Source organism: Aulonocara sp. 'chitande type north' Nkhata Bay, linkage group LG15, assembly GCF_057382095.1.
Source record: "Aulonocara sp. 'chitande type north' Nkhata Bay isolate Kocher_YH1m ecotype deep benthic linkage group LG15, A_spYH_male_GT1.1, whole genome shotgun sequence".
In the NCBI taxonomy this organism is placed as follows: domain Eukaryota; kingdom Metazoa; phylum Chordata; class Actinopteri; order Cichliformes; family Cichlidae; genus Aulonocara; species Aulonocara sp. 'chitande type north' Nkhata Bay.
Genome location: NC_141358.1, coordinates 13296798 through 13585155, shown reverse-complemented (window position 1 = coordinate 13585155; position 288358 = coordinate 13296798). Strand labels below are relative to the sequence as shown.

General features: G+C 40.1%; 11 protein-coding genes, 1 long non-coding RNA gene and 1 other non-coding gene across 29 annotated transcripts in view; 9 read left to right on the top strand and 4 right to left on the bottom strand.

Annotated features, from left to right (window-relative positions):
- The window catches only part of LOC147312730 (ubiquitin carboxyl-terminal hydrolase 46-like), a 5097-nt gene extending 4742 nt beyond the window's left edge, over positions 1 to 355 (top strand). The window contains exons 15-16 of the mRNA XM_086264322.1: positions 1 to 15; positions 177 to 355. The exon at positions 1 to 15 is cut by the window's left edge and continues 43 nt beyond it. Of these exons, the coding sequence (XP_086120448.1) occupies positions 1 to 15; positions 177 to 355 (194 nt within the window). The remainder of the gene's footprint in view (positions 16 to 176) is intronic.
- A 4911-nt stretch (positions 356 to 5266) lies between these two features.
- On the top strand, positions 5267 to 9868 carry LOC147312729 (ubiquitin carboxyl-terminal hydrolase 46-like). Its single transcript, XM_086264321.1, has 16 exons — positions 5267 to 5621; positions 5980 to 6035; positions 6360 to 6459; positions 6569 to 6652; positions 6769 to 6824; positions 7395 to 7544; positions 7689 to 7829; positions 7953 to 8018; positions 8116 to 8247; positions 8340 to 8463; positions 8547 to 8698; positions 8804 to 8903; positions 9015 to 9091; positions 9266 to 9374; positions 9471 to 9528; positions 9690 to 9868. The coding sequence occupies exons 1-16, from the start codon at positions 5595 to 5597 to the stop codon at positions 9866 to 9868; spliced, it is 1611 nt and encodes a 536-aa protein (XP_086120447.1). The 5' UTR covers positions 5267 to 5594.
- Positions 9869 to 15063: 5195 nt separating this feature from the next.
- LOC147312728 (ubiquitin carboxyl-terminal hydrolase 46-like) lies at positions 15064 to 20353 on the top strand. The gene is made up of 16 exons (XM_086264411.1): positions 15064 to 15407; positions 15766 to 15821; positions 16146 to 16245; positions 16355 to 16438; positions 16555 to 16610; positions 17880 to 18029; positions 18174 to 18314; positions 18438 to 18503; positions 18601 to 18732; positions 18825 to 18948; positions 19032 to 19183; positions 19289 to 19388; positions 19500 to 19576; positions 19751 to 19859; positions 19956 to 20013; positions 20175 to 20353. Exons 1-16 carry the CDS (start codon positions 15381 to 15383, stop codon positions 20351 to 20353), a joined length of 1611 nt encoding a protein of 536 aa, XP_086120537.1. The 5' UTR covers positions 15064 to 15380.
- Positions 20354 to 33320: 12967 nt separating this feature from the next.
- Positions 33321 to 94415, top strand: LOC147312727 (pleckstrin homology domain-containing family G member 1). Of its 3 annotated transcripts, none has more exons than XM_086264314.1 (17): positions 33321 to 33519; positions 70101 to 70666; positions 75003 to 75103; positions 77281 to 77350; positions 82292 to 82338; positions 84475 to 84625; positions 85056 to 85187; positions 85903 to 86085; positions 86188 to 86283; positions 86651 to 86737; positions 87525 to 87558; positions 87711 to 87803; positions 87938 to 87999; positions 88090 to 88281; positions 88433 to 88552; positions 88665 to 90471; positions 91139 to 94415. In XM_086264314.1, exons 1-17 carry the CDS (start codon positions 33345 to 33347, stop codon positions 92116 to 92118), a joined length of 4896 nt encoding a protein of 1631 aa, XP_086120440.1. In that variant the 5' UTR covers positions 33321 to 33344; the 3' UTR covers positions 92119 to 94415. The 3 variants fall into 3 exon arrangements, with proteins under 3 accessions (XP_086120440.1, XP_086120442.1, XP_086120441.1); XM_086264316.1 differs by lacking the exon at positions 33321 to 33519 and adding an exon at positions 52878 to 53104 and having other exon boundaries at positions 91139 to 94412; XM_086264315.1 differs by lacking the exon at positions 33321 to 33519 and adding an exon at positions 60511 to 60996 and having other exon boundaries at positions 91139 to 94413.
- Positions 94416 to 95462: 1047 nt separating this feature from the next.
- Positions 95463 to 101435, top strand: tcp1 (t-complex 1). Its single transcript, XM_086264317.1, has 12 exons — positions 95463 to 95763; positions 96244 to 96329; positions 96786 to 96914; positions 97243 to 97340; positions 97432 to 97542; positions 97655 to 97836; positions 98155 to 98281; positions 98598 to 98773; positions 98927 to 99050; positions 100245 to 100437; positions 100536 to 100699; positions 101011 to 101435. The coding sequence occupies exons 1-12, from the start codon at positions 95691 to 95693 to the stop codon at positions 101222 to 101224; spliced, it is 1677 nt and encodes a 558-aa protein (XP_086120443.1). The 5' UTR covers positions 95463 to 95690; the 3' UTR covers positions 101225 to 101435.
- Positions 96005 to 96142, top strand: LOC147312726 (small nucleolar RNA SNORA29). The gene has a single exon (XR_015125236.1). It is a non-coding gene; the product is annotated as a small nucleolar RNA SNORA29 (small nucleolar RNA).
- A 38-nt stretch (positions 101436 to 101473) lies between the features above and the next one.
- Positions 101474 to 105559, bottom strand: acat2 (acetyl-CoA acetyltransferase 2). 2 transcript variants are annotated; one of them, XM_086264319.1, is made up of 9 exons: positions 105409 to 105559; positions 104462 to 104596; positions 104138 to 104319; positions 103651 to 103768; positions 103415 to 103558; positions 103216 to 103338; positions 102958 to 103112; positions 102762 to 102872; positions 101474 to 102376 (listed from the first exon to the last, which is right to left on the bottom strand). In XM_086264319.1, the coding sequence occupies exons 1-9, from the start codon at positions 105455 to 105457 to the stop codon at positions 102206 to 102208; spliced, it is 1188 nt and encodes a 395-aa protein (XP_086120445.1). In that variant the 5' UTR covers positions 105458 to 105559; the 3' UTR covers positions 101474 to 102205. The 2 variants fall into 2 exon arrangements, with proteins under 2 accessions (XP_086120445.1, XP_086120444.1); XM_086264318.1 differs by lacking the exon at positions 101474 to 102376 and having other exon boundaries at positions 102519 to 102872.
- A 545-nt stretch (positions 105560 to 106104) lies between these two features.
- Positions 106105 to 112517, bottom strand: wtap (WT1 associated protein). The gene is made up of 8 exons (XM_086264310.1): positions 112334 to 112517; positions 111722 to 111759; positions 111539 to 111594; positions 111381 to 111439; positions 111100 to 111227; positions 109932 to 110110; positions 107454 to 107608; positions 106105 to 107321 (listed from the first exon to the last, which is right to left on the bottom strand). Exons 2-8 carry the CDS (start codon positions 111749 to 111751, stop codon positions 106663 to 106665), a joined length of 1266 nt encoding a protein of 421 aa, XP_086120436.1. The 5' UTR covers positions 111752 to 111759; positions 112334 to 112517; the 3' UTR covers positions 106105 to 106662.
- A 1089-nt stretch (positions 112518 to 113606) lies between these two features.
- sod2 (superoxide dismutase 2, mitochondrial) lies at positions 113607 to 116451 on the top strand. The gene is made up of 5 exons (XM_086264311.1): positions 113607 to 113758; positions 114400 to 114605; positions 114812 to 114928; positions 115545 to 115724; positions 115864 to 116451. The coding sequence occupies exons 1-5, from the start codon at positions 113730 to 113732 to the stop codon at positions 116007 to 116009; spliced, it is 678 nt and encodes a 225-aa protein (XP_086120437.1). The 5' UTR covers positions 113607 to 113729; the 3' UTR covers positions 116010 to 116451.
- A 19188-nt stretch (positions 116452 to 135639) lies between these two features.
- LOC147312721 (uncharacterized) lies at positions 135640 to 139958 on the top strand. Of its 2 annotated transcripts, XR_015125063.1 has the most exons (5): positions 135640 to 135752; positions 135889 to 135945; positions 136367 to 136486; positions 137828 to 137948; positions 138829 to 139958. It is a non-coding gene; the product is annotated as an uncharacterized LOC147312721 (long non-coding RNA). The 2 variants fall into 2 exon arrangements; XR_015125062.1 differs by lacking the exon at positions 138829 to 139958 and having other exon boundaries at positions 137828 to 138706.
- A 4594-nt stretch (positions 139959 to 144552) lies between these two features.
- Positions 144553 to 187799, bottom strand: fndc1 (fibronectin type III domain containing 1). 4 transcript variants are annotated; one of them, XM_086264306.1, is made up of 22 exons: positions 187492 to 187799; positions 181358 to 181552; positions 180061 to 180129; positions 174373 to 174618; positions 172919 to 173017; positions 172612 to 172729; positions 172285 to 172472; positions 171593 to 171700; positions 171074 to 171262; positions 167691 to 170354; positions 167462 to 167577; positions 164616 to 164727; positions 163169 to 163513; positions 162369 to 162443; positions 161256 to 161417; positions 155719 to 155955; positions 152712 to 152820; positions 149456 to 149535; positions 149132 to 149161; positions 148474 to 148635; positions 147778 to 147900; positions 144553 to 146468 (listed from the first exon to the last, which is right to left on the bottom strand). In XM_086264306.1, exons 1-22 carry the CDS (start codon positions 187562 to 187564, stop codon positions 146353 to 146355), a joined length of 5616 nt encoding a protein of 1871 aa, XP_086120432.1. In that variant the 5' UTR covers positions 187565 to 187799; the 3' UTR covers positions 144553 to 146352. The 4 variants fall into 4 exon arrangements, with proteins under 4 accessions (XP_086120432.1, XP_086120434.1, XP_086120433.1 ...); XM_086264308.1 differs by having other exon boundaries at positions 174373 to 174615; XM_086264307.1 differs by having other exon boundaries at positions 181358 to 181549.
- A 3587-nt stretch (positions 187800 to 191386) lies between these two features.
- otofa (otoferlin a) lies at positions 191387 to 279686 on the top strand. Of its 9 annotated transcripts, none has more exons than XM_086264301.1 (48): positions 191387 to 191732; positions 196497 to 196555; positions 215638 to 215726; positions 224836 to 224935; positions 229536 to 229735; positions 247854 to 247924; positions 248182 to 248308; positions 249883 to 249937; positions 251099 to 251230; positions 252570 to 252632; positions 252976 to 253060; positions 253224 to 253383; positions 253593 to 253779; positions 255284 to 255470; positions 255980 to 256203; positions 256771 to 256879; positions 256976 to 257159; positions 257366 to 257486; positions 258068 to 258168; positions 260170 to 260260; positions 261270 to 261386; positions 261496 to 261648; positions 261762 to 261954; positions 262399 to 262523; positions 262621 to 262755; positions 263312 to 263473; positions 263787 to 263858; positions 264121 to 264240; positions 264327 to 264488; positions 264610 to 264772; positions 265215 to 265381; positions 265582 to 265611; positions 265731 to 265868; positions 265983 to 266058; positions 267019 to 267164; positions 267258 to 267392; positions 267482 to 267619; positions 267720 to 267847; positions 268131 to 268301; positions 269132 to 269292; positions 269503 to 269645; positions 269727 to 269815; positions 270053 to 270151; positions 270368 to 270466; positions 272662 to 272903; positions 273828 to 274006; positions 274460 to 274560; positions 276712 to 279686. In XM_086264301.1, exons 1-48 carry the CDS (start codon positions 191651 to 191653, stop codon positions 276890 to 276892), a joined length of 6252 nt encoding a protein of 2083 aa, XP_086120427.1. In that variant the 5' UTR covers positions 191387 to 191650; the 3' UTR covers positions 276893 to 279686. The 9 variants fall into 9 exon arrangements, with proteins under 9 accessions (XP_086120427.1, XP_086120425.1, XP_086120422.1 ...); XM_086264299.1 differs by lacking the exon at positions 270368 to 270466 and adding an exon at positions 275031 to 275218 and having other exon boundaries at positions 267049 to 267164; positions 276712 to 276852; XM_086264296.1 differs by lacking the exon at positions 270053 to 270151 and adding an exon at positions 275031 to 275218 and having other exon boundaries at positions 276712 to 276852.
- A 966-nt stretch (positions 279687 to 280652) lies between these two features.
- Positions 280653 to 288070, bottom strand: drc1 (dynein regulatory complex subunit 1 homolog (Chlamydomonas)). Of its 2 annotated transcripts, none has more exons than XM_086264303.1 (16): positions 287876 to 288070; positions 287337 to 287430; positions 285417 to 285529; positions 285124 to 285307; positions 284880 to 285017; positions 284210 to 284296; positions 283986 to 284108; positions 283690 to 283817; positions 283477 to 283611; positions 282992 to 283361; positions 282318 to 282407; positions 282154 to 282237; positions 281930 to 282051; positions 281694 to 281837; positions 281520 to 281617; positions 280653 to 281244 (listed from the first exon to the last, which is right to left on the bottom strand). In XM_086264303.1, the coding sequence occupies exons 1-16, from the start codon at positions 287950 to 287952 to the stop codon at positions 281225 to 281227; spliced, it is 2007 nt and encodes a 668-aa protein (XP_086120429.1). In that variant the 5' UTR covers positions 287953 to 288070; the 3' UTR covers positions 280653 to 281224. The 2 variants fall into 2 exon arrangements, with proteins under 2 accessions (XP_086120429.1, XP_086120428.1); XM_086264302.1 differs by having other exon boundaries at positions 280654 to 280986.
- Between the last annotated feature and the right edge of the window lie 288 nt (positions 288071 to 288358).

Genomic DNA, 288358 nt, shown 5'->3' with positions numbered 1-288358 from the left:
GAGGCACAGAATCAGGTAAAACAACTGACTTGTTACAAACAGAAAATGCTACTTTTGAGTGAAGGACTCACACACAAAAGCTTTTGATGTTTTAAGAAGCACTAAGTCCAAACCACTGTTTGCTTGAATCAGTTGACTTTTAGAAGTTGGATTCATTTGTCTTAATGTGATCTTAGGACACTACATCTGTCATTCTGTGCATCCTGAGGAGAGCCCACAGTCTACATCAGATCATTGGCTCACCTATAATGATGCACGGGTGCTCCACACAACTGGATCGGCAGTTTTTGAGGAACAGCAGCAGTCTGCCTACATCCTGTTTTACAAGAGAAACGTAAGAAGACACAGCAGCTGAGAGAATTTTGAAATGTCCTATTACCTTGTTAATCATTTTTCTCTTCATTCTAAAACAGGGTGTGGAAGCAAGTTAGAGCCATCATCGTGCTGAGAAGGAACAACCGTCGTCTCAGACCGCTGGTAAGTATTGCCCTTAGGAGGAAGGGTCCTCCCAGAGAGCCTGGTTCCTCCCAAGATTTCTTCCTCCAGGAGGGAGTTTTTTCTTGCCACCGTCGCCCCACATTCACCGGTCATTCACTAGTAGTGCACCACTACTAGAGATAGTCAGGACCAGTGTTTGGCTTGCTCTCTGGGAACAACAAATAAATTAATAATAAAATAAAATAAAGATATTATTGTCACGGGCTGAAAGCAGGGACTCAAGCGCAGAGCAGGTTGATGTCTCAAAACACAATTTATTTACACACCCGTGCAATAATATATACAGTGACGGGAAATTCAGGGTTCCAGGGGATTAGGGGAAGGCTCTCTCTCTCTCACGCTCGCTCACGTCCTCACACACGTTCGTACCGCGGGGAGGTCACAGGTCCGGGAAGATAAGCTGGAACAGGGAAAGGGAGATATCACTCACAAATCACGAAGGCATAAAGGTGTAAGACCACGGGAGCTGGAAAGGTAGACTAACGTCAGTAGCGCAATCATCCCGCGATGAGAGGATCTGTGACCCAGCCTCAAATAGAAGACGGATAATCAGCTGATCGCCAACAGCTGTGAGAGCCAAGGGCGGGAGCCAGCTGTGAGCTCCGCCCAGGCAGAGAGATAGGGGGAGAAAGAGAAAAAAAACACAAGTGTAGCCTTGTGAGGCCGGCTGGGCAGGCACGGGGACCATGACAATTATTTACTTATTTATTTATTTTTTATTAAAATTAACGTAACAACAAAAACAAAAATAACTAATAAAAACTAATTAACTAAGTATTCAACTGTGTTTTGTGAAATTTGTAATGAGTCTCAGTTAAGTTGATGTCACAGAAGTTTCTGAATCAACCATTTAGATTGTTCAACAAACAGATTTACTCAGGTAAAGATGGTAAGCTGGAGCACTGGTACCCTTCTAGTTCAGTTTAAGTTTTTAGACAAATATTCCCTCATTCAGTTGCAGTTTCTGCTTACATTATACATTATTTAGCTGCAAATGTTTAGCTGCAAGTAGCAAAGTCCAAAAGTGACAACATTTCCACTGCACTCTCTCCAGAAATGGCATATAGAACTTTTGATCAAATTAGACATTTATCCTTGAAAAATCCATGAAAATCTTTAATTGTACCTTTTATAACATTGTGGTGGGGCGTGGTCTGCGGTGCCGTGCAGGGAGGGCGGACGCACCTGCACGGCATCCTTAATCACGCCCGCCTAGTTAAAAACACGGGGACTCAGGGGTTTGGGGATTGTTGTGGTGAGATGTAAATAAAGATGGCTCCGAATGATACTCTGTGGTCCCGCCGTGCCTTATTCTCGCCACATTGGTGCCGAAACCCAGGAGGCAGCACGGCGGGTCCGTATCGGAGCCAGGGAATGGAGGAGCTGGCCCAGATGGTGGCCGAAATGGCGGCCGCCCAGCGGGAGCAGGCGGCGGCGGAGGGAGTAGTAGTGACGGAGGAGTCGCGCGATGGGCTGCTCCAGCGGGGAGCGACGGCAGTGACGGATGGACCGCGCAAGGAGCTGGAGGTCCCCGTGCCAGGGGAGCCTGCTCGAGTGGAACTGGCGAGCGAGGCGTGTGCCACGCTTGAGATCGCCGTGCTCACCAGATCGGCCTCACCACCACCAGAGGCCAGTACACGCCACACCTCTGCCCAGCCACCTGTGAGCTGGGGCTCACGACTGTGCCGGCCGCGCCGGGTGCACACGCCACGCGTCCGACTTCCGAACCAGCTTGGCCTGCACCGCTGGATTCGCGGGCGGCCACCTGAACTCGCACCTCCCCGTCGCTTGGCCGGGGCCTGGGGGCGCCAGCTGTCCGGGCTGATTCCCTCTCCCACTGGCGGTGGGGGAGTAGGTTCGGCCGGATGGCTCCCCAGCCTCAATCAGGCGATGGGGGTATGTGGTGGGGCGTGGTCTGCGGTGCCGTGCAGGGAGGGCGGACGCACCTGCACGGCATCCTTAATCACGCCCGCCTAGTTAAAAACACGGGGACTCGGGGGTTTGGGGATTGTTGTGGTGAGATGTAAATAAAGATGGCTCCGAATGATACTCCGTGGTCCCGCCGTGCCTTATTCTCGCCACAAACATTTTAACAAGTTACTGTCTCCTGCTGCATGTTTCTTGTTTTGGCTTAACTTCATCAGCTCAAAAAACACACCGTGCTGTGGTTTACTGAAAGAACTCATGTACAGGACACACTGAAAGCAGGTTTACAATGTTTAATTAACAAAGTCAAGATCAGTTAACAACAGCTGAACGAAAGATTTACTTTTTCTCGTCGATAAAATGGTCAGATGAGGTCCATGCCAATGTGCTCAAATGGTACCTCCATTAAGGGCAGTAAGGGCATAAAGGCACTTTTGGAATGGCCAGCTGGTTCACCAGCTGACACCACTGGACGCACAACATCAGCGCACATCCAAACAGATTCTTGGCCAGTAAAATCGGTCAATTTTTGGGTCCAGAGTCTTATCTTATTCCAGGTGACCAGCCATCGAGTTGTAACGAGCCACCTAAAAAAATCATTTCTCAGTGGCTCTTCTGCGACCAACAAGTAGATGTGTTCTTCCATTTTACAAGTGTCACGACACGCTCAACATGGTCTGTCGTTACAAAATGTGGAAATGTCAGGGCGCACTATTTGACTATCAGCTCTCATCATTTGATCAAAGGGCGAATTGCATAGTGCCATTATCTTCTGTGTAGCGAATTGCTGGAACCGGCAAGCTGAACGCGGCCCAAACGCCACGTGTCCCTATTGGCTGTGTGTGCAGCCCAGCATACTGCCCTATTGAGCTACCAAACCCCAACCAATCAGTTTTGAGATTTAAGGGGTATGCTAGCCGCCAGCTAACCGCAGCCGTTACTCTATGCATTTCCCCCCGATCTTTCATTTCCACCAGTACTATGGGGTATTTGTGAATATCCATGACTGAGCCGGACAGGTCGCCAGCTGGTCTTTGGCCAGGGTGATGGCAGTTTCGAGGTTCACCGGCTAGTGATAGCAGACTCACTTCACTGTCCTGGCCGGTAGCCCCCCCCCCACAAATTTCTCTAGCACTACCATTTTCAGCAATCCAGCCTTTCTAAGTGTGGGGCCAGGCTGCAGCCACCTGGTTTAGGCAGAGGACTGGTCCTCCAGCCCCATTTGCCCCATGAAAGTTGCTGTGATGGTCTTCTGGAGAGACTGATGGCAGCCACTTGCAACAACCGGAGGGCACGTTCCTTCCCTGGCCACCAACACACATAATGTCACATAAACAGAAGCAGAAACTGCTGGTAAGTCATCAAATACACTCATGGCTGAACACCAACACAACTGAGTGAAGTAAAACATTAACTTACGGTCTTATGAACGCACACACTGTCCGTTGTTTGGCTGCCGTTTGTCTCTGAACTAAAGTTGCGGACATGCACCCCGATCGTGCATTCAGGGGGCATAGGAAATCCCATACACAACCCTAACCCTTTTGTACAATAGGTGCAATTACTAGTAGGCTGAAGGGTTGCGCTAGGGGCCATCTGTAGAGATGTAGGGTCAACAACCTGTCTGTGAACGTGGACAAAACAAAAGAGATGATTGTTGACTTCAGGAGAGCACAGAGAGCTCACTTCCCACTTAACATCACTGGATCCTCTTTGGAGGTCGTCAAGAGCACCAAATTCCTTGATGTCCACCTGGCGGAGAACCTTTTCTGGTCCCTTAACCCAAGCTCCATAACTAAGGAGGCCCAACAGCATCTCTACTTCTTGCGGAAGCTGAGGAAAGCCCATCTCTCACCATCCATTCTCACCACCTTCTACAGAGGGATTATCGAGAGCGTCCTGAGCAGCTGCATCACTATCTAGTATGGTAACTGCACCGTATCAGATCGCAGTACCCTACAACTAATAGTGAGAGCAGCTGAGAAGATCATTGGAGCCCCTCTCCCCTCCATCATGGACACTTTTAGCACCCGCTCCATCCGCAAAGCCACCAGCATTATGGAGGACCTCACACACTCTTCACCCTGCTGCCTTCTCGAAAGAGGTACCAGCAAGCCGTCAGACTCCTGAACACTCAGTGACTGGACTGATACACACACACACACACCTTCACACATCGCTACCAAGCACTTATCTGCAGTATCTCACACACACACACACACACACACACACACACACACACACACACACACATAGGGCTGGGCTATATCATACCGTTCACGGTAATACCGGTGTAATTTTGGGCAACGATAGGAAAATGAAATATCGTGATAGAATATGGGTAAAACGCGCATGCGCAGTGCCTATGTTTACATACGCACATGGCGGCGACACAGAATGAGAAGAGCGAAAGTGGAGTATTACGGCTATATTAGGCAGGCGCCTCGCGGAGTGATACGTACTGTGCTTCAACATAATATTACTGTATTGTGTGTGTATAACCTCTTTTTAAGTTTAGTGGATATTATACATTGTTATGCTCAGGATATGTCGGCCAATTTCCACTGGAAATGCCTTTTGGTTAAACTGTCAGCAAGGAATTTGCATTGTTACATTTTTATATAACTTTAATGCACATAAAAACAGCTGCTTGTTTAAGTGAAAATACATTGATGGTTTTTTTGCACTAATAAAGTTGTGTAGTTGTAAAGTATTTTGTCTAGTGTCAGTTATATCGTCAGTTATATCGTTATCGCAAATTTTCAAATGTATATCGTGATAAATATTTTTGGTCATATCGCCCTGCTCCACACACACACACACACACACACACACACACACACACACACACCAAGTTACTTTTGCACAATACTCAGCATTTTGCACATATCCATTGCACTGTCTTGTCTTGTTTATTTTTGCAATTTTTTGCACATTGCACTGTACATTTCAAGCATGTACAGTGGGGTTGCTTGGAGACGAGTACCACACAGTTCCAATGAGCATACATTCCAAAATATGCAAACTAGCCCCATACATTATGATGACACATGTTCAGGGTATGAACATTCTATGCTGAAAGCTTATAAATATACAACTATTGAACTTGTTTTCAGTTGAACTTTTGCATAGCACAGAAGATTTTCACTGCGATCAAATTAGGTTCAAAGATGTTCAAACGCTTTTTTCTCAGAAAGGTAAGTTTGACGAGACTTGTAGCACATTTCTCTGTATATTTTCTTACAGTAAATAAGCATTTTGAAGCTTTTAATGGAGCTTCATAGATGATTTTTGTAAAAACTGAATTTTGAACCAAATGAAGTATTTTGTATTTCATACCATAAACTTTAAAACTCAAATTGAGGCATGAATAAATTGTTTTTAATTTATTTAAACATATTCATATCGGTCCACTTCATGAGTCGATAGCTCACTAAATTGATAAATAATCTAAAATAATACCAAATTTTCTAACTGGACACTTTTCATGTAGAGCCTCCCTTGGAATGTTTGTTTTATGCCATTACTGATGTTGGTTTTCTTCTTTCTAAACAGAGATCAAAAAACCAAAACGTGGCAGAGAAGGAAATTCCTTCTACGTCTCAACAGAGGTAAAGAAATGTGACTCTTTAATCCAATGTTGCCGGAGATATTTATAGCAGTGGTTTAGTGTGAGCTGTTTTATTTCCCTTTTATTGTTGTTTTTCTTCCGCCTTGTGTGTTTATATCGTTTTTACTACTTCTAGTTTTGTCTATTATTTATATCGATTCAGAGATTAGTTGAAAATATAGAGTGTAAATGTACAAAATACATGATTTTGTTCATTTTGGTATTTCATAACAGTTATTATTTTTTATTTGCAATATCCAGGATGCGCTCCTTGTTAAAAATTTCCACTTTGAAAAATAACATTTACACTTTTGTCCTCGATCAGCGTCCCGGATGCTTCTGTTGCTGCCACAACACCTAACCATGAAAATGGTATAAAGAAGAAGAAGAAAATAAAATGGAGACACTTCTTCTGCTGTTTCTCGGTTTGCTTTTACAGAAGACATATGAAATGCATATTTTCCTTAAAATGTATTTGTTAATTTTAAGTGACTTTTCTTTTTTAATAACATTATGTTTGTTCGTTCTCTACAGGAAACTGACAGCGATACAGAGGCAGAGACCCCCACTGTAAAGCCACAGAAAAAGTCCCGCTGGTCTATTTTCAAATTCTGGAAGGTATGTTTTATGGAAAGAGTCACTATCATCAAGCATTTATTCATCACAATGAAATGGGAGCAATTAAGAGCAATGAAGCACACAGCTATGTCCTGTCTTTTGGTTTCTTTCTACAGAGAAGAAACCAGGTTGCTCCAGAAACAACAGGGGAACTTGATAAAAAGAGTGACAAGTAAGGGAAACTTTAATCTTCTCACTTTAAAGAAAAAATCTTTTGGGATCCTTCTGGTTGCAGATTTGATACTTAATCTTCTATATATTTGTATATTTTTGCAGATTAAAGAACCTGCAGCAGGACTGTACACCTGCCGAGGCAGCACCACCAAAAGAAGACTGCCTAGAAACAAAAGGTCGAGAACTGGTTGCTTCAGAAACAACAGGGGAACCTGATAAAAAGAGTGACAAGTAAGGGAAACTTTAATCTTCTCACTTTAAAGAAAAATTCTTTTGGGATCCTTCTGGTTGCAGATTTGATACTTAATCTTCTATATATTTGTATATTTTTGCAGATTAAAGAACATGCAGCAGGACTGTACACCTGCCGAGGCAGCACCACCAAAAGAAGACTGCCTAGAAACAAAAGGTCGAGAACTGGTTGCTCCAGAAACAACAGGGGAACCTGATAAAAAGAGTGACAAGTAAGGGAAACTTTAATCTTCTCACTTTAAAGAAAAATTCTTTTGGGATCCTTCTGGTTGCAGATTTGATACTTAATCTTCTATATATTTGTATATTTTTGCAGATTAAAGAACATGCAGCAGGACTGTACACTTGCTGAGGCAGCACCACCAAAAGAAGACTGCCTAGAAACAAAAGGCCAAGAACTGGACATCAAGCCTCCACTGAACAGTTCAGAGGACCTAGTACAGGTCATAACTACAGACAATCCCAGGTAAGTGCTTTTAATATTTTGGCCGATTGCTGATCACAATAAGAATTAGATGTTTGAATGCTTTTCTCCAGAGAGACAATGTTTGTTTGTTGTCCTGTTGTGCTTGCTATGCATCCCTGACTCCTTTCTTCTTTCTGCATGCAGCAGCACCCATAAGGAATGTGGTGAAAGTTCCAACCAGGTTAGAAACACCACTGAACATAGTGAGCCATCAGACCTGAGTTGGGACACTTTGCTTATGGAGTTTCTGGCACAAGAGGATGGATTGGAGCAGGTGCTTGACATGTAAGAGAAAAACGTCCTCCAAAATGTTTAAACTTCAAAGCTCATGCATACATGCACATACACTGCTTAGCTTCTTGACATCTTTCCTAATTGTGTGTTTGTGTTTTTACCTTTTTGCAATAGTTTAGGGAAAAATTTGAAGGATAGAAAAAAAAAGAAAAATAAAGTTCAGACTGTGGACCGCTTCGGGTGAGTACACGTGGTGCACGAGGACCAAAGCTCTCTTTGTCAAAGTGGAAATGAGTTATTTTACACTGATAGTGTAAACTTTGTGTATGTGTGGCAGGTTTCCAAACATTGTAAACAGCTGCTACATGAACTCCTGCCTGCAGAGCCTCTTCAACAATGAGGAGTTCATTAGAGATGTCAGCCGTCAGGAGACTTTGTGGAGAGCAGTCCCAGAAGCTCGGCTCTTAAGGTGCGCTACGTCAACCTTCTACTTTCTTCAGAAACCTGAAGAACAAAGATATCTAACACCAGAAATGTCTGTTTACCCTTTCCTTTTTACAGAAGGCTCATGAACATCAGGAACTGTCATGAATCAAGAGATTATGACCTTAAAAAACGCCACCTAATGTCTTTTAAGAAGGCATTCAGCCAACAGGTTCCTGAATACGAAGGCAGTGCACAGAAAGTGCGTCAGCTATTTGGACATTTTGTTTTTTGCTTTACCTTCTAATGTTTATGTTCTAAATCTCCTCTGTGTTTTTCTTTCAGGACGCTCATGAATTCCTAACCTTTTTCCTCAATGAGGTGAAAAGCCTCTCACCTCACCTGAAGAGGGAAGCAGCTCTCCTGGGCCGAAGTTATACCTGCCCAGTAGAAGACCATCATGTTTTCAAAATGGAAAACATGAGGACATGCAAGAGGTAAGCCAGTCTTTCAGAAACACAGGGCTGATTGCAACATTTTCATATACCTCTTTTCCACCTACTTGATCGTTACTTTAACTACGTTACTCCTTAAATGTGTAGCTGCGGTCACCAGTCATCACAACAGGAGGAATTTACAAGCTTGTCCCTTGACCTGGTTCCAGAGGGGTCTGTTGAGGACATGTTAGGGACATACTTGAAGGTAAGATCACAAATTCCAGTAGAGATGTAGTATCACTGATCTTGTGTGTGCGCATAGGTTGTGATTTTTTTTTTCTACCATAAAGCCTGTTTTCTCTTTGCCGTTGTTTAGGAACAAAAAATCGAATTTACCTGTGACTGTGGAGGGACGACCTCGGAAGTGAAGCAGTCTTTTGATACACTGCCAAGGTGAGTAAGGTCACATCAGAATTGATCGACTGACCTGATTTCCAAACTGTGGCGCACTAAACATCAGAGTTTTTAAGACAACACTTGAGCAGTCATTTTCTCCCATCTTCGGTTTGTGTTTGACACTCATTCTTCTTATTTTGTACCTTGGGTTTTTTTTTTCTTTTCTGCCAGAGTTCTCATCTTTCACCTGAAGAGGTTTGGCTTTACAAAAACCCACAAGCTTCAGAAGGTGAATGACCCCGTCAGGCTGCAGAGGGACTTGGTGGTGTCATCCAAACAGGTAAAAACAGACTGCAGAACATCTCAGAGAATCAGCTTAATTATCGCACTGATGTGAGACTTTATGAAACTGATCTTTGGATTTGTTCCTTCTCAGGGTGATGGCCGTTATGAACTCATAAGCATCATTAGTCACTATGGAGGCACAGAATCAGGTAAAACAACTGACTTGTTACAAACAGAAAATGCTACTTTTGAGTGAAGGACTCACACACAAAAGCTTTTGATGTTTTAAGAAGCACTAAGTCCAAACCACTGTTTGCTTGAATCAGTTGACTTTTAGAAGTTGGATTCATTTGTCTTAATGTGATCTTAGGACACTACATCTGTCATTCTGTGCATCCTGAGGAGAGCCCACAGTCTACATCAGATCATTGGCTCACCTATAATGATGCACGGGTGCTCCACACAACTGGATCGGCAGTTTTTGAGGAACAGCAGCAGTCTGCCTACATCCTGTTTTACAAGAGAAACGTAAGAAGACACAGCAGCTGAGAGAATTTTGAAATGTCCTATTACCTTGTTAATCATTTTTCTCTTCATTCTAAAACAGGGTGTGGAAGCAAGTTAGAGCCATCATCGTGCTGAGAAGGAACAACCGTCGTCTCAGACCGCTGGTAAGTATTGCCCTTAGGAGGAAGGGTCCTCCCAGAGAGCCTGGTTCCTCCCAAGATTTCTTCCTCCAGGAGGGAGTTTTTTCTTGCCACCGTCGCCCCACATTCACCGGTCATTCACTAGTAGTGCACCACTACTAGAGATAGTCAGGACCAGTGTTTGGCTTGCTCTCTGGGAACAACAAATAAATTAATAATAAAATAAAATAAAGATATTATTGTCACGGGCTGAAAGCAGGGACTCAAGCGCAGAGCAGGTTGATGTCTCAAAACACAATTTATTTACACACCCGTGCAATAATATATACAGTGACGGGAAATTCAGGGTTCCAGGGGATTAGGGGAAGGCTCTCTCTCTCTCACGCTCGCTCACGTCCTCACACACGTTCGTACCGCGGGGAGGTCACAGGTCCGGGAAGATAAGCTGGAACAGGGAAAGGGAGATATCACTCACAAATCACGAAGGCATAAAGGTGTAAGACCACGGGAGCTGGAAAGGTAGACTAACGTCAGTAGCGCAATCATCCCGCGATGAGAGGATCTGTGACCCAGCCTCAAATAGAAGACGGATAATCAGCTGATCGCCAACAGCTGTGAGAGCCAAGGGCGGGAGCCAGCTGTGAGCTCCGCCCAGGCAGAGAGATAGGGGGAGAAAGAGAAAAAAAACACAAGTGTAGCCTTGTGAGGCCGGCTGGGCAGGCACGGGGACCATGACAATTATTTACTTATTTATTTATTTTTTATTAAAATTAACGTAACAACAAAAACAAAAATAACTAATAAAAACTAATTAACTAAGTATTCAACTGTGTTTTGTGAAATTTGTAATGAGTCTCAGTTAAGTTGATGTCACAGAAGTTTCTGAATCAACCATTTAGATTGTTCAACAAACAGATTTACTCAGGTAAAGATGGTAAGCTGGAGCACTGGTACCCTTCTAGTTCAGTTTAAGTTTTTAGACAAATATTCCCTCATTCAGTTGCAGTTTCTGCTTACATTATACATTATTTAGCTGCAAATGTTTAGCTGCAAGTAGCAAAGTCCAAAAGTGACAACATTTCCACTGCACTCTCTCCAGAAATGGCATATAGAACTTTTGATCAAATTAGACATTTATCCTTGAAAAATCCATGAAAATCTTTAATTGTACCTTTTATAACATTGTGGTGGGGCGTGGTCTGCGGTGCCGTGCAGGGAGGGCGGACGCACCTGCACGGCATCCTTAATCACGCCCGCCTAGTTAAAAACACGGGGACTCAGGGGTTTGGGGATTGTTGTGGTGAGATGTAAATAAAGATGGCTCCGAATGATACTCCGTGGTCCCGCCGTGCCTTATTCTCGCCACATTGGTGCCGAAACCCAGGAGGCAGCACGGCGGGTCCGTATCGGAGCCAGGGAATGGAGGAGCTGGCCCAGATGGTGGCCGAAATGGCGGCCGCCCAGCGGGAGCAGGCGGCGGCGGAGGGAGTAGTAGTGACGGAGGAGTCGCGCGATGGGCTGCTCCAGCGGGGAGCGACGGCAGTGACGGATGGACCGCGCAAGGAGCTGGAGGTCCCCGTGCCAGGGGAGCCTGCTCGAGTGGAACTGGCGAGCGAGGCGTGTGCCACGCTTGAGATCGCCGTGCTCACCAGATCGGCCTCACCACCACCAGAGGCCAGTACACGCCACACCTCTGCCCAGCCACCTGTGAGCTGGGGCTCACGACTGTGCCGGCCGCGCCGGGTGCACACGCCACGCGTCCGACTTCCGAACCAGCTTGGCCTGCACCGCTGGATTCGCGGGCGGCCACCTGAACTCGCACCTCCCCGTCGCTTGGCCGGGGCCTGGGGGCGCCAGCTGTCCGGGCTGATTCCCTCTCCCACTGGCGGTGGGGGAGTAGGTTCGGCCGGATGGCTCCCCAGCCTCAATCAGGCGATGGGGGTATGTGGTGGGGCGTGGTCTGCGGTGCCGTGCAGGGAGGGCGGACGCACCTGCACGGCATCCTTAATCACGCCCGCCTAGTTAAAAACACGGGGACTCGGGGGTTTGGGGATTGTTGTGGTGAGATGTAAATAAAGATGGCTCCGAATGATACTCCGTGGTCCCGCCGTGCCTTATTCTCGCCACAAACATTTTAACAAGTTACTGTCTCCTGCTGCATGTTTCTTGTTTTGGCTTAACTTCATCAGCTCAAAAAACACACCGTGCTGTGGTTTACTGAAAGAACTCATGTACAGGACACACTGAAAGCAGGTTTACAACGTTTAATTAACAAAGTCAAGATCAGTTAACAACAGCTGAACGAAAGATTTACTTTTTCTCGTCGATAAAATGGTCAGATGAGGTCCATGCCAATGTGCTCAAATGGTACCTCCATTAAGGGCAGTAAGGGCATAAAGGCACTTTTGGAATGGCCAGCTGGTTCACCAGCTGACACCACTGGACGCACAACATCAGCGCACATCCAAACAGATTCTTGGCCAGTAAAATCGGTCAATTTTTGGGTCCAGAGTCTTATCTTATTCCAGGTGACCAGCCATCGAGTTGTAACGAGCCACCTAAAAAAATCATTTCTCAGTGGCTCTTCTGCGACCAACAAGTAGATGTGTTCTTCCATTTTACAAGTGTCACGACACGCTCAACATGGTCTGTCGTTACAAAATGTGGAAATGTCAGGGCGCACTATTTGACTATCAGCTCTCATCATTTGATCAAAGGGCGAATTGCATAGTGCCATTATCTTCATAAGGCACACGGGATTATAAGGGGCACTGTCGATTTTTAGAAAAATCAAAGGATTGATTTTAAGTGTGCCGTATTTTCCAAAAAACACGGTAATAACGACGGCCTGCTAGCATGCTCTACCAAAAATGTGCTTTGTTGTGTATCTGATGGACGAAAGCTAAACCAGTTCCACACCACTGAGGTTGCAGCATTTTTACAAACCAATTCTGGTTCATCCGTTTCATTCAGCGATCCACTTTCGCCCTTCTCATTCTCCGTCGCCAGCACGCTTTTTCCACCATGTGCGTATGAAAACAAAGGTACCGCACATGCGCGTTTTACCCATATTCTATCGCGATTAGGGATGGGTATCGTTTAGGTTTTATCTGATACCGGTGCCAAATCGGTACTTTTGAAACGGTGCCGGTGCTCAAACGGTGCTCAAACCGGTGCTTAAAGAATGGAGAACACAAAATTGGTCCAAAAACCTCTCATATTCAGCTGGTTTTTTGTAAAAAGATAACAATGTTAGCCTTTTCTGCAGCTATGGGGCATATATGGTATCACTCTTAGCTGGAAGCAGTGCTTAAACAATGGAAAAAATACAAACCTTGTCCAAAAACCTCTCATGTTTAGCTGTTTCCCACTTTTTCTTTGGTCATTTTAGCCTTTTTGGCCAGGGTGAAGGGAGTATCTGCCATCAACCAAGAAGACAGCCGCATGTAGCTATGATGATGTTTGCTAGTTCACCTTACATGCATTAATGTAATAACGTGGTTAGCCTACTCAACGTAAATTACACACAAACAACATTAAGCTACTCACGCAGAGAAGAACGGCTGCTGCTGCCATCAAATACGGCGCATTTCTCGGCTTTTAAAAAAAAAACGCTACGCGTCGCCAGGTGTTTCATCGGATTCGAGGTGTTACTTCCTTTGACAGTATCACAGTATCAGCTTAAAGCACTTGTTGCAGGCTGCTGAGTTTGCATATTTTGCTATGAAGTACAGCCAGACTTTTGACCGCTTCGCCTTGGACATTTTTAATCTGTAGCTCTGCATAAAAGAACGTACGTACCTGGCCCCGCCTACTATCCTCGGAAACGTAAAATGATTGGCTAGAAGTGTATCACAGCTCAGGAAAAAAAAGCACCGAAATAAAGCACCGAAATGTGCACTGCTTTTCGGTCTGGTTACTACCGTTTATGTCAGAACACCGGTACCCATCCCTAATCGCGATATTTCATTTTCTTGTTGTTGCCCAACATCATACCAGTATTACTGTGAACGGTATGATATGCCCTAGCCCTAGCCAGAGTTAACAAAAACTTTTAAAGCCAGTGTAGCTTCTGTTTTGAACACATTTATTGATGATGATTTTACATAAATAAGCAGTGTATTATACTGTAATCAGATGTGGATTCTCACTAACCGCTTTACTAGTAATTGTCACAAATACTGTTTATTTGCCGTATTTACAGATAGTGAAATAAAATGGAAAATAATTCTTTCATAATTGTATACTCAGCTTGGTCAAGATAATAACTCCAGAACAAGAGGCATAGGATTTTGAATTAATACCAATGGTGCATCTACTGATATTCAGTTTGAATATCAGTGACCTTGACCTCAAGGTCAAAGGTCAAGTTTTCTGAAAATCTTGTGAATGTTACAACTTGGTGACAGGAAGGAAGTCACCTAGTTTGCTCAAATTTGTACCATAGGTGTTCAGAAGGGTTAAAGAAATCTGAGCTGGCAGCAATCACTTCAGAGTGTCGGGTCAGGACACTTGCAAATGTTCAGATGTGAGAGGAACAAACAGGCAGAGTCCAGGAATAAAGTTGTCATTCTTTGTATTTTCAATTGAGAATGTGCCCGCAGCTGGGCGAGATAGAGTGTGTGTGTGTGTGTATGTGTGGTTTCTGCAGACAAAGCATAATAATACAATCAATTAGGAATCAGATTACATAATAAACATAAAGATACAACTGAGGTGTACTCAAGTACAGTATATAGCTAAATAAGCTGACATTATACTTCAGCCTGGTTACATAAACTTAAAGTCAGACATTATGCATTAACACACCGCATACAACTATGCACTGAAGGCAACTGTACATTGGTTTATCATCTGTTACACGGAGCACAGAATCAACAACACGATAACAACGAATCTCTCTCCTAGAAGCTAATTAGTAAACAAATCTGTTATGCTAGCGAACTACCACTTGTACATAATGTCACATAAACAGAAGCAGAAACTGCTGGTAAGTCATCAAATACACTCATGGCTGAACACCAACACAACTGAGTGAAGTAAAACATTAACTAAACTAACCAAAACACACACACACACACACACACACACACACCAAGTTACTTTTGCACAATACTCAGCATTTTGCACATATCCATTGCACTGTCTTGTCTTGTTTATTTTTGCAATTTTTTGCACATTGCACTGTACATTTCAAGCATGTACAGTGGGGTTGCTTGGAGACGAGTACCACACAGTTCCAATGAGCATACATTCCAAAATATGCAAACTAGCCCCATACATTATGATGACATATGTTCAGGGTATGAACATTCTATGCTGAAAGCTTATAAATATACAACTATTGAACTTGTTTTCAGTTGAACTTTTGCATAGCACAGAAGATTTTCACTGCGATCAAATTAGGTTCAAAGATGTTCAAACGCTTTTTTCTCAGAAAGGTAAGTTTGACGAGACTTGTAGCACATTTCTCTGTATATTTTCTTACAGTAAATAAGCATTTTGAAGCTTTTAATGGAGCTTCATAGATGATTTTTGTAAAAACTGAATTTTGAACCAAATGAAGTATTTTGTATTTCATACCATAAACTTTAAAACTCAAATTGAGGCATGAATAAATTGTTTTTAATTTATTTAAACATATTCATATCGGTCCACTTCATGAGTCGATAGCTCACTAAATTGATAAATAATCTAAAATAATACCAAATTTTCTAACTGGACACTTTTCATGTAGAGCCTCCCTTGGAATGTTTGTTTTATGCCATTACTGATGTTGGTTTTCTTCTTTCTAAACAGAGATCAAAAAACCAAAACGTGGCAGAGAAGGAAATTCCTTCTACGTCTCAACAGAGGTAAAGAAATGTGACTCTTTAATCCAATGTTGCCGGAGATATTTATAGCAGTGGTTTAGTGTGAGCTGTTTTATTTCCCTTTTATTGTTGTTTTTCTTCCGCCTTGTGTGTTTATATCGTTTTTACTACTTCTAGTTTTGTCTATTATTTATATCGATTCAGAGATTAGTTGAAAATATAGAGTGTAAATGTACAAAATACATGATTTTGTTCATTTTGGTATTTCATAACAGTTATTATTTTTTATTTGCAATATCCAGGATGCGCTCCTTGTTAAAAATTTCCACTTTGAAAAATAACATTTACACTTTTGTCCTCGATCAGCGTCCCGGATGCTTCTGTTGCTGCCACAACACCTAACCATGAAAATGGTATAAAGAAGAAGAAGAAAATAAAATGGAGACACTTCTTCTGCTGTTTCTCGGTTTGCTTTTACAGAAGACATATGAAATGCATATTTTCCTTAAAATGTATTTGTTAATTTTAAGTGACTTTTCTTTTTTAATAACATTATGTTTGTTCGTTCTCTACAGGAAACTGACAGCGATACAGAGGCAGAGACCCCCACTGTAAAGCCACAGAAAAAGTCCCGCTGGTCTATTTTCAAATTCTGGAAGGTATGTTTTATGGAAAGAGTCACTATCATCAAGCATTTATTCATCACAATGAAATGGGAGCAATTAAGAGCAATGAAGCACACAGCTATGTCCTGTCTTTTGGTTTCTTTCTACAGAGAAGAAACCAGGTTGCTCCAGAAACAACAGGGGAACCTGATAAAAAGAGTGACAAGTAAGGGAAACTTTAATCTTCTCACTTTAAAGAAAAAATCTTTTGGGATCCTTCTGGTTGCAGATTTGATACTTAATCTTCTATATATTTGTATATTTTTGCAGATTAAAGAACATGCAGCAGGACTGTACACCTGCCGAGGCAGCACCACCAAAAGAAGACTGCCTAGAAACAAAAGGTCGAGAACTGGTTGCTTCAGAAACAACAGGGGAACCTGATAAAAAGAGTGACAAGTAAGGGAAACTTTAATCTTCTCACTTTAAAGAAAAAATCTTTTGGGATCCTTCTGGTTGCAGATTTGATACTTAATCTTCTATATATTTGTATATTTTTGCAGATTAAAGAACATGCAGCAGGACTGTACACCTGCCGAGGCAGCACCACCAAAAGAAGACTGCCTAGAAACAAAAGGTCGAGAACTGGTTGCTTCAGAAACAACAGGGGAACCTGATAAAAAGAGTGACAAGTAAGGGAAACTTTAATCTTCTCACTTTAAAGAAAAAATCTTTTGGGATCCTTCTGGTTGCAGATTTGATACTTAATCTTCTATATATTTGTATATTTTTGCAGATTAAAGAACCTGCAGCAGGACTGTACACCTGCCGAGGCAGCACCACCAAAAGAAGACTGCCTAGAAACAAAAGGTCGAGAACTGGTTGCTCCAGAAACAACAGGGGAACCTGATAAAAAGAGTGACAAGTAAGGGAAACTTTAATCTTCTCACTTTAAAGAAAAATTCTTTTGGGATCCTTCTGGTTGCAGATTTGATACTTAATCTTCTATATATTTGTATATTTTTGCAGATTAAAGAACCTGCAGCAGGACTGTACACTTGCTGAGGCAGCACCACCAAAAGAAGACTGCCTAGAAACAAAAGGTCGAGAACTGGTTGCTCCAGAAACAACAGGGGAACCTGATAAAAAGAGTGACAAGTAAGGGAAACTTTAATCTTCTCACTTTAAAGAAAAATTCTTTTGGGATCCTTCTGGTTGCAGATTTGATACTTAATCTTCTATATATTTGTATATTTTTGCAGATTAAAGAACATGCAGCAGGACTGTACACCTGCCGAGGCAGCACCACCAAAAGAAGACTGCCTAGAAACAAAAGGTCGAGAACTGGTTGCTCCAGAAACAACAGGGGAACCTGATAAAAAGAGTGACAAGTAAGGGAAACTTTAATCTTCTCACTTTAAAGAAAAATTCTTTTGGGATCCTTCTGGTTGCAGATTTGATACTTAATCTTCTATATATTTGTATATTTTTGCAGATTAAAGAACCTGCAGCAGGACTGTACACTTGCTGAGGCAGCACCACCAAAAGAAGACTGCCTAGAAACAAAAGGCCAAGAACTGGACATCAAGCCTCCACTGAACAGTTCAGAGGACCTAGTACAGGTCATAATTACAGACAATCCCAGGTAAGTGCTTTTAATATTTTGGCCGATTGCTGATCACAATAAGAATTAGATGTTTGAATGCTTTTCTCCAGAGAGACAATGTTTGTTTGTTGTCCTGTTGTGCTTGCTATGCATCCCTGACTCCTTTCTTCTTTCTGCATGCAGCAGCACCCATAAGGAATGTGGTGAAAGTTCCAACCAGGTTAGAAACACCACTGAACATAGTGAGCCATCAGACCTGAGTTGGGACACTTTGCTTATGGAGTTTCTGGCACAAGAGGATGGATTGGAGCAGGTGTTTGACATGTAAGAGAAAAACGTCCTCCAAAATGTTTAAACTTCAAAGCTCATGCATACATGCACATACACTGCTTAGCTTCTTGACATCTTTCCTAATTGTGTGTTTGTGTTTTTACCTTTTTGCAATAGTTTAGGGAAAAATTTGAAGGATAGAAAAAAAAAGAAAAATAAAGTTCAGACTGTGGACCGCTTCGGGTGAGTACACGTGGTGCACGAGGACCAAAGCTCTCTTTGTCAAAGTGGAAATGAGTTATTTTACACTGATAGTGTAAACTTTGTGTATGTGTGGCAGGTTTCCAAACATTGTAAACAGCTGCTACATGAACTCCTGCCTGCAGAGCCTCTTCAACAATGAGGAGTTCATTAGAGATGTCAGCCGTCAGGAGACTTTGTGGAGAGCAGTCCCAGAAGCTCGGCTCTTAAGGTGCGCTACGTCAACCTTCTACTTTCTTCAGAAACCTGAAGAACAAAGATATCTAACACCAGAAATGTCTGTTTACCCTTTCCTTTTTACAGAAGGCTCATGAACATCAGGAACTGTCATGAATCAAGAGATTATGACCTTAAAAAACGCCACCTAATGTCTTTTAAGAAGGCATTCAGCCAACAGGTTCCTGAATACGAAGGCAGTGCACAGAAAGTGCGTCAGCTATTTGGACATTTTGTTTTTTGCTTTACCTTCTAATGTTTATGTTCTAAATCTCCTCTGTGTTTTTCTTTCAGGACGCTCATGAATTCCTAACCTTTTTCCTCAATGAGGTGAAAAGCCTCTCACCTCACCTGAAGAGGGAAGCAGCTCTCCTGGGCCGAAGTTATACCTGCCCAGTAGAAGACCATCATGTTTTCAAAATGGAAAACATGAGGACATGCAAGAGGTAAGCCAGTCTTTCAGAAACACAGGGCTGATTGCAACATTTTCATATACCTCTTTTCCACCTACTTGATCGTTACTTTAACTACGTTACTCCTTAAATGTGTAGCTGCGGTCACCAGTCATCACAACAGGAGGAATTTACAAGCTTGTCCCTTGACCTGGTTCCAGAGGGGTCTGTTGAGGACATGTTAGGGACATACTTGAAGGTAAGATCACAAATTCCAGTAGAGATGTAGTATCACTGATCTTGTGTGTGCGCATAGGTTGTGATTTTTTTTTTCTACCATAAAGCCTGTTTTCTCTTTGCCGTTGTTTAGGAACAAAAAATCGAATTTACCTGTGACTGTGGAGGGACGACCTCGGAAGTGAAGCAGTCTTTTGATACACTGCCAAGGTGAGTAAGGTCACATCAGAATTGATCGACTGACCTGATTTCCAAACTGTGGCGCACTAAACATCAGAGTTTTTAAGACAACACTTGAGCAGTCATTTTCTCCCATCTTCGGTTTGTGTTTGACACTCATTCTTCTTATTTTGTACCTTGGGTTTTTTTTTTCTTTTCTGCCAGAGTTCTCATCTTTCACCTGAAGAGGTTTGGCTTTACAAAAACCCACAAGCTTCAGAAGGTGAATGACCCCGTCAGGCTGCAGAGGGACTTGGTGGTGTCATCCAAACAGGTAAAAACAGACTGCAGAACATCTCAGAGAATCAGCTTAATTATCGCACTGATGTGAGACTTTATGAAACTGATCTTTGGATTTGTTCCTTCTCAGGGTGATGGCCGTTATGAACTCATAAGCATCATTAGTCACTATGGAGGCACAGAATCAGGTAAAACAACTGACTTGTTACAAACAGAAAATGCTACTTTTGAGTGAAGGACTCACACACAAAAGCTTTTGATGTTTTAAGAAGCACTAAGTCCAAACCACTGTTTGCTTGAATCAGTTGACTTTTAGAAGTTGGATTCATTTGTCTTAATGTGATCTTAGGACACTACATCTGTCATTCTGTGCATCCTGAGGAGAGCCCACAGTCTACATCAGATCATTGGCTCACCTATAATGATGCACGGGTGCTCCACACAACTGGATCGGCAGTTTTTGAGGAACAGCAGCAGTCTGCCTACATCCTGTTTTACAAGAGAAACGTAAGAAGACACAGCAGCTGAGAGAATTTTGAAATGTCCTATTACCTTGTTAATCATTTTTCTCTTCATTCTAAAACAGGGTGTGGAAGCAAGTTAGAGCCATCATCGTGCTGAGAAGGAACAACCGTCGTCTCAGACCGCTGGTAAGTATTGCCCTTAGGAGGAAGGGTCCTCCCAGAGAGCCTGGTTCCTCCCAAGATTTCTTCCTCCAGGAGGGAGTTTTTTCTTGCCACCGTCGCCCCACATTCACCGGTCATTCACTAGTAGTGCACCACTACTAGAGATAGTCAGGACCAGTGTTTGGCTTGCTCTCTGGGAACAACAAATAAATTAATAATAAAATAAAATAAAGATATTATTGTCACGGGCTGAAAGCAGGGACTCAAGCGCAGAGCAGGTTGATGTCTCAAAACACAATTTATTTACACACCCGTGCAATAATATATACAGTGACGGGAAATTCAGGGTTCCAGGGGATTAGGGGAAGGCTCTCTCTCTCTCACGCTCGCTCACGTCCTCACACACGTTCGTACCGCGGGGAGGTCACAGGTCCGGGAAGATAAGCTGGAACAGGGAAAGGGAGATATCACTCACAAATCACGAAGGCATAAAGGTGTAAGACCACGGGAGCTGGAAAGGTAGACTAACGTCAGTAGCGCAATCATCCCGCGATGAGAGGATCTGTGACCCAGCCTCAAATAGAAGACGGATAATCAGCTGATCGCCAACAGCTGTGAGAGCCAAGGGCGGGAGCCAGCTGTGAGCTCCGCCCAGGCAGAGAGATAGGGGGAGAAAGAGAAAAAAAACACAAGTGTAGCCTTGTGAGGCCGGCTGGGCAGGCACGGGGACCATGACAATTATTTACTTATTTATTTATTTTTTATTAAAATTAACGTAACAACAAAAACAAAAATAACTAATAAAAACTAATTAACTAAGTATTCAACTGTGTTTTGTGAAATTTGTAATGAGTCTCAGTTAAGTTGATGTCACAGAAGTTTCTGAATCAACCATTTAGATTGTTCAACAAACAGATTTACTCAGGTAAAGATGGTAAGCTGGAGCACTGGTACCCTTCTAGTTCAGTTTAAGTTTTTAGACAAATATTCCCTCATTCAGTTGCAGTTTCTGCTTACATTATACATTATTTAGCTGCAAATGTTTAGCTGCAAGTAGCAAAGTCCAAAAGTGACAACATTTCCACTGCACTCTCTCCAGAAATGGCATATAGAACTTTTGATCAAATTAGACATTTATCCTTGAAAAATCCATGAAAATCTTTAATTGTACCTTTTATAACATTGTGGTGGGGCGTGGTCTGCGGTGCCGTGCAGGGAGGGCGGACGCACCTGCACGGCATCCTTAATCACGCCCGCCTAGTTAAAAACACGGGGACTCAGGGGTTTGGGGATTGTTGTGGTGAGATGTAAATAAAGATGGCTCCGAATGATACTCCGTGGTCCCGCCGTGCCTTATTCTCGCCACATTGGTGCCGAAACCCAGGAGGCAGCACGGCGGGTCCGTATCGGAGCCAGGGAATGGAGGAGCTGGCCCAGATGGTGGCCGAAATGGCGGCCGCCCAGCGGGAGCAGGCGGCGGCGGAGGGAGTAGTAGTGACGGAGGAGTCGCGCGATGGGCTGCTCCAGCGGGGAGCGACGGCAGTGACGGATGGACCGCGCAAGGAGCTGGAGGTCCCCGTGCCAGGGGAGCCTGCTCGAGTGGAACTGGCGAGCGAGGCGTGTGCCACGCTTGAGATCGCCGTGCTCACCAGATCGGCCTCACCACCACCAGAGGCCAGTACACGCCACACCTCTGCCCAGCCACCTGTGAGCTGGGGCTCACGACTGTGCCGGCCGCGCCGGGTGCACACGCCACGCGTCCGACTTCCGAACCAGCTTGGCCTGCACCGCTGGATTCGCGGGCGGCCACCTGAACTCGCACCTCCCCGTCGCTTGGCCGGGGCCTGGGGGCGCCAGCTGTCTGGGCTGATTCCCTCTCCCACTGGCGGTGGGGGAGTAGGTTCGGCCGGATGGCTCCCCAGCCTCAATCAGGCGATGGGGGTATGTGGTGGGGCGTGGTCTGCGGTGCCGTGCAGGGAGGGCGGACGCACCTGCACGGCATCCTTAATCACGCCCGCCTAGTTAAAAACACGGGGACTCGGGGGTTTGGGGATTGTTGTGGTGAGATGTAAATAAAGATGGCTCCGAATGATACTCCGTGGTCCCGCCGTGCCTTATTCTCGCCACAAACATTTTAACAAGTTACTGTCTCCTGCTGCATGTTTCTTGTTTTGGCTTAACTTCATCAGCTCAAAAAACACACCGTGCTGTGGTTTACTGAAAGAACTCATGTACAGGACACACTGAAAGCAGGTTTACTACGTTTAATTAACAAAGTCAAGATCAGTTAACAACAGCTGAACGAAAGATTTACTTTTTCTCGTCGATAAAATGGTCAGATGAGGTCCATGCCAATGTGCTCAAATGGTACCTCCATTAAGGGCAGTAAGGGCATAAAGGCACTTTTGGAATGGCCAGCTGGTTCACCAGCTGACACCACTGGACGCACAACATCAGCGCACATCCAAACAGATTCTTGGCCAGTAAAATCGGTCAATTTTTGGGTCCAGAGTCTTATCTTATTCCAGGTGACCAGCCATCGAGTTGTAACGAGCCACCTAAAAAAATCATTTCTCAGTGGCTCTTCTGCGACCAACAAGTAGATGTGTTCTTCCATTTTACAAGTGTCACGACACGCTCAACATGGTCTGTCGTTACAAAATGTGGAAATGTCAGGGCGCACTATTTGACTATCAGCTCTCATCATTTGATCAAAGGGCGAATTGCATAGTGCCATTATCTTCTGTGTAGCGAATTGCTGGAACCGGCAAGCTGAACGCGGCCCAAACGCCACGTGTCCCTATTGGCTGTGTGTGCAGCCCTGCATACTGCCCTATTGAGCTACCAAACCCCAACCAATCAGTTTTGAGATTTAAGGGGTATGCTAGCCGCCAGCTAACCGCAGCCGTTACTCTATGCATTTCCCCCCGATCTTTCATTTCCACCAGTACTATGGGGTATTTGTGAATATCCATGACTGAGCCGGACAGGTCGCCAGCTGGTCTTTGGCCAGGGTGATGGCAGTTTCGAGGTTCACCGGCTAGTGATAGCAGACTCACTTCACTGTCCTGGCCGGTAGCCCCCCCCCCACAAATTTCTCTAGCACTACCATTTTCAGCAATCCAGCCTTTCTAAGTGTGGGGCCAGGCTGCAGCCACCTGGTTTAGGCAGAGGACTGGTCCTCCAGCCCCATTTGCCCCATGAAAGTTGCTGTGATGGTCTTCTGGAGAGACTGATGGCAGCCACTTGCAACAACCGGAGGGCACGTTCCTTCCCTGGCCACCAACACACCTCCGCCAAGCGTTGGAAAACTTCCAGGAAAAGCTTGCTGTTGATTTAAGTCAAAATATATTTGCTGATGTTGAGTGTGTGGATATTCAGAAGGACACCCGTTCCATAATACATCATTTCCATAAGTGTAAAATCACCAATTATGTTGTCATTAATGTCCAAAAACAACTTGGAGTTTATCACAGATGCGCTTCTTACTACAGTCAGTATATTTAGCATGAAATGGAGTTGAGGAAAATGGTAGAATACTTAATATCAATGTTTTGAAGACTATGACATTAGGGACATTAGGGGATGTATTGGTTGGCACCATCACCTCACAGTGTGAAGGTCCTGGATTTAAAAAAATCCAGGCATGGTCTGTTCTGAGTGCAGTTTAGATGTTCTCACTGTGTACTCTGTCTTTGTCCTGGAGTCCAAAGACATGAATGTTAAATTAACCCATGATTTTAAAATGTCAATAGGTATGAATGGTTATCTTTTGTTCTGTGTTAGTCCTGCAGTAGACTTGTGATATGTTCAGGGTGTGCTCCACCTTCTGCCTGATGACAGCTGGGATATGATTAATTCCCTCCACAATCCTGAATTGCATAATTGAATGGATTTATTGCATTCAGATGATAGCACATATCTTAAAGATGTTTCAGAAAGTTGTACAAATAAAAGTATGTCAGCATGGCTAAACACCAGTAGACGTAAGTAAGGAAATTGTGGGGAAGGGGAATTTTTTTTTTTAACTTATCAGTATTTCAGTTCTTGAATTCGTTACAGTTTGTGGCTTTTTCATTTAGCTGTGCGGGCATGTTATAGCATTTGCAACTCACAAGTTTGTATAAAGAAGGCAAATCCAAAAAGCACTTCCGTCTGCCAGTAAATCTTAGATGGAAAAGTTTCAGATTGTGATAATAATGGTCCTTGTTTGAGGCTTTAAACACTGCTCCCTTTCTGGCAGACAAAAGCAAAGTTTGTCTGAGGTGAACCAGAAGCTCTTGAGATTTGATGACCTAGACTTCCCCTAATCTCTTTCTCAAGGTTAAGGCTGATGAAGAAAACAGGCTCCCTTTTCCAACGGCCTCCCCATCTTCCACCTTTTTTTTTTCAACAGTCAAGAGGATTGTGACAGCCAGAGTGTCTGCAATGAAGTTAAATGGGCAGATAGAGTTGCTCTCCTCTGCCCGATATGTGATATGTAAGGCAACTAAAATGCAAGAGACAGTGGAGAGAAAGAAAGATGGAGCAAGATTAGGAGGAATGTATGTTTGTACGTATTCGTAGTAGATCGGGTTTCTGGGAAATTGAGTAGAAAGTTATATGGGGTTGTCACACTGAAAGAGTTCAGTACAGGTAGACTGAGTCTCAGTTTCTGATTAAAGTGAACTTGTCAAGTTCATGTAGAGAAAAAAAAAGAGGCACTTGGCTAAAATGTCCACATCTGCTGCTAAATGAGCAGCTTTTTAAAAAGAGCTATGGCTGATATCAGAGATCAAAGGTTTTTGTCCTGCAGACCGATCACAATGAAAAACTTAACTCAAATCTTCTGTTTGTTTCAAAGCAAAGTGGAACCTTATTTAAAGATCGGCTATGCTGACAGCTCGATAACTTTGGAAACCTCACCTTTATACTTGGCCAGCCCATTTGTGTTATTAACATCCAGATTTATGTGGTGTTTTATTGTTTAAAACTTCTGGCTGTTGACAACATTTACTGATTCATGAATGGATTAAAGAGAGATATTCAAAATCCCCTCCGAAGAACACCGAAAGGAACTCCGAGGATTAAATTTGCAATTGTTAGTAGCGGTTTTTGTTTGACCCCAGACAACGAGCAAGGGAAGCCAATGTTAACTAAACAAATATAAGGGATATAAGAGATAAGGGATGTGAGAGGTAAGCATAGAAAGGAAGGGGAAATAAAGAAGTCTTTGTAATTTGGTCTTCAGTCACATACGGTGCTTAAAACATTTTTTAAGCCACCACCCAATGTAAGGCTAATGCTACCGCTCCTCTAATTTATAATACTGGTAATTAACAAAATGATGTTTTATGTTTCTGTAATTGTTAATCTACCTGCACTCCCACATTTAAAATGCATTTTTTTGGAGGGGGGTTGTTTTGCTTTTTACAAATTGTCACTATCCTTACCCATTAACCCCTGTGTGCAACTTTGGACAATTTGTGAGAAGGTAAATGTACATATACTGGCATTAGTATAGTGCAATAAATCTCACTAAGCACCTCAAGTGTTTGTTTTTTTGTTTGTTTTTTTACCGTGCATTGGGTTTTTTGTTTTTACGTATATCCATATAGCACAGTGCATTATTTCTATACACTATAATCTGCGCCATACCCAAAGTCACTTTAAAATCATTCATTAACCTAACGTGTATGTGTTTGGACTATGGGAGAAAGCTGGAGTATGTGGAGAGAGCCCACGCAGGAATAATAAATAAAAATAAAGAATAAGAAAAGAGAGGCGACAAAGAGTGATTCATTTTCTTCCCATGAATCAACAGCAGTCTGCAGAAAAGTTCTCTCTTGAATGTCAGACACTAATGGATTGCGGGGCTGCAGGTGTGTCTGTGCTCCTCTCACGCTGATGGTTTTTACGTAACAGCACAAGTCAGGAATCATTTCTGCAATCATTCTCCATTGTTGGTCACAGAACAAGTGTGGGCAACACATCTCCGGTTATATATGAGATGGAAACTTCTGGCTGGTACGGAAGGACAAACTGGTCACAGACATTTCATAAAAACATGTTCTGGAAATTATCTCATCAACATCCTGGTATCATAACTACAGCCTTTATAATGTGAGATGCGGTTTATGCTGGGACCTCAGGGCCACCCGCTTCTACATCCAGCCTTTCACGGTTGGTTTAACAGAAAGAAAAGAGTTTTGCTGTTTCATCGTTAATCGGTGAATTCAGCAGAATGGTAAAACTGTAAACTCAGAGTATTTCATGGGATTTCGATGAGGTTAAAGATGGTGATGACAGACCACCTGCAGTTATTTAGATTAGATAGCAGCTTGTTCATTCTCTTTTTTCACTGTTGACATGGTTGGGTTCAGCCACTGATTAGCAGCTTTTGCACAGCTCAACCCACCTCAAATCCCAGAGAAATCCATTTAAATCAACTTAGTTTTCAATGACTTCTTTTATGCATTATTCATACTTTTTCGTCTGATCTGGCTTCCTGTTTACCTCCTGATGATGAACCTTTAAGTCAAGGGAAAAATATAATCAGCTTAAATAAAAATGCCTACTGTACAGATATATTCCTCTCATCTTTTATCTTTTCTACAGTTGTGGCCAAAAGTTTGGGTTTTATTTATTTGGCAATAAAAGTTTTTGAAATTATTTAGATTGTTCTTCATATGTCATAGAAACATACAAAAATCATCTAAATAAAAAGTGAACAGCCAAAGTGCATGGAAATTCTGTTTGTCTTACAGGTGGGACTTTGACTTGAACAAAAATCCAAAAACTGCTCTGGAGACATGTCAAAATATAATAGGTGTATAATTAGTGATATGGTACTATGCAAAAGTCTTGACGCCCCTCATTTCTTTGTGTTTTGCTTCCAAGGAGCTAGAATTATTAGTGAAACATGTTAGCTGAAAACTTTACATCTAGTGGCATTGTGTGTATTCTGTCCTTAAAAGATTGAGGAAACTGTGTGGAGGACAGATAAGCAAAATTAAAACAACAACCAAGTTTTTCTATAACGAATGAAAATTTTCTGACAGTCATGTCCTTAAGAAATAAGGTGGAAAATCCAGCAAAGACATGACACAGGAGCTGAAAGATGCATCTGACCCATCAGTTGATACTATTCACTGAAGCCTCATCAGAAATAGTCTCAGTGTCAAGAAGCCATTCTTAAGAAAGGGCATCAAAGAGAAGATATAGTGGCCCGCTAGAGACAAAGCAAGTACAAACTCCAAAACACGTACAAACTCCGAAGCACGTACAAATTCCAAAACACAACGGAAGTGCTCCAGGACGCTAGGATCAGTGTTGAGCTCGATTTGCAAAATAAACAGCAAGTTTGTTGCAAACACTGGTGGAAAACACCTGCAAGGATAGAACAACCACACTCATATATATTCAAATAATTAATTGTGTAGCCACTATAGGTAACAAAAGCTCAACACTGACCCTAGCGTCCTGAAGCACTTCCGTTGTGTTTTGGAGTTTGCACGTGCTTTGTCTCTGGGCGCCACTGTACAAAAACACTGCCAGTGCATGAAAAGCACACCTGGATAGAAAAGACACAATGGAACATCAGTAGTCATGGACTGGCCTCCCCAGATCCCAGACCTCATCATTAAATGAAGCAGTGTGGGATCATCTTGACAGAGAACAGAACAAGAGGCAGCCAATATTCAAAGAGCTTTTCAATGTCCTTCAAACCTTGAGAACTATTCCTGAAGACAAGAAATAACAAGAAAGCTTGCCTAAGAGATGTCATGCTCGCTCTGGCCAAATTTCCCATTTTCACAGCAACAGATAAATAAACCAGGGGTCGAGTTTTACACAGTAAACTATTTTTGTTTTTTATTACTTAGTGTAAAATGTAGATAGTTACATTTTCTTACATGAGGATATTTTATTTATAATTTAAGGAAGTTCCTCAGTTTTAAATTGAACTTCAAACTGGTAACAGACATGCAGAATCTAATTTTCAAAACTGCCATTCATTAATAAAAAAGTAACCAATCCATCTGATTCATCCTCACAGTTAATTACGTTATTGTTACTCTGGCACTCATTGTGATACTATTTTTCTTATTGCAATCACTTTCTTTCTAAAGCATCTCAGAGGTTGTTTTTTTTAAACATAATTAGCACTCCCACTCATGTGCTACTGTAAGTACAAAAGCCACCAGTATTTTCCCACTGCATCAGCATACATAATGCGGGTGCCACACGGACAGTGATCAGAGTTGGCATTACACACCCTCTGAGGCATTTCCTGTGGCGTTTCCTGCTTTCTTCATGGCTTCATGTGCTAATGTCCATTAATCCTGGCACACTCGACAGCTTTTTCTGTCCCAGCGTCTGATAACACAAAGGCGCTCTCTCTCTCACTTTCTGTCTCACAGTCGTTGCTCTGGACTGAAAGCAGCAGAGCGGGTCGCCCAGTATTTCTCAGCTGATGGTGGAGATAAGCTTTCCCTTGTGTGTGTCTCCCATGACTTGTGTGTACACATATGAGGGGAAAAAACACTGTATACAGTTCTGCCCTCGGGGAAAAAAGTGTCTGGGAATTGTGAAACTCATGCCAAAGTGTTTTACACTGGAAATATCCGTATTAGTCAAACAGGAAGGGCTAAGATTAAAACTATCGGCTTTGAGCGTTTGATCCTGAAATGCATTTTTCTGTAGTGTTGTGTCTGCAAGGCTTAATGATTATTCCAAACGTACATTGTTTGTATATGCTCTCTAATCCTAAATGGGATGATGACATCTCAGTCAGGTCTATAATGATGTTTGTTATGGCTGCCCTCATCTTGCCTTCATTTATTGCCTTTGTCTATATGAGCGCAAACTCACCTAGTCTATTTTTGGCATCTCATCTGTCACACTGCCCTTTGACACTACAAACACCAGACACCATTTATCTCCTATTGCGTGACTCAGATCAACAGCACTCTTGCCCATGTCTCCTCCACAGTCTGCCACAGATAAGCATTCAATTAACCATTTCACTGGACTATTATGCAATTCACTCACTAATACAGGGACCGGCACTCTGAAAATGATGTATACTCGCAATTCTGTTTCAAGGACAATCAGAATCAGAATACTTTAATAATCCCTAAGGAAATTATGTAAATTATTATGTGGGTTAAATAATACAATATGTTGCAAACTTTACAAATTTAAGAAATGGCACTAATCTATACAAGGTGAGAATATTAGAGAGGTGATATATTTGACTCTAACCTGTGAACTTTGTCATCTGTTATTTTACTGTAGAATATGTGCAAAAGGGTGTAACTATTGCAGTGTTTACAGTGTATTAAATGCAGGAGTTGTACAGGGAGATGGCCTCACTGAGCGTGCTCCTGTGACTGGCCAGCACGTCATGGAGTGGGCGGAGGTATTATCCAACATTGTCCTTATCTTGGACAACATCCGCCTCTCATACACCACCCTAAGGGGTGGGCTCCATCCCCACAACATTACTGGCCTTGCGGATCAGTTTATTCAGTCTGTTGGCATCAGGGACCCTCAACCTGATGCTCCAGCATGCAACAGCATAGAGGCTAGCACTGGCCACAACAGACTCGCAAAAAATCCTGAGCATTGTCCAACAATGTTGAAAGACTTCAGCCACCTCAGAAAATAGAGTCGACTCTGGCCCTTCCTGTAGAGTGCAGTGGTGTTTTTAGCCCAGTTCAGTTTATTGTCTATGTGTACTGCAAGGTATTTATAGTCCTCTACAATGTCCACATTGACCTCTCTGGATTGAAACGGGGGTGAAGGTTTTCCTGGTCCTCCTAAAAAGTCCACAATCAGTTCCTTGGTCTTTTGCCACGTTGAGCTGCAGAAGGCTCTGCTCGTACCACAGGTACAAGGAGACCATGCAAACTCAATGCAGAAGGGCCTCGGGCAGCAGGTCCTGGGTTCAAATCCAGTGACTGGCCAAGGCCTTTGTGTATGGAGCTTGTTTGTTCACTCTGTGCCTGTGTGGGTTCTCTCTGTGTACTCCAGCTTCTTGACAAAAGCAACAGGCTTTTGTCAAGAAAGCTCTCCAGGGTGTACCCTGCATCCTGCCTTGTGACAAACTCCTCATATCAGATAGCATCATAGTATCACCAGTGAGTACAGGACAGCTCATCAGTGGCAACAAGACCAGAATTGGCCTGATGAAGACTCCAATTAGGACTTTTAACTGTATTTACATTTTACAGCTTTTCCTACTGATAAAGACACCCCACCCCACCCTAACACAACAAAGTAATTAAGTTATAAATAAACAATTAAATGACAGAAAAGTTCCTTTTTCTGTTTGTTTGTTCAAATGGATCCACAGTGAGAAAAAATGACATTTTTCTGTGAATAAACAAAATCTTTCTGTTTTATAATTATATGGTATTCAGGCCAATGCGTTACCAGAACCTTTCTCTGTAATTTAACTTTTTAAGATTTAATGGTTACAGCTGCAATGTTAAAAAACATTTGCGTGAGGAATGATGTAAAATAGTGAAAGAAAAAATGTTTAAAAGACAACTGGTAAAAATAGATGGCCGGACAGCGAAAATAAAACAACATCTGTATGTATGCACATAATTAAAACGCATAAACAATGTTAAATGCAGGAAATCTTTATCAGGTCGTCAGGAAGTCGTTTTGAGTGTCCTAGAGTCATCTGAGATAAATTTCTGTTTTGAACAGCACATAATTTTCTCGTGTCACAGAATGTCACATAACACATCAGTCGCTTTGAAGCATGTAATGTGAAACGAGATTAAACACATTTTTATCAGATGCTGTTTTAATATTTCGGTGCTTAAAAGTGGCGTTCACTCTGAAAATGATAAAATCATGTTGTCAAATCAAAAGCTGAGCAGCATCAGTGCGTGTATACTTTCAAAATGAAACCAAAGGAACAGATTTTATCTGTCACCATCAGCATAGTAGGAATTGTTCTCAATCTGCCCTATAGCTAGGTGCATGTCTGTTTCCACGGACTAAGGGATTTCCACGCTAAAAATGATCAGGCATGTCTCTACATGTACAGGGAAAAACAGCAATTAACAAGCTATATTTTCTTCCACTGAAAACTAGACACTGACATACTAGAAGGACAGCAATGTAAATAGACAGCTTTGGCATTGTTTGTCAGCTTTTACCTGAGGGAAAATCCTCCTCACTCTCAGGACTCCAGCAGTTTCAGTTGACAATGAAGTCATCTTATTCTGAGAAAGCTGATATCACAGAGAAAAGCTCAGTGGCTAAGCCTGTCCTCTGTGGAATAATCATTCAGGCCATGACCTCCCCAGTGACAAAGATAATACTCACCAGAGAGCATGACACCTATAAATCAAAATGAAAAAAGAATTATCAAAACTGTACAGACAAAAGAATATTGTTCAGTGAGTCACATAAAAGCTACAGATGTAAAACTATCGTCTGTCTGTCAGCAAGGTAAGCAGTAAGGAAAGGCAGGAATGTGAGAAATAACCACAACGCTGTTAGAGATATGTCCTATCCCGCATTCTGTTTTATGCCCAACAATAGACAGTGGGAAGATAAGAGGTTAGTTTTGGTTTTCCCAGTACAAAATACAAAGACAGTCACTATAAATAATGTATAAGAGATTTAAAATAAAGTGTTTTGAAGTCATCAAACTACTGGTTGCTTAATGTTTTTCATTAAAAGGGCCAATAAAAGGACAATTAGAGAAAGACTGAAGAAATAATGTACAGCACGGTGACTGGAGAAATCCAAGCGCAGCATGCCACCATTAACACCTTACATCCATTGTCAAGCAGTGGAGGAGGGGTGATGGTTTGGGCCTGTTTTACAACCACAGGACTTGGGCATCTTGCAATTATTGACTCAACTACAAACTCCTCTGTAAACCAAAGGAGTCTAGATTAAAGTCTGAATGCTAAACCTTAGATAAAAAAGGATCACGCAACATAACAATGATCCCAAACAGCAGCAGATCTACAGCAGAATGGTTGAAAAAGAAAATAATCCAAGTGTTGCAATGACTGTGTCATTGCAACACTTAGCACCAATGCTGTGGTGGAACCTATAAGTGAGCTGTGCATAAACAAACGCCCACAAAGCCTCAATGAACTGAAGCAACATCATAAAAAGACTGTATCAGAATCCCTGCACAACGATGTCAGAGACTGATAAATACATAGAGAAAATTATTGCTTCAAATTATTGTTGCTGAAGGTGGTTGCACATGCATCTTAGTGCCTAGTTTTTGATAGGAGTGTAAAAAATTTTATTTTTCAAATGACTGTACAACTACAGAAAAATGCCAACAGTATTTTCATTTTAATGAAATAGAGCAACTGTAGGTCTCTATAATATTTGACGTGCAGATTAAAAAAATAAAACGATTGTCTCCCAAGAAGTCAAACCCGAGACCTCTCCTGAAGTAGAACGATGCGACTTCTAGGAAGTTGAAACCTACATAGATGGCCTGTTTTCCTTCTTACTAACAGTAAATCCTATTTCATAGCAGAAACTGTCAAATGGGGGCTGTGACTTTAAACATTATCCGATCACGTTGGTAAGCAATGAACATGTTCATTGATGTAGAGTTATATGAATAAGAAAGACAAAATTACACAAACAAATACATAACTAATGAAAAAAAATTCACAAAAATCTTAAATAATTTTTTTTTAAATTATAAATATATTTCTTCACCTTTACATCTAAACAGCTCATTTTATTTATTATTTATTTTAATTAAGTCCAAAAAAGTTTAACTGTTGAGTATCGACGCTGATAAAGTGAGCCGGAAAATGACGCCACGCAAAGGTAACGTCACTGAGGTTTTACGACCAGGTAAACGAGGGCGCTGGCAAAGTGAACAGGTGAGCCAGCGTGGCTGCGATTTAATGAAGTGTCGAGGAGGGTTTTCAGCGCTCCAATTCAAGGTTGACATGTCTCCGGTGGCTGCAGGAGGACGAGGATTTGCTCATGTGCCCTCTGCAAAGACACCCGCAACAGAAAACAGCGAGCGGAAACTGCCTCGGTGCACTTTTCGAGCAGGTCCCCCATCAATCCCTTCCCGTGAGTCTAACGAATTGCCCTAAGGTGAAGTTGAAACACGGATCCCGCGCTGTTATCAGCGGAGTGATTTCAGAAACAGGTGTGCTGCGCAGAGGAGTTACTGTGCGTGTGAACAGCCTGCAGGTCAGATCGCAGGACTGGAAGATAATTGCTGGCAGATGAACGCTGATAGGAGATAAGGAAGAGACTGCTGGCGGAACAGGTTGCATGAGAATGACTATGAATCAATAACACCGGTTATGTAATGACATGTAGCTAGTGGTAAGCTATGTGTCTGGTGAAGTTCTGCTTTTAACAATGTTTGGGTCTTTGATCTTTAAAAAAATCATCTTACAAAGAATCGGTTTTGCTAAAAACTGATGCTCTCTGTACTAAGAAAGAGCTGACAGTTCTGGACACACTCCAGGCTCTTATGAAACGCCAGCAGATGGCTGAAGGAAGTCAAATTTCACCACAGTGTTTTTCTCTCTTTTTGCCACTCACAGGTGACTTTCACACTGAATCACTTTAATCTTTATAAATAATGATTAATGCAGAACATCACCACAAATAACATATTAAGCTTTTGCAGCTTTGACTGACAAGGCACTGTTGTCATCACTGTGACTGTTCCTGCTGTTGTATGCTGGATTAAAGGGATAGTTTAGGTTTTGGGGATGTTTGCTCACTTGTTGAGGGTTAGATGAAAGGTTTGATACCGCTGCTGCTTATGTGCGGGTTGAGGGAAATGAGGGAAGTGGCTAGTTTTGTTCCAGCTGCCAGGAAACCAACATGTTACTGATGCAACACGTTGCCCCCATGGATGCATTATTGAAAAATGGATACAGGACTTAAAGATGGCACCTGCGCGTTTGAATTAATGGTCTTTGTCTCCCTGGTGTTGTTCTGTACCCTCACCTCCAGTATGAGGGGGAGGGAAGGGGATGGACCAGCCACCCGTTAGTATTTGTCTACAAAGAAAGCAGCAGGTATCTGCACATCTCTGAAAAGCAGTTGTGTTTACCCAAGTAACACTAAATCGTCGTTGCAGAGAATCAGTCATTTATGATGTTAGTTTATTTACCTGTAATAATTTTGTACTTTAAAATGTGGCTATCAAATCTTGCAGTTTTTTCTAATAAGTTCATAGCTTGCTATGTTTGACTGTGATAGAGCGGGATGTATACCAAGTGGAAGGTCGGTGGGTCGATCCCCGATTTATCCATTTGTTTCATTTGTTTCTCAGGCACAAATGAAAACGAGCGCAAGATAAACAAAAAAATCAGGTATCAGCAAAACTGATATTTTGATCACAGATATAATCTTTTACAGAAATGCACATCCCTTATTAATATCATAACAGCAAAATTGAGTCACGTAGAAATATTCAGTTAAGCCGTCCGTGTTGCCTTCTTTCGTCACAGTCAGAGGAGGACGGCAGGTGCTGTGCTATTCTAAATCTCGTGAGAATGTAACCTGAGATTTAGTGACCTTAGCACCTTCACCCCCCGTGTAATGTTAAACCCAGGAAAGACAGGACCTCATATCCTGTAATCTAGTCCTGCTGATTTACTGTCTTCTGCTTGTCTAATAACACTGTGGCCCTAAGATTACGTATTACGCCGCCATAGGGATCTATGTTAGCGTAGACCGAAGGATGAAAATGCTAATCAGACTGTAAAATGTGTAGGCTTATGTAGCTCATCTTATCTTTGAGTTTAGGATGAGCTGCACCTGTCAAGTAGCTTTCTCTCTGAGTGATGTTTTTACCAAAGTACCTTCAGACAGATGGCTCCAGAGAATGCCTTCGGTCCCACGCTGTATCCAGTTTCTTTCTCACAAAGTTGATCATAAATCACCCCACATTTAAACTAAGGTCCAGGTGATGTGCGCTCGAAATATGCATGATGGTTTATAGGAAAGATTGAATGTGTGGCGACTGTGTGCGTACACATGGCTGCGTTTAAGGATAATATTCATACCTTCCTGATGTCCACTGTAATCCAACACTTTTATCTCTGTTCTGCCTGAAGCAGATCCAGATAGCATGTGGAGTTCAAACGCGCTCCAGGCGGAAAGGACTCAGTTGTGCTTCCATAGGAGCCTTGGCACATATGTGATGTATTCTTGATGAGAAGAGCTGCTACTGTGCATTCTGGGAGACCGATACAGAAGCAGAGCTGATTAAAAACACAAACAGGAAATGACCTATTTTGTCCACTGTTGTTTTCATCTCCACTCCTTTTGTTTCATTTTAAACAACCTCAAGTATAGATGCAATTTCACAGCAGTTCGATTTTAGGACTTGTTGAATCTCCATTCCCTGCTTAAGGCTACTGTTGTTGGTATTTTGTAATTGTTCCTGGTAAATTGTCAGTGTTGAGAGATGTGATAGGCTGCTGTTTTTCCAGTCTCTGCTGAAGCCGAGGAAGAGGGCAGCGAGTCTTTGTGTTGGGGGTCGTGATCTTTCACCTGCTGCTGGCGACCTTCCCTGCTGGGAGGTCACATGTAGGAGCTGAGGCGTGAAGGAGTTGACAAAGGGGATTCAAAGGAAGATGTGAAGAGAAGAGGTTGAAAAATATGAGGCAAAAAGTTTACCCGTCAGCTGTTTGACCTTTCAATAACTTTCTTCACTGTTGTTTATAGATCATTTTTACCCTCGAACTCGAAGCAGCAATGGCTTCTGTATATAGTATGCATGAAGATTGCTACAACAGTGAGCGGATGAAAACTGGTGAAATAAGCAACAAAAGGCCTCCAGCTTCCATCATCACCTGACTTTGTCTTAATCAGGCAACGTGGGCTTCAGCTGCACAGCTGAATGACCTTTCTTGCTTGTCATACAGGAAAAGGAAATGAGCTTTGCTAACAGCACATCCAGCTCTAATTTAAACTTCTTTGTAGAGACATACAAAGTGCACACTCTTAAAATCTTTAAATTTAGCATAAATTATAGGCAGTATTGTCAACCTTTTACTAAAAAACATGAAAAGCTTTACCACCACTTTTCCATCAAAAGGTGCTCATCTGTGAAGTGTTTAATAACAACAACCGAGAACAAATGCCTGTCATTTTTACTCTTCCTGCCGTGAGTGGAGATGCAAACAGTGGTGTTGGCCTTGTCTGAAATGCAAAGCATGTCCTTTCACATGCAAAGCTGCGTAAGGAGAAGGGCGCACATGAATGTTTGGTTTATTTGGACAAGTTCTGATCGCCCCCGCGCATGTTTGTGTGTTTTTAAAAATGTCGTCCCGTTGCTTTGATGGATGAACTTGTGCTGCTCTGACTGCAGCTTCCTGTTATAATTTCCAAAATGCCTGTGATTGTCTGTATGTCTGTGTGCGTGAATGTCAGTCCACAAAAAGGTTGATGGATATCACCATGTGCTTCCTATTTTATAGGAAGGTGTGTGTGTGTGTCTCCACGTCCAACCCCTGACAAGAGCTGTTGGACATGCAGAGACCTGCTTTGTGTTGAACCGGGATATTTTTGGACTGTTGTTACTGCAAGACAGAGAACTTTTAAACTTCCTTTTCAAAACCAAAATATACTTTTTTTTAAATTATTATTATTATTCCTCTGGTCTGGGTTACTGGATTGTCTGTTTACCACCAGACTTCCATCTTTCTATTCATAGTGTAGAGCTTTGCATAAAGTGTTTTTGTAGTAGGTGCTGACAGTGGAAAAAGCGACCAGGTGGTTTCATGGAAACACCTGCAGGAAAATAGTTCACTGTACTCTTGAGATTTGAGGATGAAAGATTCTCTTGAAGTTAAAAAGGATACTGTCCGCTGTCAGGACTTTCTCTAGCTATAAAACTGGGCTAACCTCCTTATCTGAGTGCTAAATACCAGACATGCAAAACTTTGAGCTGATTGATTGATGATGGTGAATGTCGTTTGAACAGACAAGACCAAAGAGCTGTTTGGCCATAAGTACCATGTGTGACATTTGTTCAACAGCTAAAACTTGTCCAAAATTGATCATGCAATTGATCTCATTAATGGAGATAGTTTGTTTTTGTTTTTTTCATTAAATTTTGAATTAAAGGATATTGAACTATTAAAAAGGAATTAAATTAATGATGTATACACAGTAAAACAGTCGTGTTCACTGTCAGACTGTGCAATATAGACAGACTGGTATGGCATCTAAATAGCTTAGTATTATTTAGATCTTTTAGTTTAGATGTTTATGAGACTGCGTGTGTCCGTCTTTGTTACACAGAGGAAAAGAGACACTGGGATTACAAACTGCATCATTTTACCTGAGCAGTCTAAGGAGCACATATAGAAATGATGCCCCCTTTGCACACTTCATGCATCTACTTCACATGTTAAATGAAGCGTGGCTGGGATTATTTGTGTAAATTCGCTGTGTGTCACAAACCATTCTGTGCATCTGATAACAGAGATGGGTTTCTGTATTTGCTCAGCAGGCAAAGACATTCCAGGAGACATACCTGTAGTCTGTGATTTAAGTGCGTGTGTCTGCTCAAGCTTTTTCTATACTACTAACCACTACTTAAAGTACTTAGAGATATGCTGTAAAAACATGTTTTACCTAATTACAAGGTTTGCGACGGGGAGAGGGAAAGTTTGGCCCACTGACTTTAGTATTTGGCATGAGGTGCAAGTATGAAAATACTTTAAGTGTGGCTTCACAGCAACTTTAAGACCCACCTAGTTGAATAAGAAGTGTTAAGAGAAAGATTACCATGAATGAAGGTAGACATATAGTAAAATAGCCGATGACCCCAATATGTAATTTAATTTTAAATGTTTAAAAATTCATATTGGTTGGTATAGAACAGAAGTATAGTATATAAAGTTCTGTACAAAAGTGTTGTGCCACCCTTATTTCTTTATATTTAGAAATTTGGGACATGTGTGCAGCAATTTATTGAAACATGTGCAAACATACATGGAAATACAGCACATAAGCAAACACAGTTTCATAGTGAGTGAAAGCAAGTTTTCACAATTTAATTAAATTGAAAGTTGATATTTGGTCTGACCGTCTTTTTTGGGTTTGGGTTCCTTGTCATGCTGAAGAATGACCAATCAGCTTTCCCGATTGCATTTCATGGTACTTTTCTGCATTTATAATGTCATCAGTTTCATAAGATCTCTAACACCACTGGCTCAAATGCAGCCTCACATCTAAGAGCCTCTGTCATGTTTTGCAGATTTTTAGATTTGATGAAAGAAATAGAAACAAATTGTTTTTCTGACACATTGCTAGTAACAAAGTTTACAGATACAAATGCTTTGTTACTGTACTTAAGTAGAATTTTCAGGTATCTGTACTTGAGTATTTTTGTCTGAAAACTTTTTACTTTTACTCCCTACATTTTTATACAGTGTGCAGTTTGTCACACAGTGTGATGCTACCTAAAACTCCAGCTGCTGTACTTCAAAGGGTTCTGCCTGACTGAGAGCTAACTTCACTGAGAGATGGAGTAAGAAAACAAAGATAAGACAGGAGATAATCAGGTTAGTCTGCAGTACTGTGGTGAATACACAGTAAAGCAATATATTGGACTGCTGAACAGTGGCTGTGATGCTCATGGTTAGATTTAGGTTAGAGGTTATATCAAGCATAGCAGAGATGAATTTCCATTTAAGGTGAATATGCTTATTTTAATTAACTGAATTCCAAATTTATATTGTGTAGTGTAAAAACAGTATAGTGTCAGTGTAGGGAATGGTCATCGGCAATGACAGCTTGTCAAACATCTGTTGTTGGGTTCCCCACCTGCTAAATCCCACTGTGACTCCTGATTACTGTTTAGGTGTGGAGGGAAAGTCACACAGTCAAAAAGGTTAGCTTGAATCTGAATTTCAAGGAGCTACTTTTTACTTTCTTATTTTGATTACAATTCTGAGCCTGTACTTTTTCACTTTTACTTGAGTACAAAAGTTGCTTCGGTACTTCAACTTTTACTGGAGTGTAGTTTCACGCTGGTATCTGTACTTCTACTTAAGTAAAGGAAGTCTGTACTTTTGCCAGCTTTGCTTATATGTAGAAACATCACTGGTTTGTTTCTTGGGTTATTTTCCTTTTTCATGCTTGAATGATCTATAGGTCAGTGTTAAGTGACTTCACACAAACATGAAAAATGTCTTCTATATACAGCTAGACTGAAATTGAAAGTGAAAAAGTCTTGCAGTACTGTTGCTCAAGACCAAAATTTAAATAAAAATACAATAAAATCTGGCTCCTTGGAAGCAAAATATGAAGTTATTATATGTGTAAAGCTACACACACTTTCATGCACCGGTTTCCAAAGACCTTTGAGCTTTCTGAAGCTTGAGTAGTACTTAAAATATTCAGTACAAACAACTCACCGGATGCACTTACACCACATCTTAAATATGAAAGAATTACTATTTGAATTTACTGACAGCAACTGTACACTTGTGTCCACTGCGCCGGCTTTTCAAAGGATCCGCCTATGCACTTGCACGTCCCAGTCCATTGCTCCCTGCTGATTGTACCGTGTAAACCAAAGGCTAAAAGGTTGGAGGTCAGGGCCAGGGTGAGACTGAAATACTTGCTGAAATGCTGCTCCAAATGAAGGAGTCTAATTACAGGTTGTAAGAAAGTAATCCTGATTGAAGTCCATATATGGGAATGGAGCTCCATCCATATACTCACTTATTGTACATTGACACTATCACTGCATGCTAAGGGTGTGTATACATTATCAGGGGTTGACTGTTTTGGTTTGCATTTCTTACTAAGTGCGTCTCAAGTCCCATCTGTGTCCTGGTCTGCACTCAGTGTGTGGCAGTAGAGAGCTAATTCACTATAATAAGGGCATGTAAACATACATGCTTATCAAGTGGGTAATTATGGCACTTTGTCCTTTGTGGTGTGTGCAAGTGTGTGTGTGTGTGTGCCTACTTCACCCCATTGGTGGTTCAAGGTTCAGTTTATTCATCCATTAAAAACACAGCAATCACAGCACTCCCATCCAATCAACCAATAATTATTTACATAAGATATCTTTAAAAATGCAAGGTTTATTCTACAGCTAGGTGTTTATACATATTTGCCTAACACATATTTGTATTTTGATGTTTTTATCGTCTCGCCACATGTGTAGTTTATCCAGTTTTGGCCATGCCATACTGCTCAGCGGAGTGACGAAAGAAAGGCCTGCAAGTTGAAATTATAAGTGTAGGATGTGAGGTGATGTTCAGTAAAAGCAAACCTTTGAGTGGGTGAGGCAGTTTTAGAGTAGCTGTTTGCTTTCTAACTGGTGAAGTCTTAGTGCAGGATTAAGCCAAGCTCCCACACTCAGCCCTGAGAACAAACCCCCATGAGGCGTTTTCTTCAAACTTTATCATGTTCATCTGTATTTAAAAAGAAGGCGGGCATATTCTTGCTAAGTTTATCAGTTTGGAACTCTTATTGGGAAACTATGCAGAGATAAATGCTGTGGTAGAAAATGAATTCCTCTGGTTACATTTAAATACCCATTAGAAATGTTTCCCATCCTTAAGAATGGCATCATTTTTTGTAGATTCGGCTAAAGAAATGGGAACAAATTGTTTTTGTGACACACTCCACACAAGTTCATAAAGGTATCTTTGCCAAGTTGTTTATTATGTGTAACACAATAACACTGGTTCATCCCATTGAGTTGGGTTCCTTTTTATGCTTGAATGATTCAAAGGTCAGTATCTGTGTGTGTACCTGTGTGCCAACTTTCTGAACTGGTCATGTACGAGGATTTTGCCAGGATTTGGTGTGTTATAATAAAACGTGTCACCCCGATTTTACATTTCAAATGGTTTGTAAGTGTTTGAGTTTTTTTTTTTAATACATTAATGGTCTTTATTCAATATCTCACTTAATCAATGTGATTGTGACGGCACCTTTCAAAATATTGGTGCATTCCCCTAATTTTCCTGGGCATTATGTCTGTCAATGTTTTACTAAAAAAAACCTGAGATTTCATCAGGTATGAATAAGAGAGATTAAAGTCTGATGACTGAGGTTAAAGCTATGCAAGTGACAAGGGTGGTTTTGTTGGGAGATTATACTTTCTATTTCAATGGCTCAGTGAATAAAACATTTTGAATGTTTGGTTGTGTTGTGTTGTGTCATGTGCCGCACTAGTTGCATTTCTCATCAAGTTTTTCACGATTACCCGTTTATTTTTCTGCTTCCCATCTTAGAAGAAAGCTTGTCTGTATTTCAAAAAACAAACAAGAAAGACTAATTATCAATAGTTGAAATGATAAAATTGACAGAATTTAAATAAAAACGTAATTTGACTCATTTCTGTTTGATCATCACAAACGCTGTCGTGTGGGCTGGAAGAGCAACCGCCAACCCTGTGATAAGTAGATGTGGTACCTCAGAGTCTATAGACATACCCAACAATGTGATAATAAGGCTATTTTAAGGAAGTGGGAGAAAGGATAAGGCAAATAACATGACTACTTATTTTCTACTTGGTGTAAATTTATACTAGAAAATAAAGGCAGAGTTTGAGTAGTCGGTGTGCTATCAATCCAAGCAATTAGTCGGCCTTCTGTTGTTTAGAGAATAAATCCTTTTGCACATTAGCTTTAGACTTTAGCACTTTTTTATATTAACATCCTATCAGAATTTTATTCTGTGTGGTGTGTCGCACTTAACAACTACAGAATGACACCCAGCTAAAGCAGAAAATGAATGTGTGCCATTGTTGGGCTGAGTGCCTCCCTCCCTTCTCCTCATGTCCCCTTCTGTGTGGCCTGGCTTCTTTCCCTGCTGATTTTGTTGTCTTCAGTCGCACCCCAAAAATACCCTGCGCTATTTCTGGCACGTATTCATTTTAATGTACATGTGAAAAGTACTGCCAGCTGACTAAGGCGGAGAGCAAAAGAAAAAGAGTGCGTCTGTTTAAAAAATGCTGAGGAAAAAAATGGAAAGCTGTGGAAAGGAAGTTGGCAAATTGAAACTAACAAACCTTTTTTAAGCTTATGGGCCAAATTATAGACTAACCAGCTTCCTTTTATTTGGCCAAAATATCCCAAATACGTTTTGTTTTGGGGCTACACTTGCAAATCTGAAAGTTTTCATTTGCTTACTTGTGTTTTTACGGGAGGTTAAGTGAAGTGAATGGTTATATTCGGATGTTCCCAGTGGCTGTATTAACTTGAACATCAGGTGTGTGACCTATGGATCGAACCAGGTGATCCAGAAGGGTGTGTAAAGTGTGCAACTCACATATTTGTGCCTCATTGTTTTGTCTTCAAAACATTCGAGTAGCTAACAGCAGGCTGTCAAATGGACTTTGAAAATGAGGTTATGTTGTGTTGCTGAATATATATATAAAGTACTAAAACAATCGGAGTGCATTATGCTGTAAATTTATGAGAACATTTCTAAGAATTGCCCTTTGACATCAACATGTGTCTGCTGTCATAAAGACAACTATTCTGAGAGCAACACAACTCTTTCCATGTAGTGTTGGAAAAGGATTAAAGACATTTATAATTTTTTTGAGAGCAGTGTTTAAGTTAGCGGTGTGTCTCAGTCTTCCACATGAATACCAGAATATAAGGTTTCTCTTGTTGCATTCTAACAGCGTAATCAGGCCTGACGTAGTCAGTGATCACTTTATTGTGCAGGAAGAGAGTTCAGGGTACCTCAAGCCAACATTGTCACGTGTAGTTGTAAACAATTCGGTTTGTGAATGTGCAGCTTCTGCTGAATTTGATGAGCTTCGTGGTGTTTCAGTATGCTGTTTACTTGTCTGGCCTACAATGGCAAATGAAAGTAACAAAAGAATGTTGGGGGGAAAAAAACAGAAACAAAAAAACCAAGAATTACTATCTGTCCAGCTGACTGTACTTTTCTGACTTTTACATTTTTTTCCCAGGGCATTGTATCAAACAACGCGTGAGTGTTTCATGAGTCTTATCACATCGTTGCCTCCAGATCACCACTAGTTGTCAGAAATTACAACTGGTACACTGGACAAAAAGTACCAAGTACCAGTACATTGCACATAGAAACCCATGCAATGAAGCTCCTGGCGCACAGTTTTTATGCTGATGTTACTCTAATGATACAGTTGATGGTGGACTATCTGGACAAGAAGTAATTTCACAAACTGAGTTGTTGCAGTTGTGGCATCCTTTTGCATTTTCACAGTCAAATTAATTGATTACTTTTTAATAGACCTGTTCTTTCATAAATGTCTCTAATTTCTGCATGATTAGGTGCATGAGTTTATACACTTATATAAAACAGGTCCGAAAACACCTGAATTCAACAGCAGAATCAATGTTTTTCATCTGTCAGTTGTTTTAATCTTGTGATTGGTCACTTTAGGTGGCAGTAGCAAAAACAGATGAGCGTCACGGAGCTGAGTTGTCTGGCCTACAAGAGAAGAATGAAGATGGGCAAAACAATTTTGGGGGAAAAACACCATGGTTATTGCAAATAACTGTAGTGTATGTTTAATTATTAGCTCCAGATATTAAACCTTGATATAAGAGAAGGGCAAAGGTTCAATCCTGGCGAGTAAAAGTTTGTCACACAGACACAGTTGGTCTCTAGCTCTTGACTTAACAGCAGTTCCTAGTTTTCATCTCCATTCCTGTATTTAGCTGATCTTTCAGCACTCAGCAACTTCAACCACAGAGTGACACACTGACTGTAATATGGAAAATTCCTCACACAGAGGTATAGGACTATCTGTAAAGTGCAAAAAAAAGAGTATGTGCATGACAAGATGGCAGATGTGGACTTTCCACACTAATCCAATATTCTGGAGAGAATAGTGTGGCTATGAGCTACATCTTTTGTAAATTTGCGAATGCTTAAAGAGAACAGAGGTGGCCCATAAAGTGAAGCAAGGGGGGTCTATTCCTAACGATAGCTTAGCCTGAACAGGCTGCAAATATAAAAGTAATTTATTTCACTGACATAGAAAAGAGAGAAGCCCCCCCTCCCTTCCTCCAGCTTTCTTTTTTTTTTCTCCTATGCTCCCCCCTCATCCAGCTCTCCCACTCAGCAGCTGTTCCTCTCACTTTCCGCCCTCCCTCCACCCCACCCCGCATCCCTGCATGCCCACCCTGCTCCCCCTCCTCCTCCTCTGGCCCCAGTGCGATGGCTTTGTTTTATTGTTGCGCAGCGTTTGGCAGGGAAACCCCCGTCTGGAGTGGGGCAGGAGTCCGACTCCCTCTGAGCACTGGGGTGTAGCATTGTGGATGCCCAAATAAGCAAAGGATTAGTGGAGCCAGTTGGGCATTTGGTTTCTAAATGAGCTTTATGATGAGTTTAAGTGGTTAGTTTTGGACATTTTTCAACACTTAGCACTTGTTGTGAAAATGTAGTCCACTCATTTTTTTTATCTATTTATTTTTTGTAACTGAGTCAAATGAACCTGTGATTAATGTGAGTGAGGAAAAACATCTCTTGAGCCTAAATTGCAACCCTTGTTGCTGACTCTGTATGTTTTACTTTCTCTGTAAATAAAAGGCTCAGTCCCATATTTTTCTGGTTTGCTTGGCTTAGGAAAAACATGTATCACATGTCAGCACACACAGACAGACAGCAGATCAAGATCTGTAAAGCTGGTCCAAAAAAGGAGGAAAAAGAAATCCCCCGTCCAAGACAGGAAACAAACAACAATTTATTTGTGGTGTTGACAAACGACTGTTTCCTGTACCGAGGAGAAAATATGTAGAGGGAGGGGGAATCGGGAGCAGCTTTCATTCCAACAGTGCCAGCCAAAAAGTACAAGTACAGCCCCCAAATGAAAACTTAAGGATGTGTGTTTATCCTCTAACCACCTTCCTGTGGTGTGTATGCGTGCATGTTTGTTTCTTGCTATGGCAGATTCTTTTTGGCACTTGATGGTACTGTTGAGCTCGAGTTGGATGTCTCTTCCCATAGGTCTTACTCTGTTTTTAAATGCAGAATTATTCTATTTTATTTAGCAAATCACTAGATTTCAACTGGTGTTCTTCTACATTTTGGAAGCCAGGTTAGAAAATCACATTATAGGTCATGTGTTTATGTGGCTGATGTCAATTTATGAGTCATATTTTTAACTACTTTAATTTATATTATTGTCTACCTGGATCTGATTTATGGGTTTCTGTGGTGAGGATGGTGGGTTAGTGGCTTGAAAATGAAGCCGTACCGGTTTCCTGTTCCCCTACTCTGTCCTACCACTGTAGCCCTGTGGCTTGCTGGTGGAGGGTTGGGAAGATAATGGTCTAAGCTGTTTACACTGGAGAGGCCTTTTTGAGCAGTTCTTGTGCTCATAGGAAGTAACTTGCTGAAAGGGCTGAGGTATTATAGTATTTGGGGAATCAGAGTTTATTGCACATGCATTTCGTTTATTTTGTTTAGGAGCAGCTGTGTTAGGCCCTACAAAGACGTGGGGCCTAACACAGCTGCTGGAGAATGAAGGGCTCTATTGTGTCACGAGATGACATCTTCAGCACTTAACCCGGTGTCCAGTTATGCCAGGAGAAGTCAGCAGAACAGCAAGTCTGTGCTGATTTGCATGCAGGCATATATGAATTAATTTGGGTTTGGTATCCGGGAGTATGGCTTTGTGCACGCGTATAGAGTGCTAGTGCAAGAATGTCATTCTGTGTAACAGGTGGCATCGGCTTTTTTTTCTTATTTGGATCCTGAACAAGGCCTGTCAATATTTCTTGTGTGTGTGTGTGTGTGTGTGTGTGTGTGTGTGTGTGTGTGTGTGTGTGTGTTACATATATGGATTGGCCATTGTGCCCTTGGTCCTCAGCAGATGTGGTCTGAACAATGAGCTGGGTGAATAAAAGGAAGTGGTGTATAAATAGCCTCTTACGTCTGCATGAGTGGACTCCGTGTGTTTGTGAGATCCTGTTTGATGTGACTGAAATGTACGATAGGAAGTTGCACTGTCGAGCGCTCCACAGGTGCCGTTTGGTGGACTTTTATATACATTCCCAGAACATCAGTATTTTGTATGGCTTTGATTTCATGCCCGGTGTGTCTGTTTTTGGAGAGTTTTTCTCTTCTTTTGAGTGATTCTCACCTGAGAACACACAGTAAGTACTAAAAGGCTCATCAGTGCTGTGTAAAAACTTTGCAGGTCCTTATAAGCCCCTACAGACAGCTCATAATGAGCTGTGAAGCTCAGAAACTCGTCTCTAAATCACATCCTGGTGATAAGTGCACATGGGGACCGGTGCTAAAAATAAACAAGCCTACTCCCTCTTCTATCTAGCTTTCCCTTCGTCTCTCTTGTAGCCTCTCAACAGACAGACTTGCACCTTTCTGTGGTTCATTTCACATCACAAGCACATTCATGCAGAGTTTGTTTTCATTCTCATTCATTTGTCCTTTTTGGTCAGGATTATCACAGCCAGCACCCATGCCCTCATGAAGGATGTAGTGCAGGGGGGTCTTGAGTGTAGTCTTCTGCTGCTGTAACTCATCTTCTTCAAGGTTTGATTTATTTTGAATGCAGAAATGCTCTTCTGCATACCTTTGTTTTTTACAAGTGGTTATGTGCTGAGCCTGTGCACATTGCAGCCTCAGTTTCTTGTTCTTAACTGACAGGAGTGGTATTTTAGAAATATTCACCTGCTGCCAACAAACATGGCACGTTCAGAGGCATTTAAATCACCTTGCTCTCCCATTCTAATACTCCATTTCAGCTTCAACAGGCTGGTTTGACCATGTCTAGCTGCCACATCCATTAAGTTGCTGTCATATAATTAGCTGATTAGATATTTGCATTAAACAACCATACCTAATAAAGTGGAGAATGAGAGTGCAGTAGAATAGTTGGGTATAATATCTGAAATTTGGAGCAGTTAGAAGCAGAATTGTTACACATTACCTTACGTCCTATTATGATGCACTGTTGTTATTTTATGGCTTGAGTCATTAATCTATGAAGTGAACAAAAGGATACAAGAATAATCATCTTTGTTCCCTTTGTTAATAGAGAAAAACAAACGGTTCCAAACAACCTACTGTAATCTGCGCTGTTTAAGATGAGTCACCGATTAGTAAGATTAACTGTATTGACTCTATTAGTGTATTATCTTGCATAAATGATTATGTAAATAGTAAATCTCCTTTTGATGGTTTCAGTTTTAAGCTGTTTTCTATCTAATGTTATCTCTCTCACTCTCCTCTCTGTCATGTCCTAGATCCTGAGTTCTGTTACAGCTCCATGGGGAAGTGTGTGCGCGTGCTTGCGTGTGCATTTGCATTGCAGGTTTAGGGTCTGGCCCGGGCTCGGGCGGCTGGGTGTTGTCATTGAAGTCCTGGCCTATATTAACAGCACACTTCGCTGAAACATTATACAGGTGGCAAATACTGCAGCGAGCCTCACAGCAGATAACAAGAGAAAGAGGGTAGGAGATAATTAAAGGTAGAATTACAGTGACGATGTGAGATAAAATAGAATAAAATCTAGTGGAGTATCTCCAGGTTAACGCCTTTTGGCTCGTGCCTGAATTTCACTCTTATCTTTCCATATGTTGGGAGCTGGATAGTTTATAACTTTAAATGCAACACAAACATGCATTCTGTCAGCATATAGAGAATAGCTGCTGATTTTGGAGCTTGTGATAAGATTTTCTTAATCTAACTCCGTAGAGATTGTAGAATGATTGCACATGTAGACGAATACTGTAGACGGTAAACTGCTAACATCTTTCTGTTGTGCAGTCACTTCTATCAGATAGTCTGTGTGCACTCTCTGCAGATAACCCAAATAATAAACTTCTCCATGGCAACTTTAATTACCAAACCTGAAAGGATAATGAGTGTTATTCACGTCACTATTTGCACAATGTTAGGTTGAGACTTTAGCTGTTTTTGCACATTGGCTTCTTCATTTTTGTTTTTTCCTTCAGTGCTGTGTCAGGATATTTTTGGGTGCTGCCATGTTTTTGGGGCCCTCTCCGTCACATCTGTGTCAAGTTAGGACCTGTCAGTAACATCTGTGCTTACAGTAAACACAAGGGCAGAAACTTTTCTTGTTCCACATCCTTTTGAAAATGTTCTTTGGTCAGACTGTCACATATTTCTAGTCTTGTTCTCTAGCTGTTATTAAGTAGCACGTGACCTCAGCACTTTTTTTTTTTTTCTTCTGTCAGCACAACCGGCAGTAACACTGAGCCAGTAACTGGACCACAGTTTACTCTTCATACAGTAGCTTCCAATCAACAAGTTGAAACAGGAGTCGGCTGCCCAGTCGATACCACAACAGATTTGAGGATAATGCTGCTAAGCAACATTAGAAACCAGCCATGCAAATAACAGAAATGAATATCTCTCTGATCTCTTCTCCCACGCATGAGCAGGACTCGCACTCAATGTGTATTACTCATCTGTACTGTGTAACTTTAAGTTAAATGGGGATAGTGTGAAGATGGTCTAGTGCCAGTTTACCAGTATTATTTGAAGACTGTAGTTTAAATCTGCGGTAACTCGTATTGTATGTTCTGTTCAGGGTTGTCTTTTTCTTAAATTTACCTATATGATAAAACAGAAAGTGGGGGAGCAGCTCCCTCGGTGCAGAACAGAGCAAACATTTATGACAACAGATTGATGAAAGAGATTGAATCAGACATAGGAGGGTTGCAAAGTGGCTTGCAGATGTATTGCCTATGCTTTATATGAGATTTCCCATTTGGGTGTTTGGGGGATGAAGATGAAGCAAGCGTTGTGGGATGAGATCCATCTAAAGTCACACATTCAGCAAATGCCTGTTGCTAGGGGAAAATTTTTTGTATTTGTATTGTCTCCTGTTCCAGACAAGAGAGACCTGTTCCAGACAGGTCTCTCTTGTAAATGAGACATTATACATTTGCATAGAAGAAAACTAAGATACTCCAAGTATATTTGGTCTGTTATTAATGTTTTTTTTAATAGTATCAAAGCATTTTTATTTGTTACACACTTCAAAGGAAGCATTTGTTTAGTTTAGATGGGATACGGCTCATTTAATGCATTCAGTGGCATGAAAAGACCCAGCTGCTTTTGAAATTTGTAATTTGCCTAATCTGCAATTGTTGTTAGTTTCAAATGATTTGTGAAGTTTAGAAAAGTGAAGCTGTTATGGAAAGCTTTTACTTATTTATTTATTTTTTTTAAGCAAACTTCACCAAGTGGAGTTTCTTCTCTTTAGAGGGATTTATATGATCAGGAAGGATTTTTCTGTTGGCTTTGAATGGCTCAGTGAAGATTGGCAAAGCTTCAGTTTGGGGCTTACGCCTAATTTTGGGCTTACTGGCTGCAAAACCCACAATTTACTTTATTATGTTATGAGACAGAGGGCTATAAAGAGAGAGAGGGCTGATTGAAGGAAAAGAGGAGGAAGACAGAGAAGACTTAAAGAGAAATGAAGGGACTGGAAAAGGGCAAAAAAAAGGGAAGCATTACAAGGAGACAGACGGCTGACGCTTGTGGCGGAGGGGGGGTAGCGTTTGACAGAGAAGCGATTTTTCTTTTGGTACTGTAAATAATAGCCCCTGCTTGAGTTGGACGGCTTTCATGGCTCCTTTTGTGTGCAGTGACATCTTAGGTTCCCTAAGAGAGAAGAGGGCCGGAGAGGGCTCGGCTTCCAGGGTTTTCACTGGCACTGCGTATTAGCCCAATATGAATATGAGGGAAAATAAAGCCTCCACAGGTCAAAGCGATCCAGCCAATACACACTCATGGCTCTTTATCCTTCACAAACCCGCATGCCTGAACAGATGCAGGCAGACGCACAGATTGTGGCGCCTGCACACACATCAGCATTTCACCATCAGCTGTAGTCAGATGCAGACAGCTTTCCTCACCCCTCCTTTATCTTCGTCCGAGCAGTCGTGTTTTGGCTCGTACTTCTGACGAGAGCAGCCCAGCGGCTGACTTGTGGCCTCTGCTCGGTTTCGAACTGTAATTTAAAGCTTTTAATCTTAATCCCAAACACATGTACTTGCTAAGATGTCCCATTCATATTTATAGCAGGGGGCCTAGTATCAGTTTCTCGTAGTGAAAGTCCCGCAAAAAAACTTTACTCTAACTTTGTGTATTTTACAGCTGCCCATGTAAAGTGGTGATGACTTAACAAATTGGTTACTTTCATTCTTAGTATGAGTAGTTTTCACGGTTTTGTGAATACAGAATAATAATACAGAAGAAATGACGTGTCTGAAATGACGTGTCTGTCTCGAAAGTAACATTGAGACATACTCAGAGTGAGATCAGAATAGGAAGGCCACCAAACAAACAAAATGAAAAGATGATGATCTCATTAACATGTACTTTCCTTCACTTACATGACCGGAGGAAATCCCTGGAAAAGCTGCATGAGTGTGAATCACCTGCATAATGACATCACATCCTGTTTAATTTGTTCATTTGTAAACAAGAAGCTTAAGATAAGCAGGAAATGGTAGCGGGAAAGGAGGGGAGGGACATTCCTGCTGTTGCAGTTGTCCCTGCATCTCAGAATATCCACTCAACAACACCTAATAATCTCTTACTAGCCCCTCCAGACCAAAATATATTGACCTCTTAACGTTGTCCACAAGAAACATAAATTTAATGTAGTGTTCCTGGCTTGTGGACAGGCATGCCCAGTATTGGGGAGTGGGATATGACTTATTTCCTTTGAATAATCACACGGCTGAATAACACCCACGACTTCACACAGGATACATAGTTTAACTGGACCTACTTTTTTTGGTCCGTCATTATTAGCATATTAGCATCGCGTTAGACAAATTTAGCTTTTTTATTGTTTCTTTTATTGTTGTAATTTTAATGTTTGTCTGGAACAGGTCTCTCTTGTAAATGAGACATTATACATTTGCATAGAAGAAAACTAAGATACTCCAAGTATATTTGGTCTGTTATTAATGTTTTTTGTTAATAGTATCAAAGTAAAATGCATATAAGCAAGCATTACTTTAACTATTAAGTACTGTTTTGACCATTAATCCCAGATTTTAATTATTAGTTTACTGACTTCAGTTATTTTAGTCTACTTTTCTGGGTTTGAGAAGCTGCCCAACACTTCAGCCATCGAAGTAGAATTAAAAGCTTTAAAAGCTCGAACGTGTCATTGTCTCTTCAGGTTTTAAAGTGCAAGGTGTGGTGTTCAGTTGCAAGGGCTTAGCACAGTGTCTGTGTGTTTTCCTGGTTGGAATAATGGCAGCCAGTTAAGTGACTCACATCAGTCCTGTTTGTGTGGTCATTGCTACAGTAGGTCACAGATAAGGGTTAAAACAATTGCTTGGGTTGTTTGATGTATGCTAGTAGTTTCTGCACATTCCAGTGTTCACTCAAATGTATTTTTCAGAAGATTAAGGTCATTAGAGTTGTGTTTTTAGTTGGTTTCTTATCAAAGGTCAGTGTTTACCACCATATGCGACTGCCGTAGCACCACGTGCAGTTTTGTTTTTCCTGGAAAATCTCAGAGCAGTAAAAAAGAAAAATGTGGAAGTAAGAAAGTGTGTGTGCTGGTTGGAGCTGCTTTATCAATCCCAGGAAGCCTCGCTACCAGGAGGCAGGAACAACAGTCACTGGCTTCCAGAAAAGGGACTTTCCTCCATCCTGCTCTGTTAGGATGCAGAACAATAACCAAATGACTTACGCACACACCATGACCACTGGCTTGGATATTTGTTGTGTGTGCTCATACAGACCTGTTCGCAGCAGGTTGCACTTCAAGCTCTAAACCATGAAATATATTTTCTTGACCTTTTTTTTTTTTTTTTTTTTTTTTTTAAGTAGTTTTACCTTTTTTGTGCCCTGACCTTGACCTCGAGCATCCCATAAACTGCACCGTTGAAAGTAACTCCAAGGAGTAAAGAACAACAAGGGGGCAGAACACGAGGCTCCAGAGTGCTGCTGTATGCGACGTGACCCACTTGTTGGTGTGTTTTTTGGGGTTAGATGAGGCAGCTCATCCTTGGGCTGCCCTCTTTTCTTTTCTTCCCTCTCTCCCTGAGCATCGGATCATGTCGCCCACCCACACTCCCGATTGTTATTTCACATTGCCCAGTCACCTCATCACCATTGCTTCTGTTCGGTCTCTAGGCATGTTGTCACAGTTTCACTGACGGCACCGCTCGCTTTTTTCCAATTTCTGTCACATGTGTCGCCTGCAGCGCTGGCAGCTCTCCAGTTCTTGCGGCGATTCCACACCGCAAAGTGAGAGAGGGGGCAGAGCGAGGGCCCGGCTGGAAAGAGGGAGAGCGACCAGTCTTGCAGCAGTAATTGGTCAGGAAGTGGGCTGCTTGGATCTACGAGCTCTTCTCTCCCAGTCTCCCCCCCACTCCCTCCCGACTCCCTCCCCTCCCAGTGGGCAGTCAGTTCCGTTGCGTTTTGCTTCCATCTGTCCCCCCCCCCTCCACACCCGCCCTCGCTCTCCCTCTTCACACTCGGTGTCTATCTTTCTCTCTGAACTGACCTCATACTGTAGAAGTGTGGACCACGGACTGGGCCGCCTTGATGCGAAGCCTTACCTACCTCGTGTCAGCGTTTCTAAGAAGGTGTGAAACTTTCTAAATGGATCTAACCTGTGAAAGGATACTGGGATACCAGCAGCTCAGGAAAGGCTAATCGTAGAAATGGTCTGTCTGAGGTGAGTGACAGGTTATCATAGCCTCTTTGTGGATCAGTAAACTGACAAGGCATAGAGTTTGGCCTCTGGTTTTGGCTGCGTGAACTGCTTTGATAATTACTGTAAATAAGGTTATGCCTCAGTGTGTCTGCTCTCAGACATTACAGAACACCACGTTTTGTGTCGTTTCCTCCTTTTTAAAAGCCCAGGTCTTTATTTAATCATAATTGCAGACGTTACTCCTCCAAACCCAGTCTGGCCAGCAATTATACATCCCAAAGTTTCAATTTAGCATGACTCTAATAGCACGTTTTGCCAACTTGTCTAATTAGACTGCATGGCAGCCCGCTGTAGTTAGTTTCTGTTTCAGCTTGAGGGATGCTGACCATTATTTTTGTGTTTTTTTTAAATCTGCGATCCTGAATTTGCTGTATTATTCTCCCCTATCTTCTAAATGCCACTAGATCCAATTATAATAGATTTGTCATCATTTTCACAGCAGTTTGATTAGAAATGAGTTTTTAAAAAGATGTGGACACAGTGAGTGTTTGACAGTCAGCTTTAAATACAACATAAATCACATTTTACAGCTTGTAAGTGAAACATTGTTACTTTATATTGCGATGCAATAACACAGACACGCCACAGTGTTTGGTGTATGTGGGTGTGCGTGTCTATCTGAGCATATACTCGTGTGTTCTCCTTTGTGGTTTGTCCTCATTTGAGGTGCCCTAACTGGAGCACCCAGCTTCTGATGGGCACAGATTTAGACTTATATTTTTGCTTTCCCCCAGAAGAAAGTGAACTGACCCAATAAAGTTACAGTTAAAATCTCTGGCATGTGTAGCATGACTTTAAATATTGTTTAAATCTGTTTAGCAGTAGAGTACCTCTAGGATCATTTTTGATAGTTCAACAATAATACATTAACTTCTATTTAAATTTGTATATGTGGATCGCTTGTATATATGTGTATATTATTAGGCTTGTGTCATGCGTTTCCCTAATGTGAGAAAAATCCCCCTGTCTGGTCTCCTTTCCTGAGGCAGGACCCCCAGGTCCTGCATTTTAATCTGAGGCCAAACACCGCTTCCTCCTGATATCCGCCACACATGCTCTCATACTAGCTTAACGCACAATAACTCTGTGTATATACATGTAACACACACGCACTGTGGCCCTGCACATTACTCTCTCTTCTGTTTCAGAGCTTTATACTTTGTCACATTTTTAAGTATAATTTTCCTGTGAAAGATCGCTCAACAAATCTTGCTTCTTTTCATTTATCTGCCTTTTCTTGATGAAAATCCAAACATACTGAAAATCCCTCCTATCATAAATACTTTTCCAGAGTTTTGCTCAAGCCCCTGGTGCCACCCAGCTCTATCATTAGCTGCGGCTGTTGCTGTTGACGTTGTTGTTCTTGACGTAAATGCTTGAGTTATTTCTGTGTCGCTGTTGTTGTTGTTTTGTCTGCTGGAATGGCGAAGACACTCCTTTGCTTTCCTGGACGCTCCTTCTCTGGCCAACTTTGAGGGATTCCTACTCTTATATAAGCTGTATCTGCTGCTTAAGTCAGATTTCTGGCTGGGATGAGGCAGAAATTCCTGAACTTGTTCTGGCACCGAGAATGGACTGCTGCAGCCTGAGGGAATACCATCCGAGAATCAGAAAGACTTATAAATCAGGAAGTGGGGGGGAAAATCACCGCATCACTTTAGATAATCGGGATCGCAGATTCTGCTTTCCTGTTTCACAAAATTAGTCCTAACACAACAAATGCTAGAATTTCCATACATCTGTTCATGATTTATAGACCGTAGGCAGTAACAGGACAACAACTTCTCACATCACAGGTGGTGTGTTAAGAACAGTCAGTCTGTGTCACTTCAAAATACTTAACTGGGATGCATGTGGGTCAGTTGTTGCAAAATCATGCAGTTCAGCTAAGCTTGGTTCAAATTGTCACAACTTTATTTTGTATACCTTTCAATTATAGTTCACATGTGTGAGAACGTTCAGTAATTTTCAGTAACGTTCAGTAATCTCTTCCCCATGTTGATGTTGCAGGGGACAACATCAAGCCTTCTATCTGCTTTTAGTCCACTTGTATGTAATATTGACCGTGTAGGTAGCATGCAGGCAAACAGTCCAGGTCGATACCAAAAGAGTTACTGCATTTGCCAGAAAAGCAGCAACAGAAAACTGGCAACACACATGGATCAGATGGCTGTAGCTGTGTACAAGCTGCTGAATGTTGACTGAGATGAATCTGATATCCCTGTGTCAGTGGTGTTCCTGCATCATCATCATCATCAACCTGCAACATCATAATGTTGGTCCAGGATCAACATTGCAGCTGACCAATCATCTTGTTGTGATGTCATAGCTTTGCAATGCGGGGAAACGAGAAACAAAAGCTCTTGTTTATATAAAACGCTGTTCAAGGACAAATACTCTGCATTTTGAGTGTTTTTCTTTTTTATGTGATTTGTGCAACTTCATAAATATATTCTCAAGTTAGGTTTGCTTTAACCTAAATTTAGTTTGGCTCACTGGTGGTAGTTTTTAATATCATTAGCCAGCTTCTTGGCTAATGCTAATATGATTGTTGCAATGGTGATCCTGGACCAACATCACTTTGATGCTGTAGGAACAGGAACAACACCGACACCGGCGATATCATGCGTTGACTGTTAAGTTCAACTGTAATGTAACCACTTTGAGTTCCTGTTTGTTGTTTCTTAACATTAAGCATACACTAGTGTGGAGGAGCTGGCACTGTAGGTGGATTTGGCTTGTTATCTTGATTTAAGGCGGGTTCTGCTGTTTCTGGTGTCTTTGCTGAGCTAAACTAATCATCTGCTGGGTGCAGCTTTATTTTTCATGATTATATTGGAAGGGATCTTATTGTTACTGAGCTACATTAGATTTCCAAGATTGCCCCCTTAAGGTCTGTTAAAACAGAATTTCCCAATATAGTATTTGTTGCCTACATATCTACTCCTTGATAGATACTGACGCTTCTTGGAGCCATTACTTTAACTTCCCTGTGAACATTAAATTATCCTCGCTACTGATTGCTTAGGTCCACTTCCAACAAGTTTTTGCTTCACAACTCTATATGCTTATTGGACCTATTGAACAGCTGCTATTACATGGAGAGGTTAAACAAGATTTGAATCAATATAAACATTAACATAACATCTGGAACAACTTAAAACAGCGAACAAAGGCATCAGATGTTTTGCAAATGCCTCCAAATTACCTTTGTTTACATTCATGTGACAAAGCCCCCGAACAGCAAAGGGAAGTCAGGAGAGCTCAACCAACTTTTGGACACACGTTGCCCATTTCCTTTATTTCCAGCTGTGAGTAAACATTTTTCAATCCATGGAAATGATATTTCCCTTACTTTGACCACATGGTTTGTTATTTGAACTGTGATGACAAAGGTCTCCTATGAAGTCGTGTTTTAAGTGATAGTGATGCTGCTTCTGTTGGATATTAATTTCGAAGATATGTTGGATACAAAATAGATGATGAGAGACAGAAGATTTTTTTTTTTTTCATCCTTTCGGGTGAAAAGGGACAACGCTGTCTTTTTAAAGGGTTAATGAATAGCTCTGGCGGCAAGAACAAAGGCTTTAAGTGTTTATGACAGAGTCTGTGAGTGGAAGAAAAGACTGTGTATATGTGTCTGCTGATGATCCATCTCAGTAATGACAAAGACAGACGGGGTCACACAGGGAGGGGGAAACTGTATATGAATGACCTCTCCACCCACTAACTCCTGTCATTAATCACGGTCGTTCCCGTCCTCTGAATCTGTTTCCCGCTGTATTCTCACTTTACATTTCCTCGTTACCACAGAAACATTCCCCCCCCCCCCCCCCCCCCCCCCCCCCCCCGACTTTAAAATGTGAACAGCTGAGAAAATGAAGAAGCTGTCAGGCTATCAGAGTTGGAGATTGGACCTGGTTTCACACACATGCAAGCACAAATTCAGTCACCCACTGCCCACTGAAATAACAGCCATCAAATTAGTTGTCCGCCTCTCTCCGCCTGCAGTCCTTCCTCCTCCCTCCAGGACATGCAAAAGAGGTTCCTTTTGGCAAACTTAAACCTATTTTATCACATTTCTCTAAACCTTTGCGGCCGTTTTATATACCAAAATAGTGTTTCTCCCCCTCCAACTTCTCACTGGTGGTTCAGATCATCAGACTGAATCCCACCGCCGTGGATCAGAAAAAAACAAAACAAAAAAAAACAAAACACCGGCCCAGACCCGAATTCACGTCCTGGGGCTCTCTCCTCGTCTAATAGGGCTGTCGACAGACTTCGGTGCTGGCTTCGCACGGCGTCAGGAATCAGTGCTGGATCTTGGAACAGAGTCACAGATAACAGTTCTGATGTTTTCTGATTCGGCTACGGCCAAATAATGTAAAGAGATGTACTCTAAAACGCTTCTTCAGTAGAGAATCAGAGAAGAGAAACACACAGAATTTCTTGCTAGCAAGGGCAGCCTCCAGAACTGAGACTCGCCCTGAGGACTGCCCTGGTCCTTTATTTATATGCTTCAGTGAGCATTTGTTCCATACATTGAAGTGTGTGTGTGTGTGTGTGTGTGTGTGTGTGTGTGTGGCAGTAAAAGCTGATAAGAGTGTGCACGAACCTTGTGCCCTCCTCCAGTGTTTGCACTGCCCAAGTGTTATGAGGAATGGAACGGTTTATTGACAATAAGCATTTTCTTCCCTCGTTTCCTCCCCCTTTCTTGCTCTCTCACTGTCTTTCCACATGCCGCTCAACCATGGAGATGGATACCTCGAGGTTGCCATAGTGACCACTACAGCACAATGGCTCGAATTATCTTGGCAACCCCAAAAACTTTAATACTTACATCTCCTCTTAAAAGCGATGTCTACATTCCAGTGATAATCACACTTATTATAAAAGTTATACTGTTATTTTTTTAGTTAACATTACGCAAGGGAGGAGCATAAAGGGGGGCATCAGATAAGGAACAATGCGGCTGTAGGTTTCTGTCATCAGCAAGTCGTGCTTAGCTGAACTGAGGAGTTTCGAAGTTCCTGCTGCATGTTTGCCAAGCTGGAAGTGCTCGTCATGGACTGTGTGTGTGAGGGGTGAAAGGTAGCAGAGAGGGGGAGTGGCAGGTGGATAGTTTTGGATTTAGAGTGGAGCTTCAGGGGCTTCGTGGGTCAACGATCCCTCAAGTCATTAGAGAGAGGGGTCGTGCTTCTTTAGGTCTGGCCCTTGTGTGTTTGTGTTTGCGTGTGAGAATGAGAAGCAGAGAGAGAGAAAAGTCCAAGGGGGTCTCTATTCTAGTATTTGTGACGAGATGAGGTTGGCCGTTAGCAGGACCCCATGCTGCTTGGACCAGTCCTTATCATTTAAGAGGGACAACAAATAGGCAACATATTTGCTTTAGTGTGTGAAACTGATGGTCCATTGTCTCACGTGTGCCATCCTGATGGGACACACGGCATGTCCTGATTTATAAGCGTCCTGTGAACTTCCCAAGCTAAGTGTTGTGACATCCACAAGGGTTGCATGATGAATCTGTGGGATCCTAAGGAGGCAAGAAAAAGGACTAAATTCTGCTTTTAAAAAGTTGTTTGTTATGCAAAGCCTTTATTAAATTTAAGATTAAAGATCTTTTAAAAGTAGATGATGGGGAAAACAAATCAGTTCCCATAAGACATTAAATCTGCTGGTCACAACCTCTAACACAAATGTGTATGGAAACATTCTTACACAGAGCAAAAAAACCAAAGTTTGTAAATTATTGTCAGACTTACGAAACGTGTGCAGCAGCCTGTTTAGCTCTTCTTAACATGCCTATGTTAACAAATCAGAATCATTCCAAACGAACAGGCTTTGCAGTCTGTGTACAATACCTACTATCTGAATACTGCTGAACCCAATTTCCTTACCTACATAAGAAAACATGTTCCCGTTCAGACGAGGTGGAGAAAGTGGTCACAATGTTGCAGGAGAGAAAGCTACAAAAATGTAAGGCAGGAAAACGGGAGAAAAAGCTAACCAAACAAACTGAAACTATTGTGTCCATGTGGAAAACAGCTTGAAGCCCTGACAGAAACGACAAAGCAGTTCACAGTCGTGCACCAACTGTGCGCTGGATGGAGCAGGCTGTTGGAGATTAACCAATTGGATGTGTACAAGGATATCGACAGAGCCATAAGTAAGGAGATCAACCGATTCTCAGTTTGCAGCCGACTCTGACTTGGTGGTGTGCCTAAACTAACACTATGTTCCTTTTAGATACGGCTGTGTATTAAGCCTCAACACTTGTCATCTAATGATTAATGAGGTTTTAATAGTCTGAAGCAGGATTTACTCTCAATTTTTCACGTGTGTTTCTTGGAGTGTCCCTCTAAATTAGATGAGAGAATGATAAATGTTTAAGTTCCTGGAAGGAAGGGGGTTATTTTCACTTCACAAAAACATTTGTGTATGTCCACAGAAACACAACTCCAGCTTTTATCCTTAACCAAATATTCCAGCATTTTGAAATAGATTTTTATTAAAAACATCCTTTTTCAGCCATTGTGTTAAAGCAACATTAAAAGGATATTCCAGCCATTAAAAATGACAATGCTATACAGTTGAGGAGACTTAATGTGAATGATTAAAATTAATGATATCATTTGCTTTAGCCCCTAATCATTACTCAGTCCAAAAAAAGTCTAAGATCCAAAAGATTTTTTTTTTTTTTAAAGAAGACCCTCCCACCTACTAACTACTACACACCTGCAGTTTGATATGAAGGCTTTCTGTTATACCCAAAACATATTCATCCTAACGATCTTAAAGTTTTAGAAACTTTTTAGAAACTTTAGACTGCTTCACAGCCCGCAGACGACATGATAGAGTGGAAAAGTATAAAATCAAGTTTAACATGGCATCCACTGTCCACATCCTTCCTCTTCTGAGATTTTGTGTTCTCGTTCCCTCCAGCCTTTCTCTAATCTGGGCACAATGAGCCGTGCGGTGGACGAGGAGCTTTTGTCTGAGCCGGCTCGCAGCCTATTGATCAGTCGTAACCCCCTCCCCCCTCCTTGTAACGTGCGTATATGAGTGTGATCTGTGGAGCTGTGCACTAACAACAGCAGTTCAGCTGCCCGCTGAGCGTGATGGACACGCGCGCACACACACAAAAAGGGTGCCGCCTGGCCTACAATGCATTGCGGACCATGCTAAAAGTTTTATTTTGCAGTACAAGTGTAAAAGAACGGGGAGAAATAAAGTAGGGGAAAAGATAAAAGAAGGAAAAGGGGAGAGGAGGCACTTAATGTGGAACTCCCAGCTCCTTATAATTTGCTGCAGGAGAGAGAAAGCAAGGGAGAGGAGGAGTCAGGGGGAGGGGAATACCCAGCGGGGAGGGAGCAGGAGAGCAGAGGCCATTCACTCCGACACACACACACAGACTCTCTCATATGCAGGCACACACATGAACTCTTATAGACACACACATGAACAAAATAGATGCATTGCCACAGAATAGAGGGAGGGAGAGAGGCATTCAGAAGGGCAGGCAGAGATCCTCGGCCAGCTGAACTAGAAGAAAGAAAAGAAAGAACATCAGCCTGAGGAGTGTGTTCAGGAGAAAATCCAACCTCAGTGTTTGTACCTCTGTGTGTTTTAGTGGAGCGGACTGCATGTTGGATCCCTGGAAAAAGATTCACAATGACTGGGAAAAATTTGGAAAACTAGGAGATTAAAAAAAAAAAATCCAGACTGTGCTGGGAATACTGTTGGAATAATCTGAATATGTGACTCTTGTTGGAAATCCTTCTTTCATTTCTGAACCCATTTGTCAACTCATTCACTTGCATTTTGTTAAAGGGAGCGCTAAATCAAAATGCCTACTGGTAAGCAGCAGCTCTTTTTTTATTATTCATGTCTAATCTATTCTAAGTCAACTTAAACACATTTCCCAAGAGTTTATCTATTTTATTATTTTATTTATGAAGTGATGGGACTGGATTTTGCATGGGATTTTCACATCTGCACATCTCTTGACGGGAATTAAAACCATGTTCTTGTTGAAGAATATCTGGGTTATGTTTCCATTTGGTGAAATGAAATCTGTGGTGAACATTTGTTTGGTCAGCAAACTCAAAAAGTATAACAGCAGCCCTTTTCAAGTGGCAACTGGTCAAACATCAGACAGCGAGATATGATTACAAGGTATGCTTACTGGCCTCTGAAGGCTTGCTTGTTTATGCTCTTGGGTCTTTTGCTGGGTGTGTGTAATATTTGTCCACAGCTGACAGCGCTGCGTGAAGTGTATTTGGAGCGTTGGTCTCTTGTCAGCGCTGTTCAGTTAACGCCGTCTTCTGCTTGTTGTCCTCACCTCTGGCTTTGAGTGAAGCATGTTTGTTTTCTCGCAGACGTGTTGAGTTAAACTTCTTGTGATGCTGAGGTGATGGTGCGCACACACACACACAGCCTTTGGTGTTCTTTTACAGTGGTTAGAAATTGTATTTACTTGTTGGCAATTACAAATAGAGATCTGCTGCTGCAGAACATTACAAAACTTTGTGTGTTTATTTACCAAAGTAGATTTTCACCGGTAGCTACATTCAAAGCATCAGTTCAAATCCACATGTAAACTACCTTTTAAATCATTTTCTACTTTGCTTGTATATCCTCATGTCTCTGAAAGCCAACACATGTCTCAGTGTCCTCTGACCCCGGGTGTAGGTTGGACTGAGTGTTGAGATGCCATTCTACAGCCTGTGACCCAAATTAGAGCCTTGAAGACAGCAGTTGGGGGTGAGGCTACAAATGGGCAAAAGGAAGAGGAGGGGGAATAATTACTGTTTAGAGCAAACTCTTTGGTTTAGAGGTGCAGGAGACAATGGACCCCTCCGTCGTCCTCCTTGCACCCTGCTTGTCCAGTCATCTGGTCAGACATCTGCCCCCATCCAATCATGAGCACTTGGCACAAGGCGCTAGAGGCACACAGCGGCTGGACGGGTGGAGGTTCGGGGCAATTTAAACAAATGAGATCTCACGGTTCATGTAGAAAGAGATTGAGAACTGATGAATCTTTGCAGAAAGCAGGCTGAAATCCAGCTAGGTCAGAGAATGAGGCTAGTGTGTCACTCTCATAGGGAGTTGAAGGGCGTGTGCGGCAAAGGGTCACGTGAGTGTCCCAGGAGTGGGTGCGACACTGAGTGTCTGAAAATAGGGATGGGTTGTTGGTGAATGCTTTTCCCACAGCTAAACACCGGTGCTGTCAACTAAAAGCACACTGCACATTCCTCAAGTCCGCAGTGTCGGTAACAGAGAGTCTCGGCTTTTAACTCGCATCTTGTAAACATGGAGATACAATGTGTTAATCTGTGTACATAATGTGTGTAAATGAACCTATGTGTGGTGGCTGTTTTAATCATTTAAAGGGTTTTATGTAATTACGTGAAAGAAGAAGGCATTTGTTTGTAATTATCCTGCCAGCTGTGTGTGTTGACTTTGACTTTAACCATTTTCGTGAGGCCATGAAACCCCAGGGGTCTGCCGAGTCACAGATCGAGTTCAAGCTTCAGGCTTTACCAGCGATAACGTGCAAAGTGATGTTTTAAATCTGGCTGGCGGATGTGCACAGAAACACATTGAAGAAAGAAGGCTTCATTTTCCTCCATCAATCCTCCAAAGTGTCTGCATTATAACACATGTCCTGGTCATTGTTGGTCCATTGGGAAGCTGTTCAGTGGAAACCCCACCCCATGTCTCAAATCCCATCTTTCGCCTCACTCTGTCTCTCCCACCTCTGCAATCCCCCACCCCTTTTCTTCCTCTGCTCTCTACATTTGTTTGACTGCAGTGTGAAATCCAGGCTGACACTTTAAGGTCCTTAGTGTCAGTTGAAATCAAGTCTACGTCTCTATCAGAAACAGAGGTTGACCTTAAGTGGACGCAGCGGAAGATCGGGAACCTCTCCATAGCCTGTAAAAAAGATGAAAGAATTTGGTAGATTGGTTTTAAAATGGAGATAAAATGTGTTGGTTAAAGTGCCACAAAAGGCAGGATTCAACATGGGAGCGAGAGTGGGAAATGGAAAAGAGAAAAAGCAGTGGAGTGGGTGTTTTTCGACCTTTGGCCTCTCTTCTCATCTTTTCTTCCTACTTTCATTCCTCTGGGATCTCTCCTCCTCGTTTCTCACTCTGTTGCAGTCGCACAAGTCTGATTGCTTGACGACTTTACAAAGATGCTGCCAAAGTGAAGACCACTGGGCTGCTTTACTTCCATCTTGCCTTTTACATTCTCGTCACTCATCATAGCATATCCTGGATTTAGTTACGTTTTTAAAGTCCTTGGATACCAGAAAAATGCAACGTCAGCAACAGACTGCATGGCATTGAACTCATTTGCCATCTGGTAGGCTTGGTGAAGAATAAACAAGAACACACACGAACAAACAGCTTTGATTGAAGGCTTTTTGAGATGTGCAAAGTGTGTGGTCAAGTCATGTCTGGTGCGCTCACTCCTGTCTTCAAATTCTGGTTCTTTACAGGTAAATATTTTTCTGGTGAACTTGTACAGATTCATTTTAAACCCTCCCACAGCTCCAACAGTACGATGGTTGGAATATAGTCTTGGCTATACAAGAGGAAAGCTGCATTTATCGGAGTATAAGTGCTCTGAGCGTGAAAGGCAAGTGTTATGAACACATGCGCTCCAAAAGCAAATATGAGCCCCGGTGGTCTGCAGCCATGTGCTATATGCATGCTGGTCAATGTGTATTTTTACATAGTAAAGTATATACTTGCAGAAGCATGGTTTGAGCCTGTAGGAATGTAATGTGCAGCTCATATTTAAACACAGCGAACTTGGCCGACTTATTTTATGAGCTGCCAAACACATTCAAAGCTTCAATGCATAATAGAAGGAGGGAAGAGAAGAATGACAGGAAGGGAGAAAGAAAATGGCCGGAATTAGGAGAGGGGTAGGATAGTTGTGAGAATTTGGTGAAAATGACCTAAATTGGGGGGGAAAGGAGTGAGCAAACAAATGGAAGCAGGAATGATTCAGAGGGTTGGGAGGGGGATGCAGCCTGAGCTTATTGATATGCCCAGTCTCTCCATGCTGTCATGCTGCAAATGACCATGTTGATGCCTTTTTATCTGTGTTAATCTTTAACCTTTGAATCATCCTCATAAAGCAGGTGGCTTGGAGCATTTTCTTGAGGGTTGTGAAGTGGCTGTCTTTGCTTGTAATGAGTTTTGGCTCAAGTTGGCTCTAAGGAAGGTGGTTTGATCGGGATACTTTTTGTCAGGAAAGAGGAAAGGGATGAATGCTACAAAGCTACTACAAACCTTAATTTGTTTTCAAAACCGTATTCTGTTTTTGGTGAATTTATTTTTGACTTTTCAGAAGTTTAGTTCATTTTCTAAAGAAGTCCGTTTGTACTTTCTGCCTCTGCATTCCCATAAGGGTCTCATTTGTTGAAATATTGCTGCGGACTTGCATGCAGAAATAAATTTGTGAACATCTGTGTGTGTGCATAAACAGATCTTTGTGCACATGTGGCCTAATTCACAGCATACCTGCCTTTTTTTTTTTTTTTTTTTTTTTTGTTTGGCACTTTGTTTCCCCTCCTACGTGAGTCCCCCTCTCACTCTGTAAGATTGCTTTAACTCACACCAAACCAAGCTAGCCATACCAAGTGGGTATTTTCCATATGTCCAGTTTTTTGTTTAAAAAAAAAATCCCCTCTTTCGTATTCACATGCCTGTGTTTTATTGCTGAGGGATCCTCCCTGGAAGTAGCATGGCGGCTTTGTTTCTGGAATCCCCAAACTGCTGCGCTCAGTTAACTACTCGTGTACAAACCCAGTGATTAGGGATACCACTTAACTTAAAATAAACAATGTGAATTGTTTTTCACTCCAGAATCTGAAGATGACATAATACTTTCAACTTGTTTACCCCTTGGAGGTTCACATGTCCTTTACAAAGCACTCACATAGCTGTTTGTGCCTGCTGAGCTACTTGTAAGGATCCTGAGGGCCATAAAGAGAGAAGGTTGCTAACAGCTGTTTACTGACCTCTCCAGAACAAAGAACACTTCAGGTGACCATAAAGTGTGTTACTGAAGTTGAGTGCCGCATGAGTCATTAAACCTAGCTGGACTGGTAGTGAGGCTTGTCTGGCTAACTTTGTAAATGGAGCAAAACTGGTGCTGTGGCAGGTTGTCATGAGCATGTGAATACACTCTGTGTTTTGATGTGTGCTAGTGGCAGTCTTGTGAATGTGATTGATTCCACAAATTTGGATTTTAAATGGTCTTAATGCACGTTAATGAGGAGAAGTGGTGTTGACTCCTTTATACTTTGGAGTAAAGTGTTTTTGACCACTTCAGTGCATTTTACAAAGTAGACAACAGGCAGTTATGCTATCCAGATTTACATCTTCCTCAGTATTGCTTGTTAAAAATAATTATTGAGACTGTTTAGTTAGTTATATGGTTGCTTGCCATAAAATATTTAACAGATATGTAAAAGTAGATTTTATGTTCTATGAAACAATGAGTTAGTGAAGTTTACCTGATCTTCAAGAGCAGAACCGATTAAGAAAGGCTCTTCTTTGTTTCGCTTCTGACTTCCAAGTTACTGACTTGGTTCCCTCTCCATTGTTGTCATTGTTTTGGTCTCACAGAGTCATACTTATCCATAACATAAGCTGCTTTTTGCATGCGCTGCTACACGCAGACATATTATGTCAAATTCAGTTCATTCTGTCCTGCAGAAACTGAAAAGAAACGGAGAGACTGAGATGGTCCATTTCCCAAGTTTCTGCAGGGTTGAGGTGGAGATTGACCATGAAAAACTATTTTCATGGTCAGTAATTTCTGATAAGTTTAATAGTTTATATGGGGCTCATTCACCACTAAATTGCATGTGAAGAAAAAAATGTAAATAAAATCCAGATGAACGGGATTGTTTTTAATCATTTTATAATACCACCATTGCATTCTTTAAACAGTAAAACACAAAATGCGACTCATTGTTTTTTACCACTGTTTCTTTTTACTGTGTCTGCACAGTTTTCGGTCTGCTTCCTTTTAGTTGTTGCTGTCTGCCTTACAGATGGGTGTGATGGTCAACATATTAAGAATAGCTGAATTGTAAAGCACCCCTCAGCTTCTTGTGCCAGGGTGCTTTACAAAGTTTAAATGAAAGCCAGAGATTGAAGCCAGGTTGCTCCGGCACTCACTGACTCTCTCTCCCTCTGCTCTGGCAGGAAACTTGGCCCTCACACACTAGCCTAATCCTCATATGCACAGACATTTGACACACACACAGAGGAGACACAGTCCCAACCTGCATGCTTAGGACCATAATTAGAGATCATTTACAAGGATCAAGTTGAACATAATCTGGACAGGAGGTAACTAAAGACTGGCCATCATTGGTGTGTGTGTGTGTGTGTGTGTGTGTGTGTGTGTGTGTGTGTGTGTGTGTGTGTGTGTGTGTGTGTGTGTGTGTGTGTGTGTGTGTGTGTGTGTGTGTGTGTGTGTGTGTGTGTGTGTGTGTGTGTGTGTGTGTGTGTGTGTGAGCCATTTCACCCAGGAAACGGACAGGGTGTGCCCCAAACATGAAGCTGGGAGGTGGTAAGGAGGGGTTGGGCAAACACACGATGGGGCAATCTTCTCTGTGATGTTTGGGTTTCACTCCAAGCTTGGCTTCTCTGTATTTGCTCTCTTTGTATGTTTGCGCATGAGTGTGCGTCTGTGTGTATGGGTGTAGGTTGCACGTGTGCGCACACTGCCTGACCATATCTAGCTGCAATGGCTGGTGTAAGGACCATTAAGTTATGAGCTTAGTTAGTCTTATCTTTGGAGTGATAAACCTAATGCATTTTGTGTGAAACATGCACACACATTATAGATACACATACATTAGCAGCTGTGATAAGAAACGATGTATCACAGATTTGTCAAAGTGCAAAGAAAACTGTCTGTTACCTATTAATGGCGAGATGTGTTATACAACCCTTTGGCCATTGTGTATGGTAACTTGAAAGCAGGGCGCTGTTTATAAAAAAGCCAAGGCCCTTTGGTTTTTCTGTGAATTGTTTTTGCCCAGCAAATTCTTTTTCTACTATCTGATGTTTTCGTTAGGGGGGGGGGGGGGGGGGAGTCAGGTTTGGCACTGCAGAAATTTGCATGGACACACATGGACAGGGAATCTGTTCCAAACTTGTCTGAGGGAAGTGCAGTTTCATGCTCCTTCAGTTTTTGGGCGCTCCAGATCCTTCCTGTTTTTCTTGGCACACTAGCGGAGCAAAATTAAAAGTAGAGAAAGATATGATGGAGCTCATTAGATCTCATTGTTGGGTTTTTTTGAGAGGTGGATTTAGAAAACTGGCTTGACAGCGTGAGGAAACATATGGCTGATAATATCGCACGGCTTAAGTGATTTTTCTGACTTAAAGCTCTTGTTTGTATCTGTTAATAAAGGATCAGATAAACGTGTCACGGGAAAGGTGTGTCGCAAGCATTATGAGACATTATCAGCAGACCTTGCAGTCCCTACAGCTTCACAGGACTCTGTAAGCAAATGTGCTTATTCAGTTGCATTTCCAGGTAAATTCTGACGAACTTTCAGTCCCAGGAATTTTTTTTTTTTTCCTTTCAAGGAACTGAAAGATTCCTTCAGACCTGTATGGGGGGTAAGGTCTGTACACAATGTTGGACGTCTGAAACTTTCGGTGACAGATGATCACACTTCCCATTTGATGTGTGTTTGAAAATCTGAAAGGCAGAAACATTAATTTGCTCCCAATTAGAGATCATTATAAAGAGATGACAGATGATATATTTTGAAGCGGCTCATAGCTAGGCTATCTCTTTTATTTCCATCCATGCCCAATGTATTTCTTGCAGAGTGTGTGTTATCTAATTCTTGCTAAATGAAACTGACTTTTAGCTCTAAATTTTAGAGCTAAAAGTCCCCACAGAACTGGATGGCTTTCAGAAGTGCGTACAGACATTTATCTTGCAAATGGAAAATGTGTCCAAAAAATCTGAACCTTGATCCAGTAAAGTTACATACAGGTTCAGTATTGATGTTATAAAAGCTGCTCCAGTGTGATCTTCTTATCACGGGACCAGTCTGACTAGTGTGCAGCCACCAAAGGGGGAAAAAAAAAAGCTGTCGCTGTAACTAAAAGCGTCCGAGGTACCTGTGTGAAAGGTGAGAGAGCGGGTTTTTACCAGGATTCTTTGAGCTTGTTCTCAGGTTCACGTTTCATGTTTTTGAACCTGAACCTGTGATCTCTGAGCCTTTGAAGTGAGATGGGCTTAGGGTGAGTAGGTGCTACTGGCAGCAAGCGAGCTACGCTGTCCTGAACGGCGCTGGATATCATTGTTGCCACAACATGGCAGCTGCCGGTTCACTGGTGCTTCTAGCTTTGATGGTGTCAAACCCCCACAGAGCTGTTATAAGGCTCTTGCACGTTGTTCTTCCCTTTGCTTCATCACATTTGTTCTCGGTTGTTGCCATCAAAGCCTTTCTGTGAAGCAAGACCTTGGAAACTTGGAAGGCTTCTGTCTGATACGCTGCATTTGTGGTTTCACTTCAGCTGCCCTGACTGTGGGGCCTTGGGAGCTGGTAATCATATCTTTAACGCAAACACAAGGTCTTGAGCCAGTTTGGCATGTGCTGGATGCCAAGTAGACTCCTGTAGGTACACGCAAACACACAAACTTGTCTGCCTTGGAAATAGGGGTTTCATTCATAACTGTAAGTGGCGTGCTTTCAGCATTACACTGGTAATCTTTTTGTATTCTTGCAAAAATGTCTACTCACACAAACATAAAATCCTCGTCTATGCAAATAAATAAGAATTCAAAGGGTTGTGTTTCCTGTGGTTGTGTATGTTTTCTCATCTGGAATTGGAATTACTGTCAGCTCCTTGTGAGTCAAAGCATTTCTTTGGATACAAGTGGGGGCAAATCTGTGAAGGTTGGTGATGGGTGGTCAGTAGGCCCGTGGTCAGTAGGAATGTAAGGAATCGGGATGCTAAACGGAGACTGTGAAGAGTATAAAAGTCGTAGTGTTAAGTGTTTAAAGAGGGCAGCACAGCCTTTCAACTGAGTGAATATAATCAGAATTTTAGTGTAGGTCAGCGATTGAGTTTTTTTCCCCATGAATATTAATTTAGACAGTTTTTTTTGAACTTCTTCTGTATAGTGTCTATTATGTCCATCCTTGTGGCTTAAAGTTTCCGATTGAGATTCTTCTTTTAAAATCTTTGTCCGAAAAGAGGACGTTGTATGCTGGAAAGAAGTGAAGACCACAGAGTGTGCTATCTTGGTTTATGAAAATAAAATCTGATTATTTTGTGTGACTTATGCTGGGGCATGTTGTACGACCTGTTCAATGCTGTGGCTGTGTTACCATAGATTACTTAAGACGGATGATGATACACAAATGAGGACGTGCAGTTTTGAACTGTATTATTAAACACCAAGACAAAGTACAGTGGTTTATGTAATGTATGTCTAGCTTTTACATCTCTGGTTCTCTTCTGTCCAGGGTAAATAGAAAGTCACCCAAAATGTAATTTCGATCAGGCATTCAACCCATTTGCACCACAATCTTTGGCCAACTCACTGACAATGCAATGCCATAAAACTTAAACCATGGCATTTTCAGTATTTTTTTCTAACCAGACTCCATGGAGCCCTCAGCAGTCTTCCAAGTCAGGGGCTTGATTGTAATAAATGAGGAAGTGTGTGAGTGTGTGTACGATCTACTGTTGTTGTCCTTGTTGTATTTCACTCTTTTTTTTTTTTCTTTTTCTTTTGGGGGCATCATCATCATTATTATTATTATTATTATTATTATTATTAGTATTATTATGGCAAAGCCAATATCTAGGACATGAACACAGAGCAATATGAATGTAATCTTAGCACTGGTGAATTAATGAGAATCTCTTCCTTTGCTTGATTTTCCTTCCAGACGATTACAGCTACCTACCTGATGCATTGCCTCCTGTTCCTGAGGTCCCGGACACCGGGTCAGTCCTGAGCTCCGTTGACATCCCAGCTCGCTGCCTCCGCAACCCAGCCTTCCGCCACGCTTCTTCTCGCTACTGCTCCGCCCTCAGCATGGACTCCTCTCCCGACAGCGCCGAAAGGCCCATCAGCTACAGCTCCACATCCTCCTCTGCCTCCTCCAGGGACAGTCACTGCTCGTTGGGCAGCCGCACAACTCTTGTCGCTGCCCCGCACTGTAACCCCATGACCGCAGACCGGGACTCTGGGGCGATTCGGTTGGAGCTGGTCCCTGCGAGGCAACTGGAATGCAGAGAGGAAGATGACAGAAATGATGGAGCAACGGACACAGGGACAGGGCAAGGAAGATACAGCAGTGGACAGACTCCAAATGAAAATTCAGAGCCTGAGCTGAGCCCAGAAGGAGGGGAGCGGGCGAAACAGGGACCAAGAACATATGTGGACCGGGTGGTGCAGGAAATACTGGACACAGAGAGAACCTACGTACAGGACCTACGTAGCATTGTAGAGGTAAGGGACTAGAATTCCAAATAATATATAACTTGGCTACACAACATGACATGTGAAGGAAATTGGAAACAGAAGGATCCTGCACATGCACAGAAACTTCAAAGCTTCAGAGTATTAGCATATTTGGCAGAACATCAAACAAAGAGAGAGATGTGGAAAAAAGTTAGAAAGACTACAACTATTTTTTTTTGGGGGGGGGGGTGGCAAGTTATTGGTGTGTCTTACTAAAATATATATCAATTATATATAAAATGATTATTATTAGATAGTTTTTACCGATTTCTCCCTTTTCAGACATGTTCAAGCTTACTGTTGCTCAAGGTGGCGAGGTAATTTATGTCTCTGGTCTCAAACCAAGGGATCCAGCCACCTTAATGGATTATAAAGGCGATCTCAGGGGTCCTGAAATGAATAAAGCCAAATAAAGGACAAATTTTATGTAGTTTTACTTAAAAAAAACACATTTTTAAGATGTATTTTTGGCGTTGTTAGACTTATTTTTGATAGGAGAGTAGAGAGAGAATAACAGCAAAGCAGAGAATAGGGAATTGAGTGAAAGAAGTGCCTCCTGACACAGGCAATCATTAAATGGATGTCAGTCCAGTGACTGCCTGACCCTGATCTCTTTAGGAAGGCTTTAAATTGCCAGATAATACATATTTAATGCACGTGACGCATACTGCTTGGTGCCTTCTGGAAAACTTTAATGCAATAAGGTCACCAGCCAGAGTTTGGGCGAGTTACATGACACCAGCGCCTTTTGTGCTGCACACAGAGGCACACACATACTGTATGCACACACACTCGAGCTAATGCACTCGTTTGTGTGTGTGTCTGTGTGTTTGGCTGGCTTTGAACTGCAAGGATACACCTTGCCTGTAGTCAGTATCTGAGTGGCTTTGTTAAGGATTGGGTGTAGAGCTTTTTATCAAAGGTTGCTCTCTTTGGCCTCTCCTGCCTTTTGGTTTCTGTATTCAGCTCTATGTAAAACTAAAAAATTCACTGTGTTGAATGTATGTGGTGCATGTTGTATCCTGCAGCTTTATTATAAAGTGGTGGCTTGAAATCTTCATCCACTTTTTCCCACATTGTCCGCCCTTGGCGAGCTGTCGATTCATAGGCCAAAGTGTCTGTGCATGTGTTTGTATGTCTAGGTTGTGTTATTTTGGCTTTGGAGTGCACAATGGATCCATCATCACACATATTTTTTTTTTTTTTTTTTTTTTTTGTGATATGTGTTTTTGGTGTTTCACTCCTGATATTCCACCCTCTCCGACTCCTCCTCCTCCTATCAGAGGTGAGGAAATGGGATAGAGGGTGAAAATAGGAAAAGGGATTTAGCTCCAAGATAACAGTATCCTAAGTAGGTTAAGAAAACACTGAACAGGGCTTAGAAGCTGCACTTAATAACCCTCTACTGCTTCTACTACTGCAGCCCGCCGATTGCCATCAGTGGATCAGACCACCCAGCACTCAACCACACTTGCATTTCAAGAAAGCTAATTTGTCACTAGCACTTTGGAAAAGACACATGCATTCAGCCTTACTTTACTTTTTTAATGACTGTTTCAATGAGTGCATCGGGGATGGATTGCACTGATTGTATATGTGTGAAAAGGGCTTTTAACATCACAGTTAACCTACAGTGAAGAGAAAAGCACAGCTAGCAGCCACCACAAGCACAGCAACAGCTCATCAGTATTCAGCACTGTCCTGCATCATTAGCCATCTTGCATTTCAATAATCCAATGCTGCTGTAGGAGGGTGTGACGGCCTTAACACAAATATTTACCCAGACTCCCCTGGGCTCAACTGTGTTTCATCTTTCTGCAACTTTGCAGGCTTCTTTTTTTTTTTTTTTTCTTTTTTTTTTTTTTTTTAAATGCTCCTTAAGTGTTGTTAAATTGGTGAATATGATGTTTGTTTGCATGAGCCTAAATCCTCATTAGCCAACAATGTCACGATCCGGAAATGATCCGGGAACATCCCTTTTCTGTCGTTTGCCCTCATCAGTGTCTGGAGAAACGGTTTCCCACTGAAGGGCAGAAGGACAACTTTGTTTTTTTTTTTGCGTGTGATTGTGGAAAAGGAGTGTGTGCTTGAGGAGATTAATGGTTAACACAATAAAGTTATTAAGCTTGCACATGTGAAGCCTGATGCTTAGCAGGAAGTGAACCCTCAGGTGTGTGTCTGTGAACGCTTCCCGTTGTTGAGCCTGCAGAGGCTTTGGCTGAGTGTGATGAGTGAGCGGGTCAGGCCAGGTCAGATCTTTGACCCTGTGGCTAATAAACTATCAGTTTACACATTACTGCCAACATCAACAAAATCTTAACATGACCTCTTTATGTGACCTTAGACATAATCACCGCCTTCCCTTTTAAGCACGATTTCTTTCTGTATCTCAAATCCTTGCCCTAAAACGTTGCCCTAAAGCTCTTGCAAAAACTTGTACACTCTTTACATTCAGATCACTTTTTCCAGTTGTTTCTGTTTTTCTATGCCTTTGCCTAACCAAACACAGTTTAATGGATTGCAGCTCAGACTTGAGCTAGTTAAACTAATAATGAATAAATGCATAAAACAATACTTGGAACAGAAACTCTTGGCAACCGACTGCAAATTAGGCCGACGGGAGAGAACATTAAAAAAACAAAAAACCAACCTCTCCCTCCCTGTCTTTGGTCTCTTAAAAACACACAAGTATTGTCTGCACTGAAATGGCGAGTTGTGTTTGTGCATGTCGAAGGCAGCCTGGCGCTTTTCTCAGTGTTGTAAGATTTTCCCAGTTTCAGACAGTAATGTGGTTTAAAAGCACTTTTTCTATTTCTATGTGCTCGTAGCTTGAAGGGACAGTTCACCCCAAAAACAAGTTAATATATTTTTCCCCTTCAATTCAATCTATATTGTTTTAGCGGCCTTCTTTGAGATGTTGTTTGTAGAAATGTCTGCCATCTCCTGGATTTAATGGAGACGGATTAAACTGTTACTCAAAGCACCAAAGAAAATAAATAAAATGAAATGCGTGTCTTTTGCCCAACAGCCAAAGGAAACATGGAGCACCATTAAAGATTAAATCCTGTAACTCAGTCACAAGCAAGAGGCTCTTTTAGATTCATTTTGTGTTTTTCAAATACATTTTTTCTCGAATTTGGAGATGTCATTTCACTGTATACAAAAGAAGACACCTTGCCAAAGCTGGGCAGGTCAAAAGGAAAATGCATAAATTTGATTTGGGGTTGAACTGTCGCTTTTCTAGATGAAATCTTTTGTGTTTATTTGCACTGCACTTCTCAGTAACTGCAGCAGTGTTGTGTTGGTTTTTAGTTGCCTGCAGAACGGGCAAGATCAGTTGATCTATTTGTTCTGTTCTTTTGAAATGTATAAAAAGCAGTGAAAAGTCCCCGTGCAAAACACACAGCTCCATTCAATGCTGCTGCTCCCAGCTACCGGTCGCCGCTCACCTTTCTCTTTCTTTCTTCAGGCCAGATGGATATCTGGCAGTGCTGTTGTTTAATAGCAGTCATATGAGCACTCATCACTAATGTCACTGATGGAGGCGGTGATAAGCGCCACAGAGTTAAAGCTTCCTGAGGCGACATTTTTTTTTTTTTTTTTTTTTAATGTTTTAAAACTGTTCTTCCCAGCAACAGCCAGACAGTTTCAGGGCTACAAGCTGTTGACCTGCTTTATCCTCTTATCAAAGTGTTGACACGAATCAGCAACAGAGGAAATTGGCTTTTAGTTGAACATAGTACACCAGGGTTAAGTGTTTTTACTATATTACTGCAGTTTAAATCGTTTAAAAGTAAGTTTTCTGTTTTGTTTTCTTGTTTTTTGGATTATGGCATTAAAAAAACTGATTATGAAGAACCCCCAGTTTACCCATCACTCATTGGCTCATAACGGTGTGCCTTTATTCTGCAAAAGTAACATAGTTCATAAAATCTTTCCTAAACATATTTTTTGATAACCTAAGAATGATATTTAAAAACAAATCAGATTCGTTTCAGTCATGGATTTAATATTGGTTTTCCTAGCAGGTGTAGTTGTTCCCCAACAACCCTTTTTATTTATTTATTTTTTTGGAAAGGCTTCTTAAAATGATGAAACAAAACCTATAACTTATAAGATCCACTCTAAAGATAAAGATCAGAGAGTCTGAGTGTGTCTGGATGTTGTCAGTATGGTTCTGTTTCCAGAGTCAGCCGTCCAGGGGAGGTTGAAAGCTTCCGGTGTCTGCAAGAGTTTATGTGGGTGGGCTGCTGTATGTGTGCCGAGGCTGGTCCCAATCAAGACGCCAACCTCCTAACAGACTGTTGCTTCTTTCTCTCTGCAGGACTACTTGGAGTGCATAAGTAACCAGTCTCGACTGGCCTTGAGCTCTGAGGACAAAAAGTCACTATTTGGCAACATCCAGGACATCTACCACTTTAACAGGTACAACACAGAGCGACAGACATAATCAGGAAAATATAATATAATGAATAAGACTGTGTGGCATAAAGCAAAGACACTCAGATTTCCTATATTTGTTGGTTTCTGAATTTTTGGAGATCAGAAACGGAGATCATGTGTCGCTAAATAATTTGGATATTAAATTATTGTGTTTCCTTATTTCACATAACACCCAGTCTTGGTTAAATGGCTCTAATTTCTTCTCATATCATCGGGAATCTTTACTAAAATGACTCATTAGCCAAATATTGCAAAAAAAAAAAATCATTTTAAATTACATTAAAATATATTATTTCCTCACAGGTATAACCGTCTGTGTTATTTTAATGCATCCATTAGCAGCTCTGCTCATTTAAATTTTCGCTTCATGTTTGTACTTTTATGAGAGGTGTATATTACTTTATTAATTGTGTCTCTCATAATTCCCAGGATATGCTGGTGTAATTTCAACTATTCCTGAACATGTTTGACAGCATATTCAGGGGTTAAATACACAACACTCCAATTTTCCATCCATAATAGATTTGTGACTCTAACTATTTGCTGCTACTGCAATAAACCATTTAAAATGTGAGTTGCCTGACTGAAATTCAGTTTCACTCTGTTACTGAGTTCTGAGTTACAGATCTGTTTGTGCCACAGATGTTATTCTAATATCGAGAATATTATAAAATATCTCTATTAAATCTACTCTTTTTGTTATGGCATCGCTATGGTCTTAATGGAAAATTACGTTTAATTGGTGCCTCTCTGAAGGGCTAATGAAATATCATAAGCATCATCGTGGTCTAAAAATGATAACCAGCTTCTCACTCAGCTGTAAGATCATCCATCAGCTGCAAAATGTTGCAGTATCTGTTGGGATAGAATGACATTAGACATTAAAATCAACCTGGATTTGCCGCAAAGCTTCTCTAAACTGCTTTGTCTTTCCACTCACCAGTCACTTTATTGGGTACACCTTGCTAGTACCTGGTTGAACCCCCTTCTGAACTGCCTTAATTTTGGTCCATGATGTCGTCACGCAGCTGTTGCACATTTGTCAGCTGCACATCTATAATGTGACTCTCCCGTTTCACTACATCTTATAGAGCAAAGGTGCTCTACTGCACTGAGATGTGGCGACTGTGGACTGTATACAGTGAACTCATTGTCATGGTCATGAAACCAGCAGTACTTAGGTAGGCTGTGGTGGTTTTAAAACAAGAAGTCAAATAGGTTTAAGGGACCCCCTAAACTGTTACATCACTGTCCGTCTGAATTGTTGATACAAGACGGGATGGATCCAGGCTTTCATGCGGATTACATTATATTCTGACCCTACCATCCAACAATTTTCCGATCTTCCACTGTCTATTTGCATTTGTCCACATATGTAAATGATCCAAGCTGCTGCCATGTGATTGGCTCTTTTTATGACCTCTTTGCCTTAAAGACCAACTGAACAGGTGTACCTAATAAAGTGGATGGTGAGCATAATGTGCCAGCAGCCTCCCCAACACTGAAAATGGACTGTGCCACCTGTTGTTGTTCTATGAAAGGCATTGTTGCAGCAGCCAGGCCTCTAGTGTGTGTGTGTGTGTGTGTGTGTGTGTGTGTGTGTGTGTGTGTGTGTGTGTGTATAATCAGTCCCAGTCTGCATGCTTGTCACCTCTAGTACCGCTCCAGACTGTGTGTTTCAGTGTGTGAGTTTTGTATTCAGATGAGATGGCAGGTCCAGCATCAGTCATGGTGGTCTGGAGACACAAACATTCACTCCCACCTATTCATTTCTCAGCTGCCCCACACAGTCAAACTGGCCAGTAAACGGAAACATAAAAGCAGTTAAAAGAGGTCACAATGACCTCATGCTTTAGCCATGAAACAATAACTTCAGGAGTGGCTGTTTCTTTCGTTCTTTTTGTCCCTACACTGAATTTACAGCTGCACAACAGGAGCTGCTCCCTGTTTGAATTCATGGAAGTTCTGAATTTGTTCAGTGGCCTATCACCTCATTTTGAACACCGAGATTTTACTCGTGAAATTCAGCACAACTGTTGGAACAATGAACCACGGGAGAGTCATTTATATGTGTGTGTATTCAAGGAAGAAACAAAAGAAGGTATAAAATGTAAATCCTGGGAATACAGTGTTAACTGCTGTGAACTTTTTTGCTTTAGGGATCTTCTTCATGATCTTGAGAAGTGCAACGCAGACCCCGTGGCCATCGCAGAGTGCTTTGTATCCAAGGTAATCAGTTTCACTGTTCACAGTACTGGAAGTAACTGAATACATTTAGTCAAGTGCTGCACTTTCAGGTACTTGAGTACATACATTTTATAATACTTTATATTTAGCTTTTTACCCCCCACTGTATTTATTTAACAGCTATACTTGCTAGTTTCCAGCAAATGCAACATATTGTAATAGTTTAATGCTTTTTAGGCTTATACAAAGAAACAATGTCACAATTCAGATCTTTAGAAGTTGTCCTCTGAATATCTCAGATGCTTTCATTTATATAGCCATTGAGAGCCAAGCTTAACTGTTGTTTATTTAACAGAATATCTAATATTAGAGAATATTGTGGAAAAACTAAAGATTTTGAATGAACTTTTACTTGCAGTGGAGTACTTTTGCTTAGTTTTATAGGTTTAAGTAAAGGTCCTAAGTACTACCCTGTACTGTCTGTTTCTTTGCTTGCATGGGCTCTCCTCCTCTGCTTGTTGAAACCTGTCCATACAGCTGCTTTGGACACATGCACACGCACACAGAACAACATCAACGAGACAGAAAATGAGAAACTAGAAATGTGAAATTATCGATACCTTCCTCAAATCAGGTGATGACATTGCTAAAATGAACTTCCTAGAAAGTGCATTGAGGTAAGAAGCATTATTGTGCCGGTGCGAATGTCAGTTTTAAAAGGAACAGCAGGGCGGGGAGGAATGACAGCACCTAATCACCTTTTTGCTTAAGAGGGATAATTGTAGTTTTCATCAAGGAAAATGGACTCAGACTCTGCTCACGGTGTCAGAGGTCCTCTTTTCTGTATGATTCAGCTCCTGCTCTGTCTCTCGGTGCCCTACAAACTGGTGGCACGATTATGTCCCATTATAAAGTGCTGCATACCAGCACTTTGTGTAAAACACTTTGCGTTCCCTCCCTTTCCTTCTGCAATTACACCCAAAACCGCAGAGCAACTGTCTGACCATGTACACACAAAAAAAGTCACAGTTAGTGTCACAGACTCTCTAAATGCAGCAACTGTTGTTGAGACAAGCTGGTTTTATGGCTGCATAATTAACTGAGAGCTATAAACAAACCAGCCTCATGACATCTTGAAACCAGCTGATTAATCTTACAGTTAGCAAAAAGAGGTCTCAAAATAAAATGGCATTCATGTAGGGAAAAGAAGCTTTTTGTTGATGTCTTGGTGTCAGACGATTGTACCGCTTGCAATGTGCAAAAAATCGTGCGATATTTATTGGTTGTTTGTGCAGTGGATAAATTGGGAGACAGCCAGCTTGAGAGCAAGCCTCGGGCTTCTGAAAACACATCCGTACTGCTGACGTACTGCTCTTGTAAGACTCGCAGATACCCATTAAAACCATTTAAAATATTCTGTTTTTACTGGAAGTGGTAGCAGGTTCCTGCCCCGTCTTGCTGTCAGCATTTCTGAACACGGTTTAATTATAGTTGTACGGCAATATGTAAAGCTTCCTCTTCTTCTCACAAAACGCCAGAAATTTCCAGCTCATATCTAACTGGTTGATTGATTCAACTGGTTTCTCTTAAAATGTGTATGTGCGTTATAGTTTCACACCCTGTTACTAAGCCTTAAAGGTTGAAAGCACTATATTTTCACCTTGAAGGGACTAAAACTAGCAATGAACTTGCACACCTGATGTTAGAGTTAAACCCGGGCGCTAACAGTCTCACATTAGGCTCTTCTGTTTAGTGATATTTGTATTGAGAGTGGCTCAAAACGCTTGTTACCGATATTTATTCATGTCTGGATTTCAGTGTGTGTTTGTTTTTAAAGGATTTAGTTTAGTGTAGATTTGTCATCAAGTAGCTTTAATACAGTTGTATAGGGGGGTGGTCAAGAGTTGGACCAGCACCTGGAAATGTTTAGTCTCCACTGACCAACCCACTACTCTAACATTAAGAAGCCACAGTTAGAGCTCTGTGTTTGTGCATGTGTCCTTAATGATATCACAGGCTTCTGGTAAACGGGTTGTAGCTCAAATTTCACTTTATTGCTAAAAAAAAAAAGGTTAGTCAAGGTTTCAAAAACCCTGGAAAACTCCTAAACCTCTCTTTCGCTATCTACAGTGAAATGCACACACTCGGAGACGCACACAAACACTGCTAATACCTTTCTAGTCTCAGCAGCCAAGGATCACATGCAAGCACAATGTTTGAAGAGGAGACAGATCTAGCTGTAAATCTCCGTCTCTCCCTTCTGGATAATTGGCTATCTATCCTCATGTTCTTTTCTGTTTGACTAAATCTTCGCTGTGCTATGTGTTGAGTAAGCCTTTAAAGCATTTTATGGGTTGCTACATGCTGACTGAAGCAAAGAGAGAACAATTACGCTGAATTTTTTTTGGTCCTAATGATCCTCTGAGTTCAGCGCATACCTGATGACTCACTGTGACCAGTCCGGTCTCGTAACAATAAAACCTGCAGCTTTATTACCTTGCTATTAAAGTGATGAGTGGGCGCGTAGCCATCTATCAAACGTAAACTTTTTCTGTCTCCCTGCATACCGATTAGTGGCCGCAGTTCAAATAAGTACAAGTCTTTTCTGTGTAATTTGAATCTTGATCTCTCAGAGAGGTGTGTTTATTTTTCGTGATGTGAAGCAGCTTAAAGTTAATAACTTTTGGATATTTTGACATGATGAGTATATGATTTTAAGATAGCTTATATGTATTTTAAAGGATAGTGTATTATAGGCATGAGTTATTTCAAGGCCTTCTGGTTTCCTGGTTAGGTTCAAAGAGTGTGCACGGACGGGTGTTTTTTGGCATGTCTGCGCTCATGCGTGCGCTCTAAAATTTATATTATATAGCAGACGTTATGCACTTTGTGGTCTTGTGTTCACAGTGCAGGAGGATATTAGGAGTGTGTATTAGGAGTGTGTTGGTTTGTGTCATCAGAAATCGATGGTGGCACATCTGGTTGTGTTTAGGCCTGGTCTGTGGCGGCAGACTGCTGGAGACGTGGAGAAGAGCTCTGCTCTTCAATTAAGAAAGGTTCCCACGAAGCACCTCGGGCTAACAAATCATGGGAGGATGTCTGTGTCTTTATGTACGTGTTCTTCTGTTCAGTATATTTTGGTGGGATATACTGTGTGCATGAGGTAGATTGACTCTTTGCTTCCAGCTGATTGGACGTCGTATTTAGTTCAAATCAAAACACGCACACATCCAAAGTGGGTACGTGCTCGAAGTTTATTAAGAATCCAGCGATCACATTGTCCTGGTTCATAATGTGCACTCTTTCACACACATGCAGAGCAAACTTCTTCTGCATGTTTATGCTAACACTTCCTGAAAGCTGTACACATCCTGCACCCTACTAGTGATTACGGACACAAATGGAGTTCAGTTACATTCTCACGTTACGCAAGAGAAACGAGTTTATCACAAGGCCTCCAAGAGAATATGATAAAGGGGAGCGATGAAGAGGAAGCGCTTGCAGGGAGAAAGGAGGGATCGAGGAGAAGAGAATATCCATAAGAGATTGGTGAAGAGAAGATATCAAAATGTGTTGTAGAAATAATCGTCGGGAGCAGGCAGGGATGATGGGAGGATGAGAGCAAAGAGGTTTAGACTAGCTTTGATAACTCATGCTGTCTTTGATGTCTTTGATGTTCAGGGAGGTATGCGAGGTGGGAAAAGTCTCAGTTAAAAGGGAGGTGGGTAAGGTACGAGGGGATATTTAATCTGAGTGCTCAGGGCTGTTGGGATAAACAGAGAATTAAAGGCCAGGATGGAAGCTAATCATAAGCTACAGGGATGAGGTTCAATTAGGATCAGTGAACGAAGGAAGAGTGGAAGCCTTGTCTGTGGGCTTTAAGTAAACATGAAATAACCCAATTCATCAAAGTGGACACAATCCACTGCAGATGTATTATAACCACTGATTAAACAGGCGAAAAAGCATGTGGATACATATTGACCTGTAAGGGATTATGCAGTACCACAGCTTTCCTGTCTGAGCCCATTTAATCACAGCCGCACATACTTTAAGTTACTGCTAATAATTTGGCTAGTAGTGCTGCTGGGTTTAATTTGAATGTATTCGCTCTTGCGTCGTGTGTTTTCAAATCATATCAATCTGCATGATATGAAAACCCATTAGAGCCATCTTCCTTGTCTTCCTCAACAAGCTTTGCTTTTTGACTTTCTGCCCTGCATAAACAAGATTTTTGTTTTAATCACTATCTTGCTTTAAAATCTGTATTTTCACAGAGAAATTATTGCTCTGAGAAAACAGAGCAGCACAGTCTGCAAATAAAACTATAATAGCACCAAGGAGTTGTGCAACACTGACAAAAACAAATGCCGACCTCGTGTGACTGTTGTGAGCCAGCTAATTCTTTTTTCAAAGACCTAAAATTGGGCAGACAGACATGATATTATTAGTAAATTGCACAAATCCAGACCAAATGCTCAGAGGTGTGATTGTTCTCCTCACAGACTTACAAGATATTTCGCTACCACATAATAAAGTGTCAAAAAAAAAAAACAGTCAAAGCAAACTCCACACTATCTCAACAACTATGCAGTTGCCAGTGCCATAAAATCCGGGCATTAATTCCCCTCCCCTTTCATCTGGTATAATCATCAGGTCAGCTTTGGTTAATACCTCTAAAATTATATACTTTCCCATCGGCTGTTGATGACATGGTGGACTTTACACCTGCTAAGTTGCTCTGTGTTAGCATTTTTATTGTTGGCTTCTTACCATTATCAACACCAGCATTTAACTCAAAGTACAGGTTTGTGCTTTCGCTTTGCTATGCACCTTCATGCATCCACTAAGATACAGTGCCAACAAGTGTGACATGACATCATACCGTCTGACACGTTTCTCCTCTACACTCCTCAGTCTGTCTCGTTTCATGTTACAAAGCTGCATCGACTCATTTGCTCTTTTTGTTGTTGTGTTTTACAGAGTCAGGAGTTCCACATTTATACCCAGTACTGCACCAACTACCCACGGTGAGAAAGCTACGCCCTGTGTGTGACCAACCATGCTTATTCACTAATGGGGCCCACTGTAGAATTGTTAAGTCATCCTGATCTCACCTTCACATGCCATCTTCCCAGCATCTCGCATAGCTCTATTGTGTATGTTGTTCAATGCATTACCTTATCCCCCCTTTCTGATGAGCTGACACTCTCTATAGAAGCCTCCTCAGCAGGAGTCAGAGTGTCTACTGTCAGTTGTGCCTCAAGGTCTCTCTAAATCCCTCCCTTCTTCTTTCAGTTTTTTCTTCTTTTCCTTTATTGGTGTCCTATTGACAGAGTTACAGCCCACATACTGACAGACAGGGTATTAAAGTTGTCACCTTATCATAGCTAATGCTGTTAATGTTTTATCCTGCTTTGTCTGAGTGCCTCAGTTCCATGGTGCACCTGTGTGTTACAATGTACGGGGCTTTTTGTGTCAATTTCTATATTGTGTGTAATTAAATGAACTGAAATATGATGCAGTTCTTCCTGCCATGACACAGAGCACCTTTAAAACACTGATAAAAAGGCATAAGAAGGAGGAAATGCATATAATCTAATGATGACTAATTGAATGTTCTGTGTGTGTGTGTGTGTGGGGGGGGGGGGTCTGTTGTCAGCTGTTTAAGATAGACTTTCTCCTACATCCACACCACAGCTGGTGACCCCTATCAAGGTCACACACGACACACACAGACTCATACACAGACTGGGAGACACTTACATATGCACAGACACACACACACGAGCTGTAGATGTATCATGGTCATACTGAGCTCAGAGGTCAGGTTTCCTCCAGAACAATGTGAGGCCTGTGTGGAGCTGCGCTGGAATTTAGACATGCAGACATGCACATGAGTGCACACACACTTACACAAGACACAGAAGAAAGAGACAAGTTCACAACTGTCTTCCTCTGTCTTTTTCCACTGTGCGTGTGTGTACACATAAACTCAAACACATACAGCCTCCATTGGGTAGTGAAAAAGTTCTTTATTCTTCAGTAGGTCAGACAGCAAATGAGCTCCACCGAGCAGTAAATGTGGTTTTACGAGGCTGTAGAGTGGTACAATATGTTGCAAAAATTAGTTGATACAGGCCAAGCTAACAATAAAAGCATCAAATACGCAAATAGAAACTGATATTTGAGATTCTGGCCCTATTTTTGAATAAAAGACTCAGCAGACCAGGCAGCATTTTTCCAATCTTCTGTTGAACAGTTTTGGCAAGGCTGTGCGAGTTGTAGGCTCGGGTTTGTGTTCTTATCTTAAACAAGTGGCAGCCAGCGTGGCCTTCTGCTGATTTGGCTCATCTGCTTCAACGTTGTGCATTCAGAGATGCTCTTCTGCATGCCATGGCTGTAGGGAGTGGTAATCGCCTTGAAGCAGTCTTTCCACTCCAAAAACTGCCACTCACTTTGTATTTTCTCTTTTGTTCTGACTGTTGCCTGTAAAGCCTAGAGATGGTTGATCAGTAGATCTGGTATTGCTGAAATACTCAGCTCAATCCAAACAACTATGCCATGTTCAAAATCCTCATTCTGATGCTCGATTTGAAGATCAGCAGGCTATCTTGACCATGTCTACTTGCCTAAATGCATTAAGTTGCTGCCTTGTCATTGACTGATTAGATGGTGTTAATGAGCAGTTGAACAAGTGTACCTAATAAAATGCCCAATGACTGTAGCATGATAGCGGGACACAAATTTGGCTTATTTTTGTATGCATTTGCAAATGTACGTGCACACAGTGTATGGCTGCCAGAGCTTCAAGAATAATAAACCTCATGGAAAAAGTACACATAACAGCTCAGATATCATATTGTGTATTAATTTACATACCTCACTGTGTTATTCAGAATTAGCATAATATTAATTTAACCACATTGTTCAAGCGAAAAACTGAAAGAGAATCTCTCAGTCCTCCTTAAATGTTTTTATCAGGGCACATACCGATCCCTGTTATGTCTCTCACTCTTGGTTAATAATCCCTTTGTGTTTGGGTGATATATAATTTTTTTTTTTTCCGCCTCCTTCAGTTTTACTTTACAGCTCTCACTCGTCATCGCTGTCAAATTACAGTTTCCTGCAATTCTCATCTTATTTGCTGCTTTTTGTCTCCACAGGTCTGTTGCTGTGCTCACAGAATGCATGAGAAACAAGGCGTTGGCCAAGTTTTTCCGCGAGCGCCAAGAATCTCTGAGGCACTCCTTGCCCCTGGGCTCCTACCTGCTCAAGCCAGTGCAGAGAATCCTCAAGTACCATCTACTATTGCATGTACGTCTTTTTTGTCTAGCCCAAAGCGCGCGTACACACACACACACACACACACACACATAATTTCATCCAAACAGTTAGTCTTTACCCAGAAAAATGTGAGAGCAGCCATAATTATTATTATTATTTTAACCTATTCCAGTGCGAATGCATGTCTACGGTTAAGTAACTGAGCTGAGATTCCAGCCCACCTCTGATGGAGAAGCCAAATGTTTAGACATATGGTGCTCAGTATGCATGTTCCTGTGTGTCTGTGTGGTTGCATTACACTGCATGCATTGTTGTTATGAACACAAAACAAAACATAGTAGTATGAACATGCTCATGAATGTTTTGCTTTCATTGTGTGCAAATTCCAATTGGCAGCATTTAAAAAAAAAAAAAAAAAAAATATTTTATTTTTATTTATTTATTTGTGCCACCTGTGCAGGAGATAGCCAACCACATGGAGAAGGACACAGAGACCTATGAGGTCGTACAGGAAGCCATAGACACCATGCAGAGAGTGGCGTGGCACATCAATGACATGAAGAGGAAGCACGAGCACGCTGTGAGGTTGCAGGTACAGCGAGCTCTCTCACATACATTAAAATTGCGACTGAACCTTTCCATAAATCATTACATGGATGACGTGTGATGGCGTCTCCTGCGTGCGTTCCACAAGTAAACAGCTACAATACTTTGAAAACCTTTCAAGGAACAAATTGTTTTAGCGTTCTGCGCAACAGTTATGTGAACTCCAGGTTTGAATCGGCCAAGGCCCCGATGCTCCCCGCATCTTACACAAGTCAGTGCATTTTCCACTGGGCTAATGATGGCCTTGCATAAGGAGGACACATAAAAGGGAAGCTTGTTTCTTTTATCTGCTCGGGGGACAGAATGGTCTGATGAATGCAGGAATGTGGGGGAACAATTTCCGTAAGAGTCTGAAGGAAGTATTTGCTTCATAAAAATGGTCAGTTTATGCTTGTTTTGTAATTTTCTTCCCTTTTAATTTTCTAAACATTTATTTAGGCTTCAGTGTGTTTGTCCTTCCACCCAGTAACCTTGTTCAGGTCATTTAACACTCTGTTTTCGTCTGTATTTCTTGTTTTTTTTTGATAAGTTGAGTTGTCTCATCGTATTTATTTTTTGTGCTCCAGTTTGGCAACACAAATATGCTTAGTTTTTTCTTTGTTTTTTTCCTCAATTTCGTCACAAGGGCATGATTGTGTGTCCCCCTTCTTGCTGTTACCATGTTTAACTCTCGTTACTCTGTAACCCTGTGATTGCTGCAGGAAATCCAGAGCCTTCTTACCAACTGGAAGGGCCCTGATCTGATTGGCTACGGAGAGCTGGTCCTTGAAGGAACATTTCGTCTGCAGCGTGCCAAAAATGAACGAACACTCTTCCTCTTTGACAAACTTCTATTAATAACTAAGAAACGAGAAGAAACCTACACGTACAAGGCTCACATCCTGGTCAGTGACGCAGCTTGGAGAACTTCATGCCCTGAAGAAATGCTAAGGATTTCAATGCTTGTGCTCCGTATTCTAACACTACTTCCTGCCTGTCTCTTGTAGTGCTGTAATCTGATGCTGGTGGAAGTCATCCCTAAAGAACCACTGAGTTTCAGTGTGTTTCACTACAAGAACCCCAAACTACAACATACAGTTCAGGTATAGCAACATTACATAAGAGAAGACATGTCAAACCAGACACCAAACACCCTTTGAATTTAATTACACGTTTGAAAATGTAGCTACGAGCGACATCGTGCAAGTCAGAAGTTGTGATGGTTGTCGCTTCGTGATTTGCAGCTGTCTTATTGTTTTGTTCAGACACGTAGACTGTTTAAAGGCTAACGGTAGCCATTGTTGTTTCCTAATAACTGTTTTTCGACGAGCGCTGAAAAAGAAAGCTAATATGTGTTATGCAACAAAGCTGCTCTCCAGTTCTTAAGGATTTAACCCAAACCTTTTGAACTGTATTTAAAATACATGTATGAGATTATCTCTTCTGTGATGTTGTGCTATCTGCCCGCAGGCTAAATCCCAGCAAGACAAACGCATGTGGATCTTACACCTCAAGAGACTCATACTTGAAAACCATCCTGCCAAAATCCCTGCCAAGGTAAGATGAGCTTATCTCCTGACAGGCCCCATCTTTATTCAAAGATTTTGTAACTGCTCTGAGCGGGATGTGCTGAAAATGTCACTCCCTCCTACTCACTCCATCTCTCTTACTTTCTCATATTCCCTTATCCACCTATCCTGCTTTTACACTTTCTAGCGTCTTCCTATCAGCATTCATCATCAGTTTTTAATAAATTCTTTTTATTCTATGTTATTCTGTTTTGGCTTTTTTTGTAATGTTTTATTGGGGTTATTCCTAAATTTTTGTATTTAATTTTAAGTTGTAAGTAAAGTATATTTATGAAGCACTTTGTGGCTACACATCTGTGAAAAGCACTTTGAACATAAACTTTACTATCTCTTCATCTGGCTTTTGACACGTGCAGCAAAAACTAAGACTTTTCAGAGAAAGTAAAGAGTGTCCATGAAGAGGCTCCTTTGATAAGTTTCAACTTGAACTGTAACGTGAATACAGTAATATGGTGCCACCTAGTGTCAAAATGCATTTAAAAAAAAATGCATGCATTTTTTTCTAATCCAAACTTGTCTTCTTGCAGTTCTACTAAAGTAGTTGAATTGTAATTAATTTAATAATTATTATCAATAATTCAATATTCTTGCATTCAAAGCAAAAAAAAGGGAAAATTATTGAGAATGACAAAGATCCTCACCAAAGCACTAAATTTTTAACGCAGCTTATCAAAAAAGACTCAATTGCAACAAAGTGTTTAAGTTATTCAAAAGACTTCATCCTAATTTTTTTTGTTGTTGTTTCCGAATTCCAGGCCAAACAAGCTATTTTGGAAATGGATGCGACACGTAAGTACCAATTTCTAAATTAGTGATCATTTATTAAAATTGTACCTTTGGTATATTTTAGTCTAATGTTCTTTTTGCTGCAGGTATAAAAAAAAAATTAAATATTCATTTATCACTTATTTGTTTTCCTCTACTGACATTTTTTTCCCCAGATCATCCCGGGTTTCACTATACCCCCGACGGTGAAAAGAAGGATTCCCCTCAAACCAAGGAAGGCCCCACTCCTCGCAGAGGGCGCAGGAAAGGTGAGAAAAGTCTCAGTCAATATTGTGTTGAGCAAAAATTATGTTTCATAGCTTAGTGTGTAAAATAAATACAAATTAAAGGAATTGAACACACATCTAAAATTTATCATATATTTATTTTTCTGTCTTCCCAGAACCTCTGTCCAAATTACTGAAGAATGCTAAGCAGAATGCAGCCAATGCAGACGGTGAAAAAGTGAGTCATGCAAACACAAACCAGGAGTCGGTGTACACACACTCGTGAACAAATTTTACTTAACCCAAAATGTGTTCCTTCTCCATGCAGCGAACAAGTCTAGGTGCCACACTGCTTTCTCCAGTGTCCCAGCTGGCTCTGGGCACAATTGGCCGCAGCCGTAGCCTCATCAACCAATCACAGGAGTCCTTAGATCCTGGCGATCACTATGACCACAGTGACCGGGAGGAAGGGGAGGAGTCACATCAGCAGGACGCTGACGATGAGGATGACAGTGGTCTGGTGGGTTTTGGCTACCTATAATTGTGCACTATATTTAAATTTGCCAAAAATATCCCTGTGAAATTCGGGGTTACATGAAAATCCCCCAGTTTGTTTCCATGTTAATCCAGTCTTTCAAACATATTGGTAATACTCTAAATTCTGCATTCAGGGAGGCGGAAAGAGGCTGCGGGTGCCTGGCAAAGGCAGTAGAAAGAGGCTGAACCCTCAGGCTTCTGTTGATAGCATTGAACAGTGGAAAACTTTCAACATGAGTTCAGCAGACCTACAGGTACAGTATCAATTTGGAGCTAATGAGAGATGCAATATAAAATTGTACTGGATCTCAGATTTTTCAGCTGCTTCAGTCACGTGCAATACAAATGATCTCTGCTGTCCTTCAGAGAGCCAGAGAATCCCTTGTACGGGACGGAAGTCACCACCCACCACTCCTCAGGACACCACACGTGACAGAGGAGCCTCCAGACTCCCCCATTCCCTCTGTAATAGTAACAGAAAGTGACCCGTCAGTGAGGAACATTTGGGCAGACCATCAGGCTCGCAGGGCAATGTTCCCCACCCGCCAGAGAACAATGCAGCCTGACGATGAAGACGAGGACATCTACCAGATGTTTGTTCCCACAGAGCCAAACGGACAAGAGCCAGAGGTGCCTTCAGAGAGATCAGAAGCTCCCTCATCGCCAAGGACCGCTCGGCCCTGCAGCTGGCATGTTGAACAGGTGCCCACGGTGCAGGTTGAACCTCCACCCAGCGGTAGCAGAGTCCTGCGGAGGGCAAGCAGTGCCGGGGAGAAGGCTACAGAGCCTCGAGAGAGCCCCGAAGATGACCAGGCCGGTCACAGCAAAATGGAAGTGATCCACACTGAATCATCCAGCAATGATATATCTGGATCATCTTCAGCTGAGCAGCTGACAATGGATGATATTGAAAATGTTTATGACAATATCAGCTATGAGGACCTAAAGAGCATGGGACTCATCAGAAGAGACCCTGAAGAAAGCCAGTCGCAGAAAGATGCTTCTACAGATGCACAGCGTTCCCGGAGTGAGGCAGAGAAAGCAGTCAATGTTCCAGAGGTCAAAGAGTCTATGTCCAAACCAGACAGTTTGCCAGAGGACCATAAGTCACTAACACAAGAGGGGAAGTCATTTGGGACATGTGAACTCAAAATAGTGGAGGAGGAGAATATCTATGACACAATCTGTTTTAGGGATCCGCCATCAACCGAGGTCATGGAAAAAAATGAAGGTGATAAATTAAAAGAAGAGAGGAACAGTGTGCTGCTTAGAGCATTTGTTTCTGAGCAGAGCTCCCACTTTAGAGAGGATGAAGGACCAGCCCCCTGCCTTGCCCCATGTTCTTCTGAGCCCGATCTTTCGTCTTCTTCCACCTCTGAGACCTTTTCTCAGAAAGGAGATAAGATGTCCGAGCAGGTCGATGAACTCTGGAACGACTTGGAAAACTACATCAAGAAAAACGAGAAGAAAGCTGATCGACTTCCTGCTGCATTCCCAGTGAGTGCCAGCGAGTCGCCGAAGAAGACCTCGTCTGTCAAAAAAAGCCCTGTGAAGAGCACTCCTGTAAATACTCATGCAGCCTGTGCACCCACCAGTTCCCCAACACATCAACCTAAGCCCCCACCTGTCACTGCCACACTCTCATTCACCATCCCACTTATCAACCTTCCTGAACAAAGTGAAGGTACCACTGAAGAAGAAACCCACAGCCCTTCTCCTGCATCACGCCCCCTTCCTGTCACCCCAGAGCCCGTCCCAGGAACCGTGAAGAGCATCCGCAACCGACTGGCTCGTCTAAGCAGCGGCAGCTTTCGCCTGGAGGATGACGATCTGGTGGAGCTTCCCCAGCGAAACATCTCTCAGAGAGAAAATTCCCTCAAGGACCTTCACAGTTTGTTCCCAGGGGAGCTGGCAGGTCTGGACTCACCCCTGGCATCCTCCTCTCTCCTGCTGGGTGAGTCTGTGGACTTTCCCCTGGAACTGATGGACAAAACTAAGAGCCGTGTGTTCCTCATGGCACGCCAGTATAGCCAGAAGATTAAGAAAGCAAACCAGCTGCTTCGCATGAGGAGCATGGACCCTGGAGACTCTTGCAGTCGGGCCAGAGCAGAGAAGAAACAGAAAGATCTCGCAGCCATCTTAGAGGAGAAGAAACAAGGAGGTGCAGCCATAGGTAAAAAATAATAATAATAATTCTCAGATGCTAGAGTATAGGTTTAAATTTGTTTCCATTTTGTGTTTCAGTGGGTAGAAATCTGTAGATCACCTATTCAAATAGCCATAATTTGACAATACAGCCCTTCTCTGGCAGCTCTCCTCTCCAACCAGACCAGCACAAACAAATGCAGTCACTTCATATGTGAATGAGGGTAGTAGCTTCCCTGTGCAGGAGAAGAAATGCGAGCTCAGAATTCAGCTCGAGGCCAAAACGGTTACAGTGTCACCATCTGACATATTTTGCCAGCAGGCCCTCTTTTAACATATCCAGTTGTTGGCAAAGCTGGAATAGCAGTTGATTCAAGTTTTTCATTGTCTCAATGGATTCACTTTTAAAACAACCAATAGGATTTTTTTTTTTAATGAAATGCCAATGATTGGCCAAAGGTGAGCTATAGATGTCTCGTTTCCTATTGAGACCACTTAAATTATATTTTGTTGAAGTTATTATTGAATATTTGTCCAGTGAGAGCCAAAAATCTGAGTTTTAAGATGCTCAAAATATGGTTTGAGCAAAAAAATGGTGCCTTTATTGTATACCAGTGCTGTTAGTTTATGAGCAAAAATGCAAACATGCCTCACTCACACTTCTTTTGCATCATTTTTTTTTCTCCCATCTTAAGGTGCAAGGATAGCAGAGTACTCCCATCTGTATGACCAGGTGATGTTTAAAGATTCCTCCAGTCCAACCTCTGCTACCCCACATCACTCCCATCCAGGTCTGTCATCTTCTCCGTCCATGCCTGAGACCTCTCTGGAAGAGGACTGGCTCCACTCCACCTACAGCAACGGAGAGCTGGCCAGCTTTGTCTCCTCGTCTAGCGAGGTGGGAGAGGCTCGAGCATCTTCTACCCCTCAGCGCAGGCTTACTTCAGCCTGCTCCACCCCTTCTTTCTTCCCTCCATCTCCGACCAGTCCACCGGCACAGAGATGGAGCTCGTGCATTTCCGCGCCTATTGAGAAAGAAGAGCACGTGTACAGCTCCATTAAGAGACATCCTTCCTTTAATGCACCATCTTTGCCCGCAAAGTCCTCCCCTTCTGCTCAGTCAGTCAGTTCTACTGGCAGCCAACAGCAGGAGAAGTCTGGACTTAAATGTAACGGACTCGATGTAGATCGATCCACAAACAGACTTCATGGTCCAAGTCTAGGCCGAGCTGGCCGGCAAAGTAGCCTCCCAGAGCGGTCTACCCAGGGGCTTTCAGACCTCACTTTACACGATGGCCAAAAGGTGGTGGTCCTGAATCGGGCTTCTGCACTGAGCATACTCACCGCTACCCAGAACTACTTGGCCAACTTCAAGGACAATGGGGAAGATGACGATGACTATGTCGAAATCCGCTCAGAGGATGAGAGTGAACAACAGCGTGACAGGTTGTCGCAGAAGAACGGCAGCTCAGCCGCTCTTGCCGGTCAGAATCGGGGCGTTATCCAGTCTCAGAGTCTACCGTGCACCCCAATCCGCTCCTGCGACCCGCTGAGACCTTTGGACCACGAGCATTTGGAAAAATACCTGTGGAACGAGCCGCAGCAGAGCCAGCCCAACATCGTCCAGTCTCTGAGGGAGAAGTTTCAGTGTCTGAGCTCCAGCAGCTTTGCCTGAGGCTGTGTGTCAACTAAAAAGCCAAATCTATATCAACAAAGGGAACAATGCTGCTTGGCCTTGACTGCCCTACATCTTAAAACACAAAGAAATGTAAAGCAAATATAACACAACTCTCAGTGTAGATCAGCCATATTTGTAATGACATGTTAATGCCTTCGCCTTCTGTTACAGTGCTTTGAAGTTTAACATAATAGGTGACCATTAACGGTCAAAACGCCACATCAAAGCTTGCATGTAAGCTGCCTTAGCACTTCCGGAGATCGGGGTGGGTGGGTGAGGGGTCGCTAGAACAAAGCAAAGTTCTCAGTTGTCTGTAAAAGGAGTCCAGTGTGACTGAAAAGATTTTAATATTCAAACTCTTTGATTGCTTTTTGTGTTGAACCTTATAGACATAACTGGTGTCATATGAACTGTTGTACAGTAGTTCAGGATACTGACTGAAATGTACTCTCTTCTGTGCTCAAGGTCTTAGACTTAGACTCAAACATCTAGTGGACTTTGACAGATTGTGTCAGTAGTACCTCTTCAGTGGTGTTCTTAAGGTTAATTTTAACTGCACTTTCATCTCTAGTTAATATTTACCTATATAGGAGAGGTGGCCCAGATTCGTGGCTAGTTTTAAAAAAAAATTTGCTTACACTATCAAACCGTTCCAAACAAGCAGCTTTACAAATATACAGTTCAGATTCGCAGTCTTCACATGTGCTACTCAGGCTAGTTTTTCACCTTTAGGTGGCTAATACAAGACCCAATAGGTTAAGTATGACTAAACATAGACTTGTAAGTCTATTTGAAGTTATTGTACGTCACTCTGCCTACCACCTTTCTAGGGTATCGTGCTTTAAAAATTGAGAAGATGCTGATATTTTAGATGATCAATAAGAAATATAGGATTAAATATTTATTTTGAATCTGTGAGCAAATCGGAAATGTTTTTTACGTGTTAATGTCTGGGGCCATCCATCGTGCACAGCTTAAATGTTCATCTCAATAAATAAATTGTGCGTGTGTGTGGATTTTTTTTTTTTTTATATATTATAATTTAACCTTTGCTTTTAAGAGGGACCACAAAGGAAGGGATTAAGGAGATTTACTACAGTACTGTATATGGTGTAGTTTTTTTTTTTTTTTTTTTTTTTTTTTTTTTTTTTTAATTGATCATCATCTGTTTACCTAGTTTACGTCTTGGGGCACTCCCAACTGTCACACTACTGATATTACATCCTCACTCCCAGAAAGTCACCTCGACAATTCGTCAAGTTTTTTCTTTCCCATCAAAGCAAACCCAAGATTTATGCCACACTTGTTTAATTTCTGAATGTCCTATTTATTTGAAAGCATCCCTCTGTTACTGCCCCGTGTCACTATTACTGCGAGCCACCGACTGGTTGTAAATGAAAGAATATATTTATTGAAAGAGTTTTATTATTATTTAGGAGCTCACAAAATTTGTATCAAATACTGTGAATATTATCCGAAAATGTTTCTATCACGCACTGCTTGATAAATACTCACGAAAATGAAAACCACACAAACATTTAAAAAGCACAAGATCGTGGCCTGTTGTTCATGTCAGGAGAACTGCGTCAAACATAAGTTAGGAATATGAAGTATTTTTGTTCCATTGTACATTTTTGTCCTGTTTCACTGGTGGGGATTGTCAGTTTTCATTTACTTTTTTTTTTCTTTTTTTGCACTTTTTTTTTGTCCTTTTTTTTTTTTTTTACGTTGAATTTGTAAACACTTTGTAAAGATGTACATTTTAGGAATGTTATTCTTCTATGCCATAGGTATGCTTTTTAATGCTTTGTTTAAGTTAAGTCTACTGTATTTTTTTAACTGGCTAGATGTCGTGGCTCAACAAACTATGTTTGAGGTAATAAATACAGATTGAACTCACCTTTGCGTGTGTGGTTTTTTTTTTTTGGTTTTTTTTTTTCCCCTCTTGTTATCTCACCACACTGAATAATAGGACTCACAGCAGTCAGGAAGCTTTTCGTTGTGTACTATAGTTCTTATTAGCAGAAGAGCATGCATGTCATTTACTTAAGTAAAACTGTTTGCAATGGCAGAACACTTCCCAGCACTGAAAGGCACTTCCCGGCACTAATGGTATGACTTTCAAAATCCTACATCACCTCATTCTTAAGTTATTCCATTCACAAACTTATGTGTCCGCTCTTCCTGGCTAGTTGACGACAATACCCCAGTCAGCCTTTTATAGCTGAGCAGTCAAAACTAAGCCAAAATTCTAAAGTGTGTTTAAAACAATTTAATAATAATAATAAAAACTACACCCCATGAACCTTTCAGCTGAGCTCTGGACTTTGACTGCCTCATCTCAGCAACTTGCTTCTTTTCTTTTTCAGCCATTGTATTGTAGAGTTGCTGTTGTGTAGGGACCTGTGTCCTGCATAATTCAAGTTGGCAAAGCTTTAGCTGTCAGACAGATGGCCTCACATTTGACTCTAGAATGCTTTGTTACATAGAGGAGTTCATGGTCAACTCAGTGACTGCAAGATGTCAAGGCCCTGTGACTGCAAAACAAGCCCAAATCATCACCCTTCCACCGCATACTTGACTTTTGGTTTGAGGTATGTTCAAATGCAGCTTTGCAAATATAAACCATGCTGCCATCCTGGTTTTTTATTTATTTATTTATTTTATATAAAGTAGAGGCTTTTCTTTTTCTTCCAAACATGTCATACTTGTTCCCTCTTAATTCTTAAAGTAAGGGTGTACTTAGATTTCCACTCACTGCTTTCACTCTTCATTTTGGCTTAGTTTTTGATAAATAAAAATAACGGCATATGTCATGTTTTACAATTAATCTGAGGTTGTAGTTACCTAATTTTAAGATCTGCTAAGGACTAGATTATCCTGATATGTAAAACAGAATTTAAAGAGGGTGTACTTTCGTTTCATCATGACTTTGTAAATAAAAATATTTAATTCATTCGAAAATAAATGTGCTTGAAATGGAAATATCATCTCTAATATATTATTTCCAAGCAACTAATTTGTCTCGTCGCTAAGCATATTATGAAATTGTTGAGTATATGGAATTTGTGAGTGAAAGCAAATATAAAATTAATTCAAATAGTTTGGACTTTCTGTTGATGTACTGACCAAAAATAAATACAAACAAATATTCATCTTTCAATACAAAAATAAAGAAAATACCGCATGAAACTAACGAAAAAGAAATAGGATATTCATCCGCATAACAACAGTATCAACCGTAGCGTGCGCACAAACAGCTTTAGAGCTTCGGAAAAACCAAGAAGAAGAACTAGGGCGCGGCGCGGCTGTTTTAGGGCATGCTGGGAAATGACGTTTATAAGAAATGACTCAACAAAAACGTTGATTTGTAATTTAAAAAGGGAACGACATCACGTGAAAAAAATGTAAAACATTTAATAGCGAGTTCTACCACACAATTAAAAGCTCTCATACTGAAAAGATCGAGATTTTTAAGATATTTTCTTCTCGAACCTTCTTTCCAGTACCGGTTTACCCATAGTGCACTGCGCCGCTTCCTTTCTTCTTGGTTGTGCGGTGGTCCAAAAATGTCGCTATTAGATGGTCCGTTAAATGTGCTCGGCCAGAGGACAACTGGCCAATCTGTTCGCACTCAAAATGGTGAGTTTATGCGCTGCTTGACTTTGTAGGTCAGATAAAATTAGCGTTTCTGCTATGTGTTTATTATAACGGGCAAGAGAACGGTTTTATGCAACACACGTGTGGATCACGCTAATGCTAGCTAATGTTAACTTAGAGATTGTGCTTCCTGTCTATTACTAATATTATTAGTAGTATTATCATTATACTACAACACTGCAAATCTATTCTTTCTCAACTGCAGCACGTGTTGCAATTGTCTAATCCCATTTTAGTACCGTCCACTCGTACTACAATGAATGGAGGGTTATGCTAATGGGATAGAAAAACTCTGTCATGGTCTGAAGGTGTGGCGAGCTGAATGTGCGCCTCTCTGAATGAAATGACAGCATATCCCTCTGACTGAGGTCCGAAAGGTCAAAGGATGTGCCTAGTATCTTTAGATGCATTGAACTTTTTGCTTCACGCTCGCTAGTTACAGTTTCCTTTTTGCTTCTGCAGTTATGGCCGCTGCATCCATTGCCAACATCGTCAAGAGCTCGCTCGGACCCGTTGGCCTCGACAAGATGTTGGTGGACGATATCGGGGTCAGTATCACGTTTGTGTTCACTGGAGAAAAGAGGAATGAACGTCTCCAGAAACAAGATGGAATACATGCACGAGTTTTATTGACACTTAAACTATCATTCATGCTGCTGTTTCTTCTTCGTTATACTATCTTGTTGGACTTCCAACAGGTGTTGCTTAGAAAGTATTAAATCAACTTCAGATTGTGCAAAATGCAACAGCCAGACTTCTTACAAAAACCAATAAAACTGAACATATTACACCAGTCTCAGGAGCTTTACACTTGCTACCCAGTGCTTTAATAATTGATGTTTAGACTTTACATATTGAAAGCCTTTCATGGCCTGGAGAATATATACTCAAATTGCTGTTCCCACATTAACCAGTGCATAGGTTTAGATCACGAGGCAGAAACTATAATAACCACGTAAAAGCCATAGTTGCTTATCAGTCGTGTTTTGTGGTTGTTTCGACAGGACGTGACCATCACCAATGATGGAGCAACCATCCTGAAGCTGCTGGAAGTGGAGCACCCAGCTGCAAAGGTCCTGTGTGAACTGGCTGATCTGCAGGACAAGGAGGTCGGCGATGGGACAACATCTGTGGTGAGTAGCTACCACTAGCTCCACTGGTGTTTGTGAATGTTTTAGCAGCTAATTTGTTGGATTTTACATAATACAGAGCTTCAGAAACTGAATTGCAGCATCCTGTTTTAGTACTATGCATCTGCTTCTTATTACGGGTGTGTGGCTATGCTAACAGGAAAGAGAAACTGTCCATCATGATCTGAAAGGGTCGAGCAGCCTCATTTCTGCCACTCTTAAAGAAATGATGGTACAGTGCATGATCCGTATCTTTTGAGTTTTATTGTTGATAGAAAATTAAGCTTGTTCCCATATTTTAGCTCGCATTGTTTGCGTTGCTTTTTCTCAGGTAATTCTTGCTGCAGAGTTGCTCAAGAGTGCCGATGAGCTGGTGAAGCAGAAGATTCATCCCACATCAGTCATCAGTGGATACCGTCTGGCTTGCAAGTGAGATGATGTTAAATGTAAAATCATCCAAATAAGATCATTTAGGATCTGTTGCAGTTTTGTGATGCTCAAACTTGTCGTTATCTTTTAGAGAAGCAGTCCGCTACATTAATGAGAATCTCACTATTGGAACAGACGACCTGGGAAGAGAATGCTTAATCAACGCCGCTAAGACCTCCATGTCTTCCAAAATCATCGGCGTGTATCCTTTATTTGTTTGCAGGAAATCAGCAAAATTTACCAGTGTTTATATTTTGCATGTGCAGAAAGCTTTTCTCACTCTCTAAAGTAATTGCCTTGACCCAAGCCTTCAGTGATGCAGACTTCTTTGCTAACATGGTGGTGGATGCTGCCATGGCTGTGAAGTTTGTGGACAGCAAGGGGGTAGCTAAATATCCTATCAACTCAGTTAATGTGCTGAAAGCCCATGGCCGCAGTCAGAAGGAGAGTTTCTTGGTCAACGGGTATGCAGTGAACTGCACAGTCGGTTCACAAGGTAAGTCTGTCACAAAGCCTGAAATTCATGGATTTTAAGTGTAAAAAGTGAGGATGTTGGTGATTTCTTTTGATTAGACTCCCATTTAAATTTGCTGCTATGTCTTTCCTGATGGTGTATGCAGTGATACGCGTGGGAGACAGTAACCATGGCTAAGAGAAAGGTAGTCACAGCAGTTTGTGAACTGTGGCAAAGCCTCTTTTGGCCTGACAGTAGAATAGTTCAGGGACCGTTTTTCCCTTCAAACAGTTTTGTAACTGTTTTTATAATTAATTTTTATTGTCCTTTGGATTTTTAAAATGATATATTGTGTCACAGGCATGGTGAAGCGTGTCGTTAATGCCAAGATCGCTTGCCTGGACTTCAGCCTGCAGAAGACCAAAATGAAGATGGGTGTGCAAGTTATTATTAATGACCCAGAGAAGCTCGACCAGATCAGACAAAGGTGATTTTTGAACATTTTTTTTTCTTTTTCTTTAAACAGACACATTTTTAAGAATCATCCCATTAAATTTACTGTGTTGCTTCATCATTAGCTGACACAGTGATACGCGTGGGAGATATCATAAGCAGCCACATGTGAAGGCAGCAGCTCTTCCCTGAGATGCATGACTACTAATGTTGGCTGGACACTTTGTGCATAGCATGCCTTTATAAATATACTGTTTAAAGTGTTGCAGCTTATTGTGAAACTGATAACAAAGCTCAAAACAAAGGAAATGTGGAGGTAAAACTAAATATGTATTTTTGGTTGGTTGCAGGGAATCTGATATTACCAAGGAGAGGATCCAGAAGATTTTGGCATCAGGCGCAAATGTTATACTGACGACTGGTGGCATTGATGACATGTGTTTGAAGTATTTTGTGGATGTAGGAGCCATGGCTGTTAGACGAGTTTTGAAGAGGGACCTCAAACGCATCGCAAAGGCAACAGGAGGTAAGAAAGAAGTAAGCTGCAGTTTGTGTCGATTGGCATTTACTGCTTTTAATATTCACGTATGCATTTAGATGCGTCTGTCACACACTTAAATTTAGAGTTTCCACCAGCAAATATTCATGTTTGACCTTGTGTGTGTTTGTCCATTCATAGCCACCATCTGCCCTTCTCTGACCAATCTGGAAGGAGAGGAGACGTTTGAGGCCACTATGCTTGGCCAAGCTGAGGAGGTTGTGCAGGAGCGCGTCTGTGATGACGAGCTCATCCTTGTCAAAAAGTAAGAAATAAGAACTAGCAGCTGCTTGAGTAGTGGTGAGTTGCAGTTGCATGAGTATAAAGGATTTAATTAAGTGCACTTCTTCTACAGCTTTGGCAAAAGTTGAGGGTTTTCCCTTGTACAATAATTGTCCACATAAGACCCCTCCTTTTTTTTGTTTTTGTTAATTAAAGGCTGATGTCGTATTGTCGTCACCCTGCCAGGTGCGTGGCATAGTCACCCAAATTAGTAAATGCAGTAATTTGAGTAAAACAGTAATGCAGGATTTTGAAATTGATTCCATTGGTGTATCTACTCAAAATCTGAGTTTGTCTCAGTGACTTTTCTAAAAATAGCTTAGATTTTGCTGGGAGGCTGAGGAGCAGCACTGGCAGCTTCCAGTTTTTCGTTTTTGTTTTTTTTATCCCGGCAGTTAGCTTTGAAAAAGTCAGGACTGTGTGATGTTTACAGATGAGACAACTATGTGTTTGCATGCATTGTTTTTGAGTGATTATGAATAATACAAAGCCATTTGGAATAGGCTCACATTTTTCTGATAAAAATTGGAAGTAATTGAATGGCATGGTCAGTTTGAATGAGCCATATATTTTCAAGTTTAGCATTAATTGGTTTAGAGCCTCAATACTGCTAGGGTATTGGGTTTCTCTGTTTATTCTGATACTGCGTGTTGGCCCAGTTTAACTTGAATGAGTTGCTGTAGGTTTGTAAACCATTGTATGACAACTGGAAACAAATTGATTGCATTCATAGCACAGCATATGGTGGACGTGGACCAAAAAACAAACAAACAAAAAAAAATATATCAGTCAAATGCCAAGAAATATGGCTAAGAGATGAGTTGAGAGCCTCAGAAGTTATTTCAGAGATAGTGACTTCCAGAATGAGTCTGTAACTGATGTCAGATGCCTTATGCAAGATTTTGTAACCTACTTCATGTTACATTAACATGAAATGTGAGGATTCAGTGAGGACTACAGTTTCCTTGAATTTCCTTGAATACCCAGGGAAAGTTTACAGACCTAAAGGACGGGTTTGGCTCGTCTTCTTGTCTCTAAAAACAAAGTTTGTTGCAGGGGATCAAGTTCTAGTTTTGGATTTGATAATTTTGTATTTGATTTTAAAGTCCTTTTGTTTCTACACCTAGAGTTGATTCTCATTCTGATCACTATATTTCCTGACTTTCTTTCCCCTCAGTACCAAAGCACGCACATCAGCCTCCATCATTTTGCGTGGAGCTAATGACTTCATGTGTGACGAGATGGAACGTTCACTGCATGATGCTCTCTGTGTGGTCAAGAGGGTGCTGGAGTCAAAGTCTGTAGTGCCCGGAGGAGGTGCTGTGGAGGCAGCCCTGTCAATTTATCTGGAGAACTATGCTACCAGCATGGTGAGCTAGCAGCTGCTGGGAATCTGCGGTTGATGCTTTTTATTTATTTTTTTTAATTAAAGTAAATTGTGCTCATCAATTTGCTTCAATCTCTTTAGGGTTCCAGAGAGCAGCTGGCTATTGCAGAGTTTGCTCGATCTCTCCTCGTCATCCCCAAGACGCTGGCTGTGAACGCAGCACAGGACTCAACTGACCTGGTGGCCAAGCTGCGGGCCTTCCACAATGAGGCTCAGGTTAACCCTGAACGCAAGAATCTCAAGTGGTGAGTCTTACCTCAGCTGCAAGTTTGTTTATTAGGCATTTCCATTCAGTTAGTCCTTAAACGAGCACACTACTAACATGTAATTACACTGTCAGTGGTTTGTCTCTGGTTCCTTCTCAGTCAGTTTTGATCCTAAAGTTAATCTGCTGTTAGATTTTCCTATTTTGTCTTTAAACTGTTTAAATATGCCAGATTTTTTAGATTTTTTTTTTTTTTTTAGACAGAACTGTATGAAAGTAAGATTTTATTTTGAAGTTAATCTGTCTTGGACGCTAAGTGAATTTGCATATTTTGGATTCCTTGTCCTTTAGGATTGGTCTGGACTTGGTGAATGGCAAACCCAGAGATAACCGTCAGGCCGGTGTGTACGAACCCACGATGGTTAAGACAAAGAGCCTCAAGTTTGCCACTGAAGCTGCCATCACAATCCTCCGCATCGATGACCTTATCAAACTGTTCCCAGAGCCGAAGGAGGGCGGGCATTCGTACCAGGAAGCTGTGGAGTCTGGATCACTGCAGGGTTAAGAGGCTCCAAATTGGTCCCAATAGATTCAACTTCTGTATTTATACTCGAGAAGCTCTCCGTGGCTGTTGCTCTAGTGTAGGCTGTGCACGTTGCCTGTTTACTGTTCTCCCACTCCCTCTGCCTTGGAGCTCTGTCTTCTAGAAGAACTGTAAGCGATTGCTTTTTTTTTTTTTTTTGGACACTTAATAAAGCTCAGATGGTTGTAAATGAGTGCTGGAGTAGTCCCTTCATAATAACTTTCAAACACATTCAAGTTTATAAATCTTTAATTTCTCAGATTACAGGAAAAATATCTGCAGACATGCCCAAGTACAGGAAGCATGAGGTTTAAGAAGGCAAGCATACTTATGGCACTTTTCTGTTTGAAGGCTAATGCCTACGCAATTTGAGAAGGTCCCTTGAATTCCACATGGGAAGATACTGGAATGTTCAGGTTTTTAGAGCAAGCGTATTTAAAATCCTATAAGATTAGGAATAAATTACATTCTTCAGAGACAGTAACATGTTTGTCCATACTTGGTACTAAAAACTATCTTTTACAGAGTTAGTGTTAAACCTTATTTGCCTGTATAAGTAACTGATAGCAGCTGGTTTTTAAATGGAACGGTATTAGTTGTCTGCTTGACAACTATTGAATGTAATATGGGCTCTGTCATATTACCAGCATTGTTATATTTAAGCTGGTATTACACATTAGCCATCAGTATATGCTAGAGTTACATATTTGTACTGACAAGACTTCTATCATTAATTCACAAAATTCAAAAGCTAAAACCTGAGGACAGTTGAGTTTAAAATGAAGATCACAGTGAAAATTACAGCACACACTCAGTTTTGCCTCAAGTGTTGTGATGTAAAGATGATAAGTAAACTTTCTATTGCGTATTAACCCTGTTGTATAAACAATGATTTTCAGTAGCCATTAAAAAAAATAAGATGAGATCAAGTGCAATATATTAAACAGCACAGAGGTACATGTCTCAGACTCTTTCTACACACATGGCGATACCCATTCCTCCACCAATGCAGAGAGATGCGATTCCCTTACGCCCTCCGGTCCTCTGGAGAGCATGCAGCAAGGTCACCAGCACTCTGCAGCCAGACATGCCAATAGGATGGCCCAGAGAAATGGCACCACCGCTCACATTTACCTGAAGAAAAAGGGACAGGGATGATTAACATCACTTACTCTTTAAGGCTGATTCTAACCAGATGAAAGATGGTATACTGTAATTGCAGCTATTGCACAATTACAGTATACCATTAAAAACTTTAAAAAGTAAGTAAACTTACTTTTTAATGTTTTTTGTATAATTATGTGTTTGTATCTGTAGCGCAGCATACCGATCCCATGGATGATTAATATATCTTTTCTTGCCATGAGCTGAAACCACTGCAGAAACTTTGAGGGATCACAGCACAGCAGGCTTGAGTCAAAATCAATTTCCAATTCATATGGTCTTTTCTTACAAAAAACATACAAAAAAACCCCCCAAAACAAAACATACAAAAAACAGTAATACTGTTAAGAATCACCTTTTCTTCATTCAGGCCAAGCTCTTTGACCACAGCAACTGACTGTGCAGCAAATGCTTCATTGATCTCAAATAAGTCGACCTGGTCCAGCTGCCAGCCTGCTTTCTCAACCTGGGAGGAAATGAAAGTTGTAAGTAGTAAAAGATATATAAATAAAATTCCTATTATCATATTTTAATCGCTGCAAAATTCTCACCGCTTTCCTAATGGCTGGTATTGGTCCCGTTCCCATGATAGAAGGGTCGAGACCAGCTTGAGCCCAGGATACAATTCTGGCCATTGGTTTTATGCCACGCCGCGCAGCCTCTGATTGGCTCATCAGGACAGTTGCTGCTGCTCCATCATTTATACCTATGAAGAGATAAAAGCAGGTTTCAAAATATCAGTGTAATTCTGCTCCAACCTGCTGGCAGATATCTCAGTGTAAGTGGTGGTTCACGAATAACCCTGGAACCTGAAGCATTTCCTGCGGTGACAGTGCCGCTGCTGTCCTTGACGAAGCAGGGTTTGAGTTTTGACATGCTGTCCATGTTGCTACCATGCCGAGGAAACTCATCAACCTTCACCTCCACTGGACCTGAAGGTCAGAGAAACATGTTTGCACTTTATGCATCATCATAACTATCGTATAGAACTGTGGATTAGAAACCTACCTTTTCTGGATGGCACCATGATGGGGACAATCTCCTGATCAAAGTACCTCGCCTTCTGTGCAGCTTCTGTTCTGCTCTGAGACTTGACAGCAAACCTGTCCTGTTCCTCCCGACTGACACCCCACTGCTTTGCAACATTCTCAGCTGATAAAAGAAGAATCAAACAAGAAGTAATGAGTGATACAATGCAGCATACAACCACCGGCTGCTGTGTGAAAACAGATCCACATCCTAACCCGTGATTCCCATGTGGTAGCAGTGGAAGATGTCCGTCAGGCCGTCTGCCACCATGGAATCCTGCAGGGAGGCATCGCCCATCTTCACTCCTGCTCTCATATGCACTGTATGAGGAGCCTGAGTATACAAAGAAGAAAACAAGCAGATTGTTTCTTATGCTGAGATTCTACCTGTTTACACAGGTTCACAGGTGAAATAGTGAATTGGTAAGCTTGACTGGCCACTTTGTTAGGTACACCTACTCAACTGCTTTTAGCACAAATAATCAACCTATAACATGGGAGTACATTCAGCTTCATTTTAGAAAAGTGCTTTGAGTAAAAAAGCGGTATATACCAGTCAAGTAGATATCACAAGTTCAAATTGAACAATTTGTCATACTGTACAAGTATACATACTGTCATACTTTCACAATAAACTTTAAAAATCTCTAAACAATCTGATCGGTTTCCATTTTCATATCTTTCTTCCTCATTCATTACCTACCCTGCTCATACTCTCCATGCCTCCTGCCACCACCACAGTGGACTCTCCAGTCAGGATGGACTGAGCTCCCAGGCACACAGCCTTTAGCCCAGAGCCACACACCATCTGGCAGCTCCAGGCCGGGACAGGGTAGGGGATACCTGCTCCAACACTGGCTTTACGTGTTGGATTCTGCCCATGACCTCAAAGAGAGAGAAGCAAAAATGTAATTATAGAAGGCTCATGACTGGCTGGAAGTATTGCCAAACATGTCAAATCTTTGATGTTCAGTAGATATTCCCAAATCTGCCTTCCTTTTATCTTAGTTTGTTCAACAGTTTCTACCTGCTGTTAGGACATGTCCCATGATAACCTCAGAAACCTCATCTGGTTTCACCCCAGCCCGCTTCAGGACATCCTTGATCACTGCTGAACACAGGTCATGTAGAGGCACCGTAGACAAAGCACCGTTCAAGGACCCTTCATAAAAATGGAAAGTTCGTTTTACGAAGAAGTAAAGAACTCCAAAATGTTTTTATTTACACGGTGAGTCATTCTGGTAACAGTTTTAGGCCAGTAAGGTATATTTAAGTCTATTCAAAATAGAATATAGGAATGTTTTCAGACAATCTGACAATTTCAGCCCCTGAAAAGTCCAGCCAGCTTTCCAAAAGTCAAAACATATTTAATTTAAACGCTTAAAACCAGATCAAGACAATGCAGATGAAAAAACTACCAGTTATTAATTCCAATTCAATTCTATATCAAAGTTAGAGTTGCAAAATCAAGACTTTTTATTTAGTTTATATCTGCAGAGAATAAAATAATACACATAGTAAAATTTGGTAAATGACTGAATTTAATGCCAAATTTAAAAATAATCACATCCTGGTAAGAAATCACGCCCATCTTGCTCCACACAGCGTGCACGTTGTAGGTAGCCAATGGTAGCAGTCTCGTGCTCCGTGGCACTATGACCAGTGAACCAATCAGTGACAGCAAAACACTAGACATAAGAGCGAGCCAATAGCAGGTCTGCATGACTTGGCGTGAACTGAAGGACACGATCCAATTAAGGAAATTAAAAAAAATGTCAAGCAAAAGCTGCTAGTGCTAATATAAATAGTACAGGATATACGCAGTATGCTATACACAAAACAAGCTAGCAACGAAAAACGTATTAACAACAGAAATCAGTACAGCTATCTGTCTGCATCAGTAAGCCGCATTACAGCAACGTTGGGCGAGCTCCGCTTAATGAATATTTTTACTTATTGTGGTTTAGGCTTTACCAATCGGCGTCCGGGCGGCAGAAACGATGACGACACTGTCGGTGCTCATGTTGACAAGCAGGTGTTTGAAGCTGGAGTCCTCGCTCAGAGTGCTGGTTCCTGTCTGCACACTCGCTCTGCGCTGTTGACAGTGCGTGGACGTCTGTTTTTCTACAAATGTAACTGAGAAGGGGGCGGGGAGCCACAGCGCCACCATATGGTTGGGAGGATAAATGTTTATTCATAAAAAATACCTTTATCCACCTTGGATGTTTTGTGGAGTCTATTTAATATTTTATTTATATTTACAGTCCATTGGATTATTGCCATGTTAAGCTTGCACTTAAATTTATAAGCACTTTAACACCCCATGTTTTACCTTTTTCTACTTCTTAGCATGACCCAATTTTAACCAATTGATGCCTGACATTTACATTGTATAACAGAGTTTTTAATCTTATTTTCATAAGGCACATAATGAGTTTTATTGGTTCTTAAACATTTTTAAAAAGAGCTGCTTAAATTTTTTCAAGCTCAAAAACCTTTGTTTTGTGGTAATAAGACAAGTCATGGGAAAATGCTGCTTTGTCACAGGTTGTAAGATAAATTACACAAGTCCTTTTACATGTTTATGTCTCCTCTGACTCATCCGATTATAAGGCTACATGAAATAATGAGTTTCCACATTTAATTTAGTTAATAATAGGTTTCACACCATAGTATTAAAAATCTTTATTGGTATTTGGTCAGTACATGAAAAGGACTGAAGTCAGAATAATATGAACATCGCATATGAACTACTCACATTTCAACAGAAATTTTTTTTTTTAACCGAATGGGTCTTTTTTGCCAATGAAAAATTAAAATTGCACTAAAAAAAAAAAGAAAAAAAACACAGGTCAACATCTAAAAATGACCTTGAATATAGCGAAGCTACTGTAATTCAGTGATTTTACTGACTTTTGACAATGACTTACACCAGATGCCTGATTTCAGTGTCAAGAGCTAAAAGAAGAACAGCCTAGACGTGCTCAAATAAACATCAGAATCAAACATCCACGCAATTTAAATCTAACATTAAACCATTCCTGTTATATCCCCGTGTAGCAACACAAATGTGACAGAGGCATCACGATGGGCAGGGAGAGAAGAGTGAAAACAAAACATCTTGGACAGCAGTGCTGTGTTAAAGACTATGCATTTGTTGCTATGTCTGTATACGGTATAAAAAAAAGAAAGAAAAACAAACAAACAGATAATACATGTCAAAGTACACTACAAAACTGCACCATCGCTTGTCCCGGTGTCCAGGCCGTTCTGAGCGTGCCGTGACCCAGCAGTCCTGCTGCCCTTGGTCACCAGGGCAGCCTTGTCCTCATGGGGGTCGGTGGTGGAGTCTGTGTCATTCGAGTGCTGAGTCAATGATGTCTCGCTGCCTGTCGGAGAGTCCACGCTCTCGTACCCCGCACTCAGCTGGCTACCGAAACCCACAGGTCCTCCAACTCTGCCAGCAGCAGTCTGACTCCCTGTCACTTCCTCTGAGTGGTTGGAGAGTTTGGTCTCAGCTTCGCCAGGGCTTGAAACCATGGGGGACATGGGAAAGTCTTCCTCTGTGCTGCTGACCTCTCGGTACAGGCTGGGTGTAGTGGTCTCGCTCCTCTGGGATGAGCTGCCATTGCTTGGACCATTGAAGACCCTTCCGTAGTCTTTGCCCATTGTTTCAGAGGGTGCGCCGGCCTGCCCGGGCTGAGCGGATTGTTCCGCACATGAGCTGGAGGCAGTGGGTGAAGTCCTACTGGGTCCTGCTCCAGCTGAGGACCCCTGAGACTGGGAGAGCTGCTGACGGGTCTCTTTCAGCTGCTGCTGCAGGACGAGGATGGTGCTCTGCATGCCTTCCACCTCCTCATCTAGCTGGATGATAAAGTCATTCAACTCTGGGATCGACAATTCAGGAACAGACAAAGAACAAAGTCAGAAATGAACACAAATGTCACAGGATTAATGGCGCAAATATGAGATACGGTCACAGTTGGCCAGGCTGTAGGGTATAGATGCAACGTTCTCACCGTCTTGGCTGCTCTTAAGCTCCTCGCTGTACTTCTTCTGGAGGGCCAACTCAGCCTCCAATTGGGCAATGCGTCCCTGGGACAGCTGCCGACCCAGCTCCTGGTTTTCCTGAATCAGCATTCGACACTTGGCCATCAGTTTCTTCCCTGTTTGGCTGTAAGGGAAACAAGTCTCACATCACACGGTGAACCAGGAGACAAACAACAGGCAAAGAGGTCCCATTGATCTGACCCACTTTGCGATTTGCCAAGGGTCAAAAGAAACTCTTCAACCTGGTTGTCCGTAAATTGATCTAACCAAAACACAAATGTCATTAAATCTTTCAGACTTCAAAACAACATCAGGAACCCACTGACACAAATCTGTCCTGTACAAACACATATCAAAATCCATGGAAAAAACACTTTTTTCTGCAAGTGAAATTAAAAGTTGAATGATGTGTATTGAAAATGGTCCCCACTTTCCTGAAACTCAAAAACAGTGTTACACTTTAACTGTATGTTGAAGAAAGGTGGGCATTTTGGTATCGATTCGGTCACTAGCAAACTTTCAATTTTAAATAATCTTGCTACATCACTGGGTGTGAGGAACAAGCACAATGAAAAAAATGTAACATAGCAGTGTGATATTAGGGTGACCCAGGACATTTTAAATACCAACCTTTAGCTATGAGTAGCAAAAAGCAAATGTGCACTGCAAAACCAGGCACAGGTTTTCTGTAACCACTTGAAATACACAGAAAGTAAGTGCTTCAACAGTAAACTCAAATAGCTTCAGGTGCTGCTTTCTCAACATTACAAAAGGTCAAGAAACAGGGCAACAGTCCAGCACACCATTTTACATTAGTAGGTATTGTGGTTGTTCTTTTAAAAAGGTCTTAATCAAGAAGCCAAAGATAACTGACTTCATGTAATGCTTTAAACCATTTTTCCCACCATGCATTTGGTCTATAAATAAAGACGTTATATAGTCAGAAGACACTAAAATAGTAACATAATATTAAAGTAAGCAAAGTGATGATGGTAGCTTCAAAGTACCTCACAACCCTGATCAAGAACAAATGTTATTTATAATTATAATATATGATTATGTATTTACATCAGTATCATTTACTGGAACCCTCCTCCATTCTTACTCATAACCATTACTGCCTCTGCAGGAGGAAATGTGTTTTAAGATGTTCAGATTTCATCATTTAGTGTGAGAGCAGAGTAAAAATTGTTGTTGTTATTTGTTTTGTTTTTTTAAAGACAAAAAGTAAAACAGACCCCATGAGGGATTCACAGCGTGAACAGTGCTAAGAGCTGTGCTACACAGGTGAGAAAGGAAAATATAATCATCTATTTGTGTAAATGGCTGAGGGAAAGATTGTTTGGTCAATCACAAAAATACACAGAAATACAATCAATACAATCTCATAAACTCATAACAGGACTTCTTGAAGACATCTTTAGTCACAAATTGAAAACAGGACTTCGTGCACCTACAGCAGTGTGTTTGGTAGGAGAAATTAAGCAAAGCTTAATTCGGCATTAAATCCCATGTGAATATTTTTACACAAGTATTCAGGGAAGGCCAATCATGCTTCTTAGCTCACACACACTGCAGTAAGTGCTTGTTTCAGAGAAACAAAATCAAATTAAATACCAATAAAAATAAACAAGTCACAAAATAAAACAAGTAAATACACTCTACCGTGTGCAGGCCCATGCTCAAAGACACAGGCGAATGGACCCTCATGCCTGAACCATAGTCCTTGATGGACCGAGGATCTGGCTCCGCTCACAGTCTTAATGTCATTTCTAGTGGCTCTTCCCCCAAAGTCTTACTTTTAAATCCTAGAAACTTTCCTCATATTACTGGAATGTATCTAGACTGTCCAAACAGTCTCTGCATTTCTCAGCAGGTCTTTGTGTGGTCTATTCCACTGTTAATGTCTTTTTAACCCAAGTATGGGAATCGTCTTTAAAATGTTCAATTGCCGTTTTAGGCTAGGGATCCTCCCTGCCTGACTCAACCTCCATATTACCTCCACCATAACCCCCCTATTTAATAAGCGAACTGTCTGGTTTGAGCGGCGGGGGCAGGGAGGCCATATCCACGTCGGGAAGCGAGTGACCACCTCTTCAGGAACAGTCCGGACTCCTTCAGGCCCTTGGACGGTGAGGGGAACTCGAGGGGAGAGAGCTGAAACACAAGTGTCACCTGACCATACTGTCTTTTCTCTTTAGGTTATGTGATATGTAGCTGGCACAGTGCAAGAGTACAAAAACAGTTTGGGGTTTGTTTGGTTTTTTTGGGAGTGACTGGCTTTCTGTAAAGTCTGAATCTCGTGGTGAGTACAGCACTTTGTCAGCCTTCCCCCCCACCATTGTTCCTGCATGTCTGCAGTGAGAGTGAGGGTGGGGGGCGTGAGGAAGTCTTGACTTTTCTGTTTTGTTTTGTTTTTTGAGGGGGATTATTTTGATTGTCTTTACCTATCAGGTGTAAATTTCCAGGCACTCAGTTCATTTTGGGCCTGCTCCAGTTTGTCTTTAGTCTGTTCCAGTTCAGCCTTCATTTTGAGGAAAAACAAGTTGATGGACGGGTCCACCATGGACGACCGCAGTTGGGCCACGCTCGGCTGCTGGACTTGCTTGAGGTACTGGATCTGCGTCTGCAGGATACAACAAACACATGTCAGTGGCAGGAACAGATAAACAAGTGTTTTATCATGGTTCAAGAGAACATTCTTGAGTTTGGCTCCGATCTCCAGTAGCCGTGTTTTTCCCTCTTAAAAAATAAACAAAATGTATAAAATTGGAAATCGCAATCTTCTGATGTGGACTCAAACAATTTAAGCATATTGCCTTCCATCTACAAAGTTTTCAAGACAAAATCTCTAAGTGAACAATTACTTCCAATTATTTGACAGCTGCCTTTCCAGGCCCGGGGAGATCAGACTGGTCCAAAAAAACCCCCCCAAAAAATAAAAAAAACTCACCTGCCAAAGTTATGAAGACATCAACCATTTTTTGTTGGGGGTTTTTTTTGTGTGTGTCTCAAACACATTTAGCTTAAAATTCTGGCATTTCTGTTCAAAACTGTGTCCCCATGCTTTCCATTTCAATGTGACTGCAGGGTTTCCAAGTTTAAAGCCTGTGCGTTGAGCTCACCTCAGCTGCACTTTAAGAATGGCATGTGCTACCATAAAGCAGCTGTTTGATCCACTGAGCTGTCAATCTGGCAAGAGCAAAGGATGCCTTGGCTTGAAATAATTTACTTTTAGCCTCTTTTCCATGATCATGACAGTTTACTAAGGAACGCTCTCTGCTGGAGTGTTGCAAATTATTCAATTCATTGAAATTTAGTAAAAAAGTTAAATTATTTTGCACTTTGAAAACTTGTATTATCAAATTTAGAATATAGGATAATAATTACTCAGTTTTGACTTGTTTAATAGCAAACTGTAACATCATTACTTATTCACAAAGTTACCCATGTTCTTATCCGTGAAATCTTAATGAAAAAAAGATCACTTAAACGTTATGTTAGAAGGGCTCAATATTCCTATAAGAAATAAGAACTCAAACTGTGGGACAAATAGAAACTGAATTCTATTCAGTCATGTCAAGCGTAATCAAAATGAGAGGAATAAATACATACTGTGCACTCTTGCATTTCCTGCTCCTTGGTGGCAAGTCGCATGACCAAGATGTTTTCCCTCCGCGCGGACTCCTGCTGCTGCTGCTTGAGCTTTTCCTCCGACTCCTTCAGCCCTGGAACGTCATTGGCTGAGACGATAAAAGCGGTGCAGAAATGCAAAACATATCAGATTAATTCCTTTCACTGACTGCCACAGACAGCAGCACCAGGCAAAAACATGGTGATTGTTGAGATGCTGACAAGGTTAAATCATAACCATGTCTTATAGCAGGTGTACTTACAACATAGCTCCGCATATTTTGCCTCCAAGACCTGGACATAGGCTTCATGCTGTTTCCACCTGTGATGGGCAGAGCATGTTTTAGCTGCTCATCCAAAACAAAAACACCAAATTCCCCCTACCACATTATTAATCACCAATAGCAGAGCTGTTACCTACCTTGCACACAACTCTTCTCTGGTCAGAGTCTTCATGTCCGATTCACTAAAGCGAACCTGTGTGAACGAAAACCCAAGCACTGGTTACATAAAGAAACCCATTAGAATATTTGGAGGGTGGTGGGCAGGGTCGTGACACATAACAAATTACAAGGGGTACATTAGAATAAGAAAAGAAACTCACTTTCTTGGGTAGAGGCTCCTCGTTGGTCATTGTGAACGCTGTAAGTAAAAAGGCGACAGGAGATCAGCAGTAATTACAGCTTGGGCTCGTGTGCTTGAAGGACTGCATCATGTTTTAACGCGATGGCTATCAACACGCAGTACAATGTACAGCAACTCTGCTAACTCGGTACAAAAGCGGTGCCTTTCAGCTAATAGATGACCCTGATGGCGTGTGAGGAACACATTAACTATCCCGCAAAACTAAATCAAAGTTAATATAATAGCAGTTTATAAGCGCAGCCGAGCCTTGTGTTAGCTCGTGTGACAAGCAGCAGCAGCAACGGACCGCGAGAAATGGAAAATATGCTAACCAAGGTTAACACCAGGCTGCTAATAAGGTTTAGCTGTTTCCGTTAGCAAACTAACTACACGTAACGAAACAGCAGTACCGAGCTTCACTATTTCCCTATGTCCAGCCTGGCAGCATACAAGTCTTGGCTCTATTTTCCGCTCCTTGTTATCACAAAATGGCGGTGAAGGAAATGACTCCCTCCCTAGCACTCCTTTTCCTGAAACTAGCGGGTTCTGGGTTGCAGATATCGGGCCTTCAGCCATCAAAAAAAGCACTTACCAGATCAGTTTCTTTCGATGTTTCTCGGTCCTCTTGGCGTCAGGGGTTCTTTATGAAACGAGAACCTGCGACTTGGTTAAAATTTATGGGGAAGTTATTTGTAGTCGTCTCGCTTCGGCGTGGTCAACAGCATCTTCCTCGCGGTCGACTAAACAGAATGGCTGTAGCTGGGCGCTGCGCCGCACTTGCCTTACTGCAGAGTTCTAGCACAGATGGAGGGAAAGAGCGAGAACTCTCACTCCGCAGCGATTTTAAGATCAAAAAATGTACCCCTCAAATAACAGTAAACAGTAGATATTTTTTATATGATTTTGATGAATTCATGCCCGCATTACTATTTTTATTGTATTATTTTTAGCCTTAGTTTGTATGAATGCATGTTTTTAAGTCATTAACTAATGTATTTATGTTAACAAATGTATTTAAATATATACACAGCACAAAGCTCTCCCTTTTGTACTATTGGTAGGAGTAGTTTGAAGAAATATTTTTAATTATTATGAGTCTTCATAAACCTAATTATTTGAATTAATTCATTAAATAAATCTAGAGTAGAGAAAGCCTTAGTGTACCTTGACATTAGTCTTTGGTGCATCATCGACTGTGAGTTGTACCGAAACTTGTTTAGGCTACTGAATAAAGAAGTGGTTCTTTTTAGGATCTTGAAATGTAGACTTAATCAAAAATAACTCGAAATTGTGAGATAATAAGCCATATTTTCTTTTTTATTTCAGTTGCAGAAATAACTTCCTGTTGTTCCATGAAGTTGACACTTCTGGTGGATGCTAGAATTGCTCTCAGTTTAGTGTCCACCACAAGTGATTATGTGTTCCGAATTCAAACCTGAGGGTTTTCCCTTTTAAGCAAGCGTTGTTTGCTTCTTAGTGCGCCATTTGTCTTAATATAGACGATCTCCGCCATTGCCTCCACTGTTGCGGGGGAACGTTCACGTGACTCTCTGCTGTTATTTTTTTAATTTTTTTAATTATGCTTGTAGACAGTAATAAGAACTACTCCTTTAAATATATGCTTTGTTTTGCAATAAATAAACAGAGTGAACAGATTTACAATAAATTAAACGGATTAGAATAAAAAATATCTAAAGGGAGGAGTTGCAAAATAATACAGAAGGTAAGGAGCTTTTTTATTATTATTATTCCAGAGTATCGGGATGCGTTTTTAATACAGTCTCTCTCATCTGCCAAGTGTCTCTAATAATGTGTATCGTTGTCACATGTAGCCGTTGACTCTGTGTTTATCTAATTCCCGGACACCCCCACAGCATAGATGTAATGGTACGGTCGCCTCCTCTGTCAACTTGAAATTGCACATTTCAAGGGCAGTTGTAATCAGCGTGTGTATTCCTTCATTCTGTCTATTGAACAGCATTAGGAACATGCTTTGCAGAGCTGGACAAATACGTAGGTAAGATTGTTGTCACATTGTTGAGCATTTGGTGCGTGTACTGCGCTCAAAGTGCATACGGAATGGGGGCTCTTGACTTCTGCTAGCAGCAGTTGTTCTTGAACGTGACAGTTGCTTATTGAGAGCTAGCACGTAGCTAACCGAAATGCTAACTGGCAGCTCAGCTAGGTTAGCTTATGGCGCACTAAATACAGGTTTTTGTTTATTAAACTCGTAATCATGCTGTTATGAACTCGTGCATGAAGTTATGAACCGAATGTCTTAATATTGAGCCAGTATCATATGTTCAATGAACTAATATGTAGATGGCTGTGCTTCAAGAGCTGCGTAAATCTAGTATCAACAACAGTCATTTAGGTCAGTTGCTTAAGTAAGCTAAAACTAACTGAAAATCCTACCTCTGATACCCTGCAGGGAAGTAATTTGGTACGGCTTAGTTGCACAGCCTTGTCAATTGCTCCTTAGCAAATTACTAGTTGATTAGGAAACTAAAGTTTTAAAAGTAGTTCTGTTTGGTATATCTCAATTTCTGTTGGAATGTATCCCTAAATAACTGAATAACAGTTTTCTTGCTGATGTCATGACATTTTCATGATGTCATGCCTTATTTCATGCTGTATTTATTCATTATTTGTTTTCAGGTGTGCAGCCAGCCTCAGCCACACTATTAGCAAGGTAGCTGCATCGAGGCAGAAGCATACTCTCCCTGACCTGACATACGACTATGGTGCCCTGGAGCCCTACGTCAGTGCAGAGATCATGCAGCTGCACCACAGCAAGCACCATGCTACATATGTCAACAACCTAAATGTTACAGAAGAGAAGTATCAGGAGGCACTTGCAAAGGGTATGGGCAGAGTCGCATGATATTTCACTTCGCTTGAACTCTATTTGAAAATGAAGACTTTAAAAGTAGTTGTCTATATGAAGTTGTAATTAAGATTCTGATACATACATTAGTTTTTTTTTTCCTTAAAGATTTTTCCCCAAAACATAAATGTGTAAGAGTTTGACAGAAGCTGTATGTTGTGTATTTTTGACTTACATTTTTAGGAGACGTGACAACACAGGTTGCTCTCCAGCCTGCTCTCAAGTTTAATGGAGGCGGCCACATTAACCACACCATCTTCTGGACAAATCTCTCTCCAAATGGTGGAGGCGAACCACAAGGTAAGACAGAGAAATTTACAAAAATTGAAACAGGGTTTTGTATTTTGTTTGTTTTTCTACTCGGGAGTGGATATTGAACTTAAAACCAACAGGAGACCACAAAATGTCTCTGTTAGATACATGAGTATTTATGTAACTGTTAACTAGCAGAGTTGCCTGAGCAACTTGGTAACTTGCTTGTCTGTCAAGGATTATAGTTTCCTTCCCCCTAGTGGTATGAAACTGTATATGACCAGACTAAAACTATTCATAGCCAGTTAACATATCATCTTGTCTGTCTTTAATCAGATCACTTCTCTGAGACATGACTCTTATTGAATGTGCAACTTCATTTTATGACGTGTTAAAGTTGATTAATATGGTTGCAGAGTTTGTTTGTTTTTTATTGTTGCATAATGACTGAAAATTGCACCATTTCCTAATTGGCTTAAAGCTCAGTTTTGTTAATATGGAAATTGAATAGTACTCATGGCCACTGGTCAAATTTCATGACAGTTGGGGGAATGGTTGCATCATCACTTGGATGCAACGTTTCTTTCACTGAAAACACTCCAGCCAAGACATTTGTGTTGTGCCATTTCACAGAAGCATACACATCTGTTTGACAACTTTGTAGGAGAGCTAATGGAGGCAATCAAACGGGACTTTGGCTCCTTTCAGAAGATGAAAGAGAAGATGTCTGCTGTTACGGTGGCTGTGCAGGGCTCAGGCTGGGGGTGGCTTGGCTTTGACAAGGACAGTGGAAGACTTCGCATTGCTGCCTGTGCTAACCAGGATCCTTTGCAGGGGACAACAGGTCAGTTGGACTTTCTGTGATTTGGTGCTATATAAATAAAACTAAATTGAATGAATGCGACTTGACCTTCTAACTGCAACATGGCCTATTTATATTAATTTTTTCCTTTTTTTTTTTTTTTTTTTTTTTTGGCGCTTAGGTCTCATTCCCCTGCTTGGTATTGATGTATGGGAGCATGCTTACTACCTTCAATACAAGAATGTGCGACCTGACTATGTGAAAGCTATCTGGAGTGTAGTCAACTGGGAGAACGTGAGTGAGCGTCTTCAGATGGCCAGAAAGTAGAAGCTGATGCACAGCAACCACTAAGACTTGGATCAAAGGGTAGTTGCCTGCATTAAATCAGACTTATGACAGTTCAAATCTTCAGAAGGTAACTGGCATTTAAACTGTCTTTAAATTTTTTTTTTTTTTTTTTTTTGGTACATATATTGTACGTGGAAAAGCTGAAGCTAGCGGGCAAGTACTGTTTATCTCTGGTCTGTTCTCAACTGCCAGTAATTTTGAAAGCGCACAATAATGGACAACTTTAACATCAAAGCTGGCTTTTGCCATTCTCACATCTTATGAGTGACATACTAGGTGTAAGATAACATGAGTGCATATTCTTATAGCTGTCTCAGTCAAGTTAAGCCACACTAAAATCGGACAATGTTATTGCAGTCCTTGTATTTGCTGTATGATAATAAAAAGCAGAAATTGTAATAAAACGGTTGTAAAAGCTTGATTCTTCTTTCTTTCCTTTTTTCATTACTTGTAAGATTCTAAAATTTCACTTTTTCCCCCTCTAAGCTATAAGAGAAGCTGGAGTTAAAAATGCAGTTTTAAACTTTATTTAGTTTAAATCCTCATGGCCCCATTATAGGGCAGTGTTGAATACTGGTCACTGAAGCTCATGTTTTCAAATGCATTTTAGCTCAATTGGTGTTAAAAGATGGATGTCAACATTGGGTGGTTGTTGTTGTTGTCGTCGTCGTCTAGCACTTTAGAGTTTCACCCAAGATGAGTTCAGTCCAATCAAGATTTAAATCCAGGCAGGAAATGTATAATAAGCACATGAATGGGGAGGCATTAAGTACCTTGATTTCTTAACAAAGGTCCTATAAACCTCACGATTCTGTCAAGCTGAAAAACTTTAGGTTTTATGCCTACATCTGGTCATAGTGCTACTATTTACAATGTTGCCAGAAGAGGGCAGTGTTCCCTTAACATTTGTGCTTAGGCTCCTGCTGTGTATACAGGACTGTGCAAACTAATTTACAAAGTTTTGGTTCAATGAAACTGGACAAGATGACGACTACCTGAAATTCATGTGTGTAGGGGGCAAACAAAAACAAAGCCACCTGCTGTTGATGGAAATTTCATCAGAAATGATCTCAGTGGAAGGGTGGCTTTTCATGGGGAGAAAAGACTGAGGTAAACCAAATTACACAAGAATCAAGACCTGTACAACAGTAAGTGTCTACAGCCATCTGTAAAACACAGTGGAGACTCTATCATGGTTGGCGCTTCAATTCAGCCAATGATGTTGGAGATCTTATCAAGACTCACAGAATTATAAATGCAGAAAAGTGCCAACAGATTTTGATCAAACCATACACTACTACCTGGAAGGCATCTGATTGGCAATGGCTTCATTGTTCAGGATGACAATGATCCCAAACGCACTACCAATAAAGTAAAAGCATAGCTGGATAGGAAAACACAATGAATCACTATCAGTCATGCATTGGCCTCCCCAGAGCACAGACCTCAACATTATTGACACTAACAGAACAAAAGGCAGCCAGCATCCAAAGAAGAGCTTTTCCTTCAAAAGTCTGGAGAAGGAAAAAGAAATGACAAGAAAACATGGTGAAGAGAGTTCAGACCACTTTAAAGACTAAAGGTGAACACACCAAATATGAACTTTTAATAGAATTGAAACTCTGTTCTTGCTTTATATACAATAAAATCGCACTCATTTCCTATTTCACAAACAAAATTTAAAGAAAAATACTGTTATTATTATTATTACCCACTGGTGTAGCATGAGTTTAACGTACCGTTGCATGGACTATAACTTCAACAGCAGACTTACAGGGTTTTGTAACAGATTATGTACTAAAGCAAGGAGGATTTGGATTCGTCAGAGCAAAAAGTATAAGCACGCAAACAGGATTGGTCTCATTTGTGACGTTGACATTGCCAGCCTTTAAAAACAGAAGTCTCCAAATTTATGAGAGGATGACTCTAAATGTGGCCTACTTTTGCTCTGTAAAAGTTTGAGTATGCCAAAAAGTATTTCCCTCATCTACGAGTTGTAAAAAAAAGATGGAACTCACACAGGATAGTTTCTTTAGCTTCTGGAAGGGAAGAGAGGAAAATCTTGAGCAAACGTCTCAGTCGCTGAGTTTAACTCCTTTTTCAAAAACCACCTTTGTTCCTTACCCCTCTACCCTCTTCTCTTTGTACTGCTTTTTCCTAAAAAAGTGCATCCAAGACTCAAGTAATACGTAGACAAACATGCATATATATTTAGCTTTGTTGCCTATCCCCTTTTCTTCAGAAACGACATGAACTTTCACATTTTTATACACACGTTTCATAGGAAACACAAGTTCTGCTGTCGTTGTGGTTTCTCGCACACAGGCATGCAGCGAGACTCGCATGCGGCTGAGTCTCGCATCCTGATTTTTATTGTCAGGGCCTTTGGGGTGGAAATGCGTGCCCAACAAATACTTTGGTCTTTACTGATTAAAACTGTGGCCTCTACTTCCACACTCGCAGACTTTACATTTTCTTCCACAGTGCTGTTTAAGGTTGTCACAAATTTGAACCACAAATGTTGGGTGGGCAAGAAAGAAGAAAAACAAAGAAGCCTTCAAAAATAAGAACATAATATTCAGTCAGACTTTGCTCCTTTCTTCCCTTTTCAAGCCTTTTATTGTGTTTTCAAACACAAAGTGCTGACAGATGCATGCACGGGAACGTCCAGAGTTCTTAAAGTGGGTCGTTTTTGTTCGCTGAGCTCTCTCAGTTTTTGCTCAGATCTTTAAAGGTCAGGGAAGGTGGAGTTGGAGCTAGATGACCTGACCTTGTGTCTTCTGTTTTGCTTCTCTGAAGGCCTCAGGGACTGTCTGCTTTCAGGGAAGAGTAGATAAAGACTAAACCTCTGTACTCTTGTAGCACATGTGCTCATTTCTTAACTCTTTTATTTTCATAACAAATGTTTATTTTGTACTTTAACTGAAAAATGATCTGTGTGCTTCTAAAACCTGATCTGCTCTTCATATGACGTCTTCCTGAATAAATGTCAGCATCTTCAATCTCTTGTCTGCCTCCTAAATCATTTTTCAGCTTTGTCATCACATTTCTATGATCCGCCATCCTGTCCTCCAACCAGCAAAGCTGACCCGTGGTGTTTCTCTGTGTGAACTGCCCTACACAAGCTGTCATTGTCCCATTTGGACTGGAAAAGCGAGGTGTCAACACTAAGGAGGTAAAACTTTCCAGGATTCGTCGTCCGTTGTTCCTGGCAGAAAGGGCGACGGAGCTAAAATTCAGGGCACCCGTTTGGGTCTGAGCCTGAAACTGAGTGCTTTAGAGAGGGAGCTCTTCAGCAGGCACCGCGAGCCAGGAACCAGGCAGCAGGGTTTTGTGGGAAACTTTGTCCATGTCATTTTTGTTAAAAAAAAAAAAAAAAGACCAGACACACAAACAGAACTTGAACATAGTAGAAAGGCACGCAATGTGCTTCTTCCTCTGGTAGTGCTTCGTGTGATCGTTGACATTTCTACAAGTGAAACACTGTGAAAAGTCTGTGCTGCAAAGAAAAGAAAGGAAAAGACTGTTTTAGCGAGAGGGTGTGACGGTGTCTGGTTAATTCTTTGCAGTTATGTAATAGTCACTCGCACCAGTGAGTCCAAAGGCTTGTGGACATCGTTTAGGCAGCAGAGTGTGATAAATCACTGCAGGCCTGGGGTCATTTGGGTTTATGTGGGACTGATCCAAGCTTGACAAATCCACACGAGCTCACTGACTTTTCATTTAAAAAATGAAAAGTTCACCACACTGCCAACTGTAGCTCATGAAAGGATGCTAACTGTAGACCTAAGATCCCTTCTCTCTATAAAGTGAACAATAGTTCGTGGATAACTTTTCATATTTGTGGATATATAACACCCGTAGTGTGTTCTTTTAATCTTAAAAGTGAGAAGTTTTGAACTCAGACATTTTCTTTGTATGTATTTTCCTTTTCCATATCCATCATTTTTTTAAGCTGCTTCCTCTGTTTCTCTAGTATTCGTCTTGGCAATTAAGCTTGAATGAGATTCAATCATTTCTTTGGATTTAATCAAGAGAGCGGATAAGTTTTTCTGTCAAAAATTGGCTGTCTTCTCTTCTCCTTTACAGAGTCAGCACTCGGCAGATCCTTTTTGGCTGGGTACTCAGGATGTCAGAGGAAAGAAACTGAAAAGAAACAGAGAAACTGGAGGACACCCAAACACTGGAGTATTAAAATACAATAAGGTGCCTTCATCTGCAGCAGACTTGACTTCCTTATGGGATGGAGCTATTCCCGGTCTAAAATGACCATGCCCAAAATTATGTAGCTCCTGGTGGTCTTGTAGAAGAAAATCCGTAAACACATAAATATTGTTTCAATGTTTTAAAAGAGCAAACAGACAGTAACGTGATGGGCAACTTGTTTTTTCTTTCTCTTTCTTAAAAGATTAGCATTCATCACACTACATACAACCCTGTGAGCTTCGTGCTGAGTTTCTAAATATAAGTCAAACTGTGAGTAGAGTAAATACTCGTTAAGTGCTTCTTATAGACTATAAGCAGAAAATGGGTTTAGTTTTCTCTGAATGTATAAAATTGTCTGACAAAAATTACACTGCTTCTTACTCAGCACACTTTTTCTTAATGGGTCTTAGTCTTAGTTGATGGTTTCTACTTTTCTGCAGTACACTATATTTACTTTTTATGGTCACATTTAGAGTAAAATACAGAATATAGAATAAAGAATAAGGAAGAAATTTTTACCTTATGGTTTTCTCAATCAAGCACACCCCTTGTTCATGACATACATTTTGAAAACAAAACAAAACAAAAAAAATCGGGAAAAATTAAAGAAGAAATATTATGCTGATATTTTTCAATAATAATCCACAAACCAGTTGGTAACAGAACTACCTGCATGTTTTTTATACAGTTTATGGTGCCACCCTACTAGGTTGTAACAACTTTGTCTGTGAAAGACAGTTGTGTTTAGACAGAACAGAGAAATTCTTGTGTCCTTCTATATTATCTCCAAGGATCAGCTGTACAACAGTGTACTGGCTTTAAAAACAGGGAAGGAATTTTTAGTACCAGGTCAACATCTTGATAGAAAGAAGTGTACACGATTAAAAGATTCAAAGTTCAATGTCACAGTGGGACAAAATTGCAAAATTTAATAAAGATCGAAATCATTTTATTGATTCTAAACAATTAATAATACTAAACACCCCTAATTTCTTTAGACTTTGCTAGGAAAATGGGAAATAAGAGCAAAGATTTATTAAATTGTGTGCAAACATACTTGAAATACAGTATATAACTTAAAAAAAAATAGAGTTTGTACAATTGCAATGAGCTTGAAAGTCAATATTTGGTCTGCCCACCTTTATTCTTCAACACAGTCTTAACTCTCCCAGGGAAGCTTCCTTGTATTTTCTTTAAATAGTCTTCAGGAAAAGTTCTCCGGGCTTCTTGAAGGACAGTCAAAGATTTTCTTTGCATGTTGGCCTCCTTTTGTTCTGTTTTCTGTGAAGATGATTCCACACTGCTTCAATAATGCTGCGGTCTGGACTCTGGGGAGGCCAATCCATGATTGATTGTGTTCCATTGTGCATTTTATTTTATCCAGGTATGCTTTTACTGCAAGATCCCCAACACCACTGGCTGAAATGCAGCCGCCAAATCATTGCGTTTTACAGATGACTACGGACACTTGCTGTTGTACCTGTGAAGATTGATGATGATTTGAGCCAAAAATGTAAAGTTTTGATTCACCACTCTATAAGACTTGTTGCCACTGAATTTCATTCCAGCTTTTGTGTAATTTGGGCTATTCTCCCTGTTTTCCTTCATTAAAAATGGTTTAGTGAGAGGCACACTTCCACTGAAACCATTTCGATGAGGAGAGATCATTAGAGGGAACTGAACATGATTTATTTACAGAATTCAATCAAGCTGTTTGGTGATTAGACTACAATGGCCCATCACAGCAGAATGGATCCCAGCGGTGATAGGAACTGGGGAAGGAACCCCCGGAGTCTAGACACTGGTGGTGGAGAAAAAGGTGGAGGCTTCCATGGAGCTTGAGTAACATGGGAGAGGCAAAGAGTTCAGTTGGACAAAAGTGTCTGCAAGGGAGAATGACAGATGAGATTTTGGGCAGATAGATGATTGGACTAGACCAGCTATGTCAGAAATGAGGTTGACAGCATAGGAGATTGGAAGTGATGTAAACGATCAATTAGCCACCAAACACCCGGGAAGCAGACAGACGTGTGAAGAAAGATCTTACAGACCTTCCATCTTAAACTTACGCATAAGCTTAATTTCTGCTTAATAAATGCACCTTAGAACACACATGCATCAACACTACAATGAGCGGGTGGAGGGAGGTTTGGAGTCTTCCCTCACCCCCATTCTCTGCGACCTGCTGGAGCGGGGGGGCTAGGAGGAGGAGTTGGCCGTCCGACTGCGGTCTGGAGTGTGGGGCCTCCCTGCTGCTGCGGAGTCGGGGCGGTCTGCCTCCCCCCACCGCAGGGAAAAGGGTAACACCACCTGGGTCTGGGTGCAGTTCCCCCCTCCAGGGGCAAGGGTACCTAGACCCGGTTTGTAGAGTACACTTGGGGAGTGTGATCGTGTGTACAGCGTCTCTCTATGTCTGTCTCCACGTTGGTTGTGTGGAGTAAGTGCATATGAGAGCATGAGGGTGGGAATGGATGTTTGTATATGTGTGTGCCTGTATTTCTGTGTCTATATGTCAGGTTGGGTGTCAGGCGCCACCTCTCTGGGGACATCTCAGGCCCTCCAAGGTTTGGAGGCCTATCTCCCCCTACCACCACTTCCCCTGCCAGTGGCGGACTCCCTCAGACATCGGTGCGTTGGTGGTTCTTTGTGTCCGGGGATGGGCGTCCAGGTACACACCGGCTCACTCCTTGGCGGCCGCTTATCGGGGCCTGGAGCCTGGGGCTCGCTCGGGCCACTTCGGAGGTGGGGTGCCCCCGGCCTCTCGGCCTGGGGCTCGGTCACTCAGGCACGGCTGGCTGCCGGCGGAGCTCACGGGCGCGTCACTGCAACCCCCCCTGGCTTCTGCTCCGCGGCTGCTGAGTGAGCCCTCATCTGGGACTCTCCTTAGCTCTTTCTGGGACAGTGGCGCGGCTGCCCCTCTGTTAGTCTTCCTTGGTCTCTTGTGTTCTGGGGGCCTCTGGATGTCTGGAGTTTTGATCTCCTCCATACCTGCTTCATGCCCTGGAGGACGGGGCTGTGGCCCCCCACACCCTCTAGCAGATCATTACATGAAGGAACCTTTTTTTAAAAAAAAACAAGCGCGTCCATGCTCACAGGTGTACACACGGGTGATCACACCCACAAACTACACCCTTTTTGGCTCCTACCTCAAAGCACACTGTGTTCTGTTGATCTTATGTGCTGCACAATAATGTTTAATATTTAGTATTTACTGTCATATTCCCATATATCATTGTGATGTTGTTTATTCTATTACTCTTGTTCTCTTCTGCTTGTTTTCTTTTTTCTTTCTCAGCAGGTGATCCAGGTGATTGATATATGCTTTTTTCCCCTTTTTTCCCCCTGCTCATTCTGTTGGTTTTTGTCTTTTGCCCTTCTCCCCCGTCCCTCTTCTCAGCCGTTTCTCTTTCCCTCTTTCTTTCTCCCCTTCTTTCCCCCAGTCAAGTCTGTCCCGTATTCAGTAAGTGAAAATAAAATAAACAATAAAAGGTGAATCAAATGGACCATTACGGCAAGGCTGGGATGGTCAATTTGGTAAAGTAAATCCGTTGGGCATCTTTCTTTGCCTTTAGACAACAATTCTGATGGCAAAAGAGCCAAACGGGACAGGCAAAAAAAAAAGAAAAAAAAAATTCTGCTGAGCTTCAACAAAAAGTAATAAGTGATAACTGAAAGGTCAGATGGACAAAAATAAGAAAACCAAAGCCTGAAAAGTATAACACTTTTACACAACGTGCTATACTGACTGCAATATTGATAAAACCTCCTTTGCAGTAACAATGCTATGTAAAACTTTATTCAGATGCTTGTTATATGATTGATGACTTAATTATGACACTTAATCTCTGCTGTTGTCGTTATTACCTATGCTGTGCTGCAATGAGTTTAAAATCTATACACTACCAGTTTTGTACATTCACATACAAATGCAGGATTTTAAATGCAAATAATACTTTTAAGAAATGTCTGGCAAGCTCACATTAGTCTTGTCTATGTTAAAGGTTAATTGCATTACTTAATGAGATCTGTAATTTTTGTAGTAAAAAATTTTGTTATTTATCAGCTGATACCACAAGCTTTGATCCACTATCTATCAGCGACACTCTGATAAAATCAGAGGTTCACTTGAGGTGGAACACGGTATATTCTATTCTAGTACTCTGATATATGCTGTCCCTGTGCATTTTTTCCTCTTAACCCTTACCAATTCACCGTGGAAAGCTGGCTGTGTTAGCAGCAGCAGACATATATTTTCCTGGAGGTATCATAGCAGAGAATCTCTGCATAACACACACCATCTGGAAAGCAGGTCATTTGAAAAATACACATCCAGACAAATAAGAATGTAACGTAAGCTGTGGCTTATTGTAGCTAAGCACATGTCTCCTGACTGAAACCATAGCCATATAGACCTCTGCTTGTCACAGTCTGAGGGGCTTTATGCCATTTTGAGCTTTGAATTGTTAGTCGATAGGTTTGAGTTTGGGTTTCTGTATACATGTTACTGCTTTTCTGTTTGAAGATTTCATTTTTATGTTTCTTAAGTTGATTTTCGATTCTAATTTTAGTGCCTTATACCAGCCTTAGTATTAATGTAATATTTGAGTTCTGGTTCCTGTTTTCCTCGAGTTTTGGATGCCTTTTAAGTTGGCTTTATTGTCGGAGTGTTTTATTTTGAGCTCTTGGTCTTTAGCTTCACTTCCTGTTTTGGATTTTTCCAAGTGTTTTGTTCCCTCAGTGTTTCCCTGTTTCTCTCTCTATCATGTCTTTCTTTCCTGTCCCATTGTCTGTGTCTTCTTATTTAGTCAGTCTTGCCTCCATGCTTAATATGTGAATCTTTAGCTTGTTTCCTGTTTCAATTTGATTTGTTTTGGCTTTTTCTTTCTGTCTGGCTGACTATTTTGATTACTTTCACCTGTGTCTCAGTTCCCCCTTTCCATTTCCCAAATCCTCAGTGTATACATAATCCTGTTCCTGGCATTCCCTGGTATTCCCTGGTATTCCCTGTGCTCCTAGTTTGTGTATTTTTATGTATTTATTTGGTTTGTGTTAAGCTTTGGACTTTGTGTTTCAAGCTGAATAAAGGCTTAGTATTAGTTCATTTGATCCTGCTCTTGGGTTCTCTCCACACCACATTACAACACTGTCTTTTTGATACATGTGTGCTTCCAGTCAGCAACATTTCATTGAATGTGTTTTTAAACTGATGTTGATGTCACATGGCAGTTTATGAGGCAACATGTGAGCTCAGTGGGAATATTTTCTATGAACAATGGTCAGATTTCCATCCAGATGTGCTGAAACCTTTTAACCAAAGAAAATCTGATGACCCATTAAAGAAGATGTTTTATTTTGATGACAAATAGTAAATGGCACTGGTTGAATCAAATCTGCCCATTTTCTTAATTTATTTTAGGCTCATTGGGGACTAGAGATTATTCCAGCTGACTCTGGACAAGAGTCCAGTCTATCATATGACTAGTGGAGAGACACAGACAACCATGTAATTTAGGATATCGAGTTAGCATGCACCTCTTGAAGCTGGAGTACCTGGAGAATCCCCATGCAGGCACCCCGGAAAACTTAGAAGCTTGGAAACACATGCAGAACAAACAATGGAAAATCTTTGTGTTTTTATAGAAGTAGAAACTTCAGTATTTCATAATTTGTTTGCTTGCACTATTTTGGTATCTCTTTCTCCTGTTTTGGGGTTTTCGTGCACTAAGAATAATAAAAATAAACATTCCCAGTGATCAGTGGCCAGATGCACTGAAGTGAGGATTTAAATGTCTCGGAGCTGTTTTCAATTCTTCACACGCCTATTTTAAACTTGTGTTTGAAACCGTGAAGAAAGTGATGCCAAGTAGGTATTTTAAGGGTCCAAAAACCTAGTTACTGACAACATGTGAAGAGTTTTTAGGGTCAAACAACAGTTCCACTTAGCTAAGATCACCGACCACAACAGAAAATCACCCTAGAAAGCATTCGATTATCAGCTCATTACCTGTTCTAGAGTGTGATCCAGCAATCATAGCAAGTTATTTTAATCTGTGAAAGCAGTTCTAAGCTGACTTCATATGTCATACATAATGAGATCATGCTGGACAGAAGAGATGGTTGTCTGTATTTTTGCAGGAATACATGAGAATCTATTTATCATTCTGCTCTGTCATATTTCATTGTCTGTCTAAACACATCTCCAAATGGAAAACTAAGAGCACAAACCAGCATGGAAAAAATGACTGGGTCACATCAGAAGGTATTTTGAAAAGAGAAGAAAAAAAAGTGGTCAAAGCTACTTACGATATCACAACAGAATATTTTTCATCTCTTGTCCAGCGAGTTTGATAAAGAAGAGAAAAGCTCATTTTTCATCGGAGTAGTTTAGAGCAGTTTTCAGTATAGGAAAGAACTAGGGCTGGAGGACTGTTGAACTAGTTTCCTCGTGTACTTGATTCTCCTGCTCTCAGGCCTCACAAGTCTGAATTTTATTTGAAATGTTGACTAAATAAGACAAAAAGTCTAAACAGCAGTTCTTTTCTGTGAACAAGCCCCCTGAAAGTCAAGTTAAAACCCTGGAACGTGACCACTTCATGTCACAGGAAGGGACATGTGAGGAAGAGAAAACTTCTTATATAACAGATATGCAGAACATAGAGATACAGGTTTAATGTTTATGTTTTCCTGCATGTATGTGTGTGTGTGTGTGTGTGTTTGGAGATTATTCCTGCCAGGGGATTTTCCATAGTCACTGCTGTGTTCAGAAACAGATGCAATATTGGCAGTGTGACCAGTAGTCGGGTAGACGGACGTAGAAATTTAAGCCCTCAAAGCATTCTTCTGACTGTCCCATCTAATTTCACACTCAGTCAACTTCATACTGCTATTCCTTTTTTAATACAATCGCCTTAGTTATGTTCATTTCGGGAACGTGCACTATTTTATACTTCTATTTCTTTACTCGTTTTTTTCCACTGTTCTTTAAGGTTTGTGATTTAAGTGTCTTCTGTGCAGCCAAGCATGCAGCCAATGCCACTCATTTAATATCTGAGAGATGAATGTCATAGCTAGTGTTTGTTTCTTGCAGACTTAAATCTTGTAATTTTTCAAAAGCTTTTTTTTTTTTTTTATCAAGGTAGAACAGAAGTATTGCTGTGGCCTCTCCTGTGAGCTCTCTGTCCATGTGAGGTGATTCAGCATCAGCATAAGTCTTTAAGGCAGCATGTGAGTGACCTCATCCTCACACATCTGCTGCAGTGTTTTACTAACCCGAGCACCGCAGAGGGCTTCGACACTTTGCAGGGGTTACGATCAACACACGAGTGCACAGCCGCACAAGTCCCGATGAATGAATTAACACAGCGCACATGTGTCCTTTCAGATATATAAACATAACACATTTCAAAATGCGTACTGCATGCAATGCTGCACACAGACACACAATTAATTGCTTTCACAGCCTCATAACAGAAATTTCTCAACCTCATAAAGAGTGCTTGTGTGTGAGATTAAAAATAGCAATTGTGAAATAACTGTTTTTGTGATTGAGGTGCTACATATTGCAAAATAAAAACCTGATGTTACTACTATGGATAAAATGTGCTAAAGTCATATCATAATTTAATACAGGTATCGCATTAAAAGTTGCGTGTTTGTAATACATTTTTCACTCCTGAGCTTTACTGGTCAACTTCAAAGCTCCTTTAACTGATTTATCGTGGCTATTTTTAGCTATGAGACAACAAGTGAGCATGTAAATACAACATTGCCAAATTATCACCCTGTAAAGTATCGGTGAACATGTTGACAACAATGGACTTTTATGTAACAGGCCCACCAGATATATTAGTATTAAATTAAAGCTAATTTGTTCTTGTAACTCTGTAATTAAGTGTGTTGTGAGCTCTGTCAGTGTCTTATCTTGTTTCCCAGTTATTTACAAAAGCATGGATTGGTGGATTTCATTAGCAGTTACACAGTCAACGTTTCCTTCGCTTAAGACATTCCATGTATTTAAACATCACGGAGATGTTGCACCTATCCATAAACAGCTTGTGTTGTGTTGCCTTTGTTCCTCCCATGTGCTTCTGTTTTTTGGCCATTGTCTTACCTTAGCCAGCGAATGCAGGCATCTCCCGTTGTGATGTGACTTTTCCATGCAGACCTGTGGCCAATCAGTCTGAGAAGAGCTCAGTTTGTTCTTTCACAACAACTCCTGGCTCTGCGATTTAGGATGTTTTTTTGTTGTTGCACTGAATGATTAATAAGAGTTCAAATAAAAATACTCCCCTGGAAACCTCTTCAGGAAACAGCATTCTAAATTTTCCATGTATGACTTCTCTTTGCTGTGAGATTGCTTTTCAAGATGCGGGGCTTTTCTTTTCTTTTCTTTTTTTGAATCAAGATTTACTGGTGTCATGAATTTGCCAAGAGGGGAGGAGAGCAATGCATATTTTTATTTCCCACTTTGAGGGCTATAAGACATTAGACAACATGTGGGTCGAGCATCACTTCAAATCCTTGAGATGATGAGTCATACTTTATGTCTTTACGCATATTTGTGTTGATATTGTTCGTGTGTGATCTCTGCAGGATGGCGCAGGCTTCCACACACGGAAGCACTTCTTTCTGTTTAGTCCACATCTGTCATTATCCCTCTGTGTATAAATAAATCTTGTCCCTGAAGTGTTTTTTACTTGTTTTTCAAGGTTGTTAAATGGTAAGTAACAACATCTATTGTGCACACAAGGACTAAATTTATTATGTCTTCGCTCAGAACTACCCCCTGCAAATCCCAATTTGTGTTGTCAGTCTGTTTCTTTAACCTCTGGCAGGAGAGTGAAACATTCAAAACCTTGAGAAATAAGGAAAGATGGTACCAAGTGTAGAAGATATATAGAAGTAATTTCAAGTTTTATATTTTTTAAATGCACTAAATCAAAGGTTGGGGCTCCCCAGTCTGGATAAAACTGCATTTTAAAACAGTTCTTTGGATTTAAAAATGTATGGAGCTGTGTTTGACACATAGAGACTTGAATTAGCCTTAGCTGAGCAAGTCTATTTGAGCTGTGTGACACTCTAGTGGGTTAAAACGAATGCTAATAATTATTGGCAACAAGTGTGCGTGCTGATCCTGCGCAGCCAAGGTTGATTGATTTTGAAGGATCACAGCAGCTGAGAAGCACAACCCAATAACTCAATGGCATATGGGGATAAATTCCAACACAATAACACACATATTCCATCTTCATCCAGCACCTAACAGAGAGGAATAAATCAGATTTTTTCAGGTGTACAAATGAGCTGAGAGAGACAGAGAGAGAGAGTTACCATAAGCCAAAACACTTTCTATCCTGCACTAAACAGAGAGCCGTATCTGCCTCATGCTATTAAAGAATTATCCATGCCCTACTTTACAGTGTGTTTACAGTTTGATCTGTTCTGATGATGCCATTCCTCCTCACTGTATTCCCAAAATCTGATGTAACATTCTATTAATTTAATGCTAAATATGTTTTTTCGAACCAAACAGCTAAGCATAGGGTCAGTCATATGAAAAAAAAAAATGCTTTCATAGCGCTCTATGTAATCCTCTGGATCTCTTCCCTCTGAAAAGAAGATGGCAGCATGGATCACGTTTGCAAAGTTGCATCTGAACAAATCACCAGACTTCTGGAAAAATGCCTTTTGGACACAGAGAACCAAAGTAGAGATGTTTGACCATAATTCACTGCCAAAACGAAACACTGTGTATCAACACAAAAACCTAATGTCATCTTTCAAGCATGGTGGTAGAGGCGTTACTTTTTATAGCGTCTGAAACTGGGGGCTTTGTCACACAACCAGTGGCTGTCCACCATGAACTCCTTTGTATACCAAAGCATTCTAGATTCAAATGTCTGAAAGCTAAAGCTTGGCTGAAATTGGGTCATGCAACAGGACAGTAATCCCAAGAACAGCAGAAACAACAGAATGGCCGAAGAATTACCTGAGGAGAGCCGTGCATAAATCAATGCCCCGAAACTTCAATGAACTGAAGCAATGCTGTAGTGAGCCAAAATTCCTCCACAATAAGAAATTGATTAAAGTCATATAGAAAATAATTACTTCAAGCTATTGCTGCTAAAGGTTATTCTACAAGCTACCGACTCATGGGATGTTCGAAGGAATACATAACAATTTTTCACACGACTGCATTCCAGGTGAAAAATGGCATGCTACTAGCTCTTATGGTGAAGCATTGAACTTTATGGTCAGTGCACAGTTTAAAGGAACTAGTTCATGCAGTTTGTCATACTACTAATAAAGCTGAACCCTGGCTGTCAGAGAAGTATATACAGTCACAGACTTTCAGACCTTCTCATCTGAAAGGCATTCGTGTTGGACCAAGTCTTTACACATGACAGGTGTAAAAGAAAAAACTCTTATCTGCACACCAAAGTGATTAGTGCTCGAAGAAGGTGCAAATATCTGAGTGATAGTTTAAGGCATTTCTGACATAGGAAAAAGGGGGCTGGGGTGCTTCTATGGAACAGTTTAAAGCTGTTTTACCATTTATCTAGGTGTCTGCTGGAGTATAAGATGCCCTGATAACTTTCCATAACAGTCATATCTGGCTTTAAAGGCTTGTCTCAACTACAGTGGAGAGTCTTGGCATCTGATAAGCCTTCAAACTGAATTTCCTGGTTTGTACTTTATCTTATCTTTATCTTTTATCACTGGTACCAAGACAGCCTCCATGTGTCTTTCTTTTCTTTTTTAATGTAATTTTTCAAATTTTCAGTCTGATTACAGCCTAACAATTAGAAGAACTGGCTCTTTCAGAGAATTTCCTGAACAAATATAGGAAAGCAAATCACTTTTCCTCTTTCTTATTTGAAGGAAACAATAGACCATTTGTCTAATTCCAGATTTATTCTACAAAATTAAGATTAATGCACTGAAGAATTTGCTTAGACGCAAAATGCTGCACGCTCATTGCATTATAATAAAATATATTATATTATGTTCTGTTATATTTTATTTTGAGATATATTCTCACCCTTCAAAAAGATCACTAAGATAGATACCACACTTGCCAACAAAAGCAAATGGACTGTTTATCAAATGCTGACCTCTCACTTTGTTCTTGCCTCTGTGGGAATTTTTGCAAACAATCGTTATGAGACTATTTTTAAAATGTTTTTTGAGTGATAAGTGAAAAAAATAACACAAGAGCAATTAAAAACTGTAATTGATGAAATCATTATCTTAGAACTAATCAATGGGGGGGGGGGGGTTACATGCTGAAAAGTTAACGCAGAGGAAGATGCCTTCCAAAAACAATAAACTTGTCGAAGGTAAGATACCCCTGCCAAGTTTTTGTTTTGATTATCAAGGAAAGCCGCTCCTGGCCTTGGCGTTCACTGATACAGACTTTTCCGATGATGTATTTGTATCTGCTGTGAGGAGGAGGATAATAATGGAGTAACAGAAAATATGAGCAATTTGGCATTTGACAAAAGCATTTTAGGTGTTTTAATAAGCCGTAGGTGCCTGTGAGCTGGAAAACGGTGCCCGATGATCTCAGTATCAGCTAGCTAGATATATTATGAAGTTCTTACTAAATACACCTTTGGTTTTTTGGCACTAAGCAGTCTCACTTGGATTAAACTTTATAAATATTTGTTTAATCACGCTTCACAGCTCACATTACAGAGTCCCACGACTCTATGCAGTCCTGCAAAAAAACTAAATACACCCCACAATTCGTTTTAGCAGTAATTTTTTTCTGTATGACTTTATCTGTCTCTCACATCATTGTGGAGGAATGGTGTGACAGAAAACATTCATTAGGGTTGGCAGATATTGATTTATGCACATCTCTCTTAAGGTCCTGCCACAGCATTTTAATAAGGTTGAGGTCTGGACTTTGGCTGGACCATTGCAACACCTTGAATCTGATCATTTCCAGCTATTCTGTTGTAGATTTATTGCTGTGCTCTGGACTATTGTCCTAATTTGTGGCAGGCTGACTTTAAAATAATTTAATATAGAGAGTTTAGGGAGAATTCACTGACTGCAAGTTATCCAGGTCCCATGGCTGCCTTAAAACACACCCATATCACAACCTCTCCACCATCATTTTTGACAGTTGGTATGAAGTGTTTGTGCCAATACACTGTGCTTGGTTTCAGCCAAACATGGTGCTGTGAATTCTAACCAGACCTCTCCACTTTGGTGTCATCTGTCATGTCATCTGCCAGAAGTCTGGTGATTTGTTCAGATGCAAGTTTGCAAACCTAAGCCATGTTGCCATGTTCTCTTTAGAGGAACAAAGGATTTCTCCTTGCCTCCCTTCCAAACAAGCAATTTATATTTTCTAATTATGCTGTCATGAACTTTGATGTAGCTCTTGGGTTTTTTATCATTTCTGTGAGGAATGGACACATTGTGTTAACACCTGAATGCTCCAGACCAACAAACTGCCGAAACCTCTGCTTTCATAGAGACGGTTAAACTTGCTGATGATCAGCCAATGAAGTGCTTTGATTAGCAGCTTATGGCTGCTACTTGCCCTACTAATTCAATAAGGGGATCCTTTTTTTTTCACAGGACTGCACAGAGTCGTTTAAAAACTTCTCCTCAAAACTGTATATGTACTCTATGCTTAGCTGTTTGGAATACAACATTTTTTAACATTGGTTAAATTAATAGAATGTTGCATCAGATATCTGAAATACAGCATTTCAAGACTTATATCCCCGGAATAAGTTATTTTTTCTTTTCCACACTACTGTAGGTGAACATTTTGAGAAACCCACTTACTCCTGTTAAATTAAGATCAGAAAATTGATACCAATTTTAGATGTGTTATATATGAAACTATAGGCAAGGGACAGTTATCTAAAGCTTACTGTATTTTCTGGGATAAATAGGATAGATAAATAGTAATATTTAACATTAAGGAACTTCATTCTGAATATGAAAAAGTCACTAAAGTAGAGATTTTCTGTTGTGTGAAACAACAGTACCCTTGATACAGTGAATCAAAATAACTGGGTTGCAACCACATAAATACCTCTGCTAAAAAGGTGAAAGATCCTCTCTGTAGTCATTCTTTAGTTTTCCTTTTCTGGGCTTTTGTAACAACATGACCGTGCAACACGGCTATCTGCCTGTTTTGGTAGAAAAGGCTCATTTTAAATGACAAAAACACAACAGTGATATTTTGAGGTGATTGTGCATGAATAAAAATGTAATTTTAAATTTTACGTTACATTTCTGCCAATAGATCAAATGACGCTGAGATCATTCTTCCTAATGACAAATTCTGGTTTATTAAAATGTGGGTCTAATTTAGCTAGGCAGCCAGATAATCTGAACACTGGCTCGTGAACACACCCAAACTCGTGTGTACACAATTGTGGAAAGTACAGCGGGTCAACAGTGCAAGAGGATGCTTGTCTTTAAATATTTACATATTTACAATGCAGAGTTTGAGTAAGACTTTTGCATTTATTTTCTCATCTGCATAGTTTGGTTGAGCTGGGCGTGTGTGACCACTCTGTTTCTCCCTTTTTCAGAGTTTTGCATTAAAACTAATTAGAAGAATTGGCATGACTACAAAGCCAAGACCCAAGTTTGACAAAACTGAAGCTTGCCTTTTATTACTGTCTAGTATTCTTTGCTAGTATTAGAGTGGTCTAATTGTATGATTGAGATGTGACATCTTTTGTCTGTCTGGAGCGTTTCTCAATGAAATGGGATATTAGTAGCTTTATTTCTTTTCACTCGAGCTTCAGTGCTGTTTCCTTGTTTCCTTGAAATGGATTTTCTAATAGCTAACACTGTACAAAGATTAAACTAAGCTGGAGCAGCTAAAATGCCTCTCAGTCCTGGCAGTCAAGATGTTAGGAGCCTCATTAGTCAATCACAGTGTCTAAAATGGACTTTGGATGTAAAAACAAACAGTCAGGCCTTTCACTGTTGCTTTATTACTGTAGATCTATATAACCAACATGTGTAACATAACATGATGTAATGCTTTAGGTAGCTCGCAAATAATTATAATAATTACCCAGCAACCCTAAATTAAATCCATCTGTTGTGGTTTAATAGCCAAAAAAGTGAATATTATCCAGAAGCCGTTGGATTAGGGAGGATTTGTTCGCATATTTGCCTTGACCTGTGGAGTCATAATGGTGTGCTTTTGCATGCATTAATGCATCAGCACTTGTTTACGAGCAGCATACGTGTTTTGGTATGTGTCATTGTCGGTGAATATTACGACTCACAAGCAACATAAAAGCACATCAGACCTCACACACAGGCACACAGGACGGTCAGAAACAATGAATGTCAAAGCTTAAGTGTAAGAAAATACCCTGCTGTCCTTGAGTTAATGATGTCTAAAATCTTCCCTACTTTTCCAGCTTTATTTCCATCGCGCAAAGTAATTTTAGACATCCACGTCATAAAATGAGTTTACCCGTTGACAGAATCGGGATATAGAGCACTTTCTCTCTGCATGACCTGATTATCTTGGATATTAGTTTCCCTTAAAAAAAGTATCAGAATTTTACCGCTTTAGATTGTGGTTCTTATGTGATTGTGTTGTCCACACAATCACATGATGGGAACATGGCTTTCTTATGAGGACAACAAGCAAGTTCCCATAGTATAAATACTTGGATTTTAAGGTCAATGCACATTTTGAGGTTATTGTAATGTAAAGTTAGGTATTAAGGCTGGGGATATGATGAAAATTGTTAGAGTGGGGACTGCATGATGTCCTCTGAAGTTATGGATACACTGTGTCTGGGTGTGTGCACGCTCGTGCTGCACACATAAAACGATACACTATTCCTTTACGAGTGTGGTAACTGTTTAAAAGTGGATTGGATGAATGTTGGCAACAGGAACTAAGCTTAAAGATTTCCACAGTCTCCAGTTTCCATTGATTTCTGCCCCCAGATTGAGTTGATTTTTTAATTTAGAAAAAAAATATTTACTGCAGTTACTCATCTTATCTCGCTTAAGATTGTACATTATAGAGACAAACCAAAAGCAAACCTTTTACAGCAAGCATCTGGCAAAAAATAGGAAAATAAAGATACCTCTTCTTATAGTAAATGAGACACTGAGGTTCATATTTCACATTTTGGATTTTAATGTGTTCTGTGTAACCCAGTCTGTTAAATGGAGATAACAAAAGACCAAGTGCCAATCATTTCATAGGATAAGAATGATTTTTCGCTCCTTTGCACTGACCTTGCTCGTCCCTCCTGCAGAGCTTTCCCAGGATTATGTATGGCCGAATTATGTGCCAAGAGAATGATACAATCACAAGGCTCAAAGCTCAAGGCTAAACAGGCTGGGTTCATAGGCCCAACTCACTTTTACAACAAGCTCAGAGCAGTGAATAAAACAGAGCCGCAACTTTAATCCAAGCCCAATTAAAAGAACAGTGAGCTGAGAGCAAAACAACCAAGTCTCTGTCAGTGTGTCCTGGATATTATGTCATCTTGGAGTTTGGTAAATATTATGTCTGTGAGCAATTGAAAAATTCCCAGATCTTTTATTTGGTTGAGAGCTTTAGGGACCTTGTTCAAAGGGGAAGGGCATTTCCTCTGTTTTTCTGTTGTTTATGGCTCTTGTTTGTGATCTCCAGTACCATGATTCATTGCATGTCCTCATCCTTGCCAGCATGGCCTCCTTTCTGATGCAGGTAACATTTTTTATTGAGTTGCTTAAAGCTACCTTGAACTTTTTAAATCTATAAAGAACTTAATATTCCATCGTAGGGTGAAAACAATTACATCAATAAATATATCAGAGAAAGAAACCCCAAGTATTTTGTTGCTTGTAGATTTACCATGAAACTAAGGTTACATTCCAAACAGCACATTGTGGACATTTGAACAGAGTAGGGCATTTAATAGGTAGATGCATAACCTTCAGGAGTTAGTAAAGACAAAGAACTACAATTGAAAGTTTATGTTGGACTTAAATTAAAAAATGAGTCAAAAAACATGATTACAAATTAATAATATGCTACCAGCTTGATAATGACTTAAAATAAATAGGCAATATCATTTGACTGTGACGGTGGTACACCTTGTTGCACTGATGAAAGATACATCTCACAGATTTGGTGGGGTAACCTCGTAACTTGGACTCATCAGGGGTTTCAGGTCCTTCACCATCAGGCGGGCTTTTCCAGGAGACCCAACCAACCAGGATGGATCCCAGCACCAAGCTATCCACAAGTACGCACTCTTGATCCTGTGCTTCTCTCTTTATTGACCTGTCAAAAGCTTTCGACACTGTGGATCACGCCATTTTAAAGCATAGGCTTCTTTCTTTGGGGCTGTCTAGACATGCTGTCTCCTGGTTTACTAATTATTTGAGTGACAGGACTCAATGCATTAAATGTGAAAATCTGTGCTCAGAACTTTTGAATATTCACACTGGGGTGCCACAGGGTTCAATTTTAGGACCTCTGCTGTTCATCATGTATATAAATGATTTGGGACAAAATGTGTCCAATGCTAGTATGCATTTTTATGCTGATGACACAGTTATTTATTCCTTTGGCTCAAACTTTGAAAAGGCAATAGAATCGTTGCAGAAAGCTTTTGACGTGGTTCAGCACACACTTCTGGAGCTGAAATTGGTTCTCAATGCTGAAAAGACAAAGCTAATGTTGTTTTCAAACATGAAGAGATTTCCTCAAACTGTCCCCTTGGTGTCCACTCTTGAGGGAAACCTCATAGAAGTGGTGCATACGTATAAATATCTTGGCTTTTTAATTGATGATTCTCTGACCTTTAAACCTCACATAGACAATCTTGTGAAAAAACTCAAACTAAAATTGGGATTTTTCTTTCGAAACAAATTTTGCTTTTCTTTTGAGACAAAAAAGCGTCTTGTAAATGCTACATTTTTATCTGTTTTAGATTATGGTGATCTGCTGTACATGAATGCTTCCGCCCAGTGTCTTCATAAGATTGACTCAGTATATCATGCCTCTTTACGGTTTATTACAAACTGTAGGGCCTTGACCCATTGTTGTGATCTGTACGCTCGAGTGGGATGGCCTTCGTTGTCCTCCAGGAGGTTTGCTCACTGGTGCATCTTTATTTATAAGGCCCTGCTTGGACAAATGCCCACCTACATTTGCGATCTGCTCACACGGAGAAGTACTGTTTCTTACAGCCTGCGTTCAAGCGATCTTTTTTTGCTCAATGTTCCATTTGCCAGAACTGAACTGGGAAAGAGGGCTTTTACTTATGCTGCCCCTTTCACATGGAACATGATGCAAAAAGACTGGAAGATAGCAGATCTTATTTCATTAAATGCTTTTAAGTCCAGATTGAGAGAGCCAGAGAAAAATGTTTTTAAAATGTAATTGTTATTTATAATATGTATGTAACTTTGTAATTTCAACGTGTTGTCGCCTCTTGGCCAGGACTCCCTTGAAAAAGAGGTTTTTAATCTCAATGGGACTTTTCCTGGTTAAATAAAGGTTAATAATAAATCCTAATCCACCTTTTGGTTTTCTCTGCAGTTTCAGTATTTGATCTATGGCCCTATTTTTATCCTTCCAGTGATGCCTAGCAATAGAAGTGCTTTGCAGAGTGAACGCCCTGCAAATCCTTGGCAGCCAACCTGCACTGGCTCACAGTGGGATTGCCGGCCTTTCCTTTAGCGTGCATCTGCTAGTTCATGGTACCTGGCATGCTTTCTTTAATTTTCTTTGCCCATTGGGGTCCCAGCATGGATTCAATACAATGATTATGTCTGGTTACAGCCATGTTGGTATCTGGGTTGGGTACTTCAGTTGTTTGCTAAGGTCTTCTTCCATATGTCAGTGAAGAGATGCCAGGATTTGTTTCTACAAAGGTATTAGTGTTTGGCAGATGGTGGTGTTTTCTCGCACATGACTACACTGCCAGCAAATATGTTGAGGACCTGGTCATGGTCCAAACAATAGTCTAAAAGAGCTTATAGGCAGTTGCTAAGAAGGTGTTACAAGGAGCCACTCCCAGAACAAAGAGGTAAAGTGCTTCATTCTGCCTACGTGTGGAAGTTTGGAGGATAGATTAGGACATCATATACAGTTTAGACCAAAACTCTATGGAGTGGTGGTCAGCTTATCAGTCCCAAAGTCAACTGAATAAATGCAGGTTTTACACTCTAAAATATTAATTTGAAAACTTTTTGGTGACACTTTGAATCAAAGAACATGTGCTTCTCTCAGGTGTCACCATTTGGCAGTGATGTGCAGTTGTGTTAAAGGTAGAGAAAACTTCAAGCAAAAGGCAGATGGCAGTTTCCCCTCAGTGCAATGCAGCTACTACTTTATTACTGTGTGAAATTAATGTAACTTAAAACATGCTGTGATTTGCTGGCTGATTACAAGGTGTATATTACAAAGGAGAAACAAAGTTCTTGCAATCATATCATACAAAAATCAACTTATTAAATGCTCCTTGCCTAAATATTTCCATACACAAATAAAAGAAATAAAACATGACATTGCCTGTAAACTTTTTTTTCTGAGTATGTTTCACACCCTTCTCTGCTCTTTTTGCTTTTCTTTCCTCAGCCTTCAACTCGTTCTTCTTGCGATGATTTCAGCTCTCTAGAATGAAGTCTAACTTTTTCCAGTCCAAGTAGCATGTGACCCACTTCTATCAAAGAGAAACAAAAAAAGCTGCATGTGGAAAACAGTCAGAAGACCTGCATTCTTTTGAAACCACATTTTGTTTATTTATACATTCTTAATGTTTCTGCAATTAAACTATTAAGTGTTACATCCAAATATATTGAAATGAGCTCTTTCTAAATCACTACAGCAATGGCAGGGGAGGGGTAACTTACTGTTACTGAGAAGCTGGTTTAAGAAGTAGCTAAATTTATAATGCAAGAGCCACGTGTGGAAAGTCAGCTGGGTCTGGACTCAATCAAGCTAGCATGGCCTTTTGCCCCTTTTTTATAAAAAAGGATCAGCAGTTTGCTCTGTGCAGAGACCTTAACTGAAAACTCTTACAGAGTTTGTGCCAAACACTGTAAAATAGCTGACATATGATGTTTCAGTGGCGTGTCATAATGGATTGGTGTCGCAGTGTTTACTTGGCTGAAAAAAGCAAAATTTCAACATCTTTGAACAAAATTAAAAGGCTGCATTTGTGTATGGGTGTGTGTGTGTGCGTGCCTTTTTTTGTCTATGTGCGCATGGGTGATACCGACCACCACTTCATCCCTTCTTTATCTTCTGATGTCAGCTTTTGGCTGCATGTCCTGAACGAACCAGATGCAGTAAATTACATTTCAATTCTAAGTCCAAAGTCTAATGCTGCAGAGTGAGAAAGTAAATTCTTAATCAGGAGACAAAGTAACAGCAGCACTTGGTTAGCCAAACTTAGTCAAGGCCATTGGTATGCATGGCACATTTTTTGCCCCAAGTAACAAACAAGGCCACCCTGCACTGATGAAAACAACTGTATACGTGACGTAAATGTGGTCTTAAACAGACATTTGTCAGTATTAACTTCACTCAATGACACCAGGCTGCAACCATCAACAGTCAAATAGTCTTGTGATCAAAAGAATATTTATTAATATGAGATAAATTAAATTCCTTTGGCACAATAGATTAGCTTGGAGATTTTTGTATGAATGTATTTCACTGTTTGGATTTTAATACTACTTCATGTCTCTGCCACTTCCATTCCTTACACCCTTTGTTGTAATGACATTAAATTAAAGTCAAGTGCTGCTAACTACCCCAGTATGATGTGTATGTGTGTCAGTATGATGTCATCTGCCAATCTTTTTGTACTGCTTTTTATTACTCATTGAGATTCAAAATATATAGCTCTATACATTTTTATTTTTACCGTCTTATTTCTTTAACAAAAGTTTGTGGACTGCCTATATGGGTAACAGAGGTTAGTAGTCCAGCAGGGCATATGCTAAGATATTAGCTAACCCTAGCTAGCTGGCTGATAGGTTAGCTAGGTTAGTGAGGTAAAACCATAATTTATTTGAAAGTGTTATGTTGTGTTAAAGATTTGCATTTGATGCTTTTAAGTTAGCACTAAAACAGTTGGTATGAGGGGCTGATATATTTTGTTAGGCTTTTGACACTGAGCATTATGGACGAATGTCTCTACGTTGATCTCCTTTGCCCTACGACATTGTTCCAGAAGGCTTCTGGTTTGTTCAGATACAAATGTGCAAGCCTGAACTGGGCTACCATGTTCTTTTTAGAGAGAAGTGGCTTTCTCTTGGCAACTTTTCCAGAAAAACAATATTTCTTCAGACTTCAATAGCTGTATTGACATAAGCTAATAGGACTGTCACGCTTACTGAGGTCTTTAGCATCTAAGATGTAGCTTTTCTTCTTTATGCAGTTTCTTTGAGCATTGCACAGACTGACCTTTGTGTTACGTTACTGAGATGCGTACTGCTGGGAAGATTAAGGAAATGGGTAAACCTCAGAACATCAACCGGCCCAAACCTCTCCTCTTATGGAGGTGCTCATGCTTGCTGTTACCAGTGTATTTGATTAGCATATTCTTGCTGCTACTTACCCTCTTAATTTCTGTGGAAGCAGTAAGGGTGTTCTTTCTCTTCACACGACTGTAAATTTGCTTGCTGCCAAGGACATCCATCACAACAACTTTATCTTAAAGAATCCAAGGTAGCTGTGACTTGAAATATACCCTATCATCTCTATAAAATCATTATAAATCTGTATACACTCTAACATAAAAAAGTAACTTTACACACTGGTATTGCATATGGAATCAGTTTTCCAAACTGGCTGCATTTAGTGAGCTAATGTGTGGACAATAGCCCGATGTTTTATGACAGGCCTCAGTTATTTAAATCTTTCTCTAACACTGTATCCCTGAAAGCAATATATTCATCTGTCTCTGTAAACCTCTGATCTTTTCCTTGATCAAAAACGTCTTTTGTAGATAAAGACTGATATTGAAATGTCTTGTCTCAATGGCCATCTCAGGTCTCAGAGTAGGCTGGAGTTCCCCAATGTGCTTAGAATTAAATATTGCAATATTCTCCATTCAGGCCAAATGGCAATACAAGCTGCAGCCAATGAAAATATTTTGGGGCAAAGAGACTCTCATCACTCACTGAAAACACATGGTAGCAAAAGCATTCATCCACACAGTGTACCTGGAAACTATGTTCGAAATCTGACAACCACCCACTAAAGCGTTGACAAATTGGTCTGCTGACTCCAAAACAAAACCATTATCCATTATCTTTTAGTCATTGGCCAGGGGAAATATTTTTGCCCTCCCAGATCTCACGATGCATTTATTGTGTTTTAAATCTGACTGCCATAACAAATCTGAGCCAAGCTCAACAATTGACCGCCTGTGCTCCTCAGATAAGAGACTATGTTTGGACCTTTGATATATTTGAAAAGGAAGCAAAATGACTGCCTCAAGAAAATAAGTGATGCGTTTGCCTACAGTGAGCCTAGAGAGGGGTTTTTAATCAATGCAGACGTGCTTCCATGCAGTCTTCCAAAATCCCAACTGTACAGTGCTCGACATTGATGACACTATGCTTTGACTGAATGCTGATTTGTCGACAAGTAAAGGGTAAGGCAGTTAAGCAGAGTATAGCTCCTACTCCATCTGAGGTGTTACGGGGATGTCCTACTGGGAGAAACCCCAGGGCAGACCCAGGACACCCTTATATCTCAGGTGAATTGGAAATGACTTGGTATCTCCCCAGATAAGCTGGAGGAGGTGACTGGGGAGAAGCAGGTCTGGGCTTTTGGTCGGATGGATGGATGGCCAAAGTAGTATTATGAGTAGTAAAGATTGATTTCAATCTTTTTCATCTTGCAGGGATAGAAAAAGTGTTTTCCATTCTCATAAGAACGATGGGGATTTGTAAGAGTAGTACTTGGTTTTCCTCTGACACAGAGATGGTTAATATCATCATTTTCCTTACAGTCACAAATGACTGAAAAATGTTTGCAATGACTTTTAGGCAAGCTCTCAAAAGAGTAGCTGTGGTTCTGCTGTTGGAAAATAAATCTAACCACAAAAGATTCACCTCAAAATCTAAAAAAAAACGCAGCACTGAATAATCGGCAATCAATACAAAGAAAGCTTTCTATTCATTCAGCTTAATTGGTGAAATACTTTCCACCAGGTTTATTGTGGCACAGACCCACTTAGGATTAAGTTTTCTTCTGTCAGTTATTTCACCAAGAAGCAGAATCATTTCCACTCAAATAACACAGCAAAATATGAGCACCGCAGATGGTTTTGAGTATGGAAATAAAGTTGATTCCTTGAAAAAACTTTCTCTGAATTTTGTAACAATAAGATAGGCAGATAATTAGATTAATATTTATTTTTACATTATCCAAAGTATACCAGTGGTAATTGGCTCAACAAAATCTTACTGAAAGTCTTTCCAAATCCGACCCTGGAGATGTGATTCGTACATCAAGCTGCTGTGGTTAAAAAAATAGGTATTCTGATGCTTTAAATATAAATACAACTGTGTTCAATCACCCATTTTTATACAATGGTTTAGAAGAAGAAATTATACATTGTAGTAGTTTATCAAAAGTTAAGTCAGGGGCTGGTAACAAACAACATTTAACAAAGTAACAAAGTATACATTTCAGATACATCAGTGATTCCTTTTTTCTTCCTCTTTATTACATGAATAATGTAATCATAATGAAATTATGCTATTTCATTTATATATGTATATATATATATATGTATATATATATATATATATATGTTAGAGATGGCACGATACCACTTTTTTATGTCCGATACCGATACCGATATCATAAATTTGGATATCTGCCGATACCGATATGAATCCGATATAGTGTTTTTTAATCAACAAAACTGTTTTTTTTAAAATATCTTGCTGCATTTTGCAAGTCTGCAAGTTCATACTCAAGTTTAAAACAACAACTACACTAAAGCTATTCTGTTATACCTGTATACAAAAAAAATATTTCATAGTTCAGCAATACTGATCAATCTAATAAACTTAAACCTACACCATCCTCACTATTCTGGTATTTTAAAGAGTACTTAGCGTAAATATTAAGCAACCTAACTAATAGGGTTCCAACTCCCAGCAACAACAAAAATAAATAAATAAAAAATAGGGAACCACCCCTCACACTCCACCTCATGATGCTTAATCGACGTAATCAACCTTAATTTGATGAAGTGTGAAAAAAATGCACAGAAATCAATTATTTTTCAAGAAATATTAAATAGATTCAACAGCTTTCTTCAACAAAATTGCAGACAGCACAGATGGTACCATCCCAAAGGAAAAAGTACTATAGCTTACTAGGGTATATATATTAGACTTAATAGTCACTATATACAGTAATTGACTTCTATTCATTTTACATCAAATTAAAACTTTGGGTGTCAGATAATTATTTATTAAAAGCTAGACATTTTAAATGAGAATAAGAAAGAAAAGTATATCTTTGTGCCCCCTTTTCCCTGTTAATGCCCTATCGGCCCCCCTGGCTAAACTTTGCTAGATCCGCCCCTGCACAGTTACGTCAGCTACATAGAAAAAGATCCTCGAGTAGAAAGTAATATTAAATAAATTCTAACAACAGCTTATCAAGCTTAAACGTGCTGCTGTTGTTCAGCCGCTGGTTTCCTCTTTCTGGTGCAAAGTGGGGCAAAAACAAACAAGACAGACGGACTCGCGACAGAAAAGCCGATCAGCTGATCATTAAGCAGTTTCACGATTGAAGTAGCAGCCGGAGAGCGAGAGGCAGTCGCTTGTTAAGCTTAACGCAGGAATGCTTTACAAACATTCAGAGATGGACTTACACACTTGCTTTACTTCTCTCGGGGATAACTTTGTCGGAGATGAAATGCCAGGTTGCTAGCGAAGCTCCACATGCTATCCAGACCACCGACAGGTCCCGCATGCCACAGCCGCTCTATCACGTGATGCATACTGCTCCGACGTGCTAACGTTCTGAGGTGAGTTACGGCGTGTTGCAAGTTTTGTGAGGTGCTTTCGTGATATTTAATGGATCGGATTACATTTTTTATTTTTCTCTGATATCCGATCCAGTAATTTAGGTCAGTATCGGACCGATACCGATACGTAATATCGGATCGGTCCATCTCTAATATATATATATATATATATATATATATATATATATATATATATATATATATATATATATATATATGTGTGTGTGTGTGTGTGTGTGTGTGTGTGTGTGTGTGTGTGTGTGTGGGTGGTGTGTGTTGGTGTGTGTTTGTGTGTGTGTGTGCAGGCAGGGATAAAGGTGATTTAAGGTGTTGGTGTCAGATGTGCAGAAGCTGCTGATCCACTGGGATTTTCTCACATAACCACCTCTAGGGTTTATAGAGGATGGACCAAAAAGAGAAAATTTCCACTGAACAGCAGTTCTCTGAGTAAAATTACCTCATTGATGCCAGAGGTCAGAGGAGAAAGGTAAAACTGCTTTCAGCTGTAAGATGCAGAAGAGCATCTGAACACACAACAAGTCAAACCTTGATGCAGGTAAGATACAGCGCCAAAAGACCAAGTCAAGTGGCACTACTGTCAGCTAAGAACAAGAACCTGAGGCTACAATTTGCACCAAAATTGGGTAACAAAAGATTTAAAATATTTTGCCTGATGTTAAAGTCTTGATTACTTTTGCATAATTCTAATTTTAGGCAGAAACAACATGAAAGCATGGCTCCATCCTACCATGTCCACCTCTACATAGCTACTGGGTACACATCTTCTGATGGCTGTTTCCGGCAGGATAACACACCATGTCAAAAGCTCAGATCAACTCAAACAGGCTTTTTGAACATGGCAATGATTTCATTGTACAGTCACCAGATTTCAGTTCAAAAGAGCGCCTGTAGGAAATTTCCTTTGAGGACGTGCAAAACAAAAATATCTGAAGGATCTCTTTGTTACTGTCTTGTCAGTATGAAGCAAAACCCCCGAGGAATTTTTCTAGAATCTTTTTGAATCTATACCATGAAGATGAATATTTAAGGCAATTCTGAAGGCAAAGACTGGTGAGTGTAAATGCGAAAATGTGCAATATTTAAACACATAATACTAACTATATAATGCTAACTATGTAGTGCTAACACGCAGAAATTCTATTTTGGATTAAATGTTAAATTCCAAGTAAAATGACATTATCAGAACTCTGCAATACACAGAGGTACATGTCGAAGCTGACTAGTTTTCACTGACTATGATTGCTTTTCAGTTTTTCTTTGTGCACCTGCTGCTCTCCACAATGTGTTGTTTTTGAGATTATAATAGGTGGTGTTCCAACTGGCTCAGCTAAACCGTATCTGATACTCTGATCTTCCATTAAGTTGATTAAGTAGCTCTGGATCATGTGTAAAAGCTTTTGCTAGAGAAGAATGTGTCAGGAGAGGAAAGTCCAATATGATTCATGTTTTTGGATTGCTATGTTTCCCATACCACCTTTATTAAATCTCCCACAGTTCCTGAGCAAATATTTGGTCTTTTATTCTTTCTCCGTACACATACAAAACTTACACAGTAACTTTTAATGGATTCTGGTGAATACCAAAAGTTGTAAAAACAGTATGATTGTTTATGAACACAATAAAGCTATTACATTATGAAATACAAATGTCATGATTAAAAATGACCTATACACACACCTCAAGTGCCCATTCTTACAGTTTGCTTTGCAGCTTCTTCTTTGGTCCAATGTCACTGCATTACTGGTCAAATAAATAACACTGGGTGGGGACCTGTCACTGGAATGGTTGGAAATAGGGCACTCTGAGACAAGAGTTAAACTAAGCAAGAGCACACATGCTTCTTTTTCCCCCTCATATACAGACTGCTTTATATAAAAAGTGCATTGTAAAGATATACACTGAATTGTTTAAAAGTACTATATTCTCCTTTTGTGTGAAGCTGTAACAAATTCGAAGTGGTGTCTTTTTGTAGTGGCAGGCAAAAGTCCATTTTTAGGGCAGGACCGGAAAAGGTGAAGGCCTGCAGCAGGATGCAGAACAGTTGCCCAACAATGTCTTTTCTTCTCACTGTGTTACCATTTTCCAGGAATGGGCACCCCGCATTCATACCAGCCCACAAATGGATGGGGCGTGCGTCGGCCAATAACCCCAAATGTAACTGGCTCTTGTCTGTAGGAACGATAGTATCCTGCAATAGAGAAAAAGTTATTTATAGCTAAAAGCCATCCTCATTTAGACAGGTAAATAAATAGAAGCATCCCCATCCATTAAACTGCACAACAAAATGAGATAATGTGCAACAATTCAATGTGTGAGTAGTAAAAAAGCGCTGGTCAAAACCTATACAGGTATGAATGGCATTTCTCCACTGGCACATCAGTGGACATGAGTTTATGGCAAATGACATGTAAGTTGGTTTCTAATGGAATTTGAAAACAATAACACTATTTGAGAATTTATCAAATGCATCTATTTGTATGGAACTGCAGTTTTGTGAACGCATCAGAGACACTCTCATTGTGGCGCAGAGTGGCATATTCTTTGAGCATAATAGATATGGTGTTTTAGGCAATCCTACATACCCTGTTCTGATGCAAAGGTACTGCTTCCACAATAGTAATAGAAGTAGTCCACAACAAATGCACTATTTACTCTTGTTTCAGTAATGTTTGATAGAAAAGGACAGCACAGAGAAGCTGCTACCCCGGAGGTTGTGAATTTGATCATTTCTTACATTGTAAAACTTTCAGAGATAACTGCCATTAATGTGGGAATTAGACAAATCTGAGACCTGTTTCATTTGCTCCAGCACAATGTGACTGGCCTCCCTCCCATTCATACATATTCCCAACTGGTCTTTCCCTTGCCAGGTCAATCACAGCTGTATATATAATACGGGGTGGGTTTGATACACATCTGTGTGGTTGCTCAGCACCACATCTCTCTCTCTCTCTTTCTCTCTCTCTCTTTCTCACACACACACACACACACACACACACACACACACACACACACACACACACACACACACACACACACACACACACACCACACTCCTAATCGTACATTCGCCTGATGCCACAATGCTAAAATGCCTGGCATATAAGAAAATACCCTTAGAAGATTGCATACTTACCATAAATATAGTCAACTGCTTATATGGAGCAAGTTTTAAGCATTTTCATGGTGTACCAAAATGACCCGAAACTAATAACTACCAGCAATTCATGACTTTAATCTAAGAACTTATGGTTTAATTAGAAAAATTGGGGTAATGAAAAGCATGTGAAATTTGGGCTAAAACACAACACAAAAATCACTTTAACGAGCATTCATGCAAACAACATTCTGCATCTTTATATGTTGCATGGGTATAAATCAACCAGCTGGCCCTTTACAGAGCCAGAAAGGCAGACGGCATAGAAACAAATGATAAGTAAGGGCTAACAGTGCAGGCTGCAAATTTAAAACAATATGCACAGTCTGTTTTTATTTACCTTGTGCTGTGGGCAGATTATTTGACAAGTAGGCTGGGCCTGTCCTTCCATCCCTGTAGGAGTCCACAAACTGGCAGTGGTCCTCTCCCTGGCCAAATGTATCTCCTATACTGTAAAATGGGTCTGTGGGTAAAAGGGAGAGGTATCTTTATTATAACATTTCCCATTGCTATGGTGGGAGGCAATTCATAATAAATCTTGCCAAATGGTGTAATAATAATGGCAGAGCCAGGCAAACTATAGAAGCGTTTTACCTGAATAGAGCACTTTTCTTTCAGACCTGTTTCTGAAAACAGAATGAGAGGCAGAGCCCTCAGCTTTAAGGCTCCTCTTTTTTGGAACCAGGTCCCAGTTTGGGAGAAAGAAACATTCTCTACTTTTGAGATTAGGTTTAAACTTTCCTTTTGGACCAGGCTCATGAAGGGCCTGGCAGGTTTCTTTCTTCTGTTAAAAGGGAGGTTTTCCTTCCCACTGTCATCTTTCTTATAGCAGTTAAGCAGGTAGCCAAAAAGAAAAGGTTTAGCAAAGAACAGTAATTACCAATTATAACTCCAGGTCTGTGGCTATGTGCTTTGCATCCTAATAGCCTTTATCATTGGTTGTGTGATCACACTTTAGTCGGTGGTGACTGCCACACCTCTTCCTCCATAGAAACAGTCTTTATTTCAGATTTTTAAGCATCAGAAATATATTTACCTCTTAGACTGTCTCCCATGAAGATCTTGTATCGTAGGGAATTGCACAGAACCACACCCACAAACTTCCTGTACCATGTCCGCTTGACATATTGGCTGCCCTTACAGCTGCTGTGGACTGGGTTGAACTTGAAAGAAAAGGGAATCCAGATTGGCTCGCCTCCTGATTGCATTAAGGAATAGAGGAAGAAGAGCATTAAGTTGCATTTCTACCTAAAATGTTCTTTGATATTTTTACCTTTTGGTTTCTTTTTTTTTATATGTCAAGTGTTATATTATTCAGGAATTCATCAAGTGATGAATATATGTTTTGCCTACACACAGAAGCATTTAAATTTTTTACTTATCATCATTATTGCCTTTTAACCAAGTCAAAATATCATTGTTATGAAAAATCACTTGTGGCCAGATCACTCCTGGGGTCATATTGTTATAAACATAAATACAAAGGATAACAATAGACAAACGCAACTGTCACACACTAGAAAATAGTGAACACAATATCCAGTTAATTATCACAGAAGTTCAACATTAGCTATGTTACTATTATAAGGAAAGCTTTGGAAGAGAAAATCCATCCTAAATTACTGTAACTTTTCATTATTTTTCAGTATAACTTGTCTCTAAGTTGGAAATGTGTTGTTAGTGTGCAGACCTACCAGGTGGTCTTTCAATGAGGAGAGGGTCATCTGAAAAAACAAAAAAGAAAGTAAACACCAGGGGCGAAAAAGACTGCATATCAAGTTTAATGCATTCACCTGATGATGGGAAAGAAAAACCAATAGACCGTGTAATGCAGTGTACATGTGCAAGTCGGCTTCTCTTCAAGGGCGACTCTCTGTGTGAATATTGTGCGCTGAATATAACCGCGAGAATTATTCTTCTATTTTTGTACAGTAAGGAAAGAAAATGTAGAGTCAGTCTGAACTTTAATCATTAGGGTATCTCAAAGTTTACAGTTGCAGGTGATGACAGAATACAACCTGATTCAGTAACATAGGAGAGCGTTTCGCTGAATGGTCCCACACCAAACACATTCTTCGCTTGCACCCTGAAGTAGTACCTGAATGACAACAGAGCACAAAGTATAGCTTTAATAAAAGTTTTAGCATTTAACGTGCCACTCCACCTGTTTGTTGTTACTGGTTAAAAATAGGAAAATGATAACGATCGCAGCAGATCACTTGACATTCTTTAAGATTTAAGAGTAGCCCGATTTATGCTTGTATGAATCCAAAGTGAGCGCAGCACAATAAAAAGGCTCTCACGTTCAAGGGAAAAGGAGAGCAGGACTGAGGTGAGGCAAAAGGGATTGTTGAGAGGAAAAAGACACATCTATAAAAGCAAAGGTTAACAGCTGAGAGGAAAGTAGAAGAATGAATGACAACAAAAAGGAAGGATGTGGAAAAGTAAAGAAAGCGAGAGAGACTCTAATCAAAAGAGAAATTTGTCACCCAAAAGCGTTACTAGATGTCACGAGCTTTCTTGCCAGAGTGCAAAACAAAGCCAAACAGTGATCTCATTTCATCTCCAGGTGGTTGAGGAATTATAAAGTCCTGTCACATTTGAAAAAAAACAGCAGTGACAACACTGAGAGACTGCAAATTTTTCCACTGTGCATGATGTGTGCGCGTGAGCTTTCGTATACTGTGCAAGGTCACACACAGTAAGTTCATCATCTGTCAATTTCAAGTCTAAAAACTTTCAACACATACAGCCATGAAGCCTGGATCCAATCACCACGGCCATATGAAGAGGCTCACCAAATTATGTCACGGGAGAGGGAGAGAAGAAAGCAATGCAGCTATAGAGAGATGACGTCATGGAAGAAGAAAGACGAGAAGAAATCTGAGTGGGTAGGAAAAAAAGGACATTGTGAAAATAAATACAGTATCAAGGACCAAAGTTGCTTGCTATTTGAAACTTTCAATGCAGAGACCTTCATTCAAAAAGAAATTCTATGTGGCAACTGCACATGTTGTACCTTTTCAAGCCAAATCTGGCCTGGCCTCATAATATGCTTTTCATAATAAATGACAGCTGAACCACAAGATGAACCCACAAAAGCCAATTTTAAACTGTTTCAAAAATATTCACATATGTAAGAAATTCACAACCAATTTGTATTCTGTAAACTTCTCTTACATACAGCAGGAGAAATAGATGCTTAGAAAACCAGAAGTAGGGAAATTAGAAAATTGTCAATTTCTATGCATAAAAAGGCTTTAAATGAATTACTACATGTTGTTAAATGGTTGCAGATTTCCATTTTTACAAGTTCAGGTATTCATTAGCTATTTAGAGTGAAAACTGCTAGACTTTTGTTTGACGAAAGCCAGTTTTACATTTAAAAAAACCTTATATACAATGGAAGTAGAATATATATGTTATGTATGCACTATATGGCAATACTTTAAAACAAAGCACACTATTAAGGGTTAGTAAGGTATTAGGAAATACTCAAGTCATCCTTTATAAAGCATTACTTCTCTGTAATATGTCATTTATAAACACAGACATAAAAGGTTCTTGCTAAATAAGCTCATATAAAGGGACTAATGTCAGCATTTTATACTTTACAAATGATGGATTCACCACTTTTAAGTATTACATCAAGTAAAAAATAGCTTTTTAGGAGCTGTAATGGTTTATGAAATAATTTAAAAAGTCTTAGTAATTAACAGAGTACATAGATATACATTTATACATGTAATGATTAAGATATCAGTTATTTGTGAGAATGTTAATTGAGGTTTTATAAATACTTATCTAATATTGTAATTCATGGTCTATTAAAGGAGTTACGAGTTTTTCTAAAGTGAACCTATTTATGCCTTACAAAGCTGTTATAAATGACACAACAGGAAGAGCACAAAGCAATACGCAACATAGAAATATTTATTGTAAAATTCATGCATAACCCATCTGAGGTCTTCACTAATAACTTATTAATGCTTGTGTAGTTATTATAAAGTATTACCCACCACATGACTCACTGATAGAAAGAGGGAAACTTGTGGATGCAAAAAAAAAGGATAAGTTTCACTTATATGCAGTTATGCTGTTAGTCAATGCAATACAAATTTGCTCAGTAGTTCTGGAAACCATGAAGGAGCCTCCAGCATGGGAAATGCTAACACTATCCCATAAACCATTCCGTGATCCTGGATATAAACTGGTTGGCGGGAATAAAAACCCTTTGCATACTTTTGGAAAGCTTTTTGTGTTCATCTGTTTTTTTGACAGTTCACAAACCTAAAAAGACTCTTGCTTTAGACTGTGCAATATACTATATAAAAGCCTTTAGTGTCCATTAATAGCATTCATTTGAACTATGCATGGTTCACACATGTTGTTTTTGCTAAAGGATATAAAGTAGTTTCACTTTTGTGTCTTCTTGCACTTGCCAGTACTTAATCACTATATTTATTGAGAACTGCTGAAGATTATCTGGATGGCCTAAATGCACCAACTGACTAAATAACACATAAACTTTGTGTATCGATTTCGAAAAAATTAATCTATTTTTAAATTACTGCAACTAGGTATAAGTTACTGCACCATTTAGAGTATCGTAAATTCTTTTAGCAGAAACCCCTAAAAGCACAGGTGAACAACAAAGGAATCCAAGACTCTCTTTCTGTCTTGGGTTCATGTTTCCATGCATTTATTTTGACAGCCATGACCCATGTCTCGTAACACACGGCTGTGGAAACATGCTCTAATAACTGAAACAGACTGAGATGGCTGTATCTCTGTGCAAGTGTCAGATAATATGTGCTGTATTTATGTTCCGCTGAATTTTCTCGGGTCTCATCTGAGTTTTACTGCACGTCACAAAAAAAGATTCATATCTGTTTCTTAACCAAACTGCTGGTTTTCCACTTTAAAGACTTTTCCTGCCACTACTGCATAAAATGTACATGCTTTGAATAATATAAAACTAATTTGATCACAGTCAGCCATGTTCCAAACAAAACAAAAACATCTACATGCAATCACACAGAACACACAGGCAACATGCATATTTGGTCACGCAGAGGTCAAGGTAAAAGATTCATGCAGCTAAGTAAGTCTTTGTTTGTAAAATAAGCTTCTTTTGTTTTTATGACTCCCACATGGGAGATGATCTTGTACACTGCTCCAGCTGGAAAGTATTTTGGATGTTCACACATTGTACGTGCAAATGCATCTAGAGAACATTAACATACTGTAAACATACACAATAAAATATGTTACCTAGAGTTGGGCTTGAGATTTTCCACAGCCAGGTGTGTCCCAGTGGCAGCTTTAGAGGACCACCTATTGTTGAGGATGTCATCGTATGAGGCACTCTGGACCATGTAGCCTGCAGAGAATAACACAAAATTAATTGCAGGTCTCCTTAGTCATTAAAATGAAAATCTCTAAAGCAGATGTAGAATTTTTATGTTTATATCAATTTGAGGGTCAGCATAACAGGAAACGTTTGATATCTTGAGAAATAGACCTACATCCTTTTTGTTTTCTTTTTTTGGCCACCAGAATTTGGTTACCATAGCACAGCACAAAGACTGAAACATATGGAAAGAGCCAACCTGACACAGTTCAAAACCAAGGTGTAAAAATAAGGGCCATATACCAGAAGTTCTTGGCAGCGTGCAATAAGTTCCTCAAGTCTCCACTGGCAGCCCAGCCAACCTTGCGGTGATGAGGTTAAGCCTCCTAGTGGCTGGTGGCAGCTTCATATTTACAGTTCATGTCAAACTATTCCTTTGTGGGAGTAGGTGGTCTCAAACACTATAAAGAAAATCTGCAGTTCTGCATTTTCTGTTGCTCATACCGACTGTCTTCCAGCCTGCCTTCCTCTCTGTCTGCTTTCTTCTTCTTCTCAGACACACAGACAAATCCTCAGAATCCGGTGAATACCTGAGGTCACACAGCCCTCGATCGCTCACTTTAAAACTATGGAGACCAGTTCAGCTGCACGTCAAACTACCGACTGTTTCTATTGGACTTTTGAGCAGGACTTTCTGTTTTTACTGGCGCTGGACCAACACAGCTGGCTGCTGACAGATGAGAAGGGAAATACTAGCTACTTTGTTTTTCTTCTGTTGAGTTTTTATTCCTCATTCCTTTTGCATAGTTAAATCGAGGTTTGATAGAGTAGTATCCTTGCTTTTGCTGTCTGTCTGTGTAATCTATAGAGGGCAATTTCTCCTACTATGGGTATAAATTGTGTCTCTTGAAGGTAGTTCTTTAAGCCAAAAGCAACAATTAAAGTATTCAGTGAATAAAGTGTATGTTTTGTCTAAAGCCTTCAAAGAAAATGCCCTCAATGCATCAGAGTAAATGGAACCAGAAGTTGGGTACAGGTGAAAACTCACAAAACCAGATGCTAACAGCTGTTTCCATGCAATAGTTATTAAAAAAAGCCATGACCCGCAAGTCGTAATGCATGGTTGTGCAAACACCCCCTAATTACAAAAACAGTCCTTTGTGATTAGCTCTGGATGTGTGAACTAATCCCGCATATATATATGCCAGTTAATGTATATTGTATATCTAGAGTAATATATAGTAGCCTAGACCATTAGGAAAGGAAAGGAAAGGAAAGGAAACACAGGAAATTGTGACAACAATGGAGGTCAACAAAATACTAAAGAAGAAACTACATCAGATTTTGTGCACATGGAAAATCCTTCTTATTGCGATCGATTCTTCCTTTTTTTCATTTCTATAATAAGATTTGTGGGCAAGAAAAAAGTAGATATCTGAAGTTATTATTTAGGACAGTTTAAATGGGAGAAATAGTAATCACTGATGCCAAAAAAGCACAGACAGATAAGGCACAAAAGTCTAATAAAACTTTAAGTAACCAAGAACAGTGGGTAAGAATCCAAGGAAAGAAAAGACTAGTGACAGCACAGACCTATCTGTTATACACATCAGATGATGAACCTGTGCACTGCATGACCATGAGTCTGTGGTTGCCTGCCAAAGAAAACATACTGCTTCTCTTGCTGGCCAGATTGCTACCTCTGATAGCGCATACAGAAGGCCGTTATCTCCACTCTCCTCTCTTTTCCCTTTTTCCATGTGTCAATTTCAAGGTCAGATGAATTCTGGTTTTCTCTGAGAAGCGGTGGGAGTTTAGGAACACTATTCCAAGTGTTCTACGCCGTCTGCGCTTTCACAATTTATTCCCAATAAGCTGCTGGACTGAGTTCTAAAATGTGAGTCTGGAGGGAGGCTGATAACATGTTCAAGGTATCTGGTGAACCACAACAGATGAGAATATGATGAAACAGACTATGTATTAAACAGGTGTGGATGTCACAGAAAAATGTAAACACAGCAATACTTTGCTGGAATTTGACTGATTTGATTGATCTAATTAGTGGTCCGGGTAGTTTTTGTTGCCAAAAACAGCTGTATTCACAGTGTGCTCTAATCTGCCACACAATCAAACTCTGGAGTGCACCACAGCTCCGGTTGTTGTTGTTGAAAGTTCTCCCATCAGATGCCTCAATACTGAACAGTAGAAGTCCTCACTAAAATTCTCACTTTGGGGGACAAACTGTCAAACAAAATCAACAGCAAGCTCCTGGTCTGTCTCTTCAGCTGACTTTTCAACTGCTTAAAAGTACTTGGTCGTCACGGGCGATGATCTTGCGCACAAAACTGAGGTCAGTTTAAAAGTGAAGAGCTTATGTGTGATTTCTGCACACATTGAACGATCTGCCGGAAAATGTTTCAACTGCACTGAAACCTATTGAGACGTGACGACCTTTAGGGTAACATTGACCAAATTTAAATCAGCTACAGCTTTCCTGTTTTCAAAGCTTTAGTTTCATTTCATTTCTTTAGTAACATTTTATAATAACGCTCAAATAATGTAATCACATGCAGTGCAAAGGTGAATTTAAAACACAGACACTGGTCTTTACTTTTGTCATTCAATACATTTAAACATATTTATGACTGTCATTAACACTGCATTTTGTTAGTTCGTTAGTAGTAAGTTGGGAGATTTGTTCACAATACAAATTTTAGAACTTGCTGAATTTTCAAACAAATATCTCATAGTTAGGTTTTTCCCATGTGGCCCCCACGGGGGTCCCCTCTGCTCCACCACGTTTAATTAAAAAAAAACAAAACGTGGAAATGTCTCTGATAAAATATGTATAAAAGCCAACAAAACAAAACTACCGATGCATAGTCACTGTAAAATAACAGAACCATCTTGATTAATGACATTTCTTACCTGACACCATATCATCCTTGAGAGGGCGGGCCCAGTCTAGGATGATAAAGGAGTGGCAGCCTTCCATAGCGACCACAGTGAAGTTATGAGGCTTGTTTTTGGGAGGCTGGTTGTGATTGGTTGCCAGGCTGTCATTTTTCATTAAGTTTTCCAGGATGTCAACCTGAAGGTACTCCAGAGCCTCTGTTAAAGAGCAAGGTGCTCCCGGGTCCTTCTGGATGTAGTTTACGTATGGAGCTGATGGAAAGAATAAATGTAGGATTAGGTTACTTATTTTAATAACATAAATTTGAGGAAGATATCTTCTTAATATAGAAAATTTGGAGAAAAAAAACATATAACGTTGGTAATTTTTAAAATATTTATTGTAAATGCACACAATAAAAGACATGACAAGATTCTAGTACTTTTTCTGGTTACCCAATTTTGATTTATTATTTTCCCTCTGCAAATGCGGTGAAAACTATAATTCTCTTTTCTGAGTTGTAATAAGGAAGTCAGATTCTAGCCACATGCTCATCTGACTGTCCCTTCCCTGTCCTTTCCATTTAAAATTTTACTTGTTTTCAGTGATTCTGGAAAGGAGAGCTGAACCTACAGCTGTGAATACTTCAAGTATCACAAAATTCCTAGTCAAACTGGGATTTGGAGGGAACCACTGAAGTCTGGCCTCGCTCCCACCTCCCCAGATGACTGGCCCTCTTTGAATGCCGAAAGTCTAGCACATGTCAGTATCAACTCATCAACCCTCAGACAGTTAAACTGCGTGGGTTTCGGCTGGTAAAGCCTTCGATATGTGGTCATATGGCTTTTGTTCTCTGCATTCATACGCTGAAATACATCATCTGCCACCGCAGTGAGCAGATTTATGTGCCTATAGGGTGCTTGTAAGGCTGTGTCCACATGTCTAGGATCTGTGGAGGCCCGTGCTTGTGGATGATCCAAATGTTTTACTTTCCTCATGTGTTCATTTTTCACTGCTTAAAGCACTTCCCTACAGAGACACACTATCTTCTTCTGCTTGTTAAAAAACCCAAAAAACCCCCCAAACAAATCCAAAATCACACAGGCAAAAACTGGCGTGTGTAAGTCTGATGTGTATCAAAAGTCACTGGGAAACAGTATGAGGAAAGTTCATATAATGTCAGCTGTAATATTAGTCTAGTAAGGCATAAATTTGCATTCTAATAGTCCAAATATCCTGATGCTCATTTTCTTGCCCAATGCGGCAAATTCCATCCATCTGGAAGTAAGTCCAACGCATATTCACACAACTGCTGAAAATGATTAGTTAATACTTTTTGTCCCATGTCTGCTTTTGCCAGATTAATGCAAAACAAACCAAGCATGGGCAAGGACAGGAAGGGGAAGTCAATGTTGGATGGTTGATGAAACGCATATCAGTAAACTGGCAGGCTGCTAAAGAGGACCTAAGATATATTAAACTAATAAATAGGAAAGAGGAAGTCTCCACATTGAGCCAAAAGACTCTTCCTTCTCTGCTGAGGTCAGCAGCCTTAACTTTTATGATTTCCATTTTGGACTCAGGAAAGTAATAGCTTTCAGATGGCTATGTGAGGTGTGTAGTCGCAGGACAGTCGTCGTGTACCGAGAGAGAAGCTGTGCTATCGTTTCACTGTGGCTTGACATGACTGATAAAAACACAGCAATAAATCTCTCCCTTCACAATGCTTCTTGAAAAGATCATTCTAAATGATAATGACATGTTGCATTAAATCTGTCAGTAAGTTAAAGTAAAGCTTTTATTTATGTCTTATATAGAAGCTAATTGTGCTCTGAGCTCATTCACAAGCAGAATAGATAAACCTTGACTCTCATTGGCCACAGTGACTACAAAACTTTTACAACAGCTTCATGCTGCCACAACTCTACTTTAAAGGTGCACTCCCAGTATTTTTTCCACAAAGTCAATAGACGCGCCATGAGGAAAACTACAAACTCAGTCTTTACAAACTCTTGTACAACATCTTCTGTTGCTCTGCAGATGTTTAGGCGTATCTGGAGTCCACAGCGAAGCAGAAATCCTTATTGACACGAAGGAACTGATGCTTTTGTAGTTTGAATATTGCAATAATTTTGACTATCATTAGTCATCCTACTTAACAGCTCTCACTTTATGAAGTCTGTCTTGCACTAATTACAGAACAGTCTGTTTTCAAACTCTCCGTATGTTCACCATGAAAACATCCACAGTTAAAAGAAGTTATTGATCATGTTCTTGAAATGCTGTAATTTATTTTTAAAGCCTGTGGCTAGAGTCTACATGCTATTACAAAAAGGCACCTATTAAAAGGACCTTTAACATTACGTAGTGTTTGGAATAGTAACATAGAGGTTGCTTTTATTTCTGTTGAGAGAACATTTCAGTCTGTTTGTGAAACCATATGAGGTGACGGGGTATGAGAGGCCAAAGAAAGCACGCAAGAACAGTTAAAAGACAGTAGGAGCCATAGTTAAGGATGAAGTCTAAAGACCCTGAATAAAATGTCCTTCCTGAACGTAGTTATTATGATCCAATTAAGGTGTGGTTGTATATTTTCTTTTTTGTGGCACGTTGTCAACGTGCAACCTGAGAAGGTCGTGCATTTATTTATTGATACGAAAACCAAAATCAAGGTCCAAAATGTATTACTCCTCTACAAAATAAAACAGAGCTCCGGTTATTATTTACAGCAGGGTAAGACCTCCATCCATATGAATAAGAAATTGAGCTGTCTCTTGACTAAACTCACAGTAACCCAAATAAAGATATACTCACAGCTAATTGGAGGAAGTGGGAGAAAAAGAGAGTGCAGTGTAAATGCTTGTTTAACTAAAGGGTATATCATGCATATAGAAATCTGTAATATTAAACTTAAAATATGGGAGAAGCTAAAGTAATTTAAGTCTTTGAACTAACATATTATGTCTATATTTTAGTGTAGTGAGTGGAAATCTGCGCCAAAACATCCTGTTTTGCTCCTAAGGTGTAATGTAGACTGATCAAGCAGTTTAGGAGTCTGAATGCTCAGAAAGCTCCCGGCCCAGACGGTGTGTCTCCTGCCACCCTCAGACACTGTGCAAACGAGCTGGCCCCAGTGTTTTCTGGCATCTTCAACTCCTCACTGCAGGCATGTCATGTGCCTGCCTGCTTCAAGTCCTCCACCATAATCCCTGTCCCCAAGAAACCTAGGATCACTGGACTAAATGACTACAGACCCGTGGCTCTGACATCTGTGGTCATGAAGTCATTTGAGCGCCTAGTTCTCTCCCATCTCAAGACCCTCACGGCCCCCCTCCTGGACCCCCTGCAGTTTGCATATAGAGCCAACAGGTCTGTAGACGACGCCATCAACATGGCCCTACACTTCATCCTGCAGCATCTGGACTCCCCAGGAACCTACGCCAGGATCCTGTTTGTGGACTTCAGCTCTGCCTTCAACACCATCCTTCCAGACCATCTCCGAGGCAAGCTTTCCCAGATGAATGTGCCTGATCCCATCTGCCGGTGGATCACTGACTTCCTGACGGACAGGAAGCAGCACGTGAGGCTGGGAAAGAATGTCTCGGACTCCCGGACCATCAGCACCGGCTCCCCTCAGGGCTGTGTTCTTTCTCCTCTGCTCTTCTCCCTGTACACCAACTGCTGCACCTCCACCCACCAGTCTGTCAAGCTAATCAAGTTCGCAGATGACACCACCGTCATTGGGCTCATCTCGGACGGGGACGAGTCTGCCTACAGGAGGGAGGTTGAACGTCTGGTGTCTTGGTGCAGCCACAACAACCTGGTGCTGAATGCCCAGAAGACAGTGGAGATTATTGTGGACTTCAGGAAGCACACAGCCCCACTCCCCCCCATCATCCTGACTGACACCCCCATCACCTCTGTGGACTCATTCCGCTTCCTGGGTACCACCATCACCCAGGACCTGAAGTGGGAGCCCACCATCACCTCCGTCATCAAGAAAGCCCAGCAGAGGATGTACTTCCTGAGGCAGCTGAAGAAATTCAACCTGCCAACACGGACGATGATGCAGTTCTACACTGCAATCATCGAGTCCATCCTCACCTCCTCCATCACCGTGTGGTACGCTGGAGCCACTATCAGGGACAAACAGAGACTGCAGCGTGTTGTGCGCTCTGCTGAGAAGGTGATTGGCTGCAGACTCCCATCTCTGCAGGACCTGTACACCTCCAGGACATTGCGGCGTGCAGCTCGGATCTCAGCTGACCCTTCTCACCCTGGACACAGTCTGTTTGACCTGCTCCCCTCAGGCAGGAGGCTCCGGTCCATTCGCACCAGAACCTCTCGCCACAAGAACAGTTTCTTCCCCTCTGCTGTTGGACACATGAACAATAACCACATGACTGTCCCCGCCACTAACACATGACCCTACGCTGTGTCACTGCATCATTTCATGTTTGGCACTGATCACCACCTGCACTCATGTATATATCTTTCTACGTAGCACTCATAATTCTTATTCTCATGTATATATCTCATGTATATCTCATGCACACATCTTTCTTTCTACATAGCACTTTAATTCTTATTGTCTGCACTGAAGCACCGCAGCAATTTCCTAATGTTGTAAACCTCAACATCTGGCAATAAACCCATTCTGATTCTGATTCTGATTCTGATCAACAGATGTTCACTAATGATTCTGAGACTGATCCAGCAGAATGGTCACTAAAAATGGAAACCATGAAGCTTTTGGCTGCAAACTCTAGTTCAGTACATAAAGATTTTTTGTTATATGTAGATTTATACTATTGGACAAAAGTACTGCCACCTATAGGAGCCTATAGTGGCATCCTATTACAGCACATCACTTGATTTGAGTTTGTTAGAACAACCTATTTTTTCACAAATGTTTGTAAAGGGAGACTGCATGACCCTGTACTTTACACATCTGTTGTAACAGGACTGGCAACACACAAATTCAAAGATTAAGACAATACTTTTGCCTATATATTGTATTTTTATATATTTTCTGTGGCCACTTGGAGCACCAGAAAACAGTTGTAAACATGGTGCTGACAAACCATTACCTACTTAAACATCTCATGTTTCTGGAGAAATATCAGTCAAATATTCAGTCTCATCATAGCGCTGTTTTGAGTCTATGCTAACTCCTAAAACACCTGGTTTTAAAATAGAAATACAGGCTTCCAAATGCCTCCTTATGTTATCTAATTATCTACTTTATCTCTGTTCTTTAGTAATGAGCAGGTCTGTGGAGGTTTTTTTTCTTTTTGATGATAAGAACTGTTATAGCTGTGGCTCTGCAAATTCCAACAATGACCTGAAAAACATGACCTGAACGACACTATGAAGTGTCCAGTTTCAGTCTCATCACACTGTGTGATCCTTCCTCATAAAAGCAGTCATATCACACACTTTTTTCTTTTTACATTGTAGTAATATTTGCCATTGAAGAGTGGCATGTTGTGAAACTGCATAGATCGCATTAAGGCACGAGTATGTACAAGCATGGATTTGTAAGAAGATATACAAAAAAGACTTTAAGTACCTGTGAACCTCTTCTTCCCACTCAGGTCAAACTCGTTTGAAGGGCCTTTGTTGACGGGTCTGATGTGCACCTTTGGCATCGTGATCTCTGTGGTGGTGGTGGTGGTGGTGGTAGTAGTGGTGGTGGTGGTTGGTGGCGGGGTGGTCTGGACAACAAACTCATCTAGCAAAAGCACATGTGTCAGTGAGGTTTTGATCCAAATAGATTTATGTTATTTATATCCTAGTTTAATAATCTGCTGCTGTGTTTCATTAATCCTTTGTAAGAGTTGCCATGATCTGTGTAATGAGAATGTCAGATTTAATTAATTGAGGGCAGATGTGTGACCCAACACCCAAAGCTGTACTTTTGCTACCCATATTTTCCATGTGGGAAGTAGAGGAGGGGGATGGGGGGTGGTGGGGGGCTTGGGGGGGAGAGACTTGAAGACAACAACTGTTTCAAAAGTCTCCAAAGCAAACCAATGTGGCGGGATTCAGTGGGCTTCTTCTTCTTTCATCACATATTTTTTTCCTGCGCTGCACCAGTGGACCTTAGCATTACATCATGGTCCACACACATGTAACCAGCTATGAGGCACGGCAGGGAAATGCTAAGAAAATACTGCAACACTTACTGTGACCTTTCTAGCAAACCTAAGAATGTCACATGCAACAGATTCCTTTAGATCTCAAAATTTACTGTAATAAAATAAGAAAGTGCAACTGCTAACAGCACCCAACCTCTGCAGCTCAAGCTTGAGTTCAGCTATTACATTACAAAAGAATGTTAAAACATTGAATGCAATGCAAGTGCATTGCATTCTCTTCAGCAAGTCAGTTTACATGCAGTGTGTATCCAGGAAGAAAAGTGATTAAATACAGCGTGTAATGGAAAATATCCTAAATCCAAGCAATGAACCGTGACCAAAACAAGCAAAATGAGAAACAAAGAAGGACACAGCAAGGAAAAGGGAAGAGATGGGAATAGCCTGCAAACAGATGCACTGACAAATAAACAGACAATAAACAAACAGTGCAGCGTAACAGACAACAAACAGTGAGCATACAGTGCAGTTTAGTTGGTCCCAGCCCAGTGGCGCTATGATGGTCCGAAGCCAAACTCAGCCAATACCTTTCTTAAGAACTAAAGCATCAGGCACCCTGGTCATTGTAAGCATGAAGTCCATTTCCATTCCTGAGGAGTCCTCTGTCAGAGAAGTAGAACAAGCTATAGCATCAATATCACATGACTGCAGACACATTTCGAAGTGCATTTTATTTTAGCTTATAATGTAAGACAAATACGTATTATTATTATTGCTGTAACATTGTATCTGCAAATTTGATCGTCTAGTATAGTGTTGTTGGTATAGCTTGAATATTTTCAAATTACTCTGTATGCATCTATATAATTTACTTTTTTGTGTTTATGCATTTGTCTAAGTCTGTTTCTTTGATTTTGTTTGTGTAATAACATTAATGCAATGCACAACTGATGGTTTCATAGTGTGTTTAAACCAGCAGGACTCTGGCTATAGTTAGCCTCCAGATGTCCATGTGGTTTCTGTGGTCTCACATAGACACTCACAGGCACTTATACATCCAGACACACAAACTGACCCGATCACACGTTTATATACACATTTAAAGGGTTATAGTGGGATCTGTGGCTGCAAACGGGAAGCACTGTTGGCCTTGGGCTAGATGGTCATGACAAATAATACAACTGAGAGATTTAGTGAAGTCATAGTTTTTTATGTGAACATTCTGGCTCTGAACTTGACTTCAGCTCTGTGGAAAAGCTATTAAGTAAACAATAGTGTACGTAGGTGAACTGGAGTATATTCTACTATTCCTGCTGTACATATTTCTGTTTTGATGAGCATTTTATGACAATGTCTGCAGCATATGAATTTTCAGTTAAAAACATACCTTCTGGATAGCAGTCCAAGATTCCATCTGAGTCCAGAATGGGATAACCATATTCATCTGTTTTGGAAAAGGTCCCAGGTGGACAGGTTGGGTATGGAAATCCAGTGGTAAACTCCTCTGTGGTCCAGTCAGTGGTGGTGGGTTCAGGTGTGGTAGTAGGAGCCATGGTGGTAGTAGTGGTGGTGGTGGTGGTGGAGGTCCTGGGGCGAGGCCGATCCAATCCAAGTACACGTTTCCCTCCAACCATGAGGACCTTGTCTTTTGGATTGATCACAGGTTGACTATCTCTCCCATGGCCAAACAGCGCAATACCGTCCTGGCTTACCAGAGGACTACCCATGTGATCTGGCGATGTGTGATTGGGTAGAAATGAAGCTGAATATTAATGCCTGTGTCTTCAATACAAACCAGATTTGCACTAAAATGCATAAAGGTGCAAAATACCAGAGTTTCTTTTGTAACGCAAAAAAAAAGATTAAGCTTGTGATAACTGTGAAATATTAAAAAATAGCAGGTGTGAAAGAATGCTTTTCTACAGCTGTTTTGTTTTTAACCTGCATCCAGACAGCTGACAATGGTCAAAGTTTCTAAAGCACTTTCAGCTGATATTTCATTAAGCAGTCAAGTCCACAACAATACAGCTCTTGTAGTTCTGCCTCTGCAATAATAATACCAATAAATAAACAAACAAATAAATAATAATCTGACAGATGCATCTCTGACTGTAGACCTCAACATTGGTACGCCTGCCTGATTAAAAGTGTTTTTGACATAGTTACATGCCAAATAATTTATGATCCGTTAAGTACTCTTCTTTATTTGGATACTCCTATAACCCTATACTCTATTGCTTATAACTGTTGTCTCTTGTGGCTTTATATTTAAAATTACAGAGAAAAACTCTAAAATACAAAATCAACTTTGGATGAACTTCAGACATTATGTTTGCTTCATTTGTCATGTCATACTGTACATGACAGGCCTCATCTGGTTATGAAACTTCTTGTCAGTCAGTTGAGCTGATAAAATAGGGGGCTGTGTATAAAACTGGCTATAATTCCTGAAATCTGCGCCAAAACATCCTGTTTTGCTCCTAAGGTGTAATGTAGACTGATCAACAGATGTTCACTAATGATTCTGAGACTGATCCAGCAGAATGGTCACTAAAAATGGAAACCATGAAGCTTTAGGCTGCAAACTCTAGTTCAGTACATAAAGATTTTATGATTTTATTATTGCAAAATATTTATGAAGCCCAAAGGATTAAACCTGGAAGACTGTAATGCAATCGCATCTTAATTGTCTGATTTAAAATTCACTGTGGCAGTGTACAGAGGCAAACATACAAAAGTTGTGTCTGTATCTAGCCAATAATGGACTCACTGCACTTTTTAAATACATTGTCCAAGCTGTAGATGTTAAGATAAAAATGGCTGAAGTATTTCACCAAAAATAGTGCGTCCATCCTCTCCGAGGACCACTCTTTTGGGTTTGCCCTGGGAGTCCTGGAGAACTCTTCCATCCCCGTTCATAAGTATCCCCTGCTCCAAATCTACCACCTAAAGAAAGAAACATGTTTGCAAAATTGATGGAGCCTCATGTGAGGAGTACGCTTCATCCTGACTGTGATGCTTAGGAAAGTCATAGTCCTATTCAAAACGGGTTCTCATAAACATAGACATACAGTAAACAGTTTAAGTGGGAACATCTGACTTGTGGAATTTTGAAGACTTTTTAAAGAGGTGAATAACTTTCCACATTTGTTACTTTGAAAGACAGCTTTTTGAACAATTAGCTCTGTTACTTTTTTTTCTGAGAGTAAAACTAATATCAGCCGAAGTACAAAGTACAAAGGTGACGAATTCTAACCACCGACACAGCTTATGTTACATCTCATCTCACTTCTGAACAACAAACATATTGTACTTTCATTGTTCAGTCCCAGAACATTTTGCGTAAATGGGTGGGTAAACTCCTCGAGTCTAACCACCACTCTGTTTCCAGTTTTTAGTCTAAATTAATAGCTTTATTTTTTATTTTTAACAAAAATATAGTCCCAGTCAAAAGAAAAATGGCAAAAAAAATCATATTTTGCATGGTTGGATCTTAACAAGGTTTCAAGTAGAGCTTCAAGATGCAACAAGAAGAAATGGGAGTGAGACAAAACATTTTTTTAAAGCATGCAATTTATTGAAAACAATAAACTAAAACTGAAACATTTTCTGTCAGGTAGGGTCTCTCGGAGCGCATCCTCACTGCTGAGGTGGGATGTCTTCAAAGGCCTTGTCTTCTTGAATGCCACAGAACTGATCATTTGAACTTTGCAAGAGAGCACCAAACATAGGACATTGAAAGGTCAAAGAAAGTTTTAACCTCTGATGAGAAAAAATGTAACCTTGATGGTCCTGTTGGTTTCCAACATTACTGGCACAACAAGCAGATCCCACCTGAGATGTTTTCTATACGCCACAGTGGAGGGGGTGCCATAATGGTCTGGGGTGCTTTTTCCTTCAGTGGAACAACAGAGCTTCAGAAGGTGCAGGGGCGTCAAACAGCTGCTGACTATGTCCAGATGTTGCAGAGAGCACTCCTCATGACTGAGGGCCCTCGTCTGTGTGGTAATGACTGGGTTTTTCAACAGGACAACGCTACAGTACACAATGCCCGCAGGACAAGGGAATTCTTCCAGGAGAATTCACTCTTTTGGACCATCCTGCATGTCCCCCTGATCTAAATCCAATTAAGAACCTTTAGGGATGGATGGCAAGGGAAGTTTACAAAAAAGGACAACCGTTCCAGACAGTAGATGCCTTTCGTGCATCCGTCTTTACCACTTTGAGAAATGTTCCCACTCACCTCATGGAAACCCTTGCATCAAGCATGCTGCAACAAATTTTTGAAGTGATCAACAATAACGGTGGAGCTACTCATTCCTGAGTTCATGTATGGAACTTGGATTTCTGTTTTGGGGGGGGGGGTTACGTGTTTTGTGGAGGTGTGGTCTTAAACTTTTGATCAGCTCTAAAACAGTTGGTTTCAGTTTAATTTTATTGTTCTCAATAAATTGCACGCACAAAAAATGTTTAGTCTCACTCCCATTTCTTCTTGTTGCAGGTCAGAGCTCTACTTGGAATCTTGTTAAGATCAAACCATGCAAAATGTGATTTTTTTTGCCATTTTTCAAGTGATCTTAAACTTTTGATCGGGCCACAGGGAAGTTGCAGAATGGCCTCTGGTGGACAAACAAGTCAAGACTCATTACTAAGGCTATTGATGACTAATCGATTAAATGTTTGAAAGTCGCTGCCCTTGCTAGTCAGCACCAGAAATACTAGTCGGTTGCATGCAATATTCTTATTTTATTAATTTCGGTAATGGCAGTTACTGGCTGAAAGAATTTACAGCACTAACTGATGGCTACACCCCACCCTCCCACTCTCTCCATAAACAGAAGTTGTTAATGATTGACATTGAGATGTAGATCTCCTATATTTTGATGTAAAAAAATAAATATAACCAACCAATGTGTAACCACAGGCTGCACCAACATGTGGATGCTCCCACTTAAGAAACCAGAGCTTCTGCTACAAGCAGCACTAACATTAGTCATACTAATCTGACACTGTGTGCATGTGCTACCCAATATAAAGTGCTGAACATTTCAACAGTACTTATTGTATAACATTATTTGATTAGCAAGGAACGTAATAGTTGTCTATTTAAAGTATGCTCAGTTTCAAATGTTATCTGAGGCCTTTTTTGTGTCTTTTAGACTAGTTGACTAGTCTGATTTTTTTCCCTCCATCAAATGGCTATCAAATTAGCCTCTAGGAACATCACTACTTAAAACCTTCATAGGTAAAATGTGTTTCTTCTTAACTCTTTACTTTTTACATTTTTATTTGTTGACTGTTATAAATTAAGCTTTTGTGTAAGTTTAATAAGGAGGATTTGTATTCACTCAGTTGTCTGGTTTCCCCAAGTGTTTGGCTGCTATTCTATTCATTACATGCTGACTTCATTGCTGTAGTCCAATCATCTTTCATCCTGCCTCCTTCAAACCAATCAGCCTCCATTCTTAATACCATGATCATCTTTCATTCTACCTTGCAGACTCAGAGTCTAATCACCAAATAGCATAAGTGAATTCTGTATATCAATAAATTATGTTCAGTTCCTTCTGATGATCTGTCCTGGTCTCTAAACTGTAACAATAAGTATCATATTGGACATACTTCAGCTCAAAGAGTCAGGAACAGGTAAAACTAAGGTTAGTGTATTAAATATAGTTACCCATTTTGTTCCATCTGGTCCAGTGATAAACCTTTGACCAGTGGCCTTGCTGGCTCCGTGAGAGGAAGAGGACTCTTTATCATCTGTTGCTGTCAGATTGGGTCGTCCATTTTTACCTGACAGGTACAGAACATAAGCAGAGGCATGATGTTATAAAATTATTTAAAACATTTGTGAGTTAAACTGACGTCAAAAACTTCACATAATTGCATATAGGAATTAACGTTACCATTTCCATTGCTAGGTTTGATTCCTCTGCCATTATTTTGTTTCCCTCTGATGGAATAGCGAGGCCTACTCCCATTGTTCCTAAAGCTATCTCGAGATGAAGATGAGGATGATGAGGTTAATGTAGAGTGGGAGTTGCCTCCAATCAATCCCCCTGTCCTTGTCACCGTAGTGTCACTGCTAATGTCACTCTCTGAGGTCAGTACTGGTTGGGGTAAATTTGAGGAAGAAGCTGAATCAGATGATGATGAGGTAGAGTCAGATGTTGAAGAGCCCAGTCTAGAGTTTTGTGCTGGTTGTACTCTTAGGGGAAGCCTAGACCCACCAAACTGCCTGTTTGGTAAGAGAGGAGAGCGTACCCTTCCATTCACCCCTACACCAGGTCGACGATTAGTTAGAGGGACTCCAGAGGAAGTGCCAGGTCTGGTCCTGGATGAACTTTCTCCTGTATCCACACTTGCATTGTCTTCTGCATTTTTATCAGACTCTGCTGGCTTCTCTTGAGCTTCTATAGGATCGGCAACTTTATCATTTTCCCCATTCTTCTCACTGAGATAATCCTCATTGCTATGTTTGTCATTTGTAAGTTCTCTATGGCTTGGCTCACCGGAGTCTCTGTGCCCACTTAAGGAGTGATGATGATGATCAGGACTTGAAGAGATGGATGGTGAAGAGGAAGATGATGAAGATGAGGTAGCTGGGTTTCTAGTGCCGCCAGAGCCTACATTTTGATTGATCAGTGATGGCTTAACCGAACTGGCTCCAAAACCATTCTTTAGTGAGTCACGAGTAGAAGAAGCACTTGGATCTTCACTGGTTTCCTGTACTGAGGGCACTCCAGCAGCACCTGTAGCCCCTGAGACCCTGGTAGTTGTCCCCCTCAAAACCGGTCTGCCAGCCCCAACAGAAGATGACATCCTGGTCAAAGGAACTCTACTATCCTGTCTTGGAGATGCTATCCTTGCACTTGAAATGACTTTTCCTGGGTAACGACTAGCTAGCCAAGGGTATCTTTCAGCAAATGAAGGCCTGACTCTGGTACCTGCGGAAACTGGGGGTTTTTCTTTAGTTCCTTCATCTTTTTCCTTGTCCTTCTTCATTGGCTTCTCTGTCGGTTGTGTTCTAGTAGTTAAAGCAGAGTCCTCAACTTTAGTTAATTCTCTTTCTGTGTTTTTGTAGTTAGTGTCATCATTTCCTTCCACATTTGATGTGTCTCCCTCAGATGATGTGTGAGAACTCTGTGAGTTGTGTGTGTCATGTGATCTTGCAGAACTGTGAGATTCTCTTTGTGAAGTTCTTTGAGATAATCCTGATGTATTTGCAGTGGAAGGGTGGTTCGCATTTCTTTGTGAAGTGGATGGATTTGTCACTTGCAAAGATGTCGAGCCATGAGACCTAGATTCTAAAGTAGAACGTGACTTGTCAGAATTATGGGACTCCAAGACATCTTCACCATTGGAAGTCCCTCCTGATTTTGACTTTGATGTTGATGGATTGAGAGTGCTTGACTTTTCGTGGTTTTGAGTGTTTTCCGGTAAAGTGGCCTGTGACGTTGCTGAACTATGTATGCTTGAAGTTACTTGACTCTGAGTTCTTCTTGGAGAACTCGACTGTGAGATGACAGCAGGTTTGTAACCATTCAACATTCGGGTAGAATTCCCTCTTAACAAGCTCCCAGGGTATCTTCGGCCTAAACCATATCTAGAACCAAAACCAGTGCCACTGGCGCGTCCTGCTGAAGTGGAACCTCTACCTACAGGTGTAACGTGTGTCTGCTGTGAACTGTTCACTTTTGCAAGTGATGTGGAGGGTTTTGCATGTGTTATGCTGGACTTTTCAAAGGTGTTTTTCGACTCTGGATATGTGAGAGCTACATAGTCCTTTCTGCTTGCTGCAGATTCTTGTGAGGGAGAGGACAGTGAGGTCGTAGAAGGGGATGATGAGGAAGATGAGGAGGAATCCAAAGAGGTAGAAGAAGAAGTGGAGGTGGGGGAATTAGAATTAGAAGAAGATGATGATGAAGCAGAAGAGGATGATGATGATGATGAAGCAGAAGAAGAAGAAGATGATGCGGAAGATGAGGATGAAGATGAATCAGTGGATGCATCCTTGGATCCTGCTTTTTGATGGACCCTAATCTTAAATGGCCTTCTTCTTGGTGGATTAAGTCGATTAAATGCAGGTTTAGTTGGAGAAGGTGTTAAAACTTTGAGGGAGGGGGTTTTAGTAGTCAGAGGCTCTTCATCATATTCATCTTCATCCTCAGTTTCAGGGGAAACATCATTATCTTTAGGCTCTGGTACAAATTCCATTGTTGTAGTCTCTTCTACTGGAGGTGGTGTTGTGGGTACTTTGTTTTCCTTTTCCTCTTCCTCTTCCTGTTCCTCATCATTCTTAGCCCTTCTTCTGTTAGAGCCTCTGTTTCCTGCTCTCCTGATTGACCCCCTGACGGAAGAGAAGATGCTGTGATAGGAGCGTGTCTGGGAAAGTGGACGAAAACGCCTGTTGACAGGTGCAGCAGGGAGTGGCTGCTTTTGTATGGTTGGTATTTCTGGCACTTCTGTTGACTGGATGTCATCATGGTCGGTATCTTGTTTGGAAGGCGTGTGGCCAGTCCTGCGGCTGTCCTTGCTTTTTGAAAATGCTGAGGCAGCACTGCTGCCTGCTAGGAGACAAAAAATAACAATGACAATGAAAATTTAGAATGTGCAAGTCTCAAGCTCAAATGCACACATATGCCTAATAGCTCAATCACAACAGGAGGAAAAAGGACAGCAACGTCCTTGCAACTAGGAACTAGGCGGTACATCTTTTTTTGCTTTCAGCAAATGATTGCATGAAATTGCAAGATACCCAGAGGTCAACCATATTCAACTGCCTAGTGGAAGGCAACCTGTTACCCAAAAAGCACAATCTGACTTGGACCAGTTGGAAGACAGATTGGCAAATGTTTGGAAATAACTGCTGAAAACTGGTTGCATTCTGGTTATATCCCTATAACAAAAGCCTGGTTATCAAGTGCCTACAAAATTTTAATTTAAATCAGTTAAATTGAGAGTCCTGCAGCAACTATATTACTATTTGTGGAATTTTTTTGGTATTTATGTTTTAAATCTATAAGGTTCTGGCTGGACTATGGCCATAAGTAGTTATGTAAATTTCTGATTATTGTGAAATTCTGTGTATTCAGACAGCAACAGATTTGCAACAGATGGCAAAAGGGTAGACAAGGTTGTTTTGAAGACAGCAACTGACTGTAAGTGGTCACAGACCTGGTCCCCATCTTTGAAGCAACAACTCCAAAGTTGCTGTGCCACATGTGGCATAGTCTCCAAGGACTGTTTTCCCCAGTGACTATATAATTACATTATCAAATATGCTTACTTCCTGGCATGGCGACACTGAAGGTCTTGCTCTGTGGTCCTTGTCCCTTCCTATTGGTGGCCTTAATGGTGAAAATATAACGGTCTCCAGGTGTGAGGTTATCTATGGTGGCTGTCGTGGTGCTTCCATGGTACTTCACGCTTTTTGTTTCAAAAGGCTTCATGGCAGGGACATAAGTCAAGATGAACTCTGTTTGAAAGAGAAGTTTGGAAAGGTAGTGAGATCATTCAAGAGAAAATACTGATGCTATTTCAACATGTCTGGAAAGCATTAGCTGGCTTTCTTTATTTGTTCCAACAGTGACAGTAAACTCACAGCAAAGATTAGCCCTGTGACATCAGCATGCTGCACTTTGTTTTGTAGGACACATCCATAAACAATGCAAATATTGTCACTGGGTGAAAGATCCGTGGCCAACATAGAACACCAACGTAGGTGGAGTAATCATGGCACGAAAATGAATAATTGTTATGTTTTGCCATCATGATAATAACAATAGTTTCATTATAATGGTCTGACCTTTTATTCTCCCATTGGGCTCTTCAGGTGGATCCCATGTTGCTACAACAGCAGTCCCTTTTCCTCTTAATGGCTTGACCTCAAAGTTCTCAGGTGGCCCAGATGGTGCTTGTGAAAGTGAAGAGTAAAAGTGAATGGAAAGACAGGATGGAAAACAAGTAGCATAGGCAACAGAAAGTATAAAGGGTGAGGAAATTGCTGCTTAAAGCATGTAAAAACAGTAAGGATATTTGTGCCAGAAGGCTACAACTGAGGAAAATATTGCTGCCATACACTGTCAGATCGTGCCCCCTGAGATTGTGTATGACGGAGACCTAAACTGTGAGCCAGGCAGTAAATGTTGACATTCCAATGAACTGCAGCTCAGGAGCTGAAACGTGGTATAAAAGCTTCAATAATGGGAGCGCAGCAGCCAAACCTAGGCTGATATATCAAAAAGGAATAATAGGCAGCGAATGTGAAGAGATGTGGTATGAGGAAAGAAGCTTAAAAGGGTTGTGCAAGAATGAATTGCCTTTTGTATTTTAAAAAAAAAAAAAAAAATCATTTCTGTTTTCATTTTATTTAAAAAAAGTCAGTGGTTTTGGCTCTTTATAACCCTTCACTTCTTTCACACAGTTACAGACTCCTACTGCATCATACACTATGAGATATCATGTAAGTAATTCTCAGCAAACAGAGTCAACACATACCTGACTCTGGAGTCCTCTGAAAGACTGAGTCGCTCCACTTGCTGTGATTTTCTTCCTGAGAGATTCTGACAGAGAACTCATACATGCTGTCAGCAGACAGGGTGTCTATCAAAATTCTCCTTTGCGTGCTCTCCTTGTACTCCCAGCGTGCTGACTCACCCTTCTCCCTGTACCTAACTGTGTATGATCTGAGTTAAGAATAAAAAGAAAATGAAGAAAATGCCTTATTCCATTGAGAAAGATTAGACTTCAGTTTTATTTTTTCTCTACTTGTCATCATTTTTCTTTTTTTCCCCCCTTGTTAACTGACACTTTAACAGGGCCCACCTGGATGCCCCAGGGGCAACTTTCTCCATCTCGACAGCAGGGTCAACCCACGAAATGAGAACTGATTTAGGAGACATGACCCTGACACTGATGTCCTGGGCCTCATGTTCAGGTGGAGCTAGACAACACACAAAGAGATAAAAACCCAAATGTCTGGATCCAAACGAATATTAAAGTCCCTGGATATACATCATCCCCTGACTTCTTCTAAACTTTGGCAAGGTAGTTTTGCAGAATTTTTGCAGATTTTCTATATCTACTATGAAAAAAAGACATACAGAATGATTCTCTATAAACCTGCAGGTACCTGGTGTGGTTGTTTTGGTTGTGACTGGTCTGTTGGCAGGTTTGCTCTGACCCTGGGCCTTCTGTGCCTGCAGTGACACCACATGAACGGACTCAGACGCTATGAATAAAAAAGGGATACCAGGCACGGCCAGGGTTTACACTCTGGAAACTAAAGATAGTACAAAAAATGTATCCTCTTAGCTAAATTATTTTCAATAGGAAACAAACAAATAAATAAGAAACTAGGACAAATCCAAATGCCTTCTAGATGTTGTTAACCTTTTTATTGCTGGTTTATTTCAGTAATCTTTGCCACAGGAAATTATTGTGTGCCACCTAAAGTCACAGTCAAAGATACATACATACAGTAATCATGGGCATGAATTTCATAGCAATTTAGGGCTTTTAATCATTTATTTGAACTGTTCTTTTTCCAGGGTAGAATGACTCAAAAGCATCTATTACATACTTTAAAAACAAGCAGTAAGTGCACAACTTTAATTGGATTTTGGATTTTCTCTAATCCACACAGGATTAAAAGTTTATGTACAGGCTCCAATATGTAGATTTCCACAAGTTGGGAAGGTCTCTTGGAACCATTTCTTAACAACTGCAAACACCTAGATCATCAGTTTCCATCACCATGGAGACAGAAACCGCTTCTCCAATGGACTGAGAGGGTCATAACCAAGAAAGAAACCCCTTCTCCAAAACTGACACCTTCAGGCTCGAATAAAATTTGCAGCTGCCCACACGTATAAGCCAAAATGCCTCCTGCAGAAAGGTTTTATAGTCACATTAGATAAAGATTGAGCTATTTGGTCACAATAACAAGAGCTCTTAAACCTAAACACTGTACAAAATGTCAAGCATGGTGGTGGTAGTATCATGGTCTGCAGCTGTTTTGCTGCCAGTGGTGCTGGTGCACTACACAAAGTGAATGAAATAATGAGGAAAATTTGTAAATTACACTCTGTGCTATGAAACCAATCTATTTAATTAAACTCTATCAACTCTCCTAACAGGCGTGATCAAATCTCCAGCCAGAATAATGCCACAAGCTTGTTGATGGCTACCAAAAATGTCCGGTCAAGGTGCAACTTGCTAAGTGGCATTTAACCAAATATTAGTTGTGTGTATGTATGTATTTGAGCCTGCATCTGTAATTTTGGCACTGTGTGGCTTAGAGAAAATCCAAAATCAATTCAAGTTTCTCTACCCAATGCTTGTTTTTTTAAGAGGTCTGGTTTAAAATCATTCTACCCTTGGAAAAAGAAAAGTTCAAGGAAATTAAAAGTCCAAAATGAGCATGAAATTCATGACTATGTAAACGTTTGACCACAACGTATCTTCCAATACTATAAGGACATGTTGACATTTCTTACTCAGCATCATATTTGACTAAAACCTAAAGCTTTGTTCATTTCATCATTTCATTTAGTGATCAGTAGTATAAAATATTGGCCCTCTTACTTAGTTTGCGTGCGAGTCGGTTTCTCTGATCAGACTGAGGCTTGGCGTAGTGTTGGCGTCTCCTTTCCAGCAGAGGAACTCCTGCCAAAACTCTCTCGGGCTGCCTGGGACCAGAGGAAGACTGAGGTGCCCTCCTGTGTGTTCTGACATTAGGCGACAGCTGAGCCTTCCTGTCCATCCTGGTTGCCCGTTTTACGGAGGAGTGATTTCGGGGCACCACTGTTTGTGAAGATCTTACTGGACCTGCTGATGGATATAATAAATTTAAAATTCAGACTGCACTGTTCATTTTAACTTTAAAATCCCAATGTACATAATCTGGTTTTTGTGCTCAGTTTGCCTTTGGGGCCTTTTTGAAACTATCCTCCATGGAAAATGTTTCCACATAACTTTTCCACTCAAGACACATCCGCTTATTGATAAACACATAATTACTTGTCACACTCATCCAACACCGCCTGTCAGCCTGGCCAGTTGTCACAGAAGGGAAATGCTGAAGAACTGCATTATGTACCCTGTCATCTGCTATAACGTCTGGTGCTCTGCTTCCCGCTTCAATCCAAACCATCTTGGACAACATCTCAGACACTGACTCAGACAGTCAGACAATCCCTCTCATCTGGCTGCAGTGCTTAGCGATAGCATTTCCAATACAAAAACAAAAAAACATCTGCCCCTCCCTCTTTTTTGTTCTTCCATTCTCTCCATCTGTTCCTCCCTTTTCTGTTTACCATAATCACTTTCAGATGGAAAAGGTCCACTCTGTTTCCCATCAGGACAGCTGCGTGCACAGCTGGGGGAGTACTGATAAGTCAGCTGATGTAAAAAGGTGAACATTATGCATTTCAAAAAGGTTTAATCAATACTTTAATGTAAGACTTTATTTTCTATTAAACATGTAGAGTGAGCCAAATTAGATTATAGGTGTCTACATGAGGCCACCATATCTAAAAGTGACTTAAAAAGAAGGAGTTTTGTAGTTAGGGGACAAAGAAGATGTGATGAGGAAACACAATGTATAGAAGACCATGAAGAAAATACATGTGTTTGGGGTTTTTTCTGGTTCAACTTGGATCAACTTGGATCACTCTGTTTATTACTTAATGTCTGTATCTCCTGTCTGTACTGCCAGCACAGCTGAATGAATGTCTTCCCTTTGGATTCAGACAGTACTGGCTATTTGTTTAATAATGCCCTAACCCCATTCTGAATCCTTCTCTTGCTTTTCCTGTCAGCTTTGCGTGTTTTCACACATTTCCAGTAAGTGAACTGTGAAATCAGAATAAGAATTTGTGTCATGTGTGATTCAAATCACAGATTTAATGTGGACAAATGTTGTGTTGGTCTTTCCCACTACACTTTTCAGTTTAACAAGGCTTTAAAAAAAACTGTAAACAAATAAAAGCATACAAAAATGTGAACAAGAGAGTTTTCATAACAGTATATACATCCTGTTAAAAATGAAGTACATCCCATGATTCAGCAGCTATACTATACAGGGGAGTTCCTGGTCCATTCAGTGAATGCAAGGGGACCAAATCCTGTGGCTGCAAAACAAGCTCAAATCATCACCTCCACCCCCGTGATTTGACAGTTTGCATGAGGTGGTTGTACAGATATGCTTTAGACTAGTGGTGCTATGTATTGTGGTCAAACATCTCCACTTTGGTGTGGTTTGTTCAAAGTACATTGCTACAGAAGTCTTGTGGTTTGTTCAGATGCAACAGCTTTCTCCTGGCAACCTTCCAAACAAGTCATACATGTTCAGTGTTTTTGTTCTGTAGAGTCTAAGATGTAGCTCTTGGGTTTTTTGCATTTTCTCCGACCTTGGGGTTAATTGGCTGGGATGTCCATTCCTGCAAAGACTGGCAGCTGTCTTGAATGATATCCACTTGTGAATAATCTTTCTCGCTGCAGAATGATGGATTTCAAATTGTCTGGAAATGGCCTTATAATCGACAGCCACAACTGGTTGTTTAATATCATGGGTGATGCCTGAACTCTCCAGACTATCAAGCTGCCAATATTTCTGTTCTTATGCTCTGCTTTCTGTGCTCACGCTTACAGTGCTCACACTTGCCGATGATCAATTAATCAAGTGCCTTCGATTTGCAGCACATTGCTGCTGCCTACCCTATAATTGAAGTGAAAGCAGTAAGGGTATGCATAGTTTTACAACACACAATTAGCTATTTTTAACAGGTCTATTGGTTTAAGTGCTAACAAAAATTGTGTTCTTCTACCTATACCTGCACTAATCCTATAAGCGTAAAATACCCCAAAAATAATACTTTAAAGTGTCTCATTCATAGCTTTTGTATTTTTTGTAAACATTGTTCACCATATGGCAACTAGCCATGACCCTTTGACAATTAATTTTCATCCCAAGCACTTTCCATTTGTTTCTTCTGATACCAAGAGTAGCTTAAAACAGAAATATCCCCATTTGGTTTTAATCAGTCTTCCCTTTTTTCTGTCTGGAAAACTGTCACAATACATAATTTGGCCCAGGTCACAATGCCACGAACCACTAAACCACTGACTTGACAGTGCTGGTAATGCCAGATCCCTTATGTCTTTTCCTGGAAGCTCAGTGGACCGAGGTGCTATGAGGCTTGCCTGCTGACAGACAGGCATATCATAGCAAAAACAGAGCGAGGCACACCTCAGTGTTCAGACTGAGGTCCCCAAGAATGTCTCCGTTATGTCCTTGGACGCTCCTCAAAAACTTTGACGTTTTGCAACCTTAAAAAAAGAAGTCTAAATGTTGCAAACAAATTGGTCTCATACTTACTCACTTTACCCACAGTTTAATTTATACAAACAATTCCCAGTCAATGGCAAAGTGTTCCTTCCAGCAGAGCTAATCAGTTTAGCCTGTAGTGAAAATATACAGTGCTAATGCCAATGTTGTCGCCATAGTTTATGTATTAGCATACCAGACTGCTAAGTCATTGTGTACCTTAGATGACTTATAAATTAGATGAGCAAATTAGTATCATCCCAAAAGACGCATATGATTGTCCCCGCCACTAACACATGACCCTACGCTGTGTCACTGCATCATTTCATGTTTGGCACTGATCACCACCTGCACTCATGTATATATCTTTCTACGTAGCACTCATAATTCTTATTCTCATGTATATATCTCATGTATATCTCATGCACATATCTTTCTTTCTACATAGCACTTTAATTCTTATTGTCTGCACTGAAGCACCGCAGCAATTTCCTAATGTTGTAAACCTCAACATCTGGCAATAAACCCATTCTGATTCTGATTCTGATTCTGATATCAAATTGCAGTTGTAAATTACCAGAAATTGCCTGGCAGCACTTTAACATTTGATAAGCGCCTGTGACTGATTAATAGTCATGTTCTAATCATGCTATTGTTATTTGTTTTCATTACTGAAGCTCAATAAATGTTAACATGCTGATTTTTTTTTTTTTTTTTTTTTTTACAATTGAACTGTTTCATCAAACAAAGAGGAACATTCAGTTTGCACACATGCGATCTCATTTCAGTAATTTTCATATATAAAGTAAATTTAAAGCATTAAAAAAAACTTCAGGATGGTATACACTGCCATTATATAACAATGTCAGTGTGCAGGAAGTGTGCTAGCTCTAGTGCTATGCTTGGTAAATGGCATGGAACGAGTTATCAATTATCATTAATAATTAGATTATTAGATTATTAATAAACTCTCAGCTGATAGTAAATGAAGATTTATAACATTAGCTACTTCTCCTTTTGGCTCTTACTTTTCATTTGGCTTTGTTCTGCCTTTCCAGGCGTCTCCATTCCCAAAAGTAAATCAACAAATATGATTATTCATGTTCCTGGAGCAGCTCTGCCTCAAACACATAAAACTGAAACTCCAGACTAGCATTGCGGTTACCACTGCTGCCTTGCAACAAGAAGGCCCTGGGTTTCCTTTCTGCTTCCCATCCTTTCAATAGGGAATTTTAAAGAGTTTCTCCACGTTCCCTGCCACGATTAAGTGGTTTAGAGAGACTAAACTGTCCACTGGAACAGTATGATGCATGTCTACGTTTGATTAGACCAATGAGCATTTACATGACATAAGCTCAAATATCACATTGGGCTGCACACAAAAAAAGTACAGCACTATGCAAAAGTCTTGAGCCACCACTAATTTTTTTTATACTTTGGAAATGGAAAATAGTGACAGCATACAGAGATTCAGCGAAACGTGCAAATATGCACATGCATGCACAATACATGTAAAGTTTGGAGAATTCCACCAAGCTTGAAAATTAATATTGGAATGACCACAACGGCTCTTAGGAAAGCTCTGGGGAGGCCAATCCATGACTGAATGTGTTCCACTGGTGTTTTTCTGTCTTTTACCCCATTAGCAGTGTGTTTGAGATCATTGTCAATCTGAAAAATGAAGCTGTTGCCAATTAGATGCTTTCCAGATAATATTGTATGGTTGATCAATATCTGATCATACTTTTCTACATTTTTCTGCAATTTTGACACGATTTCCAACACCACTGACTGAAATGCAGCTTCAAACCACAACAGAAGCTCCACCATGTTTTACAGATGACTGTAGACGCTGTCTATTGTACCTCTTTCCTGACCTCCTCCATACGTACTGCCGATAATTTAAACTACAAATTTCAAATTTCAATTGATCGCTCAATAAGATCTGTTGCCATCGACTTTTAGTCCAATTCTTGTGTAATTTGGCACACCCCAGCCTTTTCTCCCTGTTTCCCTTCCTTAACAAAATTTTTTTGCCAGCCACCCTTCCACTGAGACTACGTCTGATGAGGCTTGGCATACAGCAGGGCCAGATGTATCACTCAGGTCTTTTTGCTAAGTTGCTCCTCAGTGTGAAAAGGGTTAGGTACGAGATTTGAAAAACAAGTGAAGGAGCCAATGTCCAAACAAAGAAATTTGAATGATCATCAAAAATTTGGAGAGCTAATACTCAAGACACTTAAAGAAAAGAAAAAGTCTGACTCCTTGGAAGGAAAATGCAAAAAAATATGGGGTGGTTCAAGACTTTTGCACAGAACTGTACAAATAAGTCCTAGAGGGCCATATGTTTGCATTGCTATCACTACTGCTTACATCGTTTTGGACTGACCACACAATGACATTAACAGCCTTTGAGAATGTTATAACACCAATTATTAATACATTTCCTTGATAAATTACTCTTATAATTAATTACCAAAATTGTTTGCAGTTAGTTTTCACTTACCTGATAAATCAGTAAGGCCTGCTTGACAGGGCACTCATACCCGCAACTCAAAGTGTTCACTTTCTAAATAGTCTGCCAATATTGGCTTCCAGCAATGTGTCTGTTCCTGATTTCTTGTGATTTCACAGTCTACTGAAATCTCTGACAGGTAATTTAAAAAACAAACAAACTGTGGCATATGTCATTAAAGGTAACACTCTCTAAAACAGATTTAAAATATGGTTCACCTACAAGAAAAACACATCTATCTAAATAGACAGAAATGTGGGCGTCAGAGACAAATGAGTGTTTCCCTTTATTCATCCCGTGGGGAAGAACCAAGTAAAGGGATAAAGAAAAGGGTGATTATTGCCTGAAGAAAGAGAATTCAAGACAATTCTTCGTGCTTTTAACCCATTGTCATGTAATGTTGGTAATGATGCCCTCTGATTAGGTTTACCTGCTGATAAATTGCTGACAGGTGCACCGCCCAACACAGCAAAGCCATCCAGGTTAACCCATTCAGGGTCTAGAAACAAAAACACAGGATATCTGGATATATCAACTAGTAAGGAAGCAGTTCATTCTGTAGATAAAAAGAAAAACAAACTGATTTTTAAAATATTGTTTACATAGTCTATATCATATTATATCATATCAGGTCGACGTTTTGTCTTTGTTGCTCCAGACACATTAATGATGTTGAAGCAAACAGTATGGGGTTATTTATGACAGCTGATGCTGCTCTCATGCTGCTGAGGGAACAACACATGATCTGCAAGGAATTTCTGGAAAGGCGAAGCTGAGACTGAGCTCGGCTGCCAGATTTTTGAGATTTACGGTGAACAGTGCTGGAGCTGGAGAGACCACAGCGGCCACCAGAAGTTGTACTGGGCAACACACAAGAACACAAACACACAGGCATCTGTAGACACTTTTTTTGAAAACACAGACAATGCATGACTTCATCAGTTGGCACCACCCAGTCCTTCACCACAACGACCACCAGACACACATAAGCTGCGCGCACACACATGCACAGAGTAAGTGGCCACAACACAGGATTATAGGAGCAGGGCTGGGTTGGCTGCAGACTTTGATGAAGCATGGTGCCAAGGATGGAGGAAAATGAAATAATGACAAAAGCAGGCTGGACTCAGTCAGTAACACAAAGTGTATGTATGTATGTATGTATATGGAAGGATAAAGACCTTAAGTTTTACAATGTGGGATTAGAAAATACCAAAAGAAGCTATTAAAACCTAAAAATAAGCCCCTTCTCTAAAGCCTCAAACAACCACTGTCTACTGAGCTAGGATGACGATGGCCTGGTGTGCTTTCCCTCTGGCAAACTTTTAGGACAGTGCATCCAATTATGAACTAATCCACATATAGAGATTAATCATCATTAATCAAGTTAGCATACGCATGCACTTTTACACACCTCACTGTCTTGAGTGTCTACTTTGCTTCTTGTTCCTTGTCTCATTCTTGGCATTTATCTTGAGAAAATGCAGAACTGTGAGATTTCAGAGCTCACTTCACGGTTTAAGGCAAACCTTATTTGTATGCTCTGTGTCCATTTATATTCTCCTGGATTACTTTTTTTTTTGTCTAGCAGCTCTACCAGCACTTACCATTAGTTCCAGTTCACTTACAGGCATAACTTCAACATGGTTATGGAATCGTGACCATCTGATTTTAACATCTCACATTCTCATCCTCCTCTTTTTGAACTTTTATTGACTCTTTCTTACCTACATCCTCCAACATAGGAGCGCGACTGTCCTTGCTCGCTTTAGTGAATCGATGGGATCTCGTGGGTTTACTGGAGCTGATCATGAAGCGGTCCACAGGTCTTCCATCCAGATGGATAGACGGCTCCCAGCTTTCCCTAAGGCCCTTCTCCACAGATGTTGGTTTCACATTTTGTGGTCGTGGGAGTTTCTCTGCTGCAACACAAAAACCACATTAAGATACATTTCAGGGGCATACATTTTTTTAAAAGAGTTTTTTATTTAGCATTTAGCATGCAAGAAATGTGGAAGTGCATTAAACATGAATTCGGCAAAAATAAATCTCCCTAAGAAAATAGTCCTCTCTATAACCGAATTTACAAACTCAGGAAACATTTTCCAAAGTCTTTCTTGCAGGTTTCAAGTATTATTTAATACAATATTGTTTCTATTTTATGTATATTTAGCATCACATCTATAATCAAATACACAAAGAAACAGACTTCGCTGCAGACTTTGCAATAACTGCATAAAAATTACAATAGCTTTTATACACAGCTCACCATTTTTAAAAATAACTGTACACATGACTGACAGCCAGTTTAATGGCCAGACCAGATCTGTTCCCTTGTTATCTCGGGACAAATGAAGAGGACATCGTATCTGAAGTTGAAAATACAAAGTTTTGAATTTGTATTTTATGCCTTTTCACTTTAAGTACAACTTCATAAGAACAATTTCATACCATCTAATTCAGTCAAAAACACTCGAGGGGGTAGGCATACCATCGTCAAAGTCTACAACCAAGAGACACTGTCATGACTGGAAATACAGAGGGTTAACAACAAGGTGCAAACCACTGGTTGCATTCGTGTGGCCTACAGACGGAAAAGATACAAAAGCTGGGTAACTGGCTCTAATTGCCCAGTGTCCTCCGTTTCTCGGTCAGATTTCAGATCTCACTCAGATCATCAAATGTGACATCACAATTAGTACTTCATAAAATCTAAATTCTGATGACTAAAAAACAAAAATATACAAAAAACTTTATTGGGAGAAGTACAGAACTGACCAATTATTATATTTTCATGGATCAATGGTAACAAACAATTTCTATTATTTCGTGTATTTTTTTTATCCACCCAATAAACGCTGATCTAATGGGCCTATTTCAACTCAGGTCTGCTGTCCACCAAGTTCTCAGGGAAATTTTAGCTCTAAAATTCACTGCGTACGCTGTGTTATCTGTCTGCTGTTTGATCCAGAGCAGGTGGCATGCACTCAGTTTTTAGTGAAATCAGCTGTCTGTAGCTGCTGCTATAAATTTGAGAGCAGCAAGAACAAACCAAAACTGTATCATAAAACACCACAAACAGATTCTCCTTTCAGAGATGCACGGCCATTAATGCACTCTTTCTTTAAAAATATAGCAGCTTTAAATCGAAAGATCCTAATAACGTTGGAACATTTGCTAAACAGATGATATGCTACAGTCATGATGTCCTTGGCTTTCCCCTGCAGAGGTTTACATGAGCACTTTTGGTTTAGTATCATCACAAATTCACCTCTCCCAGCTGGATCTTCACTTTTTAACATTTAGATATAATTGCTACTTAGGCCTCCTGAGCTCTGTTATCCAGATGGTCACAGCTGTTCATAGCCCTTTAGCGTTGTTTCAGGACTTTAGCCTGTGCTGAAAGATCGTCTCCTATTTGTTTTTGCTGAGTTCAGCCATCACCAACTCCTGAGATAATGGCTTATATCATTTTGTGATCTAAGTTAAAAAAAAACCCACACACACACACACACACACACACACACACACACACACACACACACACACACACACACACACACACACAGTCGACTCATTATTTCCTCATTAATTCAGTCTTACAGTGGACTAAGCTTCATCAGTTGTGCATGACAATCCCCACTGACGCAGGCTGCTTCTAATAAGGCTGTGTGTTACATAGGATGGGATCCTTTCCTCTGTCCAGACAGCCTTCATTTGGCCTCTCAGGAAATTTTTGATCCAAGGGCAAACCAGATTAAATCAAGACGTCTTCAGAGACAGCAGATGCACAAATGATATCCAAGAATAAACACGTTGGGAAGAAGCTGAGCAATAGTGGCTGTACCAATCCTAATCATACAGAGCAAGGCTTGCTTTCAGGGAGTTGCCATGGGAGACTGGTGCAGTAATATAATAGCATTGTCTGTGCTGTGTTTGTGAATGTGAAATGGAAAGATGGATAGAGTATGATTGAGTTAGACAGTGGAAAGTATTAACTATGTTAAGAATGAGGGCAGGGCCTGAGGTCATTATGTCACTGCCTTTTTCATTTTTATGCTTGTGTGTTAGATGGATACAGGACGTGAGGTACACATGCACCCTTGAAGAGTCACACACAGGTACGCACAGACATGTATGAGCATGTGTAGAAGCACATGGAGGTAAGCCCTGAGGTCAAATGACTGCTGCAAAACTGTTCTATAAAATACTTGTGCTGGAGCACCTGCAGTCTGCTCTGCTTTTACAAGAACACTTTTTTTTTTTACCTTACCTTGCATCAAAATCACAGGTCGTGACCTCTCATTCACCCCATAACAATTCGCTAATAATGTCTAATAAATGTCACTTTCCACAAACTCCCATCAACAATAAGAGTTGCTAGTGAATTGCCAGATAAAGGTGGCATAGACATATCTGCTTTGCTATAGGGTTTTAATCATTTTAGCACAAGTTTTGCACATGTGTGTTGTGGGTATATGAGCCTTATATAGCAGTAAAAACAGTTAAAACTCAAGATTGAGGTGAAGTCCAGTTGCTCAACTGTATTTTGTTTAAGTTGCTTAAAATAGATGTGCTTGAACCACTCAAATAACACAAAAAAGAAAGAAAAGAACATTTTGCACATGTTTTGGGTTTGTTTGTCCATATTTTTTTTTTGCTTTTTTCTGAAGTTTCTGATACCACTTATATAAACACCATTTTTATAAGCAGAAATATTGCATTAGAAAAAAAAGAGTTAACAACAGCGTGCCTTTTCAGAAACAATGTCCCATTAACTTTTGATAATAAACAGAGCATGCTGTGAGCAGTTTTTACTGAAAGGCTTTTCTGTTCACAGTGGGTTCTGTGTTTTATACAGAATAAATGAAAAACGTATTCTGAAAAGATGCTGTTGAATGTAAGTTTTAAATACTGAGAGAGCACCACAAACAAATTATCTAAACTGTACTTGGCTGGAGGCGAAAAATTGCTGTAAATGGTGTAAAATTGTGGAGAAAACCACCCAATTGTTGGAGCTTGTGGGAAGTTGGAAGACGTGTCTTTTCCATTTGTGCTCTGCTTGAAAGAATACACGAATCGACAAAAATCTGCAGATTTAATTACAAGACTAAGAAACCTATTTTCGTGTTTATGTGTTCAGGGACCCGAGGGAGTTAAATAACACAATATTTTCTTGCTTCTCTTGTCTTTAGATGTTTCAACCATTGGATAGAGCTCGTATCGCAAGTGTTTCCACATGGTGTTTAGAAACGTGTGTAATATCAGTTTTCTTATCCAAGTCACTGCCGGCTTTTCCCAGAAAGCCACAAGATTACTCTAAATATCGTTTTCTTTGATAGTTAGTCTTAAGAAAATAAGTGGAATTTGCACGTTTAAAAGAATTCAGATGCCTGTGTGAACATACATTCATCTATGTGGGAGGTGTGAAATCTTGCCCAGTGCTACATTTCTCTTTTTACCAGTTCACCACTGCCTCACCTCTAACGACCAGTAAACTCTCTCCTGCAATCGACTCTGTGATAAAGCCAACACACCAGACTGAGACTGTGCCCAAAGTTTATCACTGCTTTCTGACTGCAGTCAGTCACACCAATCGCTGAATTGCCTGACTTTCTGCAACCAGTTTATTGTGTTGACTTGAGCTTAATTTGCCACTGAATTGTGACTGAGGACAGATTTTATTTGAAGTGACAGCCTCAAGTGAGTAAGCGCTTAGCTTTGGGCAGGTTACACGCATCCATATCCAAAACGTTTATGGCACATGACATCTACAATCAGAAGCAGACCAGAACATTTGGGATCTAACAGCATATTTAGCTTTTCTGTGCTGGTGCTCACATGTGACTTTGCTTTTATAAAAAACCTTTCCAAAGTTATTCTAAGGAATTATTCAAAGCAGTTAGTGATGAGGTCTGACGCCTCATAGTGTTGGTTTATTGTCTATCTTCTCGCTGCACATCTAATATGCTCAAATCAAGCTTTGACAGGGTGCTCGTAGGCCAGGTGGTACTTGTTAAAGCAAGTGGAACAGTGCCCAGAGATGACATCATGACACGAGACATGCTGTTGCTGGCAGGTTTGATATGCAGCCGAGGTGCAGGTGAGCAGGGGCATAGGGTCAGGTGATTTAAGATTACGGAAAGCATTAGCAATATTAGAAATATACAGGGGGGAAAAAGCCTCTCAGCAAGTCTCTATTTTCCTGAAGTAAAAAAGTTGAAGTTATGAAACTCCTCATCCTAAAACTCTTGCATGTAGTCTCCCTTGAAGAATCCTGACATGTGAACTGGAGCAGAATAATGAAATTCCAGTGACCTGCAAGGACATGATTCCTTCTCCTCACTCCCTGTCCCTCGTGCTCTTCACACAGTTTGTGTAAATTCCAGAAGTTGATAGGCAGATTTCGTTTTTCCTGCACTGCCCCTGTAGAGGTATTCAGATATCCCCACGAGCTTACTCGTCCTCTTTTGTGAATAATTTCAGAGTGACGGGCTGATGATATGTGAGCAGAGAAAGCTAATGAGTAACACTATCCTCTCTCTTAACAACTACTGTCGAGAGGCCCGAGAGGAAGCCATTTAACTCAAAACTGGTCCAATCTACAGTGAGCTGTAGCTGCAGGGGCTCCCAGGTGTAAATGTGTGGAAGTGAATAAATGTGACGCTCTGAAAAGAATTCCAAAACGATGGAAAAGAAAGTGACTCAGAGAAAGGACCACAATAAATGGCAGCTGCCTATATTCAGTGAAAGCAGTGATCTCATGCGCTCAGCGCTTACATTTGAGAAGGAGGCATATAGAAGTCTACAGATCAACTGACAAAATAAGTGAACTGAATAAAATCGAGGAGGAAGGGAGGGTGAAGGAAAGTCTGGCCTTTAAGCCCAAGCCAAAAAGATTACCTTTGTCCTCTGTGAAACTCCTTGGGCTTTGTGGCACGTTTGATATTTTGAATGTTTTCACTGTCTGGAGGATGTGGAATACTTTCCCTGAAAATTGATTTTACAAACAGCACTTAAGAAACTTCAAAAACATATGTGCAGCTGTGGTTTGCACTCTCTGTGCTTGTCAAAAATTCGCTGCACATCTGATATATCACTGCGCCTTTCTAGTAAAATCCTGCCAGCCTATGAATCAACAAAAAACCTGCATAGTCTCCTGGGTTCAAAATCTGCTTCACTGTCCAGCCATTCCTGACTATAGCTGATGGATGATGTGACTCAAATCAACTCCTTCACTTCTAGTCACTAATCAAAGTCCACTTTAAAGCCATTTATCTTCACATTCAGCTGAATTAGTTCCATATTTAATATGCCACCACTCACAGTATTTCATGATGTCGCCAGAAATTTGTCATCATCTCCTAACCATGCATCACAGTTACTTTCGGATGTGGCCACTAAGGAAAGGACTTGTTCCATAACTCTCCTGCATCATAGTTTCCCCCCACAAAGTTTCATGGGTGAAAAATGCTGTCACTTCATATTTTCTCTAATAGCTCTCATTTAAACGAAATCGTTCACATCTGATAATGACTCAAACTGCACGCTTGAAATGAAACGTCCCAGTGAGTTAAATATGATGCACTTAATCTACTTTGTTTTCTGCAAATGGAAACGTGGACACTGACGTGCACACATGCAAATACCTGCACATTCTAGGATTCCTTTTGTTTAAACTTGTTAATATGACAGCTTCTTTTGAATGCATTTTAAATATCCAATCACAAGGCACGTGACCTCTTTGATAAGTTCAACTTTCTCTTCACGAGTGGACAAGAAAGCAACAGTACCTGGATAATCAGATACACGTAAGTGCTCTACTTGCACCTGCTTATGAAATAGTAAATCAACGATTTACCTGCCCAGCTGCATCCTGGCCCACAAAGCGTAAGAAATAGTGCCACGAGCGTCCTGCCTGTGGCTAAAGCCATGGTGAGTGTGGCGAACTACTGCTGTGGTGCGACGCACCAGCTGGATGCAGAGGGCTGGGACACATCAGCCCTCTTCCCTCCCATCTGCCGATGGGAATGCTGCACTTCGCCGTGAACTGCCTCTCGTTTACATCGGTAAACCTGCACACAAACACACTATTAATGCCTCATTAGTCGTTTGTGATTTGAAACAAGTATTTCGAGGCTGCTTTTCAAATCATAAAATGTTATGAAGAGGAAAACTAACTAACTAACTAACTAACTAACTAACTAACAAAAAAACAAAACAAAACATACAGACTGAGGCCAGAGTGCTGATTACAAACATGGAGACTTAGATATATTTTTTCTAAATTCCATGAAGTTAAGCTAATCATTAATTTCTGGATAAAATACTAATATGAAAGAGAGAAAATGAGAAAATGTCTCCCTCTGGAGGTAACCAGGATGATTGCATCCAAAGCTTTAAGGCTGGAAGCAGGTATAAAGATGAAACAAATGGGAGGACTTGAGAAGTACTAGATTATAACAGACCTACGGATCAGTAATCTATTAAAAGAAATAAAATTAAAAAAATAAAGCCAATATCTACCTTTTAAACCTCTATGATATTCTCAAGTTTCGTCTATACGACTATCGGTATTATTCTTCCAGCCCACCTGATCCACCCCAGGATTAAACCTTTCCATGACACCATCCGTGCACCAGGTGTGAGAGAACAGAATCGTGGGCCAAGTAAAATTCCATCACATGATGATCTAATCAGTGGAGACAAAGTTCATAATTACATCAATTTTCCGAAGAATTAATTTAACCACTAGATGGAGCAGACTGTTGTTGTCAATAAAAGGAGGCATTGAGGAGAAAACTGGAACTAATTGTTGAGTATTGTAAACACTGACCTAGCAATACTATGGCTTTTATCCACTGTTGTTTTGGATATAATCTGAACCGTTTGCCTTTCAAAAAAAAAAAAAAAAAAGGTGTGATGTCATGTTACAGTAAACTGATTTATATCCATTTTTCTCTATAACTGAACTATTAATATATATTGTTTATTTCTTTTCCAATGTGCCCACCACACTGAAGTCAGGAAGATTTTCTACTCATTTTTTAATAAGAGAGCTTCTCTGATTTCTTAGAAATCTTCTGGGTTCTGCTGTAGATTCCCTCGACCTTTAATGTTATAACAGCAAATGTCCCGCACGGCCTGCGACAATATGGTAGTAAAACTGACTGAACTGACAGTTATTTTAATGAGTGTCTCCATTGGTATTGTCATGAAAACATCTCTATGTCCATCTGTACCAGTGTGGGCCCAGCCAACAGTTTTCCAACAGTTCCCTCTGCTGGCTAAAGCTCATATCACTACTGGAAAACAATGTCAATCATTTGCATGTGACTTAATTTATGAATGACTTTGATGTCTTTTACATCAAAGTTATTCATCCAGAACCTTTCTAACACGGGGTTGGACCCCCTCCCCTGAGGAAAACACAAGAGAACTAAAGGGTTTAAGCCAGGGGCGCGGTTTTTAACCACACTTTGATAATAGGAAGCAGTGGCACAAAAATTCAGATTAAAAAAAGAAAATTGAATAATAACAAGAAGCAGCTTTGATGTCTGCAGCGCTGCTGGCTTTGGATCATTTGCACAGATTAAATTGGTTTTTTTTTCAGTATTAGTTACTTTATTACTCATCTCTCTATCTCTCTCATACATGAGTCAGTGCAAACCGCAATACATAATTTAAACAAAAGATACTTACAGACTGTCACTCATTCACACCAGAGAGAGAGAGACTGTGGTAGAAATGTGTTCTCTCTTGTTATACACACGCCTGAGGCTGTTTATGCCAGGAACTCCCGTAATCGGTGAAGAGGCAAGTTTTTGTTTGTTTATGATACAATACTGGGCCATCTCACCAGATTTATTGTATCCACAGAGACTCACTGTCTAGTAGTTATATCAGTAGGTGTTAAAGTATAGTGTGTGTCCCAGTTCTGTCATTATTGTGTCTTTACTTTGTTGATCATTTTTGTCATTTGTCAAGTTTGTTGCATTATGCTCTAAACTGAATTCTTTCATATCTAACTTTATTTAAAACACAATTGATTTGTGTTTTATTACAGAATAAAGGATGGCATGTTGGCTGGTGTGTCTTCTTTTGGAATCTTTATTTTTCTTTGTACAAAGATGATAAATTCAGGGATTGTTCATTTCAGTCTGCTGTTGTCTGTGTTTTCCATCATTTTTTTTGAAGGTGCTCATAGATACTCCCTAAAACTGGGTGTTGTAGTCATCTTTTATACCCTGTGTAAACCAGTTTAGACTATGATGCTGTTTTCTCAGTTTATAACACAGCATATGTGTATTTGTTTGGAATCCATTCTTAGCAGAATATTTGACAGAATATTGAGTGCTGAGCACTGCTCCTGGGATGTTAAGGACCTGAAGCATCACAATGCTGTGACAGGAACTCCTGCTGCTGCCTTTGCAACCAGAAAACAGTGGCATTCCTGAAGAAACTCACGGCTCTGAAGTTTTGGTTTCATGCTGTGAGGAACACTATATGAGCGAGCAGATGTAGAGCTTCTCTGCAGTTGTTTGCAGACACATCTGAACACTGCATCAAAACAAAGGTTTTCACACAGTTGCGCTCTTGGTATCTTTACAGTGATACCCATTACTACTGAATGATAACTAGTTTTCAAATCTAAAAAGAGGAGCCCAAAGAAACCTACCGCCTTATCTTTTCTCATACCAAATACATATATACTCATATTCCACTTTATTAGGTACACCTTGTTAGTACTGGCTTGGACCCTCTTTTTTGCCGTAATTCTTCCTGACATAGATCCAACAAGCTGCTAAAAACATTCCTCTAAGATTTAGGTCCATATTGGCATGCTAGCATCACACAGTTACAGATTTGTCGGCTCCATGCCCCAATCTACCACCTCTCAAAAACGTGCTATTGGATTGAGATCTTGTCACTGTGGAGGTCACTTAAGTATAGTGAAATCACTGTCATGCTCAAGAAACAAGTTTAAGGTGAGTTGAGCTTTGTAATGTGGTCTATTGTCGTACTGGAAGCAGCCATCAGATGGTGGGTACACTGTGGCCATAAAGAGATGGACATGGTCAGCAGCAATACTCAGGTAGGCTGTGGAGATTAAGCAATGCTCTTGCGGTACTCAATGGCCCAAAAAGCTAAATATCACAGAGACATTACACCATCACCTGAACCTCTGATAGAGGGCAGGACAGAGCCATGCTTTTATCGCGTTTACGTCAAAGGAGCAGCACCTAATAAAGTGGCAGGTGAGTGTGCATACTGGAGTAGATTTGAAGCTGGTGGTAGGTAAGTCAACATGTTTCTGTTGTTTGCGGCTATCCTGACGCCTCTTCAGCAGGAACTGTTGGCCAAAGGTCAGAAAAGGACAATGTTCACCTCACCTGTTCGTCATGTTGACCCACAGCTATACTAAAGGGATCGGGGAGTTGCAGTATAATGTGGGCGTGGCAGCAAACCGTTTGTAGCGTGCAAAGTTTATTGTAACAAGATCATCTTTTTATTTCAAAGTAAAATGCATGAAGTACAGTAGGTCTAGATTCATGGCTAAGCGTTTTTATTAAAAATGTCTCTCAAACAGCGGTAGGATTTTCATCCGAATCCCAAGCCTGGTCTGTGTTTTTTTGTTTTGTTTTGTCCCCCCGCAATTAGAGCATCATCTCTCTGTAGTTGAAGCCCACCCCCGCCCTTCCTGCGCAACGAGCAGAGTAAAACCAAGAGCCAGCTCAGAGATGTGCGATAGACCCAGCAGCCACGGAGTAGGAGGAAATGTTAACTGGAGCCTGTGATTAATTCGTTTTTGGGTTTTGGATTTTTTTGTTTGTTTTCTTTCTTTCGTTTAAAGAAACGCACGTAAAGTATTCATGTTGCCCGGATAGAAAGCGATTTTTGGGTCCACCAGCCCGCAAAGAAAGGCTCACCAAGACATCATTAAACGCAGATTGCACCAAATCGATTCAAGTTTTATCTGTGTGGAGTAAAATTACTCCCGCCCCCACCAGACTGGACTAATGATGGCTTTAATGGTTCACCTGAAGACGGTCGCTCACCTGCGAGGGAAAGGTGACAAGATCGCCAAAGTTACATTCAGGGGTAAGGATATATATGTATATTTTTTTAATTATTCTTTGAAGCCGTGTGTGTTTGGAAACCTGATAGCGCTGTGTGCTGTGCCCTGATTTGCGTTTCGTTACACAATGTGATGAGAGCCAGTCAGCCGCTGCATAAAAAAGTTGGAAGAGCGAGAAAAAGAGTTTAGTTGCAGGCAAAACAGAATAACTGGTCTATATCACAAAGAGAGATCGAGTATCCAAGTCTTACGTTTTATTTCATTATGTTCGTTAATATGGTAAAAAAAAAAAACTGATAAATTAAATTCTGTCTTTTTTCCTTTATATGTTATATACATCATGTAAAGTACTACAAAAATTAATACCATTTCTGCCAAGAATGGTGAATGTAAATTCAAAGCTTTTATCTCTTCTATTTTAAGTGTATCATAAAAGAGGAAAAAACACCAATCTTGGCATCCCTGAAACATCGATTTCCCATCACTGATTTTCAGTTATTTTATTTACTTTCTTTCAACTTACTAGAACAATGTGTTTAAGAGGCCAGTTTAGACTAAGCTGATGGCATCGATTGCTAAAGATGTGGCTAAAGATGGAGCTTTGGGAATGTTCTGTGTAAGATCTTTGGAGTACTAACCAATTCACTCAAATCTAAGAGTCAGAATTGTAGCCACGACCTTGCACTCTCTCTCAGAGGAGATGAGAAGACGAAGTGAGTTGTGGAAAAAAGGGTTTAGTTGATTTATTCATGTGTTTCACGTTCTTATCGTTTGCTTTCCGTGTGCTGTGTGTGTGAGCAAAATAATGTGAAAGAAACTGAGACAGGAAGGAGGAGCGGTGTGTTTTTCAGCACCCTGGACAGTGATCAGTCCACTGACAGGTGCTCAGTCCCTGTTGAAATCAATGCAGCATCACAATTGGAGAAGATGTTACAAGTGCACTGCTGCCTCCTTTCCTCTTGGTGTGTGTGTGTGTGTGTGTGTGTGTGTGTGTGTGTGTGTGTGTGTATGTTGGGGGAAAAAAAGGATAACTTCTAGTGCAGTGGTCTGTGCTGCAGTGATTGCACCAGGGTCTGGATATTCTATGAACCGTGCCTTCACAGTCAGTGACTGGATCGTCCGCTCTTTCCTCAAAAGTCCATCTGTCAGCAGAGTAGCTCCACTTCATTCATGTATAATGTTTTAAAAATTTCAAGAAAATTTTGTGTGTTTCTGTATCTATACCCAATACAGTCCATGACCTGAATAGGAATTTCCTTTGTGATCCTCTACCATGAGTTTGTTGAAGTAAACAGATATGAAGGAATAGCAGAGTCACAGGAAAGGTGGCTGCACGTATGGTTGAACATCAAGCCCAACATTTAGTGAATCAGTTTCATCCAAAAGCTGAATAATTGCATATTCAAAATTATCCAGTAAAAGAGTTCAAGCATATTTATTAATAGCCACTCAGCTGCTGGAGGGGAAATTTCATTTCCATTTTTAAATCTTGTCATTTTATCTCAGACTCACAATTTCTTCTCCATTCTTCCAGCGCATTTAAGTTTAATTATTCATTTATTTGAGCTAAATAATAATCTTTTAAATACTTCCCAAATTTGTGTGTTAATCACAGTGTCTTAATCAGCCTTGTATCCCCACATATCCTCCGGCGCCGTGGGTTTTTGGTTTAGGCTGTCAGTGGAGTTTCCTGAGCACTTAGAGTTTAAAACGTTTCCTGTCTGGAGAGGAAGCGGTCTGCCAGGAAATAAGTGCTTTGGTGCTTTGTGTAGCTGTGTATCAGACCTGCACTAAGTTCAGGAGGAGTTTGGGGCCATTTTTAATCACAGAACAGCTTCAGTTTATCTCTCTTTTTAGGGTGTCTGGTGTAAGAAACTCATTCAGTCATTATTCTGGCATTTCTTTGTACCCCAGCTTTCTGCCTTGTTATCTAGCATCTATAAGTGTATAAGTATGAATATGTAAAATATCAGATGCATTTTTGTCAACCCTTTGCTGCTTACAGAAATCAGCAATTACTGACCAAAGGTCTTTTAATGTCTCTATTTTTGAGGTATTTTGTTATCATCAGATGCTTAATTTTTGTAAGTCAGAAGAGTCCTATAACCACCCCGAAGCTGAATCAACATGATATCTCTGGAAGGGGGGAAAGGTGTAATAAAAAAGCTTCAAGCCAGTGCAATAAAGACAGCTAATAAAAATGGATTAAATGCGACGTGATGTTCTATCTCTGATCTAACTTTATCTGGTTGTTATTATTTGCTGTCAGAAACAATAAATCAAGTCAAGTCCCTTCAAAGGAGGGTCTTCAAAATGTAATTGATTTCCCGACAAGTCGTTGATGAATTCTGGTTGTGTGATCGGCAGCTCTTGGCTTTATCAGAGAGCTGCACTTCGGCTGTTGTTGCTCCTCTTCTGAGTAGCCTGCAGCGATACAGAGCCATACTCTATGCAAGAATTAATGAAACCTTATCTCTGTGCTTTACAATATTAATTTTCAGTTCATTCACCCAGGCTGTCTTCCTCTACGTTGGCACTTATCAAACTTCTCTTTAACCTCTAGGCACTTAACACAGCTGCTTAGACAGTTTGTTTGTTCTTTTTATTACTCAGTCTTCCTGATTCACAGGACAGGAACAGAGCTTGGGGCAATTTCTTGTATCCTGCGGATATTTTTAAAATTCCTTTTCTCTGTGTAGCACTTTATTCTGCAAACAGACACTTGGTATGTTTACTTTTTAAATTAGGGCACCTATTCAGCTTGTAATACCACTTACTGCCCCCTAATGCACCAGGAAATAAGGTAAAATTAACTGCAGAGATTAAAATACATAAAAATAAACAAATGTTTCCATGTTTCTACTCAACACTCTAGTTTTCTGCTTTAACCACATTCTTGCAAAAACTTAAGAAAGCCTTAAATGCACCTCTGCACCCTCTTCATTCATGTGGGTTTCAGACTTACACAGTGTTCTCCATCTTTCTCTCTTTTAATTTTCATCTATCTGCTTGAGATAACAAAAAATGACTCTCTGTTCCTTTTCTTTCTTTCACCTCAGGTCTTTCATAGCAGCTCTTTAACTCTTTATCTTTGACTGTTTCATCAAGGCCAAAAGCCACACCGATTAGCAGAATGTTGTTTTAGTTTGGTGTGGAGCACCTTACATAAGTGTCACATGGTCTGCTTTTCTAAGCCCACATCTAGTTGGATGAAAACACTGGTATGACAGCAGTGCCGCTCTTTTCAATAATGTAGGAGGAATATTGTCTCTCTCCCTCTCTGACACTGAAGTGGTGTTTATTTTCTGAAATAAAATTCAAAGGTTTGGGGGATTTATAAGGTTCAAGAGAGTGTAGGAGTGAAGGCAAAGAGAGACAGGAACACTTGGAAGTGGGATTATAAACTAGAGTCATATTTGTGCATTGGTAAAATTATAACGATAAGCTTACGTCAAGCATGACATCTTTAAAACCTGAAGGTTTTGTGCTTTTGAATGTGTGAAAAGATACTTTCTGCACTTATAATATCTAAAATATCTGAGCCTGGCACAATGTATTTACTCCATTTACCCTCATTATTACAGCCAAACTGACAGGGACTGTAATTAACATTGTAGGTGTCTGTATGCGTTTGTGTGTCTCCCTGTGTATGGCAGCTGATGTGCCCACAAGCACACAAATAGACATCAACAGAGCTTCATAAAGGCTCAGATGCACAAAGCAAACTATCAGAACAAAGCAGAATGCACACTGTGGTGCAGGACCATTCATAAGCATCACAAAGCAACCAGGTGAGCACAACAACCAGGACGCATGAGTGAGTCAGGTTACTGTTCAATGAAAGGTTCCTTTCCCAATATAAACTCTGAGTAGACAACAGCTTTCATTGGCTGACACACATACTTTTAGCTCTAATAATGGAAAAATATGATTTTAATTTATATTTTTTACATTCTTCTGCAGTCTCTCTGTGTCGCACAGTGAGTCACACCGTAGTCATTTAATTGTCTGCATTTCTTTTCTGCCTCTGGCGACTCCACACAGCTGTTTCATATTTACATTTGTCAGGTACTTAAAGTATCATTTGTCTTTTCGCAGCTCTTTATGAGATGAGTAGGCTGATTTTATGTCACCCCATTTTCACTTTAATAAACGTCTCAGTGAACTGATGGATTCAGGTTGCTAACCTGCATCGGACAATTAAGTCACTTGTAGAACCACCTTAAGCAATTATAACTTGAAATTATTTTTTTCTGTATGACTATCAGTCTTTCACATTGTTGAGAAGGAATGTTTTCCCACTTTTCTTTACAATGCTGCTTCAGTTTGGATTTGTTTATGCAGAGGTCTCCTAAGGTCCAGGTTTAGATTATATCTTGATTATTTTCTTTTTCAGCCATTCTGCTGTAGATTTGCTGCTGGATCATTGTCCTGTTGCATCTCCAACACAGGAAACATATTTAAAACATTTCACTCTAGAATACTTTGGTATACAGGGGAGTTTATGGTCAACGCCAAGTCCTGTGGCTACAAAAAAAAAACAAAAAAACCACATCACAGTGCACAGAGCTTCAATAATCACTTACCTGCTTGCTACTTTGGATAAAGTCTTAAAACTAAATTGTTTCATAATTAATGCAGCTCTAAGTAAACACCAACTGACTGCTCTTTCTCGTGCTTTGTACGTGCCCCATGCAGTGAGCCCACCCACTCAAAGTGGGATGACAGCAGGCACAATGGTGTTACTGAACCAGGTTTTAATGACTAAATTCCTCCTTATTTTTCAGGTCTGTCCTTCTACAGTCGTGTAGCAGAGAACTGTGAGGAGGTGGCACACTTTAATGAGGTCAGTATCTTTATTTGATTTGTCATACAATAACCTGTGTCAATGGTGACCAATCAGCAATTATTAAGAATCCAGAATTGGCTGATTTCACTGGCTGCAGGTTCTGTTATTGAATTGAGGTGGAAAAGGTGAAAAAAGACACATTGCTGGTAATCACTGAAATGATCACTGTAAGATTTTACATTTACAGGAATAAGGCTCTGTGTTGTTTATTAGTCATTTGATGTTAATATCTTTAAAAACAGTTTTATCCAAAACATTGACAGCTGTTTAACAAAATCTTTATTTAATTCAAATAAATTCTGGCACACTTTAAGGATGCTAGCCTTTACTTGAATTAAGTGATTCAGCTGAGTTATTCTCACTGTATTCAGTACAAGTGTACAAGCCTGCTGTGTTCGTGAGTAAGAATGTTATCCCCCAAAAGATGCCAAATGAATGTCGGGTGACATAGATAGAAATTTTGCCCTTTTTTGTACTTTGAAAATCCTGGTGTAGAGAAAAGATGGACAAAGTGCTTGACTCTATACCAGCATACAGAGTGCAAATAAAAGGTGAATACAACGTGAAGCAATGTACATGCACAGAGTGTAAGAAACTGCTCTAAAAATAGAGGATCTATTGTTCAGTAATACCACTTCCTTTAAGAATGCAGTTGAATACTGTAAATGGAGATGCCTCAGAGGAAAACTGTTAGCAATACAAATGTACATCAAAAAGTACAGTTATAAGAAAGAAATGAAGGCCAAGGGATCAAGAGCGAAGTGCAGTAGGAAATCCACACAGAGAAAAATCCAAAGAGACAGAACAGAGGTAGGGGATATTTTGTGTGTTTCTGTATCTATACCCAATACAGTCCATGACCTGAATAGGAATTTCCTTTGTGATCCTCTACCATGAGTGTGTTGAAGTAAACAGATATGAAGGAATAGCAGAGTCACAGGAAAGGTGGCTGCACATATGGTTGAACATCAAGCCCAACATTTAGTGAATCAGTTTCATCCAAAAGCTGAATAATTGCATATTCAAAAGTATCCAGTTAAAGAGTTCAAGCATATTTATTAATAGCCACTCAGCTGCTGGAGGGGAAATTTCATTCACTCTGTAAATACTGAATACTGTGCAAAAGTCTTGAGCCACCCTTCGCTTGTTTATATTTTGCTAGGACAATGGCAAAAGGGTGCAGCGATTTATTGAGCAAACACACAAAATACACTACTATGGTCTGTCCTTCAAGCTCGGGTCCTCTACTAGAGGGCTCTGCAGGTACTTGGTGGTTGCAGCTTTTCTAGCGACCTCTTCATGGTTCCCATTTGCCTGTGGGAACCCCAGGTACTTGTAGCTGTCCTCTATGTCTGCAATGTTGCCTTCTGGTAGTTCAATCCCCTCAGTTCTGACTAAATTCCCTCTTTTTGTTATCATCCGACAACATTTCTCCAGTCCGAATGACATTCCAATACCATTACTGAATATCCTGGTGGTGTGGATCAGTGAATCGATGTCTCGTTCACTCTTGACATACAGCTTGATGTCATTCATGCACAGGCGGTGGCTGACAACTGCTCCCTCCATTCTGTAGTCGGTATCCGTAAGGCTTATATAGAAATGGGCCACCAAGACCCCACTGTTGTAATTTCTTAATGCTCATGCAGACACTTAGATAACTCCCAGCATGCCAATGCTAAGCTCTAGGCTGAAGGATCTTGCTTTAACACCTCATTACTGTTCTGATTCAAAAATTAGCAACCATTCGTGAGTGGCTCTTCCCTGCACATGGCTGACATCTCACCAAGTGGCTTTTAATCATCCTCTTCTGTTCGCTTATGGTCTATCAAGGTTAGAGAGGCGAGGCAGTGTTGAACAGTGTTGCAATTAAACTGGGCATTTCATGCTCCACTGCTTTAGTTAGGAAAAAGGTGGTTCCTTAAAAAGCCCTTCTTTCCGACTTAGAGGTTTCTTTCATTTGTAAAAGAAGGTTTCACTGTTTTACTTTAAATCTAGTAAATTGCATTATTCTGAGCAGCTGCATTGCTCTGAGCGTCTCTTTGAAAACCCAAAGGATTTACCTGCATCCCTCGGGTGGTGGTTGGTAAGTCTCTGATTTTGGTTGCTTTGAAATTCTGGGAAATATTCCCAATACTATTTCTGCAAGCTTCCATCACACTGTGAAACCAGCATTATGATGAATTCAAATGTAGACTCGTGTAAAGGAGCAAAGAGGGGAAATAAGAAAGAAATGAAGGCCAAGGGATCAAGAGCGAAGTGCAGTAGGAAATCCACACAGAGCAGAAGCCAAAGAGACAGAACAGAGGTAGGGGATAAGGAATGAAAAATGAAAAACAAACAGGAAAGCACTCTCAAATATATACAGTACCTTCCCAGAGGAGGTTTTACATCAGGCTTTCTGTTTTTTTCTCATTTTAAGCTGCTGGTTTTAACAGAGAAAAATGTTCTTCGTTTGATGGCTCACAAGCAGAGTGCTGCTTCCTTCCCTGATAACAGGGGCTTTTGTTTTCAGTCTAATCAGGAAAATGCTGAAATGACTGTACAAACTTAGCCTAGTCACACAGGCACACCCACAAACACACACAGACTCACACACACACAATCACAGACACGCGCTTTATGTGTACAGTCCCTGCAGAGGCAGCATTGTTTTTTGTATCATGATGTAAGATTAAAAAGAAGAAAACCAGACAAATGAATCCCAAAATATCTTTGACTCTGCATATAACTGGTATCAACTAAGTGGTGAGGCTGAAATGTGATTTCTTATGACAACCTCTCCCAATTCTCACATCTCAGTCTCGGAGTACTGGGGAGGTAGTTAGTGTCACTCAGCATCAATAACACGATCAAGCTTTCTATGGGATGAATTGCGCTTACAGTAGTTTCCGAGCCTGTGTGAATGTGTGCCTGTGTGAAAATGTTGCAGTGTTGTGTGCTGCTGGTGGCCAGGCGTACATTTTTCCCCCAGCCCCTGGGTCCTCATCACATCCCCATCGTTGTCTTCTTCAACCTTAGCAGTAAAACATTTGCATGGCTCAGTAGGCTCTGTCCAGCCCCTGGAGTTAAGGGCCATTAGCATAGAGCTGTGTGGCTTGATGCCGGTCCATGCATAATGATAGATGCCTTTGAACTAGTATTCGGATAGACTGGATGGGGAATTCATTATTCATTATATGGTGGGGCTTTTAGCTGCAGAACACCAGGGCTTCCCCCTGACTAGTTAGACACAAGCAGAGCAAAGAACAGAGAGTCCTGCATGCACTGCACATCGCCACAGAGTTCAGTTTTGGCCCTGCAGATATAACAATTTTAAGTTTTCAAACAAGATGTCAAGAGATTTGAACCATGCACTATAGATAGCATACAAATAACAGAAGGGCATTAGAAGATTCATTTTGCAACAGCTTCCAGTAATTTCCTATGATTCTAAGTGTTTTTTCAGAATTTGTACTTACTGTCTGTGTTTTTTCTGTATTTTCCTTACTGATAAAATCCCAGAATGACCCCATATTATTCACACTTTCTACAAACTACACTTAAAGAATGGCAGCAACCGCTGACGCCGTTCTTGCGGATGACTGTGTTAAAGCCTCGAGTTTGGCAGTTTGTGTCATGGTCCTGGGTCGTTGACCCAGCGTTTTGTGTTTATTCTGATTTGTATTAGTTTAGGGGTTAACCTGAAGTTTGGTGTATTGTCAGCCCTACCTGTGTCTGTCCTTGGTGCTCTGTTCATGTCCCCGTGTTGTGTTGTACATCAGTCTGTTCCTGTTTTATTTTGAAGGCTCGTGTTCTGGATTTCCTGTTCTGTTCTGAAGGTCTGTGTCTGTTGTTATTGTGTTCAGCTTGTCTCCTTCGGTCCTCATGTGTATTAGGTTCAGCTGTTCTTCCCTCCTGCGTGTGATTACCTGATTACCTGTGTGTGTATATTTAGTGGGTGTCGGTCTGTGTTCGTTGTCGGCTCGTCTGCGTTCCTCCGTGTATCGCTGCATTCATCTGTGTTTCTTGGTATCCTGGTCATTGGTCTGCGTCTCTCTGCTCCGCTCCGCTCTCCGTTTTGTAAGATTTCAGGTTTGATCTTTAGTTTCTCCCAGTTTAGGTTTGTCATTACTCATGCTTCGTTGCCTGTTTTTTGCCACTGCCACCTTTGAAAATAAACGTCACTCGTATCATCAGTTTGCTGCATTTTGGGTCCTCCTTTTCCTCCACACCACACGGCTCCCTCCGCCAGCCGTGACAGTTTGGCTGTCGACATGTTTTATAGACATCACAAGCTAGAGGAGGTCTGAGTGAGAATGTGAGGACACTGCAAGCTCAGACAGCGGCAACTTGTCAACCACATGGGAACCAGGCTATAAAGTGTTCTGTTCACACCATAGTTTTCAAAGGGAACATCATGGTTTATTGAAGAAGACGTGAAACTTGTGACTGAGGATATAAACCAATCGGGCCATCCACTTTTATAGGCATTCTGACTTTTCCTTGCAGTCAGAGGAGTTCATGCTGGTTATTAGCAGAAGTGCAGGTGAACAAACTCCAACATCTTCCTTAAATTCTGATATATTTATCTACTAGCCTCCTCAGTTTGTGAGCATTTGCTTTTATAAATAAAATCACACTATTCTCATCTTTCCTGTCAGTTAATATTGTCACGGTCCGGGGCAGCGGCCGTGTGGAGAGCGGAAGGAGGACTCAAAACGCAGCACTTATTCAGGTGTGAGGGTGATTTATTGATAATATCCAATATAAAGTGGGGATGGTAAAACAGAACTAAGGATGAACTAACTGGGAGAAACTACACAAAGAAATAGCAAACCTGAGCATGAAGGGAGAACAGCAGGGAGAGCACGCAGGGGATTACACCAGGTATGAACACAGACGAGGAGCAGAGGAAATCACACACTATAAGTACACAAAGAGACACTGGGAAATCACACACAGGTGGGGGAAACAGCTGGACCTGATTAACCTGACGAGACAGGGGAACACTAACACCAGGGACCAACAGAGGGAGCACAAACCCAGAACCCAGTGTCTAAAATCCCAAACACAAACCATCCCAAAACAGCCATGAATAATAATGAAAGTAATAACAATAAAGAACATAAACATAAAGTCACTGAGTCATGGTCGCAGGACCATGACAAATATGATTCATAGTTTGCTGAAATGGCAGCTGTATTCAGTCTCAGCTAAAATTCTGGTCAGCCTGACCAGTCCTATGAATTTGCTGGCATATTGTGGTTCATCAAAGTGAGCAGGAGGAGACCTCAGTGAGTTTACGTCCAAGCTACTTCCTACTGCTCATAGATAATCATGTTTGGGAAGCCAGTATTCAAGTAAGGCCTATTTGTTATATGAGAGTGGAACGTATCACTGTCAGGGTGAGGTTTTTAAACTAATATACGCTATACTACGTTCATATACTGTAAGTCACCTGAGCATAAAAGACTCTTAAAACATAAGTTGAAGGATTCACTGTGATCCACCTCTGGAGATCACATTTCAGTGCTGCTTCACTTGAACACTTGACCACCAGTATTGAGTAGAAGCAGTTTCCAGAGGAGCAGACACAAGCTGGAATACTGCTGATGCTAAAAATAGATAATAAACTTCACCGGGTTTTAAGATTCAGCGTTGCTCCAGGGAGGAGCTTTCCCAACTCTCGGTATACTGAATAAATGATGACCTTAGCAGAATATTTTCTTTGCTGGTATAGAGCTGGAGGGAAGGTAAAGTGGAAATTTGAGCAATGAAAATAAAGGAAATAAAATGCATAGGTGCAAATTATTGTGTAGAAGATAATCCCAAGATTTTGTTTTGAGTGTGATTTATGCATTACATTATTTATTCATACTGGTTTTCTATGAATGAATTATAAAACTACCGGTTTAAAGAAGTGTAGGTCAACACAGAAACATAATTTTCTTTAATAACAACTGTATAGTAACAGCTGTGTAAAAAAGAGAGTTTTTATAGGACAGTTTGGATACTTTTCACAGAATTTAGGAGGGTTAGTAGCTTTCAGATGCTGCTGATCAAATGCACTTGATTAACAGATAATCAACAAATGTGAGTTCATCAGCTGTGTGTCAACACAATGCCACTATGTTCCCAGGAGTGGTTGTTTCAGCAAATTAACAACAAGTTCAGACCCAGCAATGGTCAGAGAATTGGCAAGAAACCCAAGCGCGACTCTAGTCTCAGTTAGCATGTTGAATAATGAAGTTAATGAACAAATATGGGTTGTTTGCAAGGTTTGCCTTGAGAAATTCAATTAAATTCAGTTCAATTTTATTCATATAGCAGCAAATACCAAGAAAAGTTGCCTCAAGCTAGGGCTGCTCGATTATGGCAAAAATGATAATCACGATTATTTTCACTGAAATTGAGATCTCGATTATTTGACGATATTTATTTAACCCTTTAAGACCTACCATAGAACCAAGTCCGCCAGAGCTTATATATATATTTTTTTTACATGCTGTAGTGCCATTTGTGGGAGCATTTCAAGTTGCTATACATCAATACAACTGTTATAGCCCATATTTTAATAATATGTATGCATTAAGTCCATAGTAACTACATTAATTGCAAAAAAGTGCAATAAACTACAAAAAAATTTAAAATCGTTTTTGGTTTTTTGTTACATATATTTCTACTTGGGGAAATTTAAGAGGCTTATCCCTCAAAACTTTAAATACAAAAAAGTTGCAAAAAATAGTTTCCCACCACAGGAAATTTATTTTGAGTGTCTTCATAGTTTTATTTTGGAGATTTTTGCAAAGCTATATGTGGAAGGAAACCGTGACCGAGGACAAGCTGATGGCATAAGATGTAAGTACAACTCCTCCGGTTTCATATGCAAAACAAATTATTGCGCTAGCTTACGCGGTTCCGGTTCTACAGGGATTTAAAGGGTTAACAATAACAATGTATTGAATAATGACTTTAAAAAATAATATAAAATAGTGTGCAAATGTTTGCAATATAAAAAAATAAATGAAAAATGTAAACATCTATGTTTAGTGAACTTTGCAGTGTTGCTCTGTGGTGCAGCTATGACACCGTAGCAAAGTTTACACACTATGTCTACTTGATCCACGTCTGACTCCGCGAATCCATAATGTTTCCACACCACTGAAGTTTTTTTTACCTCTCTTTTCAACCAACGGCAGTCACTCTCCTCTCCAAATAACTTCTGCTTAGCTTTCCGAGATTTCCGAGCTTCCCTCGGGTCCTCTTAATTGTTGTGATGCGTGTTCGAAATGCAGAGAGGTGCGCTCGATTTGCCACACGGAGCAGCGCGAGAGTAAAGCACGAGGGAGGGGCTAATAATCGGCTCAGTCATTTTTAATGATCGTTGAAAGCCCAGATCGTAATCGTGATTAAAATTCGATTAAGTGAGCAGCCCTACCTCAAGGAACTTTATGTTGTAAGGTCAAGACCCTACAGTAATACAGAGAAAACCCCAACAATCACTTTATCCGCTATGAGCAAGTACTTGGCAACAGTGGGATGGAAAAAATAGACAGGAAGAAACCTCCAGCAGACCAGACTCATGGCGGTCATGCGCCATGTACTTTCTAAAATGTTAACCTTGTAAAAAACTGATTTATATTGCACTCACTATATGTCTGAGTGATAACTTTCTCCCAGTATCTTACTTAGAGAATACCTAGAAGAGAAGCTGCTCTTATATCCACAAGGGAGCCTATGCAGAAGGAGTTTGATTTGCAGAGCTACCCTCCACAAGTCAGACATATAGGGGGTAGCTCTGCATATTTGATTTAGCAGAGTTTTTACATCTCCGCTGGGGTTCATGTACCCAGAACTCAATCAGGGATCTTTTCCTTGTTAAGCAAATGCATAAAGCAGAAACATGTGATTCAGTTTATATTTACTATACTATGGTATGTTATGATGGCTTCGCTGTAGCAATAACACAACACATTTATGTTAATTATCAAAGAAGATGATTTCTTTCTCAGATTTGAGATGCTGACCTGTCATTTTTTATATAACATATCTAGATAAATATCGGATAAATGTGCACTGAATGAACACAGAGAAGGATTTCTGTTGTTGCAAAGAAGGAGAACAAAAAAACTGCACTTCAGCGAAAAGAAAGTTTTTCCTTGAGGCGTGAGTGCTATCTCTTAGCACAAGAGCATCTATTTTTAAAGAGTTGTGAAGCCCTTTACTTGACAAGTGTGTGGTCAATTATTTCTGCACCATCTGGTTTCCAGCAGCAGAAACTAGAGAACGGAGAGCAGTTTTATCAGAGTCCAGCTTGACAACAAAATAAGACTTTTGTGAATTAACTAGATAACATTCTCTTAGGTGGCTTCAAAGCTATTCAATTTCAAGAGAAAAGGAAGGCTTGAATTCATGACTGAGCAATCCACTTGTCTCTCGCAGGGCTAGTAATATTTTCAGTAACAGTTTTCAATTCAGTGTTACTAATGAAGACAGTCAGCTCAGTAATATTTAAGACAGAAAACAGCATTAACAGGAATTCCTGCAGCATGTTTTCAGCCTACCACAATCACTGATAAATATGCACAAATCCTGGTTGAATGAACTGTTCTGACTGAATTAATGTCACCATGTCTTCAGCCATGGCATTGTATTTGACACATGCTATAAATTAGACTGAGATCAATGTAGAAACACTGAAGCATGCAGAGAAAGTGACATACGAGCTGAAGAGGAAGTGAAAACTGGGATGGACAGTTGAATTGGAAAAAGTAAATTGAGCCCAGGTTTGTGGTGATGAGGAGGGCATGTAAGCAGAGTGCTGTCAGTGATTTCAACAAGATCGAGTTTCTAAGCAGAACCGGCTTATCAGAGATGCTGTTTCATCTGTACACACACATACACACACAAACACACACATTACCAGCTCAGTATCATGGCAAAGCAACAAAAAATTAGACAATGTGTATTATGTTCATGTGCGTGGACACAAACTGCCCTTTTGTAGTGGGAGTCAGTGCAATTAGTAATGACTACCAGTGTACTTCAGCTGGAAGTATGATTTTTATTGTCATTCCAACACATATGTTTGCACGAGTCGAAGCAAAATTGTAATTGGGTGCAATTAAAAGGCAACAAGAATGAGAACATGAAAGAGCAACATGTACACAAACTAGGAACAGACAGCTTGAGCTCATTCACACTGTCATTTAGAATAAATAAGAAAATATGAAGAATAAACAAGAAGCACTCCAGAAGCTCAAACCTCTGCCAAAGCAGCTCACTCTCTGGGCAACATTTAATTTTAATGGGGCAGTTACGTATTTTGTACACCTTCATTCATTTTATATACTCTCAATTATAAAAATATATCATTTCTTTGTTCTTTTTACTTTAAGAAGTTTGTAGTGCAGTAAAAATCATGTTGCTATAACGAACAAAGGCAGCTTAATTTTAAGCACTTGTGTAAATTTATTTTACCTTGAGGACGAGACCAGAGGTTAAAAGTCATGTGATGTTAAGAATTCCTGTATATCACTCAATAAATACCAATATCTTGTCAATACAAACAACACAGTAAAAACATTTTTAAATAGCTCTGTCTAGCATTATTATCACTTTGACCATCAGATCAATCTACTCACCTTTAGGAGAGGTCAGAGGTCAAGTCTAATATGATATTTTAAATCTTTATAAAGTGCTTTTTACATGTTAACAACATAATTACTAATTACGTAGACAGTGTCTACGTAATTAGGCTTTTTTCAGTTTTTGACCTATATATTAAGGTCAATCATTAAGTTGACCTTAAAGACCTGTGGTGGGTGCAAGCCAGATTTTAATGGATTGCTAACACGACCCCATGACCTCTACACTCCTACAAAGTTTTATCAGAGTTCATTCAAAACTTCTCGAGCTATTGTGTTTACAGACAGAATGCCACGCACCCACACAAATGCTACCAAATACAGAAGCTCTTTGTCAGAGGTAATAAGAAAATTTAAGGTACAGTGGATAGTGCAAATGCAAGATGTTTCTCATGTTTTTGACCTTTATCTGGCAGCAGCAGACTACAGAGCACCACCAGAGTTCAACAATCTGACAGCAGAGGCTGTTCCTGAGTCTGGTGGTTCTGCACTGCAGCCTCATGTCAAGCCTCTTGCATCTGCTTGTATAGATGTGTGGTGGTGCAAAAATAGGTTCAGAACTAAGCCCCCAAGTCCAACACGCCTCAGCCTCCTGAGAAAGTAGTGATGCTGATGTACCTTCTTAACTGGGAAGGGAGTGTTATGGCTCCAGGTGAAGTCCGCAGAAAGATGTTCTACAGAAAAGTAAAATGTTTCTGAGCCTAAGCATAACTAAGCAACCTCTAAGGCAGCTTTGAGCTCTAATTTGGTGAATAAACCGAACCAGACAGTGATTGCAAATAAATGCCTACAGCAAATAATTAAAAACAGCAAATGAAAGTCTTTTTGTTCTCATCACTGCCATTAAAGAGTAATCTGCTGCATTACTTGTTGAAAAAAAAAATCCTAATAATAAGAAACTAATTTTTAAGTATATGCTAACATTTAAATGGTAAATGTACTGATTTGTATATAATGATTTTCTGTTCCTCTGGAGCAGTCAAAGCTTTTTATACAATATGCCTCATTTACCCATTGGACCATTCATACAAGCGCTTTTCTATGCTTTTTCTGACTAAATTCTTCCTATTTAACATGCACAATTTGTGGTTCAGTATCAGGGATCAAACCACAAATGTTCCATTTAGTAGATGACCTGCCCAATTTTCTAATTTATAGTCAACTGTGGTGACTGTAGCTCAGGAGCTAGACCGGGTCGTGTACTAATCAGAATCATCAGTTGGTGGTTTAGTTTTACTCAGCATGGTTGTGAAGATAACCATGTGTTCCACAATGATAACACATTTATTTGATAAAAATGAATTAAAATCACGCTGGACAGTAAAGAAAGAAAGATGATAATAGAAAAAGCTGAGCAGTGAAATTTATTGTTAAGTTTCTGTATGTTGGTGAAGTTCTAGCATTGAGGGATGAACTCATGCAGAGGTGGACTCACACTGGCACATCAGAAAAACTTCAATGCTATAGCATGTGGATGCAGCTGGTGCATATGTAGCCTGCTGGTAATGGAGCTGCAATCTTTTTGCAGTCTCCCTTTATCTCCTTTACCCTTTAAGGATAAAGCCTGAAGAATCAAAGTTTTGACGACTACAACATCATAAGGTTGTAAGAAGCCTGCGAGTTTGACCTGACTTTACAAGCTGTAAGAAGAATTTTCCTACTGTCAGTGCAGTGCACGTCTTTAAAAAAATATTTTGTTCGTAATTAATAATGGAGGTGTTTTCATTTTCTGTGTCTGTGGCAACAGTCATGAGATATAAAAGGATGGTGAGTGGAGGGAAAACTGAGGTCATCCATTTGTTCACCATGATGCTAGAGCGTGGGTTCACAGCAGTAATGGCTTTTCCTCAGCTTCGCATTTAGCCGCTCTGATAGGGCGCTGTGGTCTCAAGGCTTGTGGTTAGTGACATCAGTTCTGTCACTTTTAATGAGCGGCCTCACTCTGGCAATTAGGCGTTGTACAATGCAGGGGGTTGGGCGTGGGAGTCTGGGAATAGTAGTAGTGTAGTATTCAGGCAAGCTCAGAAAAGAATGGAGCAGATCTAAAATAAGATTAGTGTTCGTTTGCCTTTTTAAAAGCATCATTGCAGCGGTTGCTTCTCCAGTTACTCTCACATATTCCTAGATTCACATAATCAGTGATGCATTTTGATAAAGCAAGCCAGCCTGAATGGTAGAGTAGGCGCATTGCAGCAGTTACATCAGTCAGTGTTTGAAGCACAGTGACTACTGACACTTGAAGGTCGAGTTTGTATAACTGGAAAACTTTACAATCCATAACACTGTCTGACTACACATTGTTAGTGTTCTTTTTTACTAATATAACTTTTTGGCTAATTCTGGCTGACTGTACAGGGGCTTAATTGACATCAAAACATTAATACAGAATACATATTAGCACAGGTTTAACCCTTGTATGGTGTTCGGGTCTGTGAGACCCGTTTTCAGTTTTTTTCAAAAGAAAAATGAAACAATTAATTATTTTTTCAACCTGAAATTCATTGGCTTTGGCTTATTTTCTGTGAAGAACATAAATCCGAACTAATTTTCAATGACCTCATACTGTACCTCCCCCCACGCATTTACATTACATACAAGGTGTTCGGGTCCACTGGACCCAGGTCTAATAAAAGTGTTGAAAGTGTAGGTCATGTGTTCCCACACTCTGTCTTCCTCCTTTCTGGTGCTGCTGATAGTGTTTTCTTCCCCTCCTGCACAAAGTTGCAGCATTGTTGAAAATTCAACTATCAACACCGTCTGCTCTTACATTCCCACACATTTTACCCTCTTTCTTGAGGGATCCAAATTTTATTTTCTCATACCCTGTCCCACCTGCAAATTAGGGGCATAATACTATAAATAAGACTTTGCCAGTGTGGTTCTTTATCACAACTGATCAAGATGGCAAAAGATTATCTGCTGCGAGGGCCATCCAGTTGATTTTGGAAGAGAGAGAGGCTTCTGATGATGATGTTGACAAAGAGGTTTCAGAATATTTCACATTTCTGAAAATTCAGAGTCTGACAGTGACTTTGAAGAAGAGGATGAAGTTGAGCACCATTTAGTAACAAAACGAAGACGAGTACCCCATCTGCAGCCAGCTCCAGGACCAGAACAAGCCCACCAGACAGCAAGTGAAGAAATATGGACGTCAATAACTGGTGAAATCGAATGGTGTTCTTGCCCAAGAAATGAGCCACCCTGCAGAGCTGTTACTGTGATAAGCCAGGGCCAACACGGCTGACAGGACATCAAGTCTTCATTTGAGCTTTTCATCCCAGATTCCATCCAGAAATTTTTTCTGGATTGCAGTAATCTAGAAGGTGGAAGGAGATTGACCAAATTCATCTAAGAACCCCAAAGGCCTACTTTGGGGTTCTTATCCTTGCAGGAGTTTTCAGGTCCAAAGGGGAATCCAAAGAATCCCTGTGGGATGCAGAAACCGGCAAGAACCTTTCCGTGCATCAATGTCTCTGGAAAACTTCCACAAAATTTCCAGGATTATCCATTTTGATAACCGAGACGACAGACCAGCTCGACGGCAGAGAGACAAGCTAGCTGCCATCAGGACAGTGTGGGATAAGCGGGTGCACCACCTCCCCTGTTTTACAACCCTGGGCCTAATGTCACCATTGATGAGCAGCTGATCCCATTTAGTTGTGAAACATATTGCTTCACGTGTAAATGTGTTGTGTCTTTCCACTCACTCCACTTGATTATAACTGATTTATTTTTTTATAACATTTTATATAAAAAAAAAAGAATCGAGAAGCACTTTAATTCATAAATGTGATCTAACAAAGGTAAAGAGAAAAAAATTAACCATGTTTGCTGTTCATATGGCTTGTAATTGGGATGAAGTAAACATCTGTTCAGTAATTTAACATAAAATTGTTTGATAGTGTTAATTTGGAAAGCCAAAACTCTAGCGGGTCCACCAGACCCATGAACACTGGCTGAGTAACAAAAATATGAACACCACACAAGGGTTAAATAATAGTATCTATCATGGCTGCCAAGGGTTGTGGTGTTTTGTGCATACCAATACATTATTGTAGCTCACAGAGATGTGAGTGTTATTTTTCCACTTTGAGAAGTCCAAATGTCTTCTGGAAATTCTGTGAAAAGGCTCTTTTTAGCCCATCGGAGAAGGAAAATAAGTGTTAAGAATAAAATGAATGATGGCTACACTCTATTCAAATTTCCTTAAAGCCATGACAGTGTGACAGAGTTGCGATGAATCGTTGTAGAGCCTATGACGTAACCTATATAAGTGTCTGGCGCTGCAGGCCAGCCTTCTTCTGTGTAGCATTAATTACCTTGTGCTGATGTCCTGGTGATTTACATGCAGTGCCAGGCAAAACAAATAAAATCCTGGCACTTTTTTTTCTTCTGGTCGTCTCTTTGATGAGAGACCAGAGGCAAATATATTTGTCCCTCATCTCTTCGCATCCATTCTGACATGCTTCGCAATTCCCCTTCAGGAATTTGACATCTGTTATACTGAGGCTAATTCTTTATGTCGAAGCTATGACTGTTATACTCACTGATTCATTCAAGAACTGCATTGAAAAAATAGCAGGAAACTCACAGAATAACTAGTGTTACACCGGTGCACATCAGGTTACAGAGTAGGTTTATGTTGTAGGGTTTCACGGGGATTTGCGGTTACGTACCTATGCTGAAGATTCAGCAAAGAGTAAAAATCAACTGTGATCATATCAACTGATCCCTGAAGCTTTTTTACTGGTTCATGAAAAGCCAGTTACCATTTACCATTAATAATTAACAAGAACTTTTTTAAAAACATGAAACATCTACTGTAGCTAAGGAAACGGAATGTTTTTTAGAGAAGAAAGCTTTGCTAAACAAAGTGTGCATTATTCTGTTGACTAAAGTTTTGATTTTGTCACCACTGTGTGTCAGTTTTTTCCACGGCCAGATGTGTTAACATCTGTGGGATCTTTGCCAGGATGTTCACTTTATTGTAACTTTGTTGCCTCTTCTTTCTCGGTCAGAAAGTCTTCACTTTTTCAGAGTGGTCTTGTACACTCACCATGCACTTCATTGAGTACAGCTGATCTATTAGCTGATCACAAAGCAGCAACTCAGGGCATTTAGGCAAGCAGACAAAGGTGATTTAAGTGACTTTGACTATGACATGTTGTTGGTGCCAAATGAGCTGGTCTGAGCTCCCCAGAGTTCAGAGAAAAAGGTCTTAAAAAGAGAAAATATGTAGTGAGGGGTAGTTCTCTGGGTGAAAATGCCTTGTTGATGCCAGAGGTCGGAGAAGAATGGCCAGACTGCTTTGTTCTGACAGGAAGGCTACAGATATTAGGCAATAGAAGATTAGTAAAACATTGCCTGGTCTGATGAGTCTTGAATTCTGTTGTGACGCTGGGATAGTGGTACCAAAATTTGCCATAAGTAACATGAAACCTTGTAACAACAAATTTACCGGCAGCTTTTGTTGGGGGTGAACATGAGCAGGGAGTCTAATACCTGCAAATCTTCAGTAGGTTGTTTTCTTTTAAGTATGTTTAATTTTAATATTTTATTGCCCTGAGCCTGAAAAAGTAAAATTAAACATTTGGCTAAATCACAATTGTCACATAATCACATTATTTATTCATGCCTCTTTTACATTTTAAATAAATAGAGCTAAGTAAAGAAAATTGCAGTGCATGCAATCTACCTAGCAGGGTGAAGCACAAAAAGGGAATCTTCTTTGTCTTGTATATAATATCAACGTTTTTTCATTAAATAAAAAGCATAGATTGAAAATTGAAAAACTGGTGCTCCTTTAAGGCTTAATTTTGAGTTTAATTTTGCATAGCATAACCAGAAATTGCTCTGTTTGCAGACACTTGTTTACAACTGAAGCCCACCAAGCTTTTCCACTTTCCCACCTCTCATTTTGTTTATCTGTCCTGTGCAGGTATTTAAACCACTGTAAGCATTTTGTCTGTCACGGTGGCTACAAAAGCCTCAGGCAGCATAAGCAGCTTAAGCTTTCTTGTTGTGGATTCCTGTCTGTGTTATTTTAGCAATAAGTTGTTCTGAATAGTATACCAAAGCAACATAACAGACATGACAATGCTATAAACAGATGTTTAAAGGTGGTGCGTGTCAAAAAAATAGTAGGAAAACAGGAAATGTTTACAAGCACTTAGACATATAACACGCATGTTTGTATTGAGTTTACATTCACTGATTAAAATTTGTGCTTCTCTGACTCTTGGGAAATTAATATGGCTGCCCAATCTCCCTGGTGTTGTATAAACAATTCCTAATCACACAGTGGTGTGTATCATTTGACTTGAAGTGTGTGTGTTATGCAGTGGTGTGTGTGTATAGGGCATTAGCTGTGTGCGCTGTCATTTGTGCACCATTAACACCATGCTGGGGCCTCCTTTTCGCACTCTCGGCTGTTCAAACATGCCGGAGGAGATTCGGTATTAAATGAGATGTGGCGCGGCTGTATTAGCCACTACCTCAGACAACGACTGTCACTTCAGGATGTTTTCAGGCTTTGAGGGTGGTGGGAAAGAAGGGGCAGTACTAGCTTCTTCTGACTGAAACCTGGGAACACAGGCTGCAGATCCTGAAGGTTGAGTATGCATGGACTGATGTTAATGCACACTTACAGGCCTGGCCACAGATCCTTGAAGGTCTAACAGTAGCAGGTGGAAACCACGGGATTCGCTAATGGGACGGTCTTGATGGATCTCTTGTCTGACAGCCTGCAGTGTTCTCCTAAGTCAGAGGCCCATATCAGCAAGGGGCGAATTACTTTTAAATCACCTGTGCAACATTTATCCCTGTGCCCTTGTGAAGACTCTTTCCCGTCATATTGTACAGCAAGAGGCTTAGAGGTGATTTACTGAATGTGAATCAACACCTGTATGTATGATGGGGCTAAATTTATAACTTACATTTGTTTCTTTTATCTTCTGGTCTCGCCCTGTCATAGTTAATCAACACAGGTGGAGTGAGTAATGCATCACAATTGGATGTCATACTTTATTAATGGAAGCAGTAAAAGCCAATTAATTGCTTTTACCACATCTATCATACTTTCCTTAAAAGGCTAACTGCTAAGTGTTTTATAATTCTCGAGTCCCTTTAGTGTGGGGATTAATGAATCCAAGTAATTCACTCTTCCGATGTAAAGCTGGTAGCAACAAACCTGAAGAGAGTTTGGATATATTACTTTGCTGAAGTCAGCTGTGATTAGAGGTTTGAGAAAGAAAGATTGTTCAAGCTTATTTTCATATAAAAAACCAGTGGAATGTTTTCAGAATAAACTGTGATTTTGTTATATAAATGATAACCAGCAGGTGGGCTCGCCTGTATAAAAGCAGAAGCTTTAGCATTTTGTTGGAATGAAGCATTTAGGTGTGTGTTAAGACAATGCTATAATCTTCCCAGGTATGGATGTTCCAACAAATCTACACCAATGTCCATGCAAAGCTCAGAGACACTGCAAAACCCAAGAGCTATATCTCAGACACTACAGGGCTCAATTAGAATGTTAAAGGTGAAAGTTCATGACAGTATAATTAGAAAAAGATTGAAGAAGTTTGGAAATTTGCACAGGTTGCCAGGAGATGGCCTATTTTTTAAAAGAACATAGCAGCGCGGCTTAGTTTCATCTAAACAAACCAGAAGACTTCAGGAAAAATGTGTTTTGGACAGATGTGACTAAACTCTCATTTGTCCAAAGGACATTGTTTCAGTGGTCAATTTTCATGAAGATTTTGCACTTGTTTTGCTTACTCAGCCGTCTTGCAGTTGCTGACTTGGCGATAAATTCCTCTGTTTACCAAAGTTGTCCACAGTCAAATGCTAAAAGTGGTTCTACAAGCTACTGAATCATAAGGTGCACTTGATTTTTTACAGGACTGAATAAATTCCTGTGACAAAATTCTTTTACCGATGTCTGCAGCCAGTCTTGACTCTGCATTTTATTAAGATTGATGCTCTCAAGTCATATCATAGCAGTCCAACTCACTTTAAACAAGCTTTGGATATCTGTTGGCAGTAATATGTTTTACCCTGTAAACGCACGCGTTGCCTGCGTTTACAGACAACGCAACAATATATGTTGTTTTTAAAGCTTTCATTTATAAAATAATACAACTACATTTTAAAGAATCAGCCACCTAGATGAGTGTAGAAGAAAAATTTAATCTCATTAGATAGTAAATATTGTCTAGATGTATCAGACTCTCTTTTCTGATTCATATAAAATGATAACAACTCATCTGTTTAGATGATTCAATTTAAGTCTCCATATAGACAGCAATATAATTTTCACTCAACAGGACCTTCAAGAGAGATATCGTTTCGATGATTATTTGTCATCGAGTAAAGAAAAATGATTTCAAATGAACTTCAGTCTTTGGAAATATAGTAAAACTGTTATTCAGAGCTAATTCCTTTTAAAATGCTAATTGACAGTTATCCCTCAAAGCTATCCTCAGACTCACAAACAGGAGGATAATAAATACATTTTCATTGGATTTTTGCTTAGCTCCTGCTTTTTCTTGTTTTCACTGATGCAAAAGTTATCAGTAAGCTTGGTTGGTGCAATATAACCTGGAGATGTTCAGCGTGATGAATAAAACATCAATAAAAAAATCCCTCCTGAACAGTGTCTCTGTAGCTGCTGGTGATTTTTAGAAAAAGGAAATCAAGGATACTGCAAAGTAACAGACGCATGCTGACATAGGGCCTTGAATATAGTCCGGGACTTTGGTTGACTTTTTTATTTTTGCCTATACTTAAGTGAGAAGATAGATAGTACTGTGTATTTTACCTTGAACTTAAAGGAATTTTATCTAGTAAACAGTTAGATGGTGGATAAATTAATCAGTTGAGAAAAATTGATTTTGGAAAAGTGTTGATAATTGCCATTTCAATATAAAAATAATAATAATAATAAGTACACAAATCAGATAAATTGGAAGTTATAGTTATAGTATAGTTGAACTAATGTGCAAAATCATAGGCTGCATATAAAAGATAGAATGTGGCCACCATGATGAAGTGGAATAGCCTGACATTAACATAGCACTTGTTTAGTTTTACAGGCAACGCAAAGCACTTTAGACTGCATGTCACATATTATCTCTTGAGGTCAAAACCCTATGCCATGCTGTTAACATGCATTTATCTTTAATGCTCTCCAGTTTTAAAATCTGAGTCTGCAGGAACTTTTTTGCAACCTCAAGTGGCAATTAGATGAACTGTTTTTGCCATTTATGCAAAGGCTCCATCTGTGAGGTTACTGCTTGGAGAAAACAAGCAATTTAATGGTGTCACTCTGAACATAACAGAACTTGTCACTTTTTTCCGTGCATATAATTGATTGCATTTGCATATAATCCGAATAATCAATGCTGCATGTTAGCTGCAACCTGACCATGTTTTTTTTCTCTTTTTCAGACATTTCGATGGCCCATTGCCAGCAAGCTGGATGGAAATGAAATGCTAGAGATCCAAGTGTACAATTACAGCAAGGTCTTCTCCAACAGGTATGGTGCTGTTTACTAATTCAAGCCCCCCAGACAGCGCTTCAGAGTAAATTGTCTATGTTTGCCTTCCTGCCTTTCTGTTGCAACCTGTGACCACCCCAGACTGACACATGATGCATGTAGCTAACCTAATGAAGGAAACGCTTAAATTCCCCTAGGGGTTTGCTCTAAATTGACTCACCTGTATGCAACAGACTGCAAACAGCAGCCAGGGCTGAGTAAGCATCACGCCAGAAAGTGGGCAGAGGTAATGAAACAGTATTAAAGTCTTGGTAACAGGCATATTTATCATTTCACACACTCCAAACAGTCAGATCATTTTAGAAAAAACCCATCCGGTCCTGTAGCTGATGATACAACTGAAAGTTGAGTATCATTGCTTTTACAATATCCGTAGGTTTAAAGACAAGTCAGACAAATGTTTCATTTTTTTTTAATTGTGTCATAGCTAATATGTTTTTACTGACACATCCCAACCTCACGAGGTGTAATCATGTGAGAACCAACTAAAAATATTACTGTGAGGTTCATCTGACCTGAATCATGGGTGCAGCATGACACTAATAACTTATAATGCTTTGTCTACAGAGAAGAGCCTTATTTTTCTGTCACCATTTCTCGCATGTCTGAAAGAACACATTCCTATTTCATCAATCCAGCCGTCCAACTAGGCCATGTAACTGCTCTTGTACTCCTTGCACATTAGTATTTCTTACATTTCAGATATGTATTCGACCTCTTGATGCTCATACCTGTGTGATGCCTCTTGAGAGCTGCCAAAATGCATGTCACCCGAATACATCCTGTATGAACAGAAATGGAGCAGAATGTACTACTGCTCTCCTAATGTGTTGTTTCTATTACGCTTCCCACATAGACAAGGTGTAGAAATCATTTGTGCAAGGCTGTTTGTGTAAATTGGCTAGTTAAGTAATATCCCTCTTCTCCTCACTTCTTCAATTTCTTGTTAATTTTTCCTTTATTTTGGTTCATTTGGATGGCGCTGTGCACTTTTTGTGTCCTGCTTGAAAAAGTGATGGACTGGTTGTACCAGGAAGCCAGTCCACCTACTGTGTCCATAACAAATCCAGTCAAATTATACCAGCTGCCCAACTTCTCACAATGGACTGATTGATGTGTCTAATATGGTTCAGACTAGAGAAAACATTGCACCACCCTCCGAGTTAATAAAGCACAGTAATGTTAACTTCCTTCTGTGTGTGCCCATAAGCATCAATACATGTGTGTAGCACCAGCTCAATAGTTAGTCTATGTAACCTAATCATGTCTGCAGTGTGCAAATTTAGCTGCATGTAAATGTGTGTAATAAAGAGCTAAATGCTGGTGACAGGTGTGCAGACACATGCTAGATCAAGTCTACATCAAGGCAGATTTGAACTGTCAGCAAGATTTCTTTATGCCATTGTGTGGAAGACTGAAGTTGAAACAAAGACAAATACATTTTTACAGGCATGCATGACAATTAGGGGTCAGTGAGTTTAGGAGGGTTTGGGCAGGGGTGGACGGTTAATTTTCCCAAATGGCAACATGAGAATCTGAAACGTTTGTGGAGGGCCGCACCAAAAAGCTGATATCAGTTCACCTCAGTATTAAATCCACAACAGTCCCAGTTTGTTTCTGTATGCGGCCCCTTGGGAACTTTATTTGCCTAATCCTGCTTTAGTGTGACTGTCCTACAATTAGCAAGTCACTACAGCTTAAGAATGCAGTCACCTTGGCTTCTCAGTCACCTTTAACGCTAGTTGTACGAAAAGACACCATAGGGAAGCAGCTGATATTTTTTAATCTTTCTGGTCATTTTTCTGTCAAAAATTAGCCTTACCAATTCAGAGTGAAAAACTGATATACATAACGTGCTAATCAAGCTAGCTACTTACGCAAAGCCACCTATTCAAAATGGTCTGTAATTATATGCTCCCTAGCAAAGATGTAAAATCTAACAGATTAAGAATTTACAGGAAAAACAGTATTAGGCTGGGCAGTAACACCAGTGTGAGTAGAACAATGTCTACATTAGCATTTTGCTAAAAGCAACACTGCACCAAAGTAGCATAGTTTTGCAGACACATGACTACTGACCATGTGATATAACTTCACCATTCTGGATGTGTGACTATTGTGAATGTGGAGTCAGGTGAATAAGGCCCTAGTCAGCAGGATTAAAGTATGATTTATTGGGTTGGGGAGCTGTAAGAGCTGTAAGAGCTGTAAGCTGTAAGCGTGGCAGTGCAGAGTGGGGAAAAATTACTTAGAAATAAGTTTGATGATAATTTGCTTGTGAACTCTAGTAGATTTTCTCTCTTTAGAGATTAGCTGACCTGTGATGCTACTTTTGCTACTTTTTGATTTAGCCAACTAAGTTAAACACTGCAAACCTATCAGTGTAGCCTATACTAAACTGATATTTTCATGCAACCTTTGAAAAACACAAAATGAGCATACTTAAATTTGTTTTTGCAAAATGCTTCACAAAAATATAATTTAGCAACACGTTATTTAAAGGTCTAATAACTTATTCAAAATTCATGACAACTTTAAATGTAAGATTTAAACTTCCAGTTTATAAAATGTCACATACTGCTTCATCTATCAGTGTCACACATTAACATTTTTCCCTCTCCTAAGGAAATTCAGCAACTGTACATTTAGCTCATGGATACATTTTGTAATAAACTACACAGAAACATTTTGTGTGTTTCCTGATGCTTGTTGAACTGTTTAAAATGTTTCATTTAAAATTATCTTGCAATTAAAAAAAAACACTACTCAATTTATGCTCACTCCTCATAGCTAAATGCTGAAGTATAGCATACATAACTTTAGGTCAGCACCATAAATGCATCACAGGGAAGAAAGGGATGCGTTGAAGGTGTAAGCAGGCTGTGGGATGCCATTATGTTTGTATTAATGAGCAACTATCTCCATGTCATCACTGGAAGAATGCCAGGTTGCAGTGCATGAAAAATTCACGCATTCAGCAACATTATGCAATAACCTGCCTATCAGATGTAATTACTCATTAACTAAAGGTGCCGGAATGCAATTCCAATTGTTGCTATCTAACTTTAATCTTTGTTAGTCACACAGGCCTAGATACTGGTTCTCAACCAGCTAGCAATCACCCATCATAGGGGAAAAATGTGCACTCCTTAACCAGCTGGCAGAAACCACATGATTGCTTTGGTTGCTAGCAGATTGTTGTGGTTGCCCATTGTTGGTGGGCAAAGGTTCGGCTTGCCTACGAATACTCCCCAGCTACTCATCAAGCCACAGTGAAAAAAGAAAAGCGTGACAAAAAAACATAAACTGTGACAGTTTGCCTTCAAAGTAAAGGAAATCTCTCAATTGCAGTGGTAAGGTATGGCTTTTTACACTGAAAGTGAACATTTCCTGGTTCTGGTTTGCATTGCAATTTTTACGGTTTTACTACCACCTGGCAAGTAGTTACTACAGGCAACTTGTTAGGAATCTAAGCAATTAACAAGGCACGACTGTATATTGACTACATATTATATATTGAATATATAATGTATTGGCTGTGTATATAGAGAGTCTTGTTTACAAAAAAGAAATATAACAAATTCATATAGGTGCAAGCATGCCATTGCTCTGACACAGCAAGATTCTCATTCTTAACACTGCATATAGAGTTATAATTTTTTCAGATGTTTTTTCCAACTATGGAAAGCTTTTTCATAACTTCAGATGGATATTAATTCTGCATCATTGATCCTTAAGCAATGAAGGCAATTTTTACAGTTGTACACAAAGCAACTGCTAGATCCATTTTAAAAAACATACATTAAATTCAATTTAAAAGCAGAATTGATGTGAGCCAGAGTTTCTCTTGGGTGGGAAAAAAACACTGTTCTATTTTAATGAAACTTTTTAATCGACTTACTTTTTCATAACAGCTCAAGCACATTTGGAGATGGTTGAGTCCAAGCAAAATGTATACTTTGCCATAAGTAGGCAGTTCTTAAATGTAAAAACTGAGTACATAAGCATAACCGGACACACATTTAAACAGGTAAATAATTCAGTGTGAGTCACAGCTTTTGTGGTTCTTGCACCTGTTCCACATGTCCACAGGCTACTTAATTACCAGGGTATTTGATCTACTTCATCACTGTTTGTACCAACACACTTTAGGGCCAGTGTGATACACCCTGCCACCACAAATGTGATCACATTACAAAAACACAAAGAAAGGGCAGTGATGTGTAGTGGCCTCTTTGCTGTAGTGACATATAGACCGTGTTTTATTTGTTTTCTCATGTGGCTGAGAGATTTGCTTTCATATTCGGCCCATCATGGGGTATACTGTGTGGGAGTTATTGAGCACTGAACAGTGACAGGTTATATGATAGCATATTCAGTGTTCTAAACCTGAGGTCGGTGGTGTCTCAGCGCGTAGATTGTAAGACTGAGATAGAAGCCACAGGCAGGATGCCTGAGGCAGACTTAACAGTAAGCAAGCGAGAACTCAATATCAGCAATAAACAGAATTCTAAAAGGTCCAGATGCACGAGGAATAACCTAAGCGACCAAGCTCAGGAACATAACAGACACCTAAACAAAGGAAAAGGGACTATGTATACGGACATAGGGGAGGACAAACAAGGAGGAAACAAAGCCAAAAGCAAGACAAAAAAAGTAATTTTTTAGGTGCTTTCAATTGATCCTTCCTGTCCAGCAACATATATAATAATGTGTATGTGTTAGTCCCCATAGGGAAATTACTCTTCTGCATTTAACCCATTCACCCAGTGAAGCAGTGGGCAGCCACCAGTGCAGCGCCCGGGGAGCAGTGTGTAGGGACGGTACCTTGCTCAAGGGTACCTCAGGGTATGTAAAATAGTATTCACTGATCAATTGAGAGTGGTTGCAAGAAGTTACTGGCAGCTGCTGTGAAATGGAATGCTAAAGCTGAAAAATGGAAACAGAAGCAATTCACCTTCAAAGTAAAACTTGTGCATTTTGAAAGGCGTCTACTTCAGCATTAAGGGACAACTTTTATTTTGAAGACAAACATTCTCCATTTGCAGTTTGCATCACACATTGTTGAGTTTGCTCCATGGTAGTTAGCTAGCAATTAAATGTAGACTAGCTGCTGTTTTTCACACAATTGTATCAATCTGCCAGCTACCAAAAAAATCAGATGGAGGAATTTTGTGCAACACTTTCCTTGTGACCAGTTTCACTCAGTGATAGCCAGTTATCTCCAGCAACCACTCTTAAACCAGTTGGCTAATATACAATTTCCCTAGTGGCCAACTGTACCGAGGGGTTGCTGATCAGCCTGTGTGACTGAGGAGTCTTCAGCTAAACAGATAAACCTGGTTTCATTTTTGCTTTTGTTTCAGTGCAAAATGAAAATTGTGTCAATAATAGGCAGATTTTGTCTATGCTCCGCACCCCCACACGCGTCTTTACAAACCTTATGTTCTCTCTTTCTTCCACTTCGCCTCTCTATCCTTTGGCATAGTTTGAAATAAAACAATCAGTCAAAACAAACACATTTACATATAATTCTTTGTTTTGTCCTGCAATGGAATGTGTCTGTTACAAAGCTGTAAGAGTGCTTTATGTATATGCATCACAGCAGTAAAAGGAGCTAAACCGCAGGACCACACTCAGATTGCCATGGCATGCTGATGGGCAATAAAGCAAGACATAATAGCTTTTTCTATCATTTGCGGTTAAAAATTCTATTAAGCTCATCTGCGTGTGTGAAAAGGAGACAGGGTGTATTGATTGCATCCCCATGAATCAATAGATCATCTTTGAGCAATTCAGTGATGCATTCAGTGAATCTGCTCATATTTGTATTAGTGGCAGCAGAGTGCTTGGCAGAGACTTTCTGGCAGATCACGGGGGCCAAATCACACACTCCTGTCAGCTGTAACATTTCCATTTCACACTATCCTCCAGCTGCACTACCTGCCGCTGCAGTGGATTAGAGCATCTTTGCGAACCCTCTGTCTGCCTTGGAAAAAATATTTTACATTTCAAAGCTGAGCTCACCTCTTCACAAATACACCTGAGCCAGACATTTTGCCATAGTCACACCTTAAATTGAGAAAGAGAAGAAGAATTAATGCAAATTGAAAGGGAAGGGAGCTGAATCATGAAGCAGATGAAAGTAAATTGTTTGCAGGACTTCAATCAATAATGAATGCCACCTTTGAAGTGCTAAAAAAAAGCGAGCCAGAACATGATAGGCCTTGCTCAGTTCAATTATTCAGCACTTGCAACACGTGCTACAAGGGTTGAAAGGAAATGACAGACCATTTAAGTAGCACTGGATATATTGATCACCCCTGTCTGGTAAAGGAAACAGTGCAGTGGGTTATTAGTAATATTGCTCAGAGTCTCAGAAGTTTCTATTCATCTTCAAAAGAAAAAAAGTTTTCTGCACAAAGCCATCTATATCCACACAGACGTTTTTCTTTAGTCATGTCAGGCCTGTAGAGTTGTGCATGGAGTTATGCATTGGGGAGCCTGGCAGATACTCACTTTCACAAAGGCAGAACCTGCCAGCGCCTCGGGGGAAGCACATACTGTTTTTGGGTTTTTTTTTTAACCTGCAATTCAAAGAGAAGTCAAGTTCTGGAAGTCTAAATTTACCTCATTATTAAGTTTCGAAGCTCTGCTGACAAATGTAGCCTCACTTTCTACTGTAGTTTGAATTCATCACCACTGACTCCAGAGGAAAGACAAAGTGAAAACAGAAGGTATAGAAAGAGCGAGAGATTAATCTAAGGAAAGGGGGAAAAAAATAATAGCAGACAGATTGCTGCTTTTGTTGCAGCTCATTCATTTATTGAGATAGCATTCGGGGGGAGGGGTGGGGTGGGGGGGGGTATGTTGAATTGGAGGTGTCCTTGTGTACATGTGTGTGTTTGTGCGTACTGCAGTCCTTCACTCTATTCTGACTTGTCAGGTTCAGTAGTCCTGTTGGGAAGATCACATTGTTGGCTGCGATCCCTACAGATTTCCTCTGTGTGTGCATGTGTATTTGCAAGTGTGTGCATGGCAGCTGGTTAACTATTGTTTCCACGCTTTCGTTTTATGATATTGTATCTCCCTACGGGCTCATATCCAGGCTGCTGTTTGTGTGTATGCCTTTCCTTCCTTTTGATGCTCTCTTTGAATATTTATCACCCTGTATGTCACATATGCAGTAGAAATATAAGATGCAGCTTTATTTTCGGTCCGTGAGTTATCCGAGGTACGTGTTTGTGTAGCTGTAAACATTGTTTGTCACCACTGTATATGGCAGAAATGCCATATGTGGACTTCAGCACACGTTCTTCATGTGTGGCTGACTGCTCTGCAAACAACACACTTTTATGAGGGAAACTTTTTAAATTATTCAGCAGCTCTAATTGACCACCTGAATGGGCACTGTACTGAGTTTCTACCCACTGTAACATTTCATGAGGTGTCCTTGGGCAGTGGAGAAATCCATCTTATGATCTAAAGTTTGCAATAGGGAGGTACCATTATGTTGGTAATTCTTCAGGGGGTTCTGGATGGAGGCAACGCATTATATTAAAAAATGTTTTGTGTATGTTTCCTAAACGTTCCATAACATAAAATGAAATTCTCTCCTGAAAGCATTATGTTGATGGATCATCAGTCTGTCTGTCAATCCCATTTTTATGAACACAGTATCTCAGGAAAGCCTCGAGGTTCTCCACAGTTTGCACAAATATGAATATTTAAGCTTCAAAGCACAAGTTACTACACCAATGTCTGACGTGATAGAATATAAAATGACATTTTAAGCCCAAAATACCAACGGTAGACTTCACCGTGATGTCACACTTTCATGGACATTATTAAATGCCATAACTTAGGAACAGAAGAGGAAATGTGACCATATTTCACATTTTGTTTTTTCACTTTGTTGCCTATTCTGAAAATGTGCTGACTGTAAATCTGATTTGTGGCTAGGTTGAAGATGCATGTGCAGCCTCCACTTTTTTTTGTAGTGCCTTTATAGTAAAAATCCACATTTAATGCAATCATGGCTACAGCAATATCTTTTAGCTGTACCTCGTTTGGACATAATTTATAGGTAGAATAAATAGTAGATGGATAGATGTTTAATTTACAGAGTAGTTTTGACCAGTGTGGAACATTTTTGTGTTAACTGTTTGATATTAAGCATGAAAAATGTCTAAGTATTTTAAAATAGGCAGTAAAACTTAATTCCTATTGCTTATCTGCTAGGAAAATTAGTTATCACAGCAGAAGCAAAAATCATTTCACAAGATGCACTTCCAAACTAACCGGGGGGTTGGGGCACTAATTACTTCGTTTGAGATGCAGCATATGGCAGAGTGAGCTGGTGACAAAGGTAGTGAAGTACTTTTTCACTGTCTGTCACCGCAAATGTCCAACAGAAGTAGAAAGAGTGCCAAAGTGATATGGATCAAATTAGACACCTGCAGTGGCCAAAACAGCTCAGTTCACTGCTGCTTACATCCAAAAAAAGAGGAGATGTTGTGTAAAATTTAATGAAACCGCTAAGGGATTTGTTAATTATTAAAATCCCATGTATTTAATGAAATATGGAACAAGATGACAAATCAAATTTTAAACTGCGAAATGTTTTTTTAATAACAAAGACAGAGACATGTTAACATATTATAAATATATATGTAGGGTTTTTTTTTTCCATTCAGCAATTCACAGCTTCTTTTGTCATATTTTTGTTTTCATAATGTGAGTTCACAGCTCTACACTCCTGGTGAGGTAGTTTAGCACACTTTTATAAGAAAGAAATTATGTTGTACACAATAAATTTGGCTTGGTCATTGTATTGCTTAAACAAGCAAAGCCTTAAAAAGGGGGGGGGGGGGGGGGTGCAAACTTTAAAGGTTTAAACTAGGACATGTATGTTTGCATGTGTTTTTTTTTCCAAATGCAGTGATGCGAGCGCTCTATTGCAGCATGTAAAACAAAGATAAACAGATGGGCAGCAGAGGAGGAACAAAAGACAAGTGACACAATGCCATTATTGATTCTATTGATTTCTGTTTACAATGCATGGCTCTTTGTTGCTCTTTTCCTACAGACTCATTGGGACTTTCTGTATGGTGCTTCAGAAAGTGGCTGAAGAGGGACATCTAGAGCTGACTGACACACTCACTGATGATAACAACACGTCAATAAAGGTAAACTCTCACATTAGAACAATCTACAGACATAAATCAATGTGAGCCAATCAAAATATTTAGACAGCATTTTCATGTGACTGCACCATCTAATTTGAAACCTTTAATGTTGGGCCTTCTGTAGCTTTATTTCAGTTTATGTTGGGATTCATTCATAAACCCATATTTTATCGACAAGACAACACAGATAACATATCAAATGTTTAAAATAAGAAAATAACAGAAAAAAATCAAAGCTGTTTTGAAGTGATCGGCAGCAAAACATTGAGTAACAGGGCAACAAAAGGAAAAGTAAGTTCAGCTCGAGGAACATTTTGCAGCTAATTAGACAACAGGTCAGTGGCATGTTTAAGTATAAGAAAAGCATCTTGGAGAGTATCTCAGAAGTAAAGATGAACAGAGGTCCATCAATCACCAGGAAACATTAAAATCTGGTTATTTTTTCTTAATTTGGATTGAAAAAAATTGTGGATAGAAGTCGGCTTGCTCTCTAATGATCCTACTAAACCAGTGACATCTTTTTCAGTGGTAACAAGGACAGTTTTGAGAAAATAAAAAAAAGGGCTTGGATAAACGTACAACATGTTACCCAACAAGCAACAAATGGCAAAATTAGCAATTTGTTGCTGAAAGTATAGCATTTTGCCATAAAATAGGTAAATATTATTCCCACAAAGATGTTATAGATGTCTTTGCTTTATGAACTGATCACATGCCACTGTTGAGTTTACATATTGTTTAGATTTTTCCTAGTCACCAGCAGTGTTGGTCAAGTTACTTGAAAAAAGTAATCAGTAACTAATTACTGAATACTTCCCCCAAAAAATAATCCCGTTACTTTACTGATTACTTATTTTCAAAAGTAATTAATTACTTAGTTACTTTTTAAAAACACGATTTACAACCTGAAGAGGTGATAAAGCGATAGATCTTTCAGCCCAATTCTACTTTTTCTACATAATCCATCATACAAAATATAATCAAATGGAAAAGTCCCTTTTTTAACTTGTTTTATCAGTTTTAATCTTTTAACTTTATGCATCAAGCAAAAAATTTAATTATATGCAACATTCTCTGACTTGAATAAATTAGTTTAACATTTAAACCTATTTTCTGCACATTCCAGCACATAAAATAAAATATTTTTTGTGTTTACACTCAGTCTTTCAAATAGATGCAAGTAAAACACAGCAGAAAATAAATAAAGTCAAAGACTAGCGGTCCTGTTGCTCTATTTTCACCTGCAAAGCAGGAGTGGAGTAGGCGGAGGTTTACCCTGGTGCAGGTGTGCGGCAGCGGTCAGTGGAAGAATCCTTTTCTCTGTGAGTTTCCCATTACGTCGTTGCGCACTCGGTGCTTGCTTGGAAGTTTAGGGGTTTTTTTCGCTGTAAAAAGAAGTTTTCTTCCTACGCACGATGGACGCTAATGTTTTTGTCACTTTTTATGGAATCAAACTCAAAGTAAGGTCAGTACTTCCACGCTTTAAACCATAGGTGTCAAACTCTGGCCCGCGGGCCAAATTTGGCCCGCAGCCTAATTACATTTGGCCCGCAAAGCCACACCAAATTACTATTAGAGCTGGCCTACTGGTATTATACAGCTAATATATATATATAGTTTAGTATTAAGCTTTGCTTGTTCCATATTCAGTTTTTCAGCAAAACTTATTTGAGTCCATAAGAAAAGATTCATTCTTATATCTGGAGGAAGATTTCTTTTTTCAATAAATATTAACGTTAGCCCGCGACTTTGTTCCAGTTTTGAATTTTGGCCCACTGTGTATTTGAGTTTGACACCCCTGCTTTAAACGCTGCACGCTCATACTCTCTCCCACAATCGATATGTGATCCATTGTTGATCTGCACACAGCTGTTGTCACTAAGGGCGCACTCGCTTACGTCACTGTCATGAGACATTCTTGCAAAAAAATCACGGTTTTAGTAACGCAGTAACGCAGAGTTACTACGGGAAAGTAGCGTAATCTAATTACCGTTTTTGCAATAGTAATCCCTTACTTTACTCGTTACTTGAAAAAAGTAATCAGATTACAGTAACGCGTTACAAGTAACGCGTTACTGCCCATCTCTGGTCACCAGAAAGTAACACAGGCAGTAACTAACTAGGATAGGCTCCATGTTTAGCCTCACTGAAAAGATCAGCAACATTTGCTGCGAACTTTCAAATATCTTTATTTTAAATTCAAGCAGAGACTCCAAAGTGCCCAAAATGTGTCAAAATGAGTCTAATCTAAAATAGACTTATTGAATATCACAGTCATGAAAACATGCCTTTACTCCATGGTTACATTACCTTTAGTTAGGTAGTTGAAAGAACCTGATGAACACAGCAGAGGTTAAAACTGAGCCTAAATCGAACTTCTAGTTTTGTAAATTATACAACTTACCATACGGCATTAGAATTGAAAGGGATTGTATTAGCTTCCAAAATGCATTCACAAGCAAATAGGGGACCATTAAATGGAGAAATCAATCTTGAATTCCACCTGCACTGCTGACAATAAGCAATGTAACAGTCATCACTTGGCCTATAAAGGCACAAGCATTAAGGACCCTCACATCAACGAGGATCTGATGGAAATACAAGTGTGTCGTAGCAACATCAGCACATTTGCATTTAACATGAATCCAGATATTTACTATTGATTGGAAATTTTATTTAAAACTGCTCAACCGAGAGCAGTTCAGTGGTGAGGTTGAGAGTGAGGCTGATTTAGCAGCGAATGCATAATGTAAGAGTGAATATGTATATGGAAATGAGGGCAGCACAATTGAGTGTGTGAGAGAGAAGCCAACCATATGAGCTTTCAAACCACCCCAGTGTGCAGAATGGTGTTCCTGGAACCGGGAGCACTGATGTGATGCTTCTGAGATGATGACACGCAGCATGGGAGAGCTTCAGGGTTTACACACATTGCACACATTGATGCACATATCCACAGACATATGTGCAAGTCGCTTCCCATGAAAACAGGAGAATGGTGATTTTGTACCAAAAAACTGGTAAAACTAAGCCAGACATAACCTGAGAGCAACACTTTTACTTACAATCCTGCACTGGTGTGGTTGCCATAGAAACAAATCGAACTCCTCGCGGACCACAGCTATCGCCTTGTGAGGATATAAGGAAGAGCTGGCGACACAGAGAGAAATGGAGGAGAAAGGAGCCGAGAGCCCCATGTACATTTTTTTCCTCATCCATCTTTGTCAGTGGAATAAATTGGCTGCTCTGTAAAAAAGATCAGGTCGTTGTCAGGAGGCTAAAACTTGTCCAAGCAAGACTCCCAAGAAGGCACTAAAGACACACTAAAGTGTCACCCATGTTTCTGACCTGGATTAAACAAGCAGTTAGTGTCAGTCTGACTTCCCCCAACAAATACCAAGCAGAAGACATCATTTATTGTCCTGTCAAGTTTGTTTCTACTATCAAGAGCTTTTTCTACACAATTAAACTGATATAGACATGCCAAGACTATGTATTACTGTGTTGTCTATTGTTTTGTTGTTGTTGTTGTTGTTTATTTCAGTGAACTACAAGCTCAGTTTGACTTGTGTGTTGGTTGTAACATATAAAGACTCACTCATGGCTCAGTGGTTGGTGCACCCTGTCAGTCAAAGCTGCCTCACAACTAATAATGACATATATAAATGAGTGTGTTAAATTTGCTAATGGGTCCAAAATCTGTTTGTTTGTTTTTTTTAAAGACAGTTTCTGCTTCAGAGTTGTGGATTTAAATACAGGAGTTGAAAGGGACTCACTCCGTTTATTGACATTCTCAAGTTGGCATAAATGCAGTCTTCTGACACTTTAGCACACATCTTAAGCTAACATGTTGGTCTTGGAAAACTGTACAATCCCAGCTTAAGTTTTTTAATTCATGTGGTAGTTGACGCTGTAGGCATTCTTCCTGTGCCGAAGAATATGTTAGATTAAAATAACTTTACAGCATCTGCAGGTAACTTGCTGTTTCTCAAGCTTTAACAGCATACAGTGATATGATATTGATGGCTGTGTGAGTATGTTCTAATGTCTGGATACACTGCCATTCTAGCAAATAAAAATTATATATGTAGCAAGGGCAAAATGTCTTTTGACTGTTTCTCAGTTAGAGGTATCACAAGTGATTATATCTGATTTTGACAAAGGCATAATTAAGTCCCTACAACAGCTGAGAGAAGACTGAGATTTCCTTAGCAAATGAAGTCTCATATCAGAGGAAACAAAGACGCATTTAAAAGATACTATAAAAATGTCAATCTGTGGAGAACAGTAGAGTTTATAGTAGAAGTATAAGTTTCTGGAGAGGACACTGTTTAAAGATGTTTTAAACTTTATTTTGGGGAAAAGTTAAAAAAAAAGTGTTTTTCAGACCTAACTTCTAACCATTAAAACTGAAGAGAGATTTTAGATATTAGATAATGCTTCAAATTAAATGACCAGATTAAGTACTTGAAGTCATTTAAAGATAAGCTGTACGTCTTTGCTTCTGAAAGATTTACTATGATTTTATCCAAATACTTTGAAGCTTCGTAACGCCGTTTCAAGTAAGCTCATTTTCATTCATTCACTATTTCATTTCCAGACCAATGTTACCATAGAGATCAGGTACCAGCCGATGGATGGCATGGTTGGAGTGTGGAGTGACGGGGACTTCTTGGATGTTCCTGACGACCGTGATGGGACGTTTTCCTTTGAAACAGATAGCTTGCTGTCAGGACAAAGCCACGGGTCAGGGACGTCCCCTGGACGATCTTTACATGGATCCATACCAACCTTCAGAAAGTAAGTCAAACATAAAACCATCTCTACATTAGAACATAGCACATTACAAATCAACTACTCTTAATTTGCCTTTCAAGATTAATGTGTTGGCTTCCCAAACAAGATATATTGTTTTAATTACATGATTCACTTTTTAAGAAGTCAGTTCCAGTAACAGCACTACTGACTCACACGTGGGTGAGAATTACTGACTAGTTCATGCAACATCTGTTATGATTACAGAGAGAAATAAACAGGAAGTCTGTTTTTTAATAAAGACTTTATTGTTCCACAAACGAGCTGTTATAAGTGATCAGTTGATCATCAGTCTATGGTGTAGACTTGACTATTGTTATTGTTTTTGCAAAGTTTCAATGAAATAAGCAAAGTATTCGAGGCAGAACTAGCAGCTTAACCCCTCGGGACAGTTACATAACTGTAAAGCCAAAAGGAACAACCTTTGGTCCCGTGTAGAAAAGACATAAATTTACTCAATTTAATACCAGAGCAGTGAAGAACAACAGTTGCTGGATTCTTTAGATTCTCAGTAGTGCTAGGCAGCTCTTTTTAACATAAATGACCTAATTGCTGTCCAGAGACTCCAGACTGAAAGACGTTAGAAGTTGTTTTGCATATTTGGCACAGAGTAAAGCTTTGTAGCTCTATAAGAAGTTTGCAGTGTCGGATAAACGGTAATGCGGTAAAAATGCAGTAGGTTATGAACGAGAAGCCAACATGGAAGCTAGAAGTATCTTTTATTGAGTGTTTTAGTTGAATTGTTATAGTTCCTCCTACATAACTGCAATATCTCTTGTTAAATTACCATCTTCTACTGGTGTTATATGTCATGCCCCATTTCCTGTCTTCCTCTTCACTGTCTGATAACAGACAAAAGTAATCTTAAGACACCAGGCAAGAAGTGTTTAATTTCATTGATTACACAAGAGTAGAGTGCAGCGTCCACTATATGGGAAAATGTATGAGTATCATGAAGTTGAATCTCCACATATTGCTGTTGTATAATAGTAATAGTTATGTTGGGTCACAGGATCCATGTGTATACAAACGTTTCCATTTTTTTAATCCATGCTGGCATCTTTTTCCTGAAAACCATTTGCTTACCTGACACACACACACACACACACTGAAAATGTATGTATGCCTGTTTTAAGAAAAAATATAAAGATCCTCATCTACTGTATAAGCAGAATCAATAATGTCATTCCTAACAATATAATCAATTCCTATAGACAAGTAAACGCAAGCCATACAACATCAGATATATTTAGCATAGAAAGCTCTAAGAGCATGTTCTGCCAAGGCTTTTTCTCTTTTGTCATCCTCTTCCTCTGCAGTTCTACTGTTGCGTTTTCGCTGAATAGCATGTGAAATAATCTGTGGGTTGTATTGATTTCCACTGAAACTATCAACACAGCCAAACCCCTAAACCCATCTTTGTGCTGTGTATTGAATGGGCATGTATAAAAAGTTTGTGTGTAGCTTGCTGTTGTGCTCAAGTATTTGTCTGTTAATACTGAACACCTACGTTTACATTGTGTTACAGTATCAAATTCCTTGGAAACAGGGTTTCCAGCCTGAGGACAATGAGAAGAGTTAGATAGAAGTTATAGAGCATCCCATGAGTGTTACATAAGAAAGGAAGACTTTGGATATTGCTCAGAAAACAGAAATGAAAATACTGCTGTAGAAAAATAGTGTAAAAGAATTTAGTAGAAGCGGGAAGAAATTTGTGATCAAATTGTTTTTTTGCTACACACGCTTCAGGTGAACCGGCCTTCTTGTTTCGTTGCTGAGGTTGCTACAAGCTGTCAGTCAGACTAGGGCTGCTCAATTAATCGAATTTTAATCACGATTACGATCTGGGCTTTCAACGATCATTAAAAATGACTGAGCCGATTATTAGCCCCTCCCTCATTTATCCGCGACACCTTAAAGGCCGGTCCGTGAAAATATTGTCGGGCATAAACCGGTCCGTGGCGCAAAAAAGGTTGGAGACCGCTGATTAAGAGGACCCGAGGGAAGCTCAGAAAGCTAAGCAGAAGTTATTTGGAGAGTGACTGCCGTTGGTTGAAAAGAGTTAAAAAAAAAAAAAAAAACTTCAGTGGTGTTGCACACTATTTTATATTATTTTTAAAAAGTCATTGTTAACCCTTTAAAGCCGGTCAGAGCAGCACGCTCCGTTTTGCGTAACTATTTTTAAATCCCTGTAGAACCTGAACCGTGTAAGCTAGCGCAATAATTTGTTTTGCATATGAAACCGGAGGAGTTGTACTTACATCTGATGCCATCAGCTTGTCCTCGGTCACGGTTTCGTTCCACATATAGCTTTGCAAAAACTGCATAAAAAGCGCTTGCAGGAACAAAAGCATAATATTCCAGAAACACGCTTTGCCGTTCCTATCAGCTGTTCGTAACACTTCCCACAGTAAAATGATGCACATGCTGTTTTCTTTGCAAATTTGCATCATAGGATTGTTTTTTGTTTTTCCTGCAGTATATAAAAATTGCTGTATCTCCAAAATAAAACTATGAAGACACTCAAAATAAATTTCCTGTTGTTGTAAACTATTTTTTGCAACTTTATTGTATTTAAAGTTTTGAGGGATAAACCTCTTAAATTTCTCCAAGTAGAAATATATGTAAACAAAACAAAAACGATTTTCAATTTTTTTTGTAGTTTATTGCACTTTTTTGCAATTTATGTAATTACTATGCACTTAATGCATACATATTATTAAAATATGGGCTATAACAGTTGTATTGATGTATAGCAACTTGAAATGCTCCCACAAATGGCACTACAGCATGTAAAAAAAATAAATAAAAATAATATAAGCTCTGGTGGACTTGGTTCTATAGTAGGTCTTAAAGGGTTAAATAAATATCGTCAAATAATCGTGATCTCAATTTCAGTGAAAATAATCGTGATTATCATTTTTGCCATAATCGAGCAGCCCTAAGTCAGACCTTGTAACGAGGTGTCGAAAGGCATTTTGTCTTGGGGGGAGAAAAGGTGAATGAGTTCCTGAGAAAGCCCAGACAAAAAGTTCAGCTCTAAACTGCTGCAAAATAGTGTGGCAGGATTGTAGGAGGATTTTTAATAGCCGTGCCACTTCTCATCCAATCCTATTAGTTCCTGAGTTACCGGCTGCTAAGTTTCTCTATGGTTGAGATGTTTTCAGAATTAAAATTCCCAAAGATATTTCACTGTGTCTTGAATTCTGATGCTCCAAAGCCGCTGTTAATTGTCCTTACTGTGGTAATGAAGTGTGGATGTGCAGGAGATGATAACCTGGAATGAGCCTCTCATTCCTGGAGAGTGGAGGGGGATTAGGAGGAGGAGATGGAGAATGTCATTAGCAGTTAAGCTTTAACAATGATCCTCGATTTTTATTTTTATTTTTTTAAGTTTTTAAGTTTATAGCTCTATGTTTGTCATTTTTAATCAGGGGTTGCAACTCCTGTTGAGGACTAGCGTGGACCAGGTCATGGTGGAGAGTGGACCATAGTAACTTTAACCCATTTTAGGGCAAATATTTCACATCTCACACACCTCAGTAATTGTTAGTTGTCCTTCCCAGGTATTAATTATTAGCATTTCCGAACTTAAAAGGATTTTTATTAGCTGCTGCTAGATTGAGACTTTAAATGCAGCACATTCTAATGTGAGTTACATTTAAAAAGCAGGAATTCAGTTTCCTGTTCTGAGCTTAATTGTGGAAGAACAAACATGATCCTGCACAGCGCTCAACCCACTGGTGCCTATTTCTGTTATATCAGCTGTAGCCTAAAGGTCATGTGTGCCTCGTACACGGGGGTTGGTGTTCAGTGGGGATGGAATTTCATCTTTACATCTTTCCAGCACTTCTGTAAATGACAAATTGGATAGTGAAGGTATATGACTTCCTCTTCGTCCCCTTAAGTTGGTACAGTACTGCTGCCACCTCTTCCTATCTCTCTGCAAAGTCTCTGGGCCTGCAGGGTGATTTATGGCAGCACCCATAAAGCACTGCATGCTATCTGCAACACAACAATAAGCCAGCTTTTTAGGGGTTTTGTTATTTCTAAAAGTAAATCAAGTTCTCTGAGTTTCATTTAAGCAAATGTGTTGTTTAGAGCACGAGTAAGGAGCAGAGCAGATTTTAGGATAGATTTGATTCTCCAGCTGTCTCCACAATACACATGAGGTTTACTTTGTTATCTGTAACTTGACCAAACACCTTGTGATTAGTAAAAGAACTACAAATTGCATGCTGGTTGGCTTGATCAGTGGAGTAACTTTATTAAGAGATTGTGAATAACTTTTTTTTCCCTCTGCTTTGTTTTGACTTGTTTTATACTTTTTCTTCGGGCGCCAGAAACTACGTTGTGGTATTTAGATAAATATATGTACTACATGTTGTTTAGTTAAGGTAAGGAAAAGATTGTGATTTTGGTTAAAATGTGCCTTATAAGTCTGAATATTAAAAAAGTAAAACTGACCCAGTGCATGTGAGAGTAGGAATCCTTGAAATGCATCCATGTGAAAGTTATGGAATAAGTGACCAGTGTCACTGCTGCCTCAACGCAGTGCATGAGGCACAGGTCACAAAAAATACCATGAGAAAATAAACTAAAATAAAATGAGATCTACATCTACAGACATCAAAACCTTGAAATAAAAGACCAGAACCCTAGTGCATAGGGCTAACAGAGTGTTTTCTTCCTGTTGAAATAATGTTGAAATTCATAGATTTATTGGTATTGCCCCACAGAAGCAAATAGCTGTAAATTTTCATTGTGTTTATCCAGGTAGTTTGAATATGCATGCACCATTTGCACAACATCACCCTCCTGTCTTCATTCCCACTGCAGCAAAAGGTAATTTGTTCAAGCAAGCGTTAATTTACTTGTGTTTTATTATTATTATCTGGTCTACTTGGTTTATTTTCACCAGTGTAAATTGCAGCATCCTTAAAGACAGCCGTGTTGTCACACAGCTGTGATCTATCCTCATACTGTGTGCCAGTGTTGTGTGATCTCCTATCTCACTGGTCGCTGTGTCTTTAGGTCTGCTCACAACATCACTGACTCCCTGAGGAAACATTCATTAGAGCAGACATGTCTGCTAATACAAAAATCTGGTCTTCAGTATGCATATAATCATCGTATTCTGCCTTCTTTATTTGTGTAGGAACCTAAAAGGAGTGCTTGCATTGGTCCTGTTGATTGATCAGGCTTTTTCTAAGTCGTGATTAGATGTATAACTAACTGCCATCTCCCTAATTCTCACCTGATTGTAGTTACACTAGTACAGCATACCCAACTGCACTTTCCACTCTTGTGTTGCACAATAATCGATGAATGCTTTATTAATAACAAGGTGAATTATTAAGTCTACTTATAGGTCTTAATCTTTATCAATTTCAGGATCAGTTTTACTTACATAACCTTCCTGTTGTATCCTGGTCAATTATAAAAAAAAATCTAAAAGCTATGAAACAAAGACCATGATTTAATAAGAGCACAAAATAAATTTAGGCAACACCTACAAATAGATGAAGTTATTTTCTCTGTGGCTGTGCTCCATCACAACACAAATGGCTGGTATCAGTCAGGACATCCCTGGAGAACTGAGGCACTTAGCTAATCTAACTGCATGCAACACTGTCAGGGCTATTTACTTCTTTTATTGTTTCAATTAGGCACACACGGACACAGAGAGTGCCCCTTTTGTTTTCAGTCATTTGAAGCGACTACCTCTATTAATGAAATGGAAATTTAAATGGGAAAGTGAATGAACAAGGGAATTATTACAAGGGGGAAAACGACGCAGAAGCAAGGAGTTTCTTCGCTTCATGATTTAGCACTTTTTTTTAAGTACATTTATAATATCAGTCTTTGACCAAGTAACAAGGCAGACAGAGTGAAATCCCTGTGGTTGTTTTTGTAAAAGCATTTCCCCAACAAGTGCAATTTCACAATCTTGCTTTAAACACAATGTTTCATACAGCATCAAATAAGATTTGAGCTCCAAGAGAATTTCAAATGATGACAGCATAAAAGGAATAAAAATGCTATTGATATATTGTTGCCCGCGGCCTCTAAGCATGCTGCAGTGTCTTTAATCTTAGTGTTATTGATACCAGATTGTTTTTAAAACTGACAAACGAGTTTGGGTCTTTTTGGCCTCCTTCTTTAGTAAAGTCCCTGGGAGGGAATTTGCAAAGTGTAGCATGAGGGGGTGGGGGGGTGGGGGGGGGTTTAAAGAATCTGTTGATTTTAAACAGTTAGAGGTTTTATTATTCTTTTGTTTATTTATAAAGTCTTTCTAGTTTGATTTTTTTCTTTAGTTGGCTGCACTCTATATATGACACATTAGATCACAGATGTGAAGGAAGGACCGGACTGTCAGCCTCCTGAACAATTTATTCTGCCTCTACCTCACAGTCAGCCCTCACACATAGAGTTCAAACAACCCTTTATTCTGACAATGTATTTCAAAATGAGCGATAGCAGAAAAGTGTATATTTAGAGATTTATGTTCTAGACTCACAGTCATTTCTGTTAATTATTATGTGGTCTGTGCTGCTAAAAATAAAGTGTAAAACATTTTTCTTGTGATCCCAGCCATTTAAAACACACGTGTTGGTTACAGCAACTTTACTGTATTTTTACCTCAAACTAACATGGCATTTCTGACTTATTTTAGGTGTTAGATACTGCCAGATGCACTGTTCTGGCACACACACACTGTAAACTTGCGATTGTACACTGTTGTCAGCAAAAACCTTCAGATCAATGAATGAGAACACTGCCGCCACACTGCAATCACAGATAAAGTTGCCAAAGTCCCACTTTGTTAAAAGATTAGTGACGAGCAGTGTTGGGTAAGTTACTTTAAAATAGTAACTTAGTTACATTACTAGTTACTTCTCTCAAAAGTAACTCAGTTACTTCAAGTTACTCGTTACTTTCAAAGTAACTAGTTACTAGGGAAAGTAACTTTGGTTTTACTCAGAATTCTCTTGTTAATGTGTTTCTTCCATAACTTTGCCAGTCTTCTAGCTTGCTTACTTGCCACAAGTGCACTGTGCCACCTACCAATAGAAAGGATATGATAACGTGGATATTTCCACGAGAGAAATCCCACGCCTGGACCGTCATTGACTGCTGCCATGATTCTAGCCTACGTCACAGAGTCATGTGCGCCTTTTACATCCAACACAAAAACTGCAGTCGTGGTGCTTTCGATTGTACTCAGAACTCAGAAATTCTGCCTTCTGAATAGGAAGATGTAGGTAACACCAGACTGCAGATGAGCTGCATACAGGGCTGGACTGGGAAAGAAAATTGGCCCGGGCATTTTGACTAGAAACTGGCCCACCATTATAGGAAAAATCATAAAGCCTTTGAATGAAAATAAACACTGTTGTGACAGTGATGTACACTGTTTTGATGGTATATATGCATCAATCTATCAATCGTTTGTTGTAAGATTCAGATAATTATTTTTTAAAAGCTAGACATTTTAAATGAGAATAAGAAAGAAAAGTATTTCTTTGTGCCCACCTTTCCCTGTTAATGCCCTACATGCCCCCTTGGCCACACTTTGCTAGATCCGCACCTGCACAGTTACCAGCTGTCAGCTACCTAAAAAAGGATCCTGGTGTTATTTGTCTCTCAGAAACAGTTCATAACTTCCCTTCAACTCATTCATGTCACCTAAAAGGTAAACCTGTTTCTCCATCACCTGCTCAGCTCTGATGATCCAGTAAGGACATCTCCTGGTTTCATCTTCATGTTTCCCTCTCACCAGATAACCAAACCATATCATGACCAGCAGCTTTTTTTTTTACAGCTGTGGCTCCAGCAAACATCAGCTGATACTAGAAATTAATATTAAATAAATTCTAACAACAGCTGATCAAGCTTAAACGTGCTGCTGTTGTTTAGCGCGACATCCGCTGGTTTCCTCTTTCGGCGCAAAGTGAGCGATAAACAAACAAGAGAGCCGATCAGCTGATCATTGATCAGTTTCATGATTGAAGTAGAAACAGGAGAGGGAGGGGGGAGGATGAGAGAAGAAGAGGCACCTGTGCAGCGTAAACACAGAATAACTCCAGCTTTGTGCCTTTTTCATTGTAGCTGAATTACGGGACAAACTGTTCCTTTTCACCTCAATAAGAAACGCGTAATATTTTCTCTGAATACCAGATGGGACAGTTGGCAACTCTAATAACTTATGAACAAAATAAGGTTCAACATCATTAACTTCATAGCACCCACCCAGCTGTATAGAAACTCCGTCATGCTAGCTAGCACGCAGTACGGAAAAAGTCAGAATAACGAAAATAAACTCCACCTAAACTTGGTTTATATCTGACCCAGAGAGACTGCAGGTCATAACTTCTTACCTGAAGTTCAGTTCACACTTGGACCGGCGGCCGCCTCGGGTCTCTTTTCCTTCTGCGTCCCTTTTCCTTCATCCACCTGCTGCCTCCACCACTTGCTAATGTTACTGAATCTGTGGAAACTCCGCGATGCCACCACACGAAGTAACGAGTAACGACCCTATCTAAATCCCAGTAACGAGTAACGCGTTCCTGATTTTGGCATAATAACTAGTTACCGTGCTCGTTACCACAATAATAACGTAGTTACTGTAACGCGTTACTTAATAACGCGTTAGTCCCAACACTGGTGACGAGCGATGTAAAAATCCAGAGGCTGGTTTGTCTTATCTATCAAATTAAATGTAAACTGTAACTTATCAGTTGAGGAACCTTGCAAAGAAAGTTACCACATAAAAATGAGAAATATTAAGGAAAACATCTTGTAATATTCTCCTGTATCAGTCTGGGGTTCAAATGTTGCATTTTCAAGTCAAAGAGTAACTTTAATGCAATGTTTTAACTGAATTATGTTTTTTTTCTCTTCACCCTTTCACTTGTGTGTCCCTAAATTGCAGCCGATGTAATTTAAATCTTTGGCATTACTTGTTTCTTTTCATGCACTGATATCCTCTCGAGGGATTGCAGCTCTCATCTCTGCTGTTTTGTTTTGCTGTGCTTTGCACTGGCTCTTATCTTCAGCCTCTGTGATAGCGCTGGTGTGTAAATTTGAACTTTTTTTGTCTCCCGATGCTGTCTTTTTGTTTTCTTTTTTTGTTCAAAGCCCTGATGAAGGAGCAGATTACAATGATGACATAAAGACATCCCAGTTTTTTGTTGTTGTTTTTTTTTATTGCATGTGTTTAATCCAGACAGGAGTTGTAACGTTGTACGCCATAAAGAAGCTAAGGTTGCCATTATTATTTTTTTAATTACTTTAGACATAAAAAGAACCAAAATCCACTCTAGAATCAGCAGGTAAGGCAGACAAAAGTCAAACTTAAGTCAAACTGAAAGATGGCGCAAAGTGTATTCAGTGTTATGGGAGGTCGTCCAGCAGTGGTCCAGCAAAACTCACGTAATGACAAAGAGATAAAGGGACAATTCTCCTCATTCAGCTAGCCGATACAGGAAGTGACCAGGAAAATTAAACTAAGAAACACAAGAAGAGAACTAAAGAACAATGTGGCAGACCACCACAATTGCAAACTCCTCAGCACAGCCTGAATTAAACTTTACTATCCAGAGATTTTCTTTTCCAGCCCAGCTGGTGCAATAAAAAATATGAACAAATAATTAAATAAAATGCTATTTTTGGAGTGGATATTAAAATATTAAAATTTTAAATATGATGAATGTTCCTACAAAAAATGCCATTGTGTACTATACATTCTAATACCCCTGCCCTTAATTTCAGTTTCCCCAGCACTTTTATTTTCTTCTTTTTGTTTGAGTTTTCAGTTTGTGTTATGGGTAACATCTTCCTTCCTGATGCAGACGCCGTGTTAAATAATAGACCTGTGATTTTTTTTTTTTTTAAGTTTTGTTTGCTGTAAATAGGCCACCAAGACTCAGAGGACTTTGTTGTGTAGGCAGGCTTTAAACTTGCATGAGAATTTAACTATGTGACTCTAATGGGGATGAAGTTATAAGCAAACATTTACTAGATCATGCATGCAAAGAATATCATTTAAGCAAATGAAGTGAGAACACAATGCACTTGACAAGATCTAAATCATGGGGATGATAGGAACACAAACGTTATCAATTAGAAAGCTAAAAAACAAAACAGTGCTTAATAGCCAAGGAAAGAAATCAAGTGTAGAGAACTAGAGAGTGAAAGCGAAAAGGGAGCATTGTTCAATAAGGTTTCAGGATAGAGTTCTTATTATCTCAGTTTCATTCCCTTGCAGTTGTTACACCCCGGCCTAGGCAACCGGGGTGCAACGTAGAAAAGCAAAGATAAGGAAAATAAAACTACGAAGAAAAACACTAAGGCTCTCCACCAAAATCCCAAAAAGTGTCTCAAAACGAATTTATTTACATCAAAACACAAAACGTCAAACTATTTACAACGGGGGGGAAGATCGCGACCATGACATACAGAAACACAGGGCTTAAATACATAGAAGGAGCAATCAGGGAATGGACCACAGGAGGGAAACACAGCCGGGGCAAATTAGAACTGACGAGACAAGGAAACGTAAACTGAACACACTAAGATGACACAGACTTTCAAAGTAAAGTAGGAAACACATAACAGTCACGCAAAAACAACACATTACCAACGCCAAATCGTAACATACCCGGAGGAGCACCTAGACACTCAAATCCCCACACAATTACGGCCACAGTCGTAACACCCCCTTACCCAAGAATTAACATCAACCCCAAAATGTTTAATTCAAGGAGACAGTGCTCTAGACAGGGTGTCAGCCAATACGTTAACCTTCCCTTTCTTGTAGCTGATCTCCAAGTTAAAATCTTGCAACAACAAGGACCAGCGCATAAGTCTTTGATTGGAGTTGCACATTCGGGAAAGGAACACCAGTGGGTTGTGACCGGTAAACACCTGCACAGGCAGCACACTTGACCCAGCATAGACCTAACATACCCCCCACCCAAAAAAAACAAACATTTAAAACATACAACCCCAACGAAAAATGTTCGTTCCATGTCCAGCCCATACGGCACCGGCCACCGTCCCGCAGGCAACGCTGATGACTGGACGGGTCCTCCAGTGGAAACGGAAAACCGGAGCGGGCCCTCGGACACTCCAGCGAAGACTGATGAAGGCTGGAGCGGTCCCACGGACCCTCCAGCAGACGACGAAGGCTGGGGCGGTCCCTCGGATCCTCCAGCGAAGGTGGATGAAGGCTGGAGCGGTCCCACGGACCCTCCAGCAGACGACGAAGGCTGAGGCGGCCCCTCGGACCCCCCAGCAAAGGCAAATGAAAACTGAAGCGGTCCCACGGACCCTCCAGCAGAGGCAGATGAAACTGATGGAGGCTGGAGCGGTCCCCCTGACCCTCCAGCAGACGACGAAGGCTGAGGCGGCCCCTCGGACCCCCCAGCGAAGGCAAATGAAGGCTGGAGCGGTCCCACGGACCCTCCAGCGAAGGCGGATGAAGTGTGGAGCGGTCCCACGGACCCTCCAGCGAAGACAGACGGAGGCTGGAGCGGTCCTCGGACCCCACAGTGATTGGACGAGCCCCCATATGTTACACCCCGGCCTAGGCAACCGGGGTGCAACGTAGAAAAGCAAAGATAAGGAAAATAAAACTACGAAGAAAAACACTAAGGCTCTCCACCAAAATCCCAAAAAGTGTCTCAAAACGAATTTATTTACATCAAAACACAAAACGTCAAACTATTTACAACGGGGGGGAAGATCGCGACCATGACATACAGAAACACAGGGCTTAAATACATAGAAGGAGCAATCAGGGAATGGACCACAGGAGGGAAACACAGCCGGGGCAAATTAGAACTGACGAGACAAGGAAATGTAAACTGAACACACTAAGATGACACAGACTTTCAAAGTAAAGTAGGAAACACATAACAGTCACGCAAAAACAACACATTACCAACGCCAAATCGTAACATACCCGGAGGAGCACCTAGACACTCAAATCCCCACACAATTACGGCCACAGTCGTAACACAGTGTTATCAGGTAGTGCTGATCTTTGTCTGGCTCAATGTGCATCCAATCCAATTCATGTGAAAAAGAAAGAAGAGATATATATGGAGGGAATCTTTGTGAGCCCCTTTCAGCAGAACTCCCAGAGCAGAACTGACAGTATATATGTTAGTTAAATATTAATTGCTCCTGGGATATTTTCAGTCTTCACTTTATTTATTTGTTTTCATCTGAACTGAAATTAAAACACATGAGAAAACATACAGATGGATAGATGCTAACTAACGGTTCAGCTATTACTGTCTGGAGGAAACTGTGAGAGAATATTGGATTAACCTCAGCAAACTCAGAAATCTAACAAATGTAATACTCATGATTTAACTGAACGGTATTAAATGATTCATAAATACACACTCACAGAGCTATGTTGTTATATACACTATGCTTCCATGTTGTTTACAACAAATTTTCACCCTAATATCCTGAACGTGACACCAGAAGATAAGACTCATTAGATCAAGCAATACTTTTGTGTAGTGTAGTGAAGTGTAGTCTCAGTTTCCTGCTTTAAGCTGACAGAAATGGCATTCGCTGTGGTTTTGCCCAGAGAACCACCATGCACTATTTTGTCTTTTTTTCTCTTCTCTGCAAACGCCTAACCACCTGCACTTTTCCACCAGCTAACATTACAGGTAGGGATGGGTATTGATAAGATTTTCACGATTCCGATTCCATTTTCGATTCTGTTTAACGATTCGATTCTTTATCGATTCTCTTATCGATTCTTTTTAAAAAAGGAGAACACTAAGGTCGATTAGCTTAAAACTTTGTTTTATATCTTCTCTTTGAACAAGATAGAAATTTAGGAGTAACATGGTCTTACAAACCCAACAGTGAGCTCTTAAGAGATCCAGCCTACGGCTCTTCAATGGGGTGTCACAGGGTCCTCAGGAAAAAAAATTGTAAATGTAAAATAATAACATAAATATTCTTCTGTAGCAATAACAAAGTATAACATAAATTATTCTGTAACAATTACACAAGAATATCCAGTAATGTCTCTGCCTACAATTAAACACATTCACTTACCGAAAATCGGAGCATCTGCTGTGCAAGCCTTTGACCACAAACTTAGTCACTGCTCGGTGACATTCGTCTATCCTGGCCTGAAAGGAGACGCGACCGGTAGACTGCAGCGAGAACTGCCAGCATCTGAGCCAGCCAGACTCTGTCTGTCTCTCTCATCATGGTCACCTAAATGCACAGTAATGGCAGGTTTTGTAATAAGGCAGATCGCGCTAACATAATATGCACTGTTAGTTGATTATATACCTGCCGCATTAACGGGAGAGGACGTGCTGGGTTGAGATTCACGAATCCGGAGCGGAATTAAAAACATGACATTCATTTAAGGTCATCGCGTGTTTTGTGAGCTTTTGCATATTCGTAGTGTTTCCTCCCTTAAATGAAGTATTGCAAGTTGCCCTGTTGTCATCCGTTCTCGTAAAGTATAATCAAATTTTTGAGCATTTGAGCCACCATGTTTCCTGTCAGGTAAGCAACGCTCCGCAACGTGGTGACGTCATTCGGGGCGACTGGAATCGATAAGGGAATCATTTGCAAAAAATGGCAAACAATTCCAAGGAATTGAAACAGTGGGAACCGGTTCTCAACAAGAACCAGGTTTCGATACCCATCCCTAATTACAGGAGTGGTACCAACTCATAACATACAATTTTTTGGCTTGTAATATTAGAAGCGCTTAGTAGAAAGACTATTTAAAGAAAGTGGAAATAGCCACCTTGGTGTCACCTGTCTTGAGCTTCAGGTTTGGCATTTTACCATCACAAACTTGTTTTTGTTTTTTTTTTACATAGAAAATACTATACTTGGATAAGATGCTAGAGAGGCACAAGAAGTGGATCTGACAGAGAATGTAAGAACTCTAATCATGCCTAACGTTATCAGTCCTGCTCTAGTGAATGTTTTACTTTGTGATCATCCATCCAACCATTTATTTTCTTCCACTTATCCATTTGTGGGTCACAGGGGACACTTGAGCGTGTGGCAGCTGTCATAGACGTGGATGCGCTACACCCTGGACAGATCACCAGACTAACAACAGGGCTAACACATAGTGACAGATTGCCACTCGTGCTACTTTTATGCCTAGTAAAAATTTAGATCCCCAATTAACCTAACAACATGCATGTCTTTGAAATATGAAGCTGGATTACCTCGAGGGTAAGCCTGAGGAGAACATGCAAACTCCACACAGAAAGGCTCCAAGCCAGACGGCCATAGCAAGAAACAAGTCCATTTTATACAGTCTATCTTTCGGGAGCGCTCTGAAGTTGCAGTTCTGAAAAACAAATGCAGACAGAAAGCTGACTATAATCAAAGTCAGTATATTATTCTTGTGTTTTAGAGTAATACCATTGTTTGTCACTTATGAATACCAAGCAGGGGACACTGATGTGAGAGCAGATTAGTTCAGTGAGAAAAATACGCACAAGCCCAGAGCATAATCATCCAAACCAAGCCAGTGTAATTTGTTCACTAATGGCTGAGGGTATACTATTCAGTGACCTAAATCCTGACTGACAAATAGTTTATATAACCATATAACTGTTATTCATTTTATCAGAACAAACATTGTATAAGTTAGATAGCTTGAAATGCTTTGCTTACAGATAATGTTTAAATCAAGCTGTTAGTGAATAACTTCAGTTTGTTCATTGATCTTTACTGCAATTTAAATGTGTAAGTAGAGGGTTTATGGTTGTGTATGTATCAACGAGTTCTACTCACTCTCCTGAGATATACAGCACAGTTTAAGCATGCATGTACACATGTCTTTATGCGCCTTTGCCTTTAAAGTATGCAAAAGCTGTGCTCTTCATGCATTAGTGGGCTTGTTCTCGTTATATCTACTAATCTTGAATACACATCGCTCCGCATTCTGGGTGTTTACTTGTGTGTTGGGTTTGACTGCAGTGTAACTAGAGCAATAGGTTTTTTGCAGATCAAAGGAAACAAGGAGAGACGTGCAACATAATCTTCAGCTTCTCGACCCCCCTTCTCTCTGTTTTCTTTTCAAGTTTGATGTGTTGTGACTTTTTACTTTCAAAGCTACGAGTGAATTTGCATATTTTTATTTCTGTAATTGGAAACACTTGGTTGTAAAGTTTCCCTGCCACCTACTCAAATCTTTGAAGGTTACATTTCATAACTAATTCAATAAAAAAGGACTACTCATTAAAAAAAGGTGGAAAAAACAACATCCGTTGGTCTTATTTTAAACTTAGAGCCTCTTGCTGTACTTGTCTCTGATGATTTTTTTCTTTTTTCTTTGACTCATAAAAGGAAATGAAAAAGAGTGACGGGTGTGACGTCAAATGTATGAAGTGTCCATTTCTATTCTCTCTTCCCCGTATTACATCACAGTGACTTTAGCTTTATCATCAATGCCAGCACTGGCCATTAGTTTAATAATCTGACCTGTGCACAGTGTCCTCTTGCAACATTCATATAAGGCAGGCTCAATCCGTGCTTTTATGTTGTTTTTGCCTAGTTTTGACACTACCATCCAAATATTGCAGCAGAAATTGAGAGTCATCAGAGCAGGCAATGTCTCTCCAATCTAATATTGTCCCATTCTGATGAGCCCGTGTGAATTCTAGCCTCGGTTTCCTGTTATTAGCTGCCTGAAGTGGCACCCGGAGAGGGCGTCTGCTCCTGCAGCCCATCTGCTTCAAAGTTCAAAGTGTTGTGCTTTCAGAAATGCTCTTCTGTGTACCTCTGTTGTAAAGAGTGGTTATTTGAGTTACTGTTGCCTTCCATTTAGCTTAAAGCAGTCTGGCCATGCTTCTCTGACCTCTGATATCAACAAGGCATTTTTACCCACTGCCATTCACTATATATTTTCTATTATTCTCTGAAAACCCCAGTAAATCAGCAGCTACTCCTTCTGGCACCAACAATTATGCCATGTTCAAAGTCACTTAAATCACCTTTCTTCCCCATTATGTTGCTCAGTTTGAACCTCAGCAGGCCATCTTGGCCATGCTTACATACCTAAATGCATTGACTTGCTGTCATGTGATTGGCTGTTCAGATATTTGTGTTATTAGGCAGTTGAAAAGCTACAATATCACATTAATTTCATAAGAGTTTGTTATGAGCTCTGGAGACTCTCGTTTGATTTGTAGAAGGATCTTCCCGTCTACAAATATCTACAAACCCATCATCCTTTCTCTCCTCTACCTCCTGTCTTTGTACATCTGAACATGTCCCTCCACCTCTCTCTCTCTCTCTCTCTCTCTCTCTCTCTCTCTCTCTCTCTCCCTTTCCCTCATCCTCTCATCTGTCCAGCTACCATTTGCCAGGCTGGTCTGTTTTTTCTGCAGCTGACAGATATAGTATATGGAAATATAGTTTATAATAGAAAGAAGCTTCAGGTGGATTGATTTGACCTCCTTGGAGCTGAGTAGCATCAGTGTTTTTCATGTGGTATGTATAAGAAATACTTTTGTCACATTATTACATTGCAGTGATGTGTCCTCAGACTATAAGGAGAATAAGGGCTATAAGAGAAATAGGTTAGACTACTCTTTTTTTTGAAGAATAACTGTGAATGCAACTAATGTTCGATGTTAACTGCGTTATTAAAGTGGTATTTCATTTAGCTGATGAGGCTTCAAATTCAGCCCAAAACGTAAACATATTTAATTTTTGTCAGGGTCCGTGGGTCTTGGAAAAATTTTATTCTTTTGTTTGTAAAGATCATTTGTTTTCTTTCTTTTTTTCCCTTTAATGTATGTTTTTCTGGTTGGTTTCTTTATATTTGCTAGTTTCATATTCTCACATAGTTCTGTCCATGGTTATAGTTTGGTTTATATTTAACTCCTTGAGTTCCTGTGCAATCCTGCTTCATGTCATCCTGCATGGTTATGTGTTTGCTTCCTCTGGGTTCCCAGCATTTTCAGCCTTAGGCATGTTTCAGTTTTCCAGTATTTCTGTGAATGGCAGCATTAAAGCTGATATTTTCAGTTATACCTGTTTCCTGAGTCCTGCATTTGGGTCCACAAACCTGCCTGCCACACAGCCGACACCTGACTGCTTGCAATCTTGTAGCACTGAAAGAGAGCTGGAGAAGCTGGGTCTAGCTTCTTGATTAATTGGCACTTTTTCATCATTCATATACAGTTCACGATTTACCATCCAGCACTTTTAATTTAAAGTAACTTATCAAGTAGGAAAAATATGGTTAAACTTTGCCTCAGGGACATGACGCAGATTGAGAAACCTAAAAGTAAAATCTTAAGCATAAATGGCCATTTTCACTGTAATTGGAGGCTCTTTTTTGCATTTTTAGTGGGTATTTCTTAGTATATTCTGACTTTTATCAGGAATTCATAGACTTTTAAACCACCATGGGTTATGAACCTATCATATGAGATGTCTTAAACTTCAACTTTTCCATATTCCATGAAATGAGGCTGAACTGTTTTAAAATTACGAGGTAAAGATCAAAGCAAAAGTTGAACTCTGATACACCCGGCTCTCACTGCTTGAGGCAACAAAAGGAAAACCCTCCTATTCATTAATTTTCTGACATGTATCCATATCCGCAGCAAATTAGACAGCCACACTCATTCTTAATTATTAAGGCCCCTCATTTGTCGATCTGCTGATGACATCACAAGCTCTTTGTTGTTGCGGTGATATGTGATCCAGATAATATCGATGTGGAGACACTCGATACTCTTGTTTTGTGATTGAGGGTCTGGAGAATTGTTTGGTGGTGATCAGGGGGAGCAACAGGAATTGAATGTCCAGCCAGTTTCAAAGATGTCTGTGAGGTATGGTCAACTTTATGGTGTTGAATTGCATTTTGAGGGTGCACACAAGCCAGCAGTGGAGTTTTTGCTGGAGTTAAGTTCAGGTTTTAATGTTAACCCAACTCTCCTTATGTTACAACTCAAAGTGACAAGTTTGAAGTTCAGGATGGATCGGCAGTGAATCAGACACTTCATTACCATGATATCACTTCCGTCTTATCGCTTCTCTTTTTCATTGTTTTGTTCATCTTCACTAGAGCAGGGAAGGGAGTTTTCTCAGCCATGAAGCTCGGAAAGATCAAGAGCTCTAGAGATGACCACAAGAAAGGTAAAACACTCCACAAAACAAGACCTGTTTAAGTTACTGAAATTAGAAACTGAAGATTATTTTCTGATCTGAAATTACTTATTATTTATAATTATTTAACAATAGAAACCTTTGATAGTTGTCTATAGGCTTAAAATTGGTGTAAGCAGTATGTAATTGAAAATAATGGAGATCTAAAGTACCCATCAAGTTTTATTTGGTAATTGTGTGGTTTTTTTGCTTTGTTTTTTTGTTTTTTTTTCCAATTATTCTTGCAGATGAGCCAGCCGTCCTGGACATGGAGGACTTGGACAAGAAAGCAATGCGTCTTGCTGGTATGCTGGAACCAGACACCATCTCTTTGGCCTCTGTCACGGCTGTCACCACAGACGTCTCCAATAAAAGGTCTTATACAGTAACGCATGCACACATCACAAGGCACAGCATTAAAATACAAGCAGACCTAGAGGCAGATTTCACAACCTGAAAGTTACAGTATCTCATAAAACTAGGTTATCTGTGTGGTGTAATGTAGTGTGGAATCCTGAAACAAGCAGAAACTGCTGGAATCTGTTCTTTCAAAGGCACACCCACAAGCTACTAAAAGCTATTAAAAATGCTTGAATTTAAACTTTTATGAAGGCAGGCTTGTGTAAAATGAAGAAGTTCAGTCTGTATTTTCAGAGAGAGCTACCTAGATCTACCAAAACGTCTTCAGCTGATGTAATGTTAATCTGTTTTGCAGTCTGATTAGAAAATAAAATATATGGAGGTCTGAAACCGCTAATGTACAGGCACTCAAAGGAAGAGTGGGGAACTCCAGGCCTCAAGGGCCGGTGTCCTAAAGGCTTTAAAAATACCACCCTGGGACAACACACCTGAATCAAATGATTAGCTCATTGCCAGCCCTCTGGAGAACTTCAAGACATGTTGAGGAGGTAATTTAACCATTTAAATCAGCTGTGTTAGATCAAGGATACATCCAAAATCTGCAGGACACCAGCCTGGAGTTGCCCACCCCTGCTCTAGAGAAAACAGTGGTTGGAGACTGCAGTTCGACCAAAATTATTGCAGCCTTGCTGTCTTTGAAATTGTTGCTACAAAAATCGATCTACAGTCATCTGGCATTTTTAAGTTAACTTTAGTGCATCAAGATGGCAAAAAACAGGAATAAGACAGAGTTAGTCTGCTATCAGTTTGTGATTAAATGCTGCCATGTTAGCACTTGTATGAAATCTATTTGTGATAATACAGTGATTAACTGTGACAAATCAGTCAAAATCATGCACAGAAATTCCAATTACAAGCCACAACCTCAGTAATATGAAACAGAAATTCAGATATTTCTCCACAAAAAGTGATATTGGTACTGCAGGACAGTGACTGCAAAATGGCATAGCAACATGAACCTTACTTATGCAAGAATATAACCATGTTACAACCAGTTGGCTGCCAATTAGCAACTAGCTGAGTCAAGTCCCTTGTTGCAAAGAGATGAATCACAAACAAGTTGCACTTATCAGCACACAATGACGCAGAGTGTTGGCAATATGCCTGTATTTATAAATTAGGTGGCAATTGTTTGCAAACCCAACGCCATATGTCTGAAAGTGACTGCAACTGTTTGGAGACAGGTTGCCTCCCCCCTTGGCAACCACTTTGAAGGTGTCGCCAAACAGTTGAAGGTTTTGTTTTCCTCAACTTCTCGGTGGCCATTTAATTGCCACAACTGTATGCAATTGGTTGTGGAATGCAAAAAAATTGAATGCAACCACCAGTTTTTCCTTTTTTTTTCTTTTTTTCTTTTTTTGCTGTGACTGAGCAATTTGCAGTTAAATAAGCTAAAGTTAGTTGCACAGTTTTAAATATACATACACAAACATACTATGTTTAAGATTCAAACTTCAAATTAAATTTGTTTCATGCTTTTTCACTGTCAGTTTGTTGAAGAAAAATCATGATTATGTTGATTTCTTCAGGTCAAAGCCAGACATCAAAATGGAACCAAGCTCCGGACGACCAGTGGATTATCAGGTGAGTTTTTGCATGTAGATGTGGGGTTGAAAGCCGGTCTTTGTAACCAACTCTATCGACTTGATTTCCTGCATGTTTGGCCTCAAGTTTGTTTTGTTTTGTCTTTTTTTGATTAAGCGTACTTTCTTTTTCTCAGGCTGGTTAAACTCAAAGCAACTCCTACATTTGTGTGCATCAGATCTAAATGGGATCTGGGGGTCATTAAATTACCCGTATATAAAGAGGAAGGAGATGGCTTACCTAACAGCTACCTTAACTTTTCTTCAAAGTTTAAAAGACCTTGGAGCAACTGTGGGCTACAAGGCAGCTAATTAACACGTCCACTCTCATTTCCTCCTTTTAATATCAGGTCATCTCACTGCAGGCAGTTAGCTTTTAGCACAAAAGGTGAAAGCAGACCAGCCTAGCTGGCTGCTTTCTATCTTTAAAAAGGCTGTAGACAAAATAACACGTTGTATCTCATTTGTTGCAAAATTTAAAAATTATAGTTTACTGTCATACACAGGGATTGTGCCCAGTTGCATGTGCACTATTAATATGTCCACTGATATTGTAGATGTACTGATATGTATATTTGTGTACTTTACCGTCACAACTGTTTGCCTACTGGGACTAACAGTTCTGAATTTATTCATCATTACATCAACAAACACCTAAACAGAACAGTGTAACTACGCCGCAATGATAGCACATGGCCCATTTTCATGACCTATTTAAATGTAAAAAACAGAATACTTTTGTACACCAGCTTGTAATCCTCGTGCAATCGTGAGCAGCAGACTGTCTCTCCCTTTTTTTTTTGTTTCGCTTGGTTTCTCTTCATCAAGCAAAGAATAATTAAACCAGAGGGATACTTGAATGTGGAAACCTTCAGCTGGGATCTAGTCTGTCCATAAGCAACTACATTACCTCAGCCTGGGGAAATGTTTGAGTAAAAACAGTCTAAACTACTGCGCTCTGACAAAAGCCCTCACAGCTTTTCATCATTAGTTTCTGAAAGATGGGTCTGGATTGTTTTTTTATGAATTGTTCTCATGATAATTACTGAATGGTTGAATTATTTATAATGAGACCGTTGCTGTTTTTTGACTCACTATTGGAAGAAGAGCAGCTTGTTTAAAGTTTCAGAGTCAGATCTGATGCATTAATGTCTCTCATCAGATCAGCATCACGGTGATCGAGGCCAGACAGCTAATAGGCCTTAACATGGACCCTGTGGTGTGTGTGGAGATTGGAGATGACAAGAAGTACACATCTATGAAGGAGTCCACCAACTGTCCATACTACAACGAGGTGAGACAATTTAAGCTTTTAAAATGTAATTTGCGAGCTTTGTCCTTAAAGTAACAAATCTGTGCATGTTTATCGTCTGACTTCTATCAGCTCTGTGGACCACTTTTGTGTCTTTCAGTTCACTGTTTTGGTTTTCAGGCAACAATTCTAATTTTCCAATGCAAAAAAAACAACAACAATTGGACATGTGGGTAAAGCTAGGCAAAGCTAGTGAGAACAGTTGTTTCTCAAAATGAAGTCATCAGTCAGCTACAACCCTGAACTTCATTAATATGCAAAGAACAGTAGAGGATAGGAGTAGTGTTCTCTTTGATAGTGTAATGCTGCAATGATTTATTGACTAGTGTACAATGCGCTAAATTGGAGAGTGTTAGTAGCAATTGTAAGGTGGTAAGGACTGTGCAGAGCTCAGCCTCTTAGTTGTGCCCTGCAGGGGGTGAAAGTGACAGTCTGTTATCGATTGTCTGAGGATCCCCTATCAAGAGACAAACTGTAAAGCAGAGTAATCATGATCAATAGTGCTTTAAGCGTTCTGTCTTTGTGTCAAAACCGCTTCAGTCCCAGCTTGTTCTGCATCTGTGCTATTTCAGGTAGCGGTACATTTCTCTGCAGTAAGATTCCTAAATTGGTTGTAGAGGGAAAATTAGTTGCATATCCATGAAACAAATCTCCTGTCAAACCACTCGTTGCTCTGTTAGATTGAGATCTGGTGAACGTGGAGGCCATTTGAGTGCAATGAACTCACTTTCTGTTCAAGAAGTTAGTTCAGGTGATTTGAGAGACAAGAGAATAAGAATGCAAAAGACTGCAAACTGTGGGTGATGTAAGCCTATGTTGCTTTGTTAGGAGAGGCAACCACTGTATTTTAATCCACCCATGCATGCCTGCAGCAGAGTCAGTGGGCTACAGTCCAGCACAGCATAATTGTCTTTACAGGGAGAGAATAACTGCCCCACATTAGTGTGGGCAAACAAACACTAACTGCAGATGTAAAATCACACATGCTAGAACAAGAAATAAATCTCACAAATAGTCATTGGTGTGTATGTGCTGGTTACTAGTTAATTATCCATCCTGAAATAAAACAGCAGCAGAAAGCAGCAGATCTCCCACCAAAGTGGCCTGATAATGAGAGGATCTTCTCTCTTTCCCACACTTCCTTAGTTAATTTCTGAACTGATGTTTTCTTGACTTCAAAGTTATCTAGAAACAACTGCCTGACACATTTTACTCCAAGACCAAATCTGAAAGAATGATGTGTTTTCCTACAATCATTACTAGAAAAACGAGGGCATGAGTAACTGCGTGTTAATGAGAAAGCTTTTTTTTTACTCTGCAGTATTTTGTCTTTGATTTCCACGTCCCTCCTCACGTCATGTTTGACAAGATCATCAAGCTTTCAGTAAGTAATTTATACCACAATGTGTCCACACTTGAGTGCGTCTGAATAGACTGTTACCATACCCTCTTTCTTACAGGTTATGGTATATGAGCTGTAAATATTACATTGTTAGTTCACAAGAGAAAATGTAATAGCCCCATTGGACAGAAGGTTGTATAAGCCAAGGCTGAAACTGTTCATGCTTTATAAGGTGTAAAATATGTAAAACTATGCACCCCCAGCCCCCTTAGTAGGAAATCACGTTAACAGACATCAGTTTCTTTATAGATTTTTATAGATTATTATAGTCTCATAGCTTATTGCCTTATATACAATATTATTTTTTACCTTTTTGTCTAATTAGGTTATTCATTCCAAGAACCTTTTACGGAGTGGGACCTTGGTAGGAACCTTCAAAATGGATGTTGGGACTGTTTACTTTCAGCCTGGTAAACTCCAAGCTTTCTGCTTTCATGCTTTTATTTGCATTCATGTAATACTTTTCATTTTCAAATATCAATTTACTAAATGATTATTTAAAATTTTGATGTTGTAAAGTGAAAATGAGCTGATAAATGCTGTTAGTGACTAACTGATTGACATCTGTCTCAGAACACCAGTTCTACCATAAATGGGCCATCCTGTCTGATCCTGATGACATCACAGCAGGATCTAAAGGATATATAAAGTGTGACATCGCTGTGGTCGGAAAGGGTGACAACATCAAGACTCCACACAAAGCCAATGAGACTGACGAAGATGACATAGAGGGGTAATAAGCTGTCACTGATTAGGAATACTGTCGTCAAGCGAAATCTGCAGCATACATGAAAATCTGTTAAATATCTCAGATTTACTAACACATGTTCTGAATTAATCCCAAGTATTTCATATGCTTGTTACATGAAATTATCTCAAATGCAGACAGTAACTCCACAGGCTTGCCTCTGGATGTTGTTTTGCTATTACCCTGTCCTCTAGAAATCTCCTGCTGCCAGAGGGCATCCCAGCAGAGAGGCAATGGGCGAGGTTTTATGTAAAGATCTTCCGTGCAGAGGGACTTCCTAAAATGAACACAAGCATCATGGCTAATGTGAAAAAGGCCTTCATAGGAGAGAACCGAGATTTGGTGGACCCCTATGTTCAAGTGCACTTTGCTGGGCAGAAGGTAATATGAGGCTTGAAGGCTTGAAGTAGTTAGATTATTAATTACTGCATTTATATTTATGTAGGCGCTTTAGCCATAGTTTAGTTAAGCACCCAGGAAGAGTTTGTGGTTAATTTTAATATTTCTGGACCGTGTGGTACCCAGAGGTTTAGATTAGCTCCTTTTGTAGAAATATTGTTCATTGAATCTCTAGAATATAAAATAAATCAGATTTAAACCATGTTCATAGTAGTTTAAGCCGTAAGTAAGTACGTCTTGGCCTAAAAGTGAGCATGAATGAGTTTATGTTCAAATCAATGTTTATTTTAAAAGGGACAATGCATATTATCATCATGTATCATCATATTATCATCATCACCAATTCATATTTGGTGTTTGCTTTTAATACTCTAAGTTGTTTTATTATGTATGTTGTATTCTTGTACAGCACTTTGGTCAACGCTCCTGTTGTAATTAAATGTGCTATATAAATAATTAAACTATTAAACTATGTAAATATGGGAGATTTAAACATACAGGCTAATTTTCATCTTCAGTTCCTAGCAAGCTGATGGCAAAAAAAAAAAAAAACATACGATGACAAAAACATAAAAAATTAAAATGATTTATAAAACCTCACAATGGCAAACATACAAGATATTATTATTATTATCTGCTCACTATCACTGGAACACATTGTTTTCTCTTTGTGAGATATGCAATTGTGAGATATGCAATTATGCAATTAATTATAAGGTGTGAGAAACTGAACTGTGATAATGTTTTAATTATAACATTTTTCCAATTTAGCTTTAGCATGAAAATAAAAACATTTTGCAGTTTCTGTAAAGCGATATTTTCAAAATATTTTTGAGCTACTGAAGCAGGTTGAAGCAGGTTGTCAGCATTTACTTGCAGTGGTTCAAAAAATTGCCTTGGACTACACATGTATGAGCTTCATATGCATAAATTTAAAACAAAATGTCAGGTAGCTGGCTCCAAAACTGCCAGCTACCTGACATTCTGCTTCAATTTTGAGACTTGGAAATTGCCAACTGGGTATTAGTTGCTGAATTCATTACTTCTGTAGTGCCAATCATTAACTGACAAAAAGGCTCCCTAAAACGATTTCAGTGTAAGTCACAGAGATTAAAACCCACAGCATTTATTCCAACTGCAAAGACACCTACTGTATTTTGTGCACTGTGGTTTATATTGAACATGCTCTTAAGAAATCTCAAGGAACCAATTGAAGAGAAAACCAAACTACTATATACTATATATAAATGCTATATGCCTCAGTAAGTCACATTTAATCAAATGAAAAAAATGTGAGCACTTTATTTAGCATTTAAACATTTAACAATATTTGCTGTTGCAGAATGACGACTCTATAATGTCTTCTTTAAAGTCTACATTATTAAACTGGCACAGCTATAACTATATAATGCTATAACTGACCAAAGGTGTTTTTTTTCTCTGTGATTCTGTTATAATTCCTTATAATTCCTTTTCCTTTCTCCAGGGAAAGACTTCAGTCCAGAAAAGCAGTTATGAACCAATATGGAATGAGCAGATCATCTTCACCGAGCTGTTCCCGCCTCTCTGCAAAAGGATAAAGGTCCAAATAAGGGACTCAGATAAAGTCAATGATGTTGCCATAGGAACCCATTTCATTGACCTACGCAAGATATCAAATGATGGTGATAAAGGTGGGTCAAAACGTAGTTTTTCTTACCAACATTGATTATCTGCCAAGTACTTTAATTATTCTGCCATGCTAGTGTCTATCTGTATTTTACTAAATGTACTAATTAGTGTGGTAGATTGTGTATTGAGCCATATGACGTGCCTGACCTTCTGCTAATGTCTGTAAGAAATGACTTGTCTGACATTCAAATTAACTTGCTGCACATGCTGAACCAAAGGGGAGGTGCAGTGGACTGGAGAGCATGTTGCAGCCCAAGACAGGAACTGCACAGAACTGCATAGCCAAGGCACAAGTGCAAAAACCACAAATGCTGCAACAGTAAAGCAAAACAAAAAAAACATCCTGTGAATGCAAAAATCCAGCAAACAGATCTAAACTGAATTTGTTTTTGTTTTTTTCCCCCAGATTTAATTAAAAAGACAATACTTAATTGATAATAAAGTTAGGGCTTCCGCACCATCATTCTGTTTGAGCCCATAATAAAAGATATTTTTCCTTTACTTTGTTCAGGTTTCTTGCCTACCATGGGTCCAGCCTGGGTCAATATGTATGGTTCCACTCGTCAGTACACTTTAATGGATGAGCATCAGGACCTGAACGACGGACTCGGAGAAGGGGTGTCCTTCAGAGCCCGTCTCCTGCTTTCTGTAGCTGTGGAGATCCTGGACACCACTTCACCTGAGATCTTCAGCTCCACTGAGGTTCACGTGGAGTCTGTTTCCAACATCTCAGAGGTGAGATAGACCCGAGATGGTGGTGCTGTGTAGCTTTATGGTGTATTTATGAAGCCACGCGTAACTGCTCAGCAGAGGAAACAAAGGCACTAGATTTGTTGCTTTAAGCTGTGTTGTTCATATTTCCCTCTGCTGAGAAAATCGTTTAACCCAACTTCAAACATCGTGAGAAAATGTTCTGGTTTGGGGTTCTGAACAGGATGCTAATAACTAACACTGAAGTTTAATGGCATAAGAATATCAACTTGAGTCTTCCAGGACTACATTAGCGAGATAAATTGGACTGGACTGGCCTTGCAGAGCTACCTAAAAAGCATAGTGATGAACAGCTGCAAATAATACTGTTTTTTTAAGTGTAATGATTAATATTTTTTTATATTTTTTAATAAGAACCACATGAATGGATAACAAGCAAAGGGCAGAAAATTGGAACATAAAATCAAAGTGCCTCAGCAAGTCAGAAGGGAGACATGCAGTTTTTATGTCTGTTGTAAATTGCAGCTGATTATCTGAATAGGATGCACTTTGCTCTAGTAAAATGTTTACTGTCTTTTTTACCCCCATCAGAGTGCTACAGGAAAAATAGAAGAGTTCTTCGTCTTTGGTTCCTTCCTGGAGGCCACCATGATCGACAGGAAGACTGGCGACAAACCGATCAGTTTTGAAATCACAATAGGTAAAAAATAAATTGAAAAATGTACTGATTTGTTGTGTTAATATTGACCTGAAAAGTCAATAGCTGCTGTAACTACCTGGATAAATCATTTAACAGGTAACTATGGTAACCAGATAGATGGCGTGAGCAAACCGTCATCAAAGAAGAAAAAGAAAGACGGAGAAAATGAAGAAGAGGAAAGTGAGCTGATCCAGAACTCCAGTGAGGATGAGGCGGATGAGGATGGAGACCTCGTATCAGTGTCCTCAACTCCTCCCATGAAGCCTGTCATCACTGACAGGTTAGGGGTGAAAGGTCACAGATCAGAAAACAATTTAATTATTTTGCTGTTATTAGATTTGTTTCAGTTAGCCAAAAAAATGTATGCCTTGCTCAGTAGCAAACTGTTATAGACTGTATCCTTTTTAGTAATATAATGAAATGTAACCAACAAGTATTGCCTGTAATAATTACAAGTTAGTTAACAGTCCTGTTCAATCATTACAGGAACTACTTCCATCTTCCCTACTTTGAAAAGAAGCCATGTATCTACATCAAGAGCTGGTGGCAGGACCAGAGAAGACGACTTTACAATTCCAATATGATGGATAAAATTGCAGACAAACTGGTTAGTGTACATCTTTATGGCACAAAATCATTCTAATAATCTGTAGCAGCCAAGCTAAACACTATTATGATGTTTAGTGGTGGTTAGCACCTTCGCTTCACACCAAGAAGATCCCGGGTTTGAATCCAGTCTGGAACCTTTCTGTGTGGAGTTTGTATGTTCTCCCTGTGTCTGTGTGATCTTCTCTTCCTCCCAAAGACAGTCCAAAGAGTCCAAAGACATCCACGGGGTCGTGTTAATTAGTGTTTCTAAACTTCTGTAGGTGTGAATGTGAGGGTAAATGATTGTCTGTCTGTCTTAGGGTTAGACTCCCCTGCGACCCTTATTTGTAGATAGAACATAAGATAGAACAAAACTATCTCCAAATTTGCAAAATTTCCAAAAAATGCTCTCTTTGTCTGCAATTTTCACACTTTGTGAAGCCGTTGATTGAGTCAGATGTGACCCTAGGGTGACCAGTTGTGGTCCGCTGGTTTAAGATATTATTTGTTATAGATGTAATAGATGTTTTGAATGTGTGAATGTATAAGTAATAACAATTTGACTTGTCCTAAGTTTTGGAACTGTTTGTGTTTGGACAGGAAGAGGGTTTGAATGATGTTCAGGAGATTATTAAGACTGAGAAGGCATTTCCAGAGCGTAGACTCAGGGGAGTGCTGGAGGAGCTCAGCGTCGGCTGCAGGTGAGCTGCATAATAATGATCATTTCTCATGGTTGCATATCAAAGCTACATACAATTAGCATTCAAACAGCAAGAAAGACAAAAAGCTACCTCTGCTACCTTCATGATCACTCAGCTTTAAAGTAAATAGTTATTAAACATGTCATGGTAAAAGGAACCAGCATTGGTTTTTTTCTTTATGTTCTTTCAGTAGATTTCGAAACTATTTGAATTAATCAGAGTTCGTACGGGTGCTTGAAATCCTTGAAAATGCTTGAATTTTAATATTGTATTTTCAAGGTTTGAGAAGTGCTTGAATTTCAGATGTGCTGCTTAAAAGTGATTGAAAGCGTAATTGTATTTCATTCACCACAAATAACTATCTGATTGAATAGTTTTCGTATCAGAGAAATAAAACGAGTCGCAAAATGTAAAAGCAAAATTTCTCCGCCTGGGCTGCCTTGCACCTCTGTCTGTTTCAATGTGTGACCCCGCCCCTCCCCCTGACAGTCAGGGATGAGTGCGCTAACATACCTGAGGTTGCTGTTTTAATGAGTGTTTGATGGAAAATGACAATAGCGGAGTTTGCGCTCTCCAGACGCATAATAGGTGAGTCCTAGCAAATAATTTTCCAGTCCAAACTATTTTTTGGAGTTGCATAAATAATTTGTGCGCCTTCTTATTTGATGCAGAACACCTGATTGTTCTGTAAATAGTTTTAAATGGTTATATAAAAAACCTCTGAGCCTTGGCTGCATTTTTAGGTAAATAGTACCATATAACTTTGTTGTTTGCAAAACTCGTGGATATTTTTTAAAAATGTACAATTTCTATTTGCATTTCAAGTTATGAAAATGATTCATTAAACATGTTTGTGGTTTTTACAGTCAAAAATATAACTTTTTTCTACTCGTATTTTAAATTTTGTCTGATTAGATAAATTGCGCTTATACAGTTTGTCAAAATGAGAAAATAACTTGTTTCTGTGCTACCAAAGTTCCCCAGCTTTCATTCAAAATGTGTTTATCATCAGCACCTACACATAAACTACTTAAACGTTATAAATGGCTTCAAGCTCACACTGAGACCTGTGGGACACTATCAGCCACTGAGACAGTAGACACATTTATGTGTATATGAATATTTCATACTTTAAGGCTGCCTGTTTATTTAAGGGAGATGAACAAAATACATTAGAATTGTACATAATAATATTATAGATGACAGATTGAATAAATAGATTTTAAGTAGATGCTTCTGCATTTTTAAAGTCTTATATGTTGAATTGAACTATGTGATCTTTTCAAAGTCAGTGCTGTTCTCCATGCCTGTCTGACTGTACATGATGTTATTAGCACAAACACTTTAAAGCTGATCATTTAGGACTTCAACAATAATACAGACAGCAATGTAGTTAAACATCTTACAGTTAGTTTTATTGGGAATTAACTTAAAAAACAAATAATCAAACAGATGTCTCTCCTATTTTTTGTGTCATACAGGAAAGAAGCATCAATATCTGATGAGAAGACATTTCTTTTTTGTTTTGTTTTTTCAACAGGAAATGAATATCTTTAAAAAGTTGACTTGTTCACATTTCACATCTTAATTTTTAAGTGAAATGTATGCATATAAGGTGACCATTTGCAGTATTTTTGTGTGGTGCGTTTTTCTATGTCTTAACAAAAGGAGAACAAAGGTGTTGAAGTTCACCTATGATTTGTTTTAATTTTCACATGATCTTACTGAGGTGATGTGAATTGAAACATGCATTCTTTTTTGGGGGGCGGGGTAGTAAATGTGCTGGAAAAGCTTAAAAAGGGACCTTGAAAGTGCTTAAAAGGTGTTTCAATTTTACCGTGAAAAAGGCGTATGGACCCTGATTAATAAAACATTAATAGTTTAATACCTCACCACTTGCACATATAACGACTGTAGAATCACAGAATACTGCAGAATATAATTTTATATACAGTGTTAAGCCTGTAAAGTGTGTGTGTGTGTTTTTTCTTTTGTTTCCAGTCGGTTTGTGTGTCTGGCTAACAAGGATGTGAACCAAGCAGGCAGAACCAAACTCGATCGAGAGAGACTCAAGTCCTGCATGAGAGAAATGGTATGATCCATGTTTCTTGATATGACTTGATATTAAGGCCAAACAAGTAAATTAATTTCTGAAATACATTATCACTGCCTCATGATAATTGAGTGCAACACATCTTTGTGCATTTGCAACATTACCAACACCATCACAGTCTCTCTGGTTCAGTGTTCGTATTTGGCTGTGACGCAACTTTTAATTCGTTTCAAGAGGAAATGCAACAAGAATGCAAAGTGTTCAGAAAGAAAACAGAGCCGTAAACAGTGGTTTAGAGGTGGAAGGAGAGGAGAGGGTTGTAGCGCAAATAGTTTCTCATATCCGATGCTTCTGAACACTGTGCACTTATATATATATATTTACTTTTATTTATCATATTTTAAAAATACCAAAGATGAATACAAACTTAAATTGTTTGTGGAAAAAAAACTGATGGCAATTCATACACTTTATGTTCAACTCAGTTCAGTTTTATTTGTATAGTGCCATTTTACAACAATATTCCCCACAAGGTGCTTTATAGTGTGAAGTAGAGATACTACAGTTTAAAAAAAACCAACAACAATTAGACTACGGCTTTTAGCAAGAAATGGCGATGGTGGGAAGGAAGAACTCTGTTTTGACAGGAAGAGACCTCCATGAGGGGCAGCCATGTGCTGCAACTTGCTTGGGAGTGAAGGGGAAAGAAAAGAGAATAGATAAATGAGCGCATACAGAGACCATGAATAGCAAAAATGATAAAACAAACTATGGGGGAGAGAAGAAAAAAGTTGCAATCGTGACATTTAAATGCATCAGGTGTGAAAAGAGGGGAGTGGAGAAGTGCTCATGGGATGTCCCCCACTAGCCTGAACTTAAAGCAGCATAATAAGCATCACCTGATCCACCCTAAACTATAGTTAAACTATAGCCCAAACTGGTAGCTGCTTCCACATATGTATGTCTCTAAGGTGCTGTAACTCTTTACTGTACTGCACCAATAAAGCACCGTATGCCTCATTACCACTAATTATCTCTCCTCCTGCAGGACAGCATGGGCCAACAGGCTAAGCAGATTCGGACTCAGGTGAAGAAAAACACAGTCAGAGACAAACTCAAGCTGGTGCAGAACTTCCTGCAGAAGCTTCGCTTCCTTGCTGATGAGGTAGAGATGCAATCCCTCGTTGTGTGACCCTTGGACATTTAAAGTGTTAAGACATCATCGGGTATGGAACTAGAAATAATGAGAATGGTCCTCTGTCTTCACTGTCCAGCCTCAGCACAGCATCCCAGATGTTTTCATTTGGATGATGAACAACAACAAGCGCATTGCTTATGCACGAATACCTTCCAAAGACATCCTGTACTCCATAGTGGATGAGGAAACTGGCAAAGACTGTGGAAAAGTCAAAGCTGTATTCCTTAAGGTGCAGTAATCTCTAAGCTATACAAGTGACTAAGAAAACCAGCATGTTTTCATTTTTCGTAGTTACATTTTTTTGATTACTTGGTTTCTTGTTTCTCTTATCTGTCTCCGCAGCTTCCTGGTAAGAAGGGTTTTGGTCCTGCAGGCTGGACAGTTCAGGCTAAGCTGGAGTTATATCTATGGCTGGGCCTCAACAAGCAGAGGAAAGATTTTCTCTGTGGATTGCCAAATGGTTTTGAAGAGATTAAAGGCACTAAAACTGGCCCTGGTCTTCACTCGATGCCCCCCGTCGGCCTCGTCTATGACAGTAAGCACTATACACACAAAACATGACAAACTCTGGAACTTTTACACATCTGAGAAGCAGATATGGACTCATCATTTTTGTTAGTGCCAAATAATTAGGCAGGAAATACTCCCATCATAGAAAGTACCTGTAACTCTAACATGGATATTTTATCTTTTGAATACTTTGTCTTTTGTATTATAGTAAAGTCCTCTTTTTTTAAATTTTCACTCCCCATAATTTGCTTAATTTCATATCGCCTGATTTGCCGTTAACGTTTAACTCTAAAATCAATTCTAGGCAAAACGCACACAAACAAAAAAGTCAGTCAGAAACAGACATTGATTTCAATTGATCGCCTTTACTTTGTGGCTCAATTTTCTAACCTCGGTCTAACATTGCTCACAAAGGGGATTGCATGTCAGTTAATGTGATGTGATATTTGTCTTTGTGTGCATCCAATAGTGAAGCAGGTGTTCCAGCTGAGAGCACACATGTACCAGGCTCGCAGTCTGTTTGCTGCTGATAGCAGTGGCCTTTCAGACCCCTTTGCGCGGGTCTTCTTTTCCACACACAGCCAGGTTACTGAGGTAAAATGAGTGCCCGCACATGCAGAGACTGTGTTTGTGTTTATGCTGATTATGCATAACTAAACTTAGTATTTGTGTGTGTGTGTGTGTGCTGCAGGTTCTGAGTGAGACTCTTTGCCCTACTTGGGATCAGCTGCTGGTGTTTGATGATGTGGAGCTGTTTGGTGAGGCCAGTGAGCTGAGAGACGATCCTCCAATCATTGTGGTTGAAATCTACGATCAGGACACTGTGGTAGGATACTATTCTGCAAGAATGAGAGAATGGAAGGATACCTACATACTCAAACTGCATGCTAAAATGTTTTAAATGAGTTAGTGTGTGCTAATAAAGCTCTAAATGTGCTTTGCTTCTCCATCCCTTATGTTCTTAATGTCTGTCCACCCTTGTCTCACTCCACTCTGTCCTTCAACTAAACTCTGACCTCAATTATGTTGTGCTGGCTAAATAGAGTGACAGAGGATTGCTACTGTAATGTGTCAATGTATTCTAATTTTTCTAAAATAACTTTCTTAAAATTTGATCTCTTTTTTCTCCAACTAGATTTAAAAAATCTTTGCAAAATGTGCTTTCTACTTCAGTGGCATCCTAAGACCTAGACCTCTCTTATTTGTTCAGATTGTACTGTAATAATCATTTGAGACACATATTTGTTTAATAAGAAGATTGAGATTTTTACTTTGAACCTTGAGCCATTTGGTGCCACACAGACTGCACTTCCCACACCCATGTCTAACCCTGTATCCCCTTATTGCCTTGGCCGTCTGCTGTTACACATTGTGGTGTACAGGGTAAGGCAGAATTCATAGGTCGGACCTTTGCAAAGCCCACCATCAAGATGTGTGATGAGCATTATGCACCCCCGAGGTTCCCGCCACAGCTGGAGTACTTCCAGATTTACAGGGGGAACTGCACTGCCGGGGAGCTTCTGGCCGCTTTTGAGCTGCTGCAGGTAACACATGGAACAATGTCTGAATACACTCGTAAATATCTCTCTCCGTGTAAAAAATTATGTCTCACTCTTTAATTCTTTTCCTACTTTTCCTTTCTTAAATAGGCCTGTAAACTCTCTACATTATCACTATTTCTTGTATTTGACACTGACAAACCTTTTCTATTTACCCGTCTCTCCTCCCAATACAACCAATCCCATTTTCTCCTTTTATGTTTCTTTTCCAACTTATCCCTCCACTTCCCCTTTGAATCACCCTTCTTTTTCTTTAAAATATCGATTTTCTATGTCTTTCTTCTCCTGCTGCCTACAGATACCCTTTGATGCAGAGGAGATCAGGCGAGCTCTGATTGCTGTCCATAATTTTGCTGTTCCTCAGATAAAGGTTTTCTTTTCCTTCTCTCTTTTCAGCCAGATTTATCTTACTGTCTGGCAACAGTGTTTTCAATGTGGACAATAGATTGTGTTTTTTTCTCTGCCAACAAGACATTAACAATTCCCTTTTTTAAACTTTCTTCTTAAAGTTGTTCTTTAAAGAGAAAAACTGCGTTAACTGAAGAACTTTGAGGGCTGTGGGTCGTAAAGCTGATAAAGTGCTCTCAGAAGGCTTCCAACTTGGTTTAGTTCCCTTCTCTCCCCCTAATTAGATTGGTCAAGGAGGCAGGGCTGACCTCCCCCCCCTTGAGGGGCCGACAGATTCAGAGCGTGGACCCATCCTCCCTGTGCCGCTGGGCATCCGGCCAGTACTGAGTCGCTACCGCATAGAGGTGAATTTGAACTACTACTCTGGCTGTGTGTTCTGAGCTTTTTAAACCCCCCTTCCTTATCACATCCCAGTTGTTCTCTGGCTCAGGTTTTGTTCTGGGGATTAAGGGACCTGAAGAGAATCAACTTAGCTCAGGTGGATAGGCCCCGTGTGGACATAGAGTGTGCAGGCAGAGGCGTTCAATCTGCGCTCATCCAGAACTACAAGAAGAATCCCAATTTCAGCACCCTGGTCAAATGGTTTGAAGTGGTAAGTGCATCGATCATTTGATATTTAGACCCATTGAAAATGGTTGCTTAGATGTTAAATCGACATCCTTGAAGAAAACATTACTCTTGACTAGAATTTTTTTTCTCGATTTTGATCATAGGACCTTCCAGAAAATGAGCTTCTCCATCCCCCTCTCAATATTCGGGTGGTGGACTGCCGAGCATTTGGCCGCTACATCCTGGTTGGGTCACATGCTGTGAGCAGCCTGAGACGTTTCATTTACAGCGCTCCAGACAAGACTTCCAACAACTGGGCGACCGCAGGTGCTGACCATCATGTGATGAATTAGTTAATAAGGGCTCTATTAGCTGTAACATGAGTGTGTGAGCCACCAGCTCTTTTTGTCAACACTGTGCAACACTGAGTACTAAATAACAGTGTAATATCTGCAGTAGCAGTTGGTAATAAAGGTTTTAAGTGAAACACATGAAATGCAGTCTTTCAGAAATGTCTTTTCTCCGTTTTTTGTTTCCTTTTTTCTAAAAAAAAAGACTTGAAGAATGTGATCAAACATTTGAGATAATGTTTGTAAATCCTCTTAATATAGTCTGTTCTGTAATAACTTTACTGATTTCCTCACTTGCTTTCTGCTCTGACCACCTTTTTCCTGTCTACATCCTCCCTTTATCCCTTCTCTCCTCGCTCCTCTCTCGCATGTCCTTTCCTTCCACCCTCTGCTGCCTTTAACTTTCGCCTGCACACCAGCTAAGCTAATGAATGGCTACATGGTCCTGACCAATGGCGGACCCCAGCCCCGCTCCTCACCCAGCCTTTCCCCCCGCTCCTTCTCTCGCCCCGCAGGTGACATCGTTGTCAACATGGATGGAGATCCTCCAGTCCGAAAGATGGACACCGTCGTCAAGTTAGACGCAGTAAGCTTTTCATTAAGCTTGTGCACAGTGGATTTCTATAAACTGTATGTTTATATGGTGTATTTGTAGCTGGTGGTAGTAGAAGTCCTGCTTTATGTTCAGTCCTCTTTACCTGCCTCTGTACATGTGCCAGTCATACCTGCGCCATCCGCTGTGTGTATTAATCCTTGTGTTGTTTTATGTGACGCCCCCTACTGTAGACGTCTGATGCTGTTGTAAAAGTTGACATGGTGAGTAGTCCTCTTGCAGAAACTGAGCAATAAAAATACGTGCCACAGTCCGCTGGTGTGTCATTATAAATAAGAAGTCAATCTACTGAGGGTCAGTTTATGTCTGCCCTTCTTTTAAGATTGAGGAAGAAAGTGACAAAGACAAAAAGAAGAAAAAGAAGAAAAAGAAGGGAGGAATGGAGGAAGAGGATGAGCCAGATGAGAGTGTTCTGGACTGGTGGTCTAAATATTTTGCTTCCATAGAGACACTAAAGGAGGTTTGTCCCTTTGAATACAGTCAATTCTGTTTGCTTCTACATGTGTCCTACGGGACTTTTTTTCACAAGCACAATCCTATTAGACTGACAAATACTTCTCGGTTGGTTTTTCAGATCCTCAGAGCCCAGGAGGCAGCTCAGGCAGAGGCCGAGGAGAGAGAGGACATCGAGATAGCAGCTGAAACGGCAGGTATTGAACTCTATCAAATCAGCAATGCTGCCTGCCAGCATGCAGCTGTGGCTGAAGTCGAAGAGTCTGAATGCTAGGAAAAGGTGCTTTGATGCTTTCCTTTTTTATCTCCCTTGGAATAGGGCCATGCTAAATGAAACAGAAGAAGATGTCGTCATGTAGTTTATCTCACAGAATTCAAATTTCAGTCCACTTTTGTAACTGGTAGCGTCACTTTATCTTTTTTTAATTTCATTTACACTTTTGGTAATGAAGTGTTAATTTTCACAGGGTTGTCAACATTTACATCACCACAATGTCGCTAATATTGAATGTTAGGCTGTGGTTTTGCAAACATGGACCTACTATATCCCTGACTGTTTTCGGTTCCTTGAACTATTATGTAGTAGCATGAGAGGCATCATATGTGTTTGTTGCTCTTCCTCTCTTTCGTCCCATGAATCCATCATTCATTTGTGCAGAGCTGAACATCATAATCATTTTTCACATTAGCATGACCTCCCAGCTATGCAGTACAGATGAAAGCTGGAGGAGAAAGGTCTGCTTTATTAATCATCAGAAATAAAATTATTAAATACTTTTTATCGCATAAAATGATTTACTGAAACTGCAATAAAAATCAGGCGCTAGGCGAGTCGTATGAAGAAAGATCATTTTTAAGTTCACAGTTACAATTTTACTATTCTTTGTACAAGTAAAATGCAGTTCTTGTTGTAATCTGTTCTCAAAATAAAGTTTGTCAATATGTGACTGTCACTCTTCTCGATCAACATTCTTTTTTCAGAGAATGTCAAAGGATAATAAATAAAATCTCCACAAACTGGGAAATTTAGTCCCCTGATAAAGACCTATCAGCTTTCATGTTATATAATGTGTAGTGGTGCATGCAACCCGGCCACCTATGTCTTCATGTCTTCATCCCATATGTCTGTCTTCACCTCCATTCATGGTTTCAATCAGATGTCAAACCCGATGAACTTCTTCTGAAAGGCTCCAAGACGAAGGAAAGGGGCAAAGAGAAGAAGAACTCTAAGGACAAGAGGAAGGGTCAGGCTGCAGATGGCTCCGAGAGGCGACCAGTGAAAGCAAAAGTGGATGAGCTAGTGGTGAATATGCCATTAACAGTCATACAAAAGCTAGCCAGCACACGTTAATGTCCCTGCACACTTAAAGTTTTTGTGTTTGCCGGTTTATTTCAGGTGTACAACAAGGAGCTTGAGAGTGAATATGGCAACTTTGAAGACTGGCTTCACACGTTCAACCTGTACAGAGGAAAGGCTGGGGAAGACGACGAACATGCTCTGGATGATGACAGGATTGTTGGTAGATTCAAGGTGGGAAAACACTGTCTAAGAACTGTTACTTGTCAGACTACACTAACAGAAAATACAACATATAAATATCATTTTTTTTCATCAATCAGGGATCCTTGTGTATATATAAGTTACCTGTATCTGAAGAGATCACAAGAGAAGCAGGATTTGATCCCAACATGGGGATGTTCCAGAGCATCCCGCACAACGATCCTGTCAACGTCCTCGTTCGTGTCTATGTGGTCAGGGTAGGTGGCCTTCTTTATGTCTAAATCTGTGCCACAGTCATAAAAACTAAGTGTATGAAAATAAAATGAATACTTTTTCTCTCTTCTCTTTGTTTTCCAGGCTACAGACCTCCATCCTGCTGATATAAATGGGAAAGCTGACCCATACGTTGTCATTAAACTGGGCAAATCAGAGGTCAAGGACAAAGAGAACTATATCTCCAAACAGCTCAATCCAGTATTTGGAAAGTAAGTCGAGAGAAATTTTGAATCACTTTGTCGTTGAATGATGGAGGTGTAATAACAAAAAAAAAAAAAAGTTGTTGCTGCTCATCAAATTCTTGATGAGCATATATTTTTCAAAAAGTTTTACTTGTACTTTTTTAACTAAACAATGGCTGTAAATTATTTTCATGTCCTTGTATTGTGCATTTATTTCCATTCCATTGTTTAGACAGTGACCCAACTTTATGTGTCAGGATCTATTGCACCTTTTGAACTATTCACATTACCCTCCACTTCCTGTCCTCAGATCATTTGACATCGAGGCCACCTTTCCCATGGAGTCGATGCTGACGGTGTCTGTGTATGACTGGGATCTGGTCGGCACAGATGACCTGATTGGTGAGACAAAGATTGACTTGGAGAACCGTTTCTACAGTAAATTCAGAGTCACCTGTGGCATTTCCTCCAGCTACTCTGTGTGAGTGTAAATCTATTTTATCCTGCTTGAGTTGTTGTTTAAGTTGTAATGCCACAATATGAAACTTAACATTTGTTTTAAGTACTTTTTTGAAATGTGGAATTCTTAGCTTAATAATAGTATAAATAAACAACTGAATTATTAAAAGTTTCCTTGGTTTGACTGCATTTGGTTTGCAGTTAAGTAGCACTTATAATATGGCTCAGTAAGAACATGATTATAGAGGGGTAACAACAGTCACTGCCTCTTTGTTGGTTAATGGTTAATATCGAGCTATTGCTTGATATTTTTAACTGGGTAATATTAGACTGTAAATAAAATTATGGGGTAATAATGTTGAAACAAATGAAAAAATTCAGTTATAAAATATAAAATTATGGTGAAAAAATAGGATAACCTTGTAAAGTAATATAGGTTGATGTTTTCATATATTAGGACACCATTTCAAAATTATAATGGTGAAATTAGTTCTGTTGTATGTCCTAAAATTCTCCAAGGTAACATAATTATAAAATTTGATGCTGTCGCTTGTTACCTGGAAAACCTTTGCTGTAGTTTAATAACCATGAATCTGGTCTCCAAAATATAATACTACCTGTTTCTATGTAATTTCATAGTAAGAATAAAGTCAACCAAAATGCCCAGAGGTATAATAATTATCTGGGGAAAAAAAGTTTCTGTGTAATAACCATGAATCAGCCATCTTTTCTAAGCAATTTCTCTATATTGCAGCCAATAATATTTCCTACAAAAACCAAGGACCAGGAAAATACATATGCAAAACCTTTCAATGACTTACATGCTCTCTCTGTGGTATTTCTTGATGTTAGCCATGGATATAATTCTTGGCGGGACCCTATGAAGCCCAGCCAGATCCTGGCTAAACTCTGTAAGGATGGCAAGATCGATGGACCTCATTATGGGCCAGGAGGCAAAGTCAAGGTGGCTAATCGAATCTTTACAGCACCGACAGAGATTGAGGATGAAAACGGTATTGTTATATTTTTCCTCGTGATCCTGATTAATCTTCTTTTGTCATTTTTCTATATCTCATTTATATTCCTTACATATCCATTTACACTAAGTTGGTTTTACAGAGATTTTCAGATTTGTTTACATTAAGATTAAGGTGAGGTGAAATACGATTTATTCCGACTTAAGCTTTTCTTGCTTTCCTCGTTGCTTACTATTATTCTATTAGGTCTAAAGAAGCAGACTGAGGAGCATTTGGCCCTCACGGTGCTGAATCACTGGGAGGAAATCCCAAGAGTTGGCTGCAAGCTCGTCCCTGAGCATGTGGAGACCCGACCCTTGCTGAACCCAGACAAACCCGGTATTGAACAGGTAGGAAAGGACTGCGTTGCTAAGACACCCAAAATGTATCTGATTGGAAATTAGAGCAGATTCTTTTTTATTTCCTCAAAGGGCCGCATTGAGATGTGGGTGGACATGTTCCCTATGGATATGCCTGCTCCTGGACCTGCAATTGACATTTCTCCAAGAAAACCAAAGAGGTACATCCTGACTGGAGCAATAAGATGACTGTCACTTTGAAAATATTCTATGTTAATACAAAGCTATAAACTGAATATAAATATTTATTCATTGCTCTTCTCAACAGAAAGCTTTTTTTTTTTCAAGAACAAAATGTAGTTTTATCCCCTGGTTAAATTATGGTTTGACTAGTTAGCTCTAAAAATGTCAAATATAAGTCCAACTATGTGTGTTCCTTCCTCCCCCTCGCTTACCAGATATGAGCTCAGGGTGATTATTTGGAATACAGACGAAGTAATACTGGAGGACGATGATTACTTCACTGGGGAAAAGTCCAGTGACATATTTGTCAGGGGGTAGGTACAGCGGGATGGGGCAGCCAACCCTCATCCCGTGGGTGTGAGCTGTGTGTGATTTGTTTTGCAGTTAACCATTACCTTTTTTTTGTTTTGTTTTGTTTCCATTTTTCTGTGTGCGTGTTTGTGTCGTGTGTTGCGTCTCTGTGTTCGTGGCGTGTCTCCTGTCTGTCGTCCTCTCTCTCTTTCTCTGGTCAATACTCTGCTGATGTCTAGCTTTGAGCTTCGTGTTATAATTTGGAACACTGATGACGTAATTCTAGAGGACGATGCATTCATGACAGGAGAGAAGATGTCTGACATCTATGTCAGGGGGTAAACACACGAATCCATTGCATGGCTCGTAACAACAAAATACCCTGATTTACTCCTTCTGAAGCCCTTGAATCCTTTTTTTTATGACCCTCCTGTTTCTCTAACTCTGCATAGCACGCAACCTCGCTTGTCTCAAACACCCCTGTCAGCACGAAAATAAATGCATATGGAAAAACTTGCACAGAAAGGACCAAACCACATGAACAACACGTAACAGCATATAATACAAACAAATTAATGTGCCAATGCACTCACCCCCAGCCAATCCCAACAGACCCCTCCCTGAACTTGCTTCAATCAGATGTTTCTTACTGTTGAAAGGGGGTTTTCCTCTCCACTGTCACCAAAGCACTTCCTAATGGGGGGGTCATGTGATTGTTGGGGTTTTCTCTGTTTTTTCTGTATTATTGTAGGATCTTTACCTTACAAAGGCACATTGAGGCAAATGTTGTTGTGATTTGGTGCTATATAAAGAAGATAAAATTGAATTGAATTGAACCAGTATAACCACTACTTTTAGACAATTTCGACCGACTGCAAAGATATGTCATGTGTTGACATAAAAAACTGTGGTACAAAATTCAAAATGCTTTAATCATGAATAACTAGGACTAACTTATGTTGTTCATGAACCTTCAGTTAAGGTAACACTGAGCAACAATTCCTATAATGCCAACTCACAAGACTCACATCCTATTGACAAGTCAAGGCTTGCTAATAAAGTTGTTTTACCCTACGTACAGTTATTGGTCTCTGGTGAAATAACTTTTTTTCAAAATGCTAAAGAATTGATATTAGTTTCCAGGTAAAAATAATAATAATAATAACAGTATAGTTTTGTTCAATTTTTTATTTAATGCAACCAACGCATATGGCAAATAAGACTGGCCTTTTTTTTTTTGCTGTTGTTGTCTTTTTGCTTTTGTTTTTTTACAACGAGGCATTTGAGGTTTTCTCTGTGTGGTTTGGTCCTGCAGTAAATTACAAATATTAATTTAAAAGATATTTACGGTCATGGAAAAAAAACTCCAGCATGGAAGTGTACTGCACAGACACAAGTATACAGGTGTTCCTGATAAACTGCTTGGTGACTGTCTGCATGCTTGTACGATCGAACTCTTGTCTTTAAAAGTGACATTGTCTTTTGCAGCCTAGATTAGATATTTTTCATTTCATTTATGTTATTATGTTTTAGTGACTCCTCTTTCTTTACACTTTATGTGTCCCCTCAGGACTGTAGCAAACAGGGTGTCATTCTTAAACAACCCTAACAGTAAAGGATTAGGTTAACCTTCAGTTTGCACTCTAGATTTCAGTAGCAAACGTTTCAGGACAGACTGGAGAACTGTGGTTGTTTCAGATGGATCCAGTGTTGTGATACAGTAATAATGAATCACTTTTTGGGTCACGTGAATTTGGCGTGTTTTCTTCCCTTTGTAACCACTTTAAAATTTGCCCTCTCCCTGGAGCCTTTATCTCAGTCTAATTTATGCATCTCGATTACCATATCAGCACTTTGTGATATTCATTATTTACCTGTTTTAAACTGACAAATACCTTTTGTCAGATCTTTTTTTATTTATTATTTCCTTTTTATTCCTTTTAGAATTTTCTTTTTCTTTTTTCGAGGGGTGTATTTTGAGAACTGAGAGTGCACCTTCCCTCTTGCTCCTTCTGACTTAAAGTCAACCTCACTTAACTGTTAATGAAACAGCTGCAGCTGACCATCAATGCCAGGCATCAGTCCTCCATTGGCAATTTGCAGTTTTAAATATGAAGCTTTTTTCATAAATCTGCAAGTTTTCTGTGTCCATAAAACATGGAGATTTCATAAATCTGCAAGTTTTATGGATGCATGGCTTTCTAAATAGTGCGAAACTCCAACATCAAATCAGATTTTTATGGATTACTCAATAATGATTTTAAAGTTATCACATGTATGAAGCTGATTTGCTTTTGGGGAGCCGCATTATGTGCATTGATTCTGACCTTCTAGCATCATCTCTCTTGTTAGCTAAATAATACATTTAACAGGCCCTTTGCTCTTGTTTAAATCACTAAATTGACATCACGTAAATTTGTACATGTTGGACTTTAGAAGTGCATGGCTGACAAATCCAAAAACATCTACTTATGACACCAAACCATGATCCTGGAGATCAGACTAACTCTCACCCTTATGACCATTTACATAGATGGCTGAAAGGGCAGCAGGAGGACAAACAGGACACAGATGTGCACTATCACTCACTGACCGGTGAGGGGAACTTTAACTGGCGCTTCGTCTTCCCTTTTGATTATCTCATGGCTGAGGAGAAGATTGTCATCTCTAAGAAGGAGTCCATGTTTTCCTGGGATGAGACCGAATACAAAATCCCTCCTCGTCTCACGCTGCAGGTCTGGGATGCAGACCACTTCTCTGCTGATGATTTCCTGGGTGAGGATGAAATAATATTTTTTTTGCAATCCTTTCATCTGACATGGACTACAGGGACAAAAGTACTGGGCCACTTACACATTTAACTTACAGGAGCTACTCAGCCAAGGATACCCATGGCATGAAGCTCTTGGCACACAGTTTTTGTGCTGATGTTAATGCCAGATGAGGTTTGGAGCTCTGTAGCCTTTGAGCCAGCAGAGCATTGGCAACTTTTATGTGCTTCAGCTCTCCGCTGCCAATTTGCAATAATACTGCTTACAGTTGCCTGTGGAACATCCAGGAGGGAAGAAATTGCACAAACTGACTTGTTGCACTGTTGGTATGCCAGTCTAGTACCATACTTGCAGTCACTGAGCTCTTTAGAATAACAAATGTTTGTACAGATAGACTACAGGTAGGCATTTGCTTTTATCAGGGTTACTAAATTACGTCTAATAGACTTCTAATAGAAGGAGCACTGACAGTAACTACAATCTCACAAATGCTCATGTAGTTCTGCTGTAGTTTCAGCCAGCCATACTCTTAGCTGCTTATCCAGTTCAGTGTCTTGGAGAGCATATCCCAGTTGTCAGAGGGCAAGAGGAGGAGGACAGGTCAACAATCCATCACAGGCCCGATACAGAGAGAGAGAGAGAAAGAACTGTCCACACTCACACTGACACCTACGGTTAATTTAAAATCACCAATGAACCTAACATGCATGTCTCTGGACTTGGAGAGAAAGCCAGGGTACCCAGAGAGAACTCATGCAGGCACAGGAGGAACAAAGGAGCAGTTAGTTTGATATAAATGCATTTTATGGATGACTTTCTTTGTAGCTGTTTGTTTTCAGCTAAGTCATCCTTTTCTTAACATCCTCAGTGTATAAAAAAAGAGTACTGGCTATTCCAAATTGACTTATTTTGCTTTCACCATTCCCAGGTGCAATCGAGCTGGACCTAAACCGTTTTCCTCGGGGCGCAAAGACAGCCAAGCAGTGCACTCTTGACATGATTCGAAATGAGCAGGATCTGCCAACCATTTCGATCTTTAAACAAAAGAGGGTTAAAGGATGGTGGCCATTCGTAGCCCGTAATGAGAATGATGAAATGGAGCTCACGGTAAGACAGTCAAGAGTGAAAATGAGCAAAATCATGACTGGTTTATTATGATTCTTATGATAATACTTATAATACTTAGAAAGACATTTTCAAGGTAGTAAAGCTTGGTGTAGAATTAGCGGTATAAGGGGGGGGGGGGATGATAAGTGAACATACATAAAATTGTGAGTTCAGTTCAAAGCAAACCGTGTGTGTGTGTGTGTGTGTGTGTGTGTGTGTGTGTGTGTGTGTGTGTGTGTGTGTGTGTGTGCATTAATCCACCTGTGTTCACAATATATGATATCTTCTAAAAGTCCTTCAGATTAAAAAAGTAGAGGAAAAGAAAATGTTTTTTCATTTAGATTCTTATACTACATGAATATCCTCTTTACCCCAAAACAGATATTTTATAGTCAGCATTTTGTATGTGGTAGGACTTCTTTATTTTGAGTTCTGTTTTCAATGTCATTACAGGGGAAAGTTGAAGCTGAGCTTCACCTAGTGACAGCAGAGGAAGCAGAGAAAAGCCCTGTAGGACTGGGACGAAATGAGCCAGATCCACTGGAAAAACCAAAGTAAGATATTAACGGGTTATGTTTAAAAAAATATATACAAGAACTTGTGTTTTGCAAACACACACACACACACACTGGTTTCAGAGTTAAAAAATTTTAACGCTTTTCTGGAACAGAAAAAGACAGACATGAGCAAGTGTTTAACTTTGTCTTTAGGAAAATCATTCTATCAGTGCAAAAAGCAGTGTTTCTAAAACATCATAAGGTGCTGCCACTTAAAATCGATATTTTTTTTAAAGATGTAAAACATTTTCCAGTTAGCCTCTAGCATTGCTTTCTGCACTGTCAAAAGGCCACTGTTACACACTCGTTACTCCTCCTATCATCTCTTCAACTGTCTCCCTGTCTTTCCCCTCATCCCTCCCCTTTCATGTGCGCGTTATTCTTCTCCTTACCCTCCCCCCACCCTCCCCCCTATTTGCCTCAACTGCATTCCTTCCCTCCCTCTTTCTCTTCCTTCTCCCGCAAAGTCGCCCGGACACCAGTCTTATGTGGTTTCTGACCCCTCTGAAGTCCATTCGTTACTTCATCTGGCACAACTACCGCTGGCTGATCCTCAAGGTCTTGGGGCTGATTCTGCTGCTGCTCATGCTGGGCCTCTTCCTCTACTCAATCCCTGGTTACCTGGTCAAGAAGATGCTGGGGGCCTGATGCGCTGGTAGCCTCCGCCCCCTCTTCACTTTGTCTGCTTCTCTTTTTGCCCCTGGATTCTTCTCTCTTAACTTTAGCTCCTCTCCTTTTTTTCCAGCCAAGCTCAGTTTCTTAGTCTTCTCTGTTGTCTTAGAAGTAGACTAGTCGTCTGTGTCCTTTATTGTATCTTGTCTTAGCCCTGTGTGCAAGTCAGTGTCATTTGCCACCAAGCGTCATTATAAATTTTGTTACCACCCATATTGTGACCAACTGTTTAGTATGGACACATGTAGGGATGCTTTGACTTAAGGTGAACAAGGTGGTTGAAATATCCATGTTCTTATCAAGTGGGATGATTGGTAGAGAAGGGAAATGTATAGACAAATTAAAAATTACATAATTCTAAAGATGTGAGGGTTAAAATGTATATATATATATATATATTTTTTAATCCAAAAATGACAAAATGAAGTCAAAACGTTTAATGGTAGTTGAATAGTGGCTCCAAGAATGCAAAGCCCATGAGGCAAAACTACAAAGAAACATCAACAAATGCAAGGATTACACTATGATGAGAAACAGACAAAGGACATAGGGAGACATGGAGCTATATATACAGTACACACATAAGGTAATCAAGAGAAGTTGAAACATCAGGGGTAACAAATCACAGCTGAAGGAAGTTCAAACAAGACATAGGCAGTAAAATTAAATGAAAGTCACAAGAAATGACAGAGTTTCAAAAGTATCAAGAGTATCAAAATAAAACGGAGAAAAACAGGGAAATACCAAACACAGGAAAGAAAAAGACAAAACCCCGAAACCTGAAAATTATATCATTGATTATATTAATAAAACCTGTATTTAAGCATATTAAACCGTAGTTGTTTGCTTACAAGCAACAAAATATAAAAAGAGTTCCTGTATTTTTTAGTAATGTTGTGCTAAGTATTTTTGCATATACTTTGTGGGCATTTCAACATCGTATCTAGGCAAACGAGTCCATCGGCCATCTACAATATGAAAAAATCTCATCCCATTTTATGAGAAAAAACCTGTGAATTGTAATGCACTATAAGCTGTATGAGTGCCTACATCCAGGATATTTCTGGATTCTGGTTTCCAGGGTGGGGAGCGGTGGGGGGCAATAAGCATCTGTTGCAAACATTTGCCTGAAATGTCAGTCTTTTGAGCTGTTGGTCAATCATCATCCACTCATTTACATGTGTCAACATACTCATTCTGCATAATAGAAAGCTTCCACTCTGTGATGTGTTTTTTTGCTCCTGTGAAACATAATACTGATAGAAATGTGAACCGTGAGCATGCATATTATTGCAACATGGCTTACTAACACCAGCTTTCTCTTTCTGTCCTACTCCTCTTTATTTGCTCCCTTTCATTCTCCACCATTACTCACCCCTTCTCACCCTCCTTTAACTCAACACTCCTTCCACTTCCATGTTTTCCTCACCATTTCTTTATTTTCATCCTCTTAAAAACTCCACCTGAACCATCCAGTCGCCCAGACACCACCTTCCTCTGGTTCCTGAGCCCGCTGAAAGCAATCCGCTACCTGGTGTGCAACCGCTACAAGTGGCTGATCATCAAGATAGTGCTGGCCCTGCTGCTGCTCATCATGGTGGGCCTCTTCCTCTACAGCATGCCAGGCTACCTTGTCAAGAAGCTGCTGGGGGCCTAAGTCACTGCTAGGGGGATGGGGAGGGGAAGGGTGGCTACATGGATAGATGGATGGATAAGTGAAAGGGAGCAACACTGATGGGAGACAAGACTGCTATGTTTTCTCCTCTCTAATCCAATCTGAGCTTCATAATCAGCTCACACCTTCCCCTCTTAGCACTGAAAGGAGAAGGGAACACCATCGAAAGTGACTGCCCCACTGCCCCTTCCTTGCCCCCCTGGCTCCCAAGTAATGAAGATCCAACTAACAACTCTGCAAAACAGCTAACAAATCTAATGCACAATATTTGGACTCCATCCTTTTAAACGATTACACAGAAATTACATGGCACAAAGTAACCCCCGATCGAACCTGAAAATCCTCTGAAGCAATGCTACATGAAAGTGGGTGGTTCTGTATTTGTTTCAGCCTTCAGTTTATTTTATATGTTCCAGGGTTAGTGGTCAGGCGATTGCACTTTCAAGTCATACTATATGAGCTCTTGTTACTGTTTTAGCTTAAGAGGGAATGGACAAAACTTTGGGTAACACTTTAACCCTGCCACCATTTTATTTATAAGCACTATATTGAATAAATGGTTTGTGGTGTGGTGTTATAATGTGGAGAAATTGAACATAGTGTTAGTTCAGGCAGGCCTCAAAGTCCCCACAGATCAACTGATATCAATTAGCCCACAGCTAATGGCTCAGATTATATTTATCTATTAGATTCTATTTAGGATGTTTTAGCCAGCCTACAGTTGCTCCATGTGGCAAGCTGCTTTGCAAACCACATTCATTCCAGTTCCTCCTTCTAATGCTGTTTGCTCATTATGTTCCGAGACATAATGAGTGTTGCATCATGTCTCAGAACAGAGTAAATATAAATTACTGCAGATGGAAATATCTCTGAAATTTAAGGACCTTTGAAGTCATTATTGATGTGGAGTACTTGTCAACAGCTATAACTTATTACGTAATGATATAATAATTCTTTATCTGTTTATAACCCAGCTTTCTCTAGTCACTGCTCTCACGAGAAGTTATATTTTCATTAGAGTTTGTTATAAACTGTATATGAAATTTCGATTCAGTGCTTATAAATACTAAATGAGGTTAAAGTGTTACCTTTTTAACTGTTATTGGTATTGCAGTTTTTGCACACTTATATAGTAATAATAATAAGGAAACAAAAATAATTCTATTTTCCTAGTAAATTTCAGTGAGACATAGAACAAGATGACTTAGTTATTAATTGTTTAATTAATGATTTTTTTTTGTGGTGTTTAGTTTATCTGCAGTTTTAAAGATTTCTCCTTAAGAATAAAAACAAAAACTGATTTTGCAAATGATTCAAATCTCCCCCTCATTTTTATAATTGTGTTATTGTGCAAGCATGGGTGTTCACAGCAGCTTCCCTCTGGATGTCCTGAGTTTTATGTGTGTGTGTAATTATGTAAATGCTCTCCAGCCTCGTCTTCTGACTCATAAACGTCACTCATAAAAATCCCAGAGAAAATTAAAATAAATAATTTGTGATTATCATTTTGACCAGGGTCTGTTTAATAATCCTCCAAAGTTACAGACATGTAAAGGTGATCACTGTTGGCTACAGTATATGTTAATATGCATGCATCACTGTGATAACTGACCAAAGTGGTCATGTGTGTTAGCATGACTTGTCTTTCCAGCTCGACGCAAACCAAATCACCAACCCTGTTGTCTTTAACGTTAACGAAAATGTAAAAGATGATTTTTATGGGAATATTAGTCAAATATGTCGGGGTTACTTCTGAAAACTCTGTTTTTGTCTCCAGACAAAAGTGTGTGGTGTCCTTTACGTTTAGTTTGCCTGTGGTTGGAACCTTTGCTTGTGATACTGTGTTTCACTGTTTGCAATAAACTTGCCTGTTTTTACAATGGGTTTGTGTATTCATATACATTGTTTGTTTTGACAATTTGAAATAGACTGAATTACACTGATAACATAACACCCCCACTGTCATGGTCCTGGGTCGTTGACCCAGCGTTTTGTGTTTTGTGATTATTTCCCTCTGTCTAGTTATTCTGTGTCCTCCCCCCTTGTGTCCGGTTCGGGTTCTAGATTTCCTGTTTTGTTCTGAAAGTCTGTGTCTGTTGTCATTGTGTTCAGCTTGTGTCCTCCAGTCATCATGTGTATTCAGATCAGCTGTTCTTCCCTCCTGTGTGCGATTACCTGATTACCTTGTGTGTGTATATTTAGTGGGTGTCGGTCTGTGTTTGTTGTCGGCTCGTCTGCGTTCATCCATGTATCACTGCGTTAATCTACATTCATCTGCGTTCTATGGTGTTCCTGTCTCTGCGTCTCTCTGCCCCGCACCCCTTTGTATGGTCCCAGGTTTGTCACTTAGTTTCTCCCAGTTTAGGTTTCCGTTTGTAATTACTCGTGCTTCATTGCCTGTTTTTGCCACTACCACCCTGTAAATAAAACGTCACTCGTATCATCAGTTTGCTGCATTTTGGGTCCTCCTTTTCCTCCACACCACACGGCTCCCTCCGCCAGCCGTGACACCCATAGTGCTAGTTATCCTTAAAAGTATGCTGATGATAATCAGTGCTGATTTACCATTTCTTGTTTATAATGATTCTTGCCCCTGTGGGGCTCAAAGGACAAAAAGAAGTTTACAGCTCTCAAACAGCTGACAAGGATGCCATTAATGTTTACATCCTGTCGTGCTGTGATGAGCATTAAGTTCAGTTTCATTGTTTAGCCAAAACCCTGAGCACTAAATCCTCACTAAAGGATTCATTTAGATTTAAAGATCTGATTTGGGTTAAAATAAATAAATTAATAGAATATTAAAAGTGAGAAAAAAATGAATGACTAAGCTGGTATCTAACACACTAACTTAGACGTTTTCATCCAACTGTCCCACTTACTATTTATTTTAGACAGGAGTGTCGCATTTGTTTTTACTAAGTTCCAGACTGGGAAATAAGAATGGCTTAAAGGCCTGCAGCGATATAGACATATATATATATAGCTATATAGATTGACATGCTTGACTAACATTATTATTTTGTTGCACACAAAACCCTCAACCAGTACACTAAAATGTATTTTTATGTTTTTGGTACAGAAGTATTCTCTGGAGAAAAAAGGAATGAAAGTCGGTATAAGTGAAACAGAATACGTGTGTGAGCGAGAGAGATGGGTGTAACAGTGAAACTGCAAGGAGCAGAGGTAGTGAACACAGATCGTTTTACAAGCTTTACAAGACGGCAGTGAGACCTGATGTGATTAAGATTTTCACTGGGAAAGACCAGGATGGACAATGCACAGGGTTGGTGTGCCATACCTATCACGAGGTGATAAGGTGAGATGAAGGCAGGTGATAAGGTGAGATGAAGGCAGATGATCCAGTATGACAACCCCTAAAGAGAGCAGCTAAAGCATTGGTCCCCAATCCCAGTCTGCGAGGGTCGGTGTCCCTGCAGGTTTTAGATCTCACACACCTGAATCAAATGATTAGTTCATTACCAGGCCTCTGGAGAACTTCAAGACATGTTGAGATGGTAATTTATTTATTTAAATCAGCTGTGATGGATCAAAGACACATCTAAAACCTGCAGGGACACCGGCCCTCGTGGACTGGGATTGGGGACCCCTGAGCTAAAGGCTTGTAGACTACTGCAGACAACTTGCTCAGCAGAAAAGGCAAATCAAGTTAGTGACTAGTTCACATTGGCCTGAAGAATTTCCTTCAGCAGCATCAAAAACAGAGCCAAAAAGATATTGGGCTTTAATTTTATTTGGATTTTATTGGATGTTAATTCAACTAATTACAGACAAATTTTCTCAATTAGCTCCAAAATCAAAATTAAACTTACTAACAATCTAACATGCTTTTTTTGAATTTCAGTGACTGCTGTTTGATTTATGAATCTGTCTTTGCAGTCGCCCCAATGCCAGCATGTCGTGGCTGCTGGCTCCAGTGAGGACGATGTGTATCCTGGCCTGGAGGCACTACAAGCTGCACTGTGTGATGCTGCTGGTTGCTGTACTGGGTCTGCTCTTTCTGGTTCTGCTCTTCTTCTCTCTGCCCTCAGCGCTCAGCCACAAGCTGTTTAACATTGCTGGGTAGAGACGAACCACACACACATCCTCTGTGTACTGTTGTTTACACTGAACCACACTGTATGTGTTTGATTAACTACACTGTAAGACTATTTTTCTTTTACATTTGTAAAAAATAAATAAATAAAAAATCTCACACTACATTATCATTTAATGGTGGTTTTTTTTTTTCTTTTTTTTTTTTTAAATGAACACAAAGGCACTTCCAGTGCTCTCGGACTCCACAGTGATTATTCATTAATTAGAGCTCCGGGTACCTGTCAGAGAGGCAGAGAAGATGTTAGATCCATGATGTTCTGCTCAGTTGGGATTTTAAAGCCCTTTTGTTTTACTGATTGCTATGATTATAGTTTAATTTGATAAATGTTTCTTATTTTATCATTTAATTATTCATTGTATTGGAAGTAAGTACTTGAAATTAATAACAATAATAATAATAATAACAATAATAATAATAATACCCATATGTTTTATCATTATTCTTATTCGCACTAGATTACAGTGCTGTAAACTTAAACATAAGTGCACGTACTGCTGAGTATCTGTTGCAGCTGCATCCGCAGCTTAGTGTTCTGCTGCCTCAGGAGCTCAGTTTCAGGGACAAGCTCAGAGATATCCATCAGGACCTCTCTGGAAAGACACACACACACAAAAATGACTGATCTGATTCAGAGGTATTCCTGCTTTCAGTGTAGGTGTTACTCACTCATACTGCTTTAATTCCCTTTCTGCTGCATCCCACAGCTTGAGTTTGTCCTCAGTGATAATGTTGCCAAGCCTATCCCAGTAGGCTTCTTCCACTGAGGTATCTCTAGCTGGATGGCTTAAACTGGAACGCTCGTGGACAGACCTCCGTTTTCAAAGCGCAACAGGAAAAAATTAGTATAAAACACTCACACAGAGGAAGAGACACGGGACTGATGATTCAATATGTAGTCTTACTTCCTGTGCTGCTCAAGGAAACATCGTAAAGCAGGCAAGATGTTGTTAGGGTTGATGAGTCTGGAGGTTGAATCAGCTGTGGCGCTGTTCTCCATGGCCTCTGCCTCCTCAACAAAATGACCCTGCAGCCAGAACAAAAACACTGACAGAAGATACAAGAACAGTAGTTGTCTAATCACAAAGGCCATATTCAGTACAAGCCCACTGCTCATTCGATTCCTCACCACAGTCTGCTCTCCTTGTTGACGTTTGTACATGAGTAAAAACTCAGCCAACTTGGCTAAATCCTTTTCTTCAAGACCCAGAACCTAAAAGAGAAAACAGCATGTGTGATTTTCAATAGTAACTACATGAAAAACATGAAAAGGAGCACTAAATGTGAACTCACAGCAAAGAGAGAATGCAGCTTCACAGTGGTCTGTTCATTTTTCTCCATGGGGGCCAGCAGCTTCCGCAGTTTATCTTCCATCAGGAATCCCTAAGTTGGGAGGAAGATATTTATCTTAAAGGCTCTTGTAACTGCAATTTTGCATTTTTTTATCTGTTTTTTTCTTTGGTTTTACAAAAGTAGTGTTTCTCTATAATAATACCTGACTGACTATGCAAAAACTGAGATATACTGCTAACACCCTACTTAAGTCATCTGCTTTGTCAAATGTGAATATTTTCCATATATAATTGTACTTTGTTTTTTACCCTGCAATAAAAGGCATAATTTGTATTGTGTAGTTATGAAATGTTATTAAATGGTTTTATTGCTCTAGCTTCCTGAGCTTATTCTCAAATTTCCAAATTAAATAACATCCCAAAATGTATCAGCCCTGCTAAAGCTCATCATTTAACTTTGTTCTTGTTTAATCTGTACCAAAGCTTAATTAGAAAAGCTTAGCTTGACAAAAATTTCTCATGTAATTACTGACATGTTACTGACGTGTCTAGTATGATATAAATACTGCACATCTGTGGATGTCTAAGGAACATGTGCAATTCATGCCCCGTTCTACAACAACCGCCTCCATACTGTCATCATTCATAAACACAACCTGTGGACTTGTTTCTAACCGTTTCATCACAAAGCAGCTCCATCGCTTTCATCAGCATCTCTGAGGATAGCTCCCCTTCCTCCACCCCTGTGCCGTGCTCTGAGTCCCTCTCCAGGCTGGGCCCGACTGATGCATCAATCATCCTCTGGCTGCAGTGTGAAAGATGCCTGGTTTGCAAGGGGTGACTGGTGGGGTTAGTGTCATGCTCCTGAGATCTGCGGGGACCAGGTGACTCCATGAAGGCAGCTGAAGGACATTCCCAGGCTAAACCAAGGTGCTTGCAGATCAGAGAGTCAATGGCCAAAGCCTTCTCCGCTAGCTGTGTCACCTCTTCCTCCATCATTACCCACATCTCCTCAAACTTTCGGGCATCAGCGGCTGTGGTGTACCTACATGAAGCAAGGAAGGGTTGAAGTTGAACAGAAAAAAAATAAAAGAATTAGGTTATTATTTTTAATATTATTATCATTATTATTATTATTATTATTATTAACACTTACTTACCTGACTTCCTTCTGTATGCGTTCATAGTGCTGGCGGGAGCGTTTTTGGACCTCACACAAATACTGTCTCTGCTTCATAAACTTGTCCTTTTGTTTGGCATACTTGGTTTTTAAGTTTTTCACCTCTTTCGAAGAGCTGAAACAAAAAGATACCATCATAACTTGGACATGTATGTGTATTTATGTGTATTTCTATCTGCAAAAACTGTAATACCCTAATATTTTGCCCTTCATTTCTCCCAGCTTGGCATTATATGCTGCATTCTTGTTGCCATGTTCAAGTTGTTTAAAATTTAAAATTACAGATTTGCCTTTCATCTGTTGTTGTTCTCTCAGCCGAGCCTGTAAAAGCAAGAAAAGCAATCTCAAGACTGAGCGTTCATTTACATCGAGTGGTAAAACACTGATCTTATTTTTTGCAGCACAACCACTACCACTCTATGGCATGTTCAGCACCAAAGAACATCCAGGCTTCATCATATTGTAATAAAGCACTGGGGTAAAACAAACCTGAGACTTTGCATTTTCTTCCAGCTGCACGAGTTTGATTTTGGTGGTATTCTCCAACATAACATCATGAACTGTCTTTTCAGACTCCTCTACCATCCTCCTCCTCTCCATCAGACTCTCCAGCTAGAAATAGGTTACATTCATTACATACAGAGCTGATATATGTAACATATTAGCATCAATGAGAAGTTAAGTGTATGTGAATTAATTTAAATAATCCTAACCTCTGTGTCCCAATGTTCCTTCATATGTTCTTTCAGCTTAGCCTTGTCTTTAGCAAGTAAGACTTCAATTTCCTGCTGATAAACTGCCTGCCAAAAACAGGACAATCATTAGATTATTAATAAGAATCTAGATAACATAGATATAATGGGATATTGCTGCACAACCATCTCTAAGGTTTACAGAGAATGCTTTGAAATAGAGAAAATAATTGGTGAGTGGTAGTTCCCTGGGTGAAAATGCCTCGTTGATGATAGAAGTTACAGGAAAACAGCCAGACTGCTTTGAGCTGATAAGAAGGGAGCAGTACCTCAAATAACCGCTTTTTACAAGCAAAGTAAGTAGTAGATATATGCAGTATGCATAAGTGCATGACACAAGACGTGATGTCTTGATGTATTTATGCAGACACTGGATTTGTTTTTATCGTAATACCTGCAGTGATTTTCCTAAACTGAAACTAATAAAAACTCAACTAAAAGAAAAACTAAACATTTTCAAACAAGTAAAATCTAAACTGAAACACACAAACCCACAATAGAAACTAACCGTAACTAAGCGGAGTTAAAAACAAAAAGTCAAACTGAAATAAGGCAAAGATGTGATCAGCTCACTGATTCAGATGCACTAAAAATCATTTAAAGCTCCTTTGTGACTCAGATCTGGTTCTACCTGAAGTTGTGTGAGCTCCTCTCTGTAGGCCTTGGACAGGTTTTGAAACTGTTGCTGCATCCTGTCGAGCATCAGTTTGATCTCCTCATCGAGCCTTCTCAAGTTCTTCAAATACTCATCCTCTTTGACCCGGCGCTCCTGTTCAGCACAGTGCAGAAAAGGGAACCAAGTTATAAACAATGGCTTTGAGGTACAAATGCAAACTCCATGAAATCATGCTTTTACTCATTTGTGTATAATTTACCCATTGGAGCTCCCTTATGAGTTTTTTCTTGTCTTCTATCACTGCAGCACACAGCTGCTGCTGGCTGTCCAGGACACTCTGCAGTTCTGAATGAACCACCTTTTGATTAACTATCGACCACCCTTTTCTGATCTCCTCAACCTTTTCCTGACAGGCCTTAGCATCATCTTTCAGTCGCTCCTCTCTGTTTGATGGGAAAGAATATCATAATTTAACATCAGCCACTTTAGCACTGGGTGTTCTGCATGGGAGAAAGCGTGATTTGAACACTGAGAACAATTTAAAAGACGTACCTAATTCTGCAGTTGTCCTCCATCCCTGACCTTCGCTCCATCTCTTTGGCGTCCGCTGCAGTTTGAATGTTGGTCACTAATGTGGTCAGACGTTTCTGCAGGCTCATTATCCTCTGAGCAGTGAAAGTGGGACAAATCAAAATAAATACATCTCATAAGAATTTAAGAAAGCTACATCTGATTGTGGTAGTGTCCATTTAGTGATTGGACTTCATCTTTTGCAATAACTTCAGTTTTGTTTTCAGTTTCAGTTATAAAGATCTATTTTAGTGGATATTATAATGCTGCCTCTCCTTTGGCCACTCGCTTTAATGGATTTAATTATTTCATTCCAACATAGCAATCACAATAAGAGTCAAGAACACAAAATCATGACCTAACCCTCTGATATAATGTTTGTTCCTTTGGATGGATGACCCCAGGTATTTAAACTCATATACCTTCACTATCTCTATTCTTCACCTTTCCACCGGTGTCCCTTTCATTCAGACGCTTGTATTCTGGTTTGTTTCTACTGACCTTCACTCCTCTTGTTTTCACTGCATACTTCCATCGTTCCTCTCTTTCACCTTTTCCTACTCTCACTACAGATCAGAATATCATCTGCAAACATCATGGTTCACAGAAGCTCCTGCCTAACCTCATTAGTCAACCTGTCCATCATCACTGCTAATAAGATGGGGCTTAGAGCTGATCCGCTTTGAACCCATGTGTCACTCGTACTCCACATCTCTCCACTGTCTCGCTGTACATGTCTTCCACCTCCCTCACATACTTCTCTGCCACTCCTGACTTCCTCATGCAGTGGCACAGTTCCCCTCTTGGCACCCCATCAGATGCTTTCTCTAGATCCACAAAGACACACTGAAGATCTTTCTGACCTTCTCTATATTTTTCCACCGACACTGTCATGATCTGTAGAGATCTTTCTCTGCTGCTGACTGATCATCACCTCTCTTCGTAGCCTAGTTTCATCAACAGATGTTTATGTCCTGAATCCGAACTGTGAGCAAGATCCACAGTACAGTGTCCTGATAGTTGAAGGCTGTGGCTCTGATTCTAGTTTTAGAAGCTCTAGAAGCCACAGGTTATATATTATGGTACTATAGGGTCTTTAAGATAGGATGGGTAAGATATCGCTATTCAAAACTGACAAGAAAGAATTATTTAAATTCAGGGAACCAATGAAGAGAACTTGATATGAGAGAAATTTGATTCCTCTTTCTAGTCCTGTTAGTACTTTTGCCTCGCAAAGCTTATTTGGAGTGAAATGTAAATTGATCCTAAGCTGCCCTGCCTTAAAATGAAGGCAACTTTTTTGTTTTGTGACAACTCACCTCTCATCCATGAAGTCTCTTCAGTTCTAAAAACTGGTGTCAAGCTGCCGGTATTTAACCCCTAATGACATTGTCCTCCTGTTGGTGTCCTGAGAGTCCTCGAACCACCTTGCAATCATGCAAGTCATTAAGAGTCACACAAGCCAAGGTGTGAACAAGGCATGGATCTCATTATAGAGGATGAGGTGTTAGTGAAGGTTAAAGTGCCTGGGAAGGTCTCTCAAGGCTGCAATATCAATATCTTAAAGCAGGATGAGCTAATGTCTTACAAAAGATTCACATCTTGAATTTCATTGAATTGAACTGGACATCATGTGACAGGATTCACACCATGTTCACACCTAGGTTCATCATGTGACTCTTAAGAACTCACATGATTACACTCCAGGGGGACAACAGAAAAGGGTTTAATTGTCTGTCACTCTCCATCAGGTTTTTGGAACTAAAGAGATCTCGTGGATGAAATCTGATGAAGGTGAAATCTGAAATCTCTTCACAAACCCAAAAGAAGTCCAGACATACACATTTCAATTGTTTCACTAATCCTGCAGAGGTAGGGGACAGGGAAACATGAAAAAACCACCTTTTTAACGTCCGTCTTTTCTTCTTCCATTTTGCTCTTCAGCTCCTCATTCCCCTCCTCAGTGGGGTCTTTCTTTCCCTTAAAACTGGAGGCCCTATAAACATACAATATAGTTACCATCTGTAGAGTGATATCAGGTTAACTTTACGCTTTACTTAATCACCTGGGACACTAAGAAAAGATTTACGACATGTAACTGTGGTCTTTTGATTATTAGAGGTTATTTTTTATATATCTGTGTTCAACTGATGTAATAAAATATAACTGTGAGGCTTTTACAGCTTTTAAAACATTCGTTGTTCCACTTTTTTTTTTTTTTTACATGAGCAGCGTTCAACTCAAATGAGCAAAGTATCAACAAAAATGGGCCAAACTGCAAAGTGACAGAGTTCATCGTATTTATTAAACGGTCAGATTTAAAACACACACACACACACACACACGCACACACACACAAAAACAACGTGCAACGGCGCTTTCAAGGTAGTTGTCGTTGTCCCGTCTATCGCAGTGTTTAGCCACAGTAAGCTGCAGGTTACCCCTTCTTATCCACTTGATTGTCGGACAACACAGGAGGTTCGGGCGCCTCTTCATGCACTTTGCCAGCTTCTTCCATTGTTTGACGATGTTGTAAAAATTACTAAAAAGTCATTAAACGTTGTACAGTTAAAGTCGTCCGCAGCAGTCCTGTAGAGTCTGTTTGGTAAGCGTTGCTTTGGCGACGGAGCTGCTTTCAGGTTCCCTCGTTAATTTGAAGTCCTATTTTTTGTTTGTTTTTTTTAAGAGGAAACGTGCATATGTTTTACTCAAAAATAAAACAGCGACAGTCGTTATTTCAGTGTCTTTTTAAGTGTCATTGCTGAGGATTGTTATACAAGCTACTAAATAATTGGTTGCACTTAGTTTGTACAGAGGCCTGTGACAACTTGTTTCATTTTCTATTCACAACTTATTACACTTATATTTCCTATCAGAATATTCCTTCCTTCATCATTGAAAGACTAATAATGACGTTAACAGTT

What these genes read in the sequence shown, in the direction of transcription:
- sod2 (XM_086264311.1), top strand. Translation starts at nt 113,730, where the DNA reads ATGCTTTGCAGAGCTGGACAAATACGTAG. An exon ending in TGGTGGAGGCGAACCACAAG is followed by an intron (nt 114,929 to 115,544) that starts GTAAGACAGAGA and finishes ACAACTTTGTAG; the next exon opens with GAGAGCTAATGGAGGCAATC. An exon ending in TCCTTTGCAGGGGACAACAG is followed by an intron (nt 115,725 to 115,863) that starts GTCAGTTGGACT and finishes TTTGGCGCTTAG; the next exon opens with GTCTCATTCCCCTGCTTGGT.
- LOC147312727 (XM_086264314.1), top strand. Translation starts at nt 33,345, where the DNA reads ATGAAGTGTCGAGGAGGGTTTTCAGCGCTCCAATTCAAGGTTGACATG. An exon ending in AGCACGCTGTGAGGTTGCAG is followed by an intron (nt 85,188 to 85,902) that starts GTACAGCGAGCT and finishes TGATTGCTGCAG; the next exon opens with GAAATCCAGAGCCTTCTTAC. An exon ending in ACAAGGAGGTGCAGCCATAG is followed by an intron (nt 90,472 to 91,138) that starts GTAAAAAATAAT and finishes TCCCATCTTAAG; the next exon opens with GTGCAAGGATAGCAGAGTAC.
- acat2 (XM_086264318.1), bottom strand. Translation starts at nt 105,457, where the DNA reads ATGAGCACCGACAGTGTCGTCATCGTTTCTGCCGCCCGGACGCCGATT. An exon ending in TGCCGCCCGGACGCCGATTG is followed by an intron (nt 104,597 to 105,408) that starts GTAAAGCCTAAA and finishes ATTTTTATGAAG; the next exon opens with GGTCCTTGAACGGTGCTTTG. An exon ending in TACCAGCCATTAGGAAAGCG is followed by an intron (nt 102,873 to 102,957) that starts GTGAGAATTTTG and finishes ATTTCCTCCCAG; the next exon opens with GTTGAGAAAGCAGGCTGGCA.
- LOC147312728 (XM_086264411.1), top strand. Translation starts at nt 15,381, where the DNA reads ATGTTCAAACGCTTTTTTCTCAGAAAG. An exon ending in ACTTCTTCTGCTGTTTCTCG is followed by an intron (nt 16,246 to 16,354) that starts GTTTGCTTTTAC and finishes CGTTCTCTACAG; the next exon opens with GAAACTGACAGCGATACAGA. An exon ending in ATAATTACAGACAATCCCAG is followed by an intron (nt 18,030 to 18,173) that starts GTAAGTGCTTTT and finishes TTCTGCATGCAG; the next exon opens with CAGCACCCATAAGGAATGTG.
- drc1 (XM_086264302.1), bottom strand. Translation starts at nt 287,952, where the DNA reads ATGGAAGAAGCTGGCAAAGTGCATGAAGAGGCGCCCGAACCTCCTGTG. An exon ending in AATCAAGTGGATAAGAAGGG is followed by an intron (nt 287,431 to 287,875) that starts GTAACCTGCAGC and finishes GTATGTTTATAG; the next exon opens with GGCCTCCAGTTTTAAGGGAA. An exon ending in AAGAAAATGCAAAGTCTCAG is followed by an intron (nt 283,818 to 283,985) that starts GTTTGTTTTACC and finishes TTGCTTTTACAG; the next exon opens with GCTCGGCTGAGAGAACAACA.
- LOC147312729 (XM_086264321.1), top strand. Translation starts at nt 5,595, where the DNA reads ATGTTCAAACGCTTTTTTCTCAGAAAG. An exon ending in ACTTCTTCTGCTGTTTCTCG is followed by an intron (nt 6,460 to 6,568) that starts GTTTGCTTTTAC and finishes CGTTCTCTACAG; the next exon opens with GAAACTGACAGCGATACAGA. An exon ending in AACATGAGGACATGCAAGAG is followed by an intron (nt 8,699 to 8,803) that starts GTAAGCCAGTCT and finishes TTAAATGTGTAG; the next exon opens with CTGCGGTCACCAGTCATCAC.
- fndc1 (XM_086264306.1), bottom strand. Translation starts at nt 187,564, where the DNA reads ATGGCTTTAGCCACAGGCAGGACGCTCGTGGCACTATTTCTTACGCTT. An exon ending in TGTCAGCAATTTATCAGCAG is followed by an intron (nt 174,619 to 180,060) that starts GTAAACCTAATC and finishes TATATCCATCAG; the next exon opens with CAGGTCCAGTAAGATCTTCA. An exon ending in AATCTCAAGCCCAACTCTAG is followed by an intron (nt 149,536 to 152,711) that starts GTAACATATTTT and finishes GTTGTCATTCAG; the next exon opens with GTACTACTTCAGGGTGCAAG.
- tcp1 (XM_086264317.1), top strand. Translation starts at nt 95,691, where the DNA reads ATGTCGCTATTAGATGGTCCGTTAAATGTGCTCGGCCAGAGGACAACT. An exon ending in AGAACTATGCTACCAGCATG is followed by an intron (nt 100,438 to 100,535) that starts GTGAGCTAGCAG and finishes CAATCTCTTTAG; the next exon opens with GGTTCCAGAGAGCAGCTGGC. An exon ending in GAACGCAAGAATCTCAAGTG is followed by an intron (nt 100,700 to 101,010) that starts GTGAGTCTTACC and finishes CTTGTCCTTTAG; the next exon opens with GATTGGTCTGGACTTGGTGA.
- wtap (XM_086264310.1), bottom strand. Translation starts at nt 111,751, where the DNA reads ATGACCAACGAGGAGCCTCTACCCAAGAAA. An exon ending in TGGAAATTTACACCTGATAG is followed by an intron (nt 107,609 to 109,931) that starts GTAAAGACAATC and finishes TTTCCCTTACAG; the next exon opens with CCAAACAGGGAAGAAACTGA. An exon ending in GCTTAAGAGCAGCCAAGACG is followed by an intron (nt 107,322 to 107,453) that starts GTGAGAACGTTG and finishes TGTCGATCCCAG; the next exon opens with AGTTGAATGACTTTATCATC.
- otofa (XM_086264301.1), top strand. Translation starts at nt 191,651, where the DNA reads ATGATGGCTTTAATGGTTCACCTGAAGACGGTCGCTCACCTGCGAGGG. An exon ending in ATCAAATGATGGTGATAAAG is followed by an intron (nt 255,471 to 255,979) that starts GTGGGTCAAAAC and finishes TACTTTGTTCAG; the next exon opens with GTTTCTTGCCTACCATGGGT. An exon ending in AGTCCTGCATGAGAGAAATG is followed by an intron (nt 260,261 to 261,269) that starts GTATGATCCATG and finishes CTCCTCCTGCAG; the next exon opens with GACAGCATGGGCCAACAGGC.